The 243,793-nt window shown below is 41.4% G+C and overlaps 1 protein-coding gene across 5 annotated transcripts; it reads left to right on the forward strand.

Annotated features, from left to right (window-relative positions):
- Positions 1–20,528: 20,528 nt before the first annotated feature.
- On the forward strand, positions 20,529–243,148 carry PRKAG2 (protein kinase AMP-activated non-catalytic subunit gamma 2). 5 transcript variants are annotated; one of them, XM_056338754.1, is made up of 17 exons: positions 20,529–20,814; positions 88,067–88,138; positions 99,939–100,218; positions 171,004–171,218; positions 191,030–191,111; positions 210,409–210,518; positions 216,754–216,783; positions 225,612–225,693; positions 227,191–227,249; positions 230,319–230,364; positions 231,142–231,196; positions 233,053–233,179; positions 233,936–234,101; positions 234,454–234,491; positions 237,198–237,344; positions 239,663–239,756; positions 242,390–243,148. In XM_056338754.1, the coding sequence occupies exons 1-17, from the start codon at positions 20,683–20,685 to the stop codon at positions 242,419–242,421; spliced, it is 1,767 nt and encodes a 588-aa protein (XP_056194729.1). In that variant the 5' UTR covers positions 20,529–20,682; the 3' UTR covers positions 242,422–243,148. The 5 variants fall into 5 exon arrangements, with proteins under 5 accessions (XP_056194729.1, XP_056194730.1, XP_056194731.1 ...); XM_056338756.1 differs by lacking the exon at positions 20,529–20,814 and adding an exon at positions 74,880–74,933; XM_056338755.1 differs by lacking the exon at positions 216,754–216,783.
- The last annotated feature ends 645 nt before the right edge of the window (positions 243,149–243,793 follow it).

Here is a 243,793-nt window from a genome sequence, read left to right on the forward strand (position 1 = left end):
AAATCTTGATTCACATTTGGAAAGTTCTTGTGTGTCTGAGCCTGGAGACTTGATTTGGGCAGGGGGATCTCATGCTTTCCTGGATTAGAGTCACCCTTCTGCATCCCTAGGCAATTACACAAAGTGTAGTGGGAGTGCTTGTCATTTCTACTTCCAGAGCTACAAAGCACGAAGCCAGACATACTATATGAGGTTGGTCTGCTCACACTTGTCTGGCACCGTCATTTCCTCTGGGAAAATGGCAAAAGCAAATAGCAACTTGCCTGTTTGCATGTAGGCGTGATCCTCCTGAGAACATATAATTTGGCACCATGCGCAAGTGAAGTTCAAACATCCTCAAGCTATGAGTTGTTGACAACATCTCTCGGAATAGACATAAACTACATAAAGCAGTTTTGGTGCTGCCTTATCTCAACATTACCTTCAAAACCTGTAGTGGTTCCTGAGTCACTGGGTCACCCTGGTTGGGGAAATAGGCTTACGGCAAAGGGTGTTAACCTCTTAACCTTTGCATCAGCCCCCTTGTCTAGAGGCCAAGGGTAACCACACTTAGCAGCCTCATCAGGCCTCTGGGAGATGCAAAACACACTTCAGTTTCTGTGTGCATTGATGAATGCTTGTGTACTGCTGCCCCACAGTGGCTGTGTGTTTACAAAGGGTATAATCCTCACAATAAAGACAATGGTGAACGTTTCAAATAGCACTTTCTCAGTCAGATCAATTAGCTGTGCAAAATGGACATTGCATTTAGAATGGTTCCCTGCTTACTACCGAGAATTTGAATGCAATTAAGCATAGCTGGTGGTGTCATATCTATACCGCTAGTGACGGACCTGGCCCTTCTTTAGAGGAGGTAGTATAGAAGTGCCAAGTATCACTACTGTAATGAAACCAGAGGGAGGTAAATACACCATATAAATATTCCAAGGCCTCTTGAGACTGAGAGTCAGCAAGCAAACCTTGGCTACAACACAGACAATTTGAGAGTTGTTAATAAAGAGGATTAAAATGGTAGGCATCCTCTGGGCTATAGCAGGATTTAACAAATGCCTGCAAATGCGATGTTCAATAGAACTCCAAGGTAAAGCTCCACTGTAACTTGGAGTCTGCACAGAGGAAAAAGAGAAAGCAGTCCAGGATCATGTTACTCATCTGATTGCAAAGGGCTCTGTTTTCAGCGCTGCCCCCCAGGGCTTTACCTGATCTCTCCAAATAGATGTCTGCCCTTCCCACCCTGCAATCATTCATACATAAACAACTCTAAATACTTTTTTGACTGTTCTGCCAGTTTCAGCTCTTCTTGCTTATTCAGTGCCTGCTTTTCTGCCAAAACAACAAACTGAGCTCGTGTGGGTTGTGGTTGGGGGCAGAGGCAGGCAACAGCGGTCTGCTAATTTCCTTTGTTTTTCACGTTTTGCTTTGGCCTTTCCTTGGGTAAAATCCAAGGGATGGGTCATTGCTGGTTCCATCATGATGCAGAAGGAACAGACATCACTTTTCAAACAATGACAGCTTTATGAAGCTCAACAATCTCAGCCAAAGTCTTGATGCTATCATCAGACGTGCCTTTCTTCCCAGTCCCTGCAGGTGACTGCAGCTGGCAGCAGATCTTTTGACAGTCAGATTCTGTATGTTATCTCTGTTGGACCAAGCCTTTAAATAATTGGACAGGAAGATCTGGGAAACAGATATGCTGTTTCAAGGCATAAATAACATCGTGCTGAGTGCTGCAGAAAGCCTTTATTTAATTTAGTTCTATTTGGTTCAAATGTGGTCATCTGTTTTGGCTTCCAACCAGGATTTCTGTAGATGTATGCTCAGTTTCTTCTTAGACCACCAACCGTCAGATACAAATCACTCTCACTGTGCCTCCATTCCTCAGCTCTTCAGTGATGTTCTTGACTTACAGGAAAGGGAGATAAGGATGGATGGGAAGTAAGTTTATGAGATTTTCTGATTTTCTAGTAATCCAGTTCCATATAAATAATAGAAACACAGGACTGAAATGGCAAGAGTAGTTGCTACTAACAGCAGAGAAATGTGCAGAGTGTTGCTGGTACACTGCCATCAGATCACATCATATAACAGTGAAATCAATCCCTGTGAAGAAAGCCAGACCCCAGACCATGCAAAGTAAAAACTATTTAAGCTGTCAGAGTTAAAAGTATAACTTAAGTTTTGGATACTCTGGCAAAGTCACCATCACCGTGATGGTGACTTAAACTCGATACAAGGAAGAAGATTTTCACAAGGGTGGTGAAACACTGGAACAGTTTGCCCAGAGAGATGGTAGATGCCCCATCCCTGGAAACATTCAAGGTCAGCTTGGACAGGGCTCTGAGCCACCTGATCTAGTTGAAGATGTCCCTGCTTATCACAAGTGGGGTTCAACTAGATGACTTTTAAAGGTCCCTTCTAACCCAAACCATTCTGTGATTCTGTGGTTTAAAGAAATTTAATTCTTCAATTTGCTTATTGCCACTTGTGATGATGACTCAGAGCTTCATTTTAGGTCACAGAGTATTTTTGGTGGTGATCAACTTCACATTTTAATCTGCAGGTATTAGCCCAAGGCTATTTCCTGGCTTCCAGCACACCGAAAGTATTTAGCTAAACAAAACCAAAAAATGAACCTTGACAAACTACATGCACATTCCCGTTTGCCTTTTTCTTATTCCCCCACTGTTCTTCAAAAAGCGGCAATTTCAGCTACCTTGCCTTTTCGGAATGAAATCTGGGAGGTGATTTCATTTTGGCTGTATAAAGAGGAACAGCACAATTCTAGCAGTGACAGCATCCTGCCAGCTAGTGCTGCCACCAGCATATTGTCAATAGCCATTGGTCTGAGGACTAGCAGTTCCCTAACAGCTATGGATCAGAGACAGCAAAGAAGCATCAGATGGTTTGACCTTTATGGCATTTTAGGATATTTGCTTGCTTCCCAGAAGTCTGGGAGGTTCTGGATTCCTTGGCATTTCGTTGAGCCAGGGAGATAGATTAACTGAAGGACTGTTACTGTTTTGTCTTGGGTGAGGCCTTCTGGGCAGCCAGCTGTTTTATTTTGTGTATTGCACAAAAGTTTCCTTTAAATCTGTGTGTTCTAGGCATGAGGGATTCGAAGTGAGACGGTAAGCTGCAGGATATTTTTTTCCTTTACACAACAGTCTTCACTAGCCAACATTGTTGGCAAAAGCAGGCCTTAGAGTAATGGTAATACACATTGCCCTGTCACACAGTTTAAGCCAGAAGTGTCCAGTCCAATATGGTGCTTGGTTTTAAAATTATGTAGCTGCTTGTCTCTAGCTGATACAGGTTGCTTTTGGAGCACTAAAATGCTGAACAGTTCTGAAAGTCAGGATCTAAAGGTCTAATGCTATAGCTGGACTACAGCTACCACACTTTTGTACACAGTGAGCTCCACTGACTTCAGTGGGTTTCTCTATAGACAAAAGTGTTCATCTGGAATTAAATGCTTCTCTGTTTGCAGATGCAGATCACTGGGGTCCTACACACTGTCCAGGACACAGCCTGAACAAAACCAGGAGAAACTTTAAGGTCAGTGATATTTGTGTAAACCACACAATATTTCTTAGATCATCCTTTTATAATGAAATAATATTGTAACAGTTCTCACTCTCTTCCACATTTGAAAGCAGAAAAATTACTGTGTGCTTTCTGCAGTATATCCCTTCCTGCCAAAGCTGACTCAAAACAGAAGGAAAAGACAGCTTTGCTTTTCCAGCTATGGCTTTTTAAAACATTTTTGTCTGATTCTGTTAGGCTCCCAGAGAATGTTTCATGGATATGTAGCATATTATGGTATTACTGCAGTGTATCTGTGTTAAACCTTTTATCATTCTACAGCCCTTTGAAACAGGGAAAATGTGTAAGTCCTGGGTTACAAATGAGAAAACAGTAGCACAGAACTTAACTCCCCGAAGATTTCTCTTGGGCAAAATTCCCACATGGGAGGAGTTTGTTGCCTTCTTTGTTCTTGCCTCAGAACACTAATGTCCATGATGGTGAATGAACCATGTGGGATCAGGTCCATGCTGGGGACAGGGCATAAGGAGGTATAACCTAACCTGCTGTAGCTCCCACTTACTTCAATAAAAAACTGTGAGCACACAGTACTCTCAAAAGGCAGGTCTTAAATGATTTGGCAGTAGACATCCTCTAACTGCTTGTAAGAAAACTGCCAGTTCTTTTGCTAGTTCGATTTCTCCCTGACTGGAAGATGGAGAATGTGGTACAATAGCAGCTATATCACCCAATTCAAGGTACCAAGGAAGGCATTTGTGTCTGTATTGACCTGCATTTGCTTTCTTATGCAAACAATAATGAACAAAAAATATAAATGATAAGCATATTAATAAGTTAATTATTAACTTACTTAACAATGTTGGCCTTCAGATTGCCATTAGGAGGCATTTAAGGTAATACAGAGGTCTCAGAATTCTTATTCCAAGTTCCTTGCACACCTGTCTGTACTGATGGAATTCTTGAAGTTTTCCTCACAGCTGTTAAGAGATAGAAACTGTGCTCTTTAATAGCATGTAGGCATGCTTTGTGTGGCCAGGTTAAGGTTCATACTGCTAAAAGAAACTTCGGTATCTCAGGTTTCCGGGTTTATATATAGATTTTTTCTGATGCAACAAAATGAAAAACAAACCCATAAAGCACGTGAACCCATCCCAAACTGCAGATGAACATTCTTTAAACCCCAAGACACTATAAACAGAAAAGTCTTTGCTGCATTCAGGCTTCTGTCCTAGATTTACCCAGTTTCAAACTCTTTTTGGTTTCCCTGTCGAGTTTCTGGACCTAATTAGATCCGTCTGCACCTCACTAATGTATTACATGAGACATATAACAGAGAATCTCATCAGCGTAAGTTGAGATGTAATTTAGATTGCTAGCTTAAAAAATACCATTGTAGTGGTGACCCTAAATCCCCAACCCCTCCATTACTTTGCTGCTTGCCAAGGAGACTTGGACTAAAACTCGCTTAAGCAAGTGTTGGTTTTTACCCCAGAAACTTCTGCTGTCTCCCTGTTGCTCAGACCATGCAGCTCAGTGGTAGATCTCCCTCGTGATTTGTGGGAGTTCCACAAGTGATGTGTGGTAAGTATTCCAGGAGCTTACCACCACCCAGTAATAGACTTGTGATAGTGAAAGGAGTGCTGTGTTCGTATGTCAGATGTGTAGAATCTGCTTTACCACTAGAGATTTAGCGATAAATGAATACTTAAGAACACAAGATTTTCAATAATGGAAAAAATTACAAAAAGATACAAGATGGGTCACTAAGATTATGTTTGGCAATAAAGCCCTTTCATAGCACCTCCAACACTTCATCCAGAAAGAGGCTAACGGACTGATTAGTTTCTGCTGTCTATGTCAGACTTGGTTCACCTAGAAAACTTCGGAGCTACATCTTTCATGTTCTGGTGATAAATGGGTTACTCAGTCTCCTGGAACAGCTGTTCCAGCCTAAAGCACGCTGTCTTGTCACTTACCGGTAACACTTCCCCTTCTTATCTCTCATGATAGGACACTCAGACTCAAGTAAATGAAGGAGACAGGTCATTTCTGTACACTAGTCTCTTCAAAGTGCCTAATTAATTTTTCTGTTGTACACTTTGATTAGAACACATTCCTGGCTTCAGTTTTGAATTACTTTTGGTTTGTGTGTGTGTTCCTTTACAGGTCCCAACAGACAGGGTGCTAAATTTTGCAAATCATAATTTATAAATATATAATGTGCAATTCATAAATAATAAATAATTATTATAATTCCATTTGAAAATGCAGCTGAGATTAGCTCATTTTTAGCAATTTAAATGGAATACTTGAAGATAAATGGATGGCAAAACTGGGAATTGGCATTTCTAGAAAGATAGTTTCAGGAACTCTTAGTTACAAGAGCCCTTTTCCTACTGAGACCCTCACACTTCTGCTTAGCAAAAAGATGGAGAGTGTAGCCACTAGACACATTGAATGTACCACTCGAGTTCTTTGGGTTTGTGTGCAGGGTTGTGTGTAGGAGTGAACTGTCCTTATACCTTTACACTTCTGGTGTAATCTTTTTCAGATGTTTTTACCTCTGTAAGACTTTGAACTTGGTACAGAATAAATGTGGCGTCAGCACAGCATGATGATGTGTAATATAGTCCTCCTTGCATTAAAACTGCCCAAATCTGACACAACAGTACAAAGTTCAGGCGGTTTGTTGAAGGGTGAACTGGACTGTTCTGATACGATTTTCTTTATCTTATCAAAAGTCCCCCAATGAGCCAGATGAGTCCAGGCTACTTCTTGGTCTCTGATTCCTTGGCTCAGTCTTTGTCTTCAGGCTGCATGAGTCAGTTTGCTATTGTCTGGCTACCATTCTCTAATTTTCTGCCTGTTTTTCATCTGATCATTTTTATCTGTGAGTGTATATTAGGAATATTTTGGTTCACAAAACTCTGACTTGCCTTAATTCATCTCAGAATAAAACATTTCTCTCTCACATTTTCCTAGTTCTGTCTCTGAACATAGCCACAAAAATTTTGATGTGTGTACTTTGCCCAGCCATTTCAGGTTCCCTGCCACCTCATTTCCTATGCGCAAAATCAGATTAAACTTGTTTGCTGTTTCCCCACTTAACCATTTCTACATCCTCAAAACTATGATTATATATTATATAGCAATTGCATCTTCACAGAGATAGTCACAGCTGTGGTAGGCACCAGTAGTTTGAAAAAGTGGGTTGTATATTTGGCCCACTACGTTTATTACATCTCTCTGACCTGAGAATTGTCAGAATCACAGTTTTAAGACTGTTATGGACAGTTCATCCAGACTTGAGTGAAGCTGGTGAGTTCATATCAAATGCCAGCCTTAAGACTGCTACAAAATGAAAATAATTTTCATATGTTTAGGTCCAGCTGTATTTCTCATTATATGTGGCTAGCAGCACATTTTCCTGAAAGGCCTCTGATGAACTTTCTTTCCAGCTGACCTTATAATCTTGCAATATGTGTCTGAAAAATCAATTAAAAAAGAACTGAAATACACTTCTATTATATATTAACATGTGTCCTTGTAGAGAAAGGCCATGATCTGGGTGTGCAAAAGCTAATAATTGACCAGCTTGTGGTGCCATAATATTTGTTCTATTTATTTTCTTTGCAGAAAGCATGCATACACTTTGGAGGGACATAAAAAAAAAAGCTGCAGAATACTCATACCAAGTTTAAATAGGCACATTTTAAAATGTTGAGCAATGGTTATCAATGTTTATCACCAAGGGCTCCAAAACATTGCTGTCTAACAAAAGAGAAAATGGAGATTTTATAGGTTAATGATAATGCAAGAAAAATAGGTTTACTTTGGCTCATTGCGAGACTACAAAAAAATCTGAAGATCTGATGTGATAAAGGCACATGAAAAGACTGGTTTGTGGTTTTGTGTTACTCACAAGAGACAAGTTCAGCATTTGCTTTTAGGAAGTTTCTGGGGGCTCCATGTGCTACTCAGCATTTACACACTGTGTCTGCAAACCACTATAAAACTGAACTTAACCATGACATTTGACTTGGAGGAGAAGGTCTCAGTGACCTGAAGTGTTTTGGGGGGCACAAAGAGGACAATGCATTCCTGTGTCAATAGTAGCTGCAGAGGGCATGTAGTCTGGGACTCTCATGTCCAGTGGCAGCTGAGAACTGATTTGGCCTCCACCCTTATTTGCCTTCCTTAACTTGCGTGCTTTTTTTTTTGTTGTTGTCCTATTCACTGATTGTACTCCTTTACCTCCAAATAGAATTGCCTTGTGCTCTGGAAGTATTTAACTTCCACAGATTTCATACCACAAGACTACTTCTTCCCTAAAATACTCTGAGCTATTACAAAAAGTTTTACTTTAATTACAGTAATCTTTACCAGGCTAATTGGTATTTGGTTGAGAAGTCATTTTGAGTTGCTACTCTCATGGTGATACCATACCTTCTTTGGCTTCATGGTGCTTCCAGGACATGCCAGGACCTCTGAGAGAGTCTCAGTGTTCAGAACTCTCTCACAGTCTGTAGGACTATGGTAAAATGAGTCACTCTTATCCTTTCCCAGTGAATTTTGGGGAAACTCACCTTTCCTTCTGCACAGGCACATATATTCTGGGAAAACTAAGGGGACCTGGAGCTTTTGAATAGTTAAATTCTATCCACATTATTGTTAAGGGAATAATGGTCTATCACTCAAATAAGTAAATTCTTTGATTTCCACTTATAACTCAAAGTGAACTTGATAGATGAGCTAATTTGTAGTGCTTTCAGTTTTGGCTTTTAAGCTTGAGAGCACCAAGGTTTTAGGGTTACATTTTTTTTTTCTCTAAATATGAGGTAAGCTGGGAGCTATATTTGAAAAATATGGTAGGGCAGACTCAGTTGTGGTATCCAGCCATGAATCTGACACTAATCTTTTGGTTGTCACACCTTGTTGGGCCTAATTCTGGGATTAGTGTTTACATTCTGTGTGGGAACATATTCCAATCACCTTTTATTACCCATATTATGTTGTATATAATCCCTTTTATTAATATATTGCTGTTTGGGATTTTTTTGCCCATGTTTCTCATTAAAAATCCATTCCAGAACTTGTTTGCTGTTATATATAAGAAACTTATTCTAATTCCTTGACTAAATGTATACATGCCAGGTTTTTTTACATTTTTTCTTGTATCAGCTTTAGATTTCAGCTTAACTGATTTGAGCTGGAGCTGAGAACACTCTCACAGTCATGCTGATGGGTTTTGAAAGTGTATAGATCTGTAATTCCAGTGCTCTCCAGTTTTCTTCAAGGAGAAAGTACATGTTACCTCCTGCCCAGCGATGCTTTGATACCAAGAGCTCTTTTATTTGCTTAGAGCAATTCTTCAGTGGTTTTGGCTTTTGTGACTTGAAGCATCTGGTCTCTCATAGTAGATATTAAAGAGAAAACCAGCATACACTACCCGGGATCAACTTTGCTAGTAATTGCTTACTCAGAGGATAAATAATGAGGCAGCTTTACTATGAAAAGAATTAAAAAGAGACATTTTTTTTACAGATAAGAAAATAGTATCCTTCACTCAACATTACCATTGAAGCAGTAATATTTTTTTTATTAAATGATAAATATTTGCGTTAACTTTGATATATCTTGTTTGGGTATTGGGATTTCCTCAGCTTCTCTTTTAGTGTTAATGAGCAGAAAGTACCAAAAATGTTTTTCCTGAAGTTGCCCTAATTTTGTGGGATATTTGTGTTCTGATAAGACTAAGCCTTTTGCTAAGGGATTACTGTCAGATTCTGAAGACATGAATGGGAAAAGTTGTCCCTTCATCTCCAAAGAGCTTAAAATTAAATGTCTGAGTTTCCACTCCCAGGAGCCAAGTCTTGCTGCTGAGTTGAATGATAGCGAACCTTAGGGATTTGAAGAGTAGTGTAATTGTTAATCCGAATACCAAAAAGTAAATTGTGAATATCAATTGCCCATGAGTGGCATCTGAACAACAAATCTGAAAAAATCAAACACATTGTACTAAGTACTTTGCATTTTATTTTTGCAGTGAGATAAGTTTTGTTTAGTATGGATCCTAAAGTCTTGATAAAAACAAAACTTCTGTTATGATATGATTGCAGGATTTGCCCCAACTTCAGTAATTAGTGGCCTGCTTCCAGAAGAAACTATCAACACTTTTTTCCTCACTAGAAAATACAGTTACCTTGGGGCCAATTTTTATGGAATGCTTGAGACCAGTTTAAGATATATATGCCATATATGCTCATATGTTTATGCTTGCATATTATCAATTCTGTACCTTTACTTTGGCATTTAATATAAAATTAGACCTGTTTATGGTGATTTTTGTATATTGATGGTACTTCTGTATTCTTAATTATACATTATTTAATTACTCTTGTAGTATATGCCAGTCAAAATAGAGATGTCTTACAGTTCTGATTTGGAGTTCACAGGCAAAAATGCTTGTCATTATAATCTCCTATATATTAAATGTAAGTTCATATATTCATAATTCTGATAATTCTGAATAACTATTAATTCTATTATCAGTTCAGACAATAGAATAATGCTCATTAGAGCTTACTACTCTGCAATAAAAAAAAATTATTCTATATGATTAACCTCATGCCATCACTAGAGTGTTGATGGGCAGGAAGAAATTTGTCTGGAGTATGACTGCTCTCACCTTCCTTTTACCCAGGCTGTTGTGGTCCTATAACGGCTTGCCAGGACAAACTGGAGTGGAGCACTGAGACTCTTGGGATGCCTCATCTCATGATCATCTCTCAGTGGAAATGGTTCTTATGTAGACCAGAGTAATGCTCGGGAATAATGAACATATGACAGGCTGGATCAATGGGCTGAGGCCAGTTGTATGAAGGTCAACAAGGCTCAGTGCCGGATCCTGTACTTGGCTCACAACAACCTCGCACAGCATTACAGGCTTGGGGAAGGGTGGCTGGAAAGCTGCCTGGTGGAAAAGGACCTGGAGGTGTTGGTCAGCAGTCAGCTGAACATGAGCCAGCAGTGTGCCCAGGTGGCCAAAAAGGCCAAGAGCATCCTGGCCTGTATCTGAAATAGTGTGGCCAGCAGGACAAGGGAACTGATCATCCCCCTGTTACCCACCGCTGGTGAGGCCACACCTCAGATCCTGTGTCCAGATTTGGGCCCCTCGCTACAAGAAAGACACTGAGGTGCTGGAGCATGTCCAGAGAAGGGTCTATAGAACAAGCCTTATGAGGAGCACCAAGGGAACTGGGGTTCTTTAGTCTGGAAAGGAGCAGGCTCAGGGGAGACCTTATTTCTCTCTACAACTACCTGAAAGGAGGTCTCTTTTCCCAGGTAACAAGTGATAGGATGAGAGGAAACAGCTTCAAGTTGCACCAGGGGAGGTTTATATTGGACACTGGGGAAAATTTCTTCACTAAAAGGATGGTCAGGCATTGGAAGAGGCTGCCCAGGGAGGCAATGGAATCACCGTCCCTGGAAGTGTTCAAAAAATGTGTAGATGTGGTGCTTAGAGACATGGTTTAGCAGTGGACTTGGCACTGCTGGGTTAATGGTTGGACTTGATGATCTTAAAGGTCTTTTCCAACCTAAATGATTCTATGAATCTGTTTTAGTGAGCTTAGAGAGTCTCCCACGTTTCCCATCCACATTTTCAGGAATACCAGAAAACAGAAGAAAATGAATTTATATTTAAAAAGAAGACCATAAGTTCCAGGTTACACATTTCCTGCTATCTGGGAAGCTTGCAGAAAGATGTGGAAGTTGTCTGCATCTCACCTGATACAGGACTTTATAATCTTGTTTCGTTCTTCCTCTGGCTATTCATTCTCCTCCAATATGTAGGTTCCTCTCCTACAAGTGTTTCCTGATTTTAGTCTTCTGACATACAGCAGTACCACTTTTTCACACTAGGAGCTGTGCTTTGTTGCAGGATTTTGGTAGGTCATGATATTAAGCATTGCCAGATCTAGGTGCTCTGTGAATAGGGAAGGGCACTGGAAGAGGAGGAGACATGGCCCTTTGCTTGGCCTCAGTCCAATTCTGTCACCCCATGCAAGTGTCCTGGTGCTAAGGGGATGGTACAGTCCTTTCAGCTGTTTCATTTTCTACCAGTTCTCCCACTAAATAAACACCTGATGATCTTTGTCTCTAAATTATGGTTCAAGCACATGCCCCCTTGTCAGGTTTGCTCTTAGTCTGTAGGTGGGGATCTCTCAGGGCTGGCATCAGGGCATTTTAGGACTTCATTATTACTCTTTACATGCTATTTTTCAGTTTTTTTACTAAGAAGCCTCCTTTCAGTCTGGTTGGCAGCTGTCTGTCACATATTCCAGCTGGGAAAGATTTCTGCATTGAATCTTGCCAGTTTTCTCCCCAGCACCTGACCCTGTCTCTCACCCTTGCAAGTGTGACTTTCTTGGTCTGTGGAAGTGAATACGACCTTGACATCTGTTCTTTCCAAGCAGATCTTTTGTATCCCACCTCTTCACAAATCCTGCAGGCAATTGCACTGTATCAGTACTTCCTATTGTCTTCCACACTTCCCCAGCACTTTGTGTGAGTTTCTGACCCTATCCTCGTTCACTAAAACAAGAGATACTCCTGCTGCTTGCTTCTGTTTGTTTGACTCTGTAAGCTGATTGCTGAATAAGGAGTAAACAGCACAAATGAGGAAGTCAATTTGACTTAAAGTAACATCAATTCAAGGCTGTTGTTCTCTGTGCTCTCCTCACAATGAAGTTACACTGAATCACACTAACTAGCATCTGTGGGGAGCTCTTTGGATTCAGTGTGGGGAGCACTTCTAGGGTCATCTCTGGACATTAGTTACTTCTAAAACTCTTTTGATAAGATTTTAGACCTTAAGAATCATCTTAAGAAAATGATAGTTATTTTGAGATACTTCAAAACAAAAGTTCTTCCTGACGTGAAATTATATTACTGTAAGTCTTCCCTTACTGTCATTTTCACCACTTTCTAACACTGTTGGAGAGATTTAAAGCTATTCTCTTGGCTTTAGAATCTCAGACTGAGTTGAAAAATGAAATGTGTTAAATCTGCGCTTGCTACATTATAAAAACATACTTATTTTGGAATTCCATCGTTGCTAGGGTAACACACAATCTGTAGTCTTTAACTGGATATATCCATCACCATTCATGTGTCAGAATGATTTGCTAATGATTATGACCCTTGGTACCTTCATCATTATACACCTCACCGCAATGTGAAGAGCATTCCTCCTTGTATCACTCATTTTCTGCTGAAAACAGTAGTACTATAGTAGGACATTGTGTTTGTCTCTTCCTATGGAAGTGGTCTGCTGACAGGCCTGGAAAAGACTGAGGAGCAACTTCAGTTTTGTCTGCAGAGAGCCCAGGTGTGCACAGAAGCCAGGATCTAACATTGCCATCCTCTTGGCACAGGTCTAGCGTGCAGACCTCAGATGGCTTTCTTGCCCTGAGACCAGCTGGTACAGCATGGCTTGTAGTAAAACTCTTATCTCTGAGACAGAGCAGCCGTGTTCAAGCTTCCTACTGGGAATGATCCATGACCAGTGTTAATTCCTGAACCATGCCTTGGCAGTGTATTGGAGAGTTGTAGTTAGCTTGAGCCAAAACTCTGCAGAGACTGTGAACAATTTAAAACAATATAGACAGTCACAGGACAGTGCTCAGGCCCATGTGCTGATGCTGTTTGGTTTGCGAGTGCAGATGAAAGCATTGTTTCTGAGCAACCTTTCCAACATGTCACCGTTTCTTCTGGGGAGATGGCGTCTTGGATCTGCATCAATGCACACTTCACACCTGCTCACCATGCATCCCTGCACTCATCACACATGGAGATGCATAAAACCAGTTTCTGCAGCACTTCAATTAGACATAATAGCTAGCTGCAGATTAAATAATGTATTGGGATTGTTGCAAGCAAGACTAATTTAGAGAGACTGTGCTCTTACTACAAGAGAAATACAATTTATTTGTGAAAACAAGGAGAAGTTGCCATTCACCTCTCATGCTTTTCTGATGTTTGGATCTTGTCGCACACATGTTGTGATATCCACAGGTCCTGCCAAGCAAAGTCTCAGCATGTATTCTGATCATCTGGAAGCCATTGTACAGATGAGGTTTTGTATCATTGTGCAGTTTCTTCCTTTTTTATTCCCTCCTGTGTCTCATCCATAAATGATTGCCTTCTCATTGGTTCTTCACACAGAGTGTGATTTCTGGTGCTCTGTTGTTATTAGTTAATACCATGTCAGCAAACATGTTTGAATTATTTTATTCAGGAAATAGACTTTGTAAGTGTGATTTTGCTTTCCCTAAGCCTTGCCACTGGCCTTGGGTGGAGGTCAAGGGGAGGAACACTGCTACAGGTATATTCTGGGACACCTTGCCACCAATACTTTGCAGCATAATAAATTTGAAGATAAACATGCAAAAATTATTTTCTTTGAGATCTTACAGATCCTGGAATTGACTGCTTATGATTGCTTTTGGAAACCTCACCTCTCTCTACATCTGGACCACCAAGCAGTAACAGGCTGATGTTTTGGGGCAGTCTTACCCACTTTGCTCCAGAAGGAAAGCATTGTTACTGCCTACTGTACTGTCTGAGGCCCAACACACTCTATGCCAAGGAAGAAATTCTTAGATTACCGCACAGAGAAGGCTCACAGAAAGTGCATTTGTAATTCTTCAGCTCTCTGAATTCTTCCCAGTTCACTGGGAAGAACATGGAAGTATTTTCAGATTTTTACTGCTGAAAACACTTTTTGTTCTTGTGCCCACACATATCTGATAGAACTATGCCTCTGTTTCCTTTAGATGCCTTTTTAGCTAATGTACCGCATTACACATACTGTTGGAAAAGAAAATTAAAAGCAGATTCCTCTTCAAACCTATTTGTACTTCTCTGCATTAATTTGCAGGACTGACAAAAATCGCACTGTATGGATATTTTCCACTGGTTTTGCATATAATCTGCTATATTAAATTTTGATTGAGGTTATCTGTCCAATTTGTAGGCCCATGTGTGCAAATCAAAAGCACTAAGTATTGTGTCTGGCTAACAGCCAGAAAGTCTGAATCACAATCAGTAGAAAACACAAGAGAAATTTCCCAGTATCAGTAAGGAGGAAATCAGATGCATTACAGGGCTTTGTCCATTTCTTCTGTGATTCTTCAGTATTAAGAAAACTTGAGGCTGAACAGCATCATTCCAGTTCATGGAAATTTTTTTGTATGTAGAAACCAATATAAAAAAAAATAGATATTATTTATCTCAGAAGGTACTTTGATCATTGGAAGGCTCTCCTGGCTTTCAGAACCAACAGAGGCTGTGTGAACCTTGAAAAATCAGCTTCAAGGTCTTTTATCAAGCTGTAATGGTTCAAAAAAGAAAATGTGTTTTTCATGTTCATACCTAATCGGGTCTCCCAGACACTTACTTTCTATGCAGAGATGACACTGAGAGTATTATTCTTATTTTATGCTTACACTATAGTGATGCAAATGAGGATCTGAATTTACCTGTCAGATAGTCTACAGTACAGTCCTGGCACTAATGTGAACTATGCAATGGGGTTCAGGTCACATCATCGTGCCACCCATCCGATTTACTTTGGTTGTATCTATTCTTGTGGTGTCAGTACTACAGAGTACATGGACATCTGTGGGAGGACTGTGGCTGTGGAGCTATGAAGACAGGAGACAGTGACGCAAGCACTACAGCTGGCAAAACAGGGAGCCTCCTGCCAGTCCTTGCACCAGTGCCCATGTCAACTATGGCTCTCTATGTACCAAATTAATCCGTTGTATGGGCCTACTAATTTCAAATGAAGGCTTCTGAAATTTTTTGATACGCAGGATTAATTGTCAAGCTGCAGAAGATCTGCAACCGAGACCCTTTTAGTAAAGAAAATTCAAAAACCTGCCCCTGCCTTTGGCCGTTTGGAGAGAAATTAGCAATCACATTAAATTAGAGAAACAGCCTAGGAAGTTCCTGTTAAACTGCTTCTCTCTCACTTCCTCTCCTCTGTGTTATGGTCCAGATGAGAAGATATCTTGCTGACTCAGTGGATGAATCAGTGCAGTGGCTCTGGAGTGACCAGCACACCAGCAGAAATGGTGTGAGCAAGAGGGAGAGAGCTGTAGGGCAGAATGGCTCAACTAGAGCGAGCAGCTTTAAAACAGCACCATGTGCGGCTGGCTACAGTAACCACTTGTGTACCAGAAGGCATCTAGCAGCCTGGAGAGAAAGTACCGCCACCTGACCACACAACCTCTCTCCTTCAGCATAAAAGTTTATCAGTCTTTGCTGCTGTTATGTTCCTAGGAACCTTGTGGGGACCAGAAGTTCCTTTCTCATTAACCACATTATCTCACCTTACTTCAGCCAGTTAGGTTTGCTTGGCAGGCTTGCAATTTCTTCTGTAAGTTTCCCCATGGAAGACCATCTCTTTTTATTTGCAGTTTTGCTGCAAACAATGCAATTTATCTGCAGATCTTCATGTTGCCTATATTCTACTTGACTTGAAACTGTTCCCTGCGCTTTGCCGATTGTCAGCATGTAGCAGGTGAGAGTGTATCAGCAGACAGATGTAGGGGTGCGTGCCCTCTCTGGACTCTGCAATAAAGACTTGTGCAGGGATTACTGCATTCCTATACTGCATCATGTTAATTACATAGTGCTGTTGATTAAGTTAAGGAGCCCTATGCAGCAGGGTTAAATTCAGTCTAATAAATGTGTTAAACAGAAACCAAACAATTGACTTCATGCATGCTCAAGAAACTGAGTGGCAAAGTGGGGAACAGAGAGAGATGGAGAAAAAATGGAAGGATGAGAACAAGAGGTGGAATATGAAGCAGAGCAGAAAGGGACAGGCAGAAGAGCTGCAGAGACCAACACGGACATAGGTTAGCATAAGAAGAAAATAAAAAGAAAAATAGCTGTGATGAAGCATACTAGGTGCTGGGATATCAGATACCAGTAACAGCCAGACAAGTTCTTGGGCATCCAGATTTCAAAACATACTGATTTTCAAGGATTTGTCTTTAAATCCTGAAAACATTTTAAAAAGGTTTGAGAGTCCCAAGTAAGCATATGTGTATACATGTACATAAGAAATAATGTAGCTGATCTGAGAAATTACACTATTTATCCTGGTAAAATATAGGCATCATTTTTAGTGGGAAATTTAATCCCCAAAACTGGGACTTCTGCAGGTTTTTGTGGCTACAAAATACTTATAGATTGCTTGCATGAAAAATCTACATTCAGTGCTCACAGTAAGATTAGTATATGTCATCTGAAGAGACAGAACAATAATTATTTTCACAGATAGTTTTTTTCTGGAATAAAATACATGAGTGCTTGGCAATATTACTAACAACAAACTTTAAAGCATTAGCAAAACAGGCTGGTTTTAATAAAGATTTAAAAACTACCAACAACTCATAGAATTCTCCCTGTGCACTACTTTTTTCAGACACACTTTTTCACTTAAATGAAAAGTCTTCAAAAAAATCTATATTGCATATGAAATTTAAGCACAAAAGTTAGCTGGTGACATATTATTTTACTTACGGCAGCTACAATCAATACAACCAAGGCTCAAAGCAAAGTTTTATGGCTATTTTATAAACTTAGGAATGTATTCTGGGAATTTATAATGGAAAAATTGACTCAACCTGTATTTAAGGAATAAATAGGGCAAGTCCTATTATGGGGTGTAGTCAAAAATGTCTGTGCTACTTCTGTAGAGTTATAGGTATGGCTTGGTCATAGGGAGAGTCGAGGTGGTATTAGGGAGAGGCAAAATGTGGCTGGTGTGTTTGAGATCTTCCCCCCCACCCCCCCCATGCATGAAACCTTTAAGTACTTAGGGTGATACTCTCAAAAGTATTGTGGTACCCATTTGTCTGTGAAAGGAGTACTTTAGATGCTTAAGTGCCTTTGAAAGCATGGTTGTCAGTGGTCAAATTGACAGGATTTAATATGGAAAAAATAATTTTCATTCTCATTAAAAGTGTTTACCATGTTGCTTGTTCATAAGGTGGCTGCATTTGTCCCCAAAAGATAATAAAAAATAAGGGTAAAACCATGATGCCTTACTGTCTAAAATAATTGCTGATTATTATATAGAAGGGTCTTACTGACACTCGATTTTATGGGGAGTCAAGCTCCTGAAGTCTAGCAGCTGTAGGAGGATTTTGGCTTTGGTTTTGGTGTGGATTTTTTTTTTTTTATTGTGTCTCTAATCCTCAGAGCTGCAATGAAAAGTTTAAAAATATGACTGGAGGATCAAAGGTCATATTGGGCATCTTAGAGGATCAAAGGAGAAAATTAAGAATAACCCCACATTGTGCTATTACTGAAGTTATAAATATGCTTAAGGCAATATCGTGATGGGAGGGTGGCTGATTCAGGGGGGTCTTTTAGGTTTGGGAGTTTCGTCATACTGCTTCTATCTTAATTCCTGAAACTTATTTTACATGATCCACCATTATTCGTATGAATAATCGACAAGACAAAAAGGAATGAATTTAGATTTTAAACACTAAATGTAGAAAATTAATTATAATATTGTAGGAAACAATCCTGCATGAATAAGAGAATGGATTATATATGGTAGATCTTATTCCACCTCAAATGTTTGTTAATTTAATAAAGAACACCCAGGAGATCTGCTTGCTTATGTTACTTAGTGCTAAAATAGTTCTAAAGAAATTCTACCTTGTTTTTCCCTTATTTTTTAACTTTCAAGACTATACTAGCAATGAAAAATGTCATGACAGTTTTTTGGTAGACACATTTATTAGTAATTTTCTCATTTCTCAATTCCAGGGACCAGTCATTCCCATACCCCTTAGCAGCAGCACTTCATTGGTAGAAGAGCGTATATAAATGCAGGGGGAAAGCAGGTGTTACAGACCCACTCCTCTTTTTTTGGTTTTGGTGTCTTTTTTTGGGAGGATCGCTGGCTGCCCCAAGCACTCTTTACTGTTTGGGGAATTCTGCTTCCTCTGTCCATGTGCCACTAATATCCCTTTCCAATCCGGTGACAATATTGTCAACCCCTGCAGTCTCGTTTCTGCGTTTGTTTCCTTCCATGATGTCCTGTAGGAACCTATAGGACAGTTATATATGTAACATTAAAGCAGAAGGTTCGTATTTGTATTTGATTCTGTATGGTTTTAGAGAAGTTGCTACAGACTTTATGCCTGAACTTCCTTTGCATCTGTTAAACCCTGAGACTTCTGTAAGAAGGGAAATAGGCCTGAATTCTTGTATTTCTTGGAGAGAGCCATCCCATTCCTATATTTTTTCCAGAAGATAAGATTTTAATGGAAAACACTTCCGCTTCTCCCCTCAATGCTTATAAACCATTGGTTTATAGACTCCTATAAGATTTGTTAGAGGTAATATGGTGTAGGCTCAGCTGTGCATACATGCACAGCTTTGAACCCAGTGAAAATCTGTGTTTAAGTGATGTGATCAAAAGTCTGGGGCTGTGATGGCCTTGGTCTGAATGTCAAATTCAGACAGTGTAAGATGGTGCAGAGATTGTCAAGGGAAGAAGAGTCACTTCTAAACCAAAAACCTCCTATTTTGATCCAGAATGTATGTTTGTTATGAAAACCACTTGCTGTTTTAAAGCAAAGGCACCTCTCCCTTTGCTGTCCAAACCTCTCAGCCCTGAAAGCCTGCCGGGCAGCAGGGGTGGCATGGGCATGGCTTTGCGCCCCGCCGCCGGTGCAGCCACAGGTGACGCGGGTTTGAAAGCTCTTCATTTTCTGATCCCCTGTAACGCCGACAGCGCTTGCCCGCGGGGTGTGAGCCGCCTCTCTCACCCGGCTGAATTGCATTCGCGTTTGAAGGCTCTTTGGAGGGAGGGAGCGGAAAAATCACTGTTCAGGGGTGGACTGGGGCCCTCCAGGACTTGGCACAAGTTCCCCGGCAGCCCGGGGAGGGGCAGCCCCGACGGTCCCCGGCGGAGCGAGCCTAGCCGTGCCGCTGGGCCGCTGCCCGTGCCCAGCGCCGTCCCTGGGGCCGTTGCCCGTGCCCAGCGCCGTCCGCCGGGCGGCGGGGGCCGCTGCAGCCGCCGGGCCGGGCTGCGCAAAGCCGGCTGGCGCGGGGGTGCTGGTGGCCCGGAGCGCGGCGCGGTGGGAAGGGGCTGCCTGCGGGGAAAATAACCCTTCCGTAGGGCACCACCGGGAGAAACCCCGGGGGGAGGGAGGTGAGGAGTCAGCCTGTGAGGTCGGGAGGGACAGGAACCGCGCCGCTTTTGTGCGCCTTTGGTAAGGTGAAGGCCAGCCTTTTCGCCCACCCCCGTGCTCCAGCAGCCGGGGGGATGCGGGCACAGCCCCCGCACCCCCCCCATCGCCCCCCGAAGGGCTCGGCATGGCGGCCCGCACACGCGGAGGGGCGCGGGGGAAGGTTGTGTTGTGCTCGCCTTGCACTTCCTGGCGAGCGGCCGGGGCTCCCGGCGGCGCCCGACACCTCCCCCCGCCCCGGCCGGGCTCCCCGCGGGCTGCGCCGGGCACCGCTCCCCGCCGAGCCCCCCGCGGGGCATCCGCGCTCGCCCCGCCGCCCGGGCCGGCCCGGGCCGGCCCCCCGCCACCCCCGGCCTGCCAGCAGCCTCGCCCCAGCGCCTTCCCCTTTTCGGGATTTCGTGGCGTTTGGGTGTTTTTTCGTGTTGGAGTTGTTTGGGGTTTTTTTTCAGTTTCGGGGAGAGTGCGGCCGGGCTGGGCGAGGGGAAGGAAACTTTCTCACCCCCCCTCCCCAGGATGCTCCGGATATTTTTGAAAGGGCGGAAGAGTGAGAAAGCGAGCAGCGTTTGTAAGGGCATCTCATGCTCTTGAGAAGGTCCTCCCTGACACCTCGCTGCTGGGATTAAAGACTGGAGCTGGAGAAACTCCTCCCCTTCCCTCTGCTTCTCCACTCCCCACCCCCCCCCCACCCCCCCCCACCCCCCCATTTCCCAAGACTATTAAAAAAAAAAAAGAAAAGAAAAAAAGAAAATAAGGAGCCTGGAGTAACTGCGGCCGGTGGGACGGTGGGGAGACGTGGAAGAGGAGCTTCCTTTTCCAGATCCATCGCCCAGCACCACGCCTGAGTGAAGGGATGGGAAGCACTGCCATGGACAAGAAGAAGGATGCCTCCAGCAGCAGCAGCAGCAGCAGCAGCTGCAGCAGCAGCAGCAGCAGCAGGAAAACCTCCAGCCAGAAGAAACTTATGTTGCGAGTGCACATCCCCGTAAGTGGCTCCCTCCTCTTCCTCCGCTTGGGCAGCTGGCGTGGCTTGGGCACTGGGGCATGTTTTTCTCTGACATATAGCGCTGGGAGAGGTGTTTTCTGCCGCTGAGGTCTGAAGTTTGGGGCATGCTGGGCTGGGGGGTGTAGCCGATGCAACAGGCAAGTCCTCTCCATGTGGGGTGGGTTGGAGCATGGGGTCTTCCCCTGGTCTCTGCCCCCCGTGCAGTGCTGGAGCTCAGGGTGCAGCGACCGTGGCACGGAGGAGCGAGGATAACTCCAGCTGCACCGCTGCTCCCCTGCCCCGGGCTGTGGGTTTGGTTCAGTATGGCTCATCCAGTTCACACACAGACTTGCAGCGTGGTTTAGTAAAAGGGCTGTTCACCCCCAAAAGCTGGTCTCAGCAGCCCCAGGTTTGGCTCTGGGAACTGTCCGTGTCCTGTGACTGAATCAGTGTTTAATCTGACTCTTCCCTCTCTCGAGACTAATCCACATCTGAATTTCCTAGCACCGGGGAGCTCGGGGCTCTCTCAGATTTGGACTCGAGCACTCTGTTTACTGCTGAAAGAGCTGGGACAGTTGTATTGCCTTGGTGGAGCAGACTAGTGAGCTAGGCAGTTTGTTCACGGACTGTTTTGTTTTGTGTATTGACATTGTAAAGAAAGATGCAAGAAATTACAGTATGTAGATACAGAATAACCTCAGACCAAAAGTTTCTTTTTATTGCCAGTGAGTACTAAAAGGCTAGCTGGCTCTGGCTTCGGAATTTATATGCCTTTCAAAACTTTGGTTATTGTTTTTGTTTACTATTACGATGTTTTTGTTATCTATGTAACTATTTAGCTTTTTATTCTCAGTCCTGATACTCTTTTGGGTTTGGTGCTTCTGGCAAGAAATGACAAGAGTCCCTGTATAGTTTTCTGTGAAAACTGGGTTTGGTTTTGTTTTTTATTTTTATTTTTTAATCTCTTTATGTAAGAGTGGGAAACAGTCCTACACATGTCTCTGCCAGCCTATCAGGGAGGAAAAAGATATTTCTGGTTCTAAGTTTTCCTTTTGTTTTAGGGAAGAATAAGAAATCATAGCAAATTTATTAGGTGTCTTGAGTGTGTGGAATAAAATGGAGGAGAAATACATGGCTCTTCTGCGGATTTCATTTTTCTCTGGAGAGGAATGCAAGCCCAAGAGCCTAAGCCAAACTTCTGGAGCTCTTGTGTGCATTCAGTACTAGGAGAAATGGGTCTTGTTTGTGCTAACATGGGTGTCGCCTACACATTTGTGACTGGAGTTTTTAGGCAATAATCTTTGCCATGTTACCAGTAGTACTTCACAATAGAGATGCAAAATACACCACACCAAAGCACCACTCATCCTGCACACCTTATTCCTTTCCACCCTGTCTGCTGCATTGTCTCTGCCATTTCTTTCCTCTTTCCATCGCTCCCCTCGCCGCCCCCCCCCCCCCCCCCCCCGCCTCTGACTCAGTCTAGCCGGGAACTTCGGTGCAGCTGGATCTCCACCTCTGCTCCAAAAAGCTGCATTTTCTGCCTGCTGAAGAGCTGTAGCTGGTTTAGGAGATGCTGCAGTTGCTGCAGGTTTTTACACAATCCATCTGGTGCTTTTGAAATACCTTCTGACCACCAGATAACTCTGACCACACCAGTACTTGCAGCAATTTTGCTCATTTTATGGTTGTAAAGCTAAGGTAGAAAAAACGCCTGAGTACCTTGTTTGCACTTAAGCATTATTGACAGAGGAAGGCTAATGCTTTTTCTTAATTGCCTCCCTAAGCCCACAGACAAACTTTCTTCCTAAGTGTTGCCTTAGTTCTGTCTTGGATGGAACATCAATAATAGTGGGCCATATTTTTTCATGTTCATTAATATCTTGGCTTCTTTGCTGTGCAGTTTGTCATCTAGGTAGTGGTCCTTATCCAGATACAAGCCTGTAAACGCCTGATATGGCACTGAAGTTGACATGAGTTGTTCACCCAGCTGGAAGAAATTCAAGATTTATTTGGTAATGAGATAACACCTTCCATCTCTCTCTCTCCCCAAAATATGATTCCCCTGTTCCATTCTGCATCTTTCTAGCATCCCTGACATGGACTATTGGGCCCAGAGTCTTTCAGGTTGTACTGACATTTTCGATGGTTTTCTGTAATCTGGCAGAGTTTAAATATGACCAGCTATAAGAACGAACATTTTTCTCATTCTCCTCATTTGACAGTGCAATCTGCATTTGAAAAGATCCATTTAGACTGTTTTTTTTTCTCTTTCATAACGTTTTCTTGGCTGTTGTTTTGAAGCATCATTCCTATTATTTCAGTGGCGCCTGTCAGTGTAGCTGTAGTTGTCAAGGGAGCTTTCACCAGACAGTAATTTTTATTTTGTTCATCCTCTTCTTTGTGTTGCTGTGAGATCATGTTTATTGCTGAGACATGTAATTCTTGCTCATTGAGATCTTCAAATTAGGAACAAGAGAAGGACTAAAAAGGTCTGAGTAGGAAGGGAGAGAGGAGTCAATTCTGAAAGAGAAAGCAGTGGGACAAAAAGGTACTGTTGCGATGCAGGCTGTCCTAAAATGTATTTATTAGTCATGTAGAAATTCTAACTGAAAAAGTAATGACAAATATTGTGGGGGAAAAAAAAAAAAAAGAAAGGATAATAATCCAAAATATGCTACAGTTAGGTTAGAGGATTGCAGAATAAGAGGTGTGCCTGAAAAGAAAGTTGTATGCTTTTATTCCTTCTCCCATAGATTTTTTTCTTTTTTTGGTTTACCCATGACAGTGGGAAAAAATGGATCAATTGAAGAAAGCTGGTTTTGTGTCTTGCAACACTCCAGGGTATTTCTCAGGTACATCTTTCTCAAGCAAGAACAAGACATGATACAAAAAGCCTGGAAACACTCAATTTTCACCTTCTTTCTGTGCTCAGTCTCCTTTGGCACAAGTGGGTGGTGCCCAGCCCTTGCTTCTGGGAATAGCGGTAGACCACTAAGTTCCTGCCAGTTGGGTTTCCTAGCTGCTCTCAACTCGGCACTCAGTAGCCAAGAGTAAAGCGGGGGCCACTCTGTTCTGTTAGTGTGGCAGGGAAGTATTTGCTAAATTGCTGGACTGATTGGAAAAAGTTTTTGTTGTTTTCTTTGTAAATACAGAACCGACTAAACCCTAGTAATTTAGATAGGCTATAATATAATTGCAGGAGCTTTTGTAAAGTAGAGGTCATATCAACCTCCATCTTTCCCAGCAGCATGTTCTGAAGTCTTGAAATTAGAGATGCCTAAATGGAAATTTCTGGTCCAAATATCTTTGAAAGCTGCTACAGATTTGAATAGAAACCTTTGCTCTCTGGATGCATCACATCCGTAATATGAAGACATTAGCGTTATAAAATTCCTTTTTAAGTCATTAGAAGTTAATGATTGGCCATTGCTTTGAACATTTTAAAAACTGTTCTAAGATGGGATGCAATTGTCTGCTGAGCAGGAGCTCACAGCAGTGAGATTGGTATGTTCTTTTGTCATCTTGCAAAATTGATCTATTCTAACGTTGTTACCGTTGTAATCCTGTTGCTGAAAAAAAAAAAAAAAGGGAGAGTTTCTGCTCTTGCTTACTTTGAATTTCATCTGGGATTATTCAGTCAGTGCCAGCAAAGTTATGTTGTATTTACACTAGCACGACTGAGGGCAGGACCTGTCTCGAGAGCTTCACCATGGCAAGTGCCAAGCATCTGCTGGTCCCAGCAGGTAGAAATTGCAGAACCTTGCCACTTCCTTGGATTTTTCCCAAATATATCACAAGGTGACTTTTTATTCAAAAGAACAAAGAGATTTTTTCACAAGGATGACAAAAATAACATCTGCAAATGAATATAAAAACATCTTTCAGTTCAGTGAAGTGGCTGTTGCCTCTGGTACTTCAACCCTGACAGCAGAGTTGATGCATTAGAAGCATGCTCTTGGAGATCATGATCCTTTATTTTCAATGTCACACAAACACCTCTGCACGCTTTCTCCCATCTCTTTGTCAACTTCTGTGATTTTGAACAGACCCCTCAATGTGCAGATTTATAGCCGTTTCCAGGCCTGTTGTTATGTTGGGATGCCAGGCTGAAACATCAGATGGCTTAAATATTTCTAACCTGATAGATGACAGTGATGTTCTGACAGCTAGTGTTGGCTTGGGCTCTGCCCCTCCATCTTGCTTTCCACATTTGCAAAGTCATTAATGGCTGCATGCCTAAGAAATCACTGTGAAATGATTTTGTTCTGACACAGTTTTTGCAGGGTGCTTCTTGTCTCCCAGTAATTGCTGGGTGGGCTGATAAGAACAGCACTTCAGTTTAGGGATCACTTTAGGAAGCTGTAGATGAGGAATAAGTTGGTTGATTCTTTCAAAGAAGGTGAGGGAATCAGCTTCCAGTGTGATCTAGGCATGAAAAAAATGTTTGTTTTCTTGGGAAAAGGAGGTGGGGGGAGAGCGAGACAGAGGAGAGAGAAGTATTTCACTAGAATTAAATCTGCAGCTGTCCTCCTCCTTGCTATCATAGGGCAGACTGAGTTGTCCTGAGCCTCTGTGGCCTTGAAGTTTAAATTTGGATTCCTCCCTAAAGGGCTGATATATTAAGGATCCGGAAGGGCAAGGAGTACTTGCTCAGGAGTGTTGAGATTGCACTTTGAATCTATCTGAAGGAAAAAAAGAAAGGATTCATGTTTACAGTCATAATAGCTGCTGCTGTAATTAGGGACGTTCTTAGTCTTTTTTTTTTTGTTTTGTTTTAAAGCATGAGACAAACTAATCATCAGCTTATTGAAAAGTACTGCTTCTTTAAAATATCACTTATTTGGGTAGGAGATTCTGCTCCTAAATGGTCTCATCCAACCTCCTTTGTATATACCTGTGAGCCTGTGAGGACTGTTGGCTCAGAGGAATGTGAGTTTGCTTGGAGGAATAAGTCATGAATGTGGAAGGAACCTCACAGAAATGTGGATGGTGAGACTTACGGCCTCAGGGAAGGTTACTCACATCGTGCTCATATTGGGGGAATTACTGAAACAGAAGAAAATTGCATGCTTCTAGAGGGATCAAGAGTGAAGTGGAAGGTAGTGGTCTCCACCTGGGAGGTTACAGTGCCTGTTCACAGACCTGCACCACAGTGCATTCAAGGGAGCTGTTCATTTGTGACTGAAAGCAGAATTTGACTCTGAAGACAGGATTCAACAATCATTTTGTTGATGATGTATGGACAGTCATCGAAGTAGGTTGGTGTGCCTGTCTGCTGGTTTGGCAGGGCTAACGGGAGTAGAAAGGAGCTAAAACTGTGTCACCATGGTGGTTGGTAGACCAAATTATGGACATTCATGTTGAGTAAGTACCACATATAATCCTCATCCCTTTGAAGAAGAGGTGAATTTATATCAAAAGGCATCGCATGCATAGGGACTAATGAAAGAGCAGAGTTGGTTACAAGAGAAATGAAGCATCAAGGAAGACATTGGTGGCAGACAGGAGATGTCACAGAATATGTCTGTCTGGCATAGAAACAGCGCCTTAGTGGGCTAGGTTACCCTAAACCGATCATCACGCTTTGACAATTAGTCTGCTTTCAGGGCCTGATCTAGTTGCAGAGGACTGCTGTCTTAATTTTCTGTAGACACACTGGAGAAAGTGTTATGGCCTAACAAATACGGAGAGTTGTGCATGTCTTCAAAGACAAAAAGAAAAAGCAGCTTGAATGTATCTTGGATGGAGTATGTTTTTTCTCCTGGAAAGGAGAACTTAGGTATACACATAAATATAAGATGCCATCAATAAATATAAAGTATTATTGTTGGGTTGGTGATGCAGTGCTATGCTAGTAGTGAACGATTTCTAGTATTAGCAGTGAGTTGAAACAGTGATGTATATGACAATTTCTGCAGCAGAATGCTTTTTGTGTTTATTCTTTAGGTAGTTGTAGAAACTGGAGCATAATGCTTCAGTTTAGTGTTTGCTTCTGTAATACTGTCTCTCTTAAATTGCTTGCATATAACTACATATGGAATCTTTAAAGCATGAAAGCATTATTTACACAGTAGAGAACCAAAACATAACATGGTAGTTCAGTTTTTGACATTGAGGATTCATAGAATGGTACATGGCGTGCTTTAAATTTTCGTATAATTTAGCATGACAGTAAATTACATTATGTAGGCATGACTTAGTAGGATGCATAGCCAATGCATTGCAGTACGTGTTTCATGGTTGTCATTTATATCACACACCATGATTGTTCAGACCTTTATGGTCATTATTGCAAAGGGTGCCTGTGACCCTCTGCTCCAAAACAAGAACCTATGTCATAAGCTGAAGACTTAATCTATTTTTGCAATCAGGGTGATAGAGCTATATGCCTTTTTTAAGTTGCTGGAGAACACATTAATTGATCTGGATTTTCATTAGGAAGAAGCATGTGCATCATAAGCATTATCTGTCATGTTATGAAGCCTTTATCATCATTTATTCACAACAGGCATTGTGCATTTTGCGGTTACCTTTTCAGTCAGTAATACTGCTGGAACAATGAAAATAAGAAAATACTCTCCTTCTGCAAGCTGAAGAAAGAAAAACTGTCTGAGTGGTCAGAGTACTGTCTTGCAGCACTACAAATCACAGGATTTTCCTGCTCAATTGTAGACTTACTAGTGGTCTTTTATGAATGACTGAAGTTCGGATCTGGTTTGTGGAAGTTACATGCCTGTTGATTCCTTTAGAAAAGTTTGGAAACACATTTTCCATGGAATTAGAGAAATCAATACTTGGTGAGCCAGATTAGGGGTAACATTTGAATCCAAGCATGAAGAAACATTTCAATGAAGGCAAGCTGTCCATAGAAGAGGTATAGTTGTAAGAATATGATGGATTAAACAGGTGCCATTAACATTGCCTATAGCCTGCCTAGTGGAAGAAATGGATTGTTACCTGCATGCCACTTATTTTTAATGGATCTACATGGACACTGGGAAAGACACCTAGAATTATGCACAGAATACTGAAGCGTGTCACAATGACTTATGTTTTTGCTACCTAGCCATAATCATTGACAAATTTCCACAGATTCAGGACTGTTCTATGCCTTTACATAGTTCTGCATTTAATATGTTTGCTAAGCCTGTGTTGCCTTGCATTTGATGATGTGGCCTTTAAAAGGTATACCTTCTAAGAAGTGTTTTTAAAGAATTGTGGAATAGTTGAGGTTGGAAGAGACCTCTGGAGATTGTCTAGTCCAATCCTTCTGCTGACCGGTCACTGCAGTCAGCTACAGCAGGTTGCTCAGAACTGTGTCCTATCAGATTTTTAATATCACCAAGGATGGAGATTGCACAGTTTCATTGCTCTGAAGGAATGCATTTGGGCAAGTGAGAGCTCCTTGAGAGTAAATATAGTTCAGCCACTACACAGGCACATTGAATTTAACTCTACAGTTGGTTGGATCTTGTCCCAGAAGCATAGAGTCCATGTGGGGAATGAAGCTGGATTTGATTGTGTAGTGTAGAGACTTTGAGAAAAGCAGGCTTTGAGATAGGAGTTGAAACTGGAGGCACAATAGTGCCAACGAGGCTTGTGGAAGAAAGGGACGGTAAGGAAGAGATAAAAAAAGGTGCTTAGTCAGTGTTATCACAATACGTATGGGAGTTTACCAGCTTCTCAGTAGAGCATTGCATCTTCTGGAATGTGGTTTTCATCATGCGTTGTCATTCCTTCTGTATAAATTAATTAGAGGGGGATTTGCTGTTACTGAGTATTAATCATGGCTTCTATGTTGGAAGTGTGATCTAAACCAAGAGGCATGAGGAAGGATGTTCGGGGTTAAGAGCACTAAATCATCGCCTAGCTGCCTGAATCTCTGTCTGGTGTATTGCCTGAGGTTGGGCAGAGAAGAGTCCTTGACGTAAGCTTTGCATTTCTGAATGGCTGAAGCTTGAAGTCCACAAAGAATAAACTTTTGAAGTATCACTGTGCCACACTGAAACACTGAAACATCTTAAGGGATGTTCTTTCCATCCATGACTGAATGCTGTTGAACTAGATGTCTATGCATGCATAAGGATCCATATGTTAGTAAGTCAAATTCTCTGAAGCATTTAAAGCCTTGATAGATGTTATAGACTGGAGGCAGGTGAGAGGAAATGACATTGTCCCTGCAGTACTGATATTCAAGTAGGTGGCTGGAGTTTAAGCAACTTGCCCCATGTTGTGCAGGAGTGTGACAACTGGACTCATGAAGTCTTGAGACCTAGTTCACTTTTCTTAACCTTAAGCCCCATCTTTTTCCTGTGGTATTTGTCCCATAAAGATCCATGTGCAAGCTCAACCTAAGTCAGCAATGATGGAAAGTGGTTTTCCTTTTGCTTTTTGAAAGTAAGTGTGATGTGAAAGGATTCCAGTCTAATGTCTACGGACAGTCATGCAGTGTTCTAAAATAACACTGGTAGGGACTCTTTGGCAGACTGATCAGGAGGACCAAGGACTGAGTATATTAGATAACTTAGGGGAGACTATTAAATTCCAGCATCCAAAGTGGTACTTCAGTGAGCGTGCCTAATTATCACACCCTCCATGTGGTTCATGTGGTTGTTGAACGTTGTGAAATGTTAGTCTTTTTGTTTGTTTGTTTTGGATAGCTGATGGCACATCAGTTGTAGGGTTCTTGAAACAAGGCATCTACAGCCATTTAGCATGTTGTCATGTATAAACTAAAGCAGATGGAGTTTCAGACATCTGAAATAGCACTTTACCAGCCATGTTCATCTTACAGCACCCTCCAAAGAGTTTGCAGGCATCCTGTCTCCATTCCAGCACTCCACTGACTTGTCTTTCCAGTTTTTGGAGCTGGGCATTCCCCGGTACTGCTGCTAGCTAGTGCAGGAGAGAGACTACTAGCATGGTCTCAAACACTATCTTCTTGGATACTCCTTCCGCTAATGCTAGATCAACTCTACAGTTTTATGGGAAAATGGAGAGCTTCTGCCATCTGAGAAGTTGAGCCAACATTATTCATAACCATAAGATTTATAGCCTGAAATGAATGGGAGGTAGAAGATGTTATTCAGCTGTTCCTTTACCCTTTTATTTAGCTAGTTGGTGTTAAAGGTAAATACTAATTTAATAGACTTCTTTTAGTTGGGTGACAATTAATTATACATTTTCCTTATATTTTTTATGTTTTTGAGAATGACTGTACATGCTCTAAGCTATGCAGAGGCAGGAGGGTACATGCCAGCATTCTTCTTTATAAAGCAATACCAGTAATGCAAAAACTGCAATTACTTCAATTATTTTTTCTGTATTGTGTACTTCAGAGTTCTGGCTCCTTTCACTGTGGCAGACCTGTGGAGGCATCATCAGCTGGCATGCAAAAGTCACTGTTAAATGAACTCTTTTGATTTTCAGCTGTAAAACACTGAAGTCAATAAAAGAGGAAAAATGCCTTACTTACCCATGTACAATAGCGAGCTAGTCTCCATTACTTAGTAAGACAAAAATGTTTTTCACCCAGTATTTATCAGCTGGCCTATGCACCTCAACCAATAGTTACCAAGGCAGAGCAAGCTGCTATTCACCGGTTGGCTTTATTAACAGACTATATGCATCCTCCCATCCCACCGTAATGCTGAATAAAATACACTACCTTACCGTGCCTTCTTAGTTAGCCACCAGATTTTATTTTCATGGTATTCGTTGTCAGATAAAATGAGTGGTAACTTGGTAAGCCTTGGTAACTCATTCCCTTTTGATGTCCATCTGTCTATAATCCGAGATCCAGAAATCAGAGACCAACAGATGACTCAAGTTGGCTTGAAATGCCATTCACAAGATTAATTCTTGAGGAAAAAAGATGCTAAGAAGCCTAGTAGTTCAGTAGGATGGGATTTTAAAAAGAATTTAGGCACATTAGATCCCTTTGCAGTATTTGAAGATCCTATTAATTTAGCATCAGGATGTCCTTAAATACATTTGAAAATCAAGCTTTACGTCTTTCAAGCTTTCAAGATGCCATCTTCCCTCTCTGCTATTTATACCTGTATTATGAACCAGAAACTGATTTTCCTACTTGTCCACTCCCAATAACATTCTCTTTCACCGATTGCTAAAATGGAAAAAAACCCAACAACCAACCAAAAACCCCCAAGCCAGATGCTTGTTTTTGATGAAACAGAGATTGAAAGTAATACTAGGAACTAATTTGGGAAGACATAAATAGCAGCTGTTCTCTTGATGATAAAGACTGAAACTAATACTGATACTTTGTGCAGTGCAATCCGTTGTGAGACATGATAAAGTCTATGTACAACCTTACATTGGACTGAGAGTGACTAAGTATTATATACGATAAAGAATTCAAAAGGAAATTCCTTTTCTGTTCCCTTCAACTTTTAAATGTAACTTGAGAAAAAGCTGCAATCATTTAAAATTTGAGAGGATTTTTGATTTATATATTTTTTACTTGGCTAAACTTTTAAAGTTTTGTGAACTACTTTAGGCATTTAATGTGTTTAGACTCACTGTGGATCGTTATTTCAAATTTACTTTCAAATATGACTGTTTTAAAAGGAAAAATATGTTTTACTGCCATAATCTGCATATACTTTTTTTCAGCGTGTTTATGAAGCAAAGATATTTGAGTTTAAAGGTATTTCGAGTTCTGCAAGGCACTGTCAATATTGCTTTGTGAGCTGCTGCTTGTTGAACTCACTGGAGAGAAATGGGAGGACACAGAGGAGCTAGCTCCTCAGGTCGTGAGGTGGGTTAACCAACTTAGTCTTTGAATTTTCACTATACGTATCAGCTGTAAAACAAGCTTTTAGCCTTGACTGTACTTGGGTTGAAGTAACTGAGGAAGAGGCACGCATGTAAAAGCGAAGGTTAGTGATATCAATGGCAGTTTAATGGATGAGAGTTGGAACACACAGGCTGAACATCTGGGGACATATGTCGGGGGATCACCTTCTCATGAAGGAACAGCAAAATCTAATTTCTCTGGACTTTAGCAACAAAATGAGAGGAAATATTAAGTATACACTCTAAGGGAACATCCATTTTCAGAGAAGATATTTCTAAGAGTTCAATTGCAGGGAGCAATATGTACCTTTGATTATGTTTTATGGTTTTGAATGTTCTGTGCACTTGACTAGGTTAATTTAAAAAACATGTAAAGACACAAGTGCAAAGCCTGTGTGTGTGAGGGGAAACAGCCCTGTGTACAGCTGTTTACTATAAGCTGAATACATTCAGTGTGTATGTACAAGCTGGCAAATTGCTCATGTTGCAGAGAAATTAACTGTGATGGAAAATGCAGTAGACAATTAATTCAGGAAAAAAAACCACATTATGAATATGCTTCTGCCTGATGTTAAAACATCTGGATTTAGTTTCTAGCTGTAATAAGATTGGTTTTGATTTCGTATCCTGTGTTTTAATGTCACAAAGCAAACAGAACAACGGGCTGACTTTGTATCTTGACCTTTAGGCCATTTTTATTTCGGTGGGGTTTGGTTTTGGGGTTTTTTTTGTTTGTTTGTTTACAAGACTAAGTAATTTAAAGTCTGATCACCTGGGGTATTGTGCTAAGAGATTAATGTATATTTATTTGAGTCCTATTATCTCAGATAGTCGTAACCAGGACTAACTTTCTTCTTCCTTGTCTCTGTCTGCTTCCCTGCATAGAAGGCAGTTGCTGTAGAAGGCCTCCAAGTCATGTCATGTCAAATAATGCATGGTCTTCAGAGCTCACTGGGGGAGAGAAAAGTCTGGGAACAATGTGAGCAGGCACAGCCAGGCACTTCCACTAATTGTTGATGTGGACGACAGAATACAAAAGCAGAAGGAGGGAGGGGGAATGGAAATGTGTCTTGGTGTGGAAACGACTGTGTAAAAACAAATATGCCTGGGCTTGTTCATTGGGAATGTACATGTTGCACAGGAGAACTCCCACAACAGGAATCCTCTGCTTTAGTCTGCCCCTGCCAGATAATTTTAAAAAGTTACTTTTTAAATTTATTTACCTAGAGGTAAAGCTTAGAGGCTTTCTTGGCTATTGAGCATGTGGACTTCAGCAACCATGAATTGTAACAGGAAGAGACATTTCGACTGGTAATGGGTCTGAGCCTTCATGTCCCGCTGCCCTTCTGCAACACTTGCACTGTTGGAGAAGTCACAGTGCAAACTGTTGCTGTTCACAATAGGTCTCCCTCCAACCCTGATGAAGTAGCAATATTAAACACCAGCCAGGCAGCCTGGCAACAGTGTCTTGTGGATTATTATTTTTTTTTTAATTGGTTGGAAACAGGAGTGCTGAGGTACTAACAGACTGGCTCCTGTTCTTACCTCTGCCGCCAAGAGTGGTTTCAAAGAATGTTTATCAATATAGTGATAGGCACTTTATATATATATAAAATACAAATACATATATATGTATATATTATATATATATAATAATATATGAAAATGTGCAAATTACTGCTGAGTTCACTTGAAACTATAAGTTAAGTTTTGGTTCTAGTTATTTGGTATTGCCTAAATACTGGGAATGATACGAGTGACACACAGGGCACTTGCATGTTCATCTATGCCTGAAAGATGACCATGCTGAAAAGTAAGTATTTCTGCAGTGAAATGCAACAGCTGCAGTTAGTAATCAGCACAATGCAACACATTTGGTAAAAATCCAAATGCTTACTTTATCCATTTATTAAATGAGTTGAAAATGTCTAACTGAACCAAAAACTATTATGGAGGCAAAAGGAAAGAAAATGGCCAGCAGAAACACAAATTTGTTGATTATATAATGGACCTATCATTAGTAACTTGATTATGACAATGCACTTGCTTTTTCTCCAAGAAAGATACTTGTTCCTACCAGGGCTGATTGAACTTGAGAAGCAGTTTGATTATTGCAGAGTATGTTTTAAATGGAAAAGGATAATAAAGTTAAGTAAGATGGAAAACTACTTGCTGGTAGAAATATGATTGCTGATAGCATTGCAGAAAAGTGAGAATGCAGAAATGGATGGTTTATCCAAGGAGTTAGATTTATCTCTTTTTAGTTAAAATTATGTAAATTCAGTGATATGAAAGTTATCACGAGGAGAACCCTGAAGGCTGATGATGGCTCAGAGTGCAAATTAAGTTCATCATATGAAATTCTTCACAACAGTCCGTTGTGGTGCTTCTATTTTGACAGGCAGGATTGGCCTTGCAGCAATTACCACTGAAGATATTCATCACTGTAGTGTGGAAATCTGACTTCCTGGCACTGGGCTGGGAACTTCATTTCACAGTGATCTCCTTAACATCTTTGCTGACTAAGACTAATTTTGAGCACGTTGCCAAAAGGTCTTAGTTTCTCAGTCTTCTTCCTAGTCTTCCAGTTTTCACATCAGATTTCTCTTGATTATGTGTTGCTATTTTTGTAAGCCTGTGATCCTGAATGCTAATGGGAGCCACAAGGGGGACACCCACGGTTAGAATTTTAGGGGACTTAAATAGTTTTCTTTTTTTTGCTTAAGTGACCTGTTTGGTGCAGATCAGGGAATGGCTGACCCTGCTGGACCAAGATTTCCATGTATGAGCTGATCACCACTAAATATACTGAGTATGATTCTGGTATTACTTGCCTTAGGGGAAGTATTTTCCCTGTTGTCACTGAAACTGCTGTCATCAGTGGGGTTTGAGATGGAGGCACTATTTCTGCATGAGGTGAAAATGTTAAGATTTCATTATGGCTCTCTGCAGGTTAGAGGGTTGGGACAAGGAACCACATGAAGCTTGTGAGTGTATAAAGTATACATGAGAGAAGTATGGAGTAGTGGTAAATACCTCATCAATGGATACCAAAATATCAGTGGGTTTTTTTTCAATTTTGCAATAGTTCAATGTGACAAACATATAAGTTTCTTCAGGGTGTTCTGCTGAGAGCTTTCTCAACAATTTTTTCAGTACTGCTTACCACAAATCTTAGCACATTCAACAGGACTGTGCAGAATGCCTGATACAAGAGATCTGCAATGGAGATGGGAGTGTGAAACCACGGTTATAGTGGTAATATATGGCTAATGCTATGATTCACCCTCTCAGCTATTCTGATTGTGTTACAACTGTAATTCTGTAGCTGTGGTTTCTTCCAGTGGTCTAAATGGGGAGGCAGGTAAGAGGTTGAACTCACTGCGAGCCAGAAAACCTAAAATATCTCTGTGAGTATTGGCAAAGTGCCCAGACCAGAATAAATATGTTCAGCCTTTCTTTTTCACATCCCCCTAGTAGAGACAAAATACAAAAAGGCCAAACAGAATTCTGACAGACTGTATTTTGTTTAAATAGAGGCCTGGTAACTATATGAGATCAAGAGGCAGTTATAAGGCTAAGTCCTGTACTTTACATGGATTTATAACAGCCATATAAATAAAGTATGTATTTGTGCACAGGCTGAGGATTTGTAAATTTGAACTGTTTTATGTATGTTTGCATAATATATGAGGTTTTTAATGTGTAGTACATACACTTGGCTAGACTTTTTTTGTTGGACTCATCACGGTAATGTAATGTTTTCTTTTCTGACCATCGTGTCAGAATTTATCACAATCTATTTAATAGGAAAAAAACTTCTTTTTTCTATCCTGGTTTGCGTACAAGGCGAGTTCTGAGGAAAGCTTGACTTCTCCAAGAAGCTTCCAGAAGTTCCAAGAAAGGTTCATTTCCATCTGGTAATTAATTAAAAATAGGCCTGAAGAAGTTCCTCTTTTTCTTTCTAGGATATTCTGTCATTCAGGCTTTTCAGCACTGCTGTCCAGTAGTCTAACTGTGTGTCATTTTACAGAACTGCTCAGAGAAGGATCTGTGATACCAATGGAGGGACAGGACTTACCTCCAGTGGCTGGAGCTGGTGTTCTTGGTCTGGCACATTGGCTGGGCTGCACAGGACGTTATAATTTTGGGAAGGAAATTTAATTATATGTTCTGGCAGTAGCCTTAACATTTTCTTGCTCTTGACTTTTTATCGTTGGGAAATTACATGTAAAGCAACTGCAACTACTGCAACATATTCGTGTGTTTTATATATAACTTCAAAGCACAGCGAGTATGAATGTTCATCTTGGTTAAGTCTTTTCCAAGTATATGTGTTCATTAAGCTGTCCATAGAAATTCAGTGAAACATAAACTCAGCTATTTCTGGTAATTCATTAACAGATTCATCTAAAACTTTCGTTTCTGAATCAGGTCATGAATGTCCCATTTCCTCACCAGTCCAAAAATACACAGTTGGTTTGGTGGTTAAAGCGAAGTCTAGGCAGACTGCAAGCAACAGTGTAACCTCCTAACCGCAAGCTTGCTTTATCTTGGATCCAGCTGTGCTTCCTCTTCCATGTGTCAGGGCTGTAGAGGAAGAGAATGTCCCTGAAGTATGAAACATGGCAGTCTTGACCCTAACACCCTGATGGTTTTGCTCTTGGAGGGAGCATGTAGCCCAAACCAAGCGCTTGCTCCACTGACCTTCTGGCAGTTAGTTACTTTGGCTGGGTACAGAGTATGTAGAGTAAACTCTGGAACTGATACAAACCTCATATGAGAAGCTCTAAAGTACTTTAGAAATTATGTTTTGCCATGTATCACTGACATATAGATAGCTGTGGGACAGAGATCACTAGGTGTTTCACTGGTGCTTAGCAGTACTAGGAAAATTTATGCAGGAATTCAAGAAAATTACTTAACCTGGAATATCTGATAGGGAGGACTTTGCCAAAAAACATAATGTGCTGAACAGAGCTTGGAGTCAAAATTCATTTTCTAATGGAAAGTGTCATGAGATCTTGAATGGGCACAAGTGGTTTACTTCTCTATGTCTAGAGAAAAACATGTTTTTGTTCATTCCATATAAACTCAGGTTCCTCTGTAGCACTTTAACTGCCTGCACTGGCTCTGGTTTGGAAGGGTTCCTAGTAAACCAAGTAATACCAATGCCCTAAGGACTTTAAATCTGAAATGTAAAATATCACCAATCATCAGACTGTTGATTCTTAGGTACATGCAGGATCCCAATATCCCCCAGTCTCATCTTGTTATCTATACACTATTCAGTTTATCCTCTGTAGATTGTAGCTCTTATTAGACAGGTGTACCTTCTAGTATCAACCTTTTGTGCACTCAAGTTTTCACTTACACCTGAAACACAGGGAGACTTGCTTTATTTGAACTTACCAAAGAAGTGGACCCTTGGAGGATATCCAGGTTTTTATTGATGGGGTATTTGATCCAAGTATTTGTTTTAAAACTCTCCTCAAAAGAAAGCCTGGTGAGAGAGCCAACATAACATAATTACCCTAATGCACTGCCCTCCTCCATCTCCTTCCTTCTGCAAATTTCAAAATGTTTAGTAGAAATGTTTGAGTTAATAATCCACATGTTGCCCTGGAAGTATAATTATTTCTGATTTAAAGCTTGGAAAGCAAAAAAAACCCCAAACCCACAAGTAACTTGCCCAAGTCTGTAGCAGTCTGTAAAGTAGAGCTCAATGGTTCCCTTGTCTTATATGTAAGCTAAAAAAACCCATCATGCTTAAAGCCAAACTGTTCTAGGTAATTCTGCACTACTAGATGTCTTGGCCAACTCTGCTCCTGATTCTACAGTGACTCTGTATGGAGCTTTTCATATATAAGAACATAGCATCATAGAATCTTTTAGGTTGGAAAAGACCTTAAGATCATCGAGTCCAACTGTAAACCTAACACCGCCAAGCCCACCACTAAACCATGTCCCCAAGCACCACATGTATGCATCTTTTAAATGCCTCCAGGGATGGTGACTCAACCACCTCCCTGGGCAGCCTGTTCCAGTACTTGATAACCCTTTCGGTGAAGGAATTTTTCCTAATATCCAATGTAAACCTCCCCTGGTGCAACTTGAGGCCATTTCCTCTCATCCTGTCACTTGCTGCTTGAGAAAAGAGACCAGCACCCACCTTGCTACAATCTCCTTTCAACTATAATGAGGCTTCCTTTGGCCTCAGGAGTGATGAGGCCTGTTGCCAGAGTCCTGTGTCAATGGATTTACTGCCTTTGGTTGTGGATGAAGTCAGTTTGACCCAGTTGAGGCAGAATCAGATAGCACTATGAGCCTATGGCTCCCCATAAAACATCCCCTTTCTGCCATTCATTGTTGTTACGGCTGATGGAAATAAGCCAGTGTTAAATAAGGGGTGGGAAAGTATAGCCTTGCATTAAACTGAGTACAGCTGCTCTTTTGTTACTCAAGTTGTATGCAAGGGCAAGCAGTGTTTTGGCATGCTCTTGGCTCCATAAAAGCACTGCTGAGGGAGCAACGGAAGTTACTCCCACTATTTTAAAAGACAGGTCACCAGACTCCCAAAGTTCCAGCAGCTGATGCCTCTGGAGAGCCGTCTGTTCCCTAAGCCCTGGGGAGAGCTGAGGAAGAGCGTATGCTGTGAAGGACGCTCTCACCGTGGGAACTTTGGTTTGAACCTGGAAAGACGGTGACGAATCAGTTCAGCATTCTCCCAGTGAGGACTGGTTTTTCTCTAGATGTGATAAAAGTAGTTTTCCACATGGCTGAGACAGGTGAAAGTAGGGACCATATTGGTGGCTGGTCAAATGCTTGAAATACCAATGATGTATATTTCTGCTCCTTTTCCTATCCAGTATCAGAAAGGTTTGGTGGGTTGGTTTTTTCCTTTCTATGTCATGGTTTACTTCTAATTTCACTTTTAAATCATTTCCTTCCTCTTTCTGAGCTTCTTTTTCAAATCTATTAAAAAGAAGTTTCTTTCAGATTCACAGAAATAGTGTTTGCTTGCTTGCTTGCTTTTCCAGGTTATGCAGTAGGTTACGGAGATAATTTCTGCTTGTTGGTTAGTTTACATACGTAGGATCGTCTTGATTCCTTTTTGGAGTCATTACACAGCTCTTCATCAAATCTTGGGACATTTGAGACTCTTGTATAAGCAGGAGATACATTTTTATGAGTAGCATCCTATGTTTGTCATGTGTACATGTACAGGGGGGTTCTTGCATGCACCCATATTTCCATGTGTATTTTTGCATATAATCCTTGCAGCACATTTGATGTGAGGTTTTTAATAAGCACCAGAAGCGTGGCATTAGGGAACAAGGACATCTTATGACAAGTTTAATATGTTTTGATACATTTTTAGCAAAAGAATATGGTTGGCATACTCTGAAGACTGAAAGTGTTGCTTTCTGACACACAGCCACATGTTATGTACCTGTCTCTTTCCAAATTTGGAAAACAGGTCAGAATTAATCTTTCTGAATCATAGTATATTTTGATGTTGACCCTCACATTATACACAGAATGACTCCTTTCCAGATGTCTGCAGCCTTTCCTGATCTTCCAGTCATTAGACATCTAAATCGTTTCTGTTCTGCAGATCTCTCAGCAATTGGGTCTCCACTATAGGAGCGGAACTTACTGAGCCTAGAAAAAAATGGTAGATATTATTATTATTCCTTTCCCTTCTTGCTCTAGAAGATGCATAAAGCAAGAAGGAGCCTTCTTTAACCTGCCATTTATTTCCATTTCCTGCCCCGTAGGAAAATCTTGTAGGCAGCCCCATCATACCTTCCCTGTAATAAACCTAATCAGTCTGAAAAGTAGCAATGTTACTTGTTCTCATTAGAGCTTCTCTCCAGAATGTCACGCTTTTTGCTGCCTAATTTCTCACCCAAATTTATCAGTTTCTTTTTTCTAATTGCACCCACAAGGTATACTTTATCTCCCTTCTCCCATGTTGGTGTTTATCCTCCTTATGTAACTTTGGAGAAGGATTGCATACACTCTCAGCTGTCAACTGTGAAACTAAACAAGCCACGCTCTTTTAAAAGTCACCTCCCACAAGAGAGGCTCTGTGTTCCTTTCATCATCAAAATAGTCTTTTGGTGTACCTATTTCGAGCTGAATTAACCTTTCCTGAGCAGATGAACAGAACTGTACACATAATTCCAGATGAGTTTTTACAATGCTTACATATATAAATATATATGGTATTAAAGCTTTTTATCTGCTTTGGAGGCTTCCTGATGCATGCTCTAATCACACATGCTTTATCCATAGCAGCACTATAGTGATAGCTCCTAGTTAACCTTTTAAGACAGGTACACTTTAGTTTGTCTCCATCCAGCTGTTGAATGTTCAGGTTTTAGACAGAATTTTAGTCCATAAGTATGTAATTTTGGGATTAAACATAATTCATTACATTAAATTGATTAAATTAACCTGATTTATGTTCTTACACTCCTTGATGTTATCCAGTCCTTCCTGTGAGATATTCTGGTGCTTCTATTATGGAGTGAGCTCAGTAGCTTGGTATCATCACCAAAGTGTCTGGCTTAGCTAAAACATGTTGACGTGGTTTACCTAGGTTTCAGTAAATTGTTTCATGGAAAGATTATTGCTTCTCATTGCACTATGGACTTGAAATTCCTTGTTGTCCTCCATGCTGCCTGGGATGCCAGCAGCACAAGAGACTCCTCCTTACTCTCAGCTCTGATAGCTGGCACTTGAGTGGCCCAATGTGGTAAAGAGAAACAGCAAGAGGATGTACGGGGGGTAACGGAGGGTTTGCTGTGTACAAACTAAATCTTGGAGGAATTTACTAAGAAATTGAGAGTTCTCTCCCACAGCTGTCTGGCTTATCAGTAGGCCAGAGTTGGGCAGTCTCACAGGATGGCACAAGACAGACCTGTGTTACTCCGTGAGACGCTTCCAGATTTCACAGTCATAGTGACAGTGATCTTTTTGAGTCAATTTTTTTAAACTTGATAAAGAATTTATTTTTCTAAATCTGCTGGTTTTATCCTGATTTTAGCTAAAACTTAGCCTGAAAAAATATACATCTGAGGGGAACATCTGTCAAAGTTTGTTGAATTACAGCCCACTAAAACAGGAGTTATGTTTGCTGAGTATTTGTATAGCATTTGCTATAGATTATATAGCCTATAGATGTCTTGTTGCAGAACTATGTATGAAAATAGATCATTTTTGTGCAGGAAGACAAACTAATTGCCTGGCCACACTGTTAAGACAGTATTAAACACATTTAGTTAGGGCTGCTCCTGTCATCTTTGCAGCAGTAGTAGCTGTCTAGAGCTTTAAATTTACAGTAGAAAGTAATTAGAGCAGGTGGGTGGGGTGGATGTTTGGTGGTTTGGCTAAAACAACATGACCTTTGGAGCTAAGTGTGCTCATACTTTGGTTTTACTCTGTTTAGGGTAACCTGCTTTTCACACTTTTATTGACAGTGTATGTAGTTCTTGAAAGAAGCTGAGCTCATTTGAAGTAGAAGTTGCTCAGGTTCTGCTGCAGGGTCTTCTCCAGCTGATTTGAGAGGCTGATAATGCTTGGAATAATTTTTAAAGCTTTGTTTCCTTTTTATTTCTGCTACATTTTACAAACTTTCCTTATTCCCTGCTTTCCTGTTCTATCAATTTATTCTAAAAAATTTCTTATTGCTATCTGTTTTCTCTGGTCTCTGAAGGATGTGAGTTGTCCTTTTTCAATGGTGATATTCAAGGGAAATGAAAGGATAATACAAGATCTGAACAAATAATGATTCCCTTCCAGCAGCATTACCAGCCGAATTGGCTTTCAGCTGCATTGTATGCTGAAAACTGATGACTTACAGTTGGCTAAAGCTGACGGTGGGGCTGGAGCAGCTGTGGTATAGCAGGATGGCAGAAACTTGCAGGAACAACTGGTTTCATTAAAGCTGAAAAAGAATGTCATTTTCCCCCCCTTCTTGTGTAAGTAGGTGCTCTGAAGGTTTTCTTGTGCTTAGATACCTGCTGAGAAGCAGCAAGATTTCAAGAACAAAGCTGATTGCATGTATGTAAGCTAAGGTAGTCAAATGTTTAAGTCATGTATTTGGTAATGCTTATGCTTTAGTAAGGTTTTTTTTTTTTCTTTTCCTATGGATGTAGTGCTTCTGAAAAAGTTGGTGGATTAACAGCCCTGTATTAGTCCATTTATCCAGAGAGCAGGTACTGCGTGGCCCCTGACCTGGCATTACCTTTAGCTCACCAGACAATCTAGATCCCCTTGAGAGGATGCTGGTGTTCATTGTGGTGTCTGTTCACCCCACCACTATCCTGTGGAGGTCTGAGAAGTTATGCCTTGCTGAACGCTCTGATAGTTTTCTGTTGCAGGCTGTGGAGCATTTGAAATTCAACCAGGTACAAATTCATCTCGTGGCACTGAAGCTGATTTATGAGGGCACAGTCTGGGAGGACTGCATGGCATTTGCTGTGTCGAGGGAACTGTGTCTTTGTGGCTGGTGATTCTGGAGAAAACCCAGTGGCTGCTCTCTTGACTATATTATTCCTACCAACTCTTCTTTCTGCTCTGCTGCTATTAGGACCAAGGGAGTTCTACCAAAGAGGATTTTCTTCTGGGAAAATGCATTTTTTATGCTGTTACCTAGAGTCTTTTCATCTATGCTAGCAATGTTACTGCTGCGTCCCCTGGGGCTGCAGCACATACCCTGAAATGTGTCAGTGTGTTGCCATAAATGCTGAGTGCTTCGTTGTTTCCTTAATCCATGCTGACTCCATAGTTTCTGGGTATTATCAGCGAAGTGCTCACCTCGGTAGCAATTGCGTATGGTCCACTAGACTTCTGTTCTTGCCTGCATCATCACATGAGGTAGGGTTAAAACTGCCTGGGTCCTCTCTCCAAAACAGAGGAGAAAACAAAGGGGCAGGAAGGGTGTAAGTGGCTTTTCTTATCAGCAAAAAAGAGGATTTGTTTTGGCAGACTAAGCTGCTAATGCTGAATGACATAAAGAAAGAGATAAGAGGGCTGCTAAGTCTTTGAGGAGGGTTGTGGGGACAAAGTGCACTCTCCAAGGAGGACACAAAAGACAAAACAAAACAAAACCAAGGCATTTGTGGAAAGAAAAAATAAGCCTTTCCAAGAGGAAGTTTAGCAGAGAAAATGGGCAGCAGGCAGCAAAGTTATGCTATCTACATCGAGGAAGCCAGGGCCCATAGAGGCTGGTGAAGATCATCCACCAAGTAACAACAGATAAGATCCCATCAGAAACAGAAGAGAAATTTGGAATGGTAAGGGGCCTAATTTTCCTTACCTTCCTACAAAGTAATTTACTATAGCTGCACTGCTTGGAAGGGTTACTGTATTAGAGTATGTTGTTCCCATATAAACTCCCTTGGCTTCCATTGATTGGTAACAAATAAGTTTCCAAGGCCAAAGGTGAAAAATATCTTCTATTGATGCTGCAGTTATTTCCTGAAAGAGAAAGAAGTATATTAATTACCAGAGAAAGATATCCAAGACAGAGTGTCTTTCTCGAAGAAGGACCAATAAATGGCTTTAAGTATTTAGCTGGGAAGCCTAAATCACCTTCACAAAACATTAAAAAAAAATTTGCAGTGTGATGAAATTAGTTGAACAGACTGAAACAGAGTTGGCAGAAAACCTAGCTTTTGCTCTTAGTTAAGTACCCAATGGATTACCCATGGAAGAAGCTCCCAGTAAAAGCTATGATGGGATACCTTAGTGTTCCCGACAAATCTGAAAACTTCCTAAGGTTCAAACAGGATGTCCTGAGTATTGTCCAGACCTTTGATGTAGTTATGAGTTGGACATAGTGAAAAGAACTGGTGGAAAAAGCAAGACCAGCTTCCTCTAAGCTTTCTGGAGTTGGTGATATCTGTTATTAGGCCATTTTACCTGATTTCTGAACTTTACCTAGTAATAGTGGAAACAGATGTGAAACAGCACAGCTGTACACAGCCTTGTGTATTTTGGTATTTCCCTGAAATTAATCTTATTTTAGTGAACTTATTTAGCATTTTAGAGAAATAGAAGTGCCACTGATTACTGGTATGATCTACCCTTACTTCTTGCCATGGGTTTTGCTATATTTGCCATCAGAGCTTCTCGTGTTCTGGACGACACAAAGTAGGGCTGCTTCAAAACAGAACAGTTGACTTGTTATTAGTAGCTTGTTTGTTTGTCCTCAGGCCTATTTATAAAAACAGCCTCAGGCAGGGAATTCTGCCAGCAGCCCAACCACTAAACAATTACAGATCTTTTCTTGGAGTGGTGTGTTCAAATCTATGCAATAATTCAGCTGCAAACCATAGCCCCTGCTCACATGTGTATGAAAGTTGTCATTTTGTGCACAGCACTTTTTTTTTTTTTACTTTTAAATAAAAACACAGTCTCAAAAAGTATCCATGTTAATGCGTATAAAAATACAAAATTTAACTTACAGGGATCACTGCCAGATTAGTGAAACCGTGCCCAGTAAGATATGCAGAACTCAAAAGAAAGTCAAAATGGTCAAGTAAGTATTAATCAAGAACTATACATAGGCTGCAAACTCAGACAAGGAATTCAAGGGACTGGTATTCACAAAGGGCCAGGCTTTCCAGCTCCTTCCAGTTAGGTTTAAGCAAAAAATGAAAGGAAACCCCTCTGTGAGGGGGATAGATTCATCTTATTTTGAAAGGACACTGTAATATCTGGTTGTATTGGTGGTATGATACTTCACAGATTTCAATTCACGGGTGTGATAGATGGCTGATTGGTTTTGCGTGGTTAGTGTTGCAGTGTAGATGAGATGCACGCTTTAATTAGTGGATGTAGAACTGTAGGGACTGAGTGATAGTCCCTTGGCAAAAATATGCTAGAGGTAGAAGGAGGTTTAAACATTGGATCTGGCTTTTGGTTTTGTTCAGACAGCTGTAACAGCATAGCAAAAGGATTTTGTGAGAATAACGTGTTAAATAACACATGGTAAACAAGTCTAGTAAATCATATGAAAGGTGGGAATGTTCAAATGAGACCTTGGCAGAAGTCCTCTCCAATGGAGATTGCAAACTTTGCACAAGGTTGGATCACTTCTCGTTATGAATTACAAAAGTCATGAACCAGAACATCTCTGCTTGGAGAATTTGTGTCTGTTCATGAGATTAGTTGCATTTCAAGGGTTTGAAATGCAGTTTCTGTGTCTGTGTTTGCTAGTTGTGATGCAAGGTTTTTGGCAGTTTTGCATTTGATGTATAACTTAAAACTTAAGGAAGATTTAGGATTTGGATTTTAACCCCAAATCACTCTGGAACTTGTTAGATATTTCACTATTTTGTTTTTAAAAACTGTTATTTTATTATTATTTTACTTTATTCTTCCTTGGAGGAAAACCAAAGCAAACCTGCCTGGCTGCTGCCATGGAGAGGTGTGGCAGGGACAATCTATCCCTCAGATAATCTGGGCCTGGATTATATACACCCTTGAAAAATTTAATCCCTCCATCGATGTTTGAAGATTGAGACAAATCCTGAAGTAGCTTAAAAATCAACTTCTGTGCATAGGACAAGAGCTGGAAACTCAGAAACTCTGTTACTTTTTCCTGTATACACATATACCTGGAAAACATGCCCTATTAAAGCTATGACAGAGGCAGTTGATGCATATCCAGCATGTGCAGCAAATTGGATGTTGGAAGCCCACAGCATTGTCTGCTGCTTCTTCCACACAGCAGCCTGGTGACGTGAATGAGAAAGATTCTGTTTTAGGATGCATACTGTGTCCCTGTTCACTCTTCATGTTAATGAAAAAAAGACTAAAGATGTCAAATTTTGGATGCCATTTTGGTTCAAAAATGAAGTAATCCAGTATTGAGAAGTGTATATTTGTCTTGAACTACGAGGTGAGGGAGTTGGAAGGAATCCTGTAGCATTTGTATACGCTTTTTTCTTATGACTTGTTTATTTTGTCATATGCAAGCTAGTATATAATTTTGGACTAAGGAACAGATACAGACTTTAACAATAAAGTGTGAAGTTCTGCAAAGTTAGTGACCTTTTTCTGCACCCCACTCCCTGCCCTAGCCCTGCCTTTTTCCTTGTCTTCTTTAGAGGTTTAAAAACGGGGAGCTGAGCAGAAATGTAGCTCTCAGGCTCAGTTCCTCCTTTTTGCACAGTCCTTGTTGCATTGCCGTGATCTCCCTTCCCTTCAGATCATTCAGCCACTCTTCTTTACATAAAGGGTTAAGTTCTGATGATGTTGAAACCAGTCTCCTGTTTACAATCATTGCAGAAGTCTAGTGTGGAAATGTCCATCTCCAGCAAGATTAAAAAAAAAAATATCCCTGCTGATTTTGTGAACATTTAGAGCCAAATAAAGAAATAGAGGCTGAATCAAGCATGTTAATTCTGATTAGCATAAACAGTGTGTTCAGCCAAAGAGGCCTAAACTAATAGCCCCCCATCATCTGAAGAAATTAGCTTGCTCTGCTACTACAGCTGGCAAAAGTCTTTCAGTATCAGCACAGAAACCACAGTTTCACTTGCAGAGGTACCTAAACTGCTCAACCCTGATAATCTTTGTATTGAGGTCTTCTAAAGTGTACCGCATCCTTCTTTCGGGAGATATGATCAAGGTGAAAAGTTACTGACTTTGTAACTATTGCTAGAAGTGGGTTAATTTTTCTTGTCATTTAGCTCTTCCATCTGTTTGGGCAGTGACAAGTACATCAATACTTCTGGAGAGTAGTGTTCATAGTGCAAGATGTGTGTGATAGATTTAAGTCTATGATTTGATTACTTCAAGAAGGAAAAAAAAAAGATCTCTATGGATCCTGCAGGCCTTTGGAAGAAACTAGACAGTGGGTTAACTTCTCTAAAAGCAAGACCAGTGCTGTTTCACGTGCCTGTGTTTTACACATTTCCAGGATTACAAGGGGTATAATTTCATGTAGAGGTTGTGTTGGATTTTCCATATTAGTTCTGAGCACACACTAATAAAGCACCTATCTCCCTGCAGCCACAACTGCCTCTCTTGCTCCTTCCACAGCCCCACGGTATAACAGTCGTGTAGTGTTTGCACTGGGCACGGAAGAGAACACCACTTGTATTTAAAACATTGGAAACTTTAAAGATTGAAGAGTGATATTTTCTATTAATCTGGAATTTAAATTATTGTTGCTGTGCTAAGTTCCTGACAGTAGGAGATACAAGAAGCAAACTTTATGACAAAATGCACAGTTGTGGTTTTGGGAAGAGGTTCTTGCCCATGTTGGTGCTTTTCAGTTGTGTCCATGTTTGGGTTTGTCGCTGGGCCCGTCTGAGAAGGAGCATTTGATGTATTTGTGAAACTGTGTTGCTGGCCTGTGTGCTGCTGAGAGTCAGGAATCAACTGATCCTTTTCTTGTGGGCTGTGTGCTTAGTGCTCACTTGAGCACTCTTGTATGCTGAGTTCAGTGATTTCAGCATCTTCAGGCTGCTCTAAGTGAGTTTTTTCATGAGAGCAAAATTCAGTGTTCTACTTCCTCCTGTTTTGCTTTTAGGACAAGTTACATTTAATTTTCTCTTGCCTCTGTAAACCCCAACACAAAGTTCTGCATAAGCGATAATAATCAAGGTTACTAATACAACACCATAGTGATTTATATTTTCAGAGGCCTTCACAAGTATTACACAGTTAACTGTCACAACTCTTTTGCCGCAAACAAGTGTTATGCTCATTTTTTAGGTGGGGAAACCTCTTGCTGAAGTGCAGAGCTGTGTGGAAAGCATGAATGAAACAAATGGTGGTGTTGGGATGGATTCCAGCAATGCCTTTGCCAAAATAAGGCAAGATGCCTTGGGTTTACCTGGCAGGGGAGAATATATGATAATGCATAACCTCTGTACTTGCCGGGAAGATCAAGCATCCCTAGATAGTATCCGAGGGGGCTGTACCGTGCCTGGTTTTGACTGTGTGCTGACAGCTGCAGATGATCTCCTGTTGGGTAGCACAGAAGGTGGCTGGGTCTCTCTTGTCGTGTTGATTACATGTAGAGGTGTTTGCCTCATGCTTGCTGGTGCAGGGCACACTGGAACAGTCAAGTGGGATTTGCCCATGGGAATGAGGAAACACTGTAAGAATTAGGATCAGAATTAGTTTTTAATCTGACTACCTTTGGGCTTCCAGTCTCCGTGTAAAACACCTGTGGCACAAGGAATACTTCAGTGATTGCTTTTAGGCTGGTTTTTTCAGTCATGGAGTTGTTCCGGTAGCATCCTTGTGGTAAAGGCAAGTGAACATTAAAAAGGAGAACGTGGAAGTGCAGATGAAATGCCAATGTGAACAGTATTCCCATCTCGGGGCTCACCTGGGTTTCACAGGCACTGCCCTGGTCTCAGGGATGCTTTTCTAAAGAATGCTCTGCAAGCGACTGTGTGTCAGGATAACACCTTTGTGCTGTTATTGAAGATGGATCATGATTTCCCCAGCTCTACCAGTGGTGGGAAAGTCAATGAAATGGGAGGAAGGGTTCTGTGCTCTTTGCTATTCCCAAAGCCATGACCTGAAAGAACAGAAAAATCTGTTTCACAGCTTTTTTCCAGGCAGTTCCATTGTTTTTGCATGCTTCCACAATCTTCCTAATTTGTATAGAAAGAAAAGTCTACAGTGGAGCAGAGAATATCTTAAAAATGAGACAAAACCCACACACAGCTCTGAGGGAGATCACAAAAAGTTTTCCAGGCTTTATTGTTACAGACAGATGCACTCTTAAGATACATCTGGGTCTGCGTGCATGGGTTTGCAGGGTAGAACTTCGGATTAGAGGTGAAATCCTGGCAGTGGTCAAGCCAGTGGGATTTTTGCCAGTGATTTTAATCAGAGCCAGAATTTCACCCTAGGTCTATAATCTTGTATAATCTCCCTTTGAAGTCACATGGATTTTTAACCAATGTCTTATATAACACTGAAACAATTCACTATCCACCCAATATTGTCTGTTTCCCTGCGTAACCAAAACTGAATGTTCCAAATGTGTTTTCCAAAACCGGAGACGATACTGAATTAAAAATATGATTTATTTTTTTTTTCCTTTTTTGAAATATGGGGTGTTTATGGAGTCACATCCATGATGTGGTATATTTTTCTTTCAAACCCCTGGTTTCACCTCCTAGCTAGCCATGCCTTAAACTTGAGGTTGGGATAAAGATTTATGTAGATCCCTTCCAACCTGAGCTATCCTCCGATCTTATGGTCCTGTTTTGGATCTTGGAGAAATGCCTTTTGGACTCATCTGCTGATTAAGAAATGGATAGGCTGCTGAAAATGCAGTTTGTCTCCTTAAAACAAATATAATTATCAACCATAGTTCCAAGTAAGAATTTCTGAGTTCAGGTTCATACTTCTGCATGTTTGGGGCCCCGTAGTCCGGGACTGGCTCTGCTGAAACTTGAGGAAATTCCATCTCCAGGTTACATGGACCCAGACTTTCACTCTATCATCAATGCAATGTCTGGGTTTTTTTAAGACTTTGGATGTGTTTTGAGCCTGCTGCACTGAAAGAGAGAAGGCGAGATGGAAACACCTGCGATACAATAGTAAAATGCTTCCATGTCAGAGTGAATTAGAGGGGTATCACACACAAACTTCATTTTCAGGCCAGATTTCCTGTGTTGTTTTGAAAGGGGTAATTTCTTTTAGATCATCAAAGATTATGAATCTTTGGAGGTTTTCAAGACTAGACTGGCTAAAGCCTTGTGCAACCTGGTTGGAGTTCACTGTTGACCCTCCTTTCAGCAGGAGGTGGGTCTAGAGACTTAGAAGTCCCTTCCACTTTGAATTGTTTTATGATCTCGAATCGCACACAAATTTCCCTGAATAAGCATTGGTAGATCCTTGTCAAACACGGACTGTAAGTTATCAGGTGATAGTACATCAGATAGTCTTTCTAGTGCAGATTGTTTTTAACATCTGTACTTGTGGTGGACTGAAAGCTGGATTTTTGCTTTACATTTTAATTCCTCATCAGATGTTCTACCTGTAATTAATATATTTGAAGCTTCAGTGCCGGTTACATTCAGGACTGGAGATGACTGGTGGAAGGGATACAACAGGTGTAACACAAGTGCTTGGGATTAATGGACAAATTACTGTATAACATTCCTTGGCCTCTTCAGATATCGACCTATGCGGGAAGAACAGACTTTGAGGAATTTATTTATCTGTCTCTGTTGCTTCTTGCATTAAGGTAAAATCCTGGTTCCTCTTGGTGCTAGGTCCTATAGAGACATACAGTGAAAGAAAAATTTTGCTCTAAGGAGTTTCTGTTATTTATGGTCAAAGCTGAGGAAGGGCTTCAACAAAAACAGAGGAGAAATTATTTACTAAAAATCAGACTGTGTGTCAGTGACAGAGACTACTCTTAATTCAGTGTCCTGTTGACTTGATGATCTAATCTTCGAGGATTTAGGAATTGTAACCTACATGTGGGAGAAGATTTTATACTCCCTAACAACAGCATCATAATTCAGGAGTAAAATTGCTGTTGACCTGGACAGCTTTATATACACATTTTAGTTTGCAAACAGTTAAGGAAAACTTTCTGGATATATTCATTCATCTATACTGTCAGTTTAATAAGTTACCTTTTTTGACCTTATAGTGATAACCTGGTATTTTGGATTTTGTTAAAAATAATCAGCTGGCAGTTCCTGTTTCTATGTGGCTTCTTCATTTGAATGATTTTTATCTTAATAATTTTTTAACATTTCATTTCCTTTCAATTTTTCCCATTCTAAAAGAAAAACCTTTGCCTTTACAGATCAGTCAGGTTTCAATGAACTTGCAAGTATCTGACTCAAGCTAGATTTGCTGTAGAACACATCTTTTTACAGCTAGGGGTTGTCTTTGGTGAGAGTTAACTTTATGTTACATTGAGTTGAATGTTCCAGCCTGGGAATTGTTTCAAGTGGACGATTAAGAGGTTTATGAAGAGGTTTGTCTAAAGTACTTAGGAATGCAGGATTTGCAATAGCAGGTGAAATAATTTGTCAGTTAAGTCTAGTAACCTCCCTCCAGTAGTTACCAGTCTCTAATGCTGTGGTGAAAATTTGCTGTCTTTTCTCAGCCTCCCTTGCACAATTGGGCTGGCTACTTGTATGATGCATTAATGATAACTGTGGGAAAACATAGGTTGTATTTTAAAAGATTAAGAAACTCCTTAGACTGCAAGTTTGACCCATATTTTAAAATTTTGAATTTGGTACAGAAAGTTTCAGACTGTAAATATGGGGTTTGTTCTCAGAAAAAACCCCAAACGACAAAAACCAAACAAACCAAAAAAAAGCCCAAACAAAAAAACCCCAGAAAGCTGTACCTGAGGCCTATTCTCTAATTTCTCTGAAGTAACGTCTTTTTCCTATGCAGGTCAATATAGTTCAGAGCAAAAGAATTAATTAGGCTTGGTGATGTCCCCAAGACTACTTCAATACAATAACTGGTAAACAAGAGATGACCAAAATATGAAATCAATGGATCACAATTTGGTGGAAATAGGGCCCCATTTCTAAATGAGGTGATCATGCTGCCCACTACCACTTTCTGACATCTGTGACTTGTAACCAGAGAGTTAAAATCTGCATCTGTTATCTGGGGATTTGGGGGCCAAAGGAAGCATGTCCTGCTTTCATGACTGCCAGCCCACTGTCCTCCACCTGCCTGGCCTATCACCACACTGGGTCTTCAGTGCTGTCATCCCAAGGAATGTCTTCATCAGTCTGTGATGGAAAGATGGACATATGTAATAACAGTATAATCTCTTTGTCTAGGTCCTGAATTCTACCCAAACAGGAAGGTTTGGGGTTTCCCCCCATTGCTGTCTTATTTTGTGTTTCCAGAGAGAGTGAAGGGCTGTAATCAGTCCTGTGGCTTTTCTTTTGCATCATGACTGTCAGCACCTGAAGAAAAACCTTAAATTGCCAAGCACTGCTTTAAATCGGACAGGTTGCTGCATGGCTGGCTGGGCACTGTGCTATGCCTGTGTTTCTCCAGCTAAAAGCAAAAGGAATAAATAACTGTGTTTGAAATGAAAGCTTTACATTGTTGACTGCTTTAAATTCTCTTTACTCACGTCTGCACTTGTAATAAAACACTTTTAAAGATAGTGTTTACTGCTTTGACACTAATCGGGCCAATGTTTCTGTGCCTTGAAACTCCAAAACTTGCTTGATTATTAAATGTCATACCATGCCAGGGTTATGTTTCACCCTTGCACTCTCAGCGCCTACTTATTATGTATTACCACAGCCAGCCCACTGTGATGGAACAGGGATTTCACTAGCGTTTCTGCTTTCATCAGTGTTGATCAGACAGCGTATGAGGAAAAATCCATAAGCAGCAAAGCAAGCAAGGGCGATGGTGTGACTTGATGTTACACTATAGTGACAGCCCGTTCACCTGTCCCAAATCCAGTCTTCATCTTTTCATGAGTTATGGAGCTGGTTGTAGAAGGGTGTGTTGGCTGAGGAACATTGAGTCAGGACACTTTTTGCTCTTGAATCTGTGATTGAATTTGTGGGCAGTGTTTGAGCTGCATTCTCATTATAAGCAAAATGGGAAGCGCTTGTGTATTTTGCAAGAATGCAGAGATGTAGCTAAAGTGTTTGGGGAACAGCTTGAGTGGTGGGATTTTAGCTTGGTTGGGGCATTTTGCAATATAAACATAGAACCGGGGTGGGGTGGGAAAGACCTGATCAGAAAATCTACTTGATCTGTTTGTGAGTTACACTTTGTACTTTTTCTGGAGCTCTCTTTTCCAAAAGTGATCCCTGGGTTTTGCTGAAGTGAAGGTGCACTTTCTGCCAAAATAATGCCATGTTTCTGGTGCCAAAGAATAAGGGATTGTGGAGATAAGAGGTCTTGAGAGACAAAAAGGTTGGCACGTACAGGACCTTCCTCATTCACTGTGGGATGGGAAGACTGGCTAAAAGCCCACTGTCCACCAGCCTCGATTGAAGTTCTGAATGCCCAGAGAAAATGGCATTGATGTGGTTGGAGGAACAAACAAGAAAGGATATCAGTATCTATGTGTTTGCTCATGTGCTTCAAGGGTTATTTTCTGTTAATTATGCAATTTGTTGAAAGCTATAGACTTTGTATAGAGTCCTGTTTGTGGAAAGTTGTTCTCTAGCATGAATTTTTTGAATATGTAAGCACTGAAAGAAAGGGGGGGGAATGATTACAAATTTTGGGACTGTAAGAATATGTTGAAGACTGTAGCATGTCAGAGAGCTATTACAGCCACGTAAGACCAGGTCTATTCAAATACATATTTTTATTTCCACTTGTGATGTGTGGTGAAGGGAACCAGGTCTAATGTTATGAAAACTCTATTTAATTCCTGCTGTGCATCATCACAGAGCTCATAATTATATTGTCTGTTGTGGGAGAAAACAATTGAAACTAGAATGGATTCATCCTTTATGAAGTCAAAGCCATGGTCTGAAGCCCGATCTCTGTGACACACCTTCTGCAAGCATTGGGTTCCCATTCTGGACCTTAGGAGATCACTCAGTCCAGCCCCTTGCACTGAAGCAGGATAGGTGTAGGTAGACTGGACTGAGGTCATGGATGGCCAGTAGGTCACACGGAGCCAGCAGGATCATTGAAAAGAGGGAATGCCTGCTTAAGCAGCTCATGGTGCTCCCACAACCAACTCTTGTTGTGGTCCTGCACACAGATGTACAGGTTGGAGGGGTGCTTCTGCTGAATGCAGACGGGAGGAGAGGATGGTGCTATGACCTCCCTCCTCCAATACCACCCTTTCCATGAAAGCAGAGTGTGTGAGATGTTACAAAACTTGGATCCAATCTCTAAAGATAACAAAATCAGGCTACCTCTAGCTAAACTGGTTTTGATAGAATTCTTACTAGTAGGGTATGCCACCTTCCAAAGCAGCAGGTTCTGCAGCATCCCTTGGTAGTCCCTTAAATTTTGTTGTCATCTTGGCAGGAAATTATCCCTAGTGTCCAACTTAAATCTTATTTCCTGCAAATTAAGTTGATGTGTTTTTGTTCTTGGCTTAGTGACCATGGAGATTATTTGACACTGACATGTTATTTCTTGTCTTCTCCTTCCTAACATTGAAACCCCAGTTCTATGAACATACAGACCATGTTTGATAATCCTCCTCTTATTTTCTGGACTGTTCCATGTTGGGGCACTGTGTTGTGAAGCAGCTTTGGATAGTTTTCATTGATCCCCTAGAAGAATCTTAAATTATAGAATAGGGTTGTGCTTCCTGATCTGTAATACCTTCATTTGGATGATGAAAAGTACCAGTCAGAAAAAAACTCCAGTGCAGTCATATTTATTTTATGTATGTATTTTTATACAGATTTTTGGATGCTTTTGTTTACTGCCTGTGTACAAATTGAGAAAAAAGAGTTAACGTTTTCATCTGTAGACAGTGGTGGTCACATAAATGACAGTATGGCTGTCATGTGAATGAATAGAAAGTACTTCTCATGCTGATGGAGAGCAGAGCACTATTTCCTTCGGCAACAGGAATGTTTAAGAAGCTTCTATATAAAATTTTTTTTACTCTATCTGTGCTTAAAAATGACCAGCTTTTGTATTATTGCCAGTCTAAGACTGTTCTGTCATGTAGCACATTGTACAACTCTAGAAATATTCCCTGATTTATGCCCATTCTGATGTCTTACAGCATCTGTATGTAAACCATGTTTTCTTGACTAGCTTTATTTTTTAATTCTTATATAATATGCACATGCCATTTGTAAGATTTCATTGGGTCCAGGTAGACAGAGTAAGGGTCTCGAGAAGATGAAAAGACAGCCTTGTCTGTTGATTTGTGACTTGGAAGGTCTGGGATATGGAAACAAACCTGGAGAGGGGCTCTGGTGGGTGGTGGGGAGGAGACCAGCCGTGTGCTAAGCAGGTAGGCAAGGTGGGGTTTGTGGAGCCAAAATGCCACCATGTAGTCCTTCTCTGTGTTGATTCTAGCTATTTTTTGTAGAAAACCAAACGCAACACTTGGGTGTTACTTTGAACACTAGTTTAATTGTATAGGTTTGTCTGTGTGAGAGATGAACTGCTGAGCTATCCTGCTTCTGAGAGTGGAGTCCTGCTGTTCAAGAAGGGAGATACTGTTTCCCAAAATCTTCTGGTGTGTTTTTGTCATGTTGAATTAAGAAATAAGGAGCATGTGTACATGTACATCTTCATCCCTCTGGGCAGTTCTCAGCCTTCACTGAATTATGAGATTTTCTTATAGTTTTGTTTGAAGTCCTTAATTCTGTAAGTACCTAATCCTCACCTTCCCAATTATCCAGGCGTGACCATTTTTACTCAGAGGCAGCCTTGTTAGCAATGCTGAACACATAATATTTGTATTTCTTTAAGAGAAATTGCTGCAGAAAGAAGAATGTAAGTGCAAATAAACTTCCTTGGGAAAGCAACATCAGTGTAGGCAGTAAAGAAGTTGTTGAAGTGGAACAATGCAGTAAACCTGACGTTGATTGGATTTAAGGCTCTAATCGCTTTCCGTTGCACATGAGTCTTATATCTGTTGTTAACTTTAATGAGACTTATCTGCCAAGCCTGCAAGGAGAATCGGTCCTTAATTCATCTTGCTGCTGAACTGTTTCATTAGAAAGTGTTCCCATGTCTTTCTGTTGAAATTTCAGTTGACAGTATTGACACGACACAGACCTTGCAGTGGGGAATTCGCCTCGGATCTGGTAGCTGCAGTGAGAAATGATGCCTGGGTGGATCCAAGACAAGTGCCGACTAGTGCGTAACTAAAGATCAAAAGCTTGTTAGCTCCTGCTCACTCCTGCAGTGACTCTGGGTAAATTACTTTCTCTGTATTTTTTTTCCTTAATTTCTAAAAAGGAGAATAATTTGTCCTTATCTCCTCAGTAGAGCTATTGTGAAGATGATTTAAAACATGTTTATAGAACTCTCTAGGCTTGAGAAATTTTATTTGCATGTTACTGTGAACTCCACTCCTTATTAACCTGATCAGCATGCATCTGAACTTTGATGTAGAACTCGGGCCTACACATATCTTATGTGATTCCATAAAAATTAATGCCAGGTGAGCAGCTTCACCAATTTTTTGCAATGGCTTAATGAGTATATTTATACTAATGATCTTATAAACCCAGAATAATCAAAGAACAACACGCAAATCAGTCACAGTCTGGAAAATCCTAATTTGTGACCACTTTCTGCCTTCATCTCCATAACATTTTTAATTTGTTGCTCTTCATTTTCATGCTAATTTGCCCTGTGTGTTGCAAAAGCGACTTCAGCCTGTTGGCAGCTCAGGAATTGGAGCAGACCTGTCACTCCTTGGCAGCAGGTGAATGCCTTGTCCCTTGAAGAGCCGTCCAGATTCACGTTTCCCTGGCAGCCTGTTCAGCCAGGCCTCTTTGCTGCAGAGCTTTTCTGGGGGAAATTCCTAACTTACTTTCAAACGTCTGAATAGCATTTTGGCTTCAGAATTTCTTTCAGCTCCCAGCACCCCAGGGGTTTGCCTGCTGGGCTACTTTGCCTCCAGAGTTTAGACTTTTTTTGGCTTGAAGGTGGCATTATTTAGGAACCGCTCAAAAACCTTACAACCATGTAGGACAGGGAAGAAAGAGAACCAAATTACCATTTTAAGGTGTTGAGGTACTTGAGGCAGGTAGGATGTTTTTCCTGGAGTCGTTCTTAGTTGCTGTAATTTTATGTAATATGTATTTGTGATCAGAAATACTCATGGGTATCTGTAGGGAAACATGACCTGTGGAGACTGCTGTTGTTGGCAATGTAATGCAGGTTCTGGACTGCTATTAGTATTAATGTATGATAGTTGTTAACAAACAGTACTTGAAATTCATCAGTCACTAGGAGGTCTGCTGTGGGTTGTTTTGGGCTGGTTCAGCTCTTTCGCTAGCAAAGCTTAGGAGTATTGTCATTTGGGATAATATTAAACTGTGTTCTTTAAACTAACTGCACTTTTTCAACTGAAACTACAGTTATAGTGAGCAGAGTTGGTGATAGCTTTTGGCAAAATAATTTATTTTATTTTTCACTAATTACAATGCTCTGAGATCTCCTAAGTGAAACATATTGAATTATATCTGGACTGTCAATCATGTTTTCCTTTTCCTGTACTCTTGCTACACTCCTACATGGAAAAATCAAGTAAATTATAGCTTGTGACTTCCTTTTGTAGATCTTACAAGAAATGTCTTCAGTCAATAGTACAAATTGCAGTTGCTCAACCTCTGGCCAGTAATGATGCCTGTAGAGCATTATTTGGGTGCCCAAAATGTTTGTTTCTCTTAGCTTGGATTGTTTTTGTGGATACAGGTGATAAGATTGGGGTTTTGCGTTGTTTTTCTCATACACAGCTTTACTGGGTTGTTTGGCTCAAACAACCACCAAGAGGCAGGGAAATTCTGAGAGCATTTCTGTAATAGCTATTGGCATGTACATACTGGAGCAAATTATAAGTGTGGTTGTTTCTGAATGGTTTTGCTCCATTGGTTTACATCAGAATAAAGAGTGGATGGGAATATGTCTTTGTGAGGACCAATTCAAATCATTGGGTTAATTTTTCACCAGGATACAGAAGGAACACCTAGAATTACTGGGGGATACCCTAGAACTTCTCCCTGGAGTCCCCAAGAGGACCCCAAAGGCAGGAGCACCTGGGGTGCCACTGGCAAGGCCTGACACATGGCTTGCATGGGAGCTGCACAGGGTTTTGTTGTGCTGTTGGTAGGCCCTAAGTGGAGGTGAGTCCAGTTAAAGTGGCTGAGGACTCCCTCAGCTTTTTTCGGTCCAGTCAGATGTGCAGACTTCCAGTGTCCTTTCAGCTTTTCTGTAGGTCAGTCCAAGAGATGGACTGGGGACATGTGCTTGTTTGGGAATGCCTCTGCATGGAATTCCACTGGTATGTTGGGCCTGCTTGCAATTATCTTCAAAGCTTATCTTTTGATAGACCTGTGTCTGGGGAGCAGCGCACTTCATTTGATCACGTTCTCCCCTCACAGAAGTATGAACTTGAGGTTTTAGCAGAGGTGGTGGTGAGACAGACTGAGTGAGATTAAGCAGGATAATCCTAACTTTTAGCCCCTGAAGAACAAGCACAGAATTCATTTCATAGGCTTGACCTACACTGGAACAACACTGGGACTGAGAAAAGATGTAATAATTTTGGAATATGTGCATTTTAGGATGTGTTTGGGATAAATTGTATCCTATATCTGAAACTGGAGTGTGAGCCTAAGAAACAGGGAACTGATGAGGATGAAAGTTAAAGACTTTGTATTTTATGTGTATATTACTCGGCAGAACAAAATGATGAAAGAACAGAAATAAGAGGGAGCAAAATAAATGATAATGGGAGAAGCAGGCAGATATGTTATTGCCAGAATTAGGCAGCTGAATTGATAAGACTGTATCAATAGATTAGCTAAATGAAAATAAATACTCTTGAAAATTACATTATTTAGTAAACCACTGTACATCAAAACCAGATGAAGCCAGTTTATGTACCCGCTATTGGTTAAGGCAAGGATGGCATCACTGATACAATAACTTCCTTTCATATTTGAAAAAAAATCCTGTGTGATGCTTCTTGGAGATACCTGCTTTTCCACTGTGGGAAGTAATATGTGCTTGCTGATGGAGTAACCTAGAAAAGAAGACATGTCCCCAAAGTAACAATACAATTTCTTAAATAATTGAGAAATACTAAAAAAAAATAAATAAAAAAATCTGTACTACATCTTCTGATAGTTTGTAAGAACCATGAGAGATTTATAAGGCAATTGAAATATGGGGGTAGGGGAAGAAAATCAAAGGAAATTGATAGCTGATTTGGTCTTGGGGTCCCATGCTTCTCTCTGCTGTTGGCTGTTTTTCTATCTCATCTTGTTCCTTCATTGAAAGCAACAAATCGGAAAGTTTAGGTCAAAGCAATACCAACAGAATATCAAGATCAGTTGAAATATAGTAGCTGTTAGGACAGTTTTGGGATGACACACTGGCATTATCTTAGGGATATTGTGGCATTTTATTCAAAGGTCATCTGTGCATTCCCATTCAGGGGATCTGGCATGGGGCTGTGAACATCTTACTGAAATGTTGTACAGTTACAAAACCAGGCCTGAAAGCTGAGGTTGCTGAGATAGCTTTGATTTAACCTTTCTGTATGTATCATACATACAGCAGAAACCTGTAACTCCGTTATTTGTGAAATGACAGACCTGCTTGTTTCTGACTCTGCTCTCGTTTTCCGTTCCCAGTATCTTGCCTCATATTTTCTCTGCATCCTGTCCATTCCTGTGGACATTCTAGCTGCGGTGCCATTTTTGTCTACCTCTGTATTCTTCTGTTCTCTTCCTTCAATTCATGTGCACTCTTTTATGTCTCTCTAAGCTGTTCTGTTATTTGCTGATGTGTGCCCTTCCTTTTCTCTTACTCTTTGACTCTTACGGTATCTCTGTGCCTCTTTTTCACTTGTATGCTTTCCAGTCAGGCTTCATCTTCCTCTTTGTCTGAGATCACCAAGGGAAGCATAGAGAAGAGATCTTTTTTACTTCAATTTCTGTGTCTGGGACTCTCCTGATCGCAAGAAATGTGAAGAGCAATTTAGAGGAAAGTCCTGGCAGAGTTCTTTATCCCCAAGTTGGAATATGCAGAGTAAATCAAATGTTATGATGTGTTTCTCCTGTAGTTGTCTAATGAGTATGTGTGAGCAATGGCTCTTCCTCATTGAAGATTTAGCTTCTTCAGTTAGCATCTTCTTTTCTGAAATGCCTAATTTTTTCTAGATTTGGGTAGATAACCAACATTAATCATCTCAATATTTTCCACTGTTAAGGCCAGAGGTGGCAAAAATACAGTAGGATACAGTCTGGCAGAACATTTAATTTGCTGCTTTTCTTAAAGGCTTCTTCAGTCCTAGATGTGGGGGGTGTCAGATCACTCGAGTGTGGAGAAGGTCATTGGGTGCTCATTGTGTGAGCATGGTTTGTCTGGTCATGTGAAGAAGCACACAAATACGTGCTGCTTAGTGTGATGGGACTGCCTACATGTTGGTCATCCGACAGGAGAAGGATTGGGACAGACTGCCCTTTAGTGGCTCCACGTAGCCCATGCCTGCTGAAAAAGATGGTGTTCTCTTGAAGGGGGAAAGTTCTGTTCCCTTTCATGATTAGTCTCATAGGCTCTGAGGTGGTTTTTGGTGTTTTTTTTCCCCAAAGTAAACTAGTAAGTGATAAGTCATCTCCATTTTTTTTCTTCTTCTTTTTTTTTTTTTTTTTCCTTAAGCAAGCTGACAGTTGATTTCCTTCCTCTTTCTCTTTGAAGATCTGAACTCCTCTTTTGTAGTTGTTTGTTGAACTGTTGGCCCAAGGTCTAGTAGAGTTCTCAAACCTCTGCAGCTCTGTGGTTATAGAATGTACTAAAGAACTCAGGAACTGCAAACTCATGCCAGAAAGTAAACAGCTATAATAGCAGAACAAAGAGCAGGGTTTTCCTTATTCTTTTGCACACAGATTGATGATTACTAAATGTCTGCATCAGGTTTGGGGCCTGAATTGCTTGATCTTATGTTTGAGAATTCAAACAAAAATTGTTGATGGTTAACATAGTGCAAAACATGTATGTCACTAACCTTTTCATGGTGCTTCAAGCTTTCTCGTTGGTCTGCACAAGTTACATAAAGAGTTTTCAGTGAGTTTGAATTCCTCAAGCACAGAAAAACAGGAGGCAGAGAAATCAGGCTAGATTTGCCTTGCTCTCGGTGGCAATCTTGCCTTGTTTTTGGCTTTCAGAAACCATTTATTTGACCATATTTGTCTTTAGTGGTTGGGAAGACCAGCTCTGGCATTGCTTTAATTGGCAAAGGTACCTATCTGTAGAGAACATGCAGTGCATTATGTATGCATGGTGCTGTTTTATTGACTATTACAAGTCAAAGAGGATTTGTATGAATTTCATTAGATGCTTATGACTATCCCAGTCTAATACAATATTTATTTAAGGACTTATTTAAGCATATACAAGAAGTGTTGAAAGAGTATTGGTAAGGTGACAAAGTCAGCGTCTCAAAAGTTAGGAAATGTTTGGATACAAGTAGCTTGTCCAACTTACATTCCATTCTTTTTTACAGATACATCAAGATGCCCATGTATAGGCCTGTAATATACCATTGGATTTGTGCTAAAGTACCCTGCCAGGCCTTCAGCTTCCTTGTTGTTCCATATACTGACATAGGGCTACCAGCTTCTGTCCTCTCTTTGGAAAGGATATGTCAATCACAAAGAAGAATAATGTATTTCCTGCAAAAGGATACCAGGCAAATTGGTGTTTTCCTTTAGAGCACAGGTCATGTGTAGGTGCTGTGGCAGATGTCAGCCCTGTATCTTCTCCTCTATTGTCTCAGATGGCAGTAAGGGTCTCTGTTTAGGCAACTAAATGCCACCCTTCATATCCATTTAATATCCTATGAGTTTAAACACCACTTATATGTCAACACTTGTGGTGAGACACCCAAGCTTAACCTTGGTTGACTCCTACCCGTAATGTCCGATGACCCAGTCCTATATTTACTTTCTTCAGGAGGAATTGATTCTGTTCACTTTGTTGGAGGTGGGCAATAGTGAACAGACTCTTCTGCCCATTCCCAACAAAGCTGTCTCACTCCCATCCTGTGTCTTCAGCCGCTCTGCACTGTCTCTACGTCGTGACTGCTTCTTAATCCCAATTTCCATTCAGTGGATGTCTGAATTCAATTTCAATCCCCTTTCCCAGCAAGTATTAGAATCTGTCTTCTACCTCTCAATCCCTTGATCCATTTGAGATATTTCCAGACACCATAGCTGCTTACTAGCTAGTCTGGCCAAGTTATTTCCCATACTCCTTCTCCTCTTCTTTTGAGGATGTCAGTTATTCAGTCCCACTGCTGCCAGTGTTTGTCCTAAGTGTCAAAGTCCCTGTATAAAGTAGCTGAATTTAGGTGTGGTTTTGTAAGCAGAACAGAAATGTTTGCCTGATGCAGTCTGCCCTGCCAGATCAAGACCCTTTGTCCCAAACCCAAGAGGAGCTAGAAATCTCTCACTAAAATTCACCAGAATTTTTTTTCTTATACAGAAATGATCTATTTTCTGCAACATTCTTTTAGAAATGGCTTAAATACTTTGGCTGAAGTTTTCCCAAGTAGTTCCTATTTGGGGCAGACACGGCTTTGGAAAATTTCTGCCCTTTCTCATTACAGTTTGGCAAGGCTTAAAGGCAACTTAAAACAGGTTGTTAAAATAGGCATTGCCAAAGAGTAGATTCAGATGCAATCCCTGTTTTGAGCACATGGCTGTAGCTGAAGCCATATATCAAGTTTATGACTTTACAACTAGTTTTGTAAGGTATTAGAGCTGCTGACTTGCTGTGTAGCTTTCTGAGTAGCTGACACAGGAACTGCCTCTTAGTGATTTTTATAAACTAAAGAAATTTAGTAGTGGGATAAGATTACTATGAACTGTTCTGTATTGTCCTGTTACCTCATTTCCTCAATGAAAACAAGAGATGAATTTGGCCTGAGAGCTTAGTCTAAGCAGCTGAATGTTTGCGGTTACATCTGGAGGAACAAGCTGATCTGGTAGTTGCTTAGAACAACAAATTGACTTAAAAAGATCTGTGTGCAATGGCACTTGTTGCCAGTGAGCATAATGTTGTGTGTATGTGTATGAGAGACAGAAACTTGAAGATACATCCCTGAAGTGCTCCGCTTGCTTATTGTTCAGTGTGAATGACCAGCTCTTTCAAAGAGGTGCTCATCTGTCAGCATTGGTACTCGCCATCTCCAAAGGTTTCATGCTAGAAGGATCTATAGAGCATTTATTACACCCTATATACAGAGACGCACAACAGTTCATGGCACATTTCACAGCTTTCAATAGCAAGGCTTAGGCCTGTCATGGAAACTGAAACCCACCACCATAATGTGCTACAGGAAAGGGGCTGGAGTAGCCGAGAGTGCTACCAGCTCTTTACTTTGAAAATTACTTTCCCAGCAGGAAGAATTTATTAGATAAATTTCCCAGGTGGCCCTGGAAAAGGGACCACACATAAAAAGATGAAAACCAACCAAACAAAGCACTTCTGCATTGAAGCAGGAAGGAAGGAAGAAGAGGAAATCCCTGCTGTCCCAAAGCTCTCCATTTATTTTAACCTTGAACGTGTGAATCACCTCTTCTTCTGCCAGTGATCCAATGTCCATGCAGGAACATAACATTTGTCCTTTCAGGACATGAGCCTAAAACTCTTAGTTAGATAAACCTCTTTACTTTCGTAAAATTGATGTGAGCAATGGATTCAGGAAGAAGGCTAGCCATGTAATAGATTAGTGGATGTTGCTTGTGTTCAGTTTTCCCTGGGTGACTCTGAATCACTTGCCTGGGCAAGCCGTGGCCTGGAAGACTACAACTGAAATTATCACAGACAGATTAAGTAAAGGCCAAGAGATTTTTGGGGATAGTGTCTGGGCTCGCTTACAATTGGGATGTATTCTAGAGTCTGACATGATACCTGAATCATCACTGACTGGAGTAGATGTTGGACTTGGCCCTGGGAAAGGAAATTTCACCTTGGAAATGCACTGCTAATGTATCTGTGGTGGTAGGAAAAAATAAGACCTCAGCGTTCCTGTAGACTGCCATATAGCACTGTACTGCACTCCTGTCAACGTTAGAAGTTGTCCTGGATCACTTTTTGGACAGGGCGCCTTTAGGAACAAGATTGTACAGAAGAAAGGGAAATAGTTACTATTCTTGCCTAAAAATAAGCACACTATTAAGATTCATATTGCATTTAAATATAGTCCAAGTCAGTGGTCACTTCCTTCCATGACCTTGAAATCTAGCATTTGAAATTGTGTTTTCCAGGCAGTTACAGGAGTTTAATTTTCTTCTCTGAGTTCCTTTCTGTTTCCCTTCCTCCTGCCCTAGAGAAAATAAACCAAAATAGCTCTGTATCTACTGATGCTTGAGACATTGTCACTGTATTACACAAAAATCACAGTCTAGCTTCCAAAAGCAATGAAACATGATGTTGCAAAGTTCAAGTTAGCGATATTTCTTGTATTCCTTTCCCACAAATACGTGTCCGCTGATAAAACTTCAGTGGAAATCTGTACTGAGGATCCTAAGAGAGGGAATCAGGCTCTAACACCAAGGAATGAATTCTGTAGAGAAAAACCTTGCATAAAAAGCTTTAGCTGAGGTAGAAGACAGTTTATTACACATGCCTGTGTGCTGTCAGAGTTTCAGCAGGGGGTCCCCAAGGACCTCCTGGAACTTGTTAAACATGGGTGTTTCAAGAGCATTACTGTGGAAGGCTGAGGGACTGGGAAATTGTTTTCAAAAGCTGCTTTGCAGTCCAGCAGAGGGGCAGTGGTCCTGGAGAAACTAATATGTCAAGCTGTATGTGGATGGAAATGTTTATTCTGTTTCAGGACACTATAACTGCTACATTATGCCACACTCCTAATGGTTTTACTTCACGTGCTGGGAGCGGGCAATCCGGGAGTATTTTGTAGCTGTGATTCCTCCTGCTTTTTTTTTTTTTTTTTTTTCCCCTTCCAAAATAGCTGACAACTTGTATATTCTTGGGAAAATACTGCTAATAATACATACATATAGTAATGAACATATTCTAAAGTAAATAAAATTCTCTTTTCAGAATATGTTAATGAACTGTAGGGGAAGATTATCTTTGGCAGGAGTACTGCAGAGGTATCCAACAGCAAGGGCAAGGCTGAAAGACTTGAGTGGTTTGCATAGCCCTCAATCACTAGCTGTTTGTTGATCAGGATCCAAAGGTGCTGTTTGTCATACTTACTCCTGATGTTGTGGCCAATGCATCCCTCGGGTTTTTTAGTGCTTTCTTATTTAACGCCATATTATTATCTTTCTATAAAAATCGCACTAAGTGATGCTTGCTACTGTATAATGTTCTGTTCAAAGGCAGTATGTCTGAATAAATAGCATGTAATCTAAAGAAGCAGCAAAGAACAACCAGGAGGGGAGAAAGGAGAGATGAAGGAAAAAGAACAGAAAAGTTGTGAGAGCAGCCATTAATTATTTTTCCTTTTCATGATAAATACAAATAAAGAAGAGTTGTGGTCAGGTCTTCTTGTTCTAAATTGATACTCTTGCATTTTGAAAAAGTGGCAGCTGCACAGTCTGGTGTGGAAAAGTGATTCTTTCTGATAAATCAGTGGAAGTATTTCTGCCTGCCAGACTGAAGCATGCTTTAGCCCAGGGCCACGCAGGGAGTCAACGTAGAGATTGGGACTGGGACCCACATCCACCACCAGCTGCCTGCTCCTGTTGGAAAATGTGTATATACTCATAAATAGTAGAAAAGGAAGGAAAAGACATTTTATCTAATAGATAAGAATGTGCTCTAAATTACTGAATGTTGCCCAACAAACAAGATTTCAGTCTCCAACCCTCAAAGCAGATGATCCTGCTGTTTATGGGACTTGTTCCTGTTCAGAAACTAATCTACTGCTGACAGCTGGAGGGAAGCAGTTGGGCACTTGGAGGGTGACTTTTGTAAGCTCAGCAAGCTTTCAGACATATGTTATCCAACACAATGCTGTAATAATGGTGATTAAAACAGGTGTGATATAACAAAGTGGTATTTTGAGTTATGGAAGTGGTATTGCCAGGAGGTTTTGAAGACGTGATTGGACAGGGTCCTAGATAAATCTCATCTAGGTTCCTCTTCCCACAAAAGATTGGACCAGATGACCTTTTGAGGTCCCTTTCAACTTGGGCTATTCTATGACTTGGGGAATGTTGGATCGAATTAGTTAATCTTTTAACACCATGTAGTATTCTGACTGCAGCCTTCCATATTTTTGCAGCATAATTATAGGGGTTGTTTTTGTTAGAAGTGATGATAGATATGAAAGTGGGACATCTCTACTAACGTCTGGTTTTCTTCAAGGCTGGTTCTTCAGCTGTGCTTGATTACACTAGTGAGGTACAGCTGGAAATTAATCTCAGATGTCCACAACATAACAATGTCAATGAAAATGTTTTTGGTGGGATTTTAATATTGGCACACCTTGTAATCACAAATGTTATCCTGGGAGAATTAAAATAAGTGCCGGGAATCTTCAATCAAGTAGGTTGACGGGATTATATCTGCAGATAATGAGAAGTAGCTGTTGAGTAGTAAATTGAAATGGTGAAGCCTGTAAGACAGAAGTCCTTGTGAGCAGAAAATGAAAGGACCGGACGACTCGGTAATGGTAGTAGGTTATTTGCGAGTTCACATAAACTGGTAGAGGTGTCCTAAATTTGGTGCAGTAAGCAATAAATGATAGATAAGTAATAAACAAGAATGTCGAAAGGGAACTTTGAAAGGAAAAGTCTAAACTAGACATCCAGGCTATGAAACCAGTGGATTGGAAATGCTGCTGGTACCCTGCCAGCCTCTGTGGCCCTGATAATTTGAAAGGCTTTACCATTGTGGTTTCATCTTCACACATAGGCTCAGCTACCCAAGATGACGCTAAACAGTACAATTATTATCATGGTGTGTCCCTTCCTTGGGTAGGAGGACAGGGTTTGAACTGTGAGAGGAATTGAGTAACGTTTGTTGAATTGAGCCCTGCCAGCGCAGTAGTGATGTGTTGGGCCAGTTTGATGAATGTGGCAGGTTTGGGGCTTGCAGTGCTGACCCCACTTGAGACTGGGGGGTTTGGGGCATGTCTGGAAGCCCAGGTGTCTGTGGAAGAGGCCTTCAGTGTAAGGAATGAAACAAGTGATGCTTTGTTTGTGGGTTGTAGCTGTTGCTGCTATTTTATTTGTGGGTTTAAGCCGACATTGTGTCATATGTACAAAGTTTTTTTAAGAAAATTCAGTTTTCTTCCAATTTTTTAACATACTCAAAGTATGTTAAAAAAAAATAATAAACTGGACACCTCTTAAACAGACTTAGCCAGGTTTTGATTGAAAAGAGAGACCTATCAGCCTTTGGGGCTTGCAAGAATTTATCCGAGGAGTGGCTGGGAATAGAACATGGATACACTGCCAGCCTCAACCACAAAGCCATCTTTCATCACTGAAAATATAGATGTAACAGTGAGTTTGGACCATGAGAGGTGGGAAGTTCTAAAAATATTCACGTTCAGCACTAGCTTTTATATACGTATTTGTAGCTATACAGATACATATGGGGTGTGTGAATGTATATATATACACACACAGATAAATATATGTGTGTGTGTGTATTTTCAGATAAGTATATACATTCACACACATTACTCATATTAATGAGGGTCAGGTTAGGAGGGAGATGAATCCAGTGAGAGTTTACACCCTTTTCCTTGTGTGATGTAAAGACTGCAGCCTTTATAAGACTTCCCCCTTTTACATTATTTCATTAACTTTTTTTTTTTTTGGGGGGGGAGCTTTTTTTATATATACCTTAGTGATTGCTTTGTGTGCAATGCTGTCTTACCTTTAGAAAACAAACAAAAAACCTACCCCAAAACAAAACAAAAATAATAAAAAAAAAACCCCAAACCAGAATACTAAGGAAACAGACATAAGCTTTTCTTCTGCAATGATTGTTTTTACCTGTATTTGATTTTTTTAAATTTTGGTTGTATATTTGTTGCATTCTTTAAAATCAAATTGTGTTCACTTTTCTTAAGGCAAATTTTGTTTCTAGGATGTATTTAAAATGCTGATGCCTATGGTCAGAGACTTTGAGAGCATCCTTTTCTTTCTGGAGTGGGTAGATTATTTTAAATTATTATTGACATGGCAAAATTAGGAACTAAAACCTAAACTCTGTGTGTGCTCTCATTTGGGGTTTGTTTTTATTTTTCCTAAATGAGTCCCTGTGGTAGAAATCAGACATTTAATCTTAAAATAACTTCACTCTCACCGGGTGCATCCTATATCCAGAACTGCTATTCGCAAGCTTCTGCCTGTTAAATAAACACTGAACTTTTATCATAAATTGCATCTTATTTCAGAGCTTATTACCACATGGCTTCCACTGTGCTAGCAGATGCCACAATAAAACAGTGGGGTTTTGCCTCCAAACATCTTGCATCCTTTTGGGGAGGGAACATGGCTCTGAAGAGTGGTCTCGGAGCTCCAGCATCAGTGGTGGGGAGCTGGGTACCCCGACCACCAGTCCTTAACCTGTGTGGCTGCTCTGCTGACAGCCCCAGCCCATGCTGGACTATCCTTCCCTGAGAGCTGGGCAACCCGCAGGTGTTGTGGCAGCAGGTGAAACAGCCTGGCTCTCAGGTAAATGGTCCATTCCAAAAATCCCTCTGATCACCTGTAGTTACAGTCTAAAAAACTGACTGCCCTTTCCGATAGGAATTAGCATAATATTGCAGAGGTAACTATTCCTAAAGCATTCATGCCAGTCTACAAATGTCTATGTTGCTCGTATTCATTACATTCAGCCCCCAACCGCTGCCTGTCTCTAAATGAAATGAGTGGATAAACTGGTTTACTTTATTTTCATTAAGCTGACAAATACATTTACGGCATTCTTTATAGTGAATTTGTAACTCTGTGTCAGGTTTCTGCATTGCAATATATTTATTTAAAAGTATTTATTTTCTGGCAATGCTGACCTACTTTAAATGCTGCAGGGTGCCTTTACCTCCATGGTGGTTTTTTTCAGCAGCCAGATAATTCCAGCAGAGATCTTTGTGCTTCAGCTTCTAAACCTTTGATGACATTTTAACTGCTCATTACTGTATGTTGGCAGTCACTTTACCCTTTTCCAGGTGGGCTCTTGCTTCAGTTCAGAGTTAATGGTTACTATTTATTGCATACTTTAAACCTGCATGCAGCGAAGTTGCTACGTGCACATGGTGCCTTAGAAAACCCAGAATCCCTAACATGAAGAACATACCGTCCCTAGCCAGGCTGTACAAAAGTGTCAGTACGTGGGTAATTTTCCTGTACCCTGGAGTCACAGGGACAACTTAGATGAATTAACTCAATGTCCAGCCTGACTGAGTCCTGAGATAGGTGGCAAATAGTCATGAGGTTCAAAGAAAATAAAACATGCTGTGCAGTATGCAAGAAAATCTTAATTTCTGAATAATTGTGCTGTTATTGTAGTGGGATGTTTTCTTTTGGGTAAATAATTAGCGCTCTCCAGAGAGCTGCAGATGTGCTGTAGCACTGTATGTTCTCAACCACGAACTCTAAGCCAGGCTTCAAGTACTACAGACAGTTCAGGCGTGGTGAGTTTTATGTGGAGCTAATTACCATCACCTTTTCCTTCTTGTTGCCTCATTGTCCCACCCCATTCCCCCAGCTTTTTTTGGCACTGCCTCCCTCATCCCTGTTGCTGCCCGGGCCCTGAGAGCAGCACACGTTGCTGAGGGAGGGAGCATGAAGTAGCCTAAAGGCAGAGGGATCAAGGGAGGCAGCAGCAGAGCTGAGGCATCTCCATTCATCCATACTGCCATTGCTGTGTCCTCATGGAAGTGCTGCTCCTTAGAGGTCCCGCTCTGGGACCAGTGAAGCAGAAAAGTCATATGGCAGAGTACAGATTTTCATAGATCCCAACTGAAAGTCTTAGGTATGCACACAGTTATACAAGGATTTTATGCTGGAACTGTGGTTGGAGCTCTTGCTCTTAACCCACCAGTTCCTACTCCCACGTGGTTTTCTCCCATTTCTAGATGCTTCATCTTTCCAGATGCTTCATCCTTCTTCTGTTGTCATGTGGGACTGTTTCTGACCCACTATTTCTTTTCTGAGAAACACCCTTTGTGGGACTATTTCAGTCCCCCAAAGGGTGTTTCTCAGCCAAGCCTTTATGGGGTACGCTAAAAGCAAGGTAAGACTTGTCTGCTGTCTTTCAGGACTTTTAAAATTCAGTGCTTTTGTTAGAGAAGAAAAGCACTGGGCTCTCTGAGCTGGCCCACAGGGTATAATTGAGGTCACAGTGAGTCACCAGTCGCTACCCTTGAGTTTTGCACAATTCTGATTCAAAACCTCCCAGACCATTGCTGATACCAGTGTCACAGCCCCCCTGAATGCCTCAGGCAGGGCTGAATGAGGGACCACTGACTCTGCAACATTAATTTTGCTCTCTGATTTATTAATCCTCGGAGGTCAGGTCATCTCTAAGGGACTTCATCCACATCATAGAGGATTACAGTCCAAAGTGTCAGTCCTTTGCTCCCTGAGTTATTGAACACTATGTCCTAACCCAACCCTTGTAATTCTCCCCTGTCACTCAGAGGCTAACGCTGACCACAGATACAGCCCAGCTCTCCAGGAGTGCCTCCAGCCTCCTCCTCCCCACTATGATACAGGAAAGAGGCTGCATCCCTCGATCTGTGTAGCTCTAGACAGGGAGACAAGGTGGGAAGGAAAGGCAGTGCAGAGCAGGGCACAAGGCAGCCTCCAATACTGTCGTTGCATGAGCACCTAATAACTTCAGTATCATTTGCATTTGGGTATACATGTAAATACAGAGAAAAAAACCATCTGCTTTAGTCCTGCTGAAGGACTAGACATTAATTCAAGCATGCAGCTATCCTTCTTTTGGTACCTGAGCTGGCTGCTGCATCTCTGGGCCAGCATGATCCACCTTCATTGTAGAGGCTTGCAGGGTGCTCTCTCCCCTGAGAGACATGGGCACTTACTCACTGGGGTTTGGTTTTTCTCACATGGATGCTCTTCTGGCTTGTCAACAGTGAGTCAGGAATCCCAGATATTTGGTTCATTGCTTGGTAGATCATGCTGAAAAGTTGCAAAGAAAAAACTGGCTGTTTGGAGATGCATAAAGGAATAAACTGGTGGTTGTTGGTTTTTTTCCTGGGATATTTTTCTCCACTCCTCTCTCTTTCCATTTTGTACCATCTCCACCACCCTGATTTCCCACTTGCCTGATTTGGGGGGCTTGACTCCACAGTTCATGCCTACTTTTCATTCTTAGGGCTTAATGCTCTGTTTTCTTGTACTCCCTTTTCTAACCCTGGCAGATTGTGGCTGCCCTTTGCCAAACATCAACTCTTCAGAGACTACTTTAGGTGTCCTACTATGGGCTGGTGTAGCTTACGGTGTGGCTCAGGAGTTTTCTCTACCCATTTCACCTTTCCCTTGGGCTTTGCTGGTCTCCCAACTGCTACTCTGGCTTTTCCTGCCCTTTAAGGAGTTGCTTCTCTCACCTGAGCATCCCCCAAGTGCATTGGTTTCTTGGCTGCAGGCTGCTGTGGTACCATCTGTGTTGCGTGTCACTTTTGGTTGCTGCTCTCTGTGCTCAGTAGGAACAGGAACAGGGCAACCATGAATATGACGACTGCGTTCCTTGTAAAAATATGAAAAACGTTTCTTAATTACACACTGAACAAAAGCCCTGCCCTGCCACGCAGAGCTCTGGCTCACCGTGTGCTTCAGTAATCGCTTTATGCTATATGTTTCTAAGTGGTGTCTTCACAGACAGTAGCTCCATTGATTTCAAGGGAGAACAAGGAGACCATAATGGAAGCAGGCCCTATGAACTCATCTAATTTATGTGGTACTTACAAAACCACCAGATCTTTGTGGAAAATTATAGAATATAAATAATAGCAACCAATAGCCAGGCATTTTCAGTCTCCTCTGGGAAATTGTGGAAGGTTGCTGTACTGCCAGTTTGAGATTTATGATACTTGTACTTGGACCAAAAAGATTAAATAGAGTTGGTGTTCTGGAACAGCTTGAGGGAATTGTGCAGGAATTTTGTGCAACTAAATCTAAAGCTGATTGAGGGTCTAGCTTTGAATTTTTGCAAACCAGAATCCTTAAACTCTTCAAATGGAAAAACAAGATGCAGCTGGTACAACACTGACTGTTTTTGTCGGGCAAGTATTTCCATTGCCTTATGCTGGTGAAAATGTGATAGTCACGAATCTGCTTTCCTCGTAGTTTGGTCTTTGGACTATAAGTGAGTGTGTGATTCACTGTCAAAGGCACGAGTGGGTTTTGGTAATATTTTTTTTAAGGTTTTTTTTCCCCACCCTCTAGCATCACTGCCTCGTAAAAATATGAAAAACTTATGGTCAGTCCAAATATGTGAGCAATGCAGAAGTGCTCCAATATGAAAACTTTTTTAAAGACATGTATGCATACAATCAATAATGACTGCTGAGCTTGAAATGCAAAGACTTCAGAAGTAGAAAAAAATATATTTTTTAGTCTGAAAAATCTATTGACATGGAAAGTTGATTATACAGAGCATTTTCTGGAGGCTTCTGAACTGCCCTTAATATATAAGGAAACAGCTGGAATTTTGGATCCCTGTTCATACGGACTGCTGGAACTTGTCAGTAAGGTATGGTTGAAAACATTATTTAATGACTTTATTTGGGTGGTTTCACATGTTGCACTGTCTTGTGCAAGATGTTGTGCACTAACTCACTGCTGCTTTTTGCCACTGATGTTGCTGCATTTCAGTCCTGAGCCTCAGCACCTCCATTAGAGCATGTGCACTTGAAATCCCAATTTGAAACACGGTATTTATTCAGAAGTCAGTTTGGTTTTTTTCTCAGATCTTCACTAGTTGCTTAGCCAGCCACATATGCGCACAGGTATTTGATCTTGGAATAATTCAGTCATAAGAGAGGTTTTAATTAATTAATAAATAATACATAAATATTTACATAAATGTGATTGGGATGACATAGGCCTGTAGATTCAAAAATAGCTTGGGCTTTTTTGGCAGGACACATCAACATAAATGTAGAGTAGTTATTAAATAATGGTAAGAAATGATAACAAAACCTCCCTACCTTTTTTTCATCCCAGGAGAGTGAAAGAAAATGGCAAATTATTCAGTGTTTTTCATGGATGTCAGAAACTGGACAGAATCCAAAAACTAGTTCAGCAAATATTTATGAAACGGTATCTAAACCATTAACTGTTCTGCTTATCTGAGATGCAGTTGTGCAATCTGTTTCTCCTGCTTCATACTCCTTATCCAAAGGTGGGGGAGCAAAAGGCATGTTTTTGAGGTAGAATTTGTGCCAAATCAGACTTAGAGACAAGAACCAGTTTTGAAGATTAATTTTAAAAATCCACCTTAATAGGTCAGGGCAATTCTTGAAATTGGCTACATCAAACTGAGCCCTGTGAGCGAATTGAAAGGGATGATTTAGGGATATGGGACATTTTCCTGGCTGTTAATACCCCTTTTATTTGATGTGATCTCTAAACAGAATAATCCTTTTAAGTTAGCTATACAGGGAAGCATTTGAGCTGAACCTTGCTTTGCAGTCTGGCTTGTAGGAAGAACCTCTTTTATTCCAAGATAAATCCAATCTTCCCTTTTGCCCTCTCTAGGTCTGCCGCAGATGCTTTCCTTTCTCTTACAGCTCAAGTAGGAGAGACACAAATGTGTTTTGCTTGCTCCGGCTGGTTGACTGGTTTCTCTGGTACCCATGAAACCAAATTTAAGAGGAAGCTTTATTTTCCTGAACTATTTGTATATTCTGCATGCATAACATCTTCATTTAGCTGGGGAAAAAACCTTCTAAAAGCTAAATATTTGTTCGTTTCTGTGTTAAAAAGGGCTGTCACTGAGATTGTCTTAAAATGGTTCAAGTAATAGCTGCTATTTCTGAGTGAACAGTATGTGCCATTTTCAGCTTTTTTGCTCCGAAGGGACTTGTTTTATCAGATGCACTTAGCACGCCAAGGGAGGGGAGGGCAGCAGCCTGGGATGTGCTCTCTGCCTGGCACATGAGGGGCATCAGCTGGACTTCAGCTTTTTTGCTGCTGACGAAAACATACTGCCTGTTTTTGGTGATATATATTATTTGATTTAGACAGAATTAAGGGCAATACTAGTTGCACCCGGTTGCAAAAGGGTGCAGGGTCCTGCAGTGAACAGGATAAGTAGACCGAGAGTGATGCATAAGGCAAGTCCACCTCACTGTAACAATTTAGTGACTGGTAGCCATTAATTAAAGCAAATCCTCCATGTTGAAGAGTATTTGAATACATCATCACAAATGTTATTTTGAAATGGCCAAGAAAGGATTGGCAATGCTTCATGGCTCAGGATCTGGCCACCTGTTTCTCCAGAGAAGTGTCAGTTCATTGCATGAGTATTTTGATGCCTTTTGTTAAAATACTGGAAGCTGCAGAGATTATCTTTCTGCCTTTTGCCTTCACGCTAGCTTTGTTCTACCAGAGGTCACCTCATCTATGGCAGCCTTTGATAGCATCTTGGCCAAGGATATGGGCCCCATGGTCTGGGGGGTGATTTCTTTGCCAGTAAAGGTTGATGGAGTAATCAAAGCTGAACATGGTTATAAAGAAGGATTTGTCAAGTAATTCTTGATGAAGAAAACTCAGATCCCTGCATTCCTCGGCTCCTGCTGGGAGAATTTGCATTGCTCTGCTAGAACTTGCTCATGTGATAACCTTTCAAAATCTCTGCTATTATCTTTATCTATTATCTTTGAATGATAATGTTATAATTTATGCTCGAACACTGTATTTTCCTGGTGAGGTCTTTACAATAAATGATGAAGTCGTTTAAGTCTTCCCCTGTTTGTGCTGCAGATGGGAAAACCTAAGCCCAGAGAAGTACTGGGACTTTTGTACAGCTACAAAGTGGACTTGTGGTGAAGTGGGAAACAGGGCTGTTACGGTGCAGCAGATACTCCAGCAGCTGAAAATGCATCTGCTGCTCTGTGCTCCCTTCCCTTAAGTATTCGATACTGATGCAGATGCAGCCTCAGTTATCTGAAACTTCTGCTATTGAAAACAGGATCTTTTGTTTCTTCTGATCACATTAAAAACGTCTGCGGTTATTTGAACTCTCCAGCTTCTCTGGTGTACCCACAACATTTAGCTAATGCACCCAATACAGCACTTAATTACCTGCTTGTGCCATCCGTGCACATCACTGGCCCCCATCGGAGTTAATGTGGCAGGTTGCTGCAGTCCTGTAATCGAATCTTGCGATGCCTAAAGCATTTTTGGCAGGGAGCCTGCAGCGAGGGAGAAAACCCGTCGCCTGCCTTCTCCTGCGTTACCTACTGCTCCTGCCATCCTCTTGCAGCACAGCGATGGGAAGGAGGAACACACCCAGCCCTGGTCCCCATCTGTTGCAGCATCGGCTTCAGTAGCAGAGCCTGAGATGTTTAAATGCGCTTGCCTTTAGGGAAAACCTTTGAATGCAGTTCTTCAATGGACGTTTCCAGCCAGACTGCAGGATTTTTCAGAGCTGTAAGTCAGAACAGGGCTCGACTGTATGTGGGTTTCTTTGGATTTAATTATTTTTATCTTCATTTTTATTTCTAATTTATTTATCTTAGCAAGGGGAATAGGTTTTGCATTCATGTAGGTGGATGCCGGAGTGCACTGCAGGACTCTGTCGGAAGGCAGGCATTCTTCAAGCTGTGTAAGAAATGCATGGTTCTCGGGTATTTTGGTTTTTTTCAGTGTTTTGTCTCTTTTGTATGCATGGCTGGCACAGGGCTGTTGTCCTGTTTTTAGAGCATTTAATTACAATAGATACTCCAAGGCAGAACAAAATGTTCTTTTATCTAGTTAAAGAATGTAGCTTGGTTTTTTGTTTTGTTTTGGTTTTTCCTTGCATAACTTTTCCTTAGTGTTTTGGAAAGAGGGATTATCTTTTGGGGGGTGTTTATTTAATTTCAGCCTAAAACCATCTGGTCTCTGCATCCTGCAATGCCTGGTTTCTCATGCTGCTCATCTCAGGGCAGCCTGAACTGCTGGGCAACTAATTGCTGTGGCTAGTCACTGCAAACCCCAAAGAGCAGGTTTTCAGCAACTCCTGTTCTGCTTATTGATTTTAATTTGATATTTGATGAGATTTGTCAGGATAGAGAAGTGTATTACAGGCTTCATGTGTTCCTCTTGCATTTTTCTCTTTCCACTACCAGAATAAATGCTGAGCGCATGCAATTTGTGCTGCAGTTAATGGACCTGGGAGATAATGAATGTCCGATAATGATGAGGCTGACTCTTTTCTGGGACCAGACCCAAAGCCTGAAGGGTTTAAAGGTGCCCTGTTAGTGGGATGATGGCAGGGGTTTAGTGAATAGCAACTGAAATTTATTCTAGCATAAGATGCAATGTATTTTGCCAGCTTGTTGGTCACTGTGTTTTAGCTGCTGTTATAGGCCACAGGAGAGATTAGAATACCTGCCTTTGGGGAAGGAATTTCACCCTAGCTATACCCCCTGTATGGGCTGAAGAGTTAGGAGTTTAGGAGAGGCTGGAAAGCAGAGGCTGCACTGACTTTGAGCAGCCCTGGGAGGTGAGAGAAACCTGAAGCTGCTGAAACTGGGAGTCTAGAGAGCAGGAGCATCTATTGGAAGAGGGAACGGTGGGCAGGAGGATGAAATAGATCCTGGCGACCTGGGGCCAACCCTTGATCCAAAGGGAGGTAGTGGGAAACCCAACAAAAGAGGACTCTCTTGCACTTCAATTTAGTCCATTTTTATTTCTGGGAGTGGAATAAAAATGTATTTGTTTTGAAAAATGCTACAGTTTGAAATAAAAAAAAAAAACCACCACCCCCAAAACCCACTCCATCAATCTGTACTAGGATGTCTGACACTCATCAAGAAGAAATCAGGAGAATTAAAAGCAATATTGTTACAAACCTTTAAAGGCAAACCACAGCATTGGTGGAAGCCACCTGTAGCCAGTTTGCTTCAGGCAGCAAACAGCCACTGGTGGTTTTTCCATTGGGAGGAGAAAATCCCTGTGTCATTTCAGCATGTTTGGCCACCAAAGTATGTCCAGTGACAAGCTGATTTGGAGCCAAGAAATATATGTAATCATCTTAAATTTAAAAGAAATGGCAGTTAGAAAACTGTAAAAGCTTGTTATCGTGTCTGTAGGCACACATTATATGATTATGTTTGCCATATATATTCTCCTATGTGACAGCATGTTTTATATGTGTGTAAAAAAAAAAATGATGCCCCATGAGATGAGCCCTGACACATCTACATCTGGGAGGACATAGTCACCACTGAAGTCTGTTTCTGCTTCTCACTGTAGATATTAATACTTTTGCTTTTTGAACTGATAAATATTTTGATAGATTTATCCTCTTGCTTTGATGTAAGAGACACTTTTTTAATAGGTATTTAATGATTTCTACTGCCTGATTGCAGTTCTAAGTCCAATTTCCATTCTTAATAGAGCTCAAAATAAATGTTAACAAAACTTGGATTTAAATGCATACCAATAGTTGTACAGCTATTCAATACATATACATAGAAATTGGCATTCCTGGTGAGAAAAAAATAACCAATTTTTTTAGGACCATATTACTTGCATTAGCTTAATTTTTGTTAGTGAGGAAAAAGATCAGTATTTTTCTATGAAAATAAAAATAAAAAGCAAAGTAAGAATAAAAAAACCTTACTCTGAATCAAAATTTCCTCCTTGTGGACTTAACCTTGAGAAAAAAAAAGATGGTTTGGTTGTATTTCATTTAAGTTTTGTTTCCCGCCTGGGTGCTTGCTTGTTTTGTGGGAGGATTTGGTGATGCTCCTTGGCAGCGCGGGTGTCCGTACCGGGTTGAGCCGCAGGCAGAGGCTCTCCCTGTGCATTGGTTTGGTAATCCCAGTGTGAGTTGTATTTTTTTGTGACAAATGGGTTTGGACTGTCTGCCACATGGCTTGGAGCAACAGCCAGTTATAAAATGGCCTCTCCCGCGCCAGGCTCGTACTCTGCCCATCTGTCACTATGTCCAGGGTGTCCTGCTAACATGGAAATGTTTCCCACACTTTCCAAGCAGGATCAAATGCTTCTTGACACATTTTGGTGCACAAACTGCCAGCCACACCAAATGCAGATTTGCCTGTTTCAGCTCACCAGTGTGTCTGCTGGGTTTCAAAACCGTTGCATAGGGCAGAAATTACTTTTGGCAACATGTATATGTAGATATCAAGCTTAAGTTTTCAATTGAATTTATGTGATTGTGTGTTTGCTTGTCTTTTCTCCACAGTGTGTTCAGACAGGTCTATTGTAGTCGTGATGCTTAAATGGGCACATGAAGAATAAGATGGTTAAAAACAGAAGACTCTTGCTAAAGGAGCCAGAAGTGAATATGGCTCATTCGTAAGGGTTTTTTTCCCTGCACTGGATCTAAACTAGGAGCAATTTATTTTTTGGGGGGGTAAGAGTAGATACCAATGAAAGCCATAGCCTTTGAAAGAAGCCTGCAGTTTATTTGTGGAAATATCTGCCTTAAAATTTTAGCATTGCGTGTACAGTAATGAGAAAAAAACCCCCAGTATGTTATTTTTGTCCTTCCCTTTCCATATGAGGATTATTTCCAAACTGAACCCACTGCAAAAACTTATTTTCAGTGATAGCTATTTCAACTAAGAGTGAGTAATCCCTTTATTGTGTTCTTCCATTTGTCTCATTGTTCATAAGATTTTCCAGATGGGTAAATATTTTATCCATCTTTCTTCCAGAGATGGTCATTGGTGTCTTCTGACACCTTTTCGGAACAGAGCTATGATGCTTTTTGAAGCACATCCCTTGAGACAGCCTTAATGAGTGGCCGGGGCTTGGTGTGAGGAGGTCTGGAAGTGTGAGATATACTGTCCCTTGGTCATCTCCCTTAGGTCACACCAATTCTCTTAACAAACATGCTTTTCCCAGAGGTTGTATAGCTGGCCTGTTTTCTTGAAGGTTAGGTTCTAGTTTTTCCAGTTGGACACAATGGCTCCTTCAGTTTCACTTCAATGGGTGCTCACCCTGTCAAAGAGTTAACCCTGTTTCCTATGCAGCGGCCAAAGCTGTGCAAGGAAAATTAGGAACATCTTAGGAACACTTAGAAATGCCAGCAGAGCTTAGGACCTCATTGTGCTACCCATTGTATGGATGCCTATAGTGTGTCTAGACTGCAAGCAAAGACATGATTGAAGTTGGCCTTAAATTAGCCCGGCTGAGTCCTGACAGATGTACAACAGCGGGAGCAAGGAGCTCGAAGTGAGCTAAATTGCTGGAGGATTTACTCAGCCTCCCGCAGGGATTTTGCAGCCTACGCTAACCCATGTGTTGTCATGGCTACACTTTTATCAGTGCTGTGTGGAGCTGGGTGAAAGTGAGCTGGTGTAAACCACGCTTGCGATTGCTGTGTAGACGTGCCTGTAGTAAGATGCAATCCCTTTTCTGGACAGCTTGCTTTCTGAATAGAGGGGGGAAAGGTAAATAAGTTATTTTATTCCCACTTTATAGTCAGTAAAGAGAGAGAGGTAAGAGGCAGGGTTCATTTATACTTTGCTGATTCACCCAAAGTTGTCTAACCTCTCCCAAACCAGGGGAAGGGGAGCAAATTGCCCATTGGAGATACTGGCTTTTCCTTGCTCTCTAGGCTGGACAAAAAGTGCGGGGTAGATGACTGGTGTTTTGGATGGCTGAAGTTAGATGACAGATGTCCTGTCCTTTGATGCCTTCCTAGAGGTAAACCAGAAAGCCAGGGCACGCAATGAAAGTCTCATCACTTAAGTCTGTCCATGAAGCTATTCTGGACTGGATATGCAGTCTTTAAAGTAGATGAAAGATGTAATTTATTAGTATTGCATGGCGCTGCTAACTGGAAAAAGTAGTAATGGTACCAAATTTCAGCATCTCTCAGCTCAAAGCCAAGGGTGGGACCTGAAGGACATACAAGCTGGATTTAGGGCAAAGTACTGTACTATGAATGTGATCCGGTTTTCTAGATTACCTTTGAGATTTTGAGCTTTCTTCTGTCCTTGAGGGCTTTTTATGTTGCCAGCTTCAGCAAAATGCACCTTTAAATAAAGAGCTCAGAGGGCAAAGAATGAAGACATCCATTCTTTTGGGAAATTAAAAACATAGTTTAGGCTATGGAATAAAGCATATTGGTCTCATTTTACATGTGGTGCTAAAACGTCAAGATAAACTATAGCAAAGTAACTGTAAAATTTGTAGTCATAAAATTGTTCTCTGCAGCTGCAAAGTGATGTAGGAAAATGCAGCAGGAAAGCATCAAGAGGGGAATCTTCCTTTGTCATGGGCTCCATGTATTGTCCCCTTTGACCTCCCGTTCAGGTCTTTCAGACACTAAGCACAGAGCCATCCTGTTCTGTTTTTCCTTGCCTAATTTCCCTATTCTGGGTTGTTTTTTTTTTTACTTTCTTTCTTTTTTAGTTGAGGGACTACTTGATCAGAGCAATCCCTTGCTTGCCTGGCTTTCCAGATATAAGCTTTCTTCTAGCTGTTAAGATTATTCATGGTTATTAACTGACAAGAATGTAAAGAGGAGGCAACAGGCAGCTGTCTTCCTTAAATGCAGTGAACTGGAAAAAATAGTTGCAGTTCAAGTATTTATGTCAGAGATTCTCTGCTTAGTGTGAATGTCACCATTTTTAGTCATATATATGCAAGGGAGAGCCCTGCAAGTCCTTCTCAGGCAAGGCCATCAGCTGGAGGTTTTCAGTTCTGATTTTGTTTTGGTTTACACTTCTTTAAGAAATGGTTTTCAAAGAGAATTGGCCTATAGAGAGTGGGGAAAAACATAAAAAATGCACAACACGGTGACTTTTAAAGTAGCTGAAGTGTAGAGATGATTTAGAAAGCTTCGTGATGATCCTTGCTTTGAATCCTCTTCAGATTGCCCCCATGCTGCAGTGTCTCAAGTGTTTTCATTACATTATGGGAAAATCATCTTTTGTTTCCTGCACTTCTGCTATTTTGCTGTGGCTCAAGTTAAGTTTTATAGCAAATGCGTGCTTTTCTTTGCAAATACATTGGGATTCTGTGTCTTGTTTATGTAAGACAACTATATAACTATTGGAAAGCAATTCTGTTGGTACTGAGTACGTGCCATCTGAAGGGTAATATTTTCAGTCTCCTGCAGTCCTACCCTGTAGGCGTGTCTCTTGGTTGTTTCTTAATTCCCTCATCACTCATCTGACCACATTTTCCAGGTCTGAGGTATGTTAACTTCTGCTTTCACCTTGTGTCTCTTACTAACTTTGGGTGCTTCTTGGAGGAAATGTCTCACCAGAGAAAGGTTGTCTTGAGCTGAGCACCCGGAATAGCACTTAATAATGAGTTTGTTTGTGGATTGTGGTGTCGCAGGGAATATTGAGAGTTTTGTTTTCAACCCTGACTTGCTTTCTCTGCTGTTCTCTCGCTTTCTCTCTCTCTCCTCTTTTTTTTTTTTTTTTTTTAAATGACATTTCATTATTTACACATTTGCTGGGTTGTCCATCTGCCATTGTAATAAACATGCTGCCAGTACCATGCTGTGTGGTTCGTGGTGTGAAGAAGCTGACAAACCAGGCTGTCATGTGCACGGGGATCGTATTCAGGGAGCCCCTTGTGATGGTCTGTGACTTACTGATGAGGTGGAGAGCAGTACCCTTCATCATAGCATTTCCATACAGCCCTGAGCTCTCTGGACATTAAAAGTATTATGGGGCTTCAGGCAGAACTGATTGCATCCCACCCCAGGCTATCTGTGCTCAGCTCATCTGCAAAGGCTGAATCACCAAGAAGATACGATGGTGTTTCCTGGCAGGAGAGCATGAGGCTTAAAAGAAAATTTCATTTTTTCCATGAACAGCATAGGAATGTGTCCTACTGGTTTAAGTCTGAGGCTGAGCACAAAACAAACAACAATCCAGAATCTCTTAGCAGTTTTTGTTGATGAACCTTGTCTACAGCCTCAGAAGACAAAAGGTGAACTTGCTGTAGACTGCTGGAGATTAGTGCCTGTCAGGATCCATCAAGAGGTTTAGAAATGAAGAAGGGTGGGCTGGATGCTGCCAGTATCCCATGATCAGGATAACTCAGGCAGAACAGCTTGAAAGACAGCTGTTTTCAGGGAAATATCAAGGACGTACTGGTTTCATGGGTTTTTTTTTTTTTATCCCCTTGAAATTCTTAGTTTTAGCAGCTCTTTCTGACCAAGTGGTGGCAATCCAGACTGGGTGACCCATGGATGAGAATGGGGGAGAAATGGCTTCAGTAGCTCTTCCGTATTTTGTCTGTTTCTTGTTACAGCTGAAATAAATGCCTTGAAATTACATGTAGGCTGGTTTTCTTAGGCAAAGTTTTCGTATATGAGTTTTTTAATATAGGGTATTGAATAATCACCAGATGGATGGGGATTTTCATATACTGAGATCTGGGTTAGCTTTCAGCCAGCCATTACTCCCTAACTTTTTAGATTATGCCTCCCTGGGACTGAATATTTCCCATTTCTTCCAGGCACATAATTTAAGGTGATTTACATTCTGTTATTTCAAATCTGATGCTGTATCCATGTTGACATTGAAGTGTGCACAGCTGGTTATGCACAGACACCGGCTGCCTTCCGGACCATGCTGCCTCTGGCATCTTCATACTGTGGACAAAATCAAGTCTCTATATCTCATTTCTACAATCTCAAAATCTTCAGACCCGCTCAGTTGTTCTTTATTTGTTTGCCATTACTCTTAAGGCTATTTGTATTAAAAATTTGGAATAGCCTTGTTGAAGTACAAAACTGGCTTGCACAAAGCTAACCAGCTTTGTACATCTGTTACTGCCCACTCCCATTGAGTCATACCGAGATTTAGTCACCAGCATCCTCAGTCTCACAGTACGACTTATATATCTGTCTCCAAAACACATGCTGCAGTCTAGATGGCATGGGGGAGGGAGAAAAGCAAAGCAATGAGCAACCTGCTTCTGAAGGCATAAAGCAATGTAGCAAGACTTACGCTATACTACGATAGTATATCAAAACAGCAAAAGCAAAAGGACAGAAGTTCCTGTGTACGTCAGTTTTGAATCCTTCCTTGTGCAATAATTGAGTGATTTGATATAAATCCCCAAAGGCATCTAGATAAGATTGTTCTCAAAAAAAAGAAAAATTTCTTATCAATCAGAGCTACAAAGCTATGCCCTCTATTTCACAGAGTTCAGACTCTGGATTCTGCTCACAGGCTATTAGCATATGTAGCATATTTGCTATTCAGAGTTTTATATAGGCTTGTAATAGGTACGAATCCAAGGTTGATCAAAAAAAAATATCTGCTGGTGTGCAGACTGAGATGAACGAAATTGTTCACAGGTGATGTTAATAAAAATCCCGACTTTCTTTGTCCTTGGCGGGATAGCTGGAGTACTCATAGCGCAGTAACATTAGCAGAGGAGAAGACCCCAAGAGCCCTGTTAAGGTGTGATGCTGAGGAGTGCAGCTTTCAGCAATTTTTTGTGAAATCAGGGTTCTTGTCAGCACTCAGCTTAATTTCTCTGTATCTTGTTTTCTTTGTTTATTTTATTAAAGGAGCTGTCTCCCCATATTGAAAAGCTGTCTTAGTAAAGTGTCACCTCCTGCTTGAGTTATGTTGTAAAGAGAAACTGTAATGTCTGGCAGGCATTTCACATCCTTAAATTCAGTGCAATCCTAGCACATATATAGAACTTAGTGAAACCAAAAAATAATGTCTCATAGGTGACACCATCAGTAGTCAGGACTGCATGATGCTACCTACGCTAGGATTCTGAAGTTGCTTATAGCTGAGGAACCCAGCCTTTCAGCAGCGATAGGACATGGGGCTACCGTGAAGCTATTCTGACCCGAGTCAACTCTGAAACATGGCCAGAGAATTGACAGTGTTGGTGGGGCACAGACCCATGACCATGGGCACAGATTTCACATGACCGTGTTGTTCATGGCCATGCCTTGCATTTGAAGGGACAGTTGCAAAGTATGGCAGCAGGGAGCTGTTTGCAAAATATTCTTTTGATACCCAGCCCTGAAATGTTGGACCATAGTTGAGTGGGGCCATAAAAAGGCCCTGCTTCCACCCAAAATACCTTGGAAATTGGTCTCTGACCTGTCAATCACAGCATGCCACCGAGTACCTGGCTGGCTCCTTGTCTTCAGCCATTGCAGGGAAGCTTTGTCAGCCTGGCTGCCAAAGTAGCCTTGAAACAAAACAATTAAAAAAAGAATCCTGTCTATTCTATGTTGTTTACTGGATGCAAGGCTTTAGTGGTCTGTTATTTAAGATTGCAGCCTCCGCAACAGAAGTGCTGGAGGCCTTCTTCTGACACCAACTCCAACTGCAGAAGCTTCCAGACCAGCGTGTCTGGGCAAGCCTTTTTGGCAGGAATCCTCCCCAGTAAGGAAAGCAATAGTGAAACTGGCTGGAAAAGGTGAAAGATGGCTTGGCTAACCAGATCTTGCTCCTGTTGTTCTTTGGCTATGCTATGCCAGCCAATATATTTGCTTTCTGTATCCTAAAATGTGGGTTTTGTTCCTGTTGTTCAAAACAGTTCTGAGAAAAGGTTCTTTGTTTTCCCAGGACGTCAAAGAACAAAAATTGTATTCTTCCTTCTTTCCACGTAATTCCAAGTATCCTGATACAAGAGCTGTCAGAGGAAAATGAGCTGGAATTAGGAAGGTTCATCCTCTACCTGTAGGGGTAACCCAGACAAAAATGACCTTAGAGTTAGTCTCACCTTTGGAGGAGAAATCGGAGTGAAGAATCTGTAACCTTCGAGATACCTGTTTCTCTCCTAGAGGAAGCAGGGAAAGAAGTGGTAGAGAAAGTAAGTGCGCTTGCAGACAAAATTATCCTGACTTACACCCTGCAAAAACTAAAGCAGCTGATAAACCTGTTAAAAACAATAAAGTCGATTTAGTTGCTTTTTTACATCTGCTAACCTCCGGCGCTATCCATAAGAAAAGTCCTGGAGCATGGCCTGTTGAGTAGGTGGTGTAGGAGATTGCCCTCCCCAGGAGGGAGCCTGGTGGGTAGGAGGAGCACTGAGCCCTGGCTCTGCTGTGTCACAGCCCTGCTGTCCTCTGGAAAAACCTTTGATATCCCCGGGGCCGTATTCTTCAGTGAATATAACAGAAGCTGCCATGACAACCTTTTGTAAATAGAAGTGGATTGAAAACAAAATAAATCTGAAGCAGCTTTGTGTCTGTAAAGTCAATCTAAACTGCTCAAGAGGTCGTTTTTTTCTAATTGGGCATGGCAGGAGTGACGTCTGGCTGTCAGCGCTGAGTGATGTGAACGACTGGCTGAGGAACAGGAGCGTGGCAGGAAAGCTAACAAAACCTTGCGAAATAGGCTTTTCATACTCTTAATTCCAGGTTAGCAGCGCTAGGAGCTGCAGTCTCTGGTGCCCAGGGATGATCATAGACTGTGGTCTCTGCAGAAGTTGCCTATCCAAGGACATAATGCAGGACTGATGGATACAGGGAGTAATGCCATTTGTTTTTCAGCCAGAGCTCTGCAGCCTCAAACGCGAAGGACTCTTCCTTGTACCAGGATGTCATTGTATGCCTTTGGCAGAGGTTTCTAAAGTGTCTCTCCAGAACCATGTGATTTTCCAGGGCATTTATTCCAAGTGCAGCAAAGCAGAGCTGGAGAGCAAGAAAGTTGTCTAAGAACAGTTGCAATCCCAGGTTAATGGCAGAGCAACCCTTCAATGTGTGTCTGTTGGCAGAAGAACAGAGCGGTCAGATACGCGATAGGGGCTGTGGCTGCACCATTGGCCTGTCAAGAGTTCTGTGGTGTTTTGCAACACTTTTGGAGCAATTTTTGTTTTGCCTTTTTTTAAGGAGTTACTGTATCATCAGCTGCTGGATGAAGAGGAACACAAGGAAGAAATAAGATAGTCTGTATTCTGCAGAGATACATGCAAAGAGAAAATAAGCATCTAATTTCCTTGCTTAACCAACAGGTTGGAATTGAGAGAGCAGTGTTTGCAGCCTGGGATTTGGTACGTGTATTTTTTCCTTCTGTAAATGGATGCCTTCATACAGAGAATCCCATGAAGAAGTGGAAGATGAAAAAATTGTTAGACAGCAGCTACAATTACAGACTTTATCACAGGACTAACAGTACAATTATTACCCTGTTTGAAATGTTCTCCAGCACTGTATTAACAAAGGCAGGCCTCATGCTGTCCAAAGTATAGTTCCAGTTGTTGTAAAGACAGAAGAAGTTAGCATACCTCCATGATATCTGAGAGGTAAAAATTAGAATAGAGTGTCAGCTGGGTTTCATGATACTTTTAGACTTTAAGATTTAATATATATGTGTTTTTAAGCTTGGAATTGTAACCGGGACCTGAAATTTAGCTTCTAGAAAAATAGCTGTACCTACCTACCCCCTGCTGGTTTTTGAAAATCTCTGCTCAAAAAAAGAAGTTACAGTTTCATTCTTAGCTGTTCCAGATTTTCTGAATAGCTTTTTCAACCCTGATTACTAGGTATGTGTCCCCTTAAACCCAGTTTCTTCTATCCACTCTCCAGCCTTCCTAACCAGCAGGTTTTCTCCCTGTGGATTACACCAAGTAGTAATATAGGGATGCCAATATATGGAGCTCAAAAGAGGTTATTTCCTTGATTTATTTCATGGAAAACGACTTAGCACACATCAGATTCCAGCTTCTGCACTACCAAAGATGGGTAGAGGAAAATGTTGGTAAATCCTTTGGCTAAATTAAAGTCAACATGAGGGGATACTTGGTTTTGTGTAACTTTCTATTAGGCTTTTAAACTTCTTAACAGAGATTCTTCACTGAAGTCTTGCAGTAACATATGAAGTAGGAATAACAATAATAATGATAATCCATTTATTGACAGTGTTTATAAATGCCATTTATGGATGAATATTTTTTATATGGAGTATGTAAGTAATTTTTATCTTAACTAAGCAAATTAATACAGAAGTTTTTCTTTAAGGTCCTGTGGTGCCTGGTTCAGCCTCTGTCAGATATTGATAACAGTGAAAATCTAATCCAAACAAATTGCCTCTTCTTTTGGTTTTGAGAAGTTTCCTTAATGTTTTTATTTGCAAACAAAGGTGATGTGAAAAACAGCCGTTAAAGCATGGGGATGAGGGTGACGTTATGTAGTTGGGTTGATGCTTTATTGTTTGGCCCTTTGTAGGTGGTTCCCATTGAATGTGCATAGACAGAGCTGAGAGCATACTAATTTGTCATGAATACTTTGGTTTGTGGCCTAATGATTTGGGGCCAGCTTGGCCAAGCCTGGCTGCTGCTGCTTTTTTTTTTTTTTTTCTTCCCCTTTCCAACTTGGCATGAATTACTCCCATGTGCTTCAGTTCCAGTAATTCAATATTTTGTTCCTTATTTTTGTTGTTTGTTATGTAACCAGAATATTTTCAAACACTTGTAAGGATTATGCCTGAGTTATACACATTTTTGAGCATATTTTGGATTTAGTATGATTACACAATGTGATGTGATTAGACCTGTGGCTGCTATGAATTCTGAAGGCAAGCAAGACTTGCAGACTTCCCGAATGGTGCTAATTTTTAATTAAGCTATATTTAATCTCAAATTTGGTTTACATGAAATTGCTTTTTATTTATGTTTTGACCTGTTTTAAATGGCATGCAGATGTGGTGGTAGAGAAGCACTGAATCATTACATGAAAAGGATGATGCCTTGCATCTGGGATGTTCTGCACTGGGGAGGTATTCCTGACATTTAGATCAAGATTTGGGATCCAAGATTCAGTTCTACAGAACACAGCATTAGGCAACCTCATGCTTTTGGTTGCAGACTTACTCATTATCTATTTTTCTGATCAAACAGATGCTATACTTGACACTAACATAATTTCCTTATGCACGTAGAAAGGAGCTCTAAAAATCCCATAGCTGGAACATGAAGTAGCATAAACAGAACAGACGGCAGTATGCAGAATGTAATTACAGTTTGGTTTTGTAATTACATCTTTGGTTTAAAGATGAACATGTGTGCTTTTCTTATGGCTTTATTATCTTTAGGCATGCAGAATTGGGAGCTTCTCTCTCATTTATGCAAATGAATTGGTTATTTCCTCCCGGAGCACTGTTGGAGTTTTCTCCCTCTTTGTTATATATGTTACATTTTTTTTAGAACATCGGTATCTTCTCATTCAGGTTTTCTTTACTGTCATAAATAATTTTTAAACTAAGATTGTACACACCACTAAAAGTAAGGTAGGCCATTCACTGAGCAAGTGACTGTGTTTAAACTGTAATTTCCTACAGAGTTTTCTGTGGGATTTGGGTACCTTCTCCTGAAAGTTTAGGCACAGGACTTTTGTCTTTGGCTGTGTGGGTGCATTTTCATGGCTATATAGTGCAAGTGCTGCAAAGAGCTCCCTATTCACTTGTTACTTACATCTGCCGTTGGTTTCACAGCCAACAAGAACGATCAGAGCCCGTGTTACTGCCTTGTTACCAGCAATTGCTATGGGTAAAGCAGTGGGCACTTTGGAAATAAAACAACGGGCTACAATCATGGGATGCTCTGATGGAAGGAAGAAGACATTAATATAGGACATCCATTTTTCTTCTCTGTCCTGGCAGGATCTCAGCTCATTTGCCATGCCATTCTTGGACGGTGATGTGGAGAGCACAGACAAAAATGCTTCTCGCAAGGTAAGATATTTCCAAAGTTTCACCTTTGCTGTAGTGGTTGAGTCTCTTGGTGGTAAACACAATTTATTAGGCTTTAAAAAAGCCTGGGGTTTTAATCTTTCCTGCCATACCATTAACCTGTTGAGAGCGATGCATGAAGGCAAATATAGTAACTTTTGCAGACCTTACCATGACGGTGCTTATGCAGTATACCTGTAAGCGATGCTAACTTCTGGTGGTACAGTTTTAAATACTGCAGATGTTGTGTTTAGCACTGTTGTAGTTCAATGAAGGGATATTGCAGAACTGCATTCCCAGGAATACAATTAGCTAGTAAAATTTGTGGTGTTGCTACAGAAATACAGTGCCCAAACAGGTGTCTGTGGCTGTCGGTATGTTTACCTGGAATTGTCTCCTGGTGGTTGCTCTCTGTTCAGTGACCTTGATTTATCTGTCCTTTCCACTGGCAAAATGAGCTGCCTTTATTTGCTGAAGCCATAGCAGTAGGGTCTTCCTGTCAACAAGGTGGAAAGGTTCCTTCGCAGTGTGGGATTAACTCAAGGTTATCCTTCTGGAGGCATTGCTATGATTTGTTTTTCTGATGGCCTGCTATTAACTTAAACCAATGCATTCACAGGGTTTGCTTGCTTTAAAATGATCAGGAGAGCATATTCGATGGATGACATTGGGGATGGTTATATGGTGCCTACACAGCCTTCAAAGCAGGAGAAATTGTGGGTGGGATCTGTCATCTTCAGGTCCTGGTCTGATCATTTTCATAAAGCATTGAAGTACAAGCTGGTCTGCTTAATGTAAGCATACTACCAACCAAGTTTTGGGCTTGGGGAAGAGAGGTACTCCTCCAAATAGTAGATAACCCCAAAAGCTGATCTATAGCTACACAGTGGACCAGTTTGACTTGTCACAGTATTTACAAGGCTGTGGACTCCGTGAGGATTAAACCTGCTACAAGCTGTTTGTCAAAGCGTCTGCAGTTACAGTTCAAGGCAGGTGAAGCAACAAATATCTTCTTATTTAAGCTAATCTGCACCTGGAACAATAATAACATGACAGTATGAGTTTCTGTTCCTTTGCACCTCACAGCAAAGGACAATTGTTTAAAAAAAAATTCAGCAATCCATCAGTAATTGAACATGTTTATAACATTGGCCTTGTTCTTTTTTGCGTTAAGACTGAGGTAGGAGTCACTGACACACAGAAACTGTTGCAGATGCCAGGGAAGCTAAAATATACAGCGTTACCGAAAGGTGCTTGTTTGGAGGGTTTGAATAAAGTGAATGATGTGATGTTTTTGGAAAGGGTTGTCATTCTGGTAGAAGGCAGGGGTTTCTAGCTAAAGCTTAGTTTTTCCATTTATCACCTCCTTTTCCCAAAGAAAGGTGAGAAAGCTGCATGCATCTCAGTCATGAAGAAAAAAATATTCCAAAGCTAATCTCGCGCGTGTACTTTATATCGTTTATTTCTGCATATGTACATTATATCATTTAATGGTTTCCACTTCACCATTTATGAATCCCCTGGTTTCCCTCTTACTGATCTTGAGACTGTCATTTGATGAGCACTTATCTTGGGAGAACTGGAAGAACATCAGTTGCCTCTTTTTGCAGCTTCAGTAAATGCTAGTTTTTTTCGCCAGACTTGAGTCAAATTCTGCTTATGGAAGTGCAACTAACTTTGGACTAACCATGCAACCGAGGCTTAACATCTGAAATCGCTTATTTAACTGACCTTTTTGATTGAGTGTATAAGACCAAGAGTTTTTTCTAACATTATACTTGGATCTCAGTTCAACACATGCAACAAAGTGTTAAGAAATGAGCTGGCAGTGCCCAACTTCTGATAAGAAACTAATAAAATCCATTGCTACACACCTCATCCCGTATATCATTTCCCTCAGTGGGAAGGATGGGACCTTTGCTCCTAGTGAATGATAAGTAACATCAGACCGCATTATTTATTTAATTATAACTAAAAGCTTGCCTGTCCCTATTGGTGCTACATTAAGAAGTCCCCAAGTTGCTCCTCACTTTCAAGTGAGATGGTTTTTCTTTGTTGAAGTTTGAAATCACCATATGGTGTGTAAGTTTTGTATATTAAAAGTCAGTATTTTATAATTTCCATTCACCTGTCATGTTGGAGACAGGCAATTCATCAGGAATGTCTCTTCCTGCACTCAATTCTTCTGTCACCTGGGCTATAGATCAAGGTAATGAAGAGTAGTTCACAAACCCGTCTTTCCGATCTGCCATTAATTCAATTCTCCTGTTCTTTGTGAAAGGCTTTTAGAAACTGAATTAACATTTTTCACAGAGATCTGCAGCACTTTGCCATGCAAGTGTCTCTCAATCATTATCCCATGACAACAATCCTCATTATGCAGCTAGGAAGAATTAGTTGTGCAGGTTCACATAGGAATTTTTTGGCAGTGGTGGGAATGTGACACACATTTCCTGAAGTTTAGCCTTAATCACTTCTGATTAACATGGCTGCTATAATAAATGATGTATTCTTCTTTCCTTTATGACCAATGGCAGGAAGAGAACAGGGATAGTTTTCATCTTCCTTTGTTGAAGATGGAGAATATAATACTGTCAAGAATCTTGTGTAGAAGTTTTTGGCATGGTGTGATGGAGAAAAGTAGTTCTTGTGGCTGTGGCAGGTATCCGGGCCTTTCTTATTGCCTAAAAAAATGCCTTAATACTTGTGCTGGTAGCTTTGTCTAAAACAACTGGTATTGCTGATTGCCCTGTCCTCAAAGCCAGGACACTCCAGAAGTGGCTTGAATCTTTCTTGCAGAGAGACCATAGAGGATCATTAAATAAACTGGTATAGACAAAGACAACTGGGAGCTGGGATGCAATTAGATTTACTGGGTTTCCTTGGTCTGGAAGAAGACAGTGGAAGACGGGCAGTTTAGAGGCCTGGAAAATCATGAGTGATGTATCATTCAGAAAATAATCCTGGTACGGTGTGGCAGGGCAGCAGTCAGGGATGAGTGCCCCTCTGCACCCAAATGGCTCTATCAATTTCAGAGGTCTTAATACCTTGACTGATTATAGATCTATCATCTAAAATGTAGGTTAAAGGATAAGATGTGGAAATTATAGGAAACTGAGAACTGTTGCTTTCAGCTGAAAGCCCAGGATTATGAATGATTAGAGAAAAGAAAATGACACAAAAAGAAAATTGTCCATGGGGAGGCAGCTGGCAAATTATAGAGGGAGGAGGGAGGAGGAAGAAGAAAACTAGTCTGAAGAATAATATTGATCCATTCCTTTATGGAAATAATAGAATTGTCATAAAAATATGGAAGAAAGCTTGGAAGTGTGCATTAAAAAGTCTTTTCTCTACATGGGGGAAAAGCCAGTGAGGTGTTTAACTTTGTTGACAATGGTGACTCTGTCCTATCAATAACTTAAGTGTATTTAAAGCAGAAGATGCTAAAGCTAGGCATTTTACAATTAAAACCAAACAACTGTGGTAAAACACCTTGAATGAATTGGCAGAGCTTTCTCTGACTAGTGCTGATTTTGAATAAATCTTGGAGCAGGGATGAAGTTCCAGAAGACTGCAAAACCAGTAATTAAGTGTTAATATTTAAAACATTTGCAATTAGGATAATTTGCAGGTTTCTCAGTCTAACATTAGTCCTGGGCAAAACAATGACATAGCTAATGTTGGATAGTTGAGGATGCTGTTATAATAGACTAATTTGGCTTGGAATTAATGGTAAACAGTTCTTATTGAACAAATGTGGGGTTTTAAATTAATTACAAATGTGGATGGAAAATGTCATAGTGTTGGTGTCATGTATATAAAACAGTATCACAAGGATTTTGATTTAAGAAACTGGAATGATACTGAATGAACATGGAGACTATTAAATGAATAAAAACCTGGCTGATAAAGTAAGTTCAGACTCATCAGTGGAAGATTTTGTTTCTAGACAGACAAAACATTCTGTTGCTGCACTATATCATACTTTATCAGTGACTTGAAAGAAATACAGATTCATTACTGATACAATTTGTAGTTCATGCAAAAATGAGGGGGAAAAGAGTGGTAAATTCTGAGCAGGAAATTTTCCAATGCAGAATGACTTGAATCACTTAAAACACATTTTGCAAGCAAACAGTACGTCTCAATTTGGCCAAATTGTGATCGGTTACACCTAGAGCAAATACTGCAGACTTTATTTTTGGGAAGTCTTTCACAAAGCCTTGATTAGTTTTTAAGAATAGCTGTAGGTAATCAGCTGTACATGGACTCTGGATGTGAACACAGTGGTTAAAGGATCAGTTTGGTTTTTGGACGTACGAACAAAAGAATAGGATGGAAAGTAGAGGCTTTGTAAAAACTACATTTGACTCAGTTCTGCTATCAGTAGTGCAGGAAAATGTTGATGAACTAGGATCAGGCAACATCCAAGGAGTGACTTCAGTATTGAAGGACTTCAAGGAACACTTTGTCCTGCTTCTGGTCCCAGCATTTGTTTTGTTTTGTCCATCGACTCATGGGAACTGCACAAGCAACCCATGGAACAGGGAGGAGAAACAAAATATGTGTCACTTCTAGCCCATCCTTCACTAGATAATAAATCTCCTTTTGATTTACTTTTTCCCAATCTTTTAATTATCTGTTTCTTTATGAGCAGTGAGGATGGGGAGCGTGTCCTGGATGCTGCCACAGCCTTGGCATGGGGCACCTGCAGTGGGTGCAGGGAGCCTCAGGGCAAGGGCATGTAGGGCAGTCACTGCACTGTCACGTTCATGGCTCCTTCCCATCTACTATTTTAAAATAAATGCAGTTAAGGGTTAGGAAGTGGACAGGGAGCCAGCTCTACTTTCACCTTTCTTCAGGCCTGCTTCTGCCTCTGAGCAGTCCTGCTTGCTGCTGGACACCTTATCCCAACCGTCCATACAGCAATGCAGAGCTCTCAGAGCCTGCCAGAGCAGCCAGCCGCATCCCATTGTATTTTAATTTGGAAAGTGTCATTGTACTTTAGTTTTGGGAAGAGACATCTCTGATCCCGTAAAATACGTTGTCATCTCAATTGTTACAGCTCATGCAGAACCAAGGGAACTAGTGGTGGTGAATGGGACCACATAGTGCCGGGGAGAGTAAGTCCTTCATTACCTTTCAGTCTAATGAAGTCAGCTCTTGTGTTTCTGCGAGCTCTTTTATTCCAGCAGAATAAGAGAATCATCCAATTAACTTTATCAAAGGGCTTTTTTATTGAGATTCAGTTGAAGGGCAGGAAACAAGTGCAGACATCTATCTGGTGTATCGTCTCTAATTGTGTTTACTGTCCCTGTCAAGGATGGTGGGAGGTTGTTCCTTTTCTGTACTCACTTTTCAAATAAATTTTTAAGTGAAGAGAGGCAAAATAAAGGTCGAATAACTCACTCTTGTAAAAGCAAACAGAACTCAAATGCTTTATATATGTCCTAACTATTTGGAGTTGGAGAAAAAAGGAATGGAGCTCAGGAGCATTTAATAACTTTCACTTACATTTCAAAGCATTTTGAAAGGCTCCTTAGCTTGAGCCCATTCGTATTCTAGACAGATCATTTTTTCAGCTTGTTCTGAAAAATGAATCTAAATTCACCCAAAATTGAACCAGAGCCAGAGCAGGGAGGGCATCCTCTGGGGAAGGCTCTGTGCCCAAGAAAAGACCTGTTGCTGGAGCACCCTGGTGCGGGAGCAGCGGAGATGGCTGTGCGGAGGTGCTGTGGCAGGGACACAGGCAGTGCTTGGGTTTCCCTGGCTCCGACACCGCCTTTGTCTGTGCATGGTCACGGTCTTCTCAGCAGAGCTCGTTCGTTTTTCTGGGCACATTGCTTTGGCAGGATACTTCTCTTCCCAGCAGTTAAGTGGTCCTTAAGTTCTAGGTTGGGAGCAGAAATGGCTTCTTAGAACTTTATTTGGTTGAAATGGAGAGACCAGATTTTCAATACAAAGCATTGGAAAGAAAACGAGAATGTTTGGGAAAATTGTGCCTGTGAGTGAGAAGAGGCAGGACAGAGATGGATGGTGTTTGGATGATGAGAAACTAGTTCTTGGTGAAGTATGTATAGTTTGGTCTCTTAGCACATTCTGTTGGGGATTGTCGTATGGTACTGATTAAATGTAGTGCACTTTAGTTTTTCTTGTAAAACAAGATGAAGAATTTCAAGTAAGGTAAGAAAACAGATGAAGGGAAAGATGGCAGGCTGCTATTGAAAGGACAACTGTTGGATGGAGGGACAGAACTGGTGGTGTTTCCCCCAAGCTCAGTCCTGGGACTGGTCTGTGCTAATAAGGCTGAGACAAAAAATAGAAGCATGCTAACCAAATCGGTTGATGATGCGAAGAGAGGTGGTTTTTTCATCATAGGGAAGGACCTCATACAGGAAGACCTGGATGACCTTCAGAACGGATAATTCTTAACAGCACAAGATAAAAGGTTGTTCACTTTGGATATGTCAACAGGAGCAAGAAATAAAGGAGATCAGGGAGCGTTCTCTTGGCCCGGAGATGAAGGGCTTGGACATGGTCCTGTTGGAGAGCCAAACTGTTGCACCTACTAAAGCAGAGTGGCCACGTGCAACTTGGGGCTGTCCCTGGGTTGTGGTCTCTCCGAGCCCAGGCAGCACAGATAGAGTCCCCATCAGATGGTGAGTGAGAAGCCATATGGAGAACTGCTTGATGGTTTGAGCCTCTGTCCAGCTGCTTCATTCAGTTGTTTGGGGTAGTCTGGGACTGATAATGGTTTATGCTGGGAATTTGTCATCTAGGAGTTTGTTGAAAATGAAGGTGTGGGTCTGCTGGTCTATCACAGGATGGCTCTGAGCCATTAATGTGCTTAGCTAGGAGAAAGGAAGAAGAGATTAGGAAGAAAGAAAGATTCCCTCCTCCAGGTGAAATGACAGGGGCAGCTTTCAGGATGCTATTTCTTGTGTCGAAATCTTCCAGAGCTGCCTAGCTTGGGCCAAGTGCCATGCTATCACTTTATGTTTCATTCCAAAAATGGAACATTAAGTCTGCTAGATGCCAAGTACTGTAAGACATGCCTGGTTTTGTTGCTTTGTTTTCAACAGTGGGTAGTTCTGGATGTATCTTAGAAACCTGCCTAAGATCATTTGGTGTATACAAGAGAGGAAAGTCTCTCTCTGGTCCCCAGCTGAGGATCCTTTTGTGCTCTGAAGCATGAAAACTGATAGTGTCTTACAGCATTTTAGGATATATTTACTCAGTGCTATGTAAGGTAACTGGTTTAGCCTTGCACAAGCGGAATCAGTTGCTAGAAATAGCACATCGGATGTAGCATGGGGCACTGCTCAGTTGCTTCACCTCACCGGGGAGCACATTGCTGTAGGCCGAGGGTAGGGTTGCACTGGCACTATTACTGAGCTGCTAATTTAGGTGTATTCCCACTGTATGGTTCTTTGCAGATATACGGTCAGGAGCTGTCATTTCTCTCCAACATCACCAGTTTTAAGGTTTAAGGAGTCAAAGCTTAGGCTTAGAGCTCAAATTGCTCATATATGCCCTGCAGAAAGCCAACACAGGGAATGTTTTGTTGTTGGTTGGTTGGTTAAGGTTTTTTAGTTAGGTGAACAGTCTTCATACTTAGAGACATTTTTCATTTTCTTTTATTAAACCTTATTTGTGCATTGATTTGTATTGTGCTTGCATCGTGTGTTTGGATTATTTTATCTCCAAGAGACCAATTATCCAATCAGGGCCAAATGAGCCATATCACCACGTGCATTTATTAGATGTGTTTCACATTTCTGCCCATTCTCACTTTACTGCATTTCCTGGACCAACACAAACAGACAAACAAGGGTTATTAATGTGAGAAACCAGGGTGTAATAGTGAGTTTTTTTCTGCTACTGCTCATCTGGGGAAATAGTTATTTTTCCAAAGCACATGTGGGAGTTTTCTGCCTACCTGCCTGTCATAGCTTCAGGAAATGAGTCCAAAAAGCATAAAGAACAGGCTGATGATCCATCTCGCTGTATAACCTGCCCCTAGCACCGCTGCCAGTATAGCCTGCATAGGATGATGGGGTTTATTCCACAGCAGAGATTCTTCCACATTCCCAGCTGAAGCATGAAAATTAACATTGCCTTGTGACTTTTGTGTATGCTGTGATAACTGTTGCTGCTGATGATTTTACTCATGGAAGCACCTAATCATCTTTTAAAGCTTGCAATCCATTAGCTCAAATAATAGTCTAAGCAAGCAATTCTATTGTAATTCCCAAAGCAAAATCACAGGTATTTATCTGCTTTGATGGTGGGTGTAACCTGTGTATAATTAACATGTGGAGCAGCTGGGGAAGAATTCGATGTAGTAATTTCCTTTAATTTAGTAGCATGCACATGTGTATTTAGCAGTGTGCCCTGGTGCTCCAGCAATTAGCTAATTCATCTGCCTGGCACGATGGAGAGGAAGCAACCGGTTGTGATTGCAATAAATACAAACATCCCGCTGCTTCTGCTCAGAATTTGAGAACAGTTTGCTTTTGTGTCTGACTTGCACATACAAGGGTATACTGACTTTTGTGACAAATTCTTGTCTGACATTTTACATTTCTAGAATTAATTACTTTAGTGAGGGAAGACACCATAGTCTTTTAAAAGTGTCTCCTATCAGGGTGTCGTTGTAACCAAACAAGCATGCAAAAAAGATAACACAAAATATTAAAAGGTAACACCAGAGTGATACCTTTCTCTTAGCTTTACAAATGTAATGACTTGTCACTTTAGGAAAAATTATAATGAAATTACCATCCTGGAAACAGTCCTAAATTACAGTAGTAGTGGTGGATTTGTATATAATTAAAATGAACTTGAAAATATTCTTACTCCCCACTTTCAGGCAGTAGATTTGGCAATAGACCGATTGAAATTACAATGCAAAAGGAGGTGCCATTGCACTACTTGGTTGTTTCCTGGATTAGGTATTTGTGAAAAGGAAATGTATAAGTAGTCTCAGATGATTTACAGATGAGATTTTAGTAAAGTTAATGAGCTTTTATGAAAAATCTATCACTTTGGGACTGTTTTACCCATTACAAAAGTGCCGTTTGTTCATGAATTTACTTATAGTTACTATAGTGTGGTTACTATACCAGGTCTCAGTCGAGGATTTGTGCCCTTATTATTCTTGATAAATACGCACTGGGAGACAGTTTGTGTGCCAGAGTGGGAATAAAGGAGATACGGTCCTCATGGCAGAATAGGTGTGTAATATGAAATGAGTCCTCATGGCAGAATAGGTGTGTAATACGAAATGAGTTCTCAAGATTGCACACAGAATCCGTTACAGAGCTGGTAAGCAAACCTGAGGCTCAGACCACTGCATTAAGCATGAAATAGTACTTTTTTCTTCTCTTATGGGTACTGCCAAGAGTCTGTTGTTGCTTTTGGTGCCCAGCGCTTCAGCCAGAATTGATGTATCTTTTCCAAAAATGTCCCTTTGAGGGCAACTGCGCCCCTAATTCATCTGCAAAAGGACAGGTATATTTTTGAGATATTTTTGTCTACACTGTCAAAAATACATATGCAGGTATAAAAAGCTGTTGTGTCACTTGCCAGACATCTCCATGCTGCGCAGAGGAGTACAGAGCGGAATTCATCAGCTGTCCAAGGCTGTGCTGGTGTGCCTCTGTGCTCTGCCTAGTGACCTGCGCTATTTGTGTCCATCTCCCAGATGAACTGCCACTTGTCTTTTAGGTTTGAAACCTTCCCAAACAGGGGGGCACGCTCTCTGCAGGCCCTTAAGCAGTTCCCACAGAGCAGGACCCATTCCAGCTCTGTCCCATCCCAAGTGGAAAGAGGAGCTGTTCCAAAATGCATGTGTAGGAGACAGGATTACGAGAAGTGGGATCCTGTGTTACAGAGGGAGCAGCTATTTGGCCATTGTGCTGCTCACACGTATTTCTACAAGTGTGTTGGACTGTGGCTAAACATTATTTTGAAAACGGAGTTAATTGCGTGTGTGATTTAAACTCAGCTGACCATTTTTGCTGGATTCATATACACAAGCCACTCACTGACCCAGAGGAGGGCATACAGAATCACTGAACGGTTTTATGTTCCACAGTCTTTCTGTTTAATATTTGTGTTAATCCAGAAAAAAAAGGGGGTTCTTTTTTCAATTTAAATGAAAAGGTGATCTTTGAGCCTAGATATTAATTAAATAACACAGACCAGCCATGTTGATTTTAGCACGAAGATTGGTTGAAAAATATCCCTGGAAAGGAGATGTGGTGGTGTTTATTGTACTACAACTATTTTTACTTCTGTGTTTGGATAGTAACATGATACATAATGCTGGCTGAAGTCTTTTGTGACTTGTGTATTTAATGAGATCTACAGTAGAATATTCAGGATGTATAACTTGACAGGTAAAAATATTTTCACCTCATTCAGTAAGATTGCTATAGTTCCAACACCAAACAAGCAGGATTTGAGATGCAGGTGAACAATGGGGTTGGCAAAGCTGAGCGCTTATTTTGCAATATGCTCTCTGTGAAATGTTTGTTTGGAATGTGGAAGGAAGCTGCGTAACTTACTCATACCTATGAGGCTTTCTTTCATCTCTTCTTTCATCTAAGTCATCTTAATTAAAGATGCTGGTTTTCCCTCCCATGGCAACAACGCCCATACCTAAGTAGTTCGGGTGGCATCTTCACAAGCAGAAGTTGCCATCTGCTCCATACCTCCTGGTTTGTGTTGTGTAATTGGGAAGAGAGGAGCAGGTGTACACAGGGCTTGAAACTCAGTGGCACGTGGGCACATATGCTGTGGCCTTTGCTTATGCGTTCCCTGGAGACCTGAAACCACTAGTGCCTTTTGCCAGGATCATGGCCCTTCCTTCATGGGAAATGACCCCGCTGAAAAAGCAGCCTTATACCCACAGAAGTACTTTGTGCATCCAGAAGGAAATTAACTCCCTGTACAGCCCAGGCACAGGCAAATCCCACGGAGGTTTGAGCTCAGATTCTGTTAATTGTATAGGGGGAGATTTTAATATTTGCTCCTTTTTTTTTTTGTTTGTTTTTCTGGATTTTTATCCCACCTCACTGGGCAAGCCCACGTGGTGCAGTGCTGTGCTGTGCATGGATATTCAAGCTAGCTGGAAAGCCAGCACAGGTCCCAAAAGAGATACAGCTGTTAGAAATGTCATAGTCAGGCTCGGGGACAGGATAATTAGCAGGAATGTTGTCACTCTAAAATGTTTCCTCTATTTTTGGGAGTTGCAATCCAACAGTTGTGGCTGTAGCTGGTGTCATAGAGACCTGTCAGGCACTTGGTAACTTGTGCACTGTGCTGTGTTGCATCATGTGATAGAGATTTAAGTACTGTAGATGGGTTCTTAAATTCAAGAGCCATACTTCAGGACCCTGTGTTTCCTTAATGGCAATCATTCATTGCCTTAAATAAATTCATTTCCTGTCATCTTTCAGTTGGCCAGGGAAGGAAAAGGGATGTGTGGCAAATAAAAGCCGTAGAGAAAATCCTGCATTATATGTGTGATAATAAAATGTATGCACACATGTTGATTTTTTTTTTTGTGAAAATCAGGGCATCTTTAGGAGTAAGGGCAGCATGGAGCCCAGAGAGGTGGCACACACACATCTGCATGTCGGTGGAGGCAGGTGCTGGGGAAGGTGAGGCCTGGCTGATCCACCACCCAAATAAACAGGAGTTGACTGTGTTGAGGCAAGTTCAGAGATCCAGGTGGCCTGAGCTAAACTGAATTAATGTGATTTTTCTTTTTTCTTCCTTTTTCTCTCATCCTCAGGTGGAAGAAAGCTACTCTGCTGGCAGTCCTTCAAAAGGCTTTTTCTCGAAAGGGCTCCAGAACCGACCTTCCAGCCCCGTTTCTGCCCCTGTGAGATCTAAACATAGCCCTGGCTCACCCAAAACAGTGTTCCCCTTCCCCTACCAGGAGTCTCCCCCACGCTCCCCACGCCGAATGAGCTTCAGTGGGATCTTCAGGTCGTCCTCCAAAGAGTCCTCCCCCAATTCTAACCCGTCTACCTCTCCTGGGGGCATCAAGTTTTTCTCCAGATCAAGAAAAAGTAAGAAATTGCTCATGTTATTTCAGGAAGATACACAGTACCTCTGGGCTTGGCCCATTCTTTACCTGCGGTAGTGAAGTAAGTGCAGATGAGGCATGTGCTAATTGTTCGTTATCTCTTTCACTGACCATGTGTTTTGGGTTTCTGACATGCTGGCCATTAGGGTATGACCTCTGCAGGGCCATGGACACCGATGCAGGGCTGAGGAGAGAAATCATGCTTCAAAACTTAGAAACACTTAACACAAAGCTTAGAAACACTGAAATTAGTGGGAGTTTTCTGGGTGGTTTCACTGTGGCTGGTTGGACATCAGCACCAGAGCTTGAGAACATCTGGAGATGTTCATGGGGTTTGTGGTGGAGGTGGGCACAGCAAGGGTATCACCTCGGAAGCTAAGAGAGACTCAATTCGGTAGACTCCTTAGAGAATTTTAGCTTTTTCTTTAATTGATATTTCTTTGCCCTGTTGTAGGAGGGGAAAAAGACCTTTACTGGATAGAAGTAAATGATGTGTTTCCAATTAAACAACCATTAAGGGAGTGTTTGAGCTCCTCTGCCAGAATATGAAAGGCATCATAGACCTCCATGGTTCAGAGCATTTGCCTGCTTTATATTGGGCACAAATTTTACCTCTTCAGCAGCCCATGAGCTAACACACCGTTAGGACTCAGAAATGAGCAGGATTGAGAACAAGCTTCAATTTTAAAACTTTATTGCTGAATAAAAGTTCCCAGTGCTGATCAACAAACAAAACCTGGTCTGTTCAAGGGGTTTGTGGCTATAAGAAGGGAACAGAGATACAGGGGAAAGAGAGGAATAGTATCCTGACACTGAAGGTGCTCACTTGTCAGACCACAGTGAGGTTTCCTTCTGTGAACCGAATAAATAACTCTACGATAAATTGTTGGCAAATCTCTGACATTGTAGGCGCAGAATTAGTGATGCTTATACTACATTTGGCTATATGATTCCTGCAATGTACTGATAGCTTTCAGTGACTTTTGAGTAGTTTAGAGGGACCTTCTTCTTTTTCATCATCAGAATTTCCCTTAAAGGGGTTGCTGTTAATCAGAACAAGTAATTTCATAATTAATTTTGTGCACAAGAACCACGGCTATGCAAACTCATATAGGATTTTTCTTTCTTTTTATCAGAAGTTTTGCTGCAGCTTAATTGAAATGGCATCTTTTCCAGTCTTTACCCCTCTCTAAAACACCATCAGGAGATTAAAAGTAGGAGTCAGTGATTCTGAAGGACTCCAAGTAGACTCCAGGCAGACTCCCAAGTGTCATTTCTGTTCAAGGACATTTGTTCTTCTCTGCTTGAAGTTCAAGTATGCTTTTTATTCCACTCTTTTTCAAGCCTCACAGTAATTAAAGTCTATTTAAGCTCTTTTGCTAGTCCACGTAGGCTTAAATATTGCATAGGCAGTATGCTGCTGATTGAGTACACAGAGAAGGACAGGCTGCTGCCTGAATAACAGCAATATATACTGTATAGCAAAGCCATCTTGTGACTTTTTAATCAAGTTATCCAAGCAAGTAACACTGTTTAAGTCCTAGATAGATATAACAGAATATTGAATAAAGGAATCTTCCGGTAGTCAGCAAAATTCTTTTTGATAAGGTCACATCACTTGTCACAGGAACAGGCTTGGAATGGGGCCATGCTATATTTGAGCTAACAGAAGATACCCATGACCCTACTGCTCCAGTGGGGGTTGCAGGAATTGTGCTGGGCTTGGGTGTTCATGGTCTTTTGTTCTTAAGGCAGGAGGGGCAGCCTCTTGGAAAGGGCATGGTGATTAAAATTGGTGTTTAAATTGTAACACTTCCCATTCTGCAGCTTTTGGCAAAGCCGAACATTTCTTACCGTGTGCTTTCACATCATTTAGCTCTCTTATGGAGAGGCTAATGCAAATACATACCCTTTACTACCATGTTGAAGTAGATTTTATTCAGAATGTGCTAAAAGGGTCAGTAATGAATTACACTCTTCAGGTTTACTTGATTTAATTAAATTTTATTTAACAAAACCTTTTCAGGACTTTAAGAAATATATGGCTTAGCATTTCTGTTGTATTATGTAGTTTTTCACAAGCAAAACATTTGCATTCTGCTACTTTGCAAATAAAGAATAACCTTAGGTATTATAAACCACTAAGTTAATTGGTTACATCCCACTCCAAACAAAGTCTCTGTGGCTTGAACAGCATTTCCTGAGTGACAAGACTTCTCAGACACTCTTCAAACCAAGTATCTCAGACCGTTGCAATGATGCTGTGCTGAAGAGCTAAACCAGGATGGGGCTCCATGTTTTTGAAGGTGCATAAATTCCTCACTGCAAAAAATTGCCACAGCCTACATGATTAAAATCCCATTTTCTCGAGCAGCTTGGGATACCTGTGTTAAAAGTGAATGGGACTCAGGTTACTTTATCAGTTCTGAAACTGTGAGTGCATTGAAATCACATGGACTTGCCATGCTTGCCTGTCTTTACAGCCCTGTTGGTGTTGGGTTAATAGTATTAAAATGAAAATTAACTGTGTGCTGGGTTGTGCCAGGAGAAGCATCCCCAGCAGGTCAAGAGAAGTCATCCTCCTGCTCTGCTCAGCACTGCAGTGCCAGGTCCAGTTCTGGGCTCCCAAGTACAAGAGAGACAGGGATGTACTGGTCCAGCAAAGGGCCACTACATTGGTCATGGGATGGGGCATGTGGTGTAGGGGGAAGAAGAAGATGAAGGAGGAGAAGACCTTTTTGCTGTCGTCAGTTACATAATGGGGTTGTGGAGAAGTCAGTGCCAGGCATCTCAGGGGTGCCCAGCAAAGGGGTGGGAGGCAGAGAGGGAAACTCCAGGCAGGTGTGAGAAAAAAGTTCTTGGTGGGAGTGATAACAGCATCAGAGCAGGGGTCCAGAGAGGCTGTGAAATTGCTGCCCTTGCAGATTTTAATAAGTCAACTGGACAAAGCTCTGAGCACCCCAATTTGAAGTTGGAGCGGTGCTTTGAGCAGCAGTTGGACCAGAGGCCTCCAGTGGTCCCTCCCAGTTACAGCTCTTCTGGGAAACTGCATGGGAACCTTCCCTTTGGGTTTATAGCAAATCTGTATTTTATCCAGGCAATCTGCAATTTAAAAAAAAAAAAAAAGGCACCAGATAAAAGTTCACAGGGGCTTGGGGTATTTTTGTCCCCCACTTTATCTGAAATGAATCTGTGCTGCCCTCCATCATCATGGAGCAGTATGTGGGGGAAGTATATGCTGTCTTTGTTTTACATTACATACCCCATCTTCCCTCCACTTCCTCCTCCCACACATTGTTCAAAACACAGTCTAACCTGTTACTCTGCATATTCCTTGTTTTTCTTGGAAGCAACTTCTTCCTAGCTTGTTTTCGTTTTAAAGGCTATGTGTGGTATTCTCAGCGCTTGCTTTCCCATGTAGTTGCTCTTTTCCCAGCTAAGTTATTTTGCCTTTTGAAGGTATGCAGTTTAGGAAGGGCATTAATGGTTAGGGGAGGATGATTTTAAAACAGAAAGTGATTTGCAGATGGGAGTCTTAAAACACTTTCCACTGAAGGCTGGGAGTTTAAAGTTTTTGCTCATCTTTAATATCGTATCACTTCTGTTGGTAATAACCAAAAGCTCATCGTTGTGTCTTTTCCCTTTGGTTACCCCAGTTCAGCATCTGGTCATAACCCCATGGCTCTGAAGTGACAAAAGATTTGCCTTGAAAGGCAAAATACATTCCCACAACATGTGCTTGGCTGCCAGCCACTTCAGGTATTTTCTAAGTACAGCTTCAAAACAGTAAACGGCTTGTTGGGGCTTCACCTTTGAAAAGGCAACCACCTCTGGAAGAGGCTCTGCGGGGACCTTTTTGAGTGAGGTGTGTGTTTGGCCACTGGTGCAGCCCCTCCAGTTTGGGAAGTTCACCACAGAGAAATCCCAGACAGCTCTTTGTGCACTGAGTTTCTGTACAAGTGCTTTGAAATTTTAATTCTCAACTTTTTTAATCTCTTTTTTTTTGTCTGAGAATTTCTTTGCAACAGTACTGTTAGACCGACAATTGAAAACTGAATATGGATTTGGGATGAATTAAGCTTGGCTTTGAGGTGGTGCAGATGACTTGCTAATGCTGCTCACCCACACTAGGAAGCTTGGCAGATGCAGTCCCACCTAGCACTGCCCACCTTGCACCTCCCAAAGCCAGGCACCTTCTGCAAGCGGAGACTTGGCTTTATGGGATGTAGAGCTTAGTACCTGGGTTTTACCCATCAGCGTGGGTGCATGAGTAACTGTGGAACATTGAGCAATTACATTTTAATTGGATACAAAAAAAATGAGTAAATTGGAGTGACCTGTAGAAGCAGGAGGCCGATGCTGATTTTCTAAATGTTTTTCAAGGACAACAGGAACAAAGGATGAGTGAAGAGGTGCAAGTTGAAGTCTGAGGTGCTGTGAAAAGTTAATTCAAAACTGGTGTTGTGGAACCTCTTCCCAGTTTCTTTGGGGTTTGCTCAAAGCTGCATGAACTGCTCTCATGAAGAATGACTTGGGACCTGATGGTCTAAGACGTTGTTGAGTCTTGGCTGTGATGGGTGCATTTCTCTTGTGTGCTAGTTTGTGCAAGCAGGTATAATGCCAAGAGAAAGAAGTGGCACCAATTTACTCTCAGTAAAGCAAACTGAGGTGATCCAAAGTAAATACAGGAGCACAACCTGCACTGGGAGAAAACACAGTTCAGGTTACACTTTTTCTTGCATGATCTCTCACTTCAGAACCAATACCTATACAAATAAATGAGAAAAACTTTATTTTTTTGAGTGGAAACTGGGGAGCTACCTCTACAGACAGGCTAAAATCAAGTACCCTGAATATTTTATTAAAAGTAGATGGTTGTGTGACATTTACATTATTAAAATATGTCTTTTTCCATGGGTCTGAATGCCCGATTTGAAGGTCTGCATTTTCCAGCCCTGCTTCCCCTTCCAAAACCATCAGTTCAGGTAACAGCAATATTCATGACACATTGATGGTGCTGCCAGTTTTAACAGCAAAGGAAATCAATCAAAAGGTTTCTGTTGACCTAAAGCTTTGGGATGTGGTGCATGGGATTAAAAGATAGCTCAGAATTAAAGGTTGTTTACAGAACTTTGAATCGAAGACTACACAGCTTTCAAACACCTTGAAGCTGGTGGTCAGATTTGAATCATAGTGAATTTGCACTGTATTTGAGGAAGAAAGTGTTTTCCAATATAAAGTCTTAATTTTCTGTCTTCACTTAAGAATTTTTCTCCTTCTGAAATGCAATACTATTAACTGTGACACCTAAAATAATCCATAAGGAGGGCTCCTCGTACTCCAGTAATAAAGGACCAGATAGCAATTTTTTCAGAAGACTGTGAGATTCAATACAGAATGGTTGTCATATATTTTATGCATTCTAATAATTTATTTTCTTGGAGATCATCTTGTGGTTAGACTACATCCTCTGTAAGAAAAGCTTATGACTGTGCTAATTCTTACCCATAGATGGAGCACGTAGCTCTCATTTGCGAGAGCCCAGGGAAGAAATAAGGAAAAAAAACCCTGCAGGGTTTCATGTTGCCGCATTCAGCTCTGCTCCCTTGAAGGCCTCCTATCTGTGGCTGATCTGTGCTAAAACTTTTCTTCAAACTTTAAACTGAAATCCTTTCCCCTCCAAGATTTTACTCCATATTTGTGACATTTAGATAACAACTTGCAGCGAAGTGGAGTTTAGTCCAAGCCAGGCTGTTGTGGAGGGTTGGCAGCTGGGCGCAGGCGTTTCATGTACCGTTGGCTCAAGCTATTTCCCACTGTTACTCTTTAGGAATACCTTCCCATGGCACTCAGTGCTGTGATGAGATGTCCTCCCTCGTGCCAGCTGCTGGAGTCTATATTTGGATTTTTCTTTGCTGAATTGATAAATTCATCTGTAGTCTTGGACTCTTCCAGCCTTTGGACCACAACTGTAGAGAACCATCAGTTATACCCTGCATTGGGATGCTGAACAGCTTCCACTTCCATCTCCAGTTTTTCATCTGTGTTCACCATCCTCCTGCCTTCTGAACAGGCAGGGGGGTGGGATGCCAGAGGGAAAGGCCATGAGGCAGCTTTGATTTCTGGTTGTGACTATCCTCGCCATGCGGGTTGAGGAAGGATGGGGCTGCTCAGTCCAGGTTCAGCTTGGGAGGGTGTTGTAGACTCTTCCACTGTCATCCCATAAAACCTAGGAAAGGAGTAGAGATGTTTGTCTTGCTTTAATTTCCAGTACTGCTGTGCAAAAACATGTGATCATAGTTTTTGAAGCATGCTTTGCCCACAGAGGCAGACGGAGGGACCGACACTGTTCATTTTGGTCTTGTCTACACTGGAAAAATTACTTTGTGCAGACAACATGTGTCAGCAAGGCTGCAGCCAAGCTGGTGCAGCACACAGCTTTGTATGGCCAAAGACCAGCACCATTTCCTCTGCCAGTTACTGACATCTGCTGTCAGCAGCAGGTCATTTTTCGGGTTAAAATGTGCCTATGGTAGTTGGTTTTAGTTTATTTGGAGATAACTTTCAAAATGCTTCCCATTTCACCTTAGTTTCCCATGGTCAGTGTTATGTGCATCGGTGGAGTACATACGGTATGGTTTTACATTCTTCACCACTCTTTCTAGGCAAGAAGGATTTTTCAGACTATCTTCAAATTGCTAATGATTTAGGTGCAATGATACAAAAAAAAAAAAAAAAGGTTTTTTAATCTCTGACTGTCATCTGTAGAGTATTGGACAGACCTGCAACCAGATTAATTCATTATCCTCTACCTCTTCCCTGGGTTTTGAACTATGGAACATGCTATAAATGATGAGACTTTTAAATAACAACAAAGTTGTTATTTCTTGTGATGCATAGATAAGACCTTAGTTTTGTATTTGCTCTTCTAAAGACTGCTGCTGGCATGCAAGGGAAATAGAAATGACAGTTTGTACATCTCCAAAGGTTGATGAACCCTGGTGGCCTTTCACTGCTGGTCTTCTTTGTGTCCTTTGATAAGAGAGGTCTGCAGGCAGGTGACTTTGTTTCTCCACAGGTAGTAACGTAAACAACACTAAAGCTAAAGAGAGTTTTGAAGTATCACAGGAAATCATTTGGAAATAAATAGGGGGGAGGGTGTGTGGTTGTGGGTTGTTGGTTTTTTAGCCTATCTTAGTTTGAAAATCCAGGAATACATGTAGGAGCAGATTTTCAAACATATTTATCTGTTTGTTTTCCATTTAAATCAATCATTTCAGAATTTCATCTCGAAGCAAGTATTTGGTTATAAGTGCTAGAGAAATGCTGTTTATTTTAGTAGGTTTGTACACACGTTTAATGTTAAGTATACTGTTTTATTTGAATGTTCATGAATACTTGTCATGATCCCATTGAAAATGCATTGTGCTTCCAAGCTCTTTCGATATGTTTTTAGAGTCTGAAGTATTATTGATCACTTAAGCTATCAGATCCAAGCTTTACAGATGGGTTCTCAGCTTCTTAAAAAGTCCATGGAATTAAGAAGTCCCTCAAAAATGGGCTGAATAAACATGATAAATGTTGAAACAATCAGTTTTCTGATCAGGAAATATGTGGAATGAAAGAACCTGATCACAAGGCAGAAAATTGCATGGTTTAGGGAATACAGTATGTGTAGTAGAGTAAGTAAAGTACAGCTAAACCCCAGGCTCGGTCCAGCAGCCTGTAGCTCTTATGTAGCCCTTGTTGGGTCAGTGGGACTTTGGCTGAGCTTGGACTGAATGAAAACACTGATTTTAAAATTAAAATAAAAATCTTAATAATGACGGTAAATTGCTGTGCATTGTGAGAGTGAATAGGGCCATGTGTTGAGCACTCTCATGTCTCAATTTATGGGCACTGTGGAAAATAGCCTTTGCTTTATGCAGCCCTGGGGGCTATGAAAGCATCTTGAAGGGGAGCCCTGGTGATAACCAGTGAAGAGGCTGAAAGGGTTTTAAAGACTTCACACGGACTCTGCTACTTGCCTGCATGGATTACTAGATTTGTTCCCTGGTTTCACTTGTGTATTTTGTTTTCCCATTGACCATAAGGCCAAGTGAAGATAACATTCCCATTTGTATGGGAAGTAAGTGTGGAAAGAGACCACAGTGAGAAGAGATTGCAGTCTTGTAGCTGAGCTGGTATAAACCATCACATGTGCTTCCAGCATCTGCTTTAGCACCACATCACTTCCAGAAGTCACTGCCAGAGTCGTGAGTTGGGCAAGGAGAGCCTGTAGCATCCATTTTGATTTGGTCAGGGGCTGGAGCACCTTATAGCAACGTCTGTAGTGATCATCTAGCTGTGGAGTCATCGCTGACCCATTTGGTCTATACGGCAAATTTAAATGCAGGTTGGTTGTTACTGGGAGGAGGAGATGTGGAAGAACCAAGAAAATATCTTCTAGTATAAAGCTGTGCATGGTGCCAGTTCTAGGATTTTTTTCCCCATTGCCATGCTAAGTCAAATGAATATCAGTCTGAATTAGGAGATCTCACAAGAAGCTCTTTTGTACTTAAGTCTGACAGAAGTGAAAGGGCTGTGGAAATGGTGTAATACCAACGCTATGTTAACGTCACTGATCTAACTAATTCCTGTACTCCTGAATCAGTGTAGTGGAGCTAAGTCTTTCCATGCTGCTCTATTTGACTAAAGTAATCTCACATTTCCTTTGTCAAAGCAAAGTGAAACAAAGATGCCGCTGTTTAAAATGAATTGGTTTAGGATTTTCTAGCCTAGTGAGTTAATTGGTCTGGGGGTTATTGTGATTAAAATAATGAACACATCAGCTAAAGGAGGGTAGAAGTCTTTTGTTCTTAACATAAAACAAAAAGAGGACAGGCAAGGTCTTTTACTTATGTCAGAAAATGAGTCTTGGGTCTAATTTTTGGACGCTGACCTATGCATGGTTCCCACCTATCAGAACCTTTAAAGAAATCTGTTTGATAATATGTGTGAGCCACTAACTGTTATTGCAGGTGCTTTGTTAATCCAGCAAAACTTCTGACAAGCTTCCCTAGCACAGCGTGGGACGTCGTGAATGAAGGATGACACCATGCAAAGGATCCAATTCAGGTTCATGAAAGCATTTTATCACTCAGAGGCATACACATGCATGTTAGCTGGAGGTCCATGCTCCACAAAATTTGCATCATTTTTGGATTTGCACGATGGGGGTTGTAAAATGCTCGGAAGCCCTGTCTGTGCTGTGCTAGCCTGTGTATGAAATGGCTTATGTTGCAAAGTGGGTGTGTGGATGCTCTACAAAGTACATACAGTGCAAAGGATGGGGCAGTGAAGTGAGGATTCATGGTGGGTACAGTGTGGAGCTATGGTAAGCAAAACTGTTGTAGTGAATGTAATTTTGAGAGTAACTGCTGAATAGAGAGACCTTTCTGAAGGGGAGATTGTAGCCTGTAGAGTTGACCGTACACTACCAGTGATAATCTGTAACTGGTGTTCTCCCCAGGTTGACTTTCTCTTTAGTCCATTTTCTGGATGTTAGAATTTGGTATCCAGCTAAACAGCTAAACCAGCCAATCTCCAGAGCCTTGCTGGAAAGGTCCAAATGTGAGAACTAACTGATTGGTGACAATCCTATAACCAGCATTGGTGGCTGACAAATGACAAATCTAAAGCCAGCAAGGAGCTTACAAAGGTCCCTGTGCCTGGGAGCTCTAGGATGGATCAATAAACGTAACTGCCTTCCCTTCCCACCAGAGATGGCTGGTTCTAGCATGGGGCACTGCGTGTTTAATGAAATCTAAATTTTCTTATTTCAGCTTTAAAACAAAAATAATGGGTTGTGAATTGTTTAGGGGTTTGTGTGTGGCTTGTTGGTTTTTTTAAGAAATTGGTTGCTTTTTCTATAGGCTTTCTGCTATGTCCTTTTCTGTCACAGTTCACCCAGTATTTGAAGGCTGTTCTCTGTCTTTAAAAAAATCTTGTCTTAGATCATGGAAAATATTAATCTGTGTGTACTTGATATGCGAAACAAGTACTCTGAGTCTTTGATGATCAGCCATTAAAACACCTCAGTTTCTTAGTTAAATTATTTTGAAATTTGCCTTGGGGTTCCTATAAGCACACTTTATTGGTAGTGGTTTGTGACTGCAGTGGTTTATAATGGAATTTCTTTGTAGTTTGCTTCTTGCAGCATCCCCTGCTGCTTATGGCTCTCTGAGCCTGAAATATAAGTGCAGCTTTGAAAGCCCCACGGAGGTGTGTGACACAGGACTGCGGTGACAAGTCCCTGCCGGTAGCTATGCCAGACAGTGCCACACTGTGCAAGCCCAAACTGCATCTCCCTGGGAGCTCCTATACGACTGTGAAACGTAGGTGCCCTCCTGTGGGCATCCTGCTGCTTCTCCTTGCTGTATGGACAGGCTGGGATTACCTTGCCTGCCTGGAGATGCTTTGGCTTGGGTTTTGAGCAGGATGCTAAGGACCTTTTATTATGCTTTCTCTTTTTCTTTTTTCCTTTTTTTTCACTTTCTAAACCCATTCAAACAGCAGGGTCTAAAAGCATCCTTCCCTCCAACCTGTGTAACAGCAGTAATTTCAGCAGTTGTTCAGGAAAAAACTCCTTTCCTCATCCCAGGAGAGTTTGCCATTGCCCTCAGGTCAGGATATCGCCCTCAATATCAAGATAGACTTTTAATTGAATTGACAAATGCACGGACCCTAATGCAATTCATTTTTGGCTGGGGAAGGCATGTGAAGATAAGCCATTAATTATATATTCTTCAACAAACCCTGTTATTTGGGAATCCTGAGTGTTTCCTTTCAGGGTCACTGTGAATGTATCTGCCTCGTTGCCTGCCTGAGCCGGGCAGAAGGCTTGGTGTCAGATTTGTTTGCTTAACCTCAGTATAAGATTTCCATAGCTCTTCATGTTCACAGTCATTCCACAGAGCTGTTCAAGGGTGAGAGGACTGCGCTTGGCAACCTGAGCTGTAACTCCAACGGGATGATGCTCTTTGCAGTTATGCAGTTGCTCCAATTCCTTTCACATGCCAACGTGCCCCCCATAGTTCCGAACAGCTGGAGACCAAAACTGGCTTCAATCCATGCAGAATAAAAATCCACATCTAAATGCTAGGAAGGTCAAGACTTTCTAGAGAGAGGGTGAAAGAACTGCACGTGAGCTAATGCTTAATACTGGAACGAGAGTAGCTACAGGTGGCAAATACTGCCCATGTTATTTATTCTGTGTTTAGCATCTATATTAAGTGCCTGCCTTCTTCATGTTTGCTAGAGAAGGGGTGAGCTTGGCCATGGGGGGTGCACCTTGAAGGATTTCTGAAAGACAAGGAAAATAAATGGCAGCTGAAACGTGTAATAAACAGGTAATAAAAATGTGCTTTTGGCACGGGAGTCCTCAGCAAGGCAGCACTGGCCTAAACTTGTTTAGGAGAGCAAACCTCAACAATGAATCAACATGAACATTTAGATGAGCAGTTAGCTGATTTTTTTCATCTTTTAGAAGAAAGTATTGCTCCTTTCACCAAAGCTAATTAAAATGTGGTTTCTACCCCTGTGAAGGTCAAATTCTACTGTATTATGTGTATTGAAACACAATCTGATTTACAACATCTGACTTTCTCAGTGACACAGGGGAAGATTTGACCATTGGGCTCTGAACAGTGGAACAATTTCCAGATTTGGGTGCCTGAAGTTAACAGTATAAATCCTTGCTGAGATACCTAAACCAGTTGAAGGGGGCCTTCTTAATTAAAAAAAAACACACAAAAACCAACAAAACAACAAAAAAACAAAACAAGGAAAAGAGAAGAAAAAAGGAAATATTTTGACTGATTTCAACAATATTTGCTTGTCAACCCTATGAAGTTGGTAAACAATGAGGAGTAGTTTTCTTCGTGGGGATCTAAGTTTTACTGTGTTAGGTTTTATCCTTTAAATCCACAGGGAAGCCTTTCCTTCCAATGCAATCAAAGACACAGTCGTTGACAAAAGCCTAATTATGTCCCTTCCTTCCTCAAAAATGTAAATAGTAAGTAATGAGGATTATCACCAATCTGACATCTTGTACGTTCACTGGCATTCGCGGAAATCTTTCAAGCAAGTGGTGGGGATTAATGCAAACCAGTTTGTACAGCTGTCTAGATTTCCTTGGATCAGAAGCCCAGACTGCAGAAGAATACTTGGATTATCAGCAAATACTTACTAGTGGCAAGGGAATACAGGCAGGGAGAGATGTTCTGAATTTAGAGAAATTGTCAGAGCCATGGCTATGGGGTAATAGGTATGGGCTTTGTTGCAGTAGTTAGAAACATTTTTCTTTTTCCATGTGGTTCATTGTTGTGGAAACGAAGACCAAGAAAGAGATGGAGATTTAGCATTTTTCTTAATTACATTGATGTATTCCTTTGTGATGAGCCATAATTTGTTCCATATTATTTAACTAATGTGGACTTATGCTCCAGTATTATCCAGACCAGGTGAAGAATGTGTTAAATGTATTAGAGTAGGGAAATGCAAAAAAAAACCCCAAACAAATCCTAACAAAAACCCTTGTCTTATTTCTCTGTGTTACATGGAACACCTCCATGTAATGATAGTAGCACATATCCATGCAGTCAGGTCAATCCTGAAAGACAAGACCCTCCTGGACTTTGGTGGGGGTAGTGGTGTGGAGCTTCTATGCAAGGGACATTCTGAGGGAGATTTCTGCCCCATGGTGATGTTTCACTTTTTATTTTAACCACGGAGTTTTGGGGTGATGAAGGGAGGTGAAATCTCAGGTATTTTTTTGAGGGAGTAAGCCTTGGTGGAGACTCAAAGATGGTGGCTACTTTAGGATCGTCCCCAACCTCAGAGGATGGTGCTGGAGGAGCACATGGCCATTACAGAGGGTGAAATCTGGGGTTAAGGCACCTCGTTAAGTGGGGCTCTGGCAGGGGCTGGAGAAGCTCTAGGTGGCTGCAGCCACCTCAGTGACCCACGACGGCTTGTGCAGCAGCAGGATGCCACAAGTTAGAGGAGAAGGGGAGTGAAAATCTTTGGGAAACTGGCATTAGGTCAGCTCTTGTTCCAACTGCAGTTTCTTGGCATGGGTTTTGTTATTAAAGATGTGTCACTGCAATTAAATCTCATTAAAGTCAAAAAAGGCGCTGATGAGCACTGGTCAGAAGTCACACTGCTGTTAAACTGACCCATCATTTTGGGACGAGCTTTGAGGCAGCGTGTCTTGGAGCTTTGTTTGGAGTAGCTGGAACCCGCTGTGGCAATCCCAGGAAGCTTCTCCGTTGGGAAGGCCAGGATATGGAGGGAGGGAGTGTTGCCGGTGGAGGAGCTTGCAAAGCAGACAGCTGTGCCACAGAATGGGAACCTTAAATCCACTGCATGCAGCTGCTTCCCTGGGGAGCCCAGCTGCAAACCCAGGGAGTGGGAACACCAGCAGAGCACGGACCTGCACCCGCTGTACCACACCTTTAGCCATAGTTTGGCTCTAGTTTAGCTGAGAGAGCCAAGAGAAATTCCAGCTGCCCTGGGCTGGGGGTCTTGCCTGTGCTTGGAAAAGAAATTTGGAGAGCATGATTCCCAGGATTCACACTATCATTTTTACTCTTCTGTTGCATTTTGTATTTAAGAAGAGGTGTGCAGCTGGGAGGAGGTGAGTTTTTCTCATGAACTTGTGCATGTTCAGTGTGAGCATCCTGGCACTGCCTCCATGCACCAGCTTTTGCGTCTTCAGACCATCCAAGTGCTCTCTCTTATGGTTGCCAGCCACAAGAGGCTTAGGGAAGTGGTGAAAGGCATGGCCACAAAACGAGCCTGTCAAGTCATCTCCACCATTATTTCTACTGCCTATCGCTTTGTCCATTCCATTTTTAAAGGTGAAGAGACATATTTTTAAGGGCTTGTTTCTGTTTCAAGCTTTCCATCTGTTTTTTGATGGCATCAGTCGTTTTTCCATGTAAATTTTTTACCAGTGGTTAAATTGCAGGATTGGGAGTGGTACAATGGAAAGGTGTCTTCTCCTCCCTGCAGAGCTGTTGAAGCCAGCACAGTGTCCAAAAATCTCATGTCTGCTACCGCTATGATGAGAGGAGAAACAGAATTACACAGCACAGGTGAACCTCACATGTTCACTGCTTTGTGATTGGCATCAGTTGGAAGGAGTTACAAGGTTGTGGTACACACTCTTGTTGCATTCAAGCTTTATTTACTCTCTTGAGGTGATGCTGTCACAATGTTGAGTGTTATGATACGTGGAGGTTTTTTGAAGGAGCAATTGCAAGGAGCAGAAGAATATGCTTTTTGCTTCAGCATGGCTAAACTGTGTCATTCCCCAGTGCAGAAGGGCTCTGCAGGAATGGGGCACTGATTTTTGGGGTGGGACTGTTGAAAGAGAGTTAGCTGCTTGTATGTTCAAGGCATGTGACATTAAGTAAATAAAACAAGTGGCATTAAAGAAAGTATCTGATAAGCACGTCATTTCCTTTGGAAGATAACCCCATAGGATGCTGAAATCTGCTGCTGCAGAGCACTGGGATAACAGCATCATTCCTCACTTAGGAACCGTGTTGGGGACCAGCCTGGAAAAATGATCTGCAGTGAATTTTTTTTCACTTCTCTGCCATCCAGCTGCCAGGAAGGGGAGTTTAGTGCTGTATTTTATGTATGCACTTTGGCCCTGTTTCTGTTTCTGCCAGAAGCTCTCTCTCATGTCTTTCCAAATTCTTTACCATAAAAGATAGTAAAACACTACAGCACTTCACTAAATGGCATCCAGAGCTGTTTCTTCAAACACTAAGGCACAACTCAGACTGGGAGCAGGGCAGCAGTAAGGGGAAAGACTTGGGAAAATTTGTTGCTCTTCAGAGTAGCTGGATTTTTGCCATCAGTGAAAACCTGGACTCCATCCACTGTAACAAAAAATTAGCAGGTACTTAATAATGCTCTTTTTTTCCCAAGACTCCGTGGATACCCACCAGTAATGATTTACTGTAAGCATTCCCTGAAAAGCAATGTTAAATCTCGCTGCCTTCTGCTTTGGAGGTCACAGAGAGACAGCTGAGCAAGCCTCGGCAGTGGCAAGTGCAAAGCACAAAATACTGTCATTGGGCCATGGTAAAGAAGGAGCCAAGTCTTAATCACATAAACAGATTCTCATATACTTTTGCCATGCTATTTTATAAAGTGCTTATATAACTGAAAAGATTAACGTTGGACAAAGAAGGCTAGAAAAATATCTTTGTGGCTTCTTATTTATGGCGTTACTACGGTTGAGGAATTAGTTTGCATTCTACAAAGCCAGAAAGTGGGGGAGGAGAGAGAGAAGGGATCTGAATAAGGACAGATATTTGCACGGCTCTCAGAATGTTAAAGAAAAACTAAAATCCCGAGGAGTTACTGCTGTCAAATGCAGGCAGTCAGTCCTGGAGCAGGACTCAGTATCCAGGCAACGTCAACATTTTTTGTTAAGCTACTGCCAGTGCTGCTGACAGCTTTTGCCAGTTTATGGTCACATTAAAAAAAGAAAATGCCTGACATCACTGAAATTCTTAGAAATTAGTTTCTCATCCAGCCAGCAGGTGTAAGGCTCAGCAACACATGGCACATGCACATCTTGTAAAAGTTCAGAGAGGAAAAATACTTTGATGAGTTCATGGCTAGGAAGGTGTGTGGTTCCTTGTTTCTCGCTAAACTTGGCACTTCCTTTCCCCCTAAATTTCTTATCCTCTCCCTTGGACACAGATACTTACTGTGTGTTAGGGAATGGATTACATTTGATCAAGCCATTTATAAGCAACTTCTGCTGCTGTACTATAGATTGCAGGATTAGAGGAGCCCTTTGCTGTGCTAAGAAAGATTCCACATCAGCTTTCCTGGTTCTTTTTGCATTGTGCAAAAGCCAAGAGGCTAAATGAGGTTAGAAACATCATTAATATGCTAATAACATTAATATGTGAAGGGAAGAAGCCCTTGCATTTACAGTCTTACAAGGGTAAGGTGGGACTGATGGGTACAGAATATGTACAGCCTGGTGGGCTCGGTACTGCAAGGCTGTAGGGACCATGCTGCAGGACAGGTAAAGAAAGGACACTGGTTTGCTGCGTCCACTTACTGAAAAGCAAGTATTTTTGTGCTGGAAGTGTTAATACAGTGAAGCTGAACCTTTTCTTGCAGCTGAGAAGTTAAAACTGAGATGGGGAGCCAGCCTCGTTCTTTGGTGTAGACCAGTGCAGGAGCACTGAGTGCTGTCCAGGCACAGCTGCATGTTTTGCGCTCCAGGAGCAAAAGCAAAACCTTCTTTCACCTTGGGAAGTGCCTGGTGATGGTGACAAAGAAAAGATCTGTAAGACACGTGGAGCTTCTCAGTCATTAATGTCAAGTGACACAAAAACCCAGTAAAAGTCATTGCTAAAGTGAAGTTGGTTAGCTTGCTGCTCACTAAGTAGCTAAGCACATTAGGAGGAGATGCAGGGGGAGCCGCTAAGCTGCAGAAAGTCCTTTGAACTCTGCTGGTGCTTCACGCCTTCCCTCCCACGCCAGATTTGTGCAGGCTGTGATGTGGCAGGTTTGTGCAGGCAGAGAGGGTAAAGACCGGGGCAGGAGCATCCCCCTCTGCTGCCAGCTCCCCCAGGCTTTGTAGGCAACCCTGAGTGGATGTTCTCTGTGTTTTGGTGGAGTTCCATAAATTACTGTAGTTTAATAAGAGAGGGAATTTTATAGCAGGTGACTGTAAATAGGGAAGGCTGAAGTGTGCAGGGAGAATTTGAAGGGACTGATTTAGGCTGGTGATGCTGAAGGCTGTGACTCAAAATAAAGACCAGCAGGACCTTCCTTGTCAGTGCTGTACTTGACACAGGAGCTCATGTGATGTCTTCTAACATGTTGTGCAAGAAAAAAAAATACTTAGAAATTTACATAAAGACTTCTTGAGAAGCTCGCTTTTGCTGGGTTTTTGCTACTGAGGCCAGTGGGAGTCTGGTCTCTTTGGCCAAGGATTGATGCTCTCCACCCTGTGCTTGTGTTACCCTACTCTGAGCAGTTCCTGAAAGCAGGGGGATTTTGCTGTTTGTCTTTGAACACATAGGTTTGTAATGGATATAGGCAGAAAATAAACAGGAAGGAAAGTCAGAAACCTGTGATCACCATAAATACCTACTTCATCTGCTGTAGGTCTTTGTTTTCTCTAAGATTTTTAATTATCGTTCTGGTTAGCAGGGGTAGAAAAGGGATTGGTCTAAGCATGAGACTCTTGCAGTACAGAAACACACAGCATCTGAAGATGGTTTTTCATCTGAAGCTCTCACAGAGATGATGTGACTTATCCCTGGTCATGCAGTTACCCAGTAGCAGAGCTGAGAATAAAACCAAAGTCTATTAACACCGTACTCAGCCCCACTTCAGTGTTCCTTCCTCCCCCTCTCTGCCTTATCAGTATTTTACTATGCTAGAAACAGCCTACCTGCTTTACAGGAATATGTAGCTTGGGGCAATAATTTCTGTTTGTGTCTATTAGCACAGAGGTTTTAATATTTTTTGCTCCAGTGACAATCTTGTAAATAAGATGTTGGTCAGACTTGCCAGGCCTTATTGCTAGCTGCCAAGGTGATGACGGAGTATTCCCCCCCCCCCCCCGCAAATACGTATTATGTAATAATAATAAAAGCGCTCAGTCTGTAACACTGGTAGGTTTTTACAGGCTGTTTTAGGCAACCTTGACTCTGAGAGCCAAATCACACCAGGCTGCATTATGGAAAGACCATAGGACTGTGTTAGAAACATGCCTCTCAAAACAGAGGGACTAAGGATGCAGGATGCTTTTGGGACAGACCAAGAAATTCAGGAGTCGGGCTTTGTGCTTCTGGATATATTCAGAGCTCTGTAACCATAACACTGAGTTTCTGCTTTGATTCTTAATGTGGAATTTAAACTGATGAATGATGTTAGAGCTACTTGGTAGAGTGCTTTCTACTTTGAGCACTGAAGCCACCGCAGGATGCTGACCTTAGACAAGATTTGGGAATCTGATGGCACTGTACAAGTTCTGGTCATCTGTGGTGCTAGTTTAGATAATTTTCAAATGACTCTACAAGGTACAAATAGTAATGTGATTGGCCCAATGCATTGCTAAGCTAAGGCAACACCAAAAGAGATTTGTGGTTCCAGAAGTCTCTCCTCAATTTAAGGTTTGGTACATTTTGAGGAAGTGAGCAGGGAAAGATGCTGGCTGCAAATTGTCAGCCTGAGGACTGTGTTGAGGTGGGATGTGCCTGAGCACTGGTACCTGCCCTGTGATTCACAAGGGCATCCTAAAACATAAATAACGAAGGACAAAGGAAGTGGTGCACAAGGATTATTGTGGTGTTGCCTCTTCCCCGCTCTGCGTCTGGCTGTTAGGCAGCCGTGCCCCGCCCCTCCCCCCCCCCCCCCCCCCCCAAGGTCACAGCTGACTGCCTTTTCAGTCTCTTCCTTTATCATTAGCTTTTGCCAGAAAATATTTTTCGTCCTGCCAGGTGTTGTGTGTGCAGACTGGGTTTTCCAGGAATATTCTCTTACTGCCTTGTAGCTCCCTGGTTTCCAGCTGTTTTGTCATTGTAAAGACTCAGAAAGCTTTCTCTAGTTCATGTCTGCACTGGTCCCAGCCAACCCACTGATATTTTTCACACAATCCTATATATAACAACTCTGAACTTCACAGTGCTTGGTGTTTTCACTTGCACAGTGAAAGAACAGGGAAATTTTTACCACCCAGGCTGTCCCACACTGTCCCTTAATTCACTCCCACCATAGGCTTGTGGCTCATGCAGTCTCACCAGCTTCCCAGCTGGCTGCCATGGATGTGCCAGATGCTTTTTTCCAAGTTACCCCTCTGCCAGTTATATGAATGGGTAGAATCATCAAGAAATGGGAAATATTAGGGTTTGGATTGGTTTTTAGCTCATGTAGACAGTAAAACAATGCCAGCTTTCCTTCACGTGTCCGCTGTCTTGGTCTTTGTCCCTTCTGTACCCTGACAGATTGCTAAGGTACCTCTGTTGCCATCTCAGTAAGCTGTAGGGTCTGTCTTTCTCACTGTGCTTTCATCTCTTAAAAAGTCAGTAAAGTTTCTTTTGCTAACAAAATGGCTATGTTTGATCTGGGTGGAGAAAATCTCTAAATAAAAACCCCAAACCCAACCAACCAAACAAAAAAAAACCAACCTGGAAAGAGAAACCAGAAAGATTTTGAATTATTTCTCTTCCAGACCTCATGTATGTGATAATGAATGTTTTCTCCTCTATACTCCCATCTGCTCTAGCAGATCTTCCATAATCTGGGCGACTAATTCTAGTCCTCTCTTTGCAGCTGGGACATGTGAGGCAGCCACTTCACGCGCGCAGTGGTTTAATGCAGTGTGAACAATATGCCATGTTCTTGCGAAGGAAGCAGCAGAGCTGTTGAGTTCAACAGACTTCCATCTTGTTCTGTTCCTCCCTGGCCTCGTGCCAGCCTGCTGCACGGGGACTTCTGGAAAGTCACTTCTCCTTGTGCAAAGAAGCTAGAAACCGTGGTACTTAACCTCCCTTCTGCTGAAGATGAAAAGGTGCTATGTGAGATTTAGCTGGTGGTGGTTCCTGAGATGTTTATCTTGAGTTGCTAACAGAGCTGGTTTGCCAGTTGTTCAACTATTATGACATTAAATTATGCAATGTACTTGGGTTTATTCCTTGGCTTACATGATGCTTCAGAATCATTAGTTCATAGGAGAAGTAAGGGTAGAAAATGAAGATAGATCTCGGGCGGGGGGTGGGGGGAAGATTGTGTGGTTTTTTCTTTTTTAAATCCCTTGTATTGTTTCTTAACCACCAGCTGAAAGTCTACTGTATTTTCCAGGGATGGTTTGAACAGATAGACCAAGGGAGCTGGCTGCAATGCAGAGACACTGTGCAGAGCGTTGGATTTCAGTGCACTCTCTGTCCGCACATGGTGGATTCCTCCCTTTCTGTTATAATCCCTTTGCTGGAGTAATCCCACTTGTAATGACAATGCACTGTTGGGTGATCCTTTAGGAATTTCCCCTCTTGGCATTATGCCTATGTTTAGTTAATCGAATTGGGATCCAGTCCTGTTCGATGTCTTTAGTCATGCAAACATACTGTCGGTGGCTATATAGTAAGTAGTTAAAGCCCTTCCTGTGGATCCCCTGGGTAGTCATTGGGATTTTGTGAGCTTTGACTTGAGGTCAGTGAGCCGTTCAGCTCACCACTGGTCTGATGCTACAAGACCCTGCTTTCGCTGTCAACAAAACAGTGTTGGCAGTAGGTCATGGAAAATGTCCATTCTGCATAAACACCTGCATTACGTACCCCTGTAGGTAACCTCAACGCAAGTCTCAGGTCTCCTGCACCATCACAGCAGGAAGAGCAGGAGAGGCACACGTATGCAAACTCCTTTGTCCTTAAGGTTAGGAGTTAGTTCACGGGGAATGGTTCGTTCATCTGGAAGTTGCTGTGCTTTGCAGCTGAACCAAATGAGGTCCCTTGTGCATCGCTGAACAACAGAAGAGTTGTCAGTGAAGTTGCTGGAGCCAGGAATGAGAAAGGTTTCTCAAGCATCAGCTAAATATTTACCTTTTCAAGGTGTGGTTCCGTTTTCTCTTCAGCCAGTGCTTCTGTGTTGTCTCATGTCTAACAGGATGCTGCTGACCACTGTCTCTAATTCTGTGTATTATAGATATATATAGCACACAGGTCTTCATTATATCCACTGTGGCATAGGAATGGGTCCTTTGTGGGATGGCTGTCAACTCTAACATTGCACTATTGGCATTTTTTATTGTTAAGGTACATTTGAGATTATTTTCAACCAAAAATAGCAGAAGATAATAATAACAAGCCAGAAGAAGGGTATCTTTGTTGTCTTATTTTGTGCGTAAGCAAATTTCTTGGCTTTTGCTGCCAGATTCGTCTGCTTACTGTGGGGAGCAGAGGGATACGGAACTTGAAACTACTTTGAAATATCATCACGCAACCTAGATTTTAGGATGAGAGTATTGCTTCCACTGTGCATGCTTGTCACTAAAGTTGTATTTTGTGGTAACTGTGGTAGTGTGAGTGTTAAAACTGCAGCAAACGTGTGCGAAGCCATGTTACTGCTAATGTTCCTACTAGTTTATGAATTGCAAATGTATGGGTGTGCAACAAAGGGTGCTCGCTGGGTTTGTATAAGGTTGGCTTCTGAGGACATCTGAGGGTTGGTGCAAACTGTTGCTAATTCAGTGAGTTTTCCTCTTCTCTCCAAATAAATCTCCTAAGGCAAAATCAGTAGAGGACTGTATTTCTTTGGAGTCGTGGTGCTCTGATTTTTAGTCTCCTGTATTTCAGGGTGTTCACTGTGGGATAGTAGCATGAATTTCACTCTTCAGGTATTGGCCATACCTCCTCTATCACTTTCTTGTAGTATTTTCTTGTTTTATTAATGTGCTGTCATTCACTTCACGACCCATTCAGTGCTGGTTGAAAGACTTTTTCTTTAATTTAAACTGAAGGGGATATTTTGTTCAGCCCTGCAATGCCCATTTTAACTTTAACATAATCTAATTTGTTCCAATCCTTCATAAGAAGGAGTGAGGAAGCAGGAAAAAAGGAAGAACAAGAAGAGGACAAAAAGAGGTTTGTGATGTTCCAGTGAATCCTGTCTCTTTGTCAAGGTCTTGTGGATGGATATGGTTGAAAGACTTGATAGAAGGAAGACGAAAGAGAAGCAAGAAGAGATGAAAAAAGCATAAGTGGAAAAATACTTCTAAGGAACTTTATTGCCTCTGCTATTTTTTTGTAAAAGTTACTGCTGAGATGTTTTCCTTTGGCTGAGAACTTATTAAATTTTAGGAGTGCATTGTCACACCAGACATCCTGTACTTGCTGGATCAAATACTGTTTTGCTGTTCTGAGCACAGCCAGATTGTGGCGTATATAAGAATGGCTCCATTTTTCACATTACAAACTGAAATTGCTGAAGAAGTGAGTGCTGGAAACATATGCACCACAGTTTATTAGTAGGATGTGGGGAAATGATAAAATTATCATTTGGATAAGATCACAGTCATCAGTCCCAGCTTATCGGTCTTTTGGGGTAGGTGCTCTGAGCCTGCAATAAAGTGTTTTTCTTACTAGAAATCACCAATATGCCAACACTACCGTTGCTGTTACTGCTATTCCTGCTGGTTCATATTATGAGCTCTGGAAAGGTAGGATAGAAAAACATCACAAAGACGCCAGGATGTAATTTATAAGTAATTTACCAAGAGTTCTGGGGAATCTAGTGTGCACCTTTGGGACTGCTAAAAAGTAAAATTAAACTTTCAAATTTTTCAAAACCAAATTAGTGCCAGCCTGACAGCTTCAGAGATCGAAATCTTTCTTAATGCACAGTGAAAGCAGCATGAAGTAGTATTAAAAAGGGGGATAAAGACAAAAACTCATTACAGTGAAACACTTGGTTATGATTATGGGAAGTAATTGAGCCCAGCTTGGAGTCATAAACTTGCAATTCTTTTATGGGGTGTGAGCTAGACTTGGACCAGATGGAGAAAGTGGTAGTTTGTATTTCTCTTTGAAAATGCAGGCTGCATGCTCTGTTCTACCAGCCTGCACATAGTGTTCGGGCAAAACAGGCTTTTTGTTATTGTGCATTGCATCACTTGTAGTGTTGAGCAGGTTTTTTTTAGAGCAAAGATCTCTTTTACATATTTGTTTGCGTGTTATTTTGAAATATTTTCCAAGTTTTCTATTTATATGAAATACGGTTGCAGTTAAAATCAGTCTAGTGTTTTGAGGCTTGTAAGCATGTCCCAGCACCACTGACAATGACAGAAAATGTTTAGTTTTGCCAACATCAGTCTGTAGAATTTAAAAAAGAAAATTAGAAAAAAAACAATTTAGGAAAATTTTTAAGGACAAGGCAGAGAAACATGATCCATTTAGAAATGCAAACGTGATTCATGCTTTACTTTTCTAAGTGTGCAACTGAACTTCATTTGTTTGAGCAATGACAGAAACAGAGGGAATTTTGCGCAAGGAAATTCTCAGCAATGAGGAAAGGGAAATACTTGGTTTTGCTGATTTGCAGTCAGAAGCCAGTTGAAGTGTTAATTGTCACTAAGGGGATACATATTCTTTTTAGCCTTTCTGTTTTGTGCTAAATAAGCTCTTAAATTTCAAGGAGGAAAGCACTGTTTTTTCCATTTTCACATGAGAATAAACCCTGGTAGGACTAACTGGTCCCTGTTGCCTGCCCCACACTTTGCTGCTGCATTTGTTTATCAGGTTAAAGCTCCTATTAAAAAAGCAAGTGAGGAGATGGTTAAAAATACCAACATCTGAAGTATTTTCACCACAGCACAGAATTTACACCTCTGTGAAATGGATGAATGAGTTTGCGTTTCAAAACTCTGACGTCTGGGTCAGACACCCCATGGTGGCTGCACTTGCTTGGTGTGATGACATTTTCCCTATTTCCTGTCTGGTGATCAAATCTGAACACTCAACCCCCAGTTCTACCTGGCAGAACAAATCTTCACATTGCATCCAGAAAAAGGAAGATTTTTGTTATGTTAAAGCCTGAAGAGCCGTGTTAAATCACTGCGGGGTGGGGGTGGGGGTGGGGGGGGTACAAAAGGTGCGTTGGTCCTGAGATGGAGAACTGAAAAGAAAGAAGCATTGAGAAGAGGCAGCCTGGCCACAGGGTTGGATTGGAGATGACTTCTGCCATGAGACTTCTCTCCTTATGTGGCCCTGTGAATTAGTGAAAAATAGAGCAGAAGGATGTTTTCCTTTTCTACTTCGTATGCTGCAGCCTTCCTTTGTAAAAAAGCAACCAGGTGGTTTAAGGGGATGGAGGGCTGGCATGAGCAGGAGAGGGCACTGCTGGGTGGCTTGGGCACACAGGCAGCTGGTGGGCTAAAGGCAAGAATTAGTAAGGGAGATTTCCAGGAGATGTGGGTCATCTTTTAGCTCTACAGACTTTTTCAGGCTCTTTTTTTGGACTTGATCCTAGATCATCAACGTAAAACTGTCAGAGAAACAGATGAGTTGGGACAAGAGAGTGGTGAGGCTGGAGGCTGGTTGGTGAGTTGTCAGTGTAGAGGCTGCTGTGAGGCTCTGGTCTGGCCGGCTTAGCAGATACAGCAGGACTAGGGAGACATTTCAGACACATAAATGAGTGTTTGTTTGCCTCTTCCACCCAAAATAGTTTTATTAAGTGGCCCAATGCTTTGTACCTCTCAGAGTGAGCATGCATGTGGTTTTTGGAAGGGATCGGTGTTGTCCTCATGCAGCTCAAGAAACATAATATGCTATAACTAATTTGGAAGACTTTAAAGTAGCTTGACAAGAGTCCATTTCGTGGTTGTTTGAAAGGGATTTGTGTTTTCAGTCTCCAGAACATAGATGGCCCCAAAGGAGCTCTTTTGAAGCCCAGCTTTTTATTATTAGTTTTATAAGATCCTTCCACTGGAATCATTAAGACGATGTAGTATCTGGTGTAAATGTGCTAGTATGTGTTAGACCGTTAGCTGTGGGAGACAAAATTATCATACTCAAAGCACTTAGTGCTTTTTTTAACAAATTGCTGTGAAAGTCAGTTGTTAAAGAGCGTTGTTTCGTTTTCTGGTAGCTCTGTGCAGAAACATTACGGTCTTGCTGATTTCCTTAATAAGGGGAAATGAGCCCTCCTGGTGCAATGGCCCTGCTTGAAAAGGTCATCAGCAACTATTTATCCTTGGCCTCTATCAAAAAGAGGGTTGTTCCCATGCTGAAGCAATACCAATTCTTATCTCATTAAAAAAGGATTAAAATTTTTTGGTTTCTGAAGACATTAAGTCATTCTCAGCAGTCCTTTGGCCACTGAAGAATGAGGAATGCTTTTCTAAGGAGGGGAAACTTGAAGTTCAGATTGCATTGGTGCTGTAGGCAGTGCTCCTTGTGTCTTCGGCCAAGTAAAGACTGGAAAGGGAACTGGATAACTGTCTTCAAATATGTCAAGGGCTGCTCCGGAGCAGAAGGGAGCAATCTGTTCTCTGTGCACATGGTGAATAAGACAAGAAACAGTAGGCTTAAACTGCAGCAAGGAAGATCCAGTTTTGCTGTTGGGGACCTGGTTTTCAAATGGAAAGGACTGCGGAGGTCACCACTGTCATGGAAGCAGGTTGAGAGCTGGCCCATGAAGTGTGCATATGGGGAGAGCCAGAGCTCGCCTCACTACAGCTACAGTCTCAGTCATGGTGGCATCAGCATGGCAGAACGAAGGGAAGGGACGGTCAAGATGAAGCTTGCAGAGGTAAATGTGGTCATACGAGGCCATCTGGGCCGTGAAGAGTCTGACACTTCCTAGAGCTACCTTAAAATAAATATTTAAGTAACACTGACGCCTTCCCCTGCCAATCCTTCGACACTTCGCGTTGCTCCAGCTGCCTCTCCTCTGTGCTGGGTGAACAGTCAGCCTCAAGGGAGGGGCTGGAGAAAGGGTTTTCTGAAAGCGCTTTACTGACAGGCTGTTTTATGCAAAAAATTGTTATTTGGTGAAGAGCACTGGCCTCTTCACTTGCAGAGCTGAAACAGAGCCACAAAGGTGGGGGGGTAAAAGAAAGTAGGAGGGCAAGTCAGAGGGGAAAGGCTGGGAACAGCCTTAAATTAATTATTGTGGTTCCTCACTTGGATATCAAGGTAATTAAGTGTCTTGTTAGTACGTTCGTTATGTTGTTTGCTACGTGGATGAACAAAGGTACCCTCTGTACCGTCTTCTTCCACATTCTCCAGAGGATAAACTGAGTGAAGTCCCTGGTAGCTGAGGATGGCAGAGGAACCTGATGTCATCTCTGCTCCTTCTCTTGGAGCCCCTGAAGTCCTGGGACATCCTTGCACTGATGCCTTGGAGACAGCCATCATTCTGAAAGACCTGAGCTTGTAAAGAATCTGTCTTGATAAAGGTCTTTTCTGCAGTATTCATGGCTGTCTTTTCTTTTCCTTTCTAATGATATTAAGTCCTAGGAGAAATCATGGGCACAAAGAAAAAGGCATGCTTCTTTGCAGAGGAAAAAGGTGATATGACCTTTAATCCATCTTAGGAATTAAAAAGATAAGTCTCGCATTACTTATATAGGGTTTGATTTTTGAAAGATCTGAGCCTCGAGTTCCAGTGATGTCCAGAGGAAAAGCTGGTGCTCTGTGACTTTAAAAAAAAAGCTTTTGATTTAAGAGAACATTTACTGTAATCTTAGGAAGGTTGGCTACAATAGTTTGACCATGCCTTGGTTCATGCTTGCAACCCTTTCCAGCTGTTCAAGATCTAGCCCACGCTGATGAACCCTTTCCTAAAATAAACAGCTCTAAATGGACAGACTCAGAGCTTAACATAATACACCCCAGCCGGCTGGGATGAGCAACAGCCCTGTGAATGTTTGTCTCATTGAAAAGACCACGAGGTGGATTTCAGTTGTGTTACAAACAGCTGTCCTGGGTGCATTTTGCTTTGCAGACAGCAAAATTGAATGGAGCGATCCATGCAGAGTGTATAGATATGCATAGCACAGGGAGGGCATGTCGCTAGAGAAAGTCCAGCCCATCATTCTGGCTACAGTTTCCAGAAAGTATCAGCCTTCTTTTTATGAATTGGCAGAAGCTCATTCCCGTTAATTCATTAGTCATTAGTTGCAGAGGGCCGGGTGCTTCGGAGCTCATCGACGGGCAGCTGGACTATGCTGTCGCTGCGAAGACCCAGCACACATGAATCAAAATAGTTGGGTGATGTCATGTCACAGTGCGAGTGTGCCCGGGACGCTCACTGCCAGGAATTGTCTGTCCAGGGGTGGTTTCCTTTTACAGCCTTTTTAAAGAGTCATCATGCTGAGCTGCACATGACAATTCCCTTCAAGAGGGCTTGTGGCTCCTTTGCATAGTTAGTATTTTTTAAACGCGGGAGCTTATCAGGCGGTTCCTGACCTTTTCCGCATGAGCTGACCCGCTGGGAAACATTGCTTCAGCCTCCAAGGCTTCTGACGGCTGACGGACAAGAGCTCTGAGGCTGCAAGCTGGGCAGACTTTGAACTTCTCCCTGTGTCCACAGATATTTGCAGGCGAGTTACTGTACACTGGAATTAAGACTGGAAGCGCCTGGCGTGCGAGGTTTGGCAGCCTGCTGAAGAGCGGCTTTCCACGAAGACCACAATCAAGCACCTCGGAGCTGAACCTCCCGCGAGCTGGACTGTTTTTGCAGCCTCACGGTCTTTCTGGAGCTTTATTTTCTCGCACCTGGGCATTTGGTGTAAGCGACACCTCGCCTTGCTCCTCGTGCTGCTTTTTTTCTTCGGTCCTGGGCATGATCGACAGCTGCTGCCACGCGAGTGCATGTTGCAGCTCATGAAGCGTTTCGGTAGTTTTAGAGGGAGCAAGAAGAGAAAGGAGCAGTATAAAAGCTCGGAGAGACGCCAGTCCGATCCTCGTTGCCTGTTTGGTAGGGACCCTCTGCGTTATCCATCTGAAAAGGAGGGATATTGGTCTTTGGGAGAGGGCAGCGAGTGGGGGATAGTGAATAATTGAGAACAATTTTGTGCTTCTCGATTTCATTGAGTGAATTGTGCAGTTGTTGAGTGGAGGTTATTTCTATATTGGTTTGCACCGGAGATGAACACCTGAGCTGACACCTCTAACCACATCAGATGTAACCTTTAGGAAGAGTGATGGTACAGGGAGCGTTACAGTAAACACTATGAAATACATTCAGAAGGGGCTATAGAATAATGTTACTTTAATTGAAGATTAGTAACGAAATGCGAAGTTAGGGCTAACATTGTATATTGAAAGATGAATTTTAAGTAGAAAAAAAAATGCGTATCAGTCTAACAAGTAATGCATTTAAAAACCTGTCTTTCTGATGCTGCAGTTATCCATATAACTGTTTGAGTTGCAATTAAGGACCATTCTTGTTTAACGACAAGATTTTCCTGGTCACTGAATGTTAACTCTAGTACAGGTGCCGAGCTGTGCCTGTTGGAGAGTATCTGTGTGTCATATAGGGATCAGCTGGGCAGGAGGCAAGGGGTTTTCCAACAGGATTGGGCTGTTTTTCTTAATAAAAGTGGAGAAATAAAATGTTTAATGCATTTCCTATATGGACTAAAGGTAGCTGGTTTACAGCTCTGTGGTTCCCTGAAGGCTGTGAGTGCTGCTGAGAGATTCTGTCCTGTGACTAAGAGGTTTAAAACTGATGTTATACTGAATCAGCTGCATAAGGAATGGTTTAGAGAAGCTGATTTGTACAAAGGGTAAGCAAGGCTCTGTTTTACTCTCTATCAGTCTGGAGTCACTGTATTAAACCCAGCAGAATGATGAAGATATGAGTAGTATTGGACCATATGGATGATACAGAGAGGTACATACAGATTTAGTGATGAGGAGTTGCAGTTGGTGGATGGGTGGCTGCCCAGAAAGCTTGTTTTTCTATTACTTCATGTTTTGCAATTTATTCAGTGGTCAGTTGTGTTGTTTTTCAGGTGTCCTTCTTGCAAATGCTTCTCCTTTTGTTCCTGTTTTGTACAGTTAAGTGTTTTTAAATCCAAGGTACTATGCCTTATTCTGCATTCCCTTAAACGCATCTGAGGGTTTCTGTTGGAGTGGTAGTAAGGTCAAGGTGATGTGAATAAGAGATGACCCAGGTCTTTGGAGTTCCAGTGTCAGCAAGATGCGCAAAGACAGGTAACAGAGTTTATGCAAGAAGGGGGGGAAATTTAGATTACAGATTGAGCAGATGTAAAATTTATTCCCAGATTTCTAACTAAACCCCCTAAATTCTCACCTGGGCAGAAACACATGTGTGATTTGTTGGCTGGTAGTTAAATGGCACTTTGAGCCATTAATTTACCCTTTTTTTGTGGTTCCATCAATGAGACCAGGATAGCCAGTATCTGCAAAAGGATTCACTGCTGGATGCACCAAACATAGTGTTGCAAGTCCACTTCCTCGAAATCTAACTCAAAACCCCATCCTTATCTTCCTCTGCAGAGAAAATAAGTTGTCCTGCACCAAGAGTACTGGGTATATGAACTGTAACATTTGTGACAGAGTTATAAAAGAAAGTTGAAATTGTAGTGCTAGAAATGCCAAAAACTGTGCTCCTCCTTATCCTCATTCCCATTAATCCAGCTCTGTGGCCCAGCCCAGTGGTACACAGACAGCATTAGTCAGAGTTCTCTGCTCAGTAGCTACTCTACAGACTTTGCAGATGCCATTCATGTAAGAGCGTGACCAGGTCAGCTCTTTCTGTCATGAACAGAGAGCTTCCAAGTTGCAAGAGTGGGGAAAAAGCAAATGAGATGTGTCAGGGTTACTGCGTTCCTTGGATGCTCTGCCACGGGGATTGCCTCTGCCATCCCAGCAGAGTCTGGATTCCTTTCAGGAAGCAGGTTAACACACTTGCAAATGCTTTTTTTCCCCCCACCAAATGGCCTTAAGTATTTGCAGGAAAATGTCTAACCAAAAGCTTTGCATTGTTTTCTAGATCGAGTCTGTATCTTGTAGCTGTTCGGCCTTGACAAACCCTTTCTGAGGAGCTCTCAGAGGAACCACTGGCACTCAGCAGGTTTTGTAATCGGTATTAGTGGCATGCAGGAGTGCTGGGAGCAACCAGACTTAGTGGCTCATCAGGTTCAGTCACACACTGGTATATGCCATTTAGTTGCCATCTACCACCAGGGATGAGAAATGAATGACAGCAATCCAGCCTGGGCTTTCCCACCCTGCTCCCCCAGGGTGGCTGTGCTACCGCTACAGCCTCCCCGTTGCTGAACGAGCTTGGATTGTATTCAGAAAAAGAGTGGAAAAGGGAAGAAGAGGAAAAAAATACCCTGATGCCCCAAAAAGGGTTGCTCTGTCACCTGGGCTATTCGAATCTGGAATTTCTGGGTTTTCTTTGTTATCTCTGTGAGTGCTTTAAGGAAAGAGTCCTCCCGTCATCGTAAATAGGATTGGGCCAGTGCAGCTACCCATCTTCCCAGGGGTAGATACTATCAGGCAGCTGCAACTAGAGTTACCAAGTAGCCATTCTTCTATCAGTTGAGCTAAACCCCATCCTTCCTCTGCACCGATGAAGAGCTTTGCATCCTGGTAGAGAAGCGGAGGATGGCATTGCCAAGGATGGGCATCTCTGTAATTCCCTGGATCCTTACAGTCCTTTTGTGCCAAGTGAACAGCAAGAGGAGACCCGAATATGGCCAAACAGAAGCAGAGAGCATGCAGAGAGGGGGGAGAGAAAATCCTGGACAAGCACCAGGAGCAAAGAGAGCAGGGGGAGCTGTGGGGCAAAGGCAGAGAGCCCTCAGCTTTGCTCTGGGAGAGGAGCAGACAACAGAGAGAGCCTCGAAGCTTGAGCTATCCACCCAACAGCAGGGAAGCTGATTTATGCAATACGATTTTGCCAGGGCTGAGGATGCAGATGACCCAAAATTTCTCCAACCTCCAGAACTGCACAGTTCCCTCCTTCCTATTGCAGTTGCTGCTTGCCTGTGCAGCGTTGCTGGCAGCTTCTCCACCTGCCAGTTCTTGCCATGGACCAATGTGTTGTAAACAGATAGGCTCTGTGGCATTTCTGAAGGGGACAACTTTTTGGCCTGAGCAAGGCTAATTGCTCTGCCCTTTAAAGGACACTCTCTATTCCTTGAAGGATTGAATGACACATGCAAAAGGTATAATGTTCAAAGTGTTCCTTCCCTACCCGAGCTGTGAGCGCCCAGGGAAGGAACTGCTCTGCAGCACAGGTGGCTGCCATGACCCTGGGCACTGCCTTGTGCCCAGGCATTTAGCCTCAAATCATGCAATTCGGAGACTTTTAGCTGCATGGAAATACCCAGGAGCTTCTCCTCACCCATGCTACTCCTCTTGGGATTTGTTGCTGTGGATTTTAATCAGCAGGGGCCAAAGCTGAGCCCAGACAAGCCAGGTCCAAGGGGCTCCAAGGAAACCTCAGTGCTGCCCCTTGGCCCCTGACCTGTCCCACCTCAATAACATTCTTGAGGACAATTTCCCTGCCAGCTGTTATAATTAGGTGCAAATTAGGACTACATTAGGAGTGAGCCTGCTGAATGACTCGACCCCAATACGTACATATGCAACATGCCCTGCCAGGTGCACAAATCAGGTGGTCACTGTGCAAAGGGCAGAGGCTTGTCTCTGAGTTGCTCCTTAACTTGCTGTAGCCACACTGGCGGCACTCAGTGCATGTGTTTTATCTTGTGTCGCTGCTAACCACTGTGGGATGGAAGGCTGCTGAGGCTCTAGAGATCTGGGAGGTGCCGTTATTTTAGTGTATCTTTAAATACTCAACCCAGCGGCTTCCCCTCTCAGTCAAAAACTCAAGGGGCTTCTTGCATCACTTGCCATGGTCCTTCCCAGACCCCTGGAGTTGGGTGTGAGTGTGGCTCATGTGTCAAGTGGAGAAATTGTACTCTTCCTTCCTGACAGCGGAGATGTGGTGACTGCATCAGTGATCACCACGTGGAGTTAACATGCCATAGGATGTGACCAGCTCAGACGAAAGTCAATGGGCAAGGACTTGTACCACACCAAAGAGCAGGCGGTTCACAACCTCTCCAAGTGCGAATGGAAACCCAGGGGATACTTCAGCCTGGCTCACATCACCATTAATTGGCACAAGCCAGGTTGCAGATAGTTGCACTGAGAACAGGGACAGAAAACATGTGGGAGGAGGATGGAGAAGTGATTGCAGAAGGAGAAGGGACTTGATCTCGGGCTCCTCCAGCCTGGGGAGCTGCAGCTCATTCAGCGCTTCGCCCCAAAGTGGGTGATGCTGCTTGTGGGAGGACTGCAGCTGAAATATTTATTTTTCTCATTCTGGTGGGATGTTTCTGTTATGAGGCAGTGGGGAAGAAACCATGGCAAAAATATTTCTGGAGAAGTGAATGAGAGTGAGGGGGTCGCTGCATGTTCCAGTGGCTACCATCAACAAACTGAAAGAGCAAATTCCTGTTGCTTCTGAGAAGCAGCTTAAAACCACCAGTATCAGAGACTGGGCACGAGAAACTGAGACCACTTTGGTTTGTTAATGATTTTCTCTACTGGTTTTCATGCTCTGTTGAGCTGACAATGATTTTAGAAAATGTGCAGCCCTGGCTGATCAGTACCAATTAATCTTGTACTACAGAGAGCTCCGAGACCTGGAAGCTGTGAAATTTCTATGGCTGGTTGTCAGGAAGGAGAAAAGCAGTGACGAGCCTGATGAAAAGTTTGAGACTTTTTATTTTGCCATTTTCTGCCTCCTTACAGTTACTGTGCTGGTGCTTTCTGGCACATCCCAGCTTTGCACACAGCTTTGAAGCGTTTTGAATGGGGAGAAAAGGACTGTGCCCATGAAGCAGTAGAATCAGCAAGGTATTTTCAAGCAGGTACCCATAAATTCAAATGGTTATAAACCCCAGAAAACGTCCACTGATATGGTGGAAATTGAAACAGAGGTATATTGAGCAGAGTGCTTTGCCCTGAAGTCTTCCCTTGCTCCCTCCCTCATGCAAAGCCCAGCAGCATCCTTCCTCTGCAGCCCTTTGTAGGCTTAAAGAAGGTGTAGGCTTTTTGTTGTCCAAGAATCCAAATTCTCCAAGTAATTTGTTTTCAAAGAAAGTTATGCTTGTGTGAAGGGCAGGTTATACACGTGAAAATACAATATGTTCTCAAGGCACAGGTTTACAGATCGGTCCTGCAAGTGTATCTGCCCACCGACACCAACACTTTTCCCAGTCCTGCTCCAGGCCACTCTGCATCCCATCACAAAGTCTGATTGAGAATATCTCTATTACTATAAATGTCCAAATTATTCAGTGTTGATGTGCTGTTGTGAACAACGTGGTGGGTGAGACTAACAGGGCCAGCCTCCCTTTGGCAGGCTATTTTACAAACTGTACAGGTTTTGGGCAGGGAGAGCTCCCATCTGGGAGTAGTCCATGTGGTTATGGCCCTTGTTGGTGCTTGTGCGTGCAAGTATTTGTCCCCCAGGCACAGCAGCGGCATAGAGACTTTGGGTTTTTACTGTCTCAAGGATACTTTTCTTTGATTCTGGTGCTATTCAAATGGTGTTATTTGGAACAGCAGGATGAATGCTATTCCTGAAAGACACAGAGAAGCTAAAAGCAAATCTTGGGACTGAATCTAGGTAAAGCTGTGAAATGCAAGTATGGGGAGGTGTTCATTGAGGTGGAAAAGGAGAAACTGAGACAGAAGGAATCCGGACACTGACTGTGAGCAAAAGCAGATGCAGACACTGCCTGTTTCTGAAAGCAGATGATTTTTATGTATTTATCAGGTTTTCCTTGTTCCGTCCTCCACTTCTGTTATCTGCAAGTAACAGGTCACTTCTGATATGTATATGAGGCTGAAACACTGTCTCTGTTACCTGGTGATATAATTAATGATCTGATTCATTTCTGAGGTGAAAAGAAAATAATGGAGATAAGGCTTTTGTATATGACCCCTCAGTTTAATGAACACAGCCTGGAGTGCCTTCATGATGGATGCTGCAGGGTCACAACCTACGTACTAAAAATCACTGCAATCACTGATTTCCATGCATCCTCTCTCATCTTCATTGCACCAGCTGGGTGTAGCGTAGGGATCATTTTTTCCCATGCTTTATTCACTGTACTTTTCAAAAGTTCTGACTTTCAAAAGAGTATCTTTCTGAGAAGCTGTTATCCTAGGCTGACTTTCTACTTGATTTGAATGTGCTAAGCTAGACCACAATTTATTTATACACCCATGCATCCATATTACAAATCCTGTTGCCAGGTTTTAAAAGCAAATTTCAAGCCCAGATCTGTTTTCACAGCCTAATATTCTACTTGACAGTAGCATTTAGGTAGTTGGGTGCCTTTGTTTAATTAGAAATCAATGTTTTGGACTATTGACTCCTTGCTCAAAGTTTCAGTGAATTGCCCAAGAGCGCAATTTCAAAGATGTTGTTAAGGCAGTTTGTTTGTCAGGTTTATTGGATCAGCAAATCCCAGGAATTACCAGGATTCAGCTGTTTTCTACTTTCACCTTTATTCTTGTCCAACCTAAAAGTAGTTCAAGGACTTAAAAGTGCTCATAGCGGCAGGATTTAATGCCTTGAAATTGTTTTAGCCATTTTATTGTCATTACGGAGATGTACTGAAATGCAAAGGCTTAGGTCTTGAGAGATGAAGGGCTGCTCTGTGAGGTATCATTGTGGGCTGGCAGGCTTGGCTTAGGGGCTTGAATTCTCCATGCTGGAAAGGTCATGCAGCCTTAGTTTAAGAACGGAGCCCAGCACTGCTTCACACGCTTGCACTGAAGAGTTCCCATCCTGTCCTTCTCATGCTCCTCCTTTGATAAAGTTGGGGTGATTTAGCTGGAGGAGGGATGATAGGATTAGCTGACATTAATTAAGAGCATCCTGTTGTTTCTTCAGATTTTTTTCCAGGCATCGGAAAACAGCTGCTTCCCAGTGCTGTGTTCTCTGTGGGGTAACAAGGACCCTTTTGACACACTTGGAGCTACAGTCACCAGATTGTTTAACACAGATCCTGCCCATCTGGCCCTGCAGTTTTATTTCAGTCAGTGCAAGCATTACAATACTGTACGCGGGATTCTTGTGACAATCCTGCCTTTCCTGGTGGGCGATGCTCCTGGAGAGGAACAGATGATTTGTGACATCTCCACTGCTTGTATATAGTGTAGTTAGAGATAATAAACAAGAATAGTGCAAGAAACTAATTGAAGAAATATAAGTGAGGGAGAAATAGGATGGAAAGTACTGGAGACATGAGGGAGACAAAAAGTTTGCAATGGAGAGGTTCTTGCTGCAATAGTGGCAACTAAAGTTGGCTGAATGTTCAGAGGTGAGGATTGTCACCAGCCTCCTTGAGAGAAGGAGTGAGCTGAAAGGATGAGAAGCTGGAATAATGTTGGCATTTTCCAAGGGACATACCTGAGTTTAGGGATGGTCAACATTCAGGCATCAGTATGGGGACTGATAATGTTCGTTAGTGACCTGGATGGTGAGGTGGGCCGGTGCAGTAGTACACGTTGAGCACTGGTGACTGGCTTCCAGCGAGAAGGACTAGGGGGTTGTGGTGGATATAATCTGGAAAATGATCCAAAACTGTGCTGTCATTATCAACAGGCTGAACCACATGGTGGACTACATTAGGAGGAAGGGAGCGATCCAGTCAAAGGAGGTTATTATCCACCTCCACCTGCTGCCGGTGGGGCTGCACCTGGAATAGGGTGTCCAATTTCTAGTTCCCATCAGAAAAATGCTGGGAAACTGGAGAGGGTTTCCCTGAAGAACCACCAAGATGTTTTGGGACCAGGAGCAGAAGTTTTGGAATCTGTGAGGAGAAGCTGAGGAAACCAGGGGTTTTTTTGTCCATCAGAGAGAAGGCTAAGGGGCAATTTAAGAGCAGCCTGCAGCTACCTGAAGGGCAGTTTCAAGGATGATAGAGCCAAGCTCTTCTTAGTACTGGCAGATGGTACAAGGCATAAAATAAATTTGTGGCTGAGGAGGATCAGATTGGATGTTAGCAAAAACTCCCTCAAGAGGGTGGTGTGGCACTGCAACAGGTGACCTAGAGAGGTTGTGGCCTCTCCATCCTTAGAGATTTTCAAGACTCAGCTAGCCAAAGCCATGGCTGACCTGGTCTTGGTTGATACCAGACCTGCTTTGAGTAGGACATTGGAGAAGAGGCCTCCAGATGTCCTTTCCAACCAACATCTCCGTGATTCTCAGTTGTTCAGTTGCAAGGAAAGCTAAAGTTGCAAATATCCTGACTGTGCATTTTTTCCCACCCAACTCAGCGCTCAGATAAAATTGTTCTTGTTTTGATTAATATTCAAGAACACAGTGACTTTTGGGGTAGAAGCAGCTAGGGGTGCTTGTACAGCTGATTTGTATCAGCAGACCAGCAGAAGGAGACCACTGTGAAGCCCAAGACCAACACCGACTCATTTATTGAGCCAAAAAAATCACAGTAAGATGTGTGTCCTACAAAAAGCATCCAGCCTGCCTTCTGGCTATTTCATATACATTAAGCATCATCTTGAGAGTCCTGGGCAGTTATTAATGACCCCCTGAGCTGAGTAGTGTCTGGGCACCCCCAGCTGCTGCCCCACTTTGGGTAGCATCCATTACCAGCCAGAGGAATCACAGTGGGACTTGGTTTGTATCAGCTATCTGTCACTATAGCAACTCCTCACTTAACCAGTCCCTGCACTAAAAATAGATCACCTTGATCTCAAGGAAAGAAAACCAAAGGAAATCAAAAGGGGCAATGATAGTGGGAGCTGTAGAGTCAGCTATTGACTGAAGGCTGGAGCATTTGAAACCTCTTATAAATAATCTATCATGCAGAACAAATATTTGAGGGATATCTACTTACCCAGAACCCCCACCGTGTTAGTGGGTTTGAAACTTTAGCAAAGTGCGTGCATTACTTTTTATCAGAGGGATGAGTTTGCAGTTGTCACCCAGCACACGGGGTGCTGCAAACAGTGTGGGATGTTGCTTAGCTTGGTTAAGACATGTAAGGGATCTTATCTTCCAAGTAAGCAGATCTGCAGCTCTCTCACTAGACCTGATAGCCTCCTATGCTCTTGTATATAAACTACCAAAATCTTTACTCATTTATGCAATTGTTACCGGTATCTGCAGATCCGTGAGGGACAAAAAGCTGAATGCTGTTAGCAAAGTTGCAGCTATCTCAGGTTGAAGTTAATGGGAGCCGAGTGCTTTTTGGCACCTGATAGGGACAGGGTCCTCTGTAAGGGAAGTGCAAATGATACTTGATCTTATTTTTCCTCCAGACCCAGCTAGGGCTTAGATCTGAAGGCAATAGAATAAATCCTTGTGAAGATAGGGCAGTAGGTGTGAAGGCAAAATAGCAACAAGATGAACAGCTTGTAAAGAGCTACAGAATTAACTGAAAATGCCTTTGATGGGAAAAGGACTGAATTTGCATGAAGACAGCTCCTATTATCACAGGCCATGCATATGACACTCAGGAAAGGGTGAATCTAACTTCCAGAGATGACTGGAATTAGCATCATGTATTCAGCATTATCAGTCAGCAAGAGTTTGCTCTTGATAAAGGGCCAGATTATTTTAATGACCTTCTTGGGCTGACAATTTGCAGACATAGCAGATACTGAAATGTGTAGGTATTTAACTGCCCCTGCCCTGTATATTCTGATTCTTATTTTTATTTAGTATTACGAATTGTATTTTTTACATTTCGTTCATCTTCCTAGAACTAAGGTAAGCAGCTTTGGATACTGACATGCACCATCCCAGGAGAATACCTGTGCAGAGGGGGAGGGGGAGAGATAACATCGACCCCCAACTCCCATTATTCTTTTCAAGTTTAAAGCATATTATTACAAGGGAAAAAAGTAGAATTAGTTCTTATTTCATTTTTTGACCTCACTTAAGATCCACTGCTTTTACATCCTCTGGGGATCTGACCCATATTCTTCACCTTTTCACTGGGTGCTCTTTTTAATCAGCTTTGGAGCTATGAAGGAACTGCACTGCAAAGTAATTAGTGCAATCCCAAACAGCAGGCATGGAGGTGTGAAAATAGAAATGTAGGTTTTTTAAACAGAAGAAAATTGTTCATTGAAAAGATCCTGTGATGCAAAACCCCTAAGCCTACCCCAGGCATGTGGCCCTCTGTCACCGTGTTTTGGGGAGCAAGAGTTTCATCAATGTGCATGTTTGGATGAATGTCTGTAGTACACAGCCATTAATGAGAAGGAGATGCGAGCAAATGAACCTTGGTCACTGTACGTGCTCGTTCAAAGACTTGCACATTCGTAGTCAGCCAAGCCTTCTGGAGATGTTGCCATTACTGGAGGTGATAGTGCTATATACACAAAAGGCAAAAATTCCCCCAAATTGCAGGAGTTATTGCCAGTAAATGCCCTGTTTAGTTTTTTTACTCCCAGCTTCAGCCTGGCAGCAGATTTGGCACAGATACAAAATTTGCTGTAGGAAAAATCGGAGTTCCTAGTACTGGTGTTCTCCTCGGATGATATTTTTGCAACAGTAAACTGGTTTTTACCTCACTTAGCTGGCAAGATGGTTATAAATGCTTCTTCTGCCTCTAAAGAGGTTGCTGCTTCCACTGAGCTGCAATAAAAATCCCCTCCTTACCCAGACCAGGTGACAACTTCCTAATGCTGTCAGATTTTTCTTCCTAAAGTTTTCCTTTCTATCAGCCAGGTCCTACTTTAACATTTATGGAGATCCCTCCTGGCAGCAGTAATAGGAAAACTAGAGACTATGTCAAGCCTATTTGAACTTAAAACTGAAGGATTGTGAAACAAAGGTCTTATTGTAAGTCATTACAAATTTTTTTCCCAAAATAAACACCAGGCTGATATAGAGCCCAAAGCAAAGCAGCAAGTTCCCTACAAGAAATCCCAACAGTGTAAACTAACCTTGAGACATAGGAGACTAATACAGAGAAACTGTAATACTCAAGACGGACAAAACGATTCCTAACCGAGGAGACTTGTAGATAAATGATTGCTATGTGAGTGAGCTGCCAGCTGAAATGAAATCCTACTACAAAAGCCCGGAGCAGCACCCTGTAAAATTTAATTACAAAACTTCCTCAGAGATCAAGAGATGCTGCTTCTCTGTTGGAGGGAGCTGGTGACTGCTCAGGACCTGGGACGATACACCTGGTGCTTGCTCTCAGATGAAGATTAGATCTGTGAGGCTACATACATGAAGGGGAAAGTCAGCCTAAAGTAGAAAAGAATTGGACTGAAGAAATCATAATAGCAGAAGGTTTTCTCCTCTGTATGGGGATGGGGACCAGCCTGAGTCTTGTTGCAGCTGAACAGCTGTCAAGGTAGTTTCACGGCACTGCTGCAACCCTGGGTGACCACCACAGACATGAGTGTGCCTCTACCGCAGTCCCTGCTGTGCAAAATAACCCTACAGAAGCCAAGTTTAAATTAGCTAATAGCTAATTTAAAAGAGAATAGTAGCTTCCTAACTGCCCTGTAATGGAGTTCGTAATTTACCTTGCTTCCCAGGCAAGTTTTGCAGCTGTGCTGACACGGCTTATCCAAGTGTTCTGTTTAAAGGTGACTTGGATACATCTCTGCATTGCAGGCAGTGCAATTCCAGCTTGCTTTTTCCTCCCCAACTTCTTTCCTGATAGGGGTCAGAACTCCACCAGGTTTGATCCTGTCACTGCTGTTGCAACATCTCATAACCATAAACAGGCCAGGTAGGTTTGGGCTTAACTCTTCACGCTTCTGAAAACAGCAGCCCAAGCCCCCCATTCTAGATTCCAAAATAAACACAAAAGGGAAAATTTGACCTCAAAAGGCATTAAATACTCAGCAATGGTGCTTCTGAGAATCAAGTTTAATGCCTGATGTCTTTTTACATCTTGTTTAAAGGCCTTGCCACAAACACTTGACTATTTGGGCTTGAGGACCAGCACATACTGACACACTTAGGTGGCTGAGAGCTTTCTGTTAGTAACGGAAAAAAATAACTCTTTGTCATTGTGTTATTTGCTCGGTTGTAGATGTTGGAGTATCTTTAGAAGATGGCACCATTAGTATCATTTTACAAATGACAAAGTTTAGGCTGTAGAAAATTAAGTGTTTTGTCATAACCATAGTGTGGATGGCACTAGAATAAAGGCACCTTCTGCTTACCTGTAAGCTTCCATTACTATTGCTGCTTTTAAACTTATTTTCAGTTAGAACACAAGAACAAATCTACCAGGTGGCCATTATCCATCCAGATCAGTCTCTTTTTGTGCCACTTGCCAGTAACACAGCTACAGGGAGTAGTGTAAGAACAGGGCAAGCATGCAGGGTTGTTTCCCATCGTACTCTCCCAGCCTCCAGCACTTTGTGGTCCACATTCTGAGCTAAAGCTGGTGTTTGATAGACCTTGGTGAGTTTTTCTTCCAGGATCTTGTCCAATTGCATTTCAAAACCAACCTTCTAGCACTTACAATGGCACCTGTTCTGCTGTTTAAGAACACGATATATCAGAAGTATTTCCTTGTATTTGCTTTGAGCCTCCCACCAGCTACTTTCATCTGATGCTCCCTTCCCTGTTTGCCATCTCCATCCTACGCCTGATTTTACAGGCCTCTCTCATATCCTTTCCCTGCTGTCATCTTTTCCTAAACTGAAGTTACTCCATACCTTTGATCAACCTTATCAGCCTTTTCTGCATCTTTTCTAGTTTTAGTGAGTCCTCTTTGAGGCTGGTCAGCAGAAACCCACGGTCATCCATCGCAGTGCATAGCTTCGACTCAGTCTGCGTCTCCTGTATTATGAAGCTGCTTTTGAGCACAGCCCATAAATGACCAGCTAGACAGGACAAGGCCATCATTGATGCCATCCTGGGGCCTGACCACCAGGGCTTGACCCAAAAGAAAGGTATTTTTATTCTGCAGCCCATCCATTTAGCTATGTAGACTATGGACCCTTAGCCAGACCCCTCTGGCCTGCAACCAGAAGACATCTCTTGGCCACCCAAGTGGCTGCTCACCTGAAAAGAAGCGTGCTTGGCCTTTGTGGTGTAGTTTTCTCCTATACTGATTGCAAGGAATGGGTACGTCTGCAAGGTGGGACATGTATATGAGGGGAAAAGCATTTCTTGACTGGTAGGATTAGGAAGGTAGCTTCGTAAGAGCTGTAGTAAGTACAGACAAGAATAGTTCACTGTCTAAACAGATGGGAAAATTATAAACTTGAAAAATATTATGATGTGATTTATCTATCTGGAAGATTTAACTCTGGAAATTTTTTTGCTAAGAAAGGGCAGAGATCAAACTATGAAAATAAATTCAGCCATGCACACAAAGTCCTACAGTAAAATAATTCTCTGAGAAGTGGAGTTGTGTATTTATTATTTCCTTGGCTTGTGCCTGACTATCTAATCACTCTTTGTACATGTCAGCAGCACATCCATAATAAGAAAGTGCTGTGTGGATTGTGTGAACTGGAATTAGAGATGTGATAATCAGCCAAACTGTTGGAGACAATGTAAAGGCTGCATGGCATTTGCATTCCTCTAGCAGAGGAGAAAAACCTTATATGTGCAAATGAGTTGTTGGGTTTTTTCCCTCTTGATACGTTATAACCACGGGCAAATTGCTGTCAAAGCAGCGCTTCCCTGACAGCACGCCAGTTCTCACTCCATGCCTGGTTAGACCTGTTCCAGTACAGTGGTGACAGCTGTGCTATATTCAGTTAGTATGTGAGATGACGTGGCAGATAGAGGCACACAGATGTATATATGCCATGGAAAAAATCGCTGATGTATAGGTAGACCCACAGTTTTTTGATGAAGAGACCACAGCTGGGATTAGAAAAGCTGTTTTCTCATCTGTACAATTCTGATAATATTGACGTTGTGAAAGTAATAACTACAAAAGGGAGCCTCGCTTTGTGATCCTCATATTTCCTCAATATCTTAAATTGTTATCAGTTCCTTAAGTAAGCAATCTGCCTGTCACCTGGTTATTCTGTCCAGCCTCAGGGTTTTCTGCCTAAATCCTCCTTGGCTCTTATCTTCCCGTATTCTGATCAGCATCACAGTTATCAAGGTGTAAGGAGAGACTGAAAGCAAAAGGCTGATGTTGCAGAGGGAAGGTGTGAAGTGCTGAGCAGATAAAAGCAAGGTTAGAAGTGATGAGTAGGACGAGTTCAGCAAAGTCTGATCCTACATTTAATAGCACCTTTGTGTGGCTACCACGCCTTTCCTACCTGTAGGAGAAACGCACGGGTAAGCCACTGGTGTGCTGCAGTTCAGTCGCCGCGTTCAGCCCCTGCCCGTAGCCAGTGTCTCTTCTTGCTGTGGCAAGAAAATAAGGCAGAAAGAGGTGAGGCTTGAAATGCAGAGCTTGTTCACTTTAAAGATTTTTGTGACAAGGGCTGTCCTGACATACACCCTGGAGCAGACATAGCTTATCAAAAGTATTCTTTAGTGTATATAGTTTTAAACCATTCCTGGAAAATAATTATATTTGTAAAATTATATTGCTCTATACATTAAGAGCATTCTCCTCCCAAAAGCTGTTAATTGGCTAAGTTGAGCTGGCAGAAGTTTTGTGTGTTTTAATGGTTGGGGTAACTAAAAGATTAAGGGTCACTCACCCGCAGTGGGGCTGAGTTCTGGTCCGATGTTGGGTTACATGACCCAGGGCATAGACCCTCTTGCCAGGAAAAGCTGGATATTTAAGTTCTCAGGACTACAACTTGTGAGAGGGAGACAGAAAAAAAATTCCTGTCTGCAGGTCTATCGGTATATGGGACAGGTCTTTATCCTTCTTTCGGTTTCTAAAATTCAGGCTCATTATCCCAGACCAAACCTACTCACTGCTTAGCCCGTACTAAATGCTGTGTTTAAGTGGCAGGTGTCAGAGCTCATCCCAGCTCAACGGGCATCCTGAAGAACAGGAAAGATGAAGGGAGCTTCAGTGCCTGTAATTTAGGAGACAGTTGGAAGAGCCGTCATAGTTACGACATGAGAACACACTGTTCGCTGATGGATTCGAAACAGGAACTCACCTGGAAATCTTGGATTTATTCCATTATCTAGCAGCAAAAGGAATGTTTCAGGACAAAAAGATGCAAGGGAAGCTGATTATGTTCTTTGCAATAATATTCTTCGTCAAAGACACTGAGGAGATGCCTTCTTGTTAAACAGAAATATGAGATGAGAAATGTAGTAACAAAGTGAAAAAGCAGCAAGGCTCAGCTCTGTGCTACTTGCTCGGGTATTGTGAAGGATGTAAGAACGAAATAGCTGAATTGTGTTCAGATGCGATATTTTGCAGGAAAGTGATATGATGATGCAGACTGATTCCCTCCTTGCCCTCGGTCTCCTAGACCTCTTTTGAACCTTGAGAAAAGACTTGACAAAAGAAATCTGACTGATGCAATTTTAAAACCCCTTATGAGAGGCTGTTCAGCAAAATGAGTTATTACAAGAAGGGGAATCATTGTGGCAGATGAAAATGGGAGTTGTCTTCACTGCACTGGTAGCTTGAGTCTCACCCCAGCTGACTCCTACTCACATGCAGGAGTTTCTAAGTTAGATTAAGAGATGCTTTAAAGCTGAGCTGCTTTGCTCAGCAGGGAGTGGGTTGCTGCTGGCACTCAGACTAGCAGGGAGGGTGTAGCTAAATCACAGTGCTGCTGCTCAAGTCAGTAGGTCTTTCTTTGGTTTGTTGGGGTTTTTTTCCCCTCTCATTCACAGGGAAGAAATCAAATCTAGTAAATCCTGGCTAACAGTGGCAGTGAAGACAGCTTCTACAAGAGAGGGCAAGGAGCACAAACAGTCCTTTTTCAACAGGGTAAGATGGTGACAAGGGGATGCCATGAGGGACTGCAGCAGGACCGGTGTTAATAATAAGAGAGGCTGAAAAAGACTAATTGCATGTACAGGCAACATTTTTAGTGTTACGTAACCAAAACTAATTTTGCCTAAATATTTCAGTTGAGGGGGTTTATGGTAGCAATTCTAAAGAGACGTCATGATCCATTTTCTCTGTCTGCTATGATGTACCGTGGTCTGGGATAGCAATAGTGTGTTCAGTCTTCATTCCAACTTTTTATAGAAGATAATGAGCCTGAGCCACAGAGAGATGAAGGAATTCAGCCAGGGTGGATTCAGTATCAAAACGAGAACTGAAACTCTAAATGAGCTATTTCGAATTGTACTTCTCTGCTTACACAAAGGGGACATTTCTACTGGCTGGCTCACCTTTGGCAGTGTAGTTTATGTGGAACAAATGCTCCTATTTAAGTTAGCATTGCTGATCTCCCAGCTCTTTTTTTTTTTTTTCCCTACTTGTTGCTTGAGAAGACTTTTGAGGGTAGGCCAGATGAACTGTACCTCCTGCTTGGGTTACAAAGCAAGTAACCTAGGGGCTGATTTGCTCTAGGATGCCTTCAACTGTAGCAGTGTCCATTTTCTGTCTGCATATCCAAAGACAGCATTTTGTGCTCGGTTATCTTTATCCATGTAACTATCTTCAGGTCTCCCATCAGTATGTGTTTCATGTGGGCAGGTGCATTTGCAGAGATCTTTGCTCATTTTTTCAATTGAAATAGTTTTATGAAGTGTAGAGGGACAAACACAGACTTCCTGCTGAACAGTGATCTAGTTACTAGTGGTAATATTTTGGTAGTTAGAAGGTTCTTTTCTTTTTTTTAATTTACCAAATCTTTAATAATTTTATGCTCCTGTAAATAATCTCTTTAGCTTTATCCATTTGTGGAAAGGACATTATTTCAAATAATGACTAACTATAGTATTAAATGGAGAATGTCTTAGTTGGTTCATTTAGTTTGTTCAGATTATTTTTATCTCCCAACAATGCTATATGGGTTCAGCTTTGTAAAACATCACACGCTTAGATTCATTTGGTCCTATTAAACACGGTGGGATTATATTCATGTGGTTGGTCTGGTCCCAGGTGTGCAATGCCTTGAATGAGCATGGAAACATACATGGAAGAGGTCCCAGGTGTGCAATGCCTTGAATGAGCATGGAAACATACATGGAAGAGGAACATATCCATATCCAGCTTTCCTATAGCTCCAGCAAATTCGCTGGGGGTAACCAGAGTTGAATTTAGATGAAACTTTTAATTTCTGTGCAGATCTTTACTGGAAAAGTTGAACACATTAGGAATTTGTGCAATCCCAAGGTTACTTGCATCTGTCTCTGCATATTCGTAAGCCAGTGATCTGTCACAGCCATACCTGGTATGTGTGTGTGTATGTACACATCGTCATACATGCACTGCATCTTGCGTGCAGAAATGGTTAACACATACGGGAACTTCTCATCATTGATCAGCATGGAAGATAGATGTGAACACACAGAGGAAAGAGATAAACAGTAGAACTGACCTGCATGGTAATAGTTCATGTTTAAACATTTTGCAAGTGAAGGGTCAGCTCCTTGTCTCCGTAAATGCAAACCTGTTACAGATTCACGTCCAGTGGTTTTACATTTGGGTCCCTTGTTGTTAGGCTCTTTTTCTCAACTGTCTCTTGAGACCTTCATCCAGGATATTCAGAGTGGAGATATTTTATAATTTTGAAAAGATTGAAACATCTGGATGTTCTAGATGCTCACCCAAATGCTTTGCTGTGTGTTGTGCCCTCAGCTGTGTGGGTTCTCTGCAGTCTGGTACTGAAAAGGGCTCATTTTTAGTGCTAACAACTTACCCACAGTCCTTGCACCAGTCTGAGGTACTCAGTGGGAAGAACTGGAGAGCCAGATGTCTTCCCAGGCCAAGCAGCCTAATAACTGATGTCCCACCAGTAGCCTCTGTAAGGGATCTGAAACCTTGGAGAAGTTACTGGGGACACTCCATCCCCTACACAGCTTCTGGGTGGCTCACAACACCTTCCTCCAGCTGCCCTGTGAGGGACACGAGGACGAGGACCTGGCAGCCCCCGTTTTGGCCAGGCAGGATTTTAACCAGCTTTCCTTGTTACTGTTAAAACCTCATTGATACTATCAATGAAAATTGCATTTAGTTTTTGCTCATCTGTTTCAGGAAGAGATTTTGAGCACCAGAGTGGAAGAACCACGTAATTAGGGTCTGCAAGAATGATAAAGCCAAGAAATAATGAGGCCTCCCTTGAGAGTACATCACTAACTCCAGGATGAGCTCACACCTCTTTCGTCTGATAAAAGGCCACCATTTGAACAGCCACTGCTTCTCTCTCATAGAAACATGTGTCTGGGATGGGAAGTGTTAGCAGAAAGCCTGTCTGCTTCTTGTGACTTCATTGCAGTCACCCATCTTTGACAGATGGGTGCAATAATTTTTGTGTATTTCATAATTAAAAGGACAACCTGAAGTCCAGACACTCAGGACAGAAAAGCTGTTTCTGGTTCTGTAATGGTTTCAAATCCTCCAAGTGATTTTTTTAATTTTTTTTTTTTTTTTTTTTTTTTTTTTTTTTGGAGAGGGGGTGGGCTCTTTCTCTTTCTGAGTCCATATAAGCAAACCAGAAACCCAGCAGGATTATACTTGGGAAATGGGAGAAAATCCAGAATAAGAAAACTGAGAAAGCTCATTTCTCTATAGTAGCTTTTGGCTGTGTCAGAAGGGAGAGGGGTGAGTGAGAGCAAGCAGAGAAATTCAGACAGAATGGGATTTTTGTGGGTACTGTGTCCCTTTAACTGTGAGATTATATTTTATATTTGGGAAAACTAAATGTCACATGGAATAATCTCTAATTTCACAATGATGACAGATACTGCTGAGCACAGAGAGAGGAAACCTGCACATTTTTAATGCACTTCAGTAGCCCATTGGAGAAAATATGATGGTCTGTGTGAGTGTGTCTGTCTCTGACATGCAGTGATTACATATCAGCCACCTTGCAGGTGTACGGAGTAGGCTTTAATTTAGCTAAATCAGGTAACCCTGTGGCAGGGAGCTTTTAGCCAGCCACCTGCATAAATACCTCAAGGTGCTGGTAGGCTTGGGGACTACAGGGTTGCAGTTTCTTGTCTGTTGGTTGTAGTACAGACATGCTCTTTATTGCTAGTCAGCATGTTGTTTGCCCAGATTTTTTTCTATGATGAGGTTTAGAAGGATGCTTAAGAAAGCATGCTGCTGAATTTCAGAGGACTAGGATTGTCATATCAGATCAGGGTGTTAGTGTGTATACTGCTTAGAAGAAGAGAGAGAGGAAATGAAGAGTTTAGGTTTTGTTTCTTGGTCAGAGCTTTCTGAGTGATCTTGGATAAATCAGATAAAAATATTCCCATTCAGGCACTGGCAGTTCGCTTCCTAAAGCCCTGTGGAGATGCCAGAACAGTCTTCAGTGGCACAGGGTGTCCTCATCAACCTGTGAATCCAGTGAAGGCTCAGTGCCTTAGCTAAGGCACTTGGGCAATTATTTAAATTAATTCTATGGATTGGGGTGTCAGGTCAGGTTTACAGTTCTTGCCTTAACCTTCCTCTCTACCCAGCTGGCCAAACCCACAGAAGTATGAGCTCCCTGCTGTGAGGCTGCACTTGGTAAGAGTGCTAAATGTAGAGGGAGAGCCTCATTTTGCAATATTCTCACTATATTCACCATTACCACCTGTCTTCCCTTATTTATTTTATCTAAACTATCACCATGTGATGCATGTTAATTTAGATGATGATTTGAAGATTCATTGATCAGAGATGAATATGAAATGCATATCGATGCATTGTAAGGCTTTTGGAAAAGGAGCTGGTATATGCTCTCCTATGTAGATCTTTGCTGCATCCCCAGTGAGTTTCAAATCATCCTGCAGTTCTGGGAATGAGTCTGCAAGCACTGTGTCCTCTGCCATAGGTGTTTCCTTCAGGGCAGACAGCTGTGCTGGAGCTCATGGATTTTATTTTACCGATGCGGTCACTGAGGGAGAGGCAGGACACACAGCCTAGAGTCCAAAAGTCAAAGGCATGCTGACGCTTCCAGAAAGGAGATGATGGTAGCACAAGTAGTAATGCAGTGTGTCACCAAACAAAAATACCCAACACGAACAGGCTTTCTCCCCCAGAAAACAGGTTTCTGAGACGAATGAAATGTCGGACTCCCAGAACTGGAAAGAAAGGAGCAAGAAACTTTGAAAGTTGGGGGGTTTTTTGCTTTCTATTTCCCTGTATTTCATCTTAATTATTTAATGGGCTGTGGAAGGTACATGGGTGAGTTCTCTCCATCTAATCCACCGATCAAAATCTTAACTGGTCCTGTCAGTGCTCATTAGCTGACATACAACTTCCTCTATTTCAGCCTTTCATCTCCTGATAGAAGAGGTTTCCAGGTGGGGCCGCTGGGCTGGTTTCCCATCATGCCTCCTTTGGCATGTGCCGAGCATGACTCTTCCAAAAGCAGACTCAATGTGAGTCTTGTGAAAGTTATATGATGCTGGAACACTGGTGGGAACATGTGCTATGATACTATGATACATACATGAACTATGGATCACAAACTTGTAGACTTTCAAGCTCCTATGGTTTTTTTTTAATACATGAAATATATGTGATTAGGCTTTCTGGTTGTCATATGATTTAAACCGAAATAATGTGCCAGATTAGGCATGGTATCTTAGACATGTTCAAGAAATGGTGCTTTAACGGGTAATGCAGAAGCTACTGGTGATAGACCAGGTTACACACCATCTAATGATAGGATCCAGTGTGCTTTTCAGTGAGTTATTCTTTATCTGTGTGTTACTAATGCTGTAAGTTAATGACAGTTTTCATTGTATTAAAAATCACAGCAGAATTTCTGAGCTTGGCTTTTCAAATGCTGTAAATGCTTCCTCATGTGAATAATTCACTGAGGGCCTATTCATAGCAATAACTGCTTCTATCAGCTCTAAGGATTTCTACTTTATTTTGCATAAACCTTGCCATACAGACAGGACAGGGAGGAAAGCGTCTGTCCTACTGACATTACAGAATTCAACTTTTTATAGGGGATAATATTGAAACATGGGTGTTGGGGCAGATGAGTCAGAGGTGGCAACTGGCAGAGGGACTTCAGGGCAGAAATGTATGGCTATTGTCATTTGTCAGGGATTGCTGTTACTCATTTTTTCTCACACATGGTGTAACAGGAGCTGATTTTACTTGCCTACTTGTAAAGCATCAAACTGTCCCTTTCCTCCTATGTTTCCACTGTTTAAAAAGAGCAGAGTTACTTTAACCTTCTTTTTTTTTTCAACCCTTGTTAAAAACAGTGGGTCTGGCAGCCTGGCAGCCTGGGTTTCAACATTTTGTGTGACTAAATGTTAAATTCTGGGTACTGTTTGGAGTATTTGAGCCTGGCAGTTATCTGTAGATGTCTGACAAACACTAGCTTGTCTTCAACTGCCCTCACAAGCAGCTTTGCTTGATTTCCGTGAGGGGTTTTTTGGCAGCCACTTAGACCTAAGAATACGTTATCTGTCTCTATCCAGATCCCCATAACTTATAAACCAGGCTTGCACCCAGGCTATCTGCAGAGAGCAGAGAAGAGAATCAATCTCCTCTGCAGGCTGTGCAGCAGCAGCAGAGATGATCCAGGGCCATGAGGAGCATTTCAGCAGCTGTGGTTTTCTTTACCCCTTTGTGAGAGCATCAGTAGCCCACCACCATGGATCCAGTGCAGCCATAAAGTTGACAGAAGGGAAAAAAAGATTTGCCAAGGCAAAGCTGCTCGCCATCCCAGGAGCATAAGCACTCAAACACCTTGCTGGGGAAGGGGAAAGTCTGACCTCAAGCCTCTGGCCCTCAGCCATGCTTTGGCTGGTTTAGCTCATCTCTGCCCCTGTCCTCACCACTGCGGAGGACAGCAATGTCCCTTGTAGAGCTTCCCTGTGGCCTGCCCTCCCCAAACCGTGTTTGCCTGGTTTTATGGAGACCTTTCACCTCCGTGTCTGGCGGGTTTGGCCATGGAAAGAAAGTATGTCCTAAGTTCTCAGCGTAGAGCAAGAAATGTGAAAATTCAGAGGTTTAACCTCAGAGTGCTTCAGCCAGGCTTGCTCTAAGCCCAGGTGTCTCTTTGCTATCGAATGGCATGATACCTATCGTGCTACAGCAGGGCTGCCAAGCCACAGGGCTTGGCAATCAGCATGCACATTATTCTTTGACATATTTAGAGAGGCACACTTACCGGGCACCAAGTTTGCCCATATTTGAAATTATCTTGATTTAAACAAGAGGGATTACAACATTCAGCTTTCAGGCTGCAGGAGTGATTTCAATTAATTAAATGGCATCGGGACAAGTTTAGGAGTTGTGTGAGCATGCAAAGTCAGATATAAAGGAATCACGGTAAAGCATCTCAATGTGGCTGTGAAATGAGTGAGGTGCCTTCATACCCCATTCTGTATGCATTTGGCGGTCGGGATTTAGGGCAGTGCCGTTATATGTCGTGGCAATCAATTAGACAAATATTGTATGAATTTAAAAGTATTTCCGCTGTCTATAGGATTCTTCTTGCTGACTTCTTACGGAGCTGAGTCCCATAGTCCTTCCACTAATGCACACAAATACTCTTTGTACTGGCTGGTGGGACTAGAATTGTGTCTTCTCATTCTCCACATTATTGGTGTATAAATATTTCTATTTCCATGGGTGATGTGTGCTGGTTTTTTTAATATCATAGGCATTAAGTCTGTCTTTCTGCTTTCATTTCTTCAATACACCTTACAGGACATCAGAGGGAAAGCCTTTGTTTTCTTCTTTTTCTTGGGCATGGCTTTATACTAAAGTCCCCAAAATTAACACTTGTAAGATGCAGTATAGTTTTACTCGCAGGAAATCTGAAAGGTTCCCAGCCTGGATTTTTACACATCATGGTTGCAGATCTGGGCTCTAAAACCCCAAGTCTTGGGGTTTTTTTTTCCCTTATTTGCTTATGTACATGTGTACACATGTGCACACAGGTGCAGGCAGCTGAAAGTTGGCCTGTAAGTCTGGTAATTAATCAAATGTCACAGCCAAATGAAAATACTATCCCTGGCCATAACCTAGGTAACAACTCACATTGCTATAGAAACCTAATGCATGGAAAAGGCCAACTATACTTAAGGAGGGGAAAAAAAACACCAAAGCCAACACTGTTCTTTTTAATTTTAAAATATTGAGTAAAAATGGCCAAGACTGTGTGAGTCAGATATGAACAACTTTCTTTAGAAGTTACTGTGAGGCAGGAACTGCATGAGCAGACATAGAATAAGTTGCTAACTTACGTGGAGTCTAGATAATGTTTACTGGAAATCTCTCTATTGATTTTTATTGGGAATTAGATCAAGGCCTTTGCTTGCGAGTGAAATGAGAGAAGGAATCAATCCCAAACCATTTCCACTCTCCTGAAATACAGCTTCATGTATGAATAAAAATGATTAAACATATTAGCCTGTTGCCACTTGTTCCATCAATTCTGAAGATGTGGAGCACATACTTCAGTGATGCTAAGATGATGTAATAGTCTATTTTACATTTCACCACTATTTTTCCTGTAAAATTCAAGAGTCTTTATATACATTCATATCGTCACATAGCAAATCATAAATCACCACTGTGTGGTAGGTAAGAAATGTCCTTAGCATTCACAGAAAGGGAAGCAGAATAAGCAGAATCAGCTTATTTGCTGGAGGAGCTGGTATCCTCTTTAATTTCTGTTCTTTTTATCACCTGTATCATTATTGCAATTAAACATTTGCAAGTACTTGTGATCCGTTATTTTTGTGATCATAACTCAAATGCTTGCTGGTCTTATGATCATATTATGTACAATGCAAGTCTGATTCGTGCATTGTAAATACGTACAAATCAGGAGTAAGTGGAGGTGGGTTTTTTTCATATTCATGTATAAATGAGAAAAGAAATCAAAACCAATTTATTAATCAGAATTGCTAAGTCTAAATTTATTGCAAGTTATTGAATCCATAGTCTCTAATGTCCCTGGCTTCTGGAATCATTTTACTTTATAAAAGATTTCATTTTCTTTCTTTTAAAAAAGGAAATAAAAATGAAAGTGTGGAATTTTTTCCTTCCTTGGAATTTTCTAGCCCCTTCTGGGTGCAGAGAAATATTGGGAAGACATAATGTCTCAAAAAAGAAAATGCATGTAGGAACCCTCTCGTTTATAGGTTTAAATACTTTGAGGGTTTAGCTGGTGATTTTTTTGTGGCATTTGAAACCAGTATTACTGATGAATACAATATGTACATACAAATGTTGTGTTCATTACATCAGGACCATATGCATTAAAATAGCAGTATAGTTACAATGTCATGTGGAAAACCAAGCATTTAAACCAGAAGTTAGCTTCATTATCAGAGCTGTGTTACATTGACTTCACATGCACAGCTTTAGGCATGGTGCTTTGAAAATATTGGCTCTTGTGCTTGGTTGTGCAACATTCAAGCAAGGTAGCTGAGCTGCATGTGATGCCAATAAATGAATGAGTTAAAATTGGATCAGCTTGTAAAACATCTACATCTAATCCAGTGTTTTGCTAGCTCTGCTGTGGCCATATCAAGGCCACTTATAATAACACAGCTATTGAAATGCTGGGTTATATTTACAGTCTAGAGGGGGAACGGTTTGTTGGTGTTGCTGTACCGTACTCATGTGCGAGATGTGGCATTTGTGCCAGCGGATCTGAACATACCCTGAGCAAAACAAGGCATTTGGGAGCAAGTTCAGCTTGGACACTCTATGGTGTTACGGCCAGCAAAAACTACAGTAGGCAGAAACAACAGCCTCCCTTTCTGCTTGTGGTAGATACACACAGCCTAAGAATCCGAGCCCAGATTAGTTACCTTGTCTTATTAATGTATAAATTCCTAGAGGGAATTTTTCGAAGCAGAGTTGAACAAAGGCAGCAGGTCCATTTAGAAATCACAGAAAACCCCATCCTCAGCTTGAGCAGAATGGCTGGGGAGATTTTTAGACCTGCTCACAGAAGTGGAGATGGACCCCAGCACCCTCAGCCAGAAAGGATAACAGTCTGCATTAGAGCAAAAGCATAGAGATGCCCTGGGGAAAGGACTGGAGCAGGGGGAAATGAAAAAAATGTATGTGCTTTATTTTTGAAATGTGTATGTTTTACAGATGCTAATGTAAGGAAGGATGTTTCATAACATTTCAATAAAATTCAGACTGGCTGTTTCTGTCTGCGGTGCAGACCTGTGTACTGCAGCTTTGCACTTGCGTGGGAGAGCTGGGAAGCCCGCGTGCCACTTGGAGTAAGGAGGGTTCAAATGAAAATCTGTTTCATTATCCAAGTGGGATGAGACATATAGAAGATGGAAAGCACATCAGATCTGAAAGCACCCTAAAGAGAGAAAGCTTGTCTTTAGGAAAAAGCCAAAACCAGACAAAGCCACGATTAGCCACATTACAGGCCAGAGACATCCTATGCGTTACCATCGTGATAAGCATGTGCTTTTCCCATGAATTTCTGTGCTATGTTCCATTTTACGCGTTATCTGCATGTTGGCCTCTTGTGAAGACAAATATTTGAGCAGGAGTCATCTCCATGGTGTTAGAGGGGTCCAATTAGCAACCGAAGTGCAAATGGGGGCAGCTGAGTCAATGGCAGAGGCTGACCCCAGCAGCCTGCCAGGAAGGGGCAGCTTCGCATTCCGGCTCCGCGTGGTGGGAACTCGGCCAGCCCTGGCAGCCCAGGCGAAGTCATGAATTAATGCATGTCTCTGCTGAGGAACGGGGCTGTGCTGACGGCATTGCTGGGGCCTCTCAGAAAAGGAAGGTAATGGGCTAGTTTGTGCTTCTGCCCCCCCGTTTGAAGAACAACTTTTAACCACTGGGAGTGTGTAAGCCACAGTTTAATAAACCAAGACGTGTAGGTTGTTATTTTGGTCTACATCTCACTGCAGATAATGCTCTACACATTTCATGTCAATGATACAATGGGTCTGATTCCAAAAACGAGTGTGTAGCTCAAGGGATAAATTGGGTTGGTGTTCTCAGGGGAATGAGAGATGCTGCTCTGATTATGTCTAATGGAAGCTAATTTCTGCAGGGCCCCGTATACATTGCTGCTGCTGCCTTGCCTTTGTTGGGTTTTGTTTTACATTATTAACTATACTGCTGCTTCCAAGCACTTGAGATGCCTTTGAAGTTGCAGTTTGATCAGTTGCTATGCAATATGCTGCAGGTATAAACAGCCTTATTGCATTAAACTGACACTTTAAGTTGTTCTGTGGCCAGAGAACTTACCTAGGAGGAACTTCTCCGTGCTGAATCATGACTCCATGTTTCTTTCACAAAGCCTCCATCACCAAATGTTGGCTTTGGTCTTTAAAAATGCCTGTTGTTTTAAGTAAATGTAATATCACTTGTAAGAGATAAAACATGCATCGTCACATGTTTTAAGGCAGTTGTATTGTCAAATAACTTTCTCTCCACAGAACAAGAAAACTGCAGCCTGGAAGGGATCTACATAGTGGTTAATAATCTGGTGTAGAAGAGCTCTGTCATGAGGTTTTTGGCTATTTTTTTTCTGCGAAGTGCTCGGTAGTTTGGGATGGCATAGCTGATCTGTAGTGGATATATTTGTATTTGATGACAGTTCTCCTGGGATTTGCAGAAATTTGGCTCTGTGCTTTGAGCCATCTGACCTTCCTGTGCTTTGGCAAGGCCAGCTCACGTGGAGGTGATGCTACCAGTCACAGGGAGGGCGATGGTGAGAGCACATCATGCTCCTGCTTCCTCTTCCCCAGCAAATCATGGGAGCAGGAGCACCCTGGGTGCCAGGATACTCCAGCAGAGGAAAGGGAGGAGGAATTTTGTTAGTAGAGTGCTGTAATCTCCACAGGGATATAGGAGGGCACAGCAAAGTCAGCATTTTTCAGCAGAAATTGGCCGTGTAATCTTCAAGAGGGAATGAAATCCTCCCTCCCCAGCCAGAGGACAGCACCTGGCTCCCTGCCAGGTCCCTCTCTCTGCTACTGATGTGTCAAAGACACTTGTTTTCTGCCACCACAATTGTATGATTATTTCCAAACTTAGTCCTGAGTTTGGGTCCTGTTCATCAGGTGCTGGAGGAGGGATCGACAGATGAAGAAGAGTGGGGGAAGAGAAACGCTGGGCAGAGCGCTGCTCCGGAGGGAGGGAACAGTAAAGCAAAGCTTGCAAGCAGCGGGAAAGGGGACCCTTGCCCTCCTGAGCGTCATCTCTCAGTAACAAGGAAGGAAAGCCTTCTAGGGAGCCAGAGCAAGCCCTTGGCTAGAGTTTAGATCTGCCTGAAAGGTCTCTGGGAGAGCTCAGAGCTGGGTAAAGGGCGGATGAAGTGACTGTGGATGGCTGTGAATATCAAAGCATTTCCTGCAGCCTTCACTTCATATATATTGCTGGCAGATAGCTTCCTTGTGTTCAGCACACATTTCTCCTGCCTTGCTTTAATTTAATTGAGCTAAATCCCTTGTGTCAGCCAAACCAAACGGCCCGAAGCACGAGAGAGGAAAGCTGACAGCTCCGTAGGGAATCGAAGGAGGAGAGGAAGGCCATCGAGGGAAAGGACTGAGCCAGTTTTCCTTGATCACGTTGTGGCACGTGACTGGGAATCACAGGGTTGTGTCCTCCCATCTACAGCAGCCATCCACATGTCTGTCACACTCTGACACTGGATCTGCAGCAACTGTTGCTTCAGCTGGCTGCTGGCATGTACTTATCATCAGTGGTGTTGAAAAGAGAGCCAGAGCAAAATGTCATTAAAACGCCAGCTCTAAACATCAACAAGAGAGAACTGAAAAAGGGTTTATCAATGCGAATGAAAACAATATGATGTATATTTTATAAACACAGGTTTGTGATATTTTCTTCGGGATTTTGGTTGATTTCAGGTGACAGATCAAAGGAATGAAACAAAATATAGTTAGTAATGTGTTGTGTTGTTCCTGCACGGATTTATTTCTACCTGTTTCTTGCACACTGCCATGTACGTAGGTGTGCAGTGGCCAGGAGCACTTTCACCACTGGTAGGACACGGGGCATGGGGAAGCAAGGTCATTGATTAGCACTGCTGTGTCTCAGCAATGATGAAGTTACATAATTGTCTGTCAGGGATCCTGTTTTGCATATTGCTGAGGGACTAGCACAGATTGTGCCATGTTTACCTTGGCCATTTCAGTGGCTAAGCCCACTCTGGTTGATATCCTTTCTGTTTTCGTAGCACTCACCTCCCCCTGCGGCCAGCTGTGCCCGAGCCCCCTACCCAGGTCCGGTTATTTTCCTTCACACTATATAGTTTTGATTCACTGTCAGAGCCCTTTAATTTCATTCCGGCTTTGTTTACCAAGATGAAGCAATGCACTCAGAGCACAGAGTAACAGAAATAATCGTAATTTTGGTGAAACTGGCCCACCCCCCGCCCCAGCTCCTGAGCTCTCAACCTCCCTGCTCTGCCTGCTCAATACCAGTGGTACCAGGACACCCAGCTCCCATCTTGCCTTGATTTAAACCTGCTACCACTCTTGCTGTTACCACACTTGAATGGAAGTCAGGGTCTTCTCCAAAAACTGTGTTTTCTGGTCTTAACCCTGTAAAGTTTCAAGTATGTGTCAGGAAGTTGCTTTCACCCAAACTCCAGGGCTTTGTGGGGTGGCAGAACCCAGCACAATCTGTGCTTGGAATAGGGCTGAACACTCCTTTTGCATCACTGGGATGGACAGGGCTAAGGCAAAGGCTGTCAGAGATCCCACACTTGGCGCCACAAAGTGTGAATACCTTGGACACAAGCTCTGCAAGGCTAGTGGCCAGTCATGTGATGGTCTGAAGGTCTCAGCTGGCCTGGGCTGCTGTTCAGCTTGTACCAACCGTAGTCCAACACTGATACAGCTGAGCTGTTCCAAGCTGGACCGCATTCAAGTTCAACAGAACTTCAGAGTGATGCTTCGTGTTCAATCCTGCATAAAGAAAAAAGTGGCAGCTAAATACCAGCTACCTTCCACAAAACAGTGATTGAATTGTTTTTGCAGTGGTAAACTTTGGCAGGGTGTCTCTCTTTAATTAACACAATAGGTGTTTTTTTTTAAGAAAAAGGTAAAAAAGAAAATAAGCTTCTTGGGGCCACAGTTTTACAGTGGGATGGAACAAGTGGTGCAAATGAACTGCTGAAGCCCCCTGATGTAACAGGAGGCAATAGGGATAAATCATTTGGAAGGAAACATTTGGAGAACCGTGAGCATTATTCAGTACTATGCTGTCCTCTCTTGAAAGGAGAACATTGCAGAACTTCCTGATGTTCTTTACAGTCGATCTGTAAGCTCTTGGTTGTTAGGAGTTAAGGATCATATGTTCATGCTGTCTCTGCAGTGTCATCTATTTTTCTGGAGGTGTCAGGAACATAATCAGCTGTCAGAAAAATAGAGGCTTGGGAAAGTGAAGGATGTGGTTTTCTTGGCAAGTACAGTCTTCTCATCTTATGTCCTCTGAATCTGGACAGGAAGGACGACACATCAGTCCCCCAGACCTGGCTCAGCTAATCAGCTATAAGCCACAAACCCTTATCTAGATAGCTCTTTAAAGCCAGCTGGTCTTTTACCATCTGACTGATTTGTATTGAGTAGCCGCAGATGACTCTCAGCATCAAACACATTTTTGCCAATGTTCCATAAACTAGGATAATATACAGTGGTTTACTACTTGCAGAAGTGCCTCAGAACTTGTTATGGTCTGTTTGTGGAGGCAGATTCAATCTAAATGGCTTTCTGAGAGGGAGTCCTGGGTATCTAGGGGATATGCAGTGGCTGGGATAGTGATGCTCTTGTCTGGAGCTGCCCATGCTTCGAGGAACAGATTGCAGCACTGCCTTGCTTTTAACAACTGAAAACAACCAGCTTTCCAGTGCAATAGTTACTTGTTACAAGGAGAAAACAGCTCATAATTTATTTTCAGAAACGAGGTCAAAATAGTACAGCTGGGGAGGGAAGCGACTTGCGCAGCAGGTTGGTAATGAGATACAAAGCCTTTCTCTGCTACGTTAAATCCAGCTTCAGTCAGCAGTGACTGAAATCTTTTATCATTTGACAGTTGTTCACGGCGGTGTTGGCTTTGCTCTGTGACATCTGAGTCAGTACTTGCATAACCAGCACCCTGCTCAGCTGCCTGTGCATCACCCAGACCTGCGCGGGGGGCTGGGGCAGGTGAGCAGCAAAGCACCTGCTCCCCTTGCCAGGATCTCGCTTGTCCTGTGAAGGGGTCTCCTCCTCTTCAGAATGTTTTAGGTTGAATTTACTTCCTTCCCGGTTTGAAGCCCTGGACCCAATCTGTTTCCAGCTGCGTCTGTGGGCAGGGTGGTGAGGTGGGGGTTGTAGTAATCATCTGCTCCAAGCTGAAGAGCAGCATTAGAGCGGCTCTGCAAGGGCTGATGCAGCAGCCTCGCCAATGGCTCGGTCTGGTCCTGGCTGGTGGGGTCATGGAGGTCTGGTCCTGCCCCCTGGTTCCCTCCTTGCAGCCTCTTCTGAAGCCCCTCTCCACGTCTGCCCCTGTGTGCACAGATTCTTGTGGGGTTAAAACCTCAAATAAGAGGGCATGCACGTCTTCTGAACATTTCCTCTCCTTGACCATTGCAGAGTTACAGAAAACAGCAGGGCAGGCAGTTAGATCACTGCCTACAGGTTCTCTAATGCAGAGCTTCTCCCAGTAATCGATGTAGCCACTTTCTGATCCATCTGTGGAGGGAGATATTGAGATCAGATATCTAAGACCTGTCCATGCTTTTCTTCTCTGGCACGTTAGCTAGTCAGAATTGTTCCCGCTTTTTCCCCTTACAGTATATTAACAGTCATATTATAGACTTTGTCTGCATCTCTTATGTCTGAGCTTTCGGACACTGTGTTGTCCTGGTCAGGAAGGTAGCAAGCGTCACGGAAAGGCTTCTGCAAATGTACCTGCTTGGAGATACAGCTTTTGCCTGATGCAAAGGAAGCACCAGTCCGTTCACCTTATGTGACTTTGATGGCTGCTGGATTTACTAAGCTCCTGCTGTTTAAAGTGTGCTAGGCCTCTGGGTTTGTCACTTAGCTGTCTTGTATGTGAACAGACATGGCTCGGCCTTCCTCAGTCTGAGGGCTGAAGCAACGGCTGTGAAACCCCTTGAGTGTGAAGCGAGGATAGCTGGAGTGTCAATGTGAACTGGCTGTCCACAGCTGATGCTGGTGTGCAGGAATGGGACCAAAGTCGCCGGGGACTTAGGGACACATCTGCAGAAGGATGAGGACTGGGGTGATGGAGGGTGGGAAGGCAGAATGAAAGGGCAAAGGCAGATCTGCTTAAATAGATCAGGTTTCCCAGTGAGCGGAGAAATCTCTGGCATGAAGGTGTCCCCTACTCCAAGGAGTCTGCTGTTGAGGTGCTCACTCTCAGCATGCTGAGTCCTTTTGGCTCCTATGTTTTCATATGCTTTATAGCAGGGTGACAGCTCTGAGGAATAAAACAAGCCAGGAGTGTGACTGCTGTCATGCGCTGGAGGCATGCTGTCATAGTGACCTGGGATGGGCTGTGGGGTGAAGCTGGGGTTGGATGACGAGGGAGGGGAAGGATTTCCTGGAGAGGAAAATTGCCTGGCCAGCCCTTTGGAAAAATGTAAGCGTGCTCTACTGAAGGGCACTTGTGCTTTTTCCTGCCAGAAGCTCGCAGCACCACAGAGCTGGGTGTTGAGAAGAGGTATCAGCTGCAGCCTGTTGTGCAGCCGAGCAAAGGAAGCCGCCCTGTGGCATGCTTTTGGGGGCTGGTCTTGCAGGTGCTCTGGTGAGTAGGCAAGTGGATGAGGAAGGTTTAAATCAGCCTGCAAACAGAAGGTGAAATAACAGGAAAAAGGGAAATGAGTGAGGAATTCCTCTAATTTATTCCAATAGCATCAGTCTCTAGTGGACCCGAGATGCATCATTTTAGCAGGAAGCGTAGAGAGGAGAGGAGACGCTTGGTCTGCAGAAGGAGGCAGATCAGAAGTCAAGAAAACATAGGTGACTGGGAAGGCAGAGGCCAACCCTGCATTATGTTGTTGGCACGGTGTGTGGTCAATATAAACATGTGAAATCAGACCAGGTGTTGGTTGATCCAATGCAATGGACATCACTGAAGTTTAGTCCCCTCCCATGAGTTTGAATTTTACTCATGGGCAGGTGAGAAGAGTAAGATGATGGAGTTTAAGGGGACCTCCAAAATGAGAGAATCATTGGATATCCCAAGGTGAGTGTTTGTCCATTCCATGTGACTGATATTTATTCAGGTATGTATTTACGGTTTCCTTCAGGCTTATGTTAACAAAGTAGGGACTAATTTCTGGCTGAATCCTTCTGTAAGTAGGGTGGGCCAAAATGTCCATGGCTCTTTTCAGCATGTAGCATGCTTGCTAAGCATGTTTGACTTCCACAGTTGTGGCAACACCAGCATTGACAACTTCGTAGGCATACCTTTTAGTATAGCTTGGATAGCCTCTTGGGGTACTTCCTGGCTCCATCATGAAGTTTTAACATACAGATGTGATATCGCTCCTCTCCAGCCTCATTTCATTGCTGTATCATGACAGTATGTACTTTATTGGTAAGAGTGTGGAGAATCACGGCAAGAGGACAGGGCTTCATTTGATTTTAAGTTTACCCAGTTTCTGTGCTGGGAGAAGAAAATAAGATGGTAACTCATTCCTTATATCTGGGAAGCATGGTACGTAAGTACATCCCAATTCAGGGCCTTTTTTAAGTCTTTTGCTACAGTTGTGCGTTTGGTACATGGCTGTGCAGTTGCCTTCTCCCCTTTTTTCTCCCTTGTGCCCTCAAACAGATCCTAGATGGACGATTCTATTCACAGCAACTGTTAGAAGAACTCGGTCTGTAGTTTTCTGTACGCTTCTAGTGGTATAAACCAGCAATGCCACTGTATAAAGTGATTCTGCTTTCTTCCTGGCTCCTTTCCCGCTGCCTTCATACTTGCGCCCAGACGCGTGTTTGTACTGCGTTGGGAAACTAGTCTGGGTTAGAACTAACCCAGAGGACAGAGATCTGAGGGTAGTGGTAATCGACATCACTTTGAGATCTAATTGTGAAAGGCAGAAGAAAGCCGGTGTTGTGTGGACCATTTTGTGGGAAGGAGAGGGTTAGTCTGAGCAGGAGAGTGTCTAGAGAAAGCAGCCATTTACTGCACTAATGTTCAATTAAAAGCATGATCCAGCACCAATGAAGGCAATGGAGATTATACTACCAAGTGGCATAAGGAGCAGGAGCAGGCTCATAGCAATTTATTTCCAATCTAACAAGAGCCATGAAGTCATTAATTATTTCTTCAGAAGGCTTTGGTAGGTGTTCTCGAGAGCGCTGTGCCGTCTCTGCTGTGCCATATGTGCACAAAAAGATTAATTCCCAGGTTAGCAAGATAGGAATTATGATGAGGCAGAAGTCTGAGTCAGACACAGTGGGGAGAGGCAAATGCCGCAGGCTGAAGAGGTGCTTGGACTCCTGTTGAATTTTGAAAAGAGCTAGAATGAGGGAGATTTTTTGTTCTTTTAATGAGAGAAGAACAGAGGGTTTGAAAAACGTGAATTTCAGAATCAAAGCAATTGCAAATTATGGCTCCATTCTCTAGCTACAGCTTTCCCGAGGTTCTGCAGTACTTTGCAAGTATTTAATTATGCTCACCTCAGTGCCCTTGTAAGCACTGCAGAAAATAAACAAAAGTAAACTGTGCTGCAAGACTTGCAACCCAGCTGTAACTCTGATGCCTTTACTAGCACCTCTGGAGCTATTTTCTTCATTATAAGAGTAGGAAACTGAGGCTAATAGAAGGTGATAAATTAAATAGAGAGCAGGTCCCAGGACCCGAGTCCTGAAGACTCTGCTCTGACAGCCTCATAATCTGCTGTTCTGAACCTCAGAAAGCGGCACAGTCTGAACGCTGGCCTTCTTGCTGCATGCAGCATTACAGTATGCATTCCCCCGGTGCCAGCCCTGGGGCTTTCATGCACACCCTGTAAATGAATATCCTTGTGGTCCTCATGTCTGTCTCTCGGTTACACAGAGAGTAGATGTACTATGCAGAGGAAATCACCCACGGTGATTCCAGTGGGGTTCTGCAGGCTCGGATTTAGACTGTTCTTTTCATTAACTCGGATCTCTAATGACATATTTGTAAAATTTTGGTGGTGTCGTGTCCCCCCCCCCCCAGTTTTCATGGGGTGTTCCTCTGCTTTAGTGTGTTACAGAAAAAAGGTACCTGGTCAAGGCACTGATTTAGAGCAAGCAAGCTATGAAAATCTTTGCCTCGATTCCCTCATTTTTAAAATTTACATTGGATGAGCATATCCTAAATCACAGCAAAAGCAACAACTTACCCTGTTCTGCACCACCACACCACACCACCCCAAGCAGCTCCTTTTGAAAGGCTGGCATTTAGTGCAACGATTAAGTATGAAATCTCTAAGTGTAACATTAAGCATCAGAAGCGAGTAATTACTTCCCAACTTGGTTTTGTATGTTGTGCATACGACATTGCTTCTCCCACCTTTCCCCCTTTATATTTTTCTCCTCTTTTCCTTTGCCTGTCCAAATAGGCCTGTGTTCTCTTTGATGTTTGTGAAGCATGTTGCACACAGTGGGTGCTACCAGAAGCAACATAGGAATGATGGTAACTATGGTTTGGAAGCTTTGCTGTGCAAAATCCAGGAGAGGGTGCTGGGGCAGGAAGCAGTTATGACAGCCTCTAGCAGAGGGCAGGGTGACAGAGAGACAGGCTTTGCTGGTCCCTGAAGTGTCACCAAAGACAGGCAGTTTGCAGCTTTCTGTAATGGCAGGGGAGCATTTCGCTCGGCTTGTCACAAAACAGCGAAGAAAGCCTAGACAGGACAACTGAGGTTAATGTGGAAAGAGCTGTTAAATGTTAGCTTTAGCAGCCAGACGTCTTTGCTAAAATAGAAAACAAAAGTTATTTCATTAAATCCTCTGAACACCAAGTACTCTGTGAAAGTTTAAATGCCAGGTGGTGTATTAAGTAAATAAAGTAGTCGTGCTGTAGGCATTGTTTCTCACAGCAGCCGGCTATAACCAGCACATAGTACAAGTGACCATGTGAATCTCTGCCATGTGATGTAGTGCTGTGCCTGGCTAACGTGCTGTTACAGGGCTGGGAAGTCAAAGGAGACTTTTCTTTCAGCAGTTATCAGTATGTTGATAAGCGCCAACTGTTGCACGTGGCTTATTTGCATGGATTGGCTTAAACTCAATAGTCATCTGGTTTGGATAAGAAAAAGAAACTCGGGGTCTGCAGAGATGTCATGTGTCTTCCAGCACAGTTTGAATGAAGAGGAGTGATTGATTTCCATTTTAGTGACTGGTTAGATTGGTATCATAGCACGGCACAGTTAGCTTTTGTTATAAGCCAGCAGTTACCCCCAGAGGCAGCGGCTGCAGAATGTCATACCCCGTTATCAGCAGCCCTGGTGTGCACACAGCAGGAGCCGTTTGGAAGGTGGCACTCTTACACTCCTCCTGCTCTGCCGCAGTGGCAGGACTGGAAAGTCAGCCCGGTGATTCAGAAAGTGAAAAGCTGGTATTCGCAATCTTCTTGACCCCATGCTTTGTGGGTGATGAGGTCATGGGATGCACAAGAAGGTAAAGCATTCTTTGCTCATGTGTGCTTCTCATAGAGATGCATGCCCAAACCCCCTCCTTCTGCTTCTTGTGGTTCTACAGGATGTTTGCCCATCATGCTGTTACCTGCTCAGGATCACCGCAGATACTTCACTCCTGTCATTGGCACATGTGCTGGCAAGGTACACGTTGCCTGTGTTTCTGACAGTGCGTGCTGGCCACAGCCGTACGGCATCTGGTAAAGTCTTGGTGCTGAGTCTCTCAGTATAATTACCATGCTAGGCTAATTGCTTGCGTCTGGCTGAGGTACTTGTTCAGTAGCTACCTCAGCCATTACCAGGACCTCTTTATTTATCACCTGTCAGGCTGTCCAACACCAGTGAAATGTGCATTTGGCTGTCTCAAAAAAACCCCAACCGAAAAGCACCATTTTTTGCCATCAAGCTCCTGGGCGATCTCTGCTTCTCTGCTATGAATTATCTACCCATGGTATTCTCTCCAGTATTTGCAAGACAAAGGAGAAGGGGTGGCAGAAAAGTGGGAGTTAGAAGCCAGGCTGGAACCTTCCTGCCAATGAGAACTAGAAAAATCCCATTGGGAGAGATGTCCTGCACCAGGATTTCTGGTCTCTGCTTGCTGTGCTTGCATCCCATATATATGTCGCTTTAAAAGCAAGACATTCATAATTGTATACATCTCTGGATCCTATATACTCCTTCCGGCAGCTTGCCTATAGCCCTAAGAGCTCAAGTTCAGAGCCCATGACAGCCACCTCTCTCCTGACAATTAAGTCCCCTGGTCAGCTCATGTACTGTGATAGAAATTTGTCTGCTGAATAAAGGGAAAATGCAAGTCTGTTGAAAACAGGCAATGCAAAACCAAAAGTGATGAAACTTGTAGCTGTAGAGGATAACTACTAAGAACCAAGTGTGAAAACGCAGGGCCACTGTGGAGGTTTCAGTCTCAGAAAGGTGCTAAGCTTGGGAGAGGGTAGAAACCAGCTGCAAGGGTGCTTACGCAGTGGGACCAGGGGAGCTCCGCAGGGTCGCTCCCCCGTGGCTGGGAGCCTGCCCCTGACCAGCCTGAGAGTGCATGGGCGATGACTGCTTTGATCGTGTATCCAGAACCTCGCAGGGCACTCTGAAAGGGCCAAACAACACAAACCCAAACCCTCCCAAGGCCTCAAAGCCCCCTTTAGCTGAGATCGCAGGGGTAGCCTGCTTGCTGTTCCCAGATGGTGGGTACTTGAAAAGATGCTCTAAGGAAATATTATTTCAGTTATGTTGGGTAAGCCACGCTGACATAATGTGTCAAGTCTTTCCAGATTTGTCAAGGACATTTCACAGATGTAAGGTAACCACTGCAGGGTTCTGAGCAAGGCTGAAGATCCTCTGTCTAATCAGCAGTGCAGGAGAGATCTGCAGTAAACCCTGTAAAGGATACAGCTCTGGGAAAGCATTTTTCCTGATCAGCCTTTCCTCATAAAGGGACCTTGAGCTCTTCAGAAACCAGCACAATTCTCAGCTTTACTCGTTGAACTCTGCAGGTCCTGATTTCTCAGTTTTACAAGGAAAAGGTGTTACATTGCAGATTCCACATATATGAGTGTTGTTTAGGCATGTAAATAGACCACAGGCGGAGTAGAACAAGCTGAATTCTGGAAACTGATGTGGCTTTGTCTTTGGTTTTACAAAGTGAAACAGCTTCGAAAGCAGAAGTTGGAGCTGTCTCGTTCAGGTATTTCTGTGGCTGAGACCACTAAAGGAGTGGTTTCCTTTACAATGTTTGAACTAACATAAAGAAATTACATTTTTACTGCAAAAATATACATTTCCCTGTGAAACTTTTCAGAAAGCATATGGTATTTTAATTAAATCTAATTAAATTTAATTAAAGAGTGTATTTCCCCCTTCTTTTGATTAATAAAATCTGAAAGATGGTTTTGGAAACAAGTAAGCTTCCAATTGAATTGTGTACCAGCTACGTGAGAAACCATGGAGCTGTTTCAGTACAATTGAAACAATTGTGCTTGCTAATGCAGCTGGGACAGAGGCTGCTCAGCCAGGCCCAGGAAGCTTAGATGAAGGACTGGAAGGCCTGGCCCTTATCTGAGCGATACACCGTTGATCACAGATACAGGCTGTACGATTCGACAGCAGAAGCTCTAGTTCTTTTACGATGGGAGGCATCCTGAATTGATGTGTAAGTGAAAATGCTAGATAGGGCAGGAAATTTTCTGGGAAGTATCTATTAGCTTTTTTGGTACAGTAACTCTTATGATTACTTTTCAGGCTTAATTATATTATTATTTTTAACTAACAGGTATTTTACAACATTTAGTGTCCGTATCACCAGTACTATTTGAATGGAAAGAGCCAGTAGCCATTTACCTGCTTATGGGTTCATAGTTTTACTGCCATTAAGTGGCATTAAACTTCATTTCACATAATTGTCATCGATTTGCTTATGTGTCAAAATTAACATAGTATTGTGTCTGAAGAGTGAATCAGCTTAATGAACAGCCGGCTCAACTCAGATTCGCTTGTGCTGCTAACTACTTAAAATTCAGCAACCACAGCCTGCCGCCTTCTCTGTTTCACTGCCAGCTGAAGAATGGAAATGAAAGGACCGTGTTGTCCTGGGAAGGAGTCAGACAAAAAGTGTCACATGGAGCCACTGCAAATGGAAAATCCTTTTGGTTTTTTTCTGAGAAGTTTCAGTCTAAATGGTAAATTAATATATCATTGTATATAAACTTGGAAAGCTATTTAACAACGGCTTTACATGTTAGCAATTACCTGCTTGATCAGGTACAGGATGAGAGAATACTGAAGTGTGATTCCTAGGAAGAGGTAAACTGCAAAAGTGTTTTATTTTTCATGGCCAGTAACTCTCACCAGTTTTAGCAACTTCACCTTAAGCCCACAAATAAAAAAAGTTTAAAAAAAAAAAGTAAAGCTTGAGAGCAGGCTGCTGGCTAGATCCTTTGGCCCTCAACAGGGGAGTGTGACTCCCCTGTCACAAACCACCCAAAGCCACCTTCTGCGTAGGAGCATTAGCGCATCCCTGAACTCCATCACGGCGTCATTTGTGGGCAGGTGGCTCCTAAGGTTCAGGGGGGCAGGAGCTGTTTTTCTTTCTGGAAAAGGGTTGACATAAAAGGGAGGCTTTGGCAGGAATCACTGGGCTGTGAGCATCCTTCCTCCCAGAAACTGCCAGATGCATCCTGCCAGGTCAGGCGTGAAATGTAGGTGGCAGAACTAATCGTGGGTGTCACCCGGGGAATGTAGGAAATGTGGGAGGGCAGCCACCCTTCTTCCCTTGGGAGTACGCAAATGAGAGCATAGTGCTTCATCCTTTCCTGTTATGGATCAGTAGAGGGCTGGTTTGGATCAGAACGCCCAGGTCAGCGGGTGGAGAACTTAATGCTGTGCAAAATAAGGGGTTTATTTACAAGGAATAATTGCAAATACCTAGAGAAACAAGCGGAGGCAGCAGCATTGGTTTTGCATGTTTGTCACCAACCGAGTACCAGCCAGCGTTGCATGCGAGCTTAGGCAGAGCTGCGGGCTCCGCTGTTACAGCAGGGCTTTCCCGGGGCTCCTGCGTCCACCCTGTGATGTGCAGCCCAGGACAGAATGCTGGGCCATCACCACGTGCCACCAGAGCCAGCAGTGCCACGGGGGAAGGCAACTGGAGGTAGCCCCCTTTTGCTCAGAATTAAGACTAGTGCTGTTTAGTTCTGCTGGGATCTCACATACATATTCTGAGTAAAGTTACACTATAATATGAAAGTTGTTTCTTTACATTCATGCAGTTTTGCACCATGTATTCACATAGTCTTATGAATATTCTTAGCTTATGCATCTTCTATTATGCAAATGCTAGGGCTTATGATTCATCAATATGGAGACCACAAAGCTATCCTCTCTTTTCATTCGTTTTGTCCCCAGAAAGGAAATGTCAGGATGATTCATAAAAAGCAAAACTCCTGGACTGTTTTAAAACTGGATAGAGGCAGCATTCAATAGAAAATATAGGACAAAACCTTGCATTAGCCAGTGACACAGTAAATGATCTGCTAGACTTTTTTCTCTCTTACATTTTTATCTAAAATTCTCATTTTATGTTATGGAAAAAGGAAGAGCTATTCAGTTTCTTAACATGAATATACGACACTTCATTATGCGTTTCATTGTCTGATGAAAGAAACATTAGCATGAGATAATTACTTGCCGTATCAGTTCATCTCCTTACTAGAACCAGTAGTTTGCAGCCAATCTCAAAGATTGTTTCTTCTCCAAAATCCTATGTATATACTGAATTTTTTCAGCTTCATTATAGAAGATTCTAGAATTGTTGGAAAGTTTGCTTAATTATTTTATGCCTACCTTCTCCAAAATGAAGTGTTTTCAGCCATGGGACACAGCTGTGTCTTGTCTCTCCAATGGACTTCTTTTGTAGTAGAACAGGGCAGCATATACATATAACTATGTATTTATACCAGTGGTGCCTGTTTAGACGGCAGTCCAATAGGATTAAAGTTATTATAAAGTTCTGTTACTCCTGAACTGATTTTGGTCTGGGGATATATTGCAGATTTTCATTCTTTTATGTGGCAGGCTTTTATAAAATCCTTTGTAGGGTTTAGGATGTTGAGCTCTATCGCAGCAGCCAAAAGTCTTTTGTTTTAATATTCATGAAAATATTTAACATTTCCTATGGGATTATTCCTTCAGTCTCAGTATTGTACAAATGTAAATAACATAGATACCACAATAATGGTATGAAGTAGGCTTTTAAATACGGAGGATTGAAAAGATTAATTACATAATTTAATCAAATGCCCTGAAAAATAATTATAATTTCCCCTCCACCTCTGTGCGGCAACTGAGTCACAGAAAAATTGAATCTCAGACGTATTAGGGTGTGCCTCAGGGTAAGTACTTTATGTTTTAAGTGCCTAGTTGAAACAAACAGTTCTAAGACTCAGAGTGCTCCCAGTAAAGTTGCTGGAGTCACAGATGCTCTTAATCCATAAAAAAAGCACACTGAGTGTGCGAGACTGGCATCCAAAAGCAGATTCACCACCAGTGAATGTTCTTATAAAATGGAAACCATGCTGTCTGTCCTGGCCGTGCTGGTACACATCTATACTGAGGTGGCAATAGTTTTCATAGGATGTAAGAGATGTTACTTCCTTGGTCTCCTTTGATCCACACCTTCCTGTGTCCTGTAGATGTCCTCTGCACTTGGCAGGCCAGCCTTGCTAGGACAGTGAATATGTGGTTTCCTTAAGTCTCGTAATCGTTCTTTTGGCAGAGCTTGCTGATACTGGAAATGGTTTTGCAGACTTGCTGAATACATTAGTGCACACTGAACGCATCCCAGCAGCAAGACTTTAAGATCTAATGGCATTTCTCTCCCTTTTAGTGGTTTTACATTTGCATCAATTACAGCTACCATCTACCTCAAACCCCAGCCTGAGTGCTCAGGAAACATTTGTACATCCATAAAAACACAGAAGACGAGCATCTTCCCCACAACTGTTTATCTCAATTTCTCTGTAAGCAAAAATTGAACAGGCAAGTTAGGTGTCCTTTTAATCCTTTAGGATGTGTAACACTCTCCAGTCCCACCTCAATCAGGAGAAGCTGAGGACATTCACAATACCAGGGTTGTTCTTCTTGCCTCACCCCGTAGCATGTCACATTAAACAACATTTATATCTGCCTACAACACCCAGTCTCCACTGGACCTGTGGCTATTGCTGCTTGACTGGCAGAGCTGCAGGTCTCCTTATGAGATGAAATGGAAGTTACGGAAGGCAGCTGCAATTTTGGAAAAGGACTGAAGAGAGGGACTAAGTAGGGGGTCCTTTTTGATTCCTTTGATTGATTTTTCAACCCTTTGATTCCAGGATTTTCTCTGACAGAAATAAATACATTACATTGCACCACTAAAGCCACTACAAATAAAACACATTAGAGGCTAATTATTTTGCAGGTTTCTTGGTGAGTGATTCTGTTCTTTTAAAGTTAAATCTATTCATATGTAAAAGCCATAAAGAAAGTAATTTTCAATTAAGAATGATAGCTAAAGAACAGTTACCTAAATTCCTTGTGAATTCCTTTAGTCATAAGATATCACAACTCTTCCCTGGGTATTTCAGGAGTAATAGTTTTTTCAAGTAATAGATCCCTCCCTGAGTTGTTGGATTTCTAGCCTTCTGAGTCTAGCATCTTAGTGACTAGTGAGTTTTATTCTTAGTTTCCATCAATACAAAGTTTTCTTTGAAAATGCTGCCTGTGAGGTAAAACGTGACACTGAGAGGTAATGAGTATAAAGCGAGTTGTACTAACGCACTTTGTCCTGGGTTGAAAGGAAGGACCAGTAGAGGCTGCGGGCACCACCAATGCCAAGCTTTTGAAAGGGAAAAAAAAACTTTGGTGCAAAAAACTCTGTGGAGCCTTGAAAGATGAGAAGAAAGATGAGAAACTGAGAAAATGAGCTAGACTTAACATAAAGATGTATTACCATGTTTTCAAACACTTGTTTGAATGGCTTGGAGTTTTATGCTTATTTAATGCTATCTTATCTGCTCCCTTTCATTGGACTTTAGTCCCGTCTGGACTAACTGATCATCTGCACAAATCTCTGGAAGTACAAGAAGTGAACCAAATTCAGAGATCATATAGCCCACTTAACTTAAAAATATGTTGCTCTGTTCAGCCTCATAGTTTTTTATCCATTTAAGTCTGTCCTGATTTATGCTGGCATAAGCGAGTCATCCTTTGTTTGCTGACGTACATATAGATATAACAAGAAACACAGATGTTGTAACTTGAATTTTATAATTGATTGTGGCTGTCTGCTGGTTCTTAAACGGATAACAAATATAGCTTAAATGATCTGTTTGATCACAATTCACAACTGCCCTAAGAACGTAACCAAAAATACAGCTGGGGTTGATGCACGTGTCAAATAACAACAGGATGCTCACAAGAGAAATGATCTGCTGCTGATACTGATTTTCAGCAAAATATATGAGTAATCTTTCTCCTCAAAGGCCACTGAAAACAATTCTAATTTGTATAAAGGCATTGCCAAGAGCCTTATAGAAAGCAAACCGAGGCTCATGGGAAATATGCCCTGTTCCTTTTTGCCTCTGCTCCTAATTTTATTCTAGCTGCTGGCTGTTAAATAATGAAGAAGAAGAAAAAGCAACTATTAAAACTCGAGCTGTTTGCCATGAGCTGGAGGTAATCCTGAGACTCACAGGATTAAAATTATAACAATAAAGTAATGCCAGTGTCGAGGATCATTTTAGAAATCAGCAATCAGGCAGGAGGTTAATACAACATGAACCTCCAGCGCTCTCGCCTTGCCACTGTAAATGGATCAGACAGTTCGCCCAGTTGAATGATTACAAGAGTTTTACCTGCAAGGCGGAGCAATTCCCTTTCATAAACGAGGAGGTGAGGTACCTGCTCTTAGTCTGGGGAAAGGTGATGAAAAAATACATGTTCACTGTAAAGCTGAGATTTCTGTCTGCTTTTCTTCTGAACTGATCTCTGGTAATTATTCTTGTTTACAGCCTCTGGCCTCTCCTCTTCTCCATCCACCCCAACACAAGTGACCAAGCAGCCCACGTTTCCTCTTGAATCCTATAAGCATGAGCCCGAGAGACTAGAAACACGGATTCATTGTTCTTCACCTCCGGACACAGGGCAGAGATTTTCTTTGCCTCCATCTCAAAGTGCAGCCAAGCCTCCTATCATGACACCAGCTCCCTGTGCTACCTCAAAACCAGTAAGTAAAGCATGTGTCCAGTTTTCCACTGGGAAATGTACAGGGTTGTATGTTAACTGTTTCTAGTATTGCAACCAATGGGCTAGAACCATACTGTCCATAATGTGGACACAGTGTGAGACAATGTCGTCGACTCTTTACTTCAGCCTTGTCTCAGCTTGCCCGATGTTCAGCTGATAAGGCACTAGGAACCCAAAGATGGCAGCTCCTCTTCTGGTTTACCCAAATAGCAACTCATTTTTGCATGCTTCTCAAGTGAGTTTTGATACGGCTACAGATCCCAACATACACTGCTGAGATGCCGCTTTAGAGAAGGATAATATTTTATGTAGGATTGTCTTTTCTCTCCCTTAGGGAGAGCTGATGAGAGAGCTAGCAGACAAGGAGAGCATATTGAAAAGAAATTCAGAGCATGAGCTGCAGGAGTCCTGAGTGCCTGCTGCCTCTGGAGTCTGAGATGACTGGGACAGCTGGTGACTAACGGCACTAGTTGCTATCACACCTCCTGCCCCAGCTCTGAGCGTAGAGGAAGAAGGGCAGCACTACCGGGGTATTCATCCAGCCCTCCACATAGTAGAGTTGTCTTTGTAAGAGTGGTTTCTTCAGCTCCTGGGAATGCATGACCTCAGCAGTTCCTGGCAACATGTGAATTCCAGCCTCTGATACTCTCCACCACAACATCCGCACTGCATGACGTTGTGCCTCCTCCCCTCTCCTTTGGCCAGCCTGAGCCTCAGAGGCATCGCTCCTTTTCTTTTCTCCTCTGCCTTTTTTGCCCCTTCTTTCTTTTTTGTGTTATTTTTCTTGCATTAACTGTATCTTTCCATTCACCGTTCCCCTCCCTCATGGAACTAGCAGACTGTGATCTGTCACCAGTTAACTATCCTGCATCTCTTTCCCAGCTTTTGGTTTTTTTTTTTCCCTCGGAATATGAAATCTTTGACATTTACTGTATCTAGAAATGTACAACTGCAAATGGCATAAAGGTCCATGAAGTCTGTTTCCCTGTGGAATGACTACAAGTTCTGTTTCATTCCAGTTCTTAGTTATTTTTTAAAGCAGGAAGCTTCCTCCCACTCGCCCATGGGAAAGCTGCTTGGGATCTGAGTGCACTAACACAGCATCCCAAAACCTTTCTGCCCTGGTGTCAGGTACCTCCACAGTAGCAGCAGCCATTGTTATGCTGGAAGTGTTTAGGTACTGGATCAACATTCACTTACTACTTCCAAGTCCTTCACACATCCAGTTAAACACGTGCCCTGTTTTGGGGACCCTTTCTGTAATGGTTGGGGAGTCTCTGATTTTCATTAATCCTTTTTTTTTTTTCTGTGGAGAGGCTATGATCATTTGCCTTTATGATTAATAGCCATTTTCATTCATTGTTTGTTACATCCTTTTGTACCTGTAACCAACCTTTGTTTTTCTAGATTAAGCAAGTCAAACTCTCCCTAGACTTTCTGTTCTGCTGCTATGCAGAAGTAAATAATTAAAGTAGCAAATAAAATGAAATAAATAACATGAATTTATAGTTGGGGCAGTCCAGCAGTAACTTTTCTTCAACCAACTCTCTGCTTTTTCATCTAAGTAGTAGTCTTGGGATACATAAATTATGACACTCAAAGGCTTGTAGGACACAAAAGTATTTTTGGTGGGTTTCAGTCAATCAGCCATATTATTTTCAAATGAATAAGTTTATCTGTGTTATGCAGCTATGGAGTGGTCTATTGTACCTGTTAGAATAGACATAGGGAACAACATAATCTTAGCACATTCCACTGACCAAAAGACTGAAAAGTTTGTGTTGTTCTTAGTTATTTGCTGATTCAGACAATATGAAGTTAAGCAGAATATGCCAGAATAAAGGAACAGAATTCTCAGCAAGTACTTATCAACTGTTGTGGTTGTGTATATGTACAAGAGAGAGTCTGGATGGAAACTCAGTATGTTGGACTCAATTACCTCCCGTTCAGAAGATACAGAAATACATAGGATGTATAGCGCCTGGTTATCTTGGTTTTGTACCTTCTGTACTCATTTTTATCTGAGAACAGTGAGTGTGCACGGCTGCCAGTGAATCATTAGGTTTTTTGGTTTACTTGGGAACAAATGTCAGCAGCTACAGATCTGTGAGGAACAAAGCCCTGGATGTTTAATTTTCAACATAGATGAGAGAGAGATTTGCTGAGCTCTTCCAGTAGGAGAAACTGTTAGAGGAAGGAAAGGCTGAGTTTCTGCAGAAAGGTGTGAATCTGAAGCTGATGGGTGTTCACTCAGGACTGTAGTGTCCTTCAGTCCCTGTACATGATTTACCTAGCATTCCTTTACAAATATGATGGCAGTAGACCAACATTCTTGATTTGAGTACTGTATTTCAAACATTTCATTTATCCAGAGCTGTGTGTTAATAATTACATGTTTTCACAATGCACATACCCTAAACAAATCTGTAAAAGGCAAACTCAATTTCTTGTTTACTTAGATCACCATTTCTTGGCATAACAATTCCAATGATCTTAAAACCACACTATAAATTATATGATATATGGTTTCATAGTGGCCATGCTGTTAAACGATCAGTTTAATGACAGGGAAGTTTCTGTGTTCACATCTGAAACAAGAAGCTGACTCTTATCTACAGGGCCCTGTCAACTTAAATCTTATTTACTTATTACATTGCTTAACTAACGATGATAATGTCTGAGATCCCAGAACTATTACAAATTTTTTATGATTGCTATATATATTGCAGTAGCAAAGAGGACCCAGACCCAGAATTATTATTAAAAAAACCCCTACAGAACAGCAGATAACTATAGGAAGGTGCCGTATCAGGACCTGGAACTAATCTTAGCCCATTTTTGTAATGAACTGCATTTGAAGCCAATTGTGTACTTGGTTTTTGTATGTCTGAGACTGTGGTGCAGAATGGTTAAATCTGTTCAGTCAAAGGGAAGGCATGGAGGAGAGAATAAGATTCTTAATTTCCCTAAACCTTTCATGTTTTAGTAGCACTTAGTGTCTATTCTGATGTGATATTTAAGCTATGAATTTTGGTGAGGGGAATAAAAAGTGGGAGACAACTCCTGACAGAGGGAGATCCTCCCTCAGTGAGTATCATCTCAACACAGTATACAAAGCTAAGCAATTAACCGCATGCTAAATGGATGTCTCTGATAACCACTACGGTCTGCGTTTATCCCACCTAACTTTAGAAACCTATCTGAGCCGCTTAAGTTGGGAGTATAGTAGCTCCAGTTGCCTCTGTGGGATACCGAGAGGCATTTGCAGGGGATGAATCAGCTCTTCAGTGGGCTGGAGAGCCTTTGGTGCTGGTTATAAAGGGAGTGACTCCAGGTGCTGCATTTCTGACTGAGGCACTTCTGTTAGATGTCCCAAGCGAGATGTGATGAGCCTGTGACACACCGTGGCAGCAGCTCTTACAGGCTTTCTTCTGGGTGTGGAGGTGTTCCAAGTGGTGGAGTTAGAAGGTTATAATGAGAAATTCAGCTGATAAGAGATCAAAGCTATACCAAAAGATTACTTTGTGCTGCATTAAATGGAGAAGGAGCAATTTGATTTTTCATAGTACAGTTCATGACTCTGTACTTCGGCCCTGTGTTGTTTGGACTGTGTAACCTTCAGGCAGTAAGTGGTAAATGATAACTCTTCTCTAATGTGACATTACTAGCCATGAAAGGAATGTAGAGAGGTTGCAAATTCAATAACGAACATGTTTGCCCTGTTTCCGCTTTGCCCGTATTTTAAAGTGGAATGTAGTATGCTGAGCTTGATGTGGTTGTATCCTTTCCATTTCATCCTTTCTTCTTCCACTGATGCATAAGATACTGTGAAAACAGCAGTACTCCCTGTCTCCTGCAAACACAGGCATTTTTTGTGGTACATCATTTGCTGGCCTTTATGGGCTTCCCTTTTCCCAGCATGAGAGGAGTCCAGGCCAGAGAAAGAAGATGCTAGCTCCAAACTGAGGAGTTGCCTTCGAGTTCTGTTCTGGTGAAAAACAGGGTTGGGGCTTCCTCTGCTCAGAAGTGACAATGGCAAAACATGGTTTCAAATGGTCCTTTCCCTGTGATTGTGTAGTTACCCACTGCTCTCCAAATAACTTCTGAGCCAAGAAATTTCCCAGAATGTTCTTAAAAAGAGGGATCTCAGCCAGAAGGTAGTCTGAGACTTACTCCTTTGTGTGAGCCAGTCCTGTTAAAACTGCAGATATAGCACACAGGAGGGACTGAGAGAGTCTGGTTTGGATTCATTTTACACAAACTTTGCTGCTGCAGCATCTGGAAGAGGAGAGACGTTAACGTACAGCTGGGACTCGCTTCCAGTCCTAGATACGGAGAGAGAAACAAGACTGTTTCTGCAGCTACCTGCTTGTTAAATGGTAGCACTTCCTTGCAAGGCGATTTGTGCTGTTTCTTAGCCAAAACGTAGTAAACTCAAACCCAGGGCTGTTAACTTGTTCAGCATGAAAGGCTGTTACATCACACCCTGCTGCTGGCAAGGAGCCTGGAAGCCGGGGTATGTGCAGCAGGGCCTTCAGTTTGGCTGTCTCCAAAAAGCCATGCCACCCATCAGAGCTCCATCATCTAGCTGGCTGATTAAAGAGGTTTCAATCGGAGGAAGAGAACAGAAAAGCGTTCTTTGATTCTGATGTTGTCTTAAAAAAGAAAAAAAGGCACAGGCTGGGAAAAAAAAGGAATTCAGTCTGCAAATGTACAAGAGCTCCCTATTTCAGCATTCATGTGGTTTAAGGCAATATATTAAGAGTGCCAAGACATTACTGTGATTCAGCTTTGATTTACACCACAGTAAACTGATCACAGAAATTAAAGCCAGAAGGGCTGTCATTTACCAGTGAAGAAAGCTCTTGCAGTGGTGTTGTGTCCAGACTAGTTTTAAGTGCTTTAATACCAGCACTCCTTTGGGGAGATGATAGTGTTCTCTAATAGATCCTATGGGCTGTAACAAGCTATCATTGTTCAAATATTTCTCTTTACTGGAACTGTTGCTGTCCACCTGAAAGTATGTTTAATTTAAAAATGTTATATACTTGTCCAACAGTTGGCATGTAACTAACTAGTTGCAATCCTAATGAAGGAATAACTTTTTTATGAACTATGTAACGATTGCACACAATATTAATGGGAAAATCTTTTGAGCCCACCTGATTTGATTTCAGTGTCCTTTGACAGAGCATCACAGTAGCTCCACTGAATTGAATGTAGGTTCACAGAAGAATTATTTAATATGGTTGGCAAGTCTATAGTAAGATTCAGTAGGACATGAAGAACAAATGAACCAGTAAACTGACTTGCAACTGAACATTCAATAGAAAATAGAAAGCTTCAGCTATACCACACGACTTCTTTTTAATTACAGCTCCCATTTAATTAATATTCTGTTTTCCCAGTTCACCCTCTCCCTATTAGTCTTATCTTTTACATCACATTTGGTATCGCCTTCCCCTTTTAGTATTTAGCATATGCAACAAACATCTTGCTATCCATTTTCTACTGGTCATTTTTCTGTTTTTTTTAAAGCTACTTACTTCGTTTAGAAGAAAAAATGTCCAGCCACAACCTCCTGAAACACTGGTTTCCTAATGTATTTGTATTCTGGTTGCGGTGTTCAAATTCACAGCAATCAATCTTAGGATGCAGAGAAATTGTACTGCACAAAGATTATTTTTTCTGCCCTAAGGAAATGCGTGTCTGTGTCAGTTTGTGGCTTTTTCTGCAGCCACAGAGATAATTTAATCAACTATCTGTGGATTTACTCAGTGGAGGATTTATTTTAAGGGCACGGAATCCTACAATTCCCATTCCTCCTTGTCCTGGATCAAAAGGAGAAGGCTGGGTGGAAAGGATGAAAAGCCAGAATGCTGAGTCCACTCAATTCCCAGCTGCTTTGACAGCTCTCATAAGGCTGTAAGTAGCTAAGGCAATTAAAACTAGAGCATCTATGAGTCTTTTTTAAGATACACATTAGTATCAAAATCATGACCCCAGCATCCTGTAGACAGAGTTAGTGGCTTAAAGCTAAGTTACTTTTATCACCCTAAGTCCTGCACTATGCATGGTATAAAAAGGCTAAACCTAAGGAACTGGCCTCGTGTCTATATAAATAGATCTCTTTTGAGTAACATGATTTAAGAGGGTGCTTTAAGACTGACAGCCTGGTTTTACCCATTGAACTGATTTCTCATGGCACAATTTATGTCTGATTTTCAGACTTGTTAATTTAACAAGCACACTGTTATTTTGCTAGAAAATGGGAACTTTTCGTAACAGTAAGCTCTGTCAGCAATTAGAAGCTGGATACATACTCTCTGATTTAATGTAAAGTTGCAGGTTAATATAGGGTCACTGACAGTTTCTTACTAGCTATATCTGGGCAATTTTGGAACACAAAACGTTGTGTCCATCTAGGCTGTTCATTCACAAAGCAGTAGGGATTATAGACCAAAGTCCTTCCATGAGAATGGAGGAGAGTCGCAGAGTTTTGAACCTTTCTGTTGCGCTATGCCGGCTCGTGTGTTGGACTACAGGGAAAATACAGCTAAGAATAAGCAAAAAGCGCCTATGGAAGGGAATGCTATGAATTCCTTGCCGTCTACATCTCCCTTAGCCTGGTTTTGTCTATATTTTATTTTTAGATACACAGTCTTTAATGGCCAACAGAGCTTTAAAGTATGTAAAAAGCTGGTCGTTACCAAAAGGATATGGACAACATAAAGCAGTGATACTCCTTTGTTACTTCCTCACAACATTCTCCAGTCCCTTCCTCTGACTGGATGAACTGTTGAAGCTGGGAAAAATAAAGGGGATGTCACAAACAACATTCACTTCTGTATGGCTTCTTCCCCCCAGCTTTCGTATTTTATAGTGTCACTACCTGCTTGTGCGTGAGGAAATCTATACAGCTCTTAAAAATACAGCTTGCATCTGTGTTTTCTTCTTTTAAGATTACAATCAAGCAAGTTGGGCCATTTGAAAGTCAGCTGCATGGGCTGCTGACTCAGAAGAGGACTAGATACCATCTTGGCAGCAGCTTAGAAAAATGTTTCCATTGTGCTGGTGAAATGAATGCAAAATATTTATTCTTTGAGCTTGTTCACAACAGCGCTCTTAGCTGGAACTGAGGGTGGGGCCATGTGGAAGACATTTGTAGGAGGACAGTAATGATTTGTACCGTGCCCAAGGTGTGCATAATCTTATTTTATGATTAACAAAGGGCAAGGCTTCTACCATATGGGGCTTATAAGCTGAAGTGTAAACCGGTCAAGTAATCAACAGAGACTAAAAGAGAAAAGGTAGAATATCAGCAAAAGAAGGGGAGGGGGCAAAATTCGAGAAGGGAGGTTCTAATTCAGTCTTTCTTCATGTGTAAGGTTACAGTAAATTGCCAGTGATAAGGTTAATACCTTAGACTTTCAAAATTTTTATCTATCATACTTTTTCACTTAGAATTGCATGAGCCAGGGCATCCACAGTATGTAGACAGTCTTCTTCCTCGTACCTCGGAACAAAAAGTTACTAACTGCTATTTTGTGGTACATGAGCACATATGATTCAAGTAGAAAAAATAAACGTGATTCTTGCCCTGAGGACCGTATTGTCCAAGAGCCTGATCTAGCAAAACAGGGCAAGCAGATTCTAAAACGGTAAGAAAGCATTGGCTTAAACAGGATTGCTCCTAAGCACTACTTCTGGCATACGCTTGCAGAACAGATTTGAAGTTTAGCCATAACATAGCTAGCAATGACAGAAGGCACTGGAGAAGGGTAACCTGAAGGTTACAGCACTGTGTTTGGTTGGGGTTGCTATGTATTTATGTTGCTGAATCTCAGGTGCTGTTTTGTTTTGGTGAATGTCAATGTGATGATGGCCTCGATCCAGGAAAGCACTTAATGTGTGGTTAATTTTAAGCATTTTGGTAGCCCCGTTGGACTCAACAGTACTAGAGCACTTAAAGCGATGTGCATGCTAAGCCACTGCTGGATCGGGGTCTTTGTACAATGTTATTCTATTAAAACACAAATGACTAGCACAAGTGCTGAAGATGAGAAAGGAAGCTGATGGACAGACAGAGGATGGAAAAAAAATAAGAGTTGGGGAAAACATTAAAGGTTCAGAAAAGACTAAGCAAGGGAAAGAGCTTGGGCAGCAGAAGAGAAGAGAGTTCCTGGTGACAATGGAAAATAGCTAATCACTGAGTGGCAGGGAGAGCAGCAGCTGCAAGATCCCTATCTGCCTGCTGTTGTGTGTTTGGCCTTTCAGGCTTTGGCTGTTGGGATTGTATTTACTTGGAAACATTTGTGGTGTGTACTAGGTCAGGATCCAGCTCCTTACAGAAATGCAAACAGCTATTGACGAACACATGACTTCTGGAAGAAGACAACAAATTCCTCTCCTACCCCTTTCCCTTAAGCACACTGATAATGACCGTGCACGAGTACATCCCAACAGACCTGTTGCACGCAGGGGCAGGATGCTGTCAAAGCTGATTTCTTAGGAAGCACTGCAAGGAAGAGTTTCCATGGAAAGTGCACAACTTTCTTTCCTGGAATATGTCTTCAGAAAAAGGCAACAAGATGCCACCGAGCATGGCTATGGTACAAAAGGACACAACACAAACTGGTCACCAAGTAGTTTCTTCCTTCATCCAAGATCTTACGGGTACAGAGGTTACATTTTGAAGAAAAGGATGCCTTCCTTAGCCTTCCTTCTTTTTCTCATGGTCCAAAGCATTTGGATGTTGCTGTTTTAGAGAAGAAATCTTGGAATTCAACAGCGTTTCTGTTGCAGAGTCAGTAAGGAAAACAAGAGTTTTAAAAGAATGAAAATATAGTGCCAGTAGCTGGGGATGCTTTGGAGATCAGAGCGAGCTGGCTACCTGACTAAACTATCTGCCCTGTCAGAGATCACTTGTGCAGCTCTAAGTCACTTGGTCTCCCAGTGCCTCAGTTTCCCATCTGTAAAAAAAACAACTGGGTTACACTCCTTCAAGTCAAAGAGATGTTATGATGATAAATACATTAAAAAGTTCTACAGAAGTCAGATATTTTTGAACAAGAGCTGCAAGTGACTTAAGATAAGTTAACCATAGATAGCATGTGTTGTACTTGTTGTAGCAACAGGGTTTTACACTTACAGACTGTAACTGTGTGTAGGAAACCATCATGTTTTCAGAGGGTATCAAGATTTACAGAAAAGACCACTGTAAAGTAGGCTGCTCTTCCAAGCCCTAGGGAGGCATGTTAAGAAACAATTTCAGCTCTTTGTGGACATTTAACTACAGACTAAATTTGCATCTAAGCTTATGTGTTTGTGCACCCATTGTTTGCCATATCCACACTATAAGCATCCACTGCCCGTGAGTATCTGCATCTCCACAAGGTCAGCAGTAGCAAGAGCAAGGTGGCGGGCTTCCTGGAGGTGTATCCCTGGTCCTTAGCGTGGAACTAATTTCAGGGATTTTTTTAATTCTAGTTCCTGGTATACAGGGAAAAACCTTCCCAGTATTTCCATGTCTCTTTACGGTATTGTTTGTAGTCATAAAACATTTAGCTCAGATACTTGATATGCTTCTTGCTTAGCACAGCCCTTGCTTTGGTCCTTCCCAGACAGTGTCAAACACAGAACCAGTACAGAGGATGACCTGCTTTCACCTGCAGCATACCTGAAATGATGGAAGGATATAGTTAAGAGGCTTTCAAAAGGGAAAGCATGCATGACAGAAGGAAGATATCCATGGCATGTTGCTGTCATTGCAGATTTCTTTTGTGCGTAACAATAAAAAAGAAGCAGTGCACAAAAATTAGGCCTGAAGTGATCAGTAGTAGACCTGGAAATAATTCGGGACGAGGGTTAGCTTCCTCAAGCTATGCAGATTCAGTGCTATCTGAAAACCAGCTTTTTGTCAAAAATGAATTTATTCAGAGATTACAGGTCAACCATAGGCTCTGTGTTGAAGGAAGTTTATTAATGTATTGGTTTGTCTACGCATAATAGTAGCAGCTCTGAAATAACAGACTCCACAAGCTTTAGTGGAGCCACTGATGGTGCTCATGCCTAGAGTTGTCAGCTGTGGGGTGGACTTGAAATCTAATGCAAACACACAAGCCCCGAGTGCTATGAGGAAGTCCTTCTTAGATGTTTAAAGTCCTCCTAGAACTGCACTGAAAAACACTTCGTTGTCTTTGCCTGCCTCTTTGAGATAGCTTTAAAACACTCCTTCAGGAGTCCTGTTGAGATCCTCAGTCACGATAAACTCTGCAGAAAGTGGCCACCTATGACACAGCTCATTTATTCCATGTTTAGCCTGCAGTTACCTGCTTCTTAGCACAGCTTGTGCCACTGAGCGAATTATTTGTTCAGTCCACGTCTGTGTAAATTACTTGAAGAAATTTTGTTGAGATTGTGGGTGATTAAGCTCTGAGCTGAAGGTTGTCTCTATTTTTTGGTAAATCACCCCTGTAATGCTGACCTGCATCATCCTGCTAACATCTAGGCTCAATAGATATGCTTCCAGCCTTTCAAAATTACCGATGATCATGAAAATTAGAGTTTAGTTATAGGCTAGTAATAGGTTACTAGAATTTTGTGTAGTTTACTCACACTTGAAATGTGATACCAATTGACTTCAGGCTTTGTTAGTGAAAAGGTATTTAATTTTAAGTTTAAAATATGTCATAATTGAAAGCTGGTGTAGTAAGTGTTTGCACAGTGAAGTCACTATCCGTGACCAAGGCTTCGAAATATTAAGATGAAGAAAGTGAAATGGTGTATAGTAAATGTGTTTGTTTAAATCAGATTTGGCTCTGAGTATTTTTTTTTGATTTGTTATTCTCAGTGGCCTCTGTTCTGCAGATTACTCATCGGTACTCTGGCCTCAATCCAACTAAAGTACTTAAGTAAGTGCATAACTTTAACTAACACAAATAATCCTGTATTCAATGCCAGTGAATTAAGACCCACGTAAATGTGGGCTCACGCTTGCTCTTCTTTTCCATTCACTTCAAATTAGCGGATGCTTACCTGTTTTTTTACCATTAATATTATCTTAATCTGTTCTTTGTTTGTTTGTTTGTTTTAATGTACATTTGTCACAACAAAGTATCTCCTGTAATCCTGCTTATTACCTGATTACTGCGGCTCTCTCCAGCAATAATTTCCCCTTGCCCTTAACTGTGCCCCTCAGCGTGGTAAGAGGTAGGTCCTATTTCAAAGACACTAAGGAGCACTCAAGCATATGTGTGAAAACAGCTGAAGTACATCTTTTCAAGCATATATGATAAAAAACATTTAAGACAAGAACACTTAAAAACTCTGGAATAGATTAAAACCAAGTGGCATCCCCGTGTTTGCAGAATCAGGTAGTGTGCTTGTAACATCAGTGTTCTTAATAAACTCAGGTTAGTTCATCACACGTACTTAACTTTTTTGAACTTTGTGTTCAAAAGGACAGAATTTAAATTGTTGGGCTGTTTGATTAATAATATATGCTGATACTACTGATGCAGACCCCACCTATATTCTGCATGAGTAATCTGAGGAATGAATATGCGCCACAAAGGCTAATTAATGACGAGACTCAGAGCTCTGCCTTATCTGAGTTGCACAGTGATACAGGATTGGACACACAACTAGAGATTAGAGGTTTTATAAACAAATCCTGCCTCTTCTCCACTCTGCCTTGACTTCCCTGTAAGAATTTAGCTGGGGATCTAGACTATTCCTTGGTCTTTTACTTCCCTTGAAGTTTATTTTTTAGAAGTGCTTTACTCTTCTGTCATTGGTACCTTTTTTTTTTTTTTTCCTCAAGGCGAGGTGCTGCAGGACACTGTGCATAAGATAGGTTCTTTGTTTCTGGTGTTAGGTCAAAGGAAGTTTTATAAATCCATCCTGTCTCTCAATTAAGTCAGTGACAGAACTCACCGGGATTAAACTGCAAGTTCATTTCCATACAGAAATATTTAGGAAAGGCTCTCTGCTAAAAATCTGAAGTCAGTCTGCACATTCAGTTCACATGTCTTCAGGGTAAACAGATTTCAACACTCAGAACCATAATTGCAGTGAAGATTTAGTAGAAATGCAAGTTGTCTGTTTCATCATCTTTCCTAGTGCTGAATGAACTCCTCTATTCCTTTTATGTTGGGTTTTTTTTTAAAGATTTGGCTAAATTTCATTATTGTTCCATTTATGTTACCCATTTAACCTACTAAAGATCCGCAACTGTGACTGCTTATCACTAATTAACTCTGTAAAGTAATTAATATTATAGCTACTGTTCTGTGGGGAGGATACCTGCAGTGGGAGGCTAGTTACTAGTTTAAAAATGCAATATATAATTGTTCTGTATTCCATGTCAAAAGACTCCTGCTTAGGACCTCTGGGTGAGTCATACTCTGATGATGTTGGGATGAAGAAAAAAAATCCTTTCAAGGTAGAGTTCTTATCTGATGGCAAACTCTGTTCAAGGTGTTTTAAAATTAAATCATTAGAGCCATCTTCAACCTCACCATACAGTATTAGAAACAGATATATAGAGATATATATACACTTGCTCCATCACTTTCATACCTGCTGCCGGGTGGTTCTGTCTCTAGTTCTTTGAGGGCCTTGCAGATCAGGGACAGAGCACTGAACTGACACCAGTAAGGATCCAGTGGGGAACATACAGTGCCAATACGGGGTGCATTTTCAGTGCCAGGTTTTGTTACGGGATTTGGTTACTGTGTTCAAAACAAATTGTAATCTCTGAGTTGTCACCACCTTCGTTTATACATGCTACGCACTGATATGATTATAGCATTTAATATTTCAAAAGCCTTTTTAAGACTAGAGCAGATTTTCTTGCATCCTTTCCAGGTACAGGAAGAAAAAGCTTGAATCCAGTATTTTTGTGTGAGGCATCCCCTTCCTTACTAGTTTGTTTGGTGCTGGAACAGAGGGTCCTTAGAATAAAAGGTAGCAACTACAATTCCTGCACAGCTGCTGTGTTCACTCCAAGCTTTTCGAGGTAAGGAGGACTTTGTAGCAGAACCAGGCCCAGCGCTCTCCACTGGGACTAACCGTGTTCTCTAGCCACCTGCGACCCCATAGTCAGCCTTTTTGCTGTGCGGTTAGCGTTTTTAAATACAGGAGGGATCCACGATGGAATCCTAAGCCTCACTGATTCTAGTGTTCTCAGCTGTCGTAAGCCACTGGTATCCGTTATCACACTCTAGCAGAAAACAAGTAGGAGTTTCATTTACAGTTTAACCAACAGATGAAAGCTTTTTTTCCTGTTAACTTCTTTTTCCACTTCATGAACCAGACTAAATTAAACCAAAAATAAGCAGCAAGTGTTTTAAATTAATTTTGCACAGATTGCAACAGAATAAGCATATCTATGACATACATTTGGAAAAATTCTAAGTTGTCCATTGACAGCTCATCAGGGGAAGAGCTGTTAACTACTTGAGTTGTACAGAACTGTAATTGTAGTAAGGAGCACTAGCAAATGGTGGGAAAATTACCATTTGTCATTTACTCTTGCATTCAAAATGGGTTTGCCTTGATTTGCATTTAGATGGGAATTCCTTCTTGTTGCTCTTCAATCCATTAGGTTTTATAAGGTATGTAGCTTTTTTTTTTTTCCTAAAGTATTTCGAAGGGCATTCAGTTTTACTGCTGAACTGAGCTTGCAGGTGGCACCCCAAGCATATCGGTGTTAAGCCTTCATTGATCAGAATGAAAGGAGGAGTAGAAAAGTCAGGAAAAGCTTTGAGAAAGGCAGCCTTGAAATTACCTGGAAATGCCTATTTCTAAATAAAGCACAGGTAACGTTTTTGTTGCAATGCTTGAATAAGCCTGTTCCACATAGACTTGTGATTTGCAGCCGCGTTTCTTTTTCTTTAGGTTGTTCTTTCTATTCCTACCCAGTCATCAAAGACTAATATGTAAGCTTTATTATTACTCAAACAATATTTGCTTTAGATTTTTTCTAAATTAGAATGAAGGTTACTTGTTGGGGGGACAATGCAAATTTACATTTGTATATAGATTGTTAGTAAACGGGCTATAAAGTTTATAAATATATAAAGAGTTCTCATTGAATTATCATACTAAGACTAAATGTATTTTTCTAAAGATTGGACAAAAATAGAAACAAAAGAAAGTAAGTCTGGAAAAGACATTAAAAATTCATTTTCCCCCACAGCACAATCAACTATATGTAAATAATTCCGAACTGATTTTTATTGTAACCTGTTGCTAAAAACCTCCTGTGACAGATTTTACAGTTTTTTTCAGCAAAGCGTGCTGGTGCTTCACTGTTGTTGCGTTCAGAAAGTTCTCCCAAAGTCCAGTCTAAGACTTCATTGCTGAAGGCTAAGTAGGTGATTTCTTATCCATAGCCAGTCAACCCAGGAGACAGTTTATCACTTTTCTTCCTGCAAACACACATTATATTTGGAGACTGTTAAATATTTTCCTTCAGTCTTCCCCCCCTCCCCCAGTAAGAAACTGGGAGGTTTTCAAGTCCTTTATAGGTCATGTTTTCTGAAATCCCGTATCGTTGTTGCTTTTCTTTGGACTCTCTTGATTCATTCTCAAATCCAATGCCCAAAACTGAATGCAGGATCCCGGCTGGCATCTAAGTTGGGAATGTGTGGGACAGATTCTTCATGTCTTACCTGTAACACCTTTGTCGATAGTGTGATTTTTTTTTTTTCCACGAATCTGACATTGCTGTCTGACATTTAGTTTCATTCTCAGTCTTTTCCTTGCAAGACTGCTGCAAGCCAATCCCTTCCTGTTTTATTTTTGCATTTGATTATTGTGTAATGTGCTCTACTTACCCATATCAAAGTGCATTCTGTTTTTCAAAGCACTGCAGCAATTCTCAAGATTATTTTAAGTTCTAAGGCTATCCCTAAAAAAGCAGTGTCTTTTACCATTGAGTCATTTGAAAATGCGATCGGGTTATTCATTATTCCCTCATCAAGTCATCAGTGAAAACACTGAATGATATTAGATAGAACACAGACCTCTCTGGAACCCTCTCTTAAACCCCACCAGTTAGATAAAGAAATCTTACTACCTTCCTTGTGAATATTCTTGTGACCTTTAGCAGTCATTTCATCTAGACTATCTGGCTGGCTTCGTGAGTGTCATACAAGGTAGTGTCAAAAGTCCTGTTAACTTGTGCTGCATCTGCTTACCGCAAGACTTCCAGCCTGTAATTCAAGTGTCTGAGATTGGCTCGGCATTGTTTGTACACGCTGGCTGTTACTGATGATCTTTCTTTCCTCTGACTAATTAAAATGGGTGTATTTGTTCTCTTATCCATCTTGGAATCAACGTTAACATGGAGTGGTTTATAGTTTCTTGGCTCCCTCCCCCACCTTCCCTTACAGATAGATATGCTAAGCAGAATGAACCTGACCAAATGGAGATCTAGAGATCCAGTCGGTACAGTGACTGCGAATCCTTTTATCCCAAGTAGTTGTCTCAAACAGGCCATGTGAATGATGTCCTAGAAACGTTCGTTTCTCCACTGGCTGCAGAAGCAGCAGCTTAGGGTAACTTGTTCAATATGAAAAGCTACACAGCAGGTGTCACTCAAAGCACTTGGACGCAGCTGGTCTGATGACTGCCATGGATAGGTCCCCATCCCAATGAACGCATTCCTCCTAATTCAGGGAGGCAGGATGGCAGGAAACTACATCAATCTTTTGCTGGTGTTAATTGCTGTTCACATCCCTGAACTGTCCCTACAGTTTAAATACTTAGTGTGTTCTTACAAAAATAATGGGATTTGTTCAAGAGGACATAGGACCAAAAGGACTCCTAGATTATCAGATAGGTTTTAACATATTCATTATAAGTGCATGTATAATTTACAGAACTGATTTTGCTTCTACAGAGTATTAGTCATTCCCTTTACCCTAGACAGCTAAAGAAAACAGGCAAAGTAAGAAGTTATTAAAATTGACGTTCCAGCCTTCCCAGAAGTCTTAAAACCTCTTTTGTTTACATCCACCTTTTTATAACTTTTGCTGTTTTATCAACCTTGGGTTGTTTTACTTTGGCTCTACGAAGATTGCTGGCACTACTGTATTAAGCTTCTGTATCAGCATTACGTTGTAGCTCCGTGGGTTTTGGCATAAGTAATGCCCCTGTCAAAACTGAACTGAAACCTGGCAAAGAAGAAATGTATTCAGGCAGTTTTGGTTTTGAATATATTTATCTTCTGAACTTTAATATACAAAATTAATTTTGCTTAGCCGTATTTAGTATACAAAGTATATACATCTTGTCACATCGGGGATCTCAAACAGTTAAAATGGATTACCCAACGCACTGTGATAGCAAACTTTTAAACCATAATATAGACAAATCCCTTGGTTATAGTTAATAGAAACAGTAGAACAAACAGTCACAATAAACAGGTATTGAAATGTTACAATATATAATAACATCTTGGTGGGAATTATAGGTCCTTTGAATGAGAGATCTTTTCCCTGTCTGTAACCAGTAATCCTTTTGTAAAATGACAGGCAGAGTTTGTAGAGAGACATAATACCTAAGACTGTTAAAAATGCCTGCTAATTTGTCTAATGCTGTAGTAGGTCACAATGAACAAGATGGTGTTTTCACCATTGATTTAAGCTGATTTAAGAGTGGGTTGTTTCCAGAAGGTGTAGTCCCACTGTCCTTCCTGCCCTTGTCCCCTTGTGCCAGTGCTAGCTGATACAGCTGCACAGTGAGCTGGATCAGGAACTGATCTGGATAAAATACAGTCTTTTTTTTAGTCCCTTTGGTTTTCAGCTGCATCAGTTTCCTGTTCTGACTCACTGTTGCCTACAAGCCAAAAGGAGCTAGAATGCAAAGTGAGGAGCAAAATGAATGCCATGATCAGCAGCTTGTTCCAAAATTGGTTTAAACAAATTGTGAGACTGCAGGCAGAGCGAAGGATGGAGTCCCAGCCTTCAGTTAAGCAGTGTGGATGTTACAACATAGCTATGTTTCCATTACAAATCTCTGTTATAGATTAAATTACCGCCTTGATAATTATCTTGAGTTTCTCATAGTACTCTTGGTTTGGACATGGATTCTGCCACTGTAAAACCCTGATCTTGCAGGAAGCTCTGAGGTTCACAGTGCAGTGTAGCTTCTTGCATGAAACGGGCTTAACTGACCTCTTATAAGCGTATCCATGTTTTGTAGCAGGTGAAATGCAATGTGCACCTTGGAAGACTCAGTGTCACTTCCAGCTATGTCCAGCCTTGGAGTTGTATTTCCTCATGGCTGATAATTATGGGGAGATAAATACTAGATAATTATGGGGAGTAAATACTTGTTTTAAAAGAAGAAAGAAAATCATGGCAGTTATTTCCAACCAGGTATGTCACCTTATTCTTCTTTTATTTTGGTCAGCAAAAGAGGTTAAAAACTCTTATCAATATCAAGGTACATGATAAGGAAGATAAAATATTTAGAGCTTTTAAAGATAGCTCCCAGAGATAATTAAAAACTTCTAAAGCATTTTAATCAGTAAGCTGAAAAAATTATAAATTAATATGAACTGCTTTGGCATGTTCTGCAACTGGTCAGAGTATTTACTGAAATCCGAGAAGTCTTTTAAAAATACAACTAGGAATGAAATATTTTAGGATTTTCATTCCAAAGGATCTTTATAGTAGAGAAGCACTGGGTATTGTTAACTTCTTTGTCTATCCTTAAAAGTGTCCCTAGAAAGTGCCACCTTGGGAAAAAGAAGCTGAAACCAGGAGCTGGCTTCCTCAATTGAAACTTCTTGAGAAATGACAGCTTTCTACTTTCTCATTATTTTTGGCTCTCTCCTCCCATTATAGCTTTAATTCTAATTATCTTTCATACTTTCCTATGTCATATGTGCATTACTGTGCTATCCTACATCCTTTCAACCCTCCTTCCTTGAAGGACTCGCTAAACTTTTGAAGCTTGAGCCTCTCCTTAGGGACCAATAGATTTTAAATGTTCTCTAATGGCTCCTGTGACTCCTTTGGAGCACCATGCACACGTGGCTGCCCACAAGATCTATTGCCATTGCCAAAGAAATAATCTGTTTATTCACCTCTACAGCTTCCATGTCCTGCTGGGCTTCCTAAACAGTCTGTGGGGACCTATTCATTATAGTTAAGGAATCCTAGCTATAGCTTACCACATCTCGGTGTCTAAATAAATCTAAATGATATATCTATTTCAGCCATCCCCTTATTTCCATTGATTCTGCTGTAGGCTGGTTAAAAAGCGCTGGTTAAAAGCTCAGACGCCAACTTGTAAAGCTGGGTGCAATAAATCCCGTTCTTGGTATGCAGAAATCTCCCATGGTGTAAACTCCATCCTTCAGACACTGGTAACAGCAAGTGGTTTGGGCTGTAAGCATTAAGTGCTCAGGTCCCTGAGGGCAAGCTCAGGGTGTTACACCACCTCACACACACAGCAGTTGAGAACAGCTCCGAAATACAGCCTGTAGTGACAGCACTGTAGTGACAGCAAGGGCGGGCGGGCGGGAGGGGCAGTTATTTTAATTTTTTTTTCGGTTCCTCAAGAGCTATTTTTAAAGTGGGATCATCTAGTCTGATCTGGTGCACAATGTCAATTAGAATTTCGTTTAATGATCCCTGGGTCGCGTCTACCCTCACTCCTGGCTGAGGTTAGGCACGTCAGGCCGCGGGCGCCCCGCCCGCAGGGCCGCCTCCCCTCCTCAGGGGCTGCTCCGGGGGTTTGCCACAGCTTGGATAAACCGCGACTTGCTCGGAAGAGGCCGACATTCGGGCTAATCTTGAACTGGAACTTCTGGAACGTTTAAATGAAAGCGAGCGCGTCGTTCCCAGAGCGGCTACCCCGGGAGAGCGGCTCGGCCCAGTGCGGGAGCTCCCTGTCACACACAGGGGAAACCCCCATCAACACCATCATCCCCCCCCCCCCCGCGGGGGGGAGTGGAACTGTCGGCTTCCCCGCCGCTGCCTTGCAGGTGAACGCGCGGGGCCATACCAACCCCATCTCGCAGGAGGAGCAGAGGAATCTCCTCCACTCCGCCTCCTCTTGCGCCGCTCAAATCCAAGGCGGCCAGGCCAACAGCCGAGCCCGCAGAGTGGGCTGCGAAAGGCGGTTGGCGTGGCAGCGCTCCTGGGGCAATAAACCTCTCCCTCCTCCCCCTCCCTTTTGCACGCGGAAGTGGTAGTTACCTTCTCCTCCCGCTGCTGACCAACGGGCTTGACTGCAGCAAAATGGAACGTACCAATCTCTCCACTGGAGGGGGGGGGGCGGGGGAGAGGCGGCGGCGAGGTGTGGCGGGAAGCGCTGTCCTGCGGAAGGCGGTCCGGCCTCCCCGTGCGCCCGAGGGCTGCCAGCGGCCGCTCCCTCCGTGACGGGCAGAGGCGGCGCCTGCAGGAGGCACGGCCGCGGCGAGCCCGGGGCCCGCAGGGTTAATGGGCTGGGCGCAGCCGCCGCCGCCGCGAAGGGGGGAGGAAGGGCGAGTCCTGGTTCCTCCCCCCTCAGTGTGTGCGGTGTGTGTGGAAGAGGCAGCGCACACCGAGCCGAGCGTGCGTTGGGAGGCCGAGGGGCAGCCGCCGCCGCCGCCGTCCGGCCTCAGCGCCGTCCCGCCTTCCCTGCCCTGCGCGCTCGGCGGGAACCGCGCCAGCCGCCCCCTCAGCGCCGCCGCTCCCCGCCGCCGCGCCGGGCTGCTCCGATGCCGCCGCGGGGCCGGTGAGTCCGTGCCTGGATGCTCATCTCCTTCTCCTTTCTTCCCTCCCGCAGGCGGCGGCAGCGGCTCCGGCTCCCTCTCAGCTCCCGGCCGCCTCCGAAGGGATGCTGGAGAAACTAGAGCTCGAAGATGAAGGTAAAAATTCAAGAGAGGGGGGGCCCAGGGCCGGGTCGGTGGGCGCCCGCACCCCCGGCGGGCTCCGGGCAGCGGGGTATCCCCGGGGAGGGGCCCGCCCCGGAGGGGCTGCGCCATGCCCGGGCCCTGCGCTGGCCGTGCCCTTGCAGGGCGGGTCGCAGCCTTCCCCCCGCGGCCCGGGCCCTCTGCGGTGCTTTGTCCCGCCGGCGGTGGCTGCAGCCCCATCGCCTGTCGCCGCATAGCTGGTGGCACCACATGCCTGCGCCCCCCCGGCCGCGGCCGCTTCGGCGGGGTGCGCTGGTGCTCCGCAGCCTGGCCGGGCAGGGTCCCCGGCACCGAGGGGGGGTGGTCAGCCTTCGTGGCATCCTCTCTGCCTGCCTTTAAAACACTCATTCTCCTCGGGTACGTCTGCGATACCAAATATAGGCTTTGAGAGCGAGGTGCAAGCAGGGATGGCGAGCTTTTTCAACTAAAGCTTCTGCTCCTTACGGATACGCACACATCTGTTAAAAGCGAGCAGCTGTGAACTGGATTTTCCTTGTGTGGCTGCTCTCTTAACGGTGTTCTTAGCTGTCCTGTTAGAGCTGCAGCTTTAACAGAGCTTGCTGTTCTTGAGAGGGGAACTCCTGGCAAGTTTTTTCTGTCTTGCAAGCACTAATCTGTGATGTGGAGAAGCACGAATGTTTTTTTTCTCGAACTTGCACAAAGCATTCTTATCTTTGAAAGATGTGTATTCAATATCTTGAGCTTTCATTTTCATAAGGGATTAGATGAGTGAGTGGATGCAAATGTGGACACATAGCTAATCTCTATGCTCAGTATTTTAAAGTGGTTAAGACTTTATAGGATGAGTTTTCTGGAGTTGGTAACTGCTGTTGCAAAACGTAGCACACGTATTTAAGGAAAACTTTGAAAATATTGTAGGCTGAATCATTCTGTGAAAAGAAATCTAAGCTGGTATGCTAATAAACCAGCCTTTTGGTTACTGGCATGCTGTCTGCAGTTGGGGGCCTGGTCTGAAAAAGTAACACCTTGTATTCTGAGCTTTCTGTGTGTGAAAAAAGGAAGTTCATAACTATTGTATTCTTTAAGCTTTTTGGGGGGAGTCCAGACAGAGTCTGAAATGCAGTTAAATATTTTTGCCTTTGTGAATGTCGAATGTGATTGAACATTCATATTTGGTGCAGAGGATTTCTTGCAAACTGTAGCTCTTTTTTTCCTCAGACTTTTAACTGTCTTAGTTAGGCCTTCATTTTATGCTTATGGAAACTTAGAAAGTTACCAGTTTATGTATTGCTTTTTACATAAAGCTTGTTACTGCTAGATAGGAGATTCTAAAACCTGCTGAATCACTAATAGCTAAGCCATTTTAAAAGCTGTCTTAAACATCTTACAAATTTAGATATTTGAGAAGGATGTCTAGGTTAAAAAACCCCAAACCCTCAGTTTTGAAATGCCTTTGTAATTTTAACAGCGTAACATACTATTATTTGGAGACACTTGGTTAAGCTGAGTACGTGTATGTGTCTTCTAAAATGCTGTAAAAAGCCAAGTTCTTCAGAAAGTTTGGTGGTTTGAAAAATTTTTTTCCCTGGTTTTCAAGCTACTGTTTCACAATGTCTCTTAATTTATTTGGCTTTAAAACTAAGGCTTTGTCTGTGAGTGCTCAGGCTGAGTGAGTGAGAGCAGTTCAGGGATCTGTCAAAAGATAATGCCTAATAGCAAACCTGTGACCAGTTTAAAGTAGTATGTGAATTTTGAAAGGAAGCAGTTGCCGTAACTAGCCTTTCAGACTTAATGAAAACCTAGTTTTATGCCTAATTTTAAACCCAAGTGGAAAAAGGATGTAGAGTGCTGTATTCAGAAGGTGAGATGTAAGTAAAATTAAAGCGTGTGAATGTCAGACCAAAACTTACTGTTCAGAATGCTTCTGTATGAGGAGGCCTATAAAAGGAGAATCATAGAAAATTGACATGCAGATGGAAATGTGGCAGCTTAGTTGCAGTACATGTTTTATGACCTATTTTTTTGCGCTAGTTGCTGTAGTTGTTTCTGCTAATATTGAGGGTGGAGGAGTAAAATGACATTTGATGGTATTCACTTTTTTGTTGGGTGGCAAATAGCAAGTTCTCAGTTGAGAAACTTCTTTGAAATCTTGCTAAGATTTTGTTAAATGGCTGTAGCCTCACTGTAAAACTGATGATCTTTTGTCAGACTTAGGCTCTCCACTGCTACAAAATTGTGGGTTGAGTGAGAAGTTTGGAACTTGTTTTGAAACTGCTTTCCTGACTGCCTCTACTTTTGAATATTTGCTCTTGCTAGCTTTCCAGTTTCTATATCCATCAACAGTTGCTCACTATCTTGTGTATCAAATTATGCTGCAGTTTTCTTGAAACAGAGAGCTTAATAAAAAGGGCTGAAAAAATGAGGCTCAGTGTGCACTGAATGCCATCCAGTATGCTGAAATAGATTTTTGTTTGTCACTCTCCTCAAAGGTTACACAAATAGGAAAGTGAAAGCAGAGAAGGCATTCGTTTAGTTTGAATTCTAATTAAGAGGGTCAAATTGAAAAAATGGTACTAGAAAGATGTATAGTAAGTGGTACTCTAATGAAATACGCAGAGTCTAGCTTGATGATGTGATTTCTAAATAAAATGGTATTGTCAACGGAAGGGCACTTTTTTTCATTATATATACACAAAGAATGTATATAAACTATTTTGTACATAATTAGCGTGGATGGTATTAGACATGGCATTATTGTAGCAGAAAGAAGTGCTGGTCGTTTTTGGTTTAAAATGTCTTTGTATATCTGTCTGGATTCTCTAGGATCAGTGTAACTTCTTATCGGTGGGTCACTAGTTCTGTGTAGCACTGGCTTAATACTGCTCTTATGTGTAAGCAAATCCTAGTGAGATGCTGTTAAACAGCATCAGCTGCACTACAGCTGAAATAGGACAGGCTGTAGGCTGATTATGTGCAGAGAAAGACTGGATAGGCTAGTGGTATTTATTTTATTTAGGACTTCCTAAAGGACCTGTTTCCCAACAGCAGTCAATTAGAGCAGGCCAGCACAAACTCTCATGTAAGTAGTCCAGAGTCTCTTTTTAACTGAAGGATGCTCTATTTAAAAATAAACAGAAAACATATTAGAATAAAATATTCTGAGTTCATCCTGCTCAGTATTCCTTAGATGGGAATGACCTACCTATGTCTACTCAAAAAGTATGAAAGCTACCGGTTGATGGGTGCAGTGTTTCTTATTGTAGCCTGAAATAGATTAATGCTGGGAGACCTCTCGTGAATGTGTATAAATGATCAAAAACTGGTTATCTTCATACATAGTGTGGGTTTACTTTTTTAGCTCTAGTGTTTGTGCAATCATGTCTCTAGATCAAGGTTGGTTTTACCTCTAATCAATGTCAAGAGTGGTTCTGGTTTTTATTTTATGGAGGACATGATGAGCTTGGAAAAGAACAAGGAGAAATTATTGTGAAGATCTAATATAATAAAAAAGGCTTTAGTTAACTGTTTATACTTACTAGCTTTAATTTGTTAAGCTACAATTCTAGAAGTGGTTGTGTTCCAACAGCTACCTGTTCTGTGAGAGGAGAAGCTGGATTGGAGTAGCAAATGAGTAGCAAACACATGCCTGTCAATTGAATTGATTTAATTGGTGTAGTTTAAGCATGTTAGTTTGGAAACTAGTTTTGTTGCAATATTGGCTCTTAGCTATGTTAATCTCTTCCATTTGGTGAGCTTGGGTAATAGTAGCTACTGAAAGCAGAATTAACTGCTTTTCTCTAGCATCTGCTAACTCAGACTTTCCGAGGTATTTTCTGCACACGGTTAATTGCAGGATTCTTCTGCATCTGTGCTCAGTTCCTAGTCTGGAAAAAAGAATCCTCTAAAGCGCATGCAGCAATCATAGCATCAGTGTCATGGCACTGATGCGCTTGCTCTTGAATGCTCTACTCTGGATTGTTGTGCAAAGCAGCATTTAGACAGTTATTTGATAAACGGTCTGCATCAGAGTGGAATCTCTCCTAGTAATGCTCTGTCCTTCATCTCACTCTGTATGATCCATCTCCTCTGTCACTGCTTGTTTCTGGCTGTCTCCTGAAATAGACTTTCACCAGTAATTGCACCTCCTTTTAACTAATTATTGGTGGTGGTGGTGGTGGGGTGTCATTCCTTCCCTGCTGTGCAGATTTTCTTACTGTTTCTTATTAAAAGTAGTTTCTCACTGAGTTCTTCCTGTGTGTCAGCCTCCCGCTGTCGGCTGAATAACTGAATCAAGGTGTGAAAACAGATGTCACTTTGGGGCCAAAAAGAGTTAAAAAGGAGCTTGTAATAAAATGCATGTTAATTGGCATACTGGATATTGTTTATTTCTAAGACTGAAAGATCAAGTACTCAGGTTAGGATATAGTGAAGTCAAGGCTGCTTTTTTTTTTTTTTTTTTTTTTTTGTTACGGGCAACTAATTCATTTCAAATAGACTCTCTGGAGAACAGAAACAACCTTTTGCCCACGAGATGTACTTTGAGATATCAGGGTACAGGGGAATAGTGATAAGGGATGTTTTACTGAACTTTTCTACAGCAGATTAGAATCCTAAGTGGACATTGCAAGAAATTATTATGCAGAGATGGTAATGGGTATTAGACTTCATATGGTCTTAGAGTTTGGGATTATTTTATCTTCCTTATTTAGAGATACTTTGTGGTGTGATAAAATAGGCACAATAGCAGATTCTAAAAAAATCTCATTAGTGCTTTTTGGTCTGGCTAGCTGATCTGAAGTAATGCTGAACACTTGCATCTGCAACTATAGACAACTGCGTATTCCACTGAATTTACTCAGCTTATATTTTTCTGTCATTTTGCATTTTGTTAATGGGATGGTGGACTTTCCTCTGTTGTACTTTCCAGAGTTGTTAAAGAATAACATACCTAGAATTTTCAAATCTTCTGCTTTATTAGTTTATGCAAGTAATTATGGTCAAGTGCCCCTCTGTCCGAGGCAACGTCATGTCCTTTGTCTGCCAGTTTGCTATATAGTAATGTCATAGGTTTTTTGTTGTTCTTTTTTTTTTTTTCTCCTGGAAATTCTCATCTTTAAAGATGAAAGATGAAAATTACAGATAAAATGATAGGTAATTGAAAGCATAAAACTGTAATTGAGCAGTGCAAAAGAACCTATTGGGAGTTCTGTTGTCTTAGATGAAGACTGTTCCCACAATCCGCATGTATGTATTTACCCTGTACAAGTATTGCACGTGGCTGTTCTTGTCAGCCCGGTGCTCACTATCTCCAAGCAGCCTTGACTTTTCCTGCTCCTACATAAGATACAACTTTCTTATTCTAAAGATGATATTTAGTCTTACAATGAGAAAACCCCTACTCTTGTCTTGACTAGGAAGTAACCAGTTTGCAGTAGCTAAAGCATGCAGTCTTTCTCAGGAAACAAAACTTTTTAAGCCTTACCAATCTGGGAAGTGGTGTTTTAGTACAGCAAAAGATACAGTCCTATTACACAGGGCATGCTCTAAAACTCTCTCCTTCGGGTCTTGGGGGATGCAGGGGTTTCTTGATGGGAAAGCTTTCATAAAATTTAAACGTGGTCAAAACATTTATTTCCCCGAACTTGTTCTTGGAAATAGTGAAACCATTCTGGTTGAGACTTCCTAGAAAAAAACTATGGAAAAATGCTTACCGTAGCAATGAGTCAATTTAATTGCTTTTACAAAGCTGCAAGCAACTCAAAACAGGTTTACAGGAAGTGTTGATGCTGATTGTGTCCAGGTAGTGTTGCAAACATTATCAAACATGCAAACATGACTGGCCAGCCACTGTCTGATCTGTGAGGAGTATTAAGGCAACGAGGTATTCTATGGTTGAAAGACATTACTGCTTTAATTGTATGTATATTTAGTAACTGGTGGCCAGTGTGAAGTACTGTTTTACAATAACGTTTACTAGTTGCTCTTGCTAGTGCTATAACTTCCATTTGCATCAGATGAGGGACAGTGTCAACCCTGCTAATAACTTCTGTGCAGAACTTCCTTGATCCAGAACCTGTTTGGTTTGACCGTGGGCTGTCGTGGTTGTTAAACAACTGCTTGGTACAAGATCGATATCATCTCAATTTCCAAGTGTCCCGAGACCCCCTGATTTAGAGGTGTTGAGTTTACAGCGTTGTGTGCTTGAGTAACGATAGGCACAGAAGATGTGACAGTATCAGTGTTGCCTTACAGGTGACTACAAGATGGCATTACTCACTGTGACTGCTTTGCTGTGTTACCAGGATGGAGTAGGGTGACTATAGAGTCTTTTCCTCAAGAAACTTCCTAAGTGGTGGTCTGCAATGTTCTGTCTAACAGACCTCTCCAGTGCCTTCCATATGCAGGGATGACAGTCAAGATGGAACAATATTATTGTCTTGGCAGTTTGGTAACCTCAACTGTTAAATTTGGCAGTCATCGTCCAGTCAGTGCTCTCGGAAAACTTAGTGCCTTGGGGCATGACTGAGTATGAAATGAAGGTAACCTGGTTTAAACTGAAGTAATGCCAATGTGACAAGAATAATAGCGGAATATTTGCCTAAGTTGGCTCAATCCAGCTGTTGCTAAACAATCATAAGAAATGTTTGTGTTTACTAATCATCTTCAACAGATGTGACTGTCCTTTAAGATAGAACTTTGTGTAACATATACTGTGTTTTCAATAACCTGAGGGTGGATGATCACCGGGCTTTGTCTGTGGAGCTTTTCTTGAAGTCAAGTCACTTACATCAGCGCTGCTTTTTGTTAGGATCTTGCTCTTTAGGAGGCACTTAAGTTGTCTGCATTGACTTTATTGATTTGAATATTTTGACTTCAAGAACTTACCACTATACTAGCATTGCACGGGTTTGGGGGGAAGTAGATAAAGTCTGAAACGTCTTAAGGAATGTGGCAGTTCCAGCATAAGTACAGGAGTTGATGGTACTGTTTTTCACAACAGTTCTTGCATCTTTAAACAAAATCTGCCTCTCCATACCAAGACTGTTTGCGTTTGGATGCATGTTGTGGTGGGCTTTACTGTGGCTCTTCTACAGGTAGAGAAGAATGACAAAAGGAAAACTTGGGACTTAAGGGGAAAATCCTTCGGTGGAAGGGTTGCACCAATAGCTAGGATTAATATCTATCCAAAGCAGTTTAATACAAATACAAGCGTAACTATGTTGGAGCCAAGTGAATTTGACTTTTAGGTATCTGAAAGCTTGCCATCTAGACAGAGCTTTGTAAAGCTTAAATAACATTAGCCTTCTAAGAGTGAACCACATCTAAGAGGTTTTTGAATGTGATGTGGATATCTTCAAGGTAGCTTTCGAATACTATTTAGATAAATCTAACTTGTTTGTAGATCTTTCCTTCTCTGCTGAATTTAAATGGATTTTGCTGTTTTATGGGAACCAGTTTGGTGAATTTGCCAATTCTGACTGTGGCAGAAAATAAATGGCACTCCTACATTTTGTTTAAAAGCAGTTTTGATATGCTGTAGGTGAGTGGTTTTATTTGTGGTGTGAAATTATTTTGCCTTTTTAGGGTGTTAAGGGGGGGGTTAGTATTAATTTGTTTTTCACTGTGTATTATGACTGAGTATTTAGGTCTGACACTGGCCATTTTAAGAAACAGAATCAAACACTTTTTTTCTACCATTCCCTTACACTGTGGTGTTCTTTTCTGTGCTTAGCTTGTTTGATAGATTTCTACTGGTGCAGACACAGAGGAAGAAGATACCCAAGGTACTGGAGAAGGGAGCTAAGTGGGATAGGCATAAGAAAGGGCCATTAATGAGACCAGGAATATAGAACTTGCATTAAAGGAGGAAACTAAAAGGCTTTGTTCATTGAGCTTAGTAAAAGGAAAGCAAAGAAGGGATGTGATAACACTGTATGTATGAAAACATCCTTTAAGGGGTGGGAAAGGTGTAAACACCGAGGGGGAAAATTAGCTGAAGAACAACATTGGCACAAGAACAAATGGATATAAACTCTTCCTGTATAAGCTTTGAAATAGTATTCTAACTTCCAGCATAGTTACTATAGGAATGAGTTTGTAGGGTAGACTTCTAATACTTCCGGATGGAGTGGGACCACTCGGTGAAAGGGATTGTGTGGTTGCCTTTAATAGAAGACTCTGAATGCCATAGTGTGGAAGGTGAACGCTTTGCTCTACACAAGCAGTTGCACGTATCTCTGCTGCCGTAGCCTTGCTTAGACTCCTGAGTACTTTTTTGAGTGACTTCCTTTAAAAAAAAACCCACAAACTTGCTCCAAAGAAATAGCAAAAGTTCAAATGGGTTACCAATCTTCCATATGGATACTAAGGATACAGACTGGTTTATTCTTTTATTAATTGCATACCTTAAACTTCCTTGAATTCAACTCTCCAGTATATGGTTGCTGATATTAATATTCAGCAGCTTAATACCATTTTTAGTTTCTTGTGTGTAGTGGCCTGCATCTTGCAATCTTGAAGAGCATGCCTGCATTCCAGACAGGCGACATCTTAAATTAGATCTTCGTTTGGGATGCTTAGGGAAAAATCATAGTGCTGGTTGTCAAGGGAACATCTTGAACATGTTCTTAAAAATTCTTCAGGTCAATTTATTCTTTATTGTGGTGAAAATCTTAGAAGCATTATTAGGTTGCAGGCTGGTGTTGCTACCTTTATTCACAAAACCACAGTGATGTAGCTTTCCTTAAAGCACAAATCTTTAACTTTGACCAAAAGCTGATGTAAGTGATAGTGGGCTGTTTCAAAAGTATTCATTTGGACTTCTGGTACTGTTTACCAGTTAGTCCCTAAACAAGGCAGTCCTTGCTTGTAAACAAATAAATTTGCTTGCCTGCTTGGACAAGAATCTCCAGAGTTACTATGATTACCTCTGGAATGTGAAGTTTCTTAAGCTGCTCATCACTTTTTTTTTTGTCTGCTTCAAATCTCACTTAATCATTTGCTCATCGAGCTACAATAAAAAAAAAAAAAAGGGTATTATCTTGTCAGCATGTTTACCGGCACTTACTAACTCCAAAAATGAGAAACAAAATTGAGTGCTGGATTTTGAAGTGTGCTATGCATACCAGGAAGATGGAGAAACAGTCTGAATCTTGCATTGTTTCAGGCAGCTGTTTGTGTTAGTTTTCTCTTACAAGTCTTAGCTGCTATTGAAGTTTGAAGAAATGGAGATATTTAAGCCTCAAAGCCAGAAAAGTGGATCTTTTGAAGTATTCTCAGGAACTAATAACCTTTTTTTGTTTTTCACTAAAGCAGGATGTGCTTATGCAGTTGTGGATGCTTGTCTCCTTCCATGTTTAGGATCTTTAAGGAAGGAGACTGTGCAGCGTCCTAAGGTTGCTTTGTTCTGTCTAACTAGCTTCTGGAATGTGTTAATAGCTCTCTAACAGCTGGGGTGGTTTTTTGTTTGCTTGTTACTTTGTTTAAGCAAACTGTGCCTTTTCTGCCCTGTTTCTACAAATCAAACCAGTAACAGGGTAGTTCTTTCTTAATGGTAGTGATATTTAGTCACTCGCCTAATTTGTGGTCATCCAACTGAGCGTTCCTTTCAGACTCTGGTATTCTCTGAAAGATCATATTAACTCAAACCCACTTACGAATTCAGTTTCAAGATATCATGAGGTTTAAAGCCTTGCAACCGTTTCTTAATTCTTAGTGCAAACTCTTTGAAGCCTGTTGTATGCCCGTTTTGAAGATCACAAAGGAGAATGCTGAATAAAATGAAGCCCTGATCCTCTGAGACTTTCTTGCAGTGTTTACCCTGTGAAATACCAGCTACTGGTAAAAGCTGTTCCGGAGTGACTTTTGGAAAACTAAAGACATGTAGCCTTAACTTGCATGCCATTCTTCCCTACCTGATTTGCATAAGAGGGACCTTGCAAATGTTCCAACTTTGAGAATAGGCTGAACTAGAGTTCATTTCTTAAACATGCAGTTGTCATCCAGTTTTGCAAACTCACTGAAAAAAAAAATCTTACTAGTTTTGCTGTATCTGGGATTGCTTGTTATGCCCCTACCTTGTGGTGATGCTACTGTATCTTTTCCACACATAGTATCCAAGCTCTCTTTGCAATCAGTGTCTCCAGCATACTAGGGGGTGGTGGTGGTGTGTTTGGTTTTGTGTCGATCCTCTTCTCCCCCCTCCCCCCCCCCCCCCCCCCCCATCCAGTTGATCATTTTATCCTGAGTAAAAACTGATTCTTGACACAACCATATTGGTTTTCTTCTTTCCTTTTGATGAGTTTCTTTTGTAGGGTTTTACAAATACACTGGCTTTAATGACTTGCTTCAATATGTACCTAAGAATTCTGACTGGTTTTTAATTAGTTTAGCTCTCTTTTGACTGGTACTGTATCTTCTCCTTCCTGAGCTTGCGAGGTTCAGGAACGTTTTTTTTTAACTAGAGTGATTCCTGTGTACACATGTAATAACCTGCTGTCTCTGCATCAAGCAACTCCTTGTGACAAGGGGAGAAAACATCTTAGTTGCCTTAACGATCTAAAGTGACTGAACATTTGCACAAACTCTAGAACTCAAAAGACATACTAAAAGGTGTGCAAAAATAAGGTGTAAATACAAGCAATCCTGAACTTTGTTAGGAGTGTCTTAAGCAATTATGGATATAATGATTGAACTGAAATGTTTCAAGATGTGTTATGGTTTCTTTTAGCTTGTCACTATTATTAGAAACTATTAAACTTTTTCTGAAGACTCGAGCAACAAAAGTGTGCGCTTCTCTATCCAATTTTATTTACCTGTTGATGTACCTATTCTTCCTCTTACTTTATGTACCTCTAGACCCTCTTCCTATTTGTAGGATGAGATAGTTAGCAGGGTAGAGCTTGCTTACTCAAATATTGCCCTTGTGTGCTCACACTTTTTAAAATCCTATTCTTCCTGTCAGATCATGTATTCTTCCTGTAATATGTAATTGAATTAATCTTGGATCATTGAAGGAGCTTCTGATACTCATCTCTAGATACACTTCCTATCACTTCTTTGTATCAGAGTATCTTACATCTGTAAAGTTACTATGATCTTTCTTTAGCTGCCAGCTCATGCATTCCTTTAGATCCGGGTGGGAAATGTTCAATCTGCAACATCCATATCATATAGCCTGTGGCTGCATGAATAATGCTACTGTGTAACTTTAATGTGTGGTCTGCCAGGATATTTTAAAGCTCTTTGCAGTTTTCAGGAAGAAAAAAAAAATCTTGTCTCTGTCACTACATCCTCTCTTCTGGTTCCTTGCGTTTGAAATCCTTTCAGCTTATGATGGAATAGTCAACTCCTATCACTGTCATCTTATTACTTCCTACATATTAACTTCAAAACTGTTTGGGGGTTTTTGCCCTCTAAAATTGGAAGTAGCGCTTTGCTAGCTGTGGTCGCCATCTCTGCAACAAAGTTGTGCTGATCATGTTCTAAAAACTTAATGATGATTTATCTCCTGCCACTTCAAATAGGCATCCTTGTAACCATCTCTTCTTGCTTTTTCCATTTATTTGTTTTTACCACTCGGGCTTACCCTGTGACTGATTGCATGAATGGTTATTTTGGTGGGGTAATTTTTTTGCTGAGTAAAGTTCCATCTTGAATAAACAGAAATCAAATGATACAGTACAATATAATTTTTCTTTTCTGTGTTTGCCTTTTTGAAACTATGTTGTTATTCTTCTCCTACCCAGTCTGACATTGGTTTGGCTTCTGGTGTCTTGTTTCTTGTCCACTGTTTTCAGTGTTCTTGGCTCTTTAACAGACAGCTCAGCAGGCTGAAAAGTCATGCCCTCTTACTGCATTATTCTGTGACAAAACTTCAGTTTCTTGTTCTTCTATCCCTCAGGTCCCATGCTTTTCACAGAATATACCATATACACTTCAGTTTGTCTGTATATCATTCAAACTTACCTAAAAATCTAACGAGTTAGTCGTACTTTTATAGAAGGTGGGTTGAATTAAAGCTGTTGATTGGGATCACAGCAACATACTGTACACAGTGTAGTACCAGATTCCTTCTCAAAATCTGTTCCTGTCCGTCCCTTAGCTGAGGAATGCCGATAAAATCCTACCAGAACATTTGATTCCTGGAACACTGTTCCTGAAATCCCACTTCATTCAGATGCTTCAATTTCTCTGGAAAATCATGTTTCTGGGGCTGTTGGTGAGCTTGTAGAGACACCTGAGGAATAGTTTGTTGTTCTTGCTACGTGGTATCACTGTTGCTCTTGGAATGTATTAACTATATCCATCCCGGATGTTTTTTTAGATCTGTTAGAAGTGGTGTGTAAATGACTTAGACTAGAACTGCTGCCGTCTGAAAGCTGTGGGAGAGGTTACTCAGGATATTAAGGAACTTAGTAAGTTCAGACTAGGGGTGAACAGAGACTTTATAGCCTTTTGGTGACAACTTTCAGATAAAAATGCAGGCAGAAGAACAATTTACAAGGTTAATAACATCTTTACCTATTGTATACTCTAGCAAGAGTTATCTATAACAGTAGGGAGAGAGGGTAACTTGCACTGGCTTATTTAAGTGATTAGTGACCCTGGTGTCTTCTGGCACCATTTGGCATAGCTAAGCTGATCTCATGGCTAGCTGCCACAGTAAGGATGGTTCCTTGTACTGTATAGCTTCTAGCGTAGGGAAAGGGCAGGAAAAATCTGCTTGCCGCACACCTAGGTGTGGTAGCTGAATGGACCTAAAACTGACACTGTCAGGAAGCCAATAACTTGTGACAAATTCAGCTTTTCCAGCCAGCTTGTGAAATAGTTCTGTGTAAATTCAGAAGCTGTTTGAGGGAGGGAATGGAACCACACAGCCAGTGCGTAGGGATCAGTGGCTGCTGCTACTGTGCTGCTGCTTATGCTGCTGTGAAGTCACATCTTTAGACCTGGCCTTTCAAAAGGTAGAGTTATTCTGTATTTCCTGACAAAGGAGTGTTGGCTAGGGGTGTGAAAAACTTCTCTTTCGAATTGTAGCTTAAGCCAGGTGTACGTGTACAACTCTCCAGCTCTTGTTTTCATGTGGTGTATGTTTGTCTAAGTTCTTTTTTTATTTCTATGTTAACAAAAGATTTAATTATTTTACTTGATTAATTGATATAAGAGAGAATAGCATAGAGTGCTTTTGTTGGAATAATACCTCTTTTAGTGAAATTTATGGGTATAATTATACCAATAAACTGCATAATATATATAATGTATTGGTGTTGGATCAGTTCTGTAGTAAACATTGGGATGAAAAATACCTTTTGTTTCTAACTGTAACATTTTCATTCTCTGGCATGTGAAATGTGATATTCAACATATTACCTGACTTTTTTTAGAATAGCAGTGTGACTTGGAGTAACCTAAAGTACAGATATGTATGTGTGCAGTAACTGAAAATAATTTTTCCTTTCCAGTAACTAGGCTATTTAGTACATAAGAATATCACAAAAGTACATTTCTACTCCCTTCTCCATTTCCTTTTATCCACCATCTGAACTGGCTGAGGGGAGATGGTTATGCTAATAGTAATTAAGCTGAAGAGTCTAGTGTTGGGTGCTGGGAGTGCTTAGCTCCTGCTGCTGTAAGAAAACTCTAAGCTTTTAAAGTTGCACAGTTTCCCCAGCTGGCTCTGATTAAAAATCAGGGAGGATTGTGGAATTATTTTGTATATATGTGGTTCTGTCTTCCTCTAAGTTGTTCACCTAGCTAGACAGCTGAGAGTATTTTTTTGCATACTGCTGCCGGCTGTTTTTTTTTAAAAGAGCTTTTAAAAAATTGGCAGTTTATGTCATAGTGAAGTTAGAAGTGACAGTTTCACAAACACTTGTTTAGGTCCATAAGAAGAGTTCTTTGTGTGCTTCAAATGAGAATTACTAGAGTTACCAACTCTCAATCTAACCAGGAGGAGCAGGGGTTCTATAGAGAGCTGCAGCAGCATGGCTGTGGTCTGTGGTGGAATTAACTCTTTAAAGCAGTCTCTGTGGAACCCTATGGCCTCCTTTCCAACACTTCTGAAACCACAGACTAAACTTGAAATGTGACTGGATATCAGTAGAGAAATACAAGGAACGTGATACAGCTATAATACAAAGTACAAGGTCATTATTTTGTATTGTTGAAATTAGGAAGCACATATCGTGCAGGATTTTGTTATTAGGCCAGCTCAGTATGAATATAGCCCAGAAGTACAGCCTGTGGTTTGCAGGCAACACTTCTGAGGAGCTCTCTGTAGGTTTTTTTATGTCACAGTGTTTGGAAGCTTTTCAATATGTGTTGACTATATGTGTTACTGCATGTTCATGTTCTCCATCTGCAGGCGCTTCTTTTTTCTCTTCTTTTTCTTCTTTTGAAGGCCATGAAATTCTGAGGGAAAAGCTACAGTAGAAAAGCACCCTGCATGGTGGCAAAGGTATGAGTGGAACTGAAGGCATCTGTGCAGTAGATCTCTGAGGAAATGGCTTCAGTAATACTGCAGAAGTTTCCCTGTCATTTATGAGGAGTATTCAGATAGTAGTTCTACCTTAGGGCTCTGTAGACAGTTACACTTGGTACCAAGTCCCACTGCAATCTCTGAGTCAGTATGGCTGAATAGTTAATCTGTTAAAAAAAAAAAAAACAAACACAAAAAAGCTGTCATGTTTTTGTAAATAATATTTACTGACTGAAATAAAAAGATAAAGCATGTCTCATTTTATAGTGAAGGGTGGGAGAAAGGAAGGGAGTAAAAATCATTTGGTCTTAAGTGAGCGAGATTGGGGAGTAGAGTGGAAGAAATACAAATCTTTAAAGGTTCTCTACCTGTAGGAATAAGTAAAATGCCAATGAAGAGAGATAATTTACTCTGGCTGTATGGCAAGGTTCAGGTGTTAAACTTCCAGGTGACTTCTGTTTGTGCTCTATTAGAAATTGGCAAAAACAGCACTGGGGATTTGGATTTGTTTTGCCTTCACCTTGACTTGGGGAGAGGGGGTGCACAGAGAATGTCCACTTGCAAAATAACTTTCAGATGAATATTCAAGAAATAAGCTTTCATGCATGAACGCCTGCATGGAAGTACACATTCAACTACTTATTAGTGGACTCTTCTCCTCCCCTGATCTTGCTCTAGATTAAGATACCTCCTGCTGGGAATCTGTTCTGTCTGTGAGCCAGTTAACTTCCAGGTCATGAGCTGTAGAAAACTGAGGTTTGACTGGAGGCAGGGCCCTAAGTCTTGGTCTGCACCTAAGCTAAGCTCCTGCGAATGTACTGCCTTTGCCATGCATGGCAATTGTCGTTGATTAGTGCCTTTCCATCTTCCCACTCCCTGCAAGAGTCGCTGCAGAAGCAATATGAGAAAGGCATACATTGGGCATCTGCCCATGGCAGAAGGAATACAATTCACGGGAATGTCAAGGACAAACAGTGCTTAGCGCAGTTGTGATGGCAGTTCAGCTTCCAAGGAGGAGGAAGACTTGCTCAGAAAGTCCCTGATCTAAGAAGTTGGGCTTTAGCATGTGGGCCTTCTCCTCTGTGGCCCATCAGTGTAACATAGCTTAGGACATCTTAAGCATTAAATTAATGTAACTGGGGCTTCTGTGAATGAGGCTTCTTATGCAAATCTAATTTTGGATACCTCAGTCACTTCCTCAGGCAAGAGCAGAGATTTTTACGTCACCTCTTGTTAATATAGTACACCCTTGTCATACCAACATCTGAATATCTTAATGACTTTATGGTGAACGAATGGCCAGTATATGTTCATAACTCCTGCATGTTGGGTGGATGATCTGTTATGCAGATCAGAGGTGACATGCAGAAACTGAGTGAGATTTTAAGTTGAGCTCAAAAGCATCTGTCCTTGTGCTTCCGAAGGGAGTACAGCTTTGCAGGTACTGGTTGAGACTGCAGAAGCTTAATAGTAGCCAGAAAGGATGAGCATTTATCAGAAAAACAAGTGAGACTGGAACTAGAAAATTAATAGGTAATAAAGTAGAAATATTCTAATGGCGATTAAGTTATTTATATTCAGTTACTTGTATTTACAGCACAGTGATGGTTGGATGCAACCAAAAGCAATAAGTTTGTCTTCTGAAACATGAGAGAAACTGTGGAAATGATTATGCCCTGTCCACTTGTGCTGTGCATGAAAGATGAGTGTGAATGCACCCCTGAGATGTCCTCAGCCTTCAGCTTGAGAGACCTTTTCTCCTTTGAGCAGCTGTATATTCATAATGCACATACAATACCTGTGCAGAGAATTAGGCTACAGCGTCTGTTTAGTGATCCCAAGGAGCTGAAGGTATTAGAAGGTCTTAAATATCCTTTCCAACAGACACCTGATGAAATCACGTAGAGCATATGAGTTAAATCAGTGCTGCTTGTGCTTTTCATGTTTAGTTAGTAACTAATAAAGCAGTGCATTATACTTCTTTATAATTTAAGGATCTTTGGTAGAAATAAACCTCAGTTTCAGCTGGACAATTGAATCCTTGTTCGGCTCCTGCCAGTGTTTCCTGCTCTTTATATGGGTGTTAAACAGTGCTCAGAGATAGCCATCTTGTGCTTCTGAATATTTTTAACTGTAACTTTCCAGATTCAGTTTAGGAAGTGGTTGTTTTGTGGTGCTTTCTCTGAGTTGGAAAATAATGTAGAATGAGATAGCACCTAACTGTTCCCAAGAACACGAAGTGGATGAAGATTGTTGAGGTCCAGCTGAAACTGTGTTTGAGAGTGGGAGTGTATGGTAAATGAAAGAAGGATTTATAGGCGCTTCACTGCTGGTCAATACAGAGTTCATAACTGTGGCTGCCGTTAACAGCCTTACCTAATTAAACCTGGCAACATGTCCTGCTTCACCATTACAGCACATGCTATTGTGATACATTACATTTACATAGTTGTTGGTGAGTTGTCAAAACTGTATTGAGGAATGATGCACTTTGCTAAGAGTGTAAATTTTTTGCAGCTAAAAATAGTTGTTTGGTTTGTAGTTCAACTACTATTTGAGGTGTTCTATGCTTCTTTCTACCTGTAGTATACTTTAAAGTTGCATTGTTAAGGCTATAGACTCAATAGAAAGAACAGATTCAGAATTAGAGTAGTAACTTCCCTGGGTACACATGCTTGTAGTAGTTTCTGGGTATTTGGTGAAGGTTGTGGAGAACCTCTCTTTCAGTCAACATGGGGAATAGACTTGGTCTGCAGGTGACTCGGGACTTGGACTGCTGTCTTGCCGGCTGCACCAGTTGGAATGTATCTGATGAAAGAGGCAGGGGACCGAAATTGGAAGAAACTAGTTTTGTCCTGTTCTGTAGGCTAACTGTTGCAGTTCTTGTAGCACTGGGGAAAGACATAACAGTACAGTGTCTCTCGAATGGTTACAGATCATGTTGGTAGCCAGTCTTACTTGCTGATGATTGGACTTACCATTTCAAGTGCAGGTACTCATTGTGTACTGTCCCATGGAAAAAATTGAGATTAACGTAAATAAGGATTCTGATACTGTACAGAGGGATTGTGTTAGTGGTTGTGGAAGCAACCGTAACTTCCTAAAGACCAGAGTTCTTGGTGTGTCGCCTGAATGTTCTCATGATACTGTTCTTAATGCTTAGTATCTCGTTCCCTCCCCGCTTGTGGTTTAAAAAAAACAACCACACAAAAAGAAACCCCCACAAAAAATCCCAACAACTCACTCTTATCACAGGATCATTAAATTTCTATCGTACAGACAGTAGCTGTTAATGCTATCGGAGAGGTTAAAGGATTATAAGCTGTTAGTATATTACGGAGTTATATAAAAGTTTCTTTGCCACAAACTACCCTTTTTAACCTCTTCTATACGTTCCCTTGATGAGTCAGTACCTCAGTACCAGTTCCCCTTTGGGATCATCTCATAAAGGTTGCTTCCTACCAGCATTGTCCAATTCGGTCTACCTAGGCCTTTCCCTATCAGTTTGCTCCCATGGTTTCTTAATCTCTTACCAATTTTTCTTATCTCCTGCTGTTTTCACTTTTGGTTCTGACATTTATAGGAGCATAAATCCAACATTTTTTTTTTTTCCTTCTGCTTCCTCCTCAGTCAACTCTCTTCCGTATTCCTATGGAACTTTTATTTCACATTGCTTGTGTTTCAGTGGAGAAAAAGCACTTTTTTTTTTTTTAAGAGTAATGAGAGCTGGAGATTAAAGACTTGCTTAGTACGTAAAAGAGGCTGCCTTTGTCATGGAGTAGCCTCTTGCAGGGGAGGTCCAGCTTTGCTTCTGTAGGATTGGACTAAAGAAGCTGTGCTGAGTCACTTTGTGGAAGTGACAAATTATTTTTCCAGTGCTAGATGATTAATTTCGAGCAAATCCAGTTCTTCAATGATGAGTAGGTATTTCAAGGGGTTTTTTTGTTTGTTTTCTTTTTTCTCCATGCTTCAGAAGTTTTAACATATGACCAAGTTTCTGTGCATTATTACAGGGTCTAAAGGGTGCATATCTGATGCAGGGGTTAACCATGACCAGGTTCTAATTACCTGCTGTAAAGAATGGAGGGCCAGACTGCTTTAAAAAAAAAAAAAAAAAAGTTAACATACCTGAGTAGATCTAAAGAATATATGCATCTGAACTCTGACAAATGCTAAGTAAATTTAAATTAGTATGGACTGGATTGCATGTCCTTGCTGCAGACATGCCACACTAAAACCATTCCAGCCAAGTGGGTTTATATTAAAAAAAAAAAAAAGTTTATTTATAAAGTGTTGATTTCATGATGCTGTATGTGAAGTAGCCTGAAGAGAATGGAACTGATTACATAATTTGCCTGCTGTCTCTTTAGAAAATACAAAATTACTATGTGAAAAGTGGACTGGAGAGAGATGAAATTAGAGAAATACTAATTTAAGGAGCTTGAGTTAAGCCTGACACTGCTTGAGTTTTAAACTGTTTTCTTCTGTACATAACTAGAGTTCAGATGCATAGTCCAATAGTTTGCTGTTAGAAAACCAAGGTATTTTTTTTTAGCTATAAAGCTTCAGTGCAGAAGTCTTTTCTCATCAAGGAAGAACAATGCATTTTGTCTTTATTCGATTCAATTTGAAAGGAAAGATGAGTCTGAAATGCAGAGCGCAAAACTATGACTGTCTGTCCAGATCTGAAAGTGTGTATTTGAGTTTTGCTTTAGGGTTATCCATCTGCAGTGGTGTTTAGTTGATGTGGCATGTGTTTTACTTTTTTTTTAAGGTTACTTAAATAAAACAACATAATGTTTTTACTTACAGCACTTGAAGAATCGGAAAGTGACATTTATGTGCGATTCATGAGGTCACACAAGTGTTACGATATTGTTCCAACAAGTTCTAAGCTTGTTGTTTTCGACACTACGCTACAAGTGAGTATTCTGCTTTCAGTCTGCCTTTGCTTGCAGTTAATTATTTTTTAAATGAGTATTTCCTGAGTGTTAAACTTGATCTCTTGGAGAGAGATTCTCCTGTAATGCTGCACTTTGACTGTACAAAACCATATTGCTTAAACTGTATCTTTTGTGTTATATTAGAGGAGGAGCTGGGGGAAGACTTACTAGCAAAAGAGAAAGAGAGGATATAATTTGATTTTCAGTTGGAATCACTATCTAAAAAGCTTTCAGATGAGCCCAAACTTACATTGGCTTCTTCATGGCTATCAAAATTTACTTAAAGACATTTTGTGTAAAGGTCCCTGTGCAACAGCTAAAGAGTATCCAGGTGTTTTGAGACTGTTCCCAGTATACTAGTAAGACAATTTAGGACTAAAATGGATGGCTTAATTATGCAAATTATTATATTCTCCAGAAAAATTTTGTTTTCAGTTTCTCATTTTGCTTTTAATCAGTAAATCATCTGCTAGACTCTTGGCTCTGTCTGAAGAGTTTGTTTGCCAAAAGAAGGCATTAGCTGCCTGCTATAGAGAGAGACTAATCTGTTCTGCAGTGTGGTAGAAAGCTGTGGCTTTCTTTTTGTTTCCTGGATTTTGCAGTTGGTGTTTTTTGGCTTGCTTTGGTTTTTGTTTTTTCGGTGTTTTGTTTTTTTTTTTTTTAAATGCCCCAATTCTGGCTTAACTAAGCCCATGAAGTAATTTTGGTCTGGAATGTACTCAATTATACTTCAGCTTTCCACAGTCAGAGACAGCCATGTAATAAATAGCTACCTAGTGCCAAAATATTCACAGAACCATCTTGCGTATCAGGTAGTGGTATATAGTGGTAGATTGGGTGCTGTGAGCTAAAAGTTGGAAAGCCTGCATTGCGCAGCAAGGCAAAGGAATGGGGTGGATCAAGAGCACTGCACACCTATTAGTCTGTTTATACAATGACCAACAGCATCCTTAAGTTCTGCAGCATGGCTAAAAGCACTGGAGCTTCAGTTATTGCTCACTACAAAAAAAGCAACTTCAGCAGTGGACTTTTTCGATTATCCAGGCATCTCACTAGTGAGGGAGTTTCCTTCATCTCTTGACCCTGTTTAGACTGAGTGCACTGAGGCTTCAATGTGTTGCCAAATACTTTGGCTGGGTCCTTCAAGGTAAGTATCCTAGCCAGTACTAGTATTGTGTTAAAACTTAAGCAGGGCTGTGGTTAAGGTTCTGCCCGTGCGCCAAAGGACCTCCTGCTGCTGATTTGGTAGCCAAGAAGGTAATGCTGAATGTAACAGCTGGTCATCAGTGTCTCATGTCAGATTATTTGCTCCTTTACCCAGAAAACCAGACTTCTTCTGGAAACTTTTTATCTTTAAGCACCTTTGTATCAATGGAACAATCACTTTTATTTCCCTAGAGTTCTTCCATGTGCTTTATTGGACACCGGATTTTGTAGTGAAAAGACACCTGATCTGTGATTAGAGATGGAAAAAGGTAGTGTGTAGTCTTAGTGGAAGAGCTTTTGAGTACAGACACATCAGTTCTAAGATGTTCACATTACTGATTTTCTTTATATATACCACTTCTTGACTGATTTAGTCTTCCAATTGCATCTGCTCTTGCATTTCACCAGTCACATGGACTCTGATTGTGCAAGCACTGTAAGCTCTAATGAAGAGTATCCATTATATTTAGATACAATACTAACAAATACTTTTTGCAACATTCCTTTTCAGAGATTTCTTTCTCTGTGTCTCAGAAGCTTGCTTTTTTGGAAGGTTGATAGTGTTGACTTTTTTACCACCTTGGAGGGGAAAAGTTCTGCGGTTTTTCCTTCTGGCCAAAAGAGCATGACTGTCAAATCTGGACTAAGGAATTCAGACCTCTGACCTGAAAGGTCAAATTTGTGATGGTGTTTACTGTCATTCTTTCAGCTCTTCTCAAAGACTATTAGCTTCCTTTTGGTTCCAGGGGATATTTATTCTTACACTATGAGATAATCTGGTGGGAGTTGGTACCTGCAGCTTGTTGGCATGACCCACAACCTGTTGAGTTCTCAGCTGTCAGTGATCACCCGGGTAAAGGCTTGAGCTCAGTCAGTCACAGTTGGAAAGATGAATTTTCTCCCACGAACCAGTTAATCCTGGGGCCATGGAGGCAGGTCACTCGTTCCTTTTGGATTCCCCAGATCTCTGTGAATTAAATAAAATCATGTTGGATAACCAGTTTTCATTGCTGGAGCTGTGTTGAGATAATGCTATTAACGTAAAGAAGTTGGAGTTTCGTCTCCAGTTGGTAAGCCAGTGTGAGGTAGTACTTGCAGAATCAGAGTGTGAGAGAATGAACCTTGTGAATTTTTACTGTAAAGGAAAACGGGTAGCTTCATGGTAATGGAAAAAACTTTCAACAACACTCCACCAAAATCCCTGGTTTATTTGGGATCCCTAATGATGGTCATGGGTTGCAGCTGGAGAACAAGGCATGCTTTGATTTATGATCATGGGGTAATTTCTCAGTCTGCTTCTCCAGCTATTTGAAAGCAGTGATGGTAGAAGAGGAGTCTGTAGTTACTCATTCAGACTCTAGTATATGACAAATGTGGACTGTGTTTTGAACCTGGATTACTGAGGTAGTTTGGGGTTTTTTCTCCAAACTGCATTTTTTGGACTCTGCACCATTCCTTTAATCCCAATTTGCATAGCACTTAATTTATAATAAATGTAATATTATTATAAAGCAGTAGCCCTCTTCCAGCACTGGCACTCTCTTCCAACTTTTCAAGTTCTGCAAAACTAGGAAACTATGGGCTTATTCAAGAAAACATAAAGCAGGTTGATCCAAATGCTCATCCTGGGCTGTACTGCTAGGAGGTCTTCTAAATACTTCTCTTCAGTATTTCCCTTTGTAGTTCTTTTCCTAGCACCTTGTATTAATATTACACCTTCAGTATCTTCGAAACATTTTGTTTCTTCAGTTTGATCAGTGTGGCTGGTGCACATACATGTATCTGGAATATAAAAATAGAACAGCTTTTCTTTAAACAGCTGAATAAGTAAATGGTGGAGAACATACCTAGTAAGGGTAGTCAAACAAACACTTCCAAAATGTTTTTTGTGTTTTAATTTTTAAAATATAAATTACTTATTTTCCAGTACTTCAGGACTTTGTATCAGCTTTTATTTTGAGAACGTGGTACGCAGCTTTGTGGAACATGCAGTGTCTGTGAATTCTTTCAAACAGAGAGGATTATGCAGATACTTGACTTTCTTGGATCTGTTTCACCCCTACCCACATCACTGTTTCTCCTAATTTAAAAAAAAAAAAAAAAAAAAAAAAAAAAAGCCTGGTGCCTTGAAAAGATTCTCCAAAGATTTGAATTCAGGTTCTTAATGCTAGAGCTAAAACGGAATATATACAGGCTCGCTTTTTGCCTCCGTTAGTATAAGCTAGTAGCAATCAATGGAAGAGGAAATAAAAATGGAGCGGTTGTGTGTTCCAATGGCAACCTTTGAAAGATTCTGCCGTTGGATTTTTATTTGACTGCAGTATCCCGTCTCCCTCTACTGGTCAGCAGTCACAGCACACATCGCGTATTTCTACCCTGGAAGATTATTTATGAGATACTGTGGAAAGTATTCTAAAACTGTTATTAGCTGTGGGAAAACTGGAGATGTGAACTTATATAATGTGGCATAAGTCATACAGCTCAAGCAGCATCTATTCATAAAAGTAAATGTTTAGTCTTGGTGTCTTTGAGTGATTTAGTGTAGAGATTTGTAAGGAATCTTGTTTTAACCCAGAGTAAAAGAGAAGATGGTAAGGTGCCGTTGCTTTGGAAACAGAGGCAAGGCCTTAAACAGTAGAAATAGTAGCTAATAAAGGCATGGGCTGACTGCCTCCTCAGCCCTGCTTAATTGTCAGTCAGAAGGCATGGGGGCCTCTCAATTCCAGCAGCTACCAAACTTCTGGCTGCTTCTAGTGCTAGCACACTGCTCTGGTCCTGCATGTCAGGAATACACCTGTGCAGCTGGCACCTACGCTCAGCTGTTGTGAAAGCAGTGCTATATCCCATGTGCTCCCGTCAGGCAGCACATCCTGTAAGGGAAGACTGTGTTGTGCTTCAGCCAGAGAATGTGCCACTTGGTACAGGCTTGAGCAACATCTGTACTAAATAAATAAATGTACGGAGCCAAGGTCTGTTTACCTGCTTGAGGTCCACTGGCACAGCTCAGTTTGCCCTAGTACAGCTTGGCTTCTATTTCCCTCAAAACAGGGTATCTGCATGTAGTCTGCCTGTCTGAAACTGCCCCTAGCCTGCAGTGAACCCTGAGAAGTGGCAGATACTGCCTGGGAGAATGCTAGCTGGCACAGTTCTCTAAATTTAGACTTGACAGTGAACTGTTCTTTCACCCTTTTACTTTATTAATACAGATGTAGCCTTAAGTATTTGCTCCTCATAAATATCTATAGAATCATACTGAACTCCAGGGCTGTGGCTTTTCCCTGCCTATGACCCACAAGTACTCCTCGTTTGTGACAAGCTTCAGGCTTTTCCATTCCCAGAGAAGATGCTATCTTTGCCTGACACACATTAAGGAAACTTCTAAAATTCCGATCTGACCAGGAAGGGAGTCAAGAGACAATTAGATATTATGAGCTATCCTGTGAAGTTTGGTAATTTGACTCTGTGGATGGTGGGGAAACTGGGCAAGTTGCAACAGTGTGTGGATAAACTGTCTTTCTAATATCTTGCATATCTCCCAAGATGCAAACGACAGGAGAACAAATGCTTCACAGCCCCCTGCTTTGAGGGAGTTAGGAGGGTTGTCCCCTGAAGGGCTACTCTGAATGAGCATTCATTTGCTGTTCTTCATTCTAATTATTCAATAAATGGATCTGGATTATTATAATAGACTCCAGGAAAACACTACTGAGCTGAATGCAGGTTTACTGGTTACCAGCTTGTGTCTTCAGCACAGTATTGGAGTACTCTGCAAGTGTTAATGCATTTAATGTGGCAGTGACCTGGGGAAATAAGGTGACATCCAGATCTGCCTTTACTTTCTGTGTTGGTTTTAACTTGTATCAGGTGCATACTGTGACACAGGAATCTGATCTTCTCTTTTCCTTTGAAGCTGATACTAATGCTTTGAAGGAAAATAAGAATTTTAGTAATTCCTGTGTTAAGTTCAAATGTCAACAAAATATAGCACTGTTTACATTCTGTCATTGGATTACTTTTGTCTGACATCATCTACTAATGTGATGGGTTTTTTTCCTTGTTACTGCATACGCTTGACTTTGTGACGTTTTCTTTAGAAACCAATACATTTCCCCCCCATGCTGAAGGAAATAAATGGTTCTTACCTAGCTTAGAGCAGTCTCTGAAGCTTCATTCCATAAGCTTACTTAAGGCCAGATTTTTGTCTGACCTTCAAACAAATTTATTCATTTGTTTTGTCTTTGCCTAGCCTACATAAAGATGAGAAGGATTAGCTTATTTTGTAGTGCAGAGCAACTAATCCTTCAAGAGGAATGTAAGAGGTAGGTATAAGACAGGGACTTCCCTGCTCTGTGTCAAGCAGCCATCTGCAGTCCCAGGATTGGTGCGTTATCAGATGTAGTGGCTGTGTCAGTGTCTTGTGAAGTTTGTATAAACTCGTGAGGTGAAAAGCTCTGTCTAACCTTTGGCTAAATTATATTCTTCCCTGTTAAAAGTAAATTTGTGTTTTAATACTAAAACATATGTGGTTTTTGCTCACCCTGGCCTTGAAGCTTTTTTAAAGTATTTGTCCAGCACTAATCATAAACTAAAAAAATGACGTTAATGTAGAAACAGTCATCAAAAAAAAGCTTTCAGAATCCTGAAGACTCTCTCCTCTTACATCCTCAAGAAATCTGGGACAATTGCATGACTTGAAGGGTAGATCAGCCTTTCTGATTAATGAAATTATCTAAGTTGGTAATGGACCTGATTAGTGTAGGCTTTGTCAGTAACTGTCACATGCTAGTAAGAGCTCAAATACTTATTTTCCAACCACAAAACTAGAAAGATATTTGGAACAATCTTCTGGAAACTTCTTTAGTGGTTTATCAAGCTGGAAGTAAGTGTAACTTCTAACTTCGGCAGAGCATGCAGTGGAGTTCATATTAGAAGAGTGGAAGAGGATTCATATTTCTCTTCCTTCTGCTGACTGTTCAGTTAATGGAATTATTATTCTTGTTCTTTCCAGGTCATTCTTGACTGGGGTGTTGCCAACACGGTAATAAGATAGACCAGGCTTCCAGGAAGAATGCTCTAGAATCTTTTGCTTCCAGAAGCACACAGCAGACTCCATGTCTGCTGTCACAACAGAGTTCTCTCAGCTTTACAAAAGGATTGACTGTCTGCTCCTTAATGGGCTTTGAGGTTTCTTTATGTCAAAGTTGCTAAATTTTAAATTAATATACTGTCTGCATTTCTGAGGACTGTGCATATCCCTCCCTGCTTACCTGTCCCACAGAACTTAAGAGAATAATGTAATTTAGCTTCTAACTGGCATGTGGGCTGAGGCAGTTGAGCAGGCCACATAAAATCTTCCTCCACTGAGATCAGGCTGGAATCAGTAGCATAATATGGGAAGACTCTTGGTTTTTTTTCAGAGCTGCTCCTGTTGCTTGCACGTGGCAAACAGAGGAGCGCAATTCCTGCAGCTCTTAAAAACAATAGGAAGCATTCATTCCTGGATCTTGGCAGAAGATAATATGTACCAATTAAGCAGAAATTTCGTGGTCTGCACAGGGGATAGGTAAGGTGTTTGTGCTTGGCTGAGTAAAGTCATGCATCACTCTTCTTGCCTTCACCACCCCACTACCACTTTTTCTGGTAAGATCTTAATCTTACAGAAAGAATTTCTGTACCCTTCCCAGTGCAGTTGGTCCCAATGGCTCTGCCTATGAGGCTTACCCTAATGTCTTACCCTTAGCCCATTGTGGCATGAAATTGAGTAGCAGAAATTCTGGTCTGAAGTGATTTATTTTATTTTTTTTAATTCCCTTTTCTGCCCCCACCCCACCTCCCTCCCCTGCTCCAAACCAGCTGTGCTGCTTTTTTTTTTGTTACTGGAATGGTTAGGTTTCTCTCAAACAGCAGATGGAAGTAAGTAGCAGCAGAGGACCTTATTGAGATGAAATAATAAGAGTTGGCTGTAATCATGAACCAGAGGCTATCTGGAAAAGGTCCTGATGAAATCAGGATGTATGTGATGTTAGAGGTAGAAGGAGAGCCCTTAATTGCTAGCTACAGTGTGGGCCTGTTGGCATAGAGTATCAGTTGAGGTCTCAGTTTGGTGTCTTCAGTTGGACTGGGACCTTTTCGTGTGGATGTGGTGTGGGGGCGACTTTTGCAGGTGGACGTAGTACCTGCGGTCTAGGGAGAAATCTAGAACATGTGTCTTCATACTTGGGGATAAGACACTACCTGTTATTTTTGGGGCTTGGCTTGGGTCTGAAGGGTATTACTCCATCAGCTCTTAACTTTTACTAAGCACTCTATGGGCATTAGTAGTATATCACCTACCAGGAGTGTTCCCTTTCCATCTCCTGTGAATGGAGAAGAGAACTGAATTTTGATCTGGTTTCATGTAAGCTAGAGGAGCTACTTGTGGTTGATAATGGGCTGGGATTTTTCAGATGTTAAAGCGAAGGTGTCTTTTCAGTTAATAACAGATTTGTCCAATTTTACTCTAGGTTGTGATAAGGTAAAGGAGGAAATTCTTCTCTTCTAGACCTGCTTGGTCCTTGCCCTAGCTAAAAGTTTTTATTGTTCTTAAGTAGCCTTTTTTTTTTTTTTTCAAAGGCATAGTCCTTCAAGGAGGAAATGCTTCTACCAAATTCATAGACCAAAGAAAAAAATAATTGGAAAATTAAATTTGAATGCAGCAGTCATCATGTTGAAGTGGTTGGTTTAGTCTTGCATACCAGTTTAGTCCCTCCAGACAAGCCAATCTATGGAAACACTGAACTTATATGTATGTACTACAAAAGAGGTTTTTAACTTTTCAGCATATCTCCTTTACAGGACTGCAGTTTTCTGTAACTTGAAAAGATATCTGAATTGGACATTACAGCTTTATTTGAAGAAGAGGAAATGGAATCACAAGCTAATGTTTTATATCCTTCCTGATATTTTGATGGCCACTGTTTGGGAAACATAAAGACAGAACAATTAATGATCCCCTTAAAAAAAAAAAAAAAAAAAAAAGGCAATTCCTGTGAAAACTTGAACTGTTTTCTGATAGTAGGTATCATCCCTAGATTGCGAGTTAGGAGAAACGGGTTTTTTTAGTTTCCTCTTGACTGCTTAGAAAGCTGATGTGGAGATTCTCTGGAAAATTGGTCCACCTCCCTGAAATTTAGATCTTGCATTTTGGAAAAATTACCTTCTCATTTGAAGGTGTTTAATTGTCATTGCCATCTGGGTGTGAATTGCTTCAAAGCAAAAGTGCATGACGTATTTGGAAAATATTTAGCTTGTACTGCTTTCTTATTATCAAGGTGATAATCATGAGATCTGGGGATGAATGCTGGATTCCTTGATTCCAGTTTAGTTCACCAGATTTTCCAGGCCATAGAAATAAATCTTTGAAGGTGATGCTGACAGTGTAGAGGAGGAGGGTTGGCCAAAGAGCTTTCTGTGGCAAAGTTGTATTTTTGACTTAGTATTGTGTTTTTTTCTATGTTCCCAAATACTGTATCGCAAGCCACTGTCCAGGTGAAAATTGAGTGGTTAGCCTCGTCCCGTGGACTGTATTGCATTACCTGGGATGTGAAGCCTTTCAGTAGAAGCTGAGCGTGAATAAGGGGCAAAAAACCAGTGTGAGCACTTCCAGTCATTGTTGAAGAGTATTTTTCAGATAAGAAAATACTATAACTTGATGGACCTGAGGGTGGACTTGTACCCTCTTTGACACTGTGTTAGTATCACTCAAGTAGTTAGTTACGTTGTTTTGCCTCTTTGCTGGCTGAAGTTGTCAGACAAGTACACAAAACCAGTGATTAATTCCTTGTATGAGATCTGCCTTACAGCCTCTGATGCAGAAGAAGCACTACCTGAAATCCTACTGATGTGAGGGAGTAGCAGAGCAGGCATGTTATAAACTTGTCTTATTGCAGCTAGATCATCAGGCTTACCTCTCCCTCATACACTGTAGTTGTGACTCTTCAGGTTTTTTTCCCCTCTCTTGGAGATCTGCCAGGATTTGGGCAGCCAGAGAGCTTGCCATGCTGCTTATAGAAATATGGTCTTGTTTATATTGGGCTAGTAACTGTTGCCTCATTCCTTACATTTTCACATCAAAAGCGTTTGAGAGTCATCAGCTCATAAACACGTTTAGACCAAGGGAGTAAAGTGTGGGCTGCCCAGTTTTTATGCAATACAAAGGTCACAGCAGAGGGCTGATGGTTTGCCTGGCACAACAAAGACCGGTTGTGCTACTCCTGGTAGTCTTACTTTGTAAGAAATATTGAAATGCAAGTGTTTAGCCTCTAAGAGAGAAGTCTTGGGGTAACTTTTGTGCCTTTTTACTCTAGCGGTGAGAACAGAGACTATTCTAGAGTGACTTTGTCATATTTGCTCAAATTGTGAAGATGTATATGCTGTTACCCTTTGAAAATGGGAAACTTTTTCCGCTTTACCAGGGACCCATTGAGAAGCCACTCCGTGCCTTGCAATTTCATACCTGGAACATGCGAGTATGTGGGTATATGAGTTTGACCTTCTGTGGTGGTACTTCAGCTGTTCTTACCAATTTGCTAAGACTGAATGCCTTCCTCTTACAAACTTCCTTCAACTACGTATCAAACTTTGTATTTTGTTATGCTAGGAAGGGTTACTGTTTCTCAGTGATTGCCTAAAAGATTTGGTTTTGCTACTGTAGTCCGCATGACTGGCGGTTTTGAGGCTTGTGTTCCTCTATATTTTGTAGCCCTTAAAAATCATAATGAGACAACATTGGGAATTTGTCAACTTATCCAGTGAAAATGAAGATGAATGTTCGAGGTCACCTTTGAGCATCCATCTATCAGGAATCAGAGATGATGGAAGTGCTAAGTATCACCTGGGTCTGATACTGCTTCTGTTGGAGCTCTGTGCCAAAAGATGAAAGGACCTTCTTCCTTTCTATTCTGATCTGATAAAATAGACATTACTTGGGGTTAAATTAGCGCCTTTTCAGGCAAGTAAAGCTAACGCCCTGGTGTTGGTTAGTACAGTGAAAGATGAGGCAAGAGAGGTACACGTTTATCATCTTGCCCTTGCATGACAACCATAGCACAGAAGTTCTGGTAGACCTTCTAACACTGTCCATGCTACTAGTCCTTTGTATCATCCTCTTGCTTGGTACTGGCACATCTGAAGGTGTTCCATAATTATGTTTGTTCTGTTGCCTTCCGGCTTTTCCAAGTTAAGTTTGGCATTGAGGCAATAGTGCCAAGTCCTGTATCAGCACAGCAGCATTATCTACTGGACTCAGCACTGACCGTTTAGCGCTAGGAACTGACACGGCTCTTCTCTCTCAGCACCTTGTCAAGGACAAGAACCTTTTCGCAAGCCAAATGAAACAAGTGATTGCAACAGTAGCAGTCATCCTTCTTACCTTATGGGGCAGTCCTGGAAGACAAGTTTGAAACCCACTGGTCACTTATGTATGTAGTTAAAGTTTCCATAACATAGTGTTAGGTAAAACAAAATAAAAGGAGAGGGGTGTGCACACAATGACTTTTTGGCAACAAGCTCATCCTCACTTTTCCTTTCAGATGCTTCCCTCATTCACAGATGTTTACATCGGAGAGCATTTCTGCAAGGAATTGTAAGATTACTGGTCTGGTATTGCATAATGAGGACTGTCCCTTTCAGTATTGTCAGTGAGGAAAACCTTCTTCTGTAGTCTGGTAAAATCCTCTGTCTGCTACCACCATTACTGGTGTCACTGCCCTGTAATCAAGCAATTTTGGACCTCAATGACCATAAGGGACAAGGTTTTCCAAACATTCTACTACCTGAAAAGCAGGACTTCCTATGTATGGGTCTAACTCTCCCTTTCTTGGTAATGACTGTTATATTGGAAGAGGCTATGTCCTCCTTAAGACTTACAGTGGAAACATTTGAATGGTCTACAGAAGTGATGACCTCTGGAAGTCCTGACTAACCTAAATTAGTCTGTTCTTTTATTCAGCATATTCACAGTAGGTGTAATGAGTTCCTGTAGTAAGAAAACCTTCTGTTTTGCTCGCTGTAGTGTGATAGCAGCTGTTGTTGACATGATCTATGATACCTGTAGGATTTCAGCTACTGTGTTCCTTTGCTTTAGTATGGCCTTTCAGCTTAAGGGGCAGAATGTTGGAGAAGACAAGTAGTCACATGAAGTGGTATTCCTCATCTAATTCTAAATGTCTAGACTTCTTATAGTAGTGAGGGGAGGACATGGCATCTATGGGATACAACTTAATCCCTGTCTATGGCTGGTGAGTCATGCCACAGAAATGCCCGTTTCCCCTGGTTGGCTGTGAAGAGGTGCAGTAAATATGGAAGCTAAGCATATGTATCAGAACAACCTCTGAATTTGGGCAGATAAATCCCATTTTTAATGGTTTGTTGTGTTTGTTAGCACCACTGCGTGGTTAATAAGAACACAAGTGCTTTGTTTAAAGAATGTTTGCATATGGTGTTGAACAGCAACAATCTACAGGATCTGGCTGACAGAGAATGGTTTTGTGAAGATCAGGCCAGGCTGACACTCAGGTTGGGAGAAGGAGCAATGCTGGCAGGGCTGAGAAGTAATAGTGCTGGTGGAAGCCCAAAGATGAGACATGGTAGAGATCTTCAAAGGCTACAAACTATGTAATCTGAAAGGAAGGTCCTTGTGGGTGTTCTCTGCATGAACACTGATGAAACATCTAAATGTGCTGGGCAGAAGCCCAGCTCCACACCCCAGTGCTTTGGCCGGCCATCAAGCAGTACTTTGGGCAGCTGAAACTGGTAAGCCACAGAAACTAAAGGGAAGTATGGGCAGATGAATGTATGTTTGTGCTTGCAAGCGGTTTTAGCAAATAAGAACATAGTTGGTTTTTTGCTTTGAAATTACCTTACATAAATAAGAGACAAATATTAGCATTAACAACTGGTGGCATTGTTGTTTTATTTAAAAGGTAACTGTATCATGCTTTCTACTGTAAAACTGAAGAAAACAACAGGAATGTAACTTAAGGTGTGGTCTGGGAGGACAGCCCAGATGGATGAGATTTAAGTATTTACGAAATTTCAGTGATTTATTGTATCAAATGTTTAATATCCTAATACCCAAGCTGAACTCTTTTTATGAAGGATTTAAGTCTGAGCTATCTCAGTAGCTTCTTCTGTTCAGCAGCCCTCAGTTTTTCCAAAATCTCTCTTTTAAAGCTGGACAATATGGCATCTAACTGAAGATTCTTGAGATTCTTAGAGGCAAATAACTTGCAAATAAATCAGTGGAAGCAGGGCAAGAACTGGTCCTTTGAGGAAACTTGCTTTTCCTTCTGGATTGTCTACAAGTTCAGCTTCTTTAGTATATCTTGGAATTGTCTCTCTTGAAGTATCATTTCTGAACCTGACATAATACCTCGTTTTACCATCTTGCCCATCTGAACATTGTGCTAGGCAGTGGTCTTTGCTGCTGCTTCTTTCTCAGACACAGCAACAGCAAGAATTTGGAGGTTGCCTGAAGTCCTGTAGCTGATTCTCCATGTCTTTTCTGCTGTGGGCATGCTTCTTTTCCAGGTTATCAGTTACAGAGTTTGTAAACTTGCTTGAGTTTCGTTGGATGATTTACTCTCTGGAAGAAAGCTGTTTTCCCTCTGGCTTTAACAGATGAGCTGTTAATATCTTGTTCTGATATAGCTTGAACATCTTACTGTTGTGGAAGACTTGGTATGTAAGTTGACAGTGACCATTGACTCATGTGATAGCTATTATTATGGAAAGATATCAAAGCTGAAGGCTCTCAGCTTCAGGCAGTTTGACTGTACTGTCCTATTTTTTGATGAAGAATGGTTAGAACTACTTTTTGCCCCAAGGTGGAGTTAGTCTGTGTGAACTCACTTCTGTCTCCTGTCTGCTCCCTAAATAGCTCGCTGTTGTTAGCTTTTGCTGCATTAATTCTAAGTGTGATGCTGTTATGTGGGAGCACTTCTGTCTCTGCCTGGAGGGTTTTCTTGTGGTTTCAGCCTTCCCTATGAGTTAGCATGCTCCTGTGGTGGATTTGGTAATATTTGTTTTACCTGACTCCTCCTTGTGTCAGTGAGGTGGCTAAATACCTCTGGGACTTTTCTGTTTAACCATTTTCTAGATAAATACCGTGGTGTGTATTTTACGATCTTATCTGTGGTCCCAGGTATTTTTTTTCCCCCCATACAACTTCTTCAGTTTTAATGCAGTTTAGGGGGGTGGGGGTTGTTAGATCGTTATTTTTGTTCACTGGTAATATGACAGAAGCATCTATAAAAGTCAGGAGGCAGCTTTGGGAACTGTCATCTGCTGAGGTCGGGAGGGTAGATGTGCTTCTCATGGTCAGGGAGAAAGCAGTTGTGCTGCACAGAGGTAGCAAGAAATACAGATTGCTTTCAGAAGTCTAATCTTAAAGTTTGGAGTTAATCTACAGTAGGATAATGCCATGTATTTGAAACATCCACTGTAAACTACTGAAGCGTAGACAGAGGTGATGTGTTCTGGTGTAGAGTAGAACTACTAACTTTTAGAAATTTAAACTGCTACTTTGTAACACTAAGTAGAGTGTAAATAGAGGTTTTGTCAAATATCATGTAACACTGGCTGTCCTATGCAGGGCTTTGCAAACTTTTCCAAGCAGGTTGCAGCTGACAATGGCAGACTTACTGGTTTGTGGAGGGGGGTGGTTCTGGCTACGTTTTTGTTTGCCCCTACTTTTTGGATGCTGATTCCACTGACTGTGAAAGCCTTTTATTCCTGAATAGTATGTTGTGGAGAGGAGCCCCATGGGACATAATTTAAAGTAGACTCTTAAGATACCACTATGTAATCATGGTCTGTTCAGGTTGCAATCGTCAAGCAATTGCTACTTCTGTGTTATTTGGACCAAGGACCAATTTTATGGATGTGAATATACAGATTGGCTATGTCCGGTTTTGTGCCAGGTCAAGACCTGGACAAAAACTATCACTTCTGTATTTTGTTTTTCAAGTGAATGCTATTTAGAGATGTGGGCAGGACAGGAATAATAAACATGCTCAAGCATATCACAAGGAGATCAGGATTTTGAGGTGTACTAGAGCCTGGCTGCTTCATGCTTTGGAGAACTAGTGTTTGCCGGAAAGTTCTTCTTTTCTTTTGAGAATGACACTATAACCTTATAACCTCTGATTCAGAAATAAGGGAGGATTAATTCATTTAAAAAAAGAAAAGATTTTGTTACGTTTCTTAAGCAGCAAAATAGGCTAGCTAGTCCTTCTAACTTCCAGTTGTATCTAAAGTAATTAAACAATCCCTTTTAATTTGTATAAATCGTGAGTCTTAAGAGCTGGAGAGGAAATAAGACTACTACTGTTTCGGTCCTTTTTTTTTTTTTTAAGACAACTGTTGCTATAGTGAACATTAACTAGAATATAGCACAGTCTTCAAATATTAAGCTATATCTGTAAACTGGACAATTGTGATAATTATTTTCATTACAGGTTTATTCAATGTCATGATTTGGGGGTATACCTTCTGTGGATAATATCAAACAGGATAAAATTGGACGTTAGCGAGCATAGCTTTTCAGTTGTATTACCTTGCTTCTTCATGAGAGGCTTTCACAGAAAACGTTCACATAATAAAACAAAACCAGATGTAGTTTTGCTAAGCTTTTTTCTAAGCTTTTTAACCACTTTAGAAGTAAAAGGCTTAAGGTTTTTTTTGTTTGGTGTGTGTGGGGTTTATTCTGTTTTGAATACCAGCTACCTGTTTATACTGCATTTTTTCTTAGTAACTGGGTAAACCCTTCTGTGTCTGGTATGCTAAATGAAGACCAAAGATTTGTTTAGTTGTTCGTTCTTTTCACAGGTGAAAAAAGCCTTTTTTGCTTTGGTGGCAAACGGTGTGAGAGCAGCTCCACTGTGGGAAAGTAAAAAACAGAGTTTTGTAGGTAAGTAGTTCTAACATTATTCAGGATCTCACATCCTAGAGATACACAGGCAAAGAGGGTTTGTTTTTCCCTCTTGTGAAGAGTGAAATGTTGCCAGCTTGCACAGTTTTGAAACTATGTGCTTTGTTTTTGAAACTGTTTTGAAACTATGAAAATAGTGCTTCGAGAATCACGATGATTCCTTTAGGTCCTGATGTTCTGAAATTTGGTCGCTTTGCATTTCACTGCGTATTTAAGAATGAACATAAGGGTCACAAACAGGAAATTTGAAAATAGGAACTATAAAAAGAAGAATTTAATGTTACAGTATCCTAATGTGCATGTGATACCAAGCATGTCTTTCTCTGTACATTGTCAGTAAGTCGCATTGAGAAATCTTTAAATACCAGAACTGATGTTGAATGCTACAGATACATCCCATATTGGGAGGAACAACATTAGATGAATGTATTGCTTTTAAAAAAGTCATGTAATTAATTGCCGCAACATCTCAGTTGCAGTTAGAAAACAAGGTCATAGTGGCAGTTAGAAATACTGTTATATGTACTTCTTGTGAGCTGGTATGTAGACTGAGGATTCTTGGAAATTAATACTTGATACTTTATAAGCATTTGTTGAAATATTTTAAATCCAAGGGGGGATGAGCAGCAGGTTCATTCAATGCATCATAGGAATGCTGTGTGTCTTTTTTTATATTTCATTTTCTGTCTGTAACTAAGCTCTATGACTATAAAGCTGACCTCCAGATTAATTTTTCCTTTCCCCAATTCTTAGTTGTTTTAGTTTAGATGCAAGAGTATTAAACAGTGGAGCAATTGCGTCTCCTCAAATTTAGAACTTGAAAGCTCAAAAAAATTAATGTTTCCAGGTAACTAAACTCATCATCCATTTTATATTTAGTTTGGTGTTGGTGGATAAAATCTATATGCTATGGATGTATTATCTCGTTTTTTAAAATAGTCACATTTCAATACAGACATTGAGGATTACCATGGAAATAATTGAATGAAGTTCTTTAATGAGTAATATTCAAGAAAATGGATTATACTGTTCATTCATTTGAGGCTGAGAATCTACCTGACTTGGCAAATACATAATGGGATTGTGTCGTATTCAATAAGAAAATGAAAGGCAAGCATAGATTTCCAACCTTTAAAGATGTTTTAAACCCCCTCTTTTCTTTCCATGCTTTTGGGGGTGGATGCAGTCTGGATTCATGGTTTTCTTTGAGTCAGATTTAAAGAGGAGAAGCACATAAGTTACAATTTTGAATATTAATTCAGACGTGTGTGTTTATTTTGAAGTATTGTGTCAGAATGAAAGTGAATATACACAGTTTTGGAATTACACTGTTGATTAGTCCAATACAAATAGTATGTTACGTGGATTTAATGGTTATGATGTTATATATTGTGACTATAAATAGAGAAAATAACTGGAAGTTCTATGTTAAGCATATATCTGAAGAACTTATGTTATATATATCACTTGTTACAGGAATGTTAACAATTACAGATTTCATTAACATACTGCATAGATACTACAAGTCTCCAATGGTAAGTATGATTTTAAGCTATATATATTTTTATCATTGGCCATAGAGTACAGAGACTGAAATATCAAACTGAAAGATTGATGATGATTGTTGTTGTTATTTAAGTTGGAAGCTTAGATAAGTCATGGGTATACTCACTGTGGCGGGGGCTTTGAAAGAAAAGATGACTTTGTGAGCAAGGCAATAGAATGGCCTGGATACTTGGGTTCAGTTCCCAGCTTCAGCCATGAAGATCCTATGAGCTTGGGCAGGTAACATAATCTGTCTGCTTCAGTTATACATGCATAAACACGAGGAATTTCCTTAATGAGTTCTACCATTTATTGCACTTTGTGTGGTGCTTACCATAATGATAGCCTTCATTTTAGATACTAGACTTACTTAGTGTTGCAACTAAGGAATAATGAGTGTGTGATGAAGGCTTAAAGTACTTGCTAACAACTAGATATGATATAAAAAGTATGAAGGGAAATACTTGATTATTCATCATTGTATTTATTTGTGTTCAGGTTGTTTGAAAGCACATGTTTCAGTAGTAATCAAAGCCCTATATAAATGGCAAATAACAACCAAGAAGCATTTGGGGAGGATGTCTTTAATTTACATGAGAAAGTTTGTTATATTTAAAAACCAAGTATGTAGCTATGTGTGGTTCACATGTTTATATAGTTATCTTTGTCTCATAACAATGATAGAGCTATTCTGAAAGCAGTATGTGGAGTTAAGCAGAATGCTAGCCTACACAGACTTGGATGCACTGAAAGGTTACTCTGTTCTTGGAGTGATGGTGTGGAATAAACAAGTTAAACTAGTTACATGTATGCATATATTTTAGTTACATGGCTGAGTTGCACAATCAGTTGGAGATCTGTTGACTTTAAATAACTATAATTTAAAATTCCCATTGGCAGTCAGTTGCTGAAATTCTTTAGCTTGCATGTTCATACAAACATTTACATCCCTTTCTTGTTCCTGTCAAATCACAATTCCCCCTCTACCTATTAAAGCATATGTACTGTGTTTTACTAGCTAAACGGAACAAGAAAAGTTGGATGAAGCAGAAGTCTGATGTTAGGCTTCTCAAAGCTCACATTAAGTTTTAAAAATGATAGTGAAATTCTTGTCAGATGCCAGTAGTGTTATGCACTATCCTTTCTTCTTGTTGAATTATTTACTTTATTTTTTTTTTCCCTGGGGATTTGCAAGGGGTGGGGTGGAAGCAAATGAAAAGTGGTTGCACACTGGTAACTTCCTTAAAATGATTTCCATACTATAATGACCCTCAACCTCAGTACTACCAAGTTTTTCATGTAACTTTACCTACGGTCTGACTGTTGTCACTTGTGTTTACATTGCCTAACATCCTATTCCATAGGTTGTGCTTAAAATGGCAGCAGTAAGGAGGAATAGCTGAGAAGTGACAACATTTGACTTAAGTGATTGATGCAGTCTTCTATTTTAAAAAAAAAATAAATTCCGTCAGGGAATGCTCTACTCTTAATAGGTAAAATTATGCTGAAAATACAATTCTTAAGTATTTTAGTGATTCTTTCTGAATGCATCACAACACATACCGTGTGAAGCATGTTGCTGTTTGTGTACTAGGTAATACCTTTAAATGATTCATGAGGAACATCCAGGTAGTGTCTCCCTATAGGGTGGTCCAAAAACTAGGCTTAGCCTCACCTCATCAGCATCTAAAGCGGTCTCCTGTTCTCCTTGTCACTTCAGTAATTCTTCTGAACTGCATTCCACTGCCTTAACTGCCTTTTTTGTCAAGTGCCCTAAAAGATTATTTAACTTATATGTATCTTTCATGTCAGCCAAAAATGGTGTATTTGAGTAGTCCCTTATATCAATTCAAGATTCCCTTATACTCTTCAAAGGATGAGTTAATAATTCCAGAGAGTAATCCAAGTGTAGTCTTCTTTAGCTCAAATATAAATGTAGTAGACTTTGTGGAGACTTCTACTCCTCGTTTATAAACTCTTCAGCTTCAGCAGAGGTACCTGCTGGAGAAGAGCCACATAAGGGATGACAGGCACCTCTGCCCTTGGCTGCAGCAAATGCAATCAGTATTGCAAGTGGCTGGCATGCAGGTCAATACCTTTAGAGAAAGGTAGCTTTCACATCTGAAACATATTTAGAAAACATGAGCAAGATGGAAGGAGCTACTGTAGGGAGGTTATACATTCTTTTGACAAAGAACTTTGTGAAGTAGCTGCTGAACAGCAGGAAGTTGGTGATCTGACAGTATCTTTTTTGGGGTTTGGTTTAAACTTCAAAGACTGGACTTTTGAGGACAGTTTGGTATCGCTGATCTGATCTGGTGGTAAGCTGCCGTCAAAAGGTACAGACTTGCTGCATCCTTTGAGCAGTATCATTTGCTTGTCCTTTTTGTGAGCCGTGTAAGGAAGCTAAACCAGCAGAAAACTAACGATGTTTTTGTAACTTATTTTTGCCTGTTTGGTTCCTGGGACCAGCTGAACACCGGACAGACGGGCAACATTGCTAGCACAGGAGAAATGCTGGGAGCGTGCATGGCTTAGATGCAGTGTCTGAAAACATTTGGAGAATGTAACATCAGTAAAAGATGAAACTTGGGGTAGGGGGAATACAGTGATGGTTCTTCTAATTGAACTGAGCACTAAACCACATGCTTTTGCTTGTTTGTAATCAAGTAACAGTAAAATTCATCTCTGTTAGCATTAAGAAGTCACATGATCGGACTAAGCTTTTTACTGGTTTGGATGTGTGAGGAATCATCGGAGGGTTTATTCTTATGTGATTGTTTTAAGGTGAGATGAATTACAGAAGAGATCTAGACTACAAAGCTGGGCAGGTTGAAAGATCTTTCCTGTCCCCTGAAATGACAGGTCCAGTATGGTACTCTGGATTGAGCAGGATTGCACCCTTGTTACTGCCAAAAAATGTTATTCTGGACTGTTCTTACTTTGTTAGGTTGCCTGCAATTAAATGTAAGGAAATTATTCAGAAATTTATAGTATTGCTGATGATGTTGGATTTAAAGTTAAACCTTCAAGCTAAACTTTCAATCTACCCATTGTAGGTTCAGATTTATGAATTGGAGGAGCACAAGATAGAAACCTGGAGGGGTAAGAATTTTTACTAATTGGTTGATAATTTGATGTTCTAATGTCTTTCAGTACAGTGGATTTTTATTTAATCATAGACTTACATTATCTCTCTGCCTAATTTTTAATGAAAGCAGAAATAGTAAAAGCTTGTCCGTCAGATAGGTCCTGCTGCTTATTTCTCTATTTGAAACAGTACATGGACTATGTACTAGCTTGCCACTTGTTCATGATTAGTGCCATCTTGTTCTTTAAGAAAGAGAAAGAAACTGGATTAAGGCAGCGTGTATGGTTGTAGAGTCGATGAGTAGATGTGGAATGGAAATATGTCTGAGCCAGGATGCAGAATGAATAGATGACCCTACGTACTGGGGGAACTGATGGATGACGAGCCGCAAGCTGTGCCCGGGTGAACTGCATGATGCGACTAGAAATTCATACAACATGCTGAGTGTGAACAGAAGTGCTGAACGCAGGGAGGAAGCTTTATGTGAAAAATAGACTAGATGCCATGGAATAATAAATACTTCATGTAGCAATACTCACAGAAAAGGAACTGGTAAAGAGTTTGCTGCTGTTGCAGTGACCCCTGGTGGTAATCAGTGTAGTCTAACTTGTAAAACTTGTCTTTTTAATGTCAATATAGAGGAATGTGCTTAAGTGGTAGAATAACTAAAGTAACTGTATATATCGCTGTCTTTTTTCTACTTAATTTTGTATGAATTCATAAAATGCTTTCATAAAAAAGCTAATGCTTTTATATAAAGTGGTAATGCTCTATTAATTTTCTATATGCAGAGCTTTATTTACAAGAGACATTTAAACCTTTAGTGAACATCTCCCCAGATGCAAGGTAGGATTTTGCTTTTCAGTCTGCTTAACTAACTGCATCTCAACACTGAATTTAAGATTCCGTTATATAATAAGAAACAATTTATGTTGTAAACTGGAGTACAATAATGAAGGACTGTCTTTTAATACAATCAGAGGTATGGAATCTTTTTTTAATTGCAAGTGAGGACTTTTTTTAATTATCCAGAGAGGAGAATTTTTAGTTAAACTTTTTTTCATTTATCAATGTAACTGTTCTGGTAAATGAACTAGACAGGGATCAAAATTAATTGCTCCAAAACATGCAAAAAAGGCAACATGATGACCCTTCACGCTAGCTTGCAAGTCATGTTTGTTTCATGAAAATCCAAAACTGTACAGAGCCTTTCAGTTTGTTTTCAGTTACTATGATTGCTGAGAACTTATGGTACGTTTCAATGCGAGTAACTTTCCTTAACTAAAGGAAACACAATACGCGTGTTTTGTTCTGCTATACTACAATGTTGTGTTTCTTAAAATATAAATGACTCTCCTCTTCTTCTTGATGGAATTTGAAAGAAAGAGTTTTTAAACTGCCATTAGACCTTATTTACCAAATGTAACTTGAGAGAGGCTTTAGTCTGATCACTTAACAACTCGAGCATTACTCAGTGGCTGAACCAGAGTGAAGTTCTGACTCTTGCTTTCAGTTTGTGGAACAGGATTGCTTATGCCCTATCAAAGCAAACTGGTGAAGGGAACTGTAGTGATTACCTCAAAGTAATGATATGCTGTATCCTCAGTGGAATTGCCGTTAAGTCAAGAATAAGTCATTCAGTTAAGTCATAAGGAATGTATTTTGAATGGGAGCTGGTTGCAAAGAATATTAAGACAACAAAATAGTGTAATTGTTTTCAGTCAAAGGTGCAGCAAGAGAAGTATTGCAATAAAGATGAGGCAGTAGGACATGTATAAAAGGACATCTTTTTCAACTTAAGACCTGATCCACAAATACACTTGGGTTCTGTGACAGACTGCAGCGCTCGGGTGTAATTAAATGCTTGCTCCAGGAGCGTAACCTACAGTGCGATGGGGGGAATCTTGACTCCACGTGTATCAAATGGGGATAGTTCATCCCTGTAGTAGACTTGGGACATATGGTTTATTGTGTATGGAAAGAAGCCTACTTCAACAAGTAGGTGTTTATCAACATTTTGCTAACTTTATTACTGATTTATTGCAATTGGTCAGCTGTTTTATCATAGTCTTACTAGGACCAAGGGGGGAAAAACTTTACTTGCAAGAAGAGCAGACTTGCACAAGTTGGAGTATTGCTAAATTGTAGTCTGCAGTGTCTGGAGGAGTGTTTCAGATCATCTGAGAACAACTTTTTGCCAATCTCCAATGATAATTCAGTAAAATTATAGTTGTTTCTGCTTAACTGCATATATGCAGTTATCCATAAAAATGTTCCTCCTAGAAAATGTCATAGAAATTTGGGATTGAGGTGCAACAAGTGCAAGAACACTCAGTTTTTCACTGTGTGTCTCAACAGAAATATCAATTCTGAGTGCAGGGAAACTGCAAGCACAGCACTCACTGGAAAACAGTTTACACTTGTGAAGAAATATTTCTGCTTTACTTTCTACCACAAGAAGTCACTTTCTGTCACATTTTCTTACTGCTTTTCAATGCTCATGAGCATATCATTGTTGTGTTTTACTGGCTGCAGAAGTTAATTTAAAATCCTTTAACTTCTCTTTTTCTATAGCGTTAAAGGTAATGCAAATAATTACTCATATGTACTTCATGGGGGGTTGTAAATATGTGTATGTATCACTTGACATTATTCATTGTCAGCTAGAATTCATTTAAAAAAAATAATGTTTTTTTCCACAGCCTTTTTGATGCTGTATATTCATTGATCAAAAACAAAATCCACAGATTGCCAGTTATAGATCCAGTCAGTGGAAATGCACTTTATATACTTACTCATAAAAGAATCCTCAAGTTCCTCCAGCTTTTTGTAAGTATCAGAAGTTATGCTTTGCTTAACAGATTCCCCCCTGCCAGTAGACATCTTTAATGTTAAGTAATTTAGGTCTTAGTACAGAAACTTCTTGTTGAACTTTGATATTCATTGTGTCTGTGTGTATCTTTTTTACATAACAGAGAAATTAAAGGTTGATGTAGGACCTGTGCAATACCTTTGCTTTGCTTTAGTCATGTAAAGAAACCTAAACACCAAGATCTTGTCTTGGCTATTTGAGTAATTTGCTGTCCATTCTGGAAGCTCTGTTCGGCTTCAGAAGCTTGTTTATGTGAAAAGAAAAATGAACTGTCTCCCAGAGACAAGATTATCATTACTCACTGTAGCCTATATTAGTCACAGGAATGAATAGGAGGCCAAACAAAGCAACAAGAGTTCAAAGTAAGCATTCAGCATATAGTATGTTTTGCTGTGTTCTCTAGTTTCAGTGGGGATGACATAGCTTAGGATCAAAAGCCTCCAGTGATGAGTTGCTACAAAAATAAATAAATGAGCAAAAAACTTAGTTACATAGTTTTAATTTAGTTCTTCGTTGAACAGAAGTAATGCTTCTAGACTGGAGCTTGTTTTGGCTTTACGTTAATCTAATAGCAGATTACTGTAACAGGCCGTAACCGTCATTTGGAGTCTGTAGATGGATGAGTGAGTAGAGATTTCCTTATATAGCAGTGACATGGAAACATGGCATGTGCAGAAAAATACACTTAAATGTATTCATTCTGACTTTCCTAGATGTCAGAGATGCCAAAGCCTGCCTTTATGAAGAAGAATTTGGATGAACTTGGGATAGGAACCTACCACAACATTGCCTTCATACATCCAGACACTCCTATCATAAAAGCCTTGAATATATTTGTAGAGAGAAGGATATCGGCATTACCTGTTGTGGATGAGTCAGGTGTGTGTTGGTCTTCTGCATACAAAAAGTGTGGTAAGATAAACGGTGTTGAGCCCTGGGTTGATGATGAGGGGAGAGGGGGTGGCGGGGAGGAGAAAGAGTAAAAAAAATAAATTAAAAAGAAAAAGAAAGATGGGGGAGGGAATATAAAGAAATATTTATGCAAGATGTAGGTTGATAGGCTTGGAAGAACTTCATGGTTTGGTAGGTTGGTTGGGTTTTTTTCCATCTCTCCTACTTGACATGTCTGTTTTCTTCCTGTGTAATTATAAGATAACAAATGAAAGCAGGAAGCAAGAAAACTAATTTTGTATTTGAAGCACTTTCTTAACTTTTCTTTTTTCTTTTTTAGGAAAAGTTGTAGATATTTATTCCAAATTTGATGTAATAGTAAGTATATATCTTAAATTATTAAATATTTTATATGCATTAACATTTTGAAAATTAATTTGTTAGTATATCAATTTTGGCTGTTTTGTTCCTAAGTTAACAGACTGAATAAAACAGATTCAATTCATCTCACACAGCATTTCTTTATTATTTATTTAAGCTATCCTTAGTAATACTACTTGCACACAGGCATCTACTGCTCTGGATTTTACCCAAAAGAGGGCATAGGCTTTTTGTGTTTCTTTCTGGTTCTGAGACAGGATTTTCTTCTCCCAGCCACTGCCATTACACATTCTGTTTCCAAAGAGAATGCACATTTCCTCATGCAGTCTGGGTACTTTGTACAACTTGACCTTCTCAGTGAGTTAAAACTACTTGGCCCATTCTCTTGTATGAGTCTCTGACTCCAGAGTATTACATCTGTATTCCTTCTAGTTTAGATCTAATTCAGGCCAGTCTCTCTGGTTTTCCCTCGAGAGTGCAACAGTGTAGTCAGATTCATGCCATGATTTGCCAGCCTCGAGGGCAAGGGCTCTTCTATTCTTGTGGTCTTCAGAAACTTGAAAAATACTTAGGTTTTTTTATCCCTGTCTCCTCCCAGCTGTATGCACCTGCCTTCTGGTTGGATAGCTACATTTTTTTTTTTGGAGATTTAAGTGCTTATTCCACCAGCTTGCTAGTGTTAATGAAGAATCCAGATGTCGGAAACACTGCATAAAATGCATTCAGAAATATGGAGTACAGTCCCAAATGGAAATAATTTAAGCTTATAAATATCTCTGGCAGCAAACAGTGCTCTTAATACTGAAAATTTTGCGGTGTCACTGTTCTTGCCTGTCTCTTCTAGACGTTTGTCATCTTGTTCTTTCTCTACGGTGTAAGATCCCTTTCTGCCATAAAAGCTGGTCAGGGAATAGGTATAGCTGTAGTGACAGTGATCGAACATGTCAAAGACAATGAAATTTCACAGTGTTCAGTGTTTCAATTTATTTTGTAACTGCGTTAGACTTGGAGGCAGGGTGTTTCCTTTATTTCCCCGTCTTTTTCATAAAGACACCGAAAGTATGAGGGTTCCTTATGCTTTTGACTACTTTTCTCATTAAAACTATAGGAATTTTAGAGATGCTGGATCATTTATTTGGAAAATGTATGTACTACGATCAGGAAAAAAAACCAACCAAACACCACAACAGAAGCATTGTGTGCTCCCAGCTAGTAACACGGGAAAGAGTTAGGGCAGCTATTGATTATTTGAGATTTTCCTCACGTACACTAGTTTGCTTATTAAATGGGGGAAAGAGTTTTGATTCTTAAAAGATAATCAGTCACCTCTGAGGCTTCCAGTTTTTCATCAGTCTGCTTTAACCTGTTCTTAAAAGAAATTATTTAATTAAAATATTTTTAAAAAAAATAAAATATTACTCTGAAATGTATAATCTGATCTTCCAATAAACATAGAATTTGCAAGATTGAACGGGTGATTTTTAACTTTAAACCATGCGGCTACCATACTTAGTTAAAGCACTGGTTTAAGCTATGCCTGTATATACGTCTGGCTAAGTTGATAGATTCATTTTAATAGAGTTCTGAATTAATTTTCAGGTTCTTGATGGGGAGAAACCTGGGAATGGTGTGATGGTATACAAATAGCTCTGTATTACACTAGTTACTGTATGTAGGGTGACTTCAGTTTGCAGAGGCTTTTTATGTTCTCCTAATGCCCTTCATTAGGAATTACTTAAATGAATTAACTAAAACTGCTTGCATCTACATGATAATCTCAAACCTATCTTGTCACGTTCCGTGTAATTCAATCCGATCACAAGTATATTCTAGCCAAAAGTTAATTCAATTTTATTACTTGATCCAGTGATCTAATTTTAAAGGTCTGTCTTTGTTCTTCCTTCAGTGCTTCCATATGTAAAATCAATAGGCCAGGATGTGCAAACACTACCAAAATACTGCTGTGGTCTGGCCTACAAAGAAAGCTTTTGCTGGTCTGGACAAAGTCTTCTTGCTACAAGCATATTTCTGTGCTTACAATGAAAGTTGAGGATATCAGCTTTCAAACTCTTTTAATCTTACTTTTAGTGGTCACGGTGGGGTTTCATTTATATTATTTTTATAGTACTTAGTAAAATACACACAAACTGTTGTCAAATGGCAGCGCCAGCTTGGTCCAGGAGAGGGAGTTTGAGCCCACAAATAAGACAGGTGAAGAAAACCTTTAATTTGCTCTCTGCTTAGATCTCCACTATGATCTACTTCATGGGTGGTGTTCAGAGCAGTTGGTGTCCTCCCCTATCCTGTGAAAAGCAAACAAAAAATAAAGTATATTCTGAAATCTGCAGCCCTTCCATCTTTACTATCTTTACATTTTCTAATCATGGCAAAAGCAGCATGAGTGACATCTAGGCAGTATCGGATAGCAAAGTGAGGAGATTTTCATTGGCCTAATGAATATCACAGAACACTTTTATCAATTAACCCAGTCTGTCATATGGTGTTTAACATAACTGCATGCTTGGCTATTCCCAGAAACTGAAGAGCATCTGCTTTGTTTAATATGTGACTTGGAACAGACTCAATTTACACCAGAAATGTGTATCTACTTGATGCCAAAATATTTATTTTATTGAGTACTTTATTACTAAGTACCGAGATGTGTTACATGCCTTGGGGTCTTTGTTTATTTGTTTGTTTCAGAATCTTGCTGCTGAAAAAACATATAATAACCTAGATATCACGGTGACGCAAGCGCTACAGCACCGTTCTCAGTATTTTGAAGGTGTTGTAAAGTGTAGTATGCTTGAAACACTGGAGACCATTGTGGATAGAATAGTGAAGGCTGAGGTGAGTTCACTTTCTGGTTTTCCCTTCACTGTAAGTTAAAAGTGTTATTACCAAACTAATAAACAGTACAAAATTATCCTTTCTAAGTTATTTTGGTGATTTGGCAAAAGTATTTTTTTTCGTAACTACATGCGTTAGGTATCAGTTTGCTTTATAGACTTTGTTTATAGATGCTTACAGGGACATGCAAAATATTGTACAGTACATCTGTAATAATACTCGGTTATTTGTTTCTGGTTTATGACATCAACAGAAGTGAACGCAAAGCTTTTCTGAAAGAATCAAGTTTCTTCCAAACCTGCCATAAGTTTTGCAGACAGATAATTCTTTAAGCTCCAGCTTATAGCTAGGTTGATTGGCCTGTTGTTCAGGAACTATAATGGGTACAATTAGTTAATGCATATGGAATCCTGTACTGCTATCATACAAATGCTGTGAAACAGGGACCAAAAATAATTTTTTGTTAAGAAGTCTGCACTAACTGCTCTTGTAAATGATTTATCTGTGTGCTTTCCATTCTTTTGGTGCTGTTTATCTTGGGAACTTTCTTGTACGTGGAGGTGAACGAGTACATAGGTCTTCGTCCCCTGTTATACCTCTCTGCAGAAGAAAACCAGTATTACCAGTTTCAGTTATTTTTAAGGTGTGATTAACTCCCTTTAGATGCTTTAACTTCTTGAATTACAAGATTTTTGGGTTTTTTCCATCTTGAGAGCTGTAACCATGCATATACTTGATATGAGTAACACTTCTACTTTGTTCAAATAACCTCCATTAGGCAATTTTTCCGTGTAACTTTCTGCATTTGCTTGAGCTTCTTCCCGAATTGAACCATTTTAGCATTGCTGATATAAAGATTTCAAATTTGGATAATTCTATTACTATTTTAAGAAGGTTTAGACATTTGGGTTTTAAGAACAACTCCTACCCTTTGGTTCAGTCTAAACATAGTCAGATTATATGTAAAAATGAGTCAGTCAAAACTACGAGCTATTTTTAGCTGCCAGACAAGTGCTTCATCTTGCTGGAAGTGAAACAAATGACACAATTACATTGCCCATTTTTCTTTAATTCATTACACTGGGAGAAGAATAAATGATTAAACATGTGCATATAGAAAAACTAATAACCCCATCTAAAATATCACCAACATAGTTTCATCAAAAAGAAAATGCCACAGCATTTTTCTCTCCTTCCCTCTCTTTTCTTTCCTCCCAGTGTCAGGTGGGTATGACTGTTTAAATAATTCAGAGCTCGTCTTCTATCTGACTAGCAACAAAGTGATTGACCTCAACCGTAAATTAACATATCTATTATATTAAGACTGGTGCAGCTTTCTTGCTGTCATCTCTGAGAAGATGAGCAAAATTCTTTTCACTTTCTTCTCCGTTGCATGTGATCATTTGAACTTACCGAAGTGAATTCTCTCTTCACTATTAAGAAGTGAGCATGTCATAGGCTCTCAACTTTTGACAGACGCCCTTTTTGAATCGCTTATGAGCTGGTTCAGCCGTGATGTTTAGGTTTTCCAGCTCCGCTTGCAGTGGGCGCTGGCACCAGGACTGACACTGGGGCGATTCCCTGGTTCTAGAGAAGTCGTTCACTGCTGTAGCCTGCTCTGACTGAGGAGCCCCAGGATGCAGGAGTATCCACCTGCTTTCCCTACAGTTAGGACAAAAGTTTTGTAGTATAAAATGTTTCAAACAGTAGGTTTGTAAGCATGAGCTTGTTATTTGAAAATACAGTCTCACTGTTGATAAACCTTTCTTCCAAGTTGTGGCCTTGTGTATACTGCAGTGAGTTTGCACAGGTAAGTTAAATCTTTTTTTTCTGTTGTAAAACCAACCTGGTACTCGGTTTCAATTATGTAGCCCTATGAGAAAAATTGTTGAAACGAACCTGTGCCTCTCTTTGTTGAGAAAGTATTTTTCAGAAGGAAGCGAAGCCTCATGTTGTTACTGTATCTTAATTTTTGAGATTGCAGGTGGAGCTGGGCAGAGCCTGTAAGTTGGCAAAAGGTGTTTGATGCGAGTGCTGCTTTTTGAGAGCAGAAGTATTTTAAAGACCTAGATCTTGACTTTACTGTAGTCACTTCAGATCTGATTTTGTTGCCATGTCAGATAGCTGTGTGCTTTTTGAAAATGCACTAGTTTTCATTTCTGTAGGGTAAGCATGTTTGTATTGCTATGTGAGAATGGTATTGCCAACATTTCGAACCTTTTCTTTTTTTTTTCTAAGGTTATCTTTTTGGTTTTTTTGGCTTTAGCTATTACTTTAAATCAGGCAGATATCTCTCAAAATGTTTTCCCTGCTGGCAGGTTCATCGTTTGGTGGTAGTGAATGAAGCAGATAGCATTGTGGGTATCATCTCCCTTTCTGACATTCTACAAGCTTTGGTACTCACACCTGCAGGTATGGATGTTGCCTTCTGACCTTTGCCATAAGTCATTTGGTAGTATGTACACCCTGCTGGTTTTAATTCATTTGACGGTGACAAACTTTTGATTTTCAACTTTGATAACTGTTTGATCATAGTTCTTAAATACGCTATTCGTTTCTTCCCAGAAAAAAGCTCACAAAATATTAACTGTCAGTCTTTTGTTCACTGAGGAATGCATGTAGAACCTTCATGAACATCATAGCTGTTCATGTATCTTCTTTGCAGAAAAAAGTCTTGATTACTGTTTTAACAGGGAAAAAAAAAACAGGATGAAGTTGAATGTTGCATGTATAGGCAACGTCTACAACAGGGCACCTTCCCCACCGTCCTGAATTTCTGTGCTGCGGCCAAGTGCTGCCAGTGTGGGTGCAGCTGTGCCTTCCAGTAGCTCTGCAAAGCCACCCCTTGGGAGCCCTGCGGCTGGCCAGCGCTGCGGCGGGTTTTGGTCAGCACAGTTATGTCACAGAGGGCACCCCAGACCGCCAGAATCATTCCAGTAGAAATCTCCAGTTTACTACCAAACAGGATCAGGTTGCTCACAAGCGTATCCAACGATAGGTTTATTTCTGCTACTTCTATGTTGGTTGGTAGAGGGGGGGTTAGTCTGGGGGGTGGATTTTTGTTGTTTGGTTGGGAGTTTTATACATTTTGCCCAAGTTACTAACCTCCTTTATGTTCTTAATTGTAACTTCACTTTGACCACATAAATTACTTCAGTGTCACAAGAACTAAAGCAAAACCCTCTTTTGGCTTGGTGAGGAAGACAAAAAATGTCTCTGATTACAGTTTTGCATAAAAAAAACCAACAAAAAAAACCCCAACAAAAATGGACTAAGCAAATGGAGCTGGATACATCCTTCAGAAAAGAAAGTCTAAATGTGAGCTTAACAGTGATCTTACTTGCACAGATAGGTAACATAATGTAAAAGTGTTTCTCCTCTGTAGATTTTAAAAAAGCTAATGCAGCTTTTTGAAATAGTAAGATTTCTCAGTGATACTGCTGGAGGTATTATATCAGTGCATCCAGTTCCTTTTAATGACCTGGAAGAGCAGGTAACCCAGCTTTCTGGGAAGGACGAGTATGAGAAATGAGCCCAAAGGCTTGGCTCAGATGGGCTCATTGCCTAGGAGGAGAATGGAGGGATATATCCCCAGAGATGTAAAGAGACAGGCAGACGGTGCCTCTCCAGGCAGAGGAGATAGTTTTCCTCATGACTAGAAGGTAGAATGATCCAAGGAGAGTAGAACTTACCATTAATGGAGCAAAACTTAGAACGGATAAATCTGGATACTGGCAGACGAAGAGCTTTGTTACACCAGAATTGCGTGGACACTTAAGCAGCAGCTGTGTGGGCTGACATAACAGTGCTCTGTAATTAAAAGAGCAGTTCCTGCTCCGGTCCCCCGGGCCGTGTGCTCCTGGTGTTTAGCGTGTGGTAGCACCCACACTCGGATCCCTCTGTGAGCTGCTTTAACTCATTGATCTAACAGGAAACTGAGCCAGCAAAAAGCTGCAGTGTTCTGTCGGTTTGGCGCACTGAACTGGCTCACAGAAGGGTCTAGCACTGAGTACAGGGGTTAGAGCAGCAGCGGGGGCAGGATTACACCACTGGAAGAGATGAGGTGAGGGAAGGCGTTTTTAGGAGCAGCAGTTAGGTGTTAAGGTGCAGGTCTGCAGGCAACTGCCCGATTTTAGATTGGGATTTGTCTTAGGAGGTGAGGATGTCAGCAATGTAGATCCAGTTTGTAGAATCCAGAGTATGATTTACCTCTTAAAACCAGATGTGTGTGAAAAACCAGATAGCTCATGCCCTAAAAGAGTCCATTTTTCTTCACAGACTAGAAAGGAAAATGTATTGAATGGCAGGAATTAAGAGCAGCCCACATTAGGGGGAAAAAGTATCAGCTGTGATGTGAAAACCAGATGTATTGAAGAATGCCTCTTTTAGTGTTTGATTATACATTACAAGTGGTAACTCCAGGTTGCTGGCAAGAGATTCTTGCTCTCTAGAGTCGGTTGCTGAAGCCAAACTCACCGTAGGGTTCGGTCGTTGCCCAGCGTGTGGCCAGTTTGAGCACTTGGAGAAGAGGCAAGATGCTACGCGGTGCTGCTGAGCAGGTCTCGGATCCCTGCTGTAAGCCAGACCTGCCTCTGAGCCAGGGAAAGTGGGCCCATCAGCGCAGCGCAGTTAAACTGAATCCCGACGCTGTTTGTTCTCAAGCAGGACTTCATTTTTTGAGGTTATTACTGTGATTAAGCTTGGCTTCTAAGCTGATGGGCGGGTTTGGGGTGCGGCTTTTTGGTTGGGCTTTTTTTAAAACAAATTCTTGTGCTAGGGAGTACCTTCAAAGCTGCTTTCAGTAACATCCCAGAAGAGTTACTTCGACTACCTTGCCTTGAAGTTAGAAGCAGCAATGGTCTGGAGGCCTTTCTCGCTCCACTTTAATTAGCGTTTAGCAATGCTGCAGTATATTCTTGATGTCCAGTACTAAGATTCTGATAACGTGGTCAGACAGTTCCAGCATTCAGAGGGAGCGGCGCGTCCCAGGAGCTGGGTGCTGTGCGCATAAGGAAATCACACGTGCTTTCCTCTTCTATTAACAGGTGCCAAACAAAAGGAGAATGAAAGTGAATGACTGCTGTGAATGTATACGCGTTTGTAGGAGAACCTGAACAAAGCTTCTGGGTCAAGTTTGTCTCAAGAACAGAGACTGCAATAGAACAGAGCAGGATGGTTGAGAATGTGTTTTGGGACTTAGTGATGGATGATGAGTCTATTCCCCCCAGTGATGTCGCAAAAAAAAAAGCAGCATGACAAAAAGCTTATGTTAAAATGTAGGCTCGTATTTCAAAACGTCTTCAAAACATTTGCTGGAAGACTTCACATGATGTCCTTCATTAAAATGCACTGTATTCTAAAACTTTTTCATTTTGTATTTGACAGAAGTCACTGGTCAGCAATGGATATATGTGACATAAGGCAAGTGTATGGCATATTCATATCATAGTGCCTTATGTCAAAATACAGCAATATGTCATCACTGTTGCCCATCACTGTCAAAGGAAGTATTGTGTTAAAAGAGACACTGTATTTGAATGTGAAAGTCTTTAAACCTAAAACCAAATCAGTTTCAGTTCTCATTAGATTTGTCATAAAAGCTGTAATTTGAATATCGGTAGACTTCTTTAAAACTTCAATGACAGTTTTGTGTTAAATGTTGCATTCTGAACTGAGATGTAAAACAAGACTGATTTTAAAAACAGCTTTATTTATTTTTACTTTCATGACAATTTTTTACACATCTTTGGTGGATAGCTAAAATTTCACCATATCCATTAATAAACTGTTGATTGTTATACAAACGAGTGGTAGATTTTCTCATTATTTAAGACCTTGGAGTGGCAGAAGCTGTGGCTTGTTGATCGGTCAGTGTTACCTGAGCTGAAGATTTCAGAACCATGGATCGAGCGTGCTCTGATCTGTCACACACGGGCACCATGGCGGAATCAAGGTGCCAGAGAATAACATTTTCAGCTGTACTAAAGTGTAAAATGACGTTTGTACAACAAAACCAGAACTTTTTATTGTATATGACTTGTACAGAAGTGGAGGACTGAGGAAAGCCTGTGGGGTGTTTGCTAATGTAAATGTGCTGTAAAGTCTGGAGATGAGACTTTTATAATTGTAGATTCTTGTAGATGGAAGAAATTAAACCCTACAACATCAGTTTGGTTTTAGCGGTTCTTGCCAAGTTCCTTTGCATGTGTAAATGTACGTGCATTTCAATGAGTGTAATCTAGGTATAGAAGCATTCTTTCTTCCCTTTGACTTCAAAGGTGGCTTGTGCCCGTGGAACAATGAGGCAGTATTTCTTTTTAGAGTGTTTCCACCCGGAATACTGCACTGGAATAATGCAGTACATTGAGCCATTATTTTTTCATTTATAAATACTGAGGTAAAAGGTTGACAGTTTTCAGTTTGCTTATAAAATGTGAGGTTTTTAACAG

This window comes from Falco biarmicus, chromosome 4 (assembly GCF_023638135.1).
Source record: "Falco biarmicus isolate bFalBia1 chromosome 4, bFalBia1.pri, whole genome shotgun sequence".
NCBI lineage: Eukaryota > Metazoa > Chordata > Aves > Falconiformes > Falconidae > Falco > Falco biarmicus.

What these genes read in the sequence shown, in the direction of transcription:
- PRKAG2 (XM_056338754.1), top strand. Translation starts at nt 20,683, where the DNA reads ATGGGAAGCACTGCCATGGACAAGAAGAAGGATGCCTCCAGCAGCAGC. An exon ending in ACTGGGGTGTTGCCAACACG is followed by an intron (nt 216,784 to 225,611) that starts GTAATAAGATAG and finishes TTCTTTTCACAG; the next exon opens with GTGAAAAAAGCCTTTTTTGC. An exon ending in ATAGAATAGTGAAGGCTGAG is followed by an intron (nt 237,345 to 239,662) that starts GTGAGTTCACTT and finishes CCCTGCTGGCAG; the next exon opens with GTTCATCGTTTGGTGGTAGT.